The sequence below is a fragment of the Homo sapiens genome, chromosome 9 (genome assembly GCF_000001405.40).
Source record: "Homo sapiens chromosome 9, GRCh38.p14 Primary Assembly".
NCBI classification, from domain to species: Eukaryota; Metazoa; Chordata; class Mammalia; order Primates; family Hominidae; genus Homo; species Homo sapiens.
The window spans coordinates 89,565,545-89,848,542 of record NC_000009.12 but is presented as its reverse complement, the minus strand read 5'-3'; the positions used below and the strand labels follow the sequence as shown (position 1 = coordinate 89,848,542).

At 47.6% G+C, this 282,998-nt stretch overlaps 1 protein-coding gene and 5 long non-coding RNA genes across 10 annotated transcripts, besides 34 other annotated features; 3 read left to right on the top strand and 3 right to left on the bottom strand.

Moving 5' to 3' along the window:
- Positions 19,881-19,960: an enhancer, noted in NCBI's record as "active region_28561". NCBI's record gives its function as "activates an Ori minimal core promoter by ATAC-STARR-seq in GM12878 lymphoblastoid cells {active_cell/tissue: GM12878}" and the evidence as "EXISTENCE:reporter gene assay evidence [ECO:0000049][PMID:35858748]".
- Positions 20,131-20,200: an enhancer, noted in NCBI's record as "active region_28560". NCBI's record gives its function as "activates an Ori minimal core promoter by ATAC-STARR-seq in GM12878 lymphoblastoid cells {active_cell/tissue: GM12878}" and the evidence as "EXISTENCE:reporter gene assay evidence [ECO:0000049][PMID:35858748]".
- On the bottom strand, positions 27,045-30,700 carry LOC101927823 (uncharacterized). The gene is made up of 2 exons (NR_188443.1): positions 30,619-30,700; positions 27,045-27,292 (listed from the first exon to the last, which is right to left on the bottom strand). It is a non-coding gene; the product is annotated as an uncharacterized LOC101927823 (long non-coding RNA).
- Positions 32,332-32,431: an enhancer, noted in NCBI's record as "active region_28559". NCBI's record gives its function as "activates an Ori minimal core promoter by ATAC-STARR-seq in GM12878 lymphoblastoid cells {active_cell/tissue: GM12878}" and the evidence as "EXISTENCE:reporter gene assay evidence [ECO:0000049][PMID:35858748]".
- Positions 32,482-32,591: an enhancer, noted in NCBI's record as "active region_28558". NCBI's record gives its function as "activates an Ori minimal core promoter by ATAC-STARR-seq in GM12878 lymphoblastoid cells {active_cell/tissue: GM12878}" and the evidence as "EXISTENCE:reporter gene assay evidence [ECO:0000049][PMID:35858748]".
- Positions 45,330-46,816, top strand: LOC107987032 (uncharacterized). Its single transcript, XR_001746572.1, has 2 exons — positions 45,330-45,518; positions 45,977-46,816. It is a non-coding gene; the product is annotated as an uncharacterized LOC107987032 (long non-coding RNA).
- Positions 55,696-55,861: a silencer, noted in NCBI's record as "fragment chr9:92494129-92494294 (GRCh37/hg19 assembly coordinates)". NCBI's record gives its function as "represses an EF-1alpha promoter that drives an FKBP-Casp9 reporter gene in an ReSE screen in HepG2 liver carcinoma cells {active_cell/tissue: HepG2}" and the evidence as "EXISTENCE:reporter gene assay evidence [ECO:0000049][PMID:32094911]".
- Positions 56,149-56,649: an enhancer, noted in NCBI's record as "H3K4me1 hESC enhancer chr9:92493341-92493841 (GRCh37/hg19 assembly coordinates)". NCBI's record gives its function as "activates a minimal SCP1, AML or CMV promoter by ChIP-STARR-seq in primed H9 embryonic stem cells {active_cell/tissue: H9 hESC(primed)}" and the evidence as "EXISTENCE:reporter gene assay evidence [ECO:0000049][PMID:30033119]".
- Positions 90,178-90,677: an enhancer, noted in NCBI's record as "H3K4me1 hESC enhancer chr9:92459313-92459812 (GRCh37/hg19 assembly coordinates)". NCBI's record gives its function as "activates a minimal SCP1, AML or CMV promoter by ChIP-STARR-seq in naive H9 embryonic stem cells {active_cell/tissue: H9 hESC(naive)}" and the evidence as "EXISTENCE:reporter gene assay evidence [ECO:0000049][PMID:30033119]".
- Positions 90,678-91,179: an enhancer, noted in NCBI's record as "H3K4me1 hESC enhancer chr9:92458811-92459312 (GRCh37/hg19 assembly coordinates)". NCBI's record gives its function as "activates a minimal SCP1, AML or CMV promoter by ChIP-STARR-seq in naive H9 embryonic stem cells {active_cell/tissue: H9 hESC(naive)}" and the evidence as "EXISTENCE:reporter gene assay evidence [ECO:0000049][PMID:30033119]".
- Positions 99,293-99,804: an enhancer, noted in NCBI's record as "H3K4me1 hESC enhancer chr9:92450186-92450697 (GRCh37/hg19 assembly coordinates)". NCBI's record gives its function as "activates a minimal SCP1, AML or CMV promoter by ChIP-STARR-seq in primed H9 embryonic stem cells {active_cell/tissue: H9 hESC(primed)}" and the evidence as "EXISTENCE:reporter gene assay evidence [ECO:0000049][PMID:30033119]".
- Positions 104,691-104,750: an enhancer, noted in NCBI's record as "active region_28557". NCBI's record gives its function as "activates an Ori minimal core promoter by ATAC-STARR-seq in GM12878 lymphoblastoid cells {active_cell/tissue: GM12878}" and the evidence as "EXISTENCE:reporter gene assay evidence [ECO:0000049][PMID:35858748]".
- Positions 105,351-105,400: an enhancer, noted in NCBI's record as "active region_28556". NCBI's record gives its function as "activates an Ori minimal core promoter by ATAC-STARR-seq in GM12878 lymphoblastoid cells {active_cell/tissue: GM12878}" and the evidence as "EXISTENCE:reporter gene assay evidence [ECO:0000049][PMID:35858748]".
- Positions 107,495-107,544: a silencer, noted in NCBI's record as "silent region_20018". NCBI's record gives its function as "represses an Ori minimal core promoter by ATAC-STARR-seq in GM12878 lymphoblastoid cells {active_cell/tissue: GM12878}" and the evidence as "EXISTENCE:reporter gene assay evidence [ECO:0000049][PMID:35858748]".
- Positions 128,784-208,760, bottom strand: LINC03062 (long intergenic non-protein coding RNA 3062). Its single transcript, NR_024280.1, has 6 exons — positions 208,564-208,760; positions 183,161-183,615; positions 175,056-175,786; positions 150,344-150,510; positions 146,555-146,625; positions 128,784-129,356 (listed from the first exon to the last, which is right to left on the bottom strand). It is a non-coding gene; the product is annotated as a long intergenic non-protein coding RNA 3062 (long non-coding RNA).
- Positions 130,735-130,946: a silencer, noted in NCBI's record as "fragment chr9:92332512-92332723 (GRCh37/hg19 assembly coordinates)". NCBI's record gives its function as "represses an EF-1alpha promoter that drives an FKBP-Casp9 reporter gene in an ReSE screen in HepG2 liver carcinoma cells {active_cell/tissue: HepG2}" and the evidence as "EXISTENCE:reporter gene assay evidence [ECO:0000049][PMID:32094911]".
- Positions 135,768-136,268: an enhancer, noted in NCBI's record as "H3K4me1 hESC enhancer chr9:92327190-92327690 (GRCh37/hg19 assembly coordinates)". NCBI's record gives its function as "activates a minimal SCP1, AML or CMV promoter by ChIP-STARR-seq in naive H9 embryonic stem cells {active_cell/tissue: H9 hESC(naive)}" and the evidence as "EXISTENCE:reporter gene assay evidence [ECO:0000049][PMID:30033119]".
- LOC105376140 (uncharacterized) lies at positions 144,077-151,642 on the top strand. The gene is made up of 3 exons (XR_001746827.2): positions 144,077-146,601; positions 147,131-147,226; positions 151,559-151,642. It is a non-coding gene; the product is annotated as an uncharacterized LOC105376140 (long non-coding RNA).
- Positions 146,021-147,220: an enhancer, noted in NCBI's record as "CDK7 strongly-dependent group 2 enhancer chr9:92316238-92317437 (GRCh37/hg19 assembly coordinates)". NCBI's record gives its function as "activates an origin of replication core promoter dependent on BRD2, BRD4, P300/CBP, MED14 and CDK7 cofactors, with strong dependence on CDK7, by STARR-seq in HCT116 cells {active_cell/tissue: HCT116}" and the evidence as "EXISTENCE:reporter gene assay evidence [ECO:0000049][PMID:35650434]".
- Positions 146,885-147,204: an enhancer, noted in NCBI's record as "active region_28555". NCBI's record gives its function as "activates an Ori minimal core promoter by ATAC-STARR-seq in GM12878 lymphoblastoid cells {active_cell/tissue: GM12878}" and the evidence as "EXISTENCE:reporter gene assay evidence [ECO:0000049][PMID:35858748]".
- Positions 149,196-149,695: an enhancer, noted in NCBI's record as "H3K4me1 hESC enhancer chr9:92313763-92314262 (GRCh37/hg19 assembly coordinates)". NCBI's record gives its function as "activates a minimal SCP1, AML or CMV promoter by ChIP-STARR-seq in naive H9 embryonic stem cells {active_cell/tissue: H9 hESC(naive)}" and the evidence as "EXISTENCE:reporter gene assay evidence [ECO:0000049][PMID:30033119]".
- Positions 149,696-150,197: an enhancer, noted in NCBI's record as "H3K4me1 hESC enhancer chr9:92313261-92313762 (GRCh37/hg19 assembly coordinates)". NCBI's record gives its function as "activates a minimal SCP1, AML or CMV promoter by ChIP-STARR-seq in naive H9 embryonic stem cells {active_cell/tissue: H9 hESC(naive)}" and the evidence as "EXISTENCE:reporter gene assay evidence [ECO:0000049][PMID:30033119]".
- Positions 157,655-157,704: a silencer, noted in NCBI's record as "silent region_20017". NCBI's record gives its function as "represses an Ori minimal core promoter by ATAC-STARR-seq in GM12878 lymphoblastoid cells {active_cell/tissue: GM12878}" and the evidence as "EXISTENCE:reporter gene assay evidence [ECO:0000049][PMID:35858748]".
- Positions 162,228-162,799: an enhancer, noted in NCBI's record as "H3K4me1 hESC enhancer chr9:92300659-92301230 (GRCh37/hg19 assembly coordinates)". NCBI's record gives its function as "activates a minimal SCP1, AML or CMV promoter by ChIP-STARR-seq in naive and primed H9 embryonic stem cells {active_cell/tissue: H9 hESC(naive and primed)}" and the evidence as "EXISTENCE:reporter gene assay evidence [ECO:0000049][PMID:30033119]".
- Positions 169,569-170,974: an enhancer, noted in NCBI's record as "VISTA enhancer hs1339". NCBI's record gives its function as "enhancer in: neural tube[6/7] | hindbrain (rhombencephalon)[6/7] | midbrain (mesencephalon)[6/7] | dorsal root ganglion[6/7] | forebrain[6/7] | limb[6/7] | nose[6/7]" and the evidence as "EXISTENCE:transgenic organism evidence [ECO:0001131][PMID:17130149]".
- Positions 171,543-172,192: an enhancer, noted in NCBI's record as "H3K27ac-H3K4me1 hESC enhancer chr9:92291266-92291915 (GRCh37/hg19 assembly coordinates)". NCBI's record gives its function as "activates a minimal SCP1, AML or CMV promoter by ChIP-STARR-seq in naive H9 embryonic stem cells {active_cell/tissue: H9 hESC(naive)}" and the evidence as "EXISTENCE:reporter gene assay evidence [ECO:0000049][PMID:30033119]".
- Positions 172,193-172,843: an enhancer, noted in NCBI's record as "H3K27ac-H3K4me1 hESC enhancer chr9:92290615-92291265 (GRCh37/hg19 assembly coordinates)". NCBI's record gives its function as "activates a minimal SCP1, AML or CMV promoter by ChIP-STARR-seq in naive H9 embryonic stem cells {active_cell/tissue: H9 hESC(naive)}" and the evidence as "EXISTENCE:reporter gene assay evidence [ECO:0000049][PMID:30033119]".
- Positions 185,159-185,695: an enhancer, noted in NCBI's record as "H3K4me1 hESC enhancer chr9:92277763-92278299 (GRCh37/hg19 assembly coordinates)". NCBI's record gives its function as "activates a minimal SCP1, AML or CMV promoter by ChIP-STARR-seq in naive H9 embryonic stem cells {active_cell/tissue: H9 hESC(naive)}" and the evidence as "EXISTENCE:reporter gene assay evidence [ECO:0000049][PMID:30033119]".
- Positions 185,696-186,233: an enhancer, noted in NCBI's record as "H3K4me1 hESC enhancer chr9:92277225-92277762 (GRCh37/hg19 assembly coordinates)". NCBI's record gives its function as "activates a minimal SCP1, AML or CMV promoter by ChIP-STARR-seq in naive and primed H9 embryonic stem cells {active_cell/tissue: H9 hESC(naive and primed)}" and the evidence as "EXISTENCE:reporter gene assay evidence [ECO:0000049][PMID:30033119]".
- Positions 186,234-186,770: an enhancer, noted in NCBI's record as "H3K27ac-H3K4me1 hESC enhancer chr9:92276688-92277224 (GRCh37/hg19 assembly coordinates)". NCBI's record gives its function as "activates a minimal SCP1, AML or CMV promoter by ChIP-STARR-seq in naive and primed H9 embryonic stem cells {active_cell/tissue: H9 hESC(naive and primed)}" and the evidence as "EXISTENCE:reporter gene assay evidence [ECO:0000049][PMID:30033119]".
- Positions 186,255-186,549: an enhancer, noted in NCBI's record as "tiled region #1075; HepG2 Activating DNase unmatched - State 4:PromP, and K562 Activating non-DNase unmatched - State 22:ReprW". NCBI's record gives its function as "activates a minimal TATA promoter and a strong SV40 promoter by Sharpr-MPRA in HepG2 and K562 cells {active_cell/tissue: HepG2 | K562}" and the evidence as "EXISTENCE:reporter gene assay evidence [ECO:0000049][PMID:27701403]".
- Positions 193,024-193,555: an enhancer, noted in NCBI's record as "H3K4me1 hESC enhancer chr9:92269903-92270434 (GRCh37/hg19 assembly coordinates)". NCBI's record gives its function as "activates a minimal SCP1, AML or CMV promoter by ChIP-STARR-seq in naive H9 embryonic stem cells {active_cell/tissue: H9 hESC(naive)}" and the evidence as "EXISTENCE:reporter gene assay evidence [ECO:0000049][PMID:30033119]".
- Positions 199,649-200,158: an enhancer, noted in NCBI's record as "H3K4me1 hESC enhancer chr9:92263300-92263809 (GRCh37/hg19 assembly coordinates)". NCBI's record gives its function as "activates a minimal SCP1, AML or CMV promoter by ChIP-STARR-seq in naive H9 embryonic stem cells {active_cell/tissue: H9 hESC(naive)}" and the evidence as "EXISTENCE:reporter gene assay evidence [ECO:0000049][PMID:30033119]".
- Positions 208,448-209,017: an enhancer, noted in NCBI's record as "H3K4me1 hESC enhancer chr9:92254441-92255010 (GRCh37/hg19 assembly coordinates)". NCBI's record gives its function as "activates a minimal SCP1, AML or CMV promoter by ChIP-STARR-seq in naive H9 embryonic stem cells {active_cell/tissue: H9 hESC(naive)}" and the evidence as "EXISTENCE:reporter gene assay evidence [ECO:0000049][PMID:30033119]".
- Positions 233,577-234,118: an enhancer, noted in NCBI's record as "H3K27ac-H3K4me1 hESC enhancer chr9:92229340-92229881 (GRCh37/hg19 assembly coordinates)". NCBI's record gives its function as "activates a minimal SCP1, AML or CMV promoter by ChIP-STARR-seq in primed H9 embryonic stem cells {active_cell/tissue: H9 hESC(primed)}" and the evidence as "EXISTENCE:reporter gene assay evidence [ECO:0000049][PMID:30033119]".
- Positions 236,650-237,198: an enhancer, noted in NCBI's record as "NANOG hESC enhancer chr9:92226260-92226808 (GRCh37/hg19 assembly coordinates)". NCBI's record gives its function as "activates a minimal SCP1, AML or CMV promoter by ChIP-STARR-seq in naive H9 embryonic stem cells {active_cell/tissue: H9 hESC(naive)}" and the evidence as "EXISTENCE:reporter gene assay evidence [ECO:0000049][PMID:30033119]".
- GADD45G (growth arrest and DNA damage inducible gamma) lies at positions 241,988-243,531 on the bottom strand. Of its 2 annotated transcripts, NM_006705.4 has the most exons (4): positions 243,369-243,531; positions 243,010-243,111; positions 242,663-242,876; positions 241,988-242,574 (listed from the first exon to the last, which is right to left on the bottom strand). In NM_006705.4, exons 1-4 carry the CDS (start codon positions 243,419-243,421, stop codon positions 242,464-242,466), a joined length of 480 nt encoding a protein of 159 aa, NP_006696.1. In that variant the 5' UTR covers positions 243,422-243,531; the 3' UTR covers positions 241,988-242,463. The 2 variants fall into 2 exon arrangements, with proteins under 2 accessions (NP_006696.1, XP_011516465.1); XM_011518163.3 differs by lacking the exon at positions 243,010-243,111.
- Positions 243,527-249,747, top strand: LOC105376139 (uncharacterized). Of its 4 annotated transcripts, none has more exons than XR_001746826.2 (2): positions 243,527-243,995; positions 247,809-249,747. It is a non-coding gene; the product is annotated as an uncharacterized LOC105376139 (long non-coding RNA). The 4 variants fall into 4 exon arrangements; XR_001746825.2 differs by having other exon boundaries at positions 243,527-244,594; XR_930105.3 differs by having other exon boundaries at positions 243,527-245,803.
- Positions 243,822-244,720: an enhancer, noted in NCBI's record as "OCT4-NANOG-H3K27ac-H3K4me1 hESC enhancer chr9:92218738-92219636 (GRCh37/hg19 assembly coordinates)". NCBI's record gives its function as "activates a minimal SCP1, AML or CMV promoter by ChIP-STARR-seq in naive H9 embryonic stem cells {active_cell/tissue: H9 hESC(naive)}" and the evidence as "EXISTENCE:reporter gene assay evidence [ECO:0000049][PMID:30033119]".
- Positions 244,162-244,211: a silencer, noted in NCBI's record as "silent region_20016". NCBI's record gives its function as "represses an Ori minimal core promoter by ATAC-STARR-seq in GM12878 lymphoblastoid cells {active_cell/tissue: GM12878}" and the evidence as "EXISTENCE:reporter gene assay evidence [ECO:0000049][PMID:35858748]".
- Positions 249,748-282,998: the final 33,251 nt, after the last annotated feature.

The following is a 282,998-nucleotide window of genomic DNA, read 5'->3' as shown; positions in this document are numbered from 1 at the left end:
GGCCTCAAGGCCCTCTGCCACGTAACACTGTCCTGGGCTGCCAAGCGCTGCGCGTGTGACACTCGCTCTCTATTGGACTCTCATGGATCTGCAGCCGGGTCTATTTTGCTCATCCTTGACTTCCCAGAGCCTAAAGTACCATGCTGAGCACATAGTAGGCATTCAGTGAATATTTGTGGGAGGAATAAATGAATTTCATATAAAGTTATCAAATCAGTTAACAAAAGCAATAGCAGCCACCAATGTCTAATCGAAGCCCTGCAATGAATAATATAATTTACTGACTCATCAAAACAATACAACTCCATCAGCCATCTTCACACCTACTTACATAGCTGCAGTTCAGCAGTATCTCGGACAATATTAACAGAATATTCTACAAGGTGGTCAACAACTCTAAGAACAGACATGAATGTATATTCATTTTGTTTTTTAATACAGGGTCTCACTCTGTCACCCGTGCTGGAGTGCAGTGGTGTGATCTTGGCTCACTGCAGCCTCGACATCCTAGGCTCAAGCGATCCTCCCACCTCAGCCCCCCAAGTATTGGGACTACAGGCATGTGCCACCACATCCGGCTAAATTTTTGTATTTTGGAGAGACATGGTTTCACCTTGTTGCCCAGGCTATTATTCTCTAACTCCTGAGCTTAAGCGATCTGGCTACCTCAGCTTCCCAAAGTGCTGAGATTATAGGCGTGAGCCACTGTGCCCAGCCTTAATGTTTGATTTATGTTCCATTCCAAGGTAAAGTAATATTATCATTATTTCCAGACTTTCTGACCACCCTGTAAATAGCCATGTAAAAAGGCAACTTTAGATGCTAGTTCTGGGCCCATCCCAAACAAAAATCAGCTAAGATCCTCTTGTTTTGTTGAGGAAAAGGATTTCATTATGTAATAATAACTAAGTGTCACAATCAACCTGGGTGAATGAAGGACAGGGTATAAAATGGCTTAGAAACATGAATTTAATGGGAACACACAGTTCCATGTTCATCCTATGTGATTAGATCATTGCAGGTTTAATGTGCGGACATCTAAGCTCCTATAGTTGTGGTAACAAATTAGCACAGATGTATTGGCTTCAGACAACATGAACTTACTATCCTGTAGCTCTGGAGGTCAGAAGTCCTAGATTTCTCTCATCAGGCTAAAATCAAGGTGTTTGCTGGCCAGTGTTACTACTAGAAGCTCCAAGGGAAGATACACTCCCTGGCCTTTTCCCACATTCCTTGGCTCACGGCCGCTTCCTTCATCTTCAAGGGGCATCATTCCAGTCTCTCCTTCTGTCCTTTCATCTTTTCTCTCTTAACTCCATCTCTAACTTGTCTGCCTTTCTCTTATGAAGATCCTGGCTATATATTGGGCCCACCCAGATAATCCAGGAGAGTTTTTCCATCTCAGGATCCTTAAATTAGTTCCATCTGCAAAGGAACTTTTGCCAAATAAGGTCATACATTCACAGACTCCAGGTATTAGAATGTGGACATCTTTGGGGAGACTATTTAGCTGACCACTCTAGATAAATACCAAATAAAATGAAGGTGGTTGGGATAAATTTGTGCATTTATCAGAGAACTTCATTACCCCGAAAACCCTTGAGGGACTCCTGATGGAGTTAAAGGTGAATATTTTAATCTCCTGGCAATTTTACATTCCGCAGGGAGTAACAGCAAGAAGGACTGGAAAAAGGCTCAGAGTAGGTCTACAGAACATTCAACTACTGGATTAGAGCTGAGCTGGCTGGCCAGGCGCCATGGAAACACGTTCTCTTTCTCTCTCAGCTGCTTCTATCGCACCTGCCCGGTGGATTAAGGAGTGACTAGATTTTCCTGAAAGCTTCTCAAGTCTTGCTTAAAATAGATGTTTCCAGAAAAGTCAAGTGGAAAAAAAAAAGTGTGGATCTATTAATATTTTATAATGGACTTAAAAAATAAGCCACTGTTTGACTGAATCTGTGCAGAGGAACAAGAAGAGACAGCACAAAGATGAAACCAGTAACATGAGGTACTGTTTTGTTTCCTTCCATTGGACCTTCTTCCCACTACCTCACCACCAGCCTCTATGCCAGCAAATTTAAAACTCAAGTCTCTAATCCTCAAAGGCAGCCCCTGTAATCATGATTTACATGACTTCAAACCACCAGTTAATGTCTTAGAGGCACTTGTGGTCATTGTTCACAAAAATAACTACCTAAAGTCCAATGGTCCACATGGTTCCAACACAGAAATTTGGACTCCAATGCCAGATTCGTCCTCGGCTCTTACCTTTTCCTTTTCCATATGCAGAAGTGACAAGCAAAGCCTGCCAGCTCCTCCTCTCGAACCACATCTCTGCTGCAGGCTTTCCAGGACACTTGCTAATGCCTGGTCCCAGCTGCAGTGCCTCAACCTGGGCCTACTGTGGCATCCCGACGGCTTTCCCACTCTCAGCCTCTTCTCCATCGACCCCACCCTACAGGGCTTCCCGTTTCTCTCCCCTTACACGCCTCCTGCCCTCCGTGCCATAATCTTTGGCTTTCTTTTGTTTCCTAACACACAAGGTGCCTTCTTTCACATTTTGAGGACTGGGCCATGCTGTTCCCTCCACCCAAACACCTTCCCTCTTGCTGTTAGCCACAATGCTGCTCCCACGCATCAGCCTGAATGCCACCTCCTTGCGTCACATCAAGCATGGGTTCTCTAACTCTGGCCCTCCTGCACTGCACCGATGTTTCCTTTGGGCTGTTTTCATACTATGTAATTGTTTACCCTTTTACTGGGTTAAAATCTATTTCCTGAATTGGACTGTACAGGAAAGGAGATGCTGTTGCCCTCTTCCTGGAGTTTCCTTCCATGTCCATCAGGCTGACGCTTCTGGACACTCTCCATCTCTCCTTCCTCTCCCAGGGGAGAACAAGGGACTTTCCGAGGAGAGGAGCAGGAATACTTCTTGCCAGCAGTCCAATGGTCTACACAGGGCTGAGGTGTGATCTGCCCCCTGCAACAGTGTTGTAGGGACAGCCCTTGTGCAGGGAGGCCTGGGCTGCCTGGCCTTGCCTGGCCATAGGCCAGGTGAACCCATTCTCCCGGGTGTCCAGTGCTGGCATCTCTTGCCCCAAATATGACTTAGACTTATCACTTTCAACATTGACATCCTGACTGCCATGTGCTGGGTTTAGGGGTTCAACATATGAACTTGGGGAGACACAATTCAGTCCATAGCACCATGGGAGATCTCCTCACTACCTGCCTTCCACCCAAATCAGGTGGAGTGAGGCCCACTAACATCTACATTTCACCTCTGGAATGTGATAACAAAGGAGAGCCCTTTCTCCAGAACCCAACCATCACATGCTCTGGAGATGACATTTCAGGTACCTTGTGACTGTCCTGATACTTTTCCTGGAGGCCCACTTGAACGGAAATTGAAAAATGGGCACATCTGCTCCTCCCTTCATTTCTTTGTCTGGTCTAATTTCACTGTGGTGATCCGGGGAGCTTCCATCAAAAACTAGATGGATGATGATTTGTTCTGAAATACCACATCCTCAAAGAAAAATCCAATTTAAAATGGAGAGCAACAAACAGCTGTAGGATCAGGAATTGGGAATTGATTCTGGTGATTATAGCTTTTTCCAGTTATTGTTTGGCTCTGAAACCCGTGCCTCTGATGCACATGCCTGAACATATCCTACAAATACCCATCCCGGCCAAACAGAAGAGGAGGTGTTCCCAGAGCCAGGATGTCATGACCTGCATCCCTAGGCGGGTATAACAACACTTCAGTGTGGATGCCGACAGGTTAGGCGGCCTCCCCGTTAAGGGCTCCTATGAGTGTGCCAGGGATAAACACTTCTCACTCTCAACCAATTTCCCTAAGCAAACCAATTCCAGGAAGCAAGAGAAGAAAAAACATTTCAACAGAACAGTTCCACCTGTATGGAGCAGGAAGTAGCAGATCCTGGATGCATTAAGAAAAAGAAAAATGCATTTAAATTTCTAGAACTCTGTTTAAATATTTGAGGATATGAAATAACACTATGTGACTTCGAGCCACTTACATAGAGAAAAGCCTGTTCCTCAGTTGTTACCCAGGAATCAATTGATGTTTGCATTGGAAACATTTTAAAAATATGATTGAATATTTTCCCATCAGAATGGAACCACAGGCAGGCTTTTAAGCTTTAGAATCAGAGAGCGTGTCATGATACTCATGGCCTAGTACAAATCTCCCCTGCCAGGCTGTCCACAGTGCGAAGTCAACAGGCCAGACTGTTACCCAATATCTGCACAGGGGCCACCACACCCCTCCGAACCCTCAGCCTGGCCTCCCTCCACCCCACTTACCACACTCCAGAGCCCCCGAGCCTCTGTTTCTCCAACATTCTGAGTGAGTTTCCACCTCACGGCCTTTGTCTTGGCTGTTCTCCTGGCCTGGAAGACCCTTTCCCCAGGAGCCTACCTGGCTGTCTCATTCACTATGCTTATAGTCTCCGCTCAAATATCCCCCTATTTGAGAGGTTGGCTTATTTAAGGCCAGGCTTCCCTGGTCACACTTTAATGTCTTTCTCCTTTTTTCCTAGTACTTAGCACTGATTGTCCCCATCCCACCCAGAAAGGAAGAGCCTGCCAGGCATGGACTTCATTCAATAGCTTCTGCTCCCTGCTGTGTCCCAGGGGCCTAGAATAGAGCTGCATGCAGCAGGTGCTCAGTAAATGCCGGTTGGGTGAATGAGCAGACACAGCACACACCCCGTCATATCATGAACTCCCAGAGAGCAGGTTCTGTCTTGTTCATATTCACACTGGCAGCCTGTTGGTGGGCATTCAACAAAGGCAGGGATTTGACGGAATGCAGCTCTTCCATAGCTGTGCAAGCAGCTGCTGTGGGGTGCTTCTCTTTTCTCAGCTGGAGGCAGGGCTGGACTCCACCTTACCCCTCTGGGGAGGGACACTTGGAGACAAATATCAAATGTTGGTGAACCTCTAGTGCTTTAGAAGACACATCCAGAATGTTCGGAAACTCAGAATCTTTGTTTTCTATCTTTGTGTTTTTATCTTTCTCTCCCACACATGTGGGAGAGAAGAGTGTCGGGGTGGTGAGAGGGTTTCTATTTTCTATATTGGAATCATACTGGGAATTTGCCCTATTTTTCTGAAAAGCCCAGTTAAGTGTTCTATCAGGCCTGGCAGACAGTTATAGTGTCGTAACAACCCCAAATCACAGTGACTTAGCACAGCCGGAGTTTGTGTCTCACGTGTCCCAAGCTTGTCCTGGGCCCAGGCATTTCCTGACATGTGAGACTGGCATTCAATGCCACCCATGGTATTTCCATATCAATACACATTTCCCCAATCAGGGAGGCAGGGGAAGAAAGAGAGAGGCAAGTATTGGTAATAAAATACTTCCAGGCCACTGACCGAAGCAAGTCAGGTAGCCCCAGCCAATTCAAGGAGAGCAAAAAGTACTGTTCTCTCAGGGGAGAACAATAGGGGGCTGTGTTGGTGAACAGTAGTAATATGGGCCACAGGGTCAGTCCATTGCTTTCTAACTCTAGAGAGACCACCCCGCGGGGGTGGGGGGCAGCTCATTCTGAACTCCTCTGGAGAAAGAGCCCCACTCTTCTGAACCCCAGAGCAATTACCTAGAGATGTGTGAACCTTAGCAGAACCCTGTTGGACCTGCCCCAGGCCCGGACAGACATGTACCCCTCAAAGCCACAGCGCTGCATCAGGAGATCTAGGAAGAAGCTGTAGACAGAAAAGAAGAGGAAGAGCCCACACCTTGCAGAGCTGCAGCGTGCAGAACCTGGGATGGTGAGAAGTCCAGCAAAGGCACTGAGGACAGGCAGCTGGAGAGCTGGGGAACAAGGACAGCCCTGTCCAGGAAGTGCTCAGAAAGAAGAGTGGTGCAGTGTGCCAGGTGCTCCTCCATGTGACCTTGCCACTCACTCCCTCATCAAGAGGTGGGCTGCATTTCTCCCCCACCCGCCCCCACTCCTTGAAACTAGATGGGCCGAGGGACTGCTGTGACCAACGGAACGAAGAAGAATGAGCCTGCACTGGCTCCCGGCAGAGCCCCTGAGTGTCCCGGCAGCTTCTGCTTCTCATTTCCTGGAACACTTGCCCTTGGAATACTCCTTCACAGAACCTGACTGTCACACTCTGAGAGGCCAGCGTCATGAGAGGCCACATGTGGGTTCTCTGGTCAAAGGTCCCTGGTGCAGTTGCAGCCAATAGGCAGCACCAGTGGCTGGCCACCTGTGTGCCAGCAGAGCCTTCAGGTGACTCCAGCCCAGATGCCATCCAACTGCCACCACAGGAAAATCCAATCTAGAAGCACCCCACTGAGCCCAGTCAACAGAGGAAGTTCTCATTCATAAGAACAGATTGTTGGTTAAGTTTGGGGGTGCCTTGTTATATGGCAATAGGTACCTGGAGTCAGGGCTGAAGACTGACCACTGGATCTAGCCATGTCAAGACCATCATTGACTTTGGGAGGGGGAACGTCAACCTGACTGCAATCGATTCAAGGGAGAATTGAAGGAGAAATAAAGACTGGAAATCAGCCCGGGGTGGGGTTTGCTACAAAGAGGAGTAGAGAAATGAGGCAGCAGCTGGAATGGGTAAAAGAAGCGGTTTTCTTTTAAGATAGGGGAATTATTACAGTATGTTCCTGTGTTGATGGGAATGATTCAGTAGAGACACAAAAATTGATGGTGGAAGACAGCAGGGGAAATTGCAACAGCCAAATTCTGGAATGAGCAAAAAGCTCTAGAAAATGATAGTGGTGCTGGCCTTCTGCAGGAGCAGCAAATGCTCGTCCCCATTGGTGAAGCCTGTCCTGATCGGAGGAGGCTGAAAGCCACCCAGGGAGAGGGTGGAGGAGGCTGAGAGCCACCTGGGGAGAGGGCGGTGTCCACAGCTACCTGGAGGCTGACGGGCATGGCAGGGAGCTTGTGCTGGTTCCCACTGGCTTTCTCTGTGGAAAATATGTCACGCCTTTAGAAAAGAGTGAGGAGGAGGAAGGAAGGGTGGAAGGGAGGAGAGAGAAGGGCTGATATGGAAACCTCAGAGTGCAAGACAGGGACATGGAGGGGATTGAAGGCAGCCTTGTATGTCCACAAGGACTGTGTTCTCATGGGCTGGGGCCTGCTGGGGGAGAAGGCAGCGTGGAGCAGAGACCATCCCAGAAAACAGAGATCGATTACAATGCAGTGTGGCCACCACAGCGTGGTATAGGAGGTGAGGCAAGAACCTTCTGCCCGGAGGATACAAGAGGGCTTCATTGAGGAGGTGACATTTAAAGGGGATCATAAAAGATGAGGAGGAACTTCTTAAATGGAGGGTGAGTGTCAGATGTGAGCAAACAGCATGTGGAAAAGCAGGGAAAGAAGGAGAAATTAATGTGCCATAATGCAGGGACTCACAAGATCAGTGTGTGCAGGGCCTGGAGTGCACAGGCAGGAACCCATGAGAGCCAGTCTCTATGAAATAGATAGGATTCACACCAATCCAGAGGACAGACCTTGGTGTTAAGTGCATTGCACTGAATCTACTCTTTTGGATATACAACACATTTTAATAAACCAGGGTATTTATGCATTCATCCAACAAATAATTATTGTTTGTGGTAGTAGTTAAAATTAGTTTGGGATTTATATAGAAATGATATATAATATCAGCTTAAACAAAATAGAATTTTATTTCCTTTTCATTTAAAAGACATCACTACAACTAACAGACATACAGAGGTTAACTTCAACATGCATCAGGAAGAGAGGCTTCGTTCTAGATCCCACTCCATCATTTTTAGCTTTTTGCCCTCTCCCTTGAGCTTCAAAAATGGCTACCAGAGCTCCAACCATCACATCTATATTCCAGGGCACAACTCCTCTTTCAAGAAGACATACCCACCCCAGCTTTTGCTTTACCCCAGATTTGCTGGGGCTTAGCAGCATGCTCAAGAGCTGACTCAGCTGTCTCTGAGGTGAGGGCGGGCTTCATCCTAGCCTCTATTTCTCCCATCACAGCAGAAAGTAGCAATGCTGGTGTCCATACAGGCTCTGAAATTTCACTTCTGGTCTCAGAGGAAGCCCTATGCCACAGGGTGCCAAAACTAGCCTTCCTCAAGGCTACCCCACGGTCTGAGATACAAACAGGAAGCAGGGTACGGACTTAATATATCAGAGGTCAAACTTGGACCAATAAGAAGCTTGAGGCAGGACACTGGTAGATAAACTGCCCTCTCCTCTTCAAGTGGACTGTTCCTGTCTGAGAGCAGCCCCATGTGACTAGCAACCTGCCCTGCTTCCCCGCAATGCTGAGGCAGCTCTGTGGGGCACCACCTCGTGCTTGCCCTCCAACTCTCCTGCCTCCTAGTCCCTTTTCCTCACTTTTGCTGCCCCAGGATTACACTTCCCGAGAAAGTCTTAGTACTTAAGCCTTGCCTGGGGCCTCTTTTCTAGAGATCCTGGACCGAGCCAGGGAGTTCCCCCACGGTCCACACAATATCCTGCTTCATATCACGTAGAGGAAAACGTGCTCATGTGGCCAAACCTAGCTGCAAAGAAAGGTGGGAAAGGTGGTCTTTCCATTCTTGTAGTACTGAGCCCGGCCAAAACTTGGTGCTCTAATGAAGGGATTATTAGGAAGGAAGAGGGGAATGGATGTTGGGGTTGGCAGCCGGCAGGCTCCAGCACAGGGCCTACAATGGGCAAGGCGCATGTCTAATTAGTTAGAATGCATCATCCAGCAGTTTAAGAAACTAAGGAGTTTCTGATGCATATTCCCACATGAGACAATGAGCTCATGCCAATATGCATGTAACTGGGCTCTAAATTCAGACCATCCTTTACAAAGCAATGTTAAGCAAATCTTCCTGGTAGCCCTGGTGATTTCTGAGGAACCAGCGAAGGAGAAAGAGCTATAAACAGACGCAGCTCCACACCCATCCTGGGAGTGACACGTTTCCAAGGAAAGCATGAGGCATGGATTCCTCCTATCTGCAAGCAGTTAACCCACTCTGGTATCAATCCCCTTGGTGCAAAAAGTGCAGGTGGAGTGTTCTGCAGCTCACATGCCAGACAAATGTGCAGTTCTGGGAGGCAGCCTGGCCTTACAGGAACACTGGAGACAGCCGAGGCTCTTAGGGAGAAATAAATGTCCTGGGGAAAAGCCAACTGACATGCACATAGAAGAAGGAAAGAGGAATAGATTAAGACATTAACAGGCATTTTCATTCTTTCTCTGTTTACTTGATGGTGTGTACATTTGCATACAAACTGTCAGCCTTCTAGAATAACATGCTGCTGTGCTGTGTTTGTGATTTAACTGTTTCTGAATTTGAAGCTAAAACCCCTTGACAGTCTTCATTAAGTCTTTGGTTTGGGAACTGGAAATTTTCTGATGAAATGAAATCAATACATGGAAGTTTCCATTGGTGTAAAATGTGAAGCCTATGAATGGAAATGAAATAAAATTTCTTTAAGTATTCCAGGACCTAAACTGCAGAAGAAAAGATGGAAGATGGGCCAAGTTTTTTGTTCTATAGGAAATGATATTTCAGTGACCCTGGGCAACTGCAGTAAAATGAATCCACCTGGTGTCAATCAGAGAGCATGGAAGGGGGCGAGGAGGCACAGGTAAGCAGCGCTCATCAAGTGATCCAGCAGACGCTGGCTGGCTGTTTACAGGCATCACTTCAGTAAACCCAATAGGCAGCCTTGTCAGGGACGGATTTCCATCCCCAATCTACAGACGAGGAAGTCCAGGCTTGGGAAACATAAGGGGCTTTCCCAGGCCAATACTTAATACGAATTTACCATTTTGTCACTTTGTATGGGTCCAAATCAGCTGCTCTTTCCACCAGAATCTAAAAACCAGCTCACCTCAAAATAAATTCACTTGCATCCATCCCTTCTGGAAGGGAACCCTGCCAGAGAGGTTGGACCTTTTTTTTTTTTTTTCTGCTCACCTCTCATTTTCCACACCAGGAAAAGGGCCCATCAAATAATAAGTGGTCAGTAGGGTATTCGGTATTCCTTACTATCCAAACTTCAGCATCTGATTCAGGAACCAAGTGGCTTTGGCTCCTGGAGGAGACATTTATCTATGTTGAATAAAATGCATATGTTTGCACGCTAAGGAAGGAAGACAAAGAATTTCTATCCAGAGAGATGTCTAGTCACTCACCTTCACTGATTGATAGATGATCATTGTCAGCGCACCATGGGTGATACTAAACAGAAAGTGACAACTCTGGACTGGTCATTGTCTTATTTTGCATCAAGCTCTCTGTTCATCCATGCGCAAGTTTTCAGTGAGAACCTACCAGGAGCCACACAGGATGCCAGGCAGTGGGGACAAGGAGGTGAACCAGAAAGAGCCCCTGCACCTAGGAGCTTGCAGTCCAGGGGAGGGCACCACACAGGCACACATACATGGAACTTCAGTGACAGGGGAGCTGTCAGTGAGGGAGCACGTCTTCTCCAGGCCATGTGGGGACATCGCCCTGCTGGGCGCTCTGTACTGAAGGCCTGAAGCACTATGTGCTGCCCTATCACCCTGTCCCACATCTTGTGGCACCGTCTGATCTATAAAGTAGGCATATGGCTCTCCTGATGCAACCTGCTGAGCAGACAAGATTACCAGGTGTTAAAGCACCTAACCAGTGTTGCGTTCTTTCACCTCCATTTTCTGTCTCCAGGCCTAGCATTTGTTCCGCGTCACCAATGCCCTTTCCTGAATTATAGGTTTTGTGAGCAGTCACTAAGCAACAGACTAGGTCAGAAGATGGTTTGCTTTTTCTTGCAAATGTACCATTTACATATACTGTGACCAGCCCACTACCAGCTGGCTCCTTAGAAATCATACACATGTGTGGCCTCAGGCAACATCAGCGTCCTCTAGAGTTTACGTATATTTTGTTGTTACATTATACCTACTTAGGAGAAATTCCTTTTATTAGCAAAATTAAGAGAGAAATATAATACTCCAGAGTCCCACAGAAACAAGCCTTGCTCCCGAAAAGGAAGCAAGGACCTGATCCAAGATTTTGAGTGAGTCCTCTGTGATCTCTGACTTCTTAGGTTTTGGCGGGGTTGGGAGAAGAGGAGGGACAAAATAGAAAGCCTTGACATTTACATGCAGCAACTTTTAATAAGGAGCCATCGGGCAACAGCAGTCCCCAGTCAGCAACAAGATGTGTCAGAAGAAACAACACACATTAGAAGGAGAAGACACAGGCCTCTGTGTTCTTCTTCTTGGGAAGAGTTCCTGGGCAAGCCTCATTGCCTCACACACCCGGGCTTGCCCGTGAGCCAAAGGTTCTTATCCCAAATCACCCCAGGTGCCGCTTGGCACTGTTGTTTCCAAAGACCACATCTGTCTGTGTTTCCTTCTCAGGAAAATAATTTGTTGATTAAAAAAAAAGGATGAGGTATTTGACAGTAAGGTTCCTACAGTGTCTTTTTTTAAAGTAGTCTGGTAAACAATGGGAAGATGACAGGGGAGGCCCGATGAGTGACAAGGAGGTGGCACAGCCTAGCACAAGCCCATAGACACGAGGAGGGGACGCCAGCACCCACCCACCCCGCCAGAGGCAGGATCAGGCCCGCTCGCCTAATCTGGTAAAATGTCACAAACATCATCTCCTACATGCATGGAGAGAATCAGATGGTGAGGAAGCAGCTGAGGAGAAAGACATGATCCACACTCCCCACTATCATGGACAGATAGCATCCCATTAGAGGTGAAAAAAGCTTACAGAATATTTATAGATGATTGTCAATTTGATTAAAAGGTAGAAGAGCAAACAGCTTAAAAATACCGACTTTAAAAACCTCTAGTGGCTCAGCGCGGTGGCTCATGCCTGTAATCCCAGCACTTTGGGAGGCTGAGGTGGGTGGATCATTTGAGGTCAGGAGTTCAAGAACAGCCTGGCCAACGTGGTGAAACCCCATCTCTACTAAAGATACAAAAATTAGCCGGGCATGGTGTTGCATGCCTGTAATCCCAGCTACTCGGGAGGCTGAGGCAAGAGAATCGCTTGAACCCAAAGGGCAGAGGTTGCAGTGAGCCGAGATTGTGCCACTGCACTTCAGCCTGGGTTACAGAGCAAGACTCCGTCTCAAAAAAAACGAAAACAAAAAACAACAACAAAAAGCAAACAAACAAACAAAAAACCACCTATAGCCAAGCTCAGAAGAGAGAAAGGAAGGGCTTAGGTGCCAGAAATGAAGCAGAGACTCAAAGAAAGCAGAAGCGTACTCTTCTACGCCAGAACACCTAGACATGGGTGAACAGCGCTGGCCGCTTGGGGTCAGAATCGGGATTGTGGACCTACCCAGAGAAGCGAGACTCAGCATTGAGCTGGGAGAATGGAAGGACCATCCTGCCTTGCAAAAAGAAAAAAGAAAAAAGGAGAGTAGAGAAATTCCAGCTGCCAGGCCAAGAAGGTGTCAAGAAATAATGTCATCTGCCTGGGGCTCTTCATGGGAAGGAAACGGATTCCCATGAGAAATCAGAACCTCAAGCTGTACCACCTGCATGTAAGGACTCCAATTTGCACTTTTCATGTGGTTCAGGGAATCTTGAGCCAAGAAATGAATGCAAAAACTTGTCCTGAATGGGTGAAAGGGCCCCCAGCAAAGGGCAAACAAAGCCATTTTGTGGGAACATTTTCGCAACCCGGGGCCTCCAGGACAGCTCAGGCTTGGTCTCCCACATGCCACATCCATTTCCTGCTGAAACTCTGCTGCACATGCAGATCACAATCTCTACATTTCCCACTGAAGGGAATCAGAGCTCCTTAAGGAGGGGCTGACTCCAGGCCGAGGGCAGCGAGACTATCAGATGCACTTGGTATACTTTTTTTCTTTTCTGAAACAAGGAAGCTACTAAAACTATTAGGGTCGTGTCAAAGGAATTAGGGCCATAGATAGGACAATAAGAGCAACAACAAAGATAATAGGGAAAGGGATTAAAAACAAGCTCTTTCAATCTTGAGTATATAATGGTGCCTAATTTAAAAAAAAAAATTCATTACAGAAATTAACTCATTATTTTGAAAACTGGTAAAGAATCAAAAATTTATCCTGCTATTTTAATTTAAGATCTTTAAGATGGAGAGCACTACTGATATTTCAAAGATCAGTAGAGACACAAGATAGAAATAAAGACGTAAAAAGTTACAGACCCTGGGGAGTACATGGCACCCCTGGGCACCACACACACAGGGAGGTCAAGAATCACAGGGAGAGAGAGAGAGAGAGAGAGTGAGAAGGGGACCCGTAGCCAACACCTTTACTAGGCCCAGGGCATTATTCAAACAGTATTCCTACAGGGAGTTTTACTTGGTGGGTCTAAAGCAAGCAGACATTGAGTTTCAGGAGGTCACGCAGTGGCTGAGAGGTAGTCACTGCTGCCCATCTGCAGTCCATACAGGGTGTGAGGGTCACTCGCCAGTCAAGCAGGGGGAAGTGATCACTAGGAAACAGTTGTATACGAAGATATCTGGATGGATCTGCCATATTGAGGAACTAGGGGGAATGGGTATAGAACTGGAAGTTGTGTCAAGGGTGACTGGGCCCCAGTTTTGGTATGAGAAAGTCCAACTTATATTTAAAATGGATACTGAGGCAAAATAAAATTATAACCATTCATACACTGCCTTTCCTATGTAAACTCTTCCACTGTGTATCAAATAGCTAATGAGGGAAAGTTTCTTCTTTATAGAAATTCCATCCTATAAATGATGAAGGAATACTAGAAGTAGAACATCCTAATTTTGCCCCTTTAAATAAGTTAATGTGTGAGGGCACTGAGCATCAATGGTTTCTTACGCCACAAAGAGAGGGATTATGATCGGCGTCACATGCTACCTGATGGAAGTTCACAATATCATCTGTGCACTCAACAGATCAATCAATTAGCGAAATCTAAGTGTGAATAAACCTCTGAGTCCAATTACCAATTTATAGGAAATACAGAGAATAGAAAAGCAAGTTAAATAAAAATATGGGGAGGAAATTAGCAAAATCCAGACTATTGTGAATTCTGTAAGGCAGATGATTTGAGAGAACAAGAAAGAGAGGTAAGGAGGGAAGTTACAGATTAAAAGAAAGTTATAATATGTGGCAAAATCTCCCAATGTAAGGATCTTATATGAATAGTCGCTTAAAAATAGATTTAAACAGTATACACCACAACCAAGTGAGGTTTGCAACACAAGAAAGACCAGTTTGATATTTGAAAATCAATTAATGTAATCTGTGACATCAACAGCCTAAAGAAAAAAAGTACATGATCATATTAATTGATTCAGAAAAAGTGCTAACAAACACAACATTTACACACGATTTTTAAAAAATATTTCAATCATGTATAGTAGGAATGGAGGAGAACTTCCTGAACTTGATTAAAGAACAGTTTAAAAATCTGTACAGCTAACATCATAGTTAATGTTGGGAAACTGATACTTTCCCTCTAAGTTTACGGAGAAGACAAAGATATCTTGTCTCATCACATTTACTCAACATTGTATTGGAAACCCTAACTAGTACAATAGGACAAGAAGAGGAAATAAAAGATACGCAGATTGGGAAGGAAGAAATAAAACTATCTTTGTTCACAGATGACATGATTGTCTATATAGAGAAGCCTAAAGAATGAACAACAAACAAAACCTCTTAGAATTAATCAAGCATAGTAAATTTGCAGGATACACAGTTAGCATACAAAAGTCAATCACTTTCTTGTACATAGCAATGAACAATGAGAATTTGAAATTAAAAACACAATAGCATTTATAATGGTACCAAACTCTGAAATGTTTAGGTATAAATCTAATTTTTGAATGTACAGGATTTATATATAGAAAACTACAAACTATTAGGAAGGAAATCAAAGCTCATGGCTGAAAGAATCGATTATCGGCTCTTTCCATTTTGATCTGTAGATTCAATGAAGTCCCAATAAAATCTGAGCAAACTGTATTTTCTGCTTCTAACACATATGGAAAGGCAAAAGACCAAGAATAGCCAACACAATACTGAAGAAAAGAGAAAAAGAAGGAAAAGTAGCAGAAGTAGAAGTGGAGACAGAGGAAGAGGAAGAGGAGGAGGAAGTAGGAGGAGAACAGCAACAACAAAGTCACAGGACCCCACAGTACTGATTTTGAGACTTACTATTCTAAAGCTACAGCAATCAAGGCAGCGTGGTACTGACAAAAGAATAGACATGAGGTCAGCAGAACAGAAAAGACAGCCAGAAATAGACCAACACAAATATATGGAGTCAACTGGTCTTTGATAAAGAAGCAATGGTGATTCAATGGAGAAACAATAATCTGTTTAACAAATGATTCTGGAAGAATTGAATGTTCATAAATGAAAGATAACACAAAAAGATGAGCCTAACGTAGACCTCATACCTTTCACAAAAATAACACAAAATTGATTATAGACCTAAATGTAAGATCATAAAATTTCTGGAAGAAAACATAGGAGAAATTCTACATTTTGCGTTTGGCCATTAGATTTTTTTTTAATTTTTATTTTAAAAGCTTTCGGGGGTACAAGTGTGTTTTTTTCTTTACATGGGTGAATTATACAGTAGTGAATTCTGAGATTTTAGTGTACCCATCACCCAAGTAGTGTACATTGTACCTAATATGTAGATTTTTTTCATCCCTACCCCTTCTCCCACCCTTCCCCTTCTGAGTTTCTAAAGTCCATTATATTACTCTGTATGTCTTTGTGTATTCATAGCTTAGCTCCCACTTATAAGTGAGAACATATGGTTTTTGATTTTCCCCTCCTGTGTTACTTCACTTGGAACAATGGCCTCCAGCTCCATCCAAGTTGCCGCAAAAGAAGTTATTCTGTTCCTTTTTATGGCTGAGTAGTGTTCCATGGTGTATATAGGCCACATTTTTTTATCCACTCATTAGTCAATGGGCACTTAGGTTGGTTCCACATCTTTTGTGATTGTGAATTGTGCTGCAAATGTCTTTTTCGTATAATGACTTCTTTTCCTTTCAGTAGATACCCAGTAGTGGGATTGCTGGATTGAACGGTAGATCTACTTTTAGCTCTTTAAGGAATCTCCATACTGTTTCCCATAGAAGTTGTACTAATTTACATTCCCATCAGCAGTGTATAAGCTATCCCTTTTCCCCACATCCTCGCCAACATCTATTATTTTTTGACGTTTTAATAATGGCCATTCTTGCAGGAGTAAGGTGGTATTTATCTCATTGGGGTTTTCAATTACTAAACATTTTCTTTACCAGTTTGGTGGCCATTTGTATATCTTCTTTTGAGAAATGTTCATTCATGTCTTTTGCCCACTTTTTGATGGAATTGTTTATTTTTTTCTTGCTGATTTGCTTGAGTTCCTTGTAGATTCTGGATGCTAGTTCTTTGTCATATGTGTAGTTTCCAAATACTTCCTCCCATTCTGTGGGCTATCTGTTTACTCTGAGTATTATTTCTTTTGCTGTGCAGAAGCTTTTTGGTTTAATTAGGTCCCCCATGAGCTTTTAAAAGTACCAGAAGCATAATCAATGAAAGAAAAAAGATATATTAAATTATATTAAAATTTAAAACTTCTCTGTGAGACACTGCTAACAACAAAAAATAAGCCATGAATTAAAAGAAAACAGTAAAATATATCTTGTGAAAGCCTCATATCCAAAAATAGTTTAAAAGCTCTTAAAATTCAGCAATAAAAAAAAACAAACTACCCATTTAAAAATCAGTAAAAAATCTGAAGAGACAGCTCACCAAAGAAGATATACAAATGGCAAATAAGCCTATGGAAAAATTATAAACATAACTTGTCATCAGGGAATTAATTGCAAAATAAAACAATAATAAGATACTACCACATACCTATTAGAATAGCTAAAATCCAGAAAACTAACAATACCACACACTGGTGACAATGTGGAGCAACAGGAACTCTCATTCATTGCTGCTGGGGATACAAAATGGTATAGCGACTTTGGAAGACAGTTTGACAATCTCTAGAAAGCTAAACATAGTTTTATTAGTCTATTCAGGCTACCATAACAAAATACCACTGACTTAAATAACAGAAATTTATTTTTTCATGGTTCCAGAGATTGGAAGTCTCAAAGATGAATGTTCTGGTATGGCCCCTCTTTCTAGCTTACAGAAAAACATGCACTCACACGGCCTTTTCTCTGTGTGTGATTGAAGAGAGATCTCTGGTGCCTCTTCCTCTACTTATAAGGACACTAGTCTTAACAGATTAGGACACACATTTAACCCTAATTACCCTCCTACAGGCCCTTTCTCTAAATACAGTCACATTGGAGGTTAGGGCTTCAACACATACATTTGGGGGGAAAGTAATTCAGTCTATAACAATAGTCTGAAGATGTAATCCAATAATCACATATCTAAGTATTTACTTATATAAATACAAAAACCTGCACATGAATGTTTATAGCAGCTTTATTCATAATCACCAAAACTGAAAGCCACTAGGATGCCCTTCAATTGTTGAGTCGATAAATAAACTGTGGTACATCTGTACAATGAAATACTACTTAGTGATAAAAAGACATAACCCATCAAGCCAAGAGAAGACATGGATAAATCTTAAGTGCATATTGCTAAGTGAAAGAAGCCAATCTGAAAAAGTTACATAATGTATTACTGCAGTTACATGAAGTTTTGGAAAAGGTAAAAAATATAGCAACAATTACAAGATCAGTGGTTGCCAGGGGCTGAGGAGGAGGGGAGGAGGGTTGACTAGGTGAACACAAGGGATCTTTTAGCATGCTAAAACTATTTTGTATGGTACTGGAGTAATTGTAGAGACATGACACTAAGCATTTGTGGAAATCCATAGAACTTTGTGGCAAAAAAAAAAAATAGTGAATCTTAATGTAGGAAAATATTTTTTAAATCATATAGCAAGTTGGGGTTTCCAGGATGAAATGCAGAATGTGACAAAATAATCAAACTCTATCAAAAATGTGTAAAATAACCTCACTTAACTAGACAGAGGGGAAACGTGCTGACCTAAGTAACTTTGGAAATGAGTGGAGCATATACAACTAGAGGCAAAGAAGCTGTACATAAGCACTGTATGCTAGTTGATAGAGTTTTCACCATGGGAGGGAGTGAACAGTTCTAATCCTGCTATCCATTTGTACTGGAACTGAACCACTAAGTAAATGGATGGAGGATGGTAAAAGCCAAGTTTCTTAGTGTTGGAGTGGGCATTTACACAAAGCAAGGGGAGGAGGCTAGAATAGTCCATGTGGTGGCAGATCAGAGACAGAAGCATCAGTATGACAATTTCAGTAATAGGGTTCTAGTTGCAAGTGCCAGAAACCAACTATAGCTGATTTAAAGCAACAATCTTTACTTTCCACTCCATCACCCCCACAACAAAACCTAGCAACTTATAGACATTGGATAGTGATATAGTTTTGCTGTGTCCCCACCCAAATCTCATCTTGAATTGTAGCATCTCCCATAATCCCCACATGTTGTGGGAGGGACCCAATGGGAGGTAATTGAATCATGGGGGTGGTTTTTCCCATGCTGTTCTCGTGATAGTGAATAAGTCTCATGCAATCTGATGGTTTTATAAAGGGCAGTTCCCCTGCATATGCTCTCTTGCCTGCCTCCACGTAAGACATGCCTTTCTCCTCCTTTGCCTTCCACCATGATTGTGAGGCCTCCCCAGCCATATGAACTGTGAATCCATTAAACCTCTTTTTCTTTATACATCACCCAGGCTCAGGTATTTCTTCATAGCAGTATGAAGATGGACTAATAGAGATAGCTAATAGTATTTCTGAAAAATCTGGAGAACTTGGAACAACTGAATTAGCAGAAAGGAAGGAAGTCGGGGCAGAGCTCACCACCGCCAAAAGTAACTCCTGAGGAAGGTTGGCAAGAGAACATAGCTGCTGTCACTGCTAAAGTCTGGATGCTGCTCTTGTGATCCTGCCTCTGTCGGCTGAGCTCCTGCTGCCTCTGGACTCGGGCATGGCTCCTACTGCTGCTGGGGTGGATCCCCTGTTCTCTCTGCTTCTTAATATTGCCAGCTCCCCATTCAAACCCTAGGAATATCTTATCTTTGGCCAATACTTTAGCAGCAAGATAAGCTGGAAAACTGATTATACTTTTCAGTACCTACATGGGGTGGGAGAATCTGCCTCCCACTAAGGATTATACAGTGGAAAATGCCTCAAACATACAGAAGTGATGCAATGCGGGAGCCAAGAGCCTGATGAATGTCCACTACCTTAGCAAATACTCACCAAATCAAAGCGAGCAGAGTAATTTTACTCTCAGACACAATAGACATCGAAGCAAAGGAGTGGTAAGAAATCACTACTTAATGATTAAAAAAAAATTTCCAGGAGTGCTTAATACTCCTCCTTTTGTGAATAGCTAACAGCATACTGTCCCTCTCCAAATTAACATAATTTCAAAAAGAAGGTAAAAAATAGGCAATCATATTAAGAAGTTGTATTAGATGCAAGATAAAGTAGACCAAAAAAAATAGTTGAGATTCAGTTTTGAACACTGTAAAATATGTTGGTCTAGCAGACATATGCAGAACTCTGACCTAACAAGTTGGAAATGCATGTTCTTGTCAAATGTACATGGAATGTTTTCTAAAACAGACCATTCACTAGGCCACAAAAGAAGTCTCAACCCATACTCCATAGCCAATATCATGAAGATCATATTCTCTGCCTATAAGACAATGAAATTAGAAATCAATAACAATAACAATAAAATAACCAAAAATATGCAGGTCTGCTGATTTCCAACTTAAGCAGCTCCCTTCTCCATTCCCAAGTAGAAGCATGGAGAAACTTCCACAGCTCACACCTGAAGCTGGGACCTAGGGTACAGCGGAGTGGAGGATGCAGCCCATGCCATCTCTCTAGGTGTAAACAAGCCGCACTGTCATTTCCCACTTACTCAAGCTTCCCCAGCTGTATGCAAGTCCCTCCTTAGGCGGTCACCTCCCAGAGACCCAAAGGAAATTGTGGTCCACACTTCCGGAGCCTCCACTTTCATTTACCCTCACCTACAGTATTTTTTTTTTTTTTGAGACAGAGTCTCGCTCTGTCGCCCAGGCTGGAGTGCAGCAGCACAATCTTGGCTCACTGCATCCTTCGCCTCCTGTGTTCAAGTGATTCTTCTGCCTCAGCCTCCTGAGTAGCTGGGATTATAGGCACCCGCCACCACACCAGGCTAATTTTTGTATTTTTAGTAGAGACAGGGTTTCACCATGTTGGTTAGGCTGGTCTCGAACTCCTGACCTCGTGATCCACCTGCTTTGGCCTCCCAAAGTGCTGGGATTACAGGCGTGAGCCACCGCACCCGGCCACCTACAGTATTTTTATCCAGAGAGAACAGAGCCAGGAAACACACCTCTGACCACTGGCTCTTCTTCCTTCTCCTCAGGCTGTCCTTCTGGAATCAGGCCTGTCTGATTCTTCCTTTTACCAAGTGGAAGCTTCTTTATGTCATAGCCTTCCTCTCTCTTCAGTGACTTTGCATGAAACTATTCTCTGCTTCCCCAGTAAATAACTTACAACTAAAGTTTAATGTGTAAGGGTTGAAAGAATATATGATTAATGATAGGAATAAAAAATATTCATGTTGTCAAAATGTATCTACATTACACATATCTATACTAGACAGGGACAAAAGTCAACACATGAAAATGGAGGAGCAAAAGATGAGAGGAAGCAAAGGTAAACTAATTTGCTCATTCTTTTTAGTGGGAATTTAATGAATACTGTTATTGTGGATAACAATGATAATTCAAAATTTAAACACTTAGACATTATTTAAATATGTAAGGATAACAAAAGTGAAAAAGAAAGTCTCCTAAATCACCAAAAGGAAATGAAAGTGAATGTTAAAAAAAACACATAACAAAAGACAGAAAGCAAAGAAAGTGGCTAAAAAGACATTTTAAAATAAACAATGAGTATAAGATAAAATTAAGACCAAATTGTTGTCAATAAACGTGAAATAAATTCATTTGCTTAAAGTAAAAGATGCTCGGATTTGATTAATAAACAAAGCTCAGCTACATGTTACAAAATGAAACATACATAAAACAATGCTAAGAGAAAAAATGTATTAGTCATTCACATTTGTATTACCAAACAAAAATTAATAATTTTTATATGATTGATCAATAATTCTTCCCCAGAATAGAATACTACTTAGGTACACATGTATTTTAAGTATCTACCTCAAAAGAAATAGAAAACTTAATAAATCAATAACCATGGATGAAATTGAAGAGGCTATTAAAAAGCTACTCTGACTCAAAGACACCTTATTCAGATAGTCTTATGCATAAAATTTTGAAAACATTCAAGGAAGAAATAATTCCAACATATAAACTTTTCTAGAACACAAGGAAGAAAGAAAGTTTTAGATGATTTTTTGAAGGCCAGCACAACACAGAGACTAAAATTTAACTAATATGAAACAGAAATCAGATCAGCCTTATATAAGAAAGCAGTAATAAGGTTTTAATTATATTTGCTAATATAATTATATATAATATGATGTACAGCTAATATATTAGCAAATATAATTCAGCAGTGTGTAAGAAGGAGAATACACTATGACCAAGCTGAGTTCATTCCAGAAATGCAAAACTGGTTCCATGTTAAGAAATCGGTTTATGTAATGCATTGTATTGGCCAGGGTTCAGCTACAAAAAACAAAGCCTTCTCTAGCTAGCTTAGCGCATGATGGGATTAATGACAGGGTATTGAGGGGTTCACAGAAGCAGAGGCAGGACTGGAGAAACAGATGTTGGATGAGGTTTGGGGAACAGCTCCCAAAGCCATATCTCTGAATCGGGCCAGCAAGGGTGCTCCTGCCCCCTCTGCAGCCAGAAAGCCTCTGGCCCCAGTAGCACACTGCCACCACAGAGACGGAGACACTGCCATCACCAAGATGGAGACACTGCCACTTAGAAGCTGCCTCCAGTAGAAAGCCACAAGGATAAGAACATGGTCTGACAGGACAGACACTGTGCTCCACGGTGCAATCCCCTCACTGAGACCAAGTGAAGGAGTGCTGTGCGTGCTGCTTGTGAGTATTTGGGGCACCGTAGACTGGACGCTGCTCTGATCATCCCTTTACAGACAGGCAACACCTCCACCACCTTGCTTGTCGAAGCACCAGCAGATGCAGCGGGAGTGCAGCCTTCCAGCACTCTGCCTTCCAAATCTCAGGCTGCGGCATCTGATGGTCCAAACTTAAATCAAATCCAGAAGCCTCACTAGAAAGGACTCTCAGAGGCGTGTGTTTTGTCTTTCCCATCTCTGATATAGAGGTGGGTAGCGTGGATGCCGAGCACTGAGTTATTACATCCATTCCCAGCTACCCTGCAGCTTCTCCCAACGCTCATATCCCATTCCCCCAACAATCACACTTCCAAACAACAGCAACAGCAGTCTGCTCCTCCTACCTGAATGCGATTCTCTTCAAATGAAAGGAAACACACTCCGTGATGCAGTTTGTGTCTGTGTCCCCACCCAAATCTCATGTTGAATTGTAATCCCCAATGTTGAAGGTGGGGCCTGGTAAGAAGTGACTGGATCATGGGAGTGGTTTGTCATTGTTTCACACCATTCCCCTTAGTGTTGTCATGGCAATAGTGAGTGAGTGAGTTATCCCAATATCTCATTGTTTAAAAGGGCGTAGTACCTCCCCTGTCTCTCTCTTCCTTTGGCTCGGGCCACATAAGATGAACCTGCCTCCCCTTCACCTTCCACCATGGTTGTAAGTTTCCTGAGCCCCACCCCTGCCACCAGCCATACAGCCTGTAGAACTGTGAGCCAATTAAACATTTTTCTTTATAAATTATCCAGTCTCAGGTTATTTCTTTATAGCAGTATGAGAACAGACTAACACACCCACCCCCTCCCCAGAAGAGAAGACCCAAGTTCCATCATTGATGTGATGCTCCTATCTCACCTAGCTCCATACAAATTCAAGACTGAAGTCCTGTAATAATCTAAAGGCTAAATTATAATGACAGCCACCAATAGCATACCCTAAATGTTTAAAAAATATAGGAGGAAATTTGGTTAGCAGATATAAATATAAACCATATAACAAGGGAATGTGTATATGAAACAGTCCTAATTTCCACAATTTATCATGAGGCCAACGTCGTGATATATACACGTGTGTGAGCACGTGCGTGCACATGCGTGTAGAGAGAGAGAGAGAATAAGTTGATGTATTTATTAGTTTATATATATCATGTGAAGCCTCTAATATTGCTCCACAGAGAGCTCAGTCACACATGCACATGACACTCATGGCCATATGCAGTCAGTCTGCAGTGACAGTGTTTTCTTCTTCTTGGTGGTGGTGGTGGTGTTGTTTTTGATGGAGTCTCATTTTATTGCCCAGGCTGGCCTGCAGTGGTGCAATCTCGGCTCACTGTAACCTCTGCCTTCTGGGTTCAAGCGATTCTCCTGCCTCAGCCTCCCAAGTAGCTGGGATTACAAGCATGTGCCACCACGCCTGGCCAATTTTTTGTATTTTTAGTAGAGACGGGGTTTCACCATGTTGGCTAGTCTGGTCTCGAACTCCTGACCTTAAGTGATCTGCCCGCCTCGGCCTCCCAAATTGCTGGGGTTACAGGCATGAGCCACTGTGCCCAGCCAACAAGGGTTTTAAAAAACTTTCTTGGAATACCTTTTTCTCTGAGCTCTGTGTTAAGCTGTATGCCTTTGTTGACATCACATGCAGGTCTTCAGAGTCCATTAATTACCAGTTGACTGCTGTATTGTTTTTGACAACACTTTGGTGGCATGAATTGTCTCACAATCTGGTCTAATTAAATTTAGGGTCCTTTGTGGGCCAGTCTCTGGGGTACGTTCTGGCTGAAAGAGGGTTCCTCTTAGCTGTCTATTTTTCTTGTAAACTAGCTGGCCTATAATTCAGTTTCTTACTCCTCTGGCCCTTCTAGCCTCCTCTTAATTTCTTACCACCAAAATCTCCACTGTTTTCAAGAGCACTCTTAAGTTCGAAACTTTTCACACTGTTCTAAAGTCAGTTTCTTCTGGAAGAGTTTTAGAGCTCTCTCTTATTGATTGCCTCTCCCTCTGGGCAAAATCCCTGAGTAGCCACTGCCCCAGGTGAGAGGTGGGGACAGTGGCCCAGTTCTCTTGTTGCCACACCCTGCTGCACAAGCCAGGTGCTGGGTAGGAGTGATAGCTTCTGGTCTGCTGGGCTTGCTTCTCTTGGGGTGGAACTTCCACCCTGCCAGCGAGGCAGGGTGAGGGGGGTTGCCATCTGAGTATTCACAGCCTGCCATGCCTGAGGTGGAGACTTTTCCCTATAAGTAGGGGCTGGGTGTAAGAAGGGACCTCCCCGCCCCCACTTCTCAGCTGCACTCACTTGGAAGTTAGCCTCTACAACATGGATTTGAGGGAGAATGAGAAATGCTAGTAGCCTCTTTCTCCTGGGCATATATCTTAGTTCTTGACTTGGCACTAGGGAGAGAGGGAGCCCCATCTTCCATCTCACAGCTACCAGGAGTGAACCATCCATCACCCTGAGCAAAAGGCAGGAGGGGGAGAAGGAAGTCATGGTACTAGTGCCCCAGACTCTCAACATTCTGACCAAGACTAGATTTTTTGTATTCCACTGGACAATTTCCAGAGACTTAAATTGGGAGCTGCTTTTAAAAAAATCATTCTTAACAGTATTAGTTGTTTATCTGGAAAAAGGAGCATAGAGTTTCACATTGCCATTTGATAGTAGCAGGTTTCATGCAGTTCCCATTGTTGGTGTTTATATCTTCCTTTTTCCATTGCATAGTCTGTGGTCCCTTTACACCTACCCAGCTCCTCAGCTGGTCAGTATTCTTCTTCTGTGGTAGAAAACTTTTATTTCTAATGGCTTTGAGCCCTTGAAAGTCCTACCTATTTTGATTTTCTGCAGTCTCCCATTGACCTTGATCACTAGAGTTGGCAGTAAAAGGAGAGGCTCCCCTGATCACGTCTGCCTGCCACCATTGTGTAGTAGCAATCCAATTTACGTTTCATTCAGAGGATCCGTCACTCTAGCCAAAAGAGTAACCACCTGCATTTTACCTTTTGATTCAATTGAATGAGAAACCCAAAATGGCAGGCTCTAGGCATAATGGTGAATGATGCCACTCCCACTTCCTCCCCTTGGCTACAGGAAAAGTCATTCTGGTTACAAGAGAGCCAGGCCCATGTGCTTGTTGCTGGTACTAAGCACATTCCCTTCCTGCTGGACAGTATCTCAGTGTAGCGTGGTGTTGCCATCCACACGATGTTGTCATGAATCCTCAGTGGACCACTTGGCTACTCTATAGAGCCAGATGTTTCTGGTTTATGGGTACATTGTAAGACCAGAGAATCCAAATTGCCTCACCTCTTTCACTTTAAAATTTGTCTCTTAGCCATAAACAATATTGCATGGAACAACATGACCATGAAAAAAGTATTCTGTTAGTCCATGCATGGTTCTTGAGGCAGAAACAGAGCAGACATTGTAGGAAATTCCATAAAAGAAATAAATGTCTCTCCCACTAAAAAAGCATCACGAAGTTGCCCATGATGGACAGAGTCTAATATAATTGACCTACCATCATGTGGTCAGTAGGTCTTCTAGGGAACGAAGCCATACTGGGGGCTCACCATAGTTGCTGCTGGTAGAAGAGTCATTGCCCAAGAGTGGAAGAAATTAGAAAAGCCCTACTACTGGGAGGTTCACATTGCTGAGTTTATGCCACGGAAGTATTTGTGTTCATAAGCCTCCTATGACTGGGGAAAGGAACCAACTCCCATGTTCAGAATAGGGTAGGCTTTGCACTTATCCTTCAAGTCTTTCTAGGCTCTAATTGGCTGAATGTTAGCATCACATGGGAAGATTTTAGGAGTGGCCAATGCCCAGGACACAGCTCAGACTGGCTATATAAGAATTTCTGGTCCGGGTGCAGTGGCTCACATCTGTAATCCCAACACTTTGGGATGCCGAGGCAGGTGGATCACCTGAGGTCAGGAGTTTGAGACCAGCCTGGCCAACATGGTGAAACCCCGTCTCTACTAAAAACACAAAAATTAGCTGGGCTTCTTGGTGGGTGGCTGTAGTCCCAGCTACTTGGGAGTCTGGGGCAGGAGAATCACTTGAACCCAGGAGGCAGAAGTTGCAGTGAGACAAGATCACACCATTGCACTCCAGCCTGGGCTACAAGAGCAAAATTCAGTCTCAAAAAAAAAAAAGGATTTGGGGATGGGGCCCAGGCAGCAGTCATGTTTAAAACCTTTCAGGTGATCCCAATACACAGCCAGAGTTGCAGAAACACAGGGTTAGCTGTGGACATAGAGAGCATGAGAGGTTGTCAGGGTCAGGTAGAAACTACCCCAAGAAAGTGATTACAGGGTGCAAGAGGTGCAGATCGGTGAGAACTGAGGCCTCCAAAGTCAGCAGGGCTCCATCCATGCTTGGAGGTTCCAACAACGGTAGCACATCGAAGTCCACTCCATTCTCAGGGTGCTGCTTTTTCCAAAGGAGTAGAATAGACAGCACAGAAACAAAATAAAAAGTAGAGGAAGACGGTGTGCTTGGGGAGCCATGGCAAGACGGACTCCGAACCTTCTCACAACACCTGTTCAACCACATCGAAGAAAATAACTTGTCCCCTCATGCACTTTCATTTACCAAAATAAACTCCAATTAAAACAAAGATTTGTAAGTAAAAGCAATAAATGTAGTAGATTAAAATACCAGTGTTGTTTTATTTTTATTTTGTAATCATGGAGTGGAGAATATGTTTAGAATTATAAACTGAAACCCAAAATCCACAAAGGGAAATATTTGTGAATTTAATAACATGGATATTAAAGACCTTTGTATGCCCAAAATATCACCATAAACAAAGATTAAAAGTAAAACAGATTGTTTAAAAATATTTGTACTCATTTAACAAAGTATTAATTTCCTTGTCAAAGAAATTATCATGAATCAGGAGAATTAAAATACTGACCATTTTTAATAAGGAAATTAGCAAGGAATTTTGACAAACAAATCATGGGAAAAGGGTAGATGGTCAATACACAGATGAAGATGTATTCAGCATCAACTGTTGGCTAGGCGAGCACCGTCCGTCTCACATTCCATGCATAGCAGTGGTTGCAGCCACAGGTCTTGGGGAGAACGTGCCTGGGTGTGAACTGCGGCTCTGCCGTTGTGATGGCAAACATCCTGAGCTGCAAACAGTCCTGCCATGAAAAGAAGAAGCACTCTCAGTGGTGAGATGGAGACCACCTGCGCCAGAAGCATTGTGCTTCTGAGGGGCCTGGGCAGGAAGAACAAGTCCTCACATTTCCTGACAAGAAATGACCCATCTCTCAGGAAGACTTGAGTTTCTCCTCCCAGGACAGCCACTTCAGTTACAAGGATTGAACAGTATGTAAGATCGATAAGAAAATGAATGCAAGGCCATTCCACTTGTAGGAAAAAAGGGCTCCGAGGCCAGAAGATTGCCTAAGTGGGCCTGGAGGTCCTTTCCCAGGGGGACCTTTTTCTTTCTTAAAGGAAGCCCACCCCACCTAGGCAAGGTCTGCCCACAACCCAGGCTCCCAGACATGCTGTCCTCCTCCCCCAAACCGTGAGCTTGTGTGTGGAGATGCTCTCAGAGAAGGACCAGCAATTAATTAGAGTTGTTCAGCCTGGTGAGAATGCCAGCACAAACTCTTCCTGGAAATAGATTTTATTTAGGGAAAATCAACTCAGAAATGACATCAAGATGGTAAAACAAGCATATTGACCTCCTTTCCTTCCATATCCCTTAAAATGACAGAACACATCACACACCTGCACACACATGCTCACACCTACACATACATTAATGCATCACATATTCCTACACACACCCACATACACTCACACCTACACACATCACACACTGCTTTACATACACTCACACCTACACACATCACACACTGCTTCACATACACTCACACCTACACACATCACACACTGCTTTATATACACTCACACTTATACACACTGTCTCACATTCACACATACACACACACTCCTAATACATACTCATACACACCTATGCACATTCACACATGCCTGCCTGCATACATACACACTCACATGCACATACACTCACGTCCATACGGTCATAGCTAAATATCTTGGGTGGCTTCTCCCACAGAACCTGTTAAGCTTTTCCAGCAAGTTTTCTTTATGTAAACACTTCTTTAATATTTTTACTTTATTTTATGAAGTTTATACATATACATGGTATTTTTTTAAAAACAGGGAAAGCTCTAAAATATTGCTGAGAGGAATTAAAGACCAGAATAAATGGAGGAATATACCCAGATTCTTGGGACAGAAGATTTAATATTGCTAACATGACAATTCTCCCAAAATCAAACTGTGTGGATTCAACACAATCCCAATGAAAATCCCAACAGGCTATATTGTAGAAATTGGCAAGCTGATTCTAAAATTTATATGGAAATGCAAATTGTCTAAATTAGCCGATCAGGTATGAAGAAGAAGAACAAAGTTGGAGGACTAATATTATCTGGTTTTAAGACTTATTATAAAGCGACAGTAATCAAGACAGTGTGATATTGGCATCAAAGCAGATAGACCAATGGAACAGAACAGAGTTCAGAAGGAAATTCACACACACAGACAACTAAGCCTCAACAACGGCAACTGCAAAGTAGGTCATTGGAGAAAGGATAGTTTTCAACAAATGGTGCTGGAACAATTGAATATCCATATGTGTGCACACACACAAATGAGCTTCTATCTGCTCCATACCTGGAACTACATGAAAAAATCAGCTCAAAATGAGTGACAGACCTAAGTTTAAAACCTAAAACGATAACACTTCCAGGAGAAAACATTTGTGACCTTGGATATCAGGTTAACAAATTGGATTTCATCAGAATTAAAACTCTCTTTTTCAAAAGACACTGTTAAAAGAATGACAGTGAAATGAGGAACTCAGAACTCGATAACAAGAAAAACAAACAGCTCCACACAAAATATGGTCAAAATTCCATAAAGCACAGTATGGGAATGGAAGGGGTTCAATAGCTTTACAGTGGAATAAGCTGACAAACACTCTCTCACCAGGAGATGAAGGTCAACATCAGCAGAGATAAGTCGTGTTGATAGTATGTGACCTTGATGTTATGTGATGAGAATGGCACTTTATCTCTGTGGTCTCCTCCCCAAAACCCGTAACCTCTAGTCTATTTGATACAACCCTCCATCAGAGTTGGGCAGGCATCTGGAAGCTTCAGAGGGAGAAGGAAGTGACACCTACAGATGGCTGTAGGTCTTTTAAAACTCCACCAAAGACAAGAAGAAAATATACTTGAAAAATACATCGGTCGGGCATGGTGGCTCATGCCTGTAATCCCAGCACTTTAGGAGGCTGAGGTGGGTGGATCACCTGAGGTCAGGAGTTCAAGACCAGCTTGGCCAACCTGGTGAAACTCCGTCTCTACTAAAAGTACAAAAATTAGCCAGGCGTGGTAGTGGGTGCCTGTAATCTCATCTACTCGAGAGGCTGGCAGGCAGAGGTTGCAGTGAGCTGAGATCTCACCACTCCACTCCAGCTTGGGTGACAAAAGTGAGACCCAGGAAAGAAAAGAAAGAAGAAAGAAAGAAAGAGAGAGAGGGAGGGAAGGAAGGAAGGAAGGAAGGAAGGAAGGAAGGAAGGAAGGAAGGAAGGAAGGAAGGAAGGAAAGAAAGAAAGAAGGAAGGAAGAAAGAAAGATACATCAAGAAGGGGTTAGCTGAAACATAAAATATTTTTCACCATCACCGCAGCTTACAAGATTCTCATGGCCGGGTGCAGTGGCTCACGCCTGTAATCCAAGCACTTTGGGAGGCCGAGGAGGGCGGATCATGAGGTCAGGAGATTGAGACCATCCTGGCTAACTCAGTGAAACCCCATCTCTACTAAAAATAAAAAAAATTAAAAAATTAGCCGGGCGTGGTGGCAGGCGCCTACAGTCCCAGCTACTCGGGAGGCTGAGGCAGGAGAATCGCTTGAACCTGGGAGGCAGAGGTTGCAGTGAGGGGAGATCATGCCACTGCACTCCAGCCTGGGCAAGAGAGCGAGACTCCGTCTCAAAAACAAACAAACAAACAAAAAATAGATTCTCATCACATAACGTGAAGACTTATCTCTCTTGATGTTGACTGTCCGCCATGACTTATCTCTGTTGATGTTGACCTTCATCTTCTGGGTGAGGAAGTTGGTTAACCTATGAAATTTACTAAAGCATAGTCTCCCAATTTGATCAATCCTATCTAAGAGCAGAAGAGAAGAGCAGCAGTCTTCTTAGAGTCCCATCTATGTCTAAATCCCATGGCAGTCTAAACATATGAAAACCAGGAAAGGCCTTCTAGGAGGCGTGGCCAGGTGTTCCTGGAGGTTGAAAAGGGCTGTGGATTTGCAGGTCCATCTTCATCTGAAGGGTTGCTAGAGAATCTATATTTTGGAGAAATTGTAAAAACTAAGTTCTAGAGATATAGTGAAAAAAAATTAGAAATTCAACTACCAGCTCTATGCAAGACATTTCAGGCTTTTCCACTATTAGTCTTGATTTCTTCTTGTGATTCAAAACCACATTTCTGATGTCTGCAGGCAGCCGACACTGGGACGGCCCACCCTCGTCTCAGGCACGTGTTCCACCCTGGCCTCAAAGTTGGCTCCAGGCCCACCGGCCAGCCACCCCTCCCCTGTGTCATCCCTCTAGGTTCTTGCTCAGGAAAAGCCTGTTATCTCTAAAGCCAGTTCCTCCTCCTTCCTTCTGTTTCCACATTAAGCTCTGGCCTTGATTTCTTTGGAAGGTATTCCCAGATCACCCTCCCTCTGCATTCCCAAGCATCATCAAGGCCACCCCTGCCAGACTGCATGCTTTTAAAGCCTTGCTCTGATAAGCCCCCAATGCTCCTGGCAGACCCCACCTCCTGTGTGCCTGCCATGTCGCTTTCAGGGACCTCTGCTGTGTGCCACCATCAAGTCGAGCATTACGTACGCACAAACCCAGTGTCCACTCTGAATGGCGTCTCCCCAGACTCCCCTCCCGGGCACCCTGTCCAGAAAGCCTGGCATCCTGATTGCTGCCACCTCTGCCCACAGCACGTTTTGGCCCACGTGACTGCTTGCTGATGATGATCCTCCTGTCTGCTCTGTTTTTCCTCCTCCCTGCTCCCCTTATTTAAGCTTCCTAGCCTGCAGGGCCCAGCTTGGATTTCAGCCTAGGCATCTTCCCATTCCTGGAAGCCTAACACAGTTTCACCCAAGCTCAGAATTTGGTAGTAGGGGCCTTTAAATGCCATTCTTTTGACATAAGGTTGTGCTTACATTTCATGATGGACAAGGAAGGGAGATATTTTTATTACCCTGTTTTACAGGAGAGGAAACTGAGGGTCAGAGTGGTTCAGTGACTTGCTCAAGGGGCACCTCAGAAGCTGTGGATTAAGTATTCCAACCCCGATCTCTGAGCTTGTATGCTCATAACTTTTCATCAACCTAGTGTTTGTGCCTACAGTTCCCTGGGGGTCGTAGTAGAAGAAAGAAGCTGGAAGGGAGGCAGGCCACCCTTTGCGCCACGCTCCCAACCTTGCCTGTCTGTTTAATGTTGGCCTTTCATGATGTTGTTTGAACAGAGACAAGCTTAAAAGCTATGGCTGTGGGCCCTGCTACTGAATGATGTGGGGGTCGGGACCACATCTCTCTCCTAATCTCAAAGTGCAAAGCACTGCCCAGAGCACAAAGTGGGTACCACGTACCTGCTCATAGGGTTGTCATTTAAGCTGAAAATTGGGCAGAGAAAGGATGACATTCTCAGGAACTCACACCTAAAAACCTCGTCAGTGATATGTAGTGGTTTTCAACATGCCCCGAACTCCCTGGCTCTCACTCATGAGAGGTGCAGTCTATCTCCCTGCTGCTCCTTGCATCTGGGCTCCATGACTTGTCTACAAATAGAACATGGTGAGGGCGGGGCACCATGCCAATTTCTGAGCAGGTCCAGACTTTAGGAAAGAACAGCTTCCACATCCTGTCTCCTAGATGTGCTCTTGGAGCCCAGTTTCATGCTGAGGGGAAGCCACAGCTCCCACCAATCCCACCACAGAGAGCAGCAGCTTGCTCGCACCATCCTGGAAGTGGATCTGCCCATCCCGTCTAGTGGACACAGCAGGCAAGGGGCTAGCAGGGAGAGCTGTTCAGGCTGAGTCCTGCCCAAGCTGCAGATTCCTGGGCAAAATAACTGATTAATATTGTTTTAAGCCACTAAAGTTTGGGGTGGTTTGTCACATGGCCATAGATCATCAGAGCAGATGTCACTGGCAACAGAACAGAGAAGTGAGAGGAAAGAAAGGCCGGGGAATTTCCAGCTGTGTCGCTCAGCTCGGCTGCCAGACTCATCACCAGGGACTGGGTGGCTTCGACGGCAGGCAGTCACTTCTCACAGTGCAGGAGGCCGGGGGGCCAGGGTGGGTACCAGCAGATCTGGTGTGTGGTGGGGAGTGGCTTCCTAGCTTGGAGACGGCCATCTCCTCCCAATGCCCCTCTGTACCTGTCTATGACCAAATCTCCCCTTCTTACAGGCAGTCCAGCCAGATTGGCTTACAGCCCACTCTAACAGTCTTGTTTTAACTCAGTTACCTCTGCTAAGACCCTATGTCCAAATAGGGTCACATCCTGAGGTGCTGGAGGTTAGGACTTCAGCAGATCCTTTCTGAGAGGGCACTGTTCGGCCTGTACCACTGGGATGGATGAGGAGTGAGAGCAGCTTTTAGCACTCTCATATGAACGCATAAATAGAGCGCCTCCTAATGTGGCAGGTGCCCCTCTAGGGAGGAGATTTACGAGCTCAGCTTGGCTTGTTTTCTAGAGCCACCTCTCTGAGGGCAGAACCTGCAGCTCACACAGGCCTGGGATCTCCATGGACACGAAGGTGCCCAAGACTGTGACCTCCCTGAGAAGAAACAGGCCCTGCCACTTACCCTGTTGGCATTCTGACATCACAAGACAGCTGACCATTTTATTGAGCACTTAATACACAGTACCTGCTGCAGTGGCTTTACATAGATGCCTGTGTAATCCTTGCAGCAACACTGGACAGAGGGATGAGATTTGATGCCCGTTCTGCCAGCAGGGAGACAGGCACAGTAGGATCCTCTGGCTAATGAGGGACAGGGCCAGGCTGCAAGCCCAGAGGCAGTACAGCTTAGAGACCCTGCCCTTAGCAGCCACACGGTGCTGCCCATGGGGCCTGAGAATGTGCATTTCTAACAATGCTGATATTCCTGATCCAGGGACCCCAGTTAGAACCAGTTGTAACCCCCCATTAAAGTCTCCTTTCTCCATTCTCTCACGTTCAGGACGTTGTTCTTAAATGTCACAACAAGGAAAGCAGGGAAAGCGGACTTTAGGTAAGTCAGCCTCTCTCCAACGCAGTGCTCCCAGGCCATGTCTCCTGGTGGCCGGATGGATGGCTTCCGTGGACACAGGAGCACTCATAGTGAATAATGGCCCCGGCAGAGCAGCGGCTTCCTGAGACTGATGATCTCATCAGCCCAGACATGAAGGGCTGCCCCAGCTTTCCAGGAACTGCTCTTTTCTGCTCACATAAAAATAGCCATTTCTCATAAACTATTTAGTGGGGCTCGGATCACATCAGGAACCATTAGTGAAATGGGAGCTTTGTTGTTGGTTAGAGGAAGTAGATGGAAGGGAAGAATCAAAGCCAAAGTCACATTTCCCTCATTATATTTCAGGGAAAGGAGACATATTAGCTCTTGATCAGCCAGTGTGAACTAAGAGCCCAGCTGGGAGCAGAGAGGATGAGCTGAGTGCAGGGCTGTCTTCTGCCCCTAGCTGGCTGGCACCAGGCTGCAGGCGGGGACTGGAGTGCACAGTACTCCATTCCCCATCACCCCATCAGGCTGAGACCAGCCTGTTCTCTGCCTTCCCTCTGAAATTCTACATTGCAAGCAGGTGATTCTCTGCTCAGTTTAGTCTGGCTGTGGTATCGCCAGAACACCAGTGAGTTTCCCATTTCTACATCCTGTCCTACACGGTGTTCTAAAAGCACTCTGAAAAAAAAAAAAAAAAAAAAAAAAAAAAAGCCTGATCCTCAGCATCGGATTTGCAAGGGGAGCTCCCTAGAAGCTCTAGGACTTACAGCATTGTGTGCTTGCAAATTTGGAAGGTTTTTTAGAAATTAAATGTGGACACATAAATTGCATCAACAGGCTGTGTGTGTGTGCATGCACACACCTCTTACGTGGCTTCTTTTGAAAGGGTTTTCAAGCATTCTTTCCAAATGTTAATGCTGCTATGTCCACTACGCCCAGGCCCCAGCATTCAGGTTTAAAAAATGGATTTCCACTGTTTTATTTGCTTATTTAGACAGGCTTTTTTGTTTCACACTCACACTATGCATGAGCGCCTCTTAAATATAAAAATTTAGTCCACCTCAATCTTTCCCTTTTTTTTTTTCAGGCCCCCAGGAAACAATGTTGCTGAGATCATCCAGGACTCAAATCAGGTAAGGGGTAAAAGGACTCTCAACTCTCCATCTAAAATACATCTAAACTTCATTAGGTGATAATATTTGAGGCTTCTTCCAAGAACTTCAAGCTAATCTTAGGTGTCATCAGAGAATGTGGACATCTTTGCTGAGATGTGAAATGTATGCAAGCCCTTAAACCCACAGTGGTTCCTGCCACATGGTACCACGCTGTTCACTAAGTCTGCGGCAGCCTCCCCTGTAAAGCTGGTGCCTGCTATCAGGTGCTGTGGCAGTTCAAGGAGAGGACCAGCCCTTGTGCACCATCACATCCTGATGCATTAACGCAGGTGGTAGTTCTGCCTTTTGATCTCAAGTCCAAGCAGGAAGGAGGCGTGAGGGCCATGCCTCTCAATGGCGGAGAATACTGAGTGTATTCTTTAGGGTCCACCAGAGAAACAGAACCAGTGGGTGTGTAAACACAGGGAAAGAAGAGCTGGGTCACATGAGTAGGAAGGCTGACACTTCCCCAGATCTGCTGTTTTCAAGGTGGAAATCCCTTCAAACTTCCAGACTGAAGTCTGGCAAGCTTGAGACTCAAGAAATTGATGTTCAGTTTGAGTCCGAAGACAGGGGAAGATCCACGTCTCAGATCATGCAGTCAGGTGGATATTCCCTCTTACTCAGCCATTTTGCTCTCTTTAGGATCTCTGTGAGCTGGATGAGGTCTCGTCCTTGGGGAGGCCCCCTGCTTTACTAAGTCCACCAATTCAAATGCCAGTGTCATCCAGAAACACCCTACGCACATGCCCAGAATAATGTTTGGCTAAATATCTGGGTACCCTGTGGCCCAGCCAAGTTGAAACACGAAATTAACCATCATACAAGGTATGTGAGAGGTCACGGGATGCCCCCAGATGCAATGCCCTGGGCAGGGCTGGGGGGTTCACTGGGCGTCTGAGTGGCAGCAGGATCTACAGGTGGTATACACTCTGCTAAGGGAGCAGCTTCACCTGTCAAAGCTCCTGGCCCCAGGCAGTTCCCAGGAGCTGCAGCCATACCGCCATGGTCACCTTACCCCGGCACAGCCACGTGCATTCAAACTTTCCAGACCATTCCCTCAAGACTGCCCTGGAGCTTGTGTGACCAGGTACTGCTCTGAGCTGTGTTTCCACCTGATGTAGCTGTGGTTCAAGGCAGTGTTGGCTCGTGGGGCTCAGCCACACCTTGGAGGTCAGAGGTCAGCTCCACCAGCCACCTGGCCACCTGCCATCCACATGCCAGGGTAGTTGTACCCCCGTAACCCACACGCTCAGCAGCCACTTCTCCAAATGTGCCAGTCTTAATGGAACACAAAACACTGATGGCCTGGATTGGGCTTGGGAGACTTCTCTGTGACTCTGCATAAATGTATTCCAGCCTCTTACAAGATTTGGAAGGCTTGAGGTTCAAAACATTTTCTCCCTAGTTCTTTCTCAGCACTAACTTTTCAGGGCCCTTCCCTACATTTCACCTGGACCCTGAGGAAGTCAGCACCCCAGGCCAAGTGAGGCTTCAACCTCCTGTCCAGTTGTGGAGCAGAATGTACCCCACAAAAGGGACATCCGTATCTGGAAGGTTCCGTGGCTTCCCCGGGCTTGAGAAGCTTCATCTCCAGTGGAGATGGTTGAGAGAGGTAGTGAGGGGCTTCTTTCAGGCTTTGTGTGCAGAGAAAGCCTCTCATCCACCAAGATGAACGTTCAGACGGGTTACACCATCTGCAGCAAGCCTGTTGCAAGAAAGCATCCGTCTGGCTCCTGCAGCGCACATAGCAGTCTGCATAGTGAGCCTGGGTGCAGGTGGGCATGGGGGCTGCGGTGCTGAGCCCAGCCTCCATTCCCCCCTACAGCTGGGCTCCTGGAGGTGGGGGCACCGTCCTCCCGCACAGCAGAGTCACAGGATGTGTGTTTGATTTCTACCCCCTGTTATCTGAAGGGTTTTATGTCTACTTTCTCTGTGGGTGTTTCTTCTCAGCATTAGAGACAAAAAGCAAAAGTAGCCACACCTCATGGCTGGAAAGAGACAGAGATTGTCAAGCCTGGCCCAGGGCTCCCCACCTGGGACTCCACAGGTTCCCCATCCCCGGCCCTCCTCCCCACCCCACCATCTCTTCTTCATTCTACCTTCTCCACCCCCATCCCCTCCTCCTCCCCACCCCAGCTCACCTCCCCTACCTCCCCCTCTCTTTGCTCCCAGCCCTCCTCCCTGGCCCCAATTCCCCTATCCCACCCTGCACCTGGAGAGGAAGGTGGCTCTGTGCCCACACCTCATACCTGGGGAGGGGATCCCTGGCTGTTGCCAGGCCAGCCTTGCCCGCACTCTGGAAAGGGGCAATCCAGCATGTTCTCTGCAGCTGCCTGGACATATCTGCTATCTGTGGTCCATTACCCTGGTGACAGGGCCACCCAGCTTCTGCAGTGACGGCCCCTGACTACCCTCCCACATGAAGCCCTCTTCCCCTGCCAGGGCTGCAGCTCCCTCGAAGCCTAGAACTGTCCATCCCCATGTCTGTACTTCCAGCCCCCAGACCTGAAACCAACCTTGAAGTTCCTCCCCTGCTCAGCTCCTCCTCACTGCTGGCCACCATCCCAGGGGCACCAGCCACTTTCTTGAGGCCAAACCCCTGTGCTGCCACCCCTAACTTCACCTTTTGCTGCTGAGAGGTGCCTCCCCAAAAAAAGGAATGGTCAGGCTCCAGGACAAATTTCCTGGAAGATGGACAAACAAGGGCTCTTTGAAATGTTTTAGGTGGCAGTCCATCCAGATGAAAAACAAACTCAATCTCCAAACTTCACTGAGCCCCTCTGATGAGGCCCAGTGCCAGAAGGGAGCAAAAGTGTGTTCAAGACCACACCTATGAAGTGCGGGGCAGCACCAGGCTCCGGATTCCTGCATCCAGACATCTCTGTTACTTTCTAACAAAGCAACAGGTCTCCATAGGATTCAAACTCAGGTCTGCAGCTACAGCAAGCAGGGAACCCCTCATTTGGCAGGAGATGCTCAATGTGACTGAATGGATGAACTTCCTTCTCTGGATCACCCAGGGATGGCCCCATGCATTTGTGGATTTAGCTTCCAGACTCCTGCTGTCCTGCCCTCATGCATGGCTGATGATTTGAGCTACTGATTAACACTTTTTAAAGTCAAATTTCTCGGCACATGTCAGGGTGGGAAATTCTATCTGTCCTCCATATGCCGGGCATCATTCCACAGCAGCTGGTTGGGAAGGAAAGCTTAATCTCTCGGAACCTGCATAATATCTTTATAAAGGTACAGCTGGGCGAATGTCATAAAAATGTTCAGTTGTGGGTGCTGGGATATCAGATGCCTTGCGTGCCTCTTCACTGCCAGGACACACTCCAGGAAAACCCCTGGTGTGCTTGAGGCCACATGACACACAGAGAATGCAGGCAGCAACGCTTTGCCTTGGAAAGCTGAAGCATTTTCTATCTTAATCCCGGAAAAAAAAATTAAAAAACAACTGCCTTGAGAATGTGATGGATACTGCCCCTACACCTGGGTGTTTAGCCGAGATTTATTTAGAGTTTAGGAAAAGTCACTTGAATGATGAGGGCTTTTGTTCATCCCTTCATTTCTCTGAGTGACTATGGAACTCATATATCTGTGTTTTCCCACTAGGGTTGTCTATCCCTGCCATTTGTTTTTTCTTTGTTATTTCTACAGAGGCAGGGCTGACTCTTGCCTTAAACACTTTTGACGAATATCCCTGGAGCTAAAACCAGGGGCGCAAAAGCCACACCCAGGAACCAAGCTCCTGCTGCCTGCTTGGGTAACCATCAAGTTCATTTTGCTCCCTGAATTCCTGCCATGCACTGGGTTCATGCATTGTTCTTTGCAAACATATGAGATGGGGTTATGCTCAGGCACATGGGCAATCAGCACCCACTAGATATGACAGGTGAATCTATTATCTGCTCCGCATAACACATTCCCCAACACTCATAGCTTAAAACAATAGTCTTTTATCACCTCTCACAGTTCCTATGGGTCAGGAATTGGGACAGGGAGTGGCAGGATGGCCTGTCTTTGCTCCATGGTATCTGGTCCCTCCACTGGGGGACTCAAAGCAGAGACAGGAACCATCTGAAGGATGTTTCCTTGTAGATCTGGTGGCCCATGCTTGTTGTCAGTTTTTGGCTGGAATGCCCACATGTGGCCTCTCCTTGTGCCCTGGGCTTCCTCAGAAGATAGCAGCTGGGTTTTAAGAGCAAGTGTCTTAAGAGTGAGAGAGACAAGAGACCAAAGCAGAAACTAATGACTTTGATGATCTGGTTACAAAAGGCACACACCACCACCTCTGCCATATTGTATTGATTCAAACAATGACAAAGGCCTGCCTAGGTCCAAAAAAAGGGAACACAGCACCCCGCACCCAGTGGAGGATGGGCTTTAGATAGGTATGATCATCTTTGGAAAATACAGTCTACCACAATGGCAGACAAGCAGAGCCGGCTGTCCAATCGATCTCCTGCAATCAACACTATGCAGCTGCAGTGTCCGTCACCCTTGCTTAATGTCTCTCCAAAGCCCAATTCTATGTCAAGACAGTCTCTGTGATTCTATTCAGTAAAGACTGCTTCACCTGAGACCTCTCTTGAGATTGCTTTTTTGTGCTTCTCTAAGATTAATATCCGGAATTTAAAAAAAGGAAGAAAAATAGCCAGTGCCTTCAATATCCCCCTTCTCTGAATCATTACCGATTGGGCTAATGACTGCTGATAGTAAACTGGAATTCCTCTGAGCGCTGTACTGAGTAATCGCTGGCTTATTGTTTCACTGTGCTCAAGGTCTGCGTGGTGGAAATGGCTCATCACAAAGACGCATCACCCACGGAGAGAGGCCGCACTGCACAAGGGCCTGCCTGAGGCAGCTACCTCTGCAGCCAATGGGAGCTCGACCTGGAGCTGAGCTGCTCCCAATGACCATCCTCCGTGTTTCTCCAGACATTCTAATGGTCGCCGTCTCAGTGGGGCATGTACTGGGTATGGGGTATGGGGTAAGTGGGCTGCCGTGATCTAAGCCCCCAGTCATGCCTCTGCAATGTTCCCTGCGTGATGGGCATGGCCCAACCAATCCAAAAAAACCAGGCCCTGGGTGATGAGGCTTTTCTGTCTACCCACTAATTACAGTTTTTAGTGAGCTGTGTCTGGCCACAATTTCAAAATTCCATTCTGACAGCCTACACTATGGTCTCCAGCACGGGAGTCCTTTACCGCGCATCAGCGTGCGGGATCAGGTAACACAGACAGATAGATCAAGGCTGTTGACAGTCTTTAATGAAGTGGCAGGGGCTGGAGCCGGACGGCTCATCTCCAGGTCTTTGTCTTGTATGGTGCAGGCCGCACTGGAGACGCAGTTGGTGGATCACAGAGGCATAACCCTGGGCACACAAACACTCAAATGACCTGACTCTCCTGGTTCTACAGAAGCAAACCTGCGAGACTCAACGGCTGACAGCACAGTGCAAGGGAGGATTTATGCCTTCTTTCCGGCAGATTCTTATTTGCCTTGAAGAATCCAACAGAGGGCCACTGCCTGGAGGAACCCACATGCTGTCAGGCATTAATCAACTGCAGAAAACCCACCAAGGACACTCTGTTGCAAGTGGACAGCTTTGAACTCCAGCTGCCACAGCTGGGGGAACATTTGATAGTGAAAAACAATAAACAGCAGGGGAGGGAAGGTCATCTGGCTGAGAATATTTAAGAACGTTCCCCTAGAGGCAGTAGCAGAAAACACATTTACATCTGATTGTCTCTCTTCCTGAATGGTCAGTTTCTGCCTGATGCTGACTAGGTACAGAAATACAGGCAAGCAGAATCCAGAACCCCAGGGTTGGGCGAAAACACTCTGTTTTTTAAAGGACTTTGAACAACAATGAGAGACAAAGAATTCCCCATGGCTATTCTGCCAGGAAGTGACCCACCAGTGAAGGTTGCAGAAAAAAAAACACCCAGGGCTCAAGACCACGGAGGGAGATTTTCAGGGCCTGAGCCTCACTTGCTTCAGGTTTACTGATGCTCTTGGGGCTGGGGAAATGCTGAGGTCATCCAGGGGTAACTGGATTGAACCACCACTCTGTGCACACATTAAGGTAGTGAACTGCACAGTGCCATTTCTACCAGGTGGTACTGGCTTTTTTTTTTCTCTGGCCCTACTGCTTTCTTTGTGGAGTCTTCACCAAACCACCCCTTCCTAAATCCAATTCACTAAATGTTGCAAGGGGTATAAACATAAAGACCTGCCCTCCTCTGCCCACAAAAGCAGTCCATAAGAGAAGAAGGATGTGCATTTACTTGTGACTAGTGTTCTAACACAGATATAAACACAGTTCAGAAGAAACTTGCAGAGAAGAAAATAAATTCCCCGGGGACAGACAAGGCCACACTAAACTCTGTGCCAAATGCCACATGGTCCCTGATCCTAGAATGCTGGACTCATCAAGATCTTATAGATAGATGTCTATCAGTGACAGTGTTTTCTCTTAACGTTAGTATTTAGTGTCACTATCAAATATTTTAACCTTGGAAGACCTGTAAGTGACCTGACAAAGGGCATTTGAAGGTATACTTTATGACCAAGGATGCTTGACCCGGAGGAAGCCCCCGCACGAGGGTACATCTCCTCACTTGGGCTTCCCATGGGTTCTGATTCAATGAGGAGCACCAGGTCAGGACTGAGACATGGTCACATTGAGGCCAAAAGGATGCCATGCCACCCTGACACTGCCATGCAGACTTTAGGTCCAATTCTCGGCTTAAGGCTCACTTCTTCACAAGTGCGTCTCAATTCAGACACCAGCCATGAACTCAGGGTCCACAGACCGCCTACACTTCTGCCCAGCTAGTAACAAATTCCCATCAGGGTTAATCATATGCTGGGTTCCCATCAGGTTTAATCACATACTGGAATGACTCACAGAAGTCAGGAGAGCTCTATACTCACAATTCTAAGGGATACATCTCAGGACCATGCAAGCAATGTGAGACACAGAGGGTGAGATTTAGGAGGGTTCCAAATATGGATGAAGTTTTCATGTCCTCAGGATATGTCACTGTCCTGGCACATGGATGTATGACCAACCAGGGAAGCTCAGCTGAACTTCAGGTGTCCAGAGTGCCTATTGGGGTCTCAGTATGTAGGCTTCATTGATTCAATGGCTATGGGATTGAACTCAATCTCCAGCCACATCCCCTCCCCGAGGCCAGACTTATAGGGGCTCAGAGCCCCAACTCTCTAGTCACATGTTGATCTTTCTGGTGTGACCAGCCCCCATCCCGAGTCTTCCTGTTAGCATGAATTCTGGTGTGGTCACAGGGGCCTACCATGAGTAACAAAGACATCCTATCACTCAGGAAATACCAAGGATTTAGAGGGTCCTTCCCAGGAACCGGAGACAAAGGCCAGCCAAATGCTCTATTGTACAATAAAGTCCAAGTCTCAACCTCAGAGTCTCTCACATGAAAGTCTTCTGCCACTCCCTCTGGTTCTTCACTCTTCTGAGACCAAGAAGAAGGAAGAGCACAGTTTGGGTTCCCAGGCTCCCCTGGAACCCACCCATCTTCAGACTCCCTAGCAATCCAGACACCTTCGTCTGCAGTGTCACCCCAGTCTCTGGGTTCCTTATTCTTTGCACGGTCATGACCTGAGCTCCCACGTCATTCCTCAGAGCCAGACTTGCCGCTTCCTAAACAACTATGCCGGACTCATGCACCTCAGTTTCCACAACTGGGTTCTGTTTCCAAAGCCTTTTGACAGGCCGCTCCCCTTCCACTCCTTCTCTGGTGCTGACTCCCAGAGCCCCTGCCTTAGTCATCTTGCAGTCCCATGGTCAGCCATGACCCCACTCGCTCATGCATTTGTCACTTTGCCTCCCTCAGTCTTTCTTCCTGGAAAGGCTTTCTCTGGTCATCTGAGTCCCACCCAGTCTCCCAAGGCTTTCTCAGCTGCTGTTTACCTCTTGGTGAATTTCGCAGCCTCCCTCACCCTACCACTGAAGCAGGTGTCCTCGCTCACTTGGCAGTCTGCTTTCAAGATCTGGACTTGACATCATACTATTGAGCTGCACACATTAGCTTCTGCCAGCATGGGGCCAGTCTTGGAAGAGCTGGGTGGTATTTTCACGCGTGCTGGCAGTCTCAGCTCTTAGGGAAGCAGCTCCCACACTGATGGTGCCCAGGAGTGATTCTCAGTGGATTTGCAGCTGGTTTTACATGGTAGACAATCTCCTTTTTTATTCTGATAAAACTCTTGGCTTTTCTTGAACTGTTAATATTTCTGCCTAAAAATAGATGCAAAATAACTAAATTTGCAATCATCTCCAAAAAATGAACTACAATAAAAACCTGACTTTTCCTCTAAGATTTAACATAAGGTTTGAGTTATGTGTCTTCTTCAAGTGTCCATTGATGGAGGTATTGATTAATCTATTCTCAATTGCCTGTGGTTCTGACATATGCCACAGTTAAACATCTCCAAATGACAAGGAAACAGAACTTCAGCATGCGAATGAAATAACCAAAAGATCTGACTAAATAGAACTGAAGACATGATTGTAAGCTCAGTCAGCATTTTCTTCTAATGGCACCAAGTAGCCCACAGTATTACCTGTGCATGCCTCATTATCTAGGCCAGGATAAAAGGACATTCACAATCTCTGGAGTGTCGAATTTCTCTTAATATTCACTTTGGTGGATGTTTCAGCTCCTTTTATTTTTTGATACTTACTTGTCTTCTAGAAACATCTTTTTAACTTATTTCATCCCAAGAATCTTTGACACGAAATAGGAAAAAAAAAATGTTCCAACACCTCTAGTGAGTCACCATCAACCAGAAATGAGATATTGCTTTATAAATTCTGCACCAGATCTTTGCATCAGAGCCAGCTTCGGCTACCAGGGCACCCACCATACTGCATCCATCTGGTGAGCTGGGTATCCGTGACACAGAGCAAGCCTGGGGAATGTTCACCTGCCCTGGCAGGCCAAACACAGGGGTACTGTATTCTGGGCTCACAGGAAACCACAGCGTCATCACAGCCACACTACTTTTTGGAAAAGGTGATACTCAAAATTATCTGCACTTCCCTCCTACGCTTCCTTCCAGAAAGCCCATTCCCCGAGAACAGTTGCAAACCACTGATGACTCTGATCAATGCATTGTCTTTTTAATTGAAAATTATGCAGAAACCCCTTGCATTTTAATGCCTTTTGTTGAAAGTAACTCAAAAATATGCCATTGAAAGAATATCCTGAGTGTAAACACATCTGTGAACCAGCAAAGACTTCCCAGGAGCTCCTGGAATCCTCATTGAAATAACAAGTCTCTATTTTGTGATCCTAACACCACCGGATGGGGTCAGGGTAGGTGTGCAAGACCTTGGATGTCCCTGGAAGTTCTTCTTCATGCTTAGTAAATTCCTTGGACCACCTTTCTCGTTGCCATTCACTTATTTCCAAATATTAGGGGAACACCTACAGGTCATCTCTATTCACAGGGAGTTCTAGGTGGCTGGTCTGTGCTGTCTGTGCTGCTGGGATCAGAGGTGTGCCTTGAAGCGTCCCTGAACCGTCAAGGTACCACATGCGCAGGAAGGAGGCTTGAGCTTTGCTTTTGGTTACAGGGCATATGCATAAGGGCTACTCAGAATTTAGGAGTTATATCTCTTCTCTTACTCCCAGCCTGTGATGCGTGAAATGTGACCTAGATTGTAATCCAGATTCTTCCAGGAACTCGTGGTGAGAAAGACCTCCAATGAGCTGCATATCTCTCTGTGTCTCAGTTTGCTTATCCATTAAATGGGTTTAAGAAGAATACCTACTGCACAGGGCAGTTGTGTGATTAAGAGGGATAATTATAAAACCGCTTGCCCCAGTGTAAAGATAAAGAAACAATAACTGTTGATAAAGACGATGTCTATTCTTTAATGCTTGTCTCCTAGTGAAAACAACTGGCTTCTCTTCCAATCATTTTGGCAGCTGACCCCAAATTCACCAAGGCAGACACTGAAATGAATGGAATAGAGAAATGAAAGCAATGGGTTCAGGGGTCAAAAGTGCTGCTGTACAAGGGGTGAGGACAGACAGCTCTCCAGCCACAGGGAGCCTTTGGAGCTACCATGGTCCCCAGGGAGCCAGGAGTGCGACTGAGCTCTCTTTCCTCGGTGCTATATCACCTGGACAGCACCTGATGTAGACTGAGGCTAGGGCCCCGTGGCCCCTTCTGAAAAGAAGATATAGCCATATTAGTTAGACCTGTTTATAATTTAAGAAAGCCCCTATAGCCACATGGCATTGCTCAACTATGGCCACAGTATGGGCAGAGCCCGCATCTATCCACCGCATCTAGGAAGTGCTTCTGCGTGGCCTTTCCTGTCCCCAGGCTCCTGTGCTCTTACTCCTAATTGCTTCATCCACTCAGCAACCCACAGAGAACCTGATGCTGGTCAGTTGGGGCTCCCCTTCCTGAACCATCATGTCAAACACGCAGCAGTCTTGTGACTGCCTTAGAGGGTACAACCTCCTGGACAGGTTGGTGACATTCTACAAGTTCACTGACTATCTTCATTTGGGCACAACCTTTTCTCTGATGCAAACTGGGCACGAACTTAAAAGAATATTGACTCAAAAGCCACCGGTATGCACTTTTCCCCAGGGACCTAATCCCCTTGGAGTGTCCCATGCTTCCCTCGTGCCCCAAAACATGATGCAACCCATGGGAAATCAAGTCACTTGCCAGTCACATGAAGGTCCCTTGCTATTCAGCCAGCACAAAGGTCTTTGTGCTGGTCAATCCAGCTGCAGGATTCTAGCTTTCCAAGAAGAAGCAAGTTGATGGGAGCAAGCACTGAAAGTGGAAACAGGCAGAAGCTTGTAGTGAGTATTTTCACACAGGGAAGATGGGGCTGGAGTGTTTTGGATGCCAAGGTAAGCAGACACACAAGCAGCCTGCTCATGCACGCACTCCTCACTTCATCAGCGCCCCAGGGAGAGGGAAAGGGGAGCTGGGCCCTGGGCCAGGGAACCAGAGCCGAGTTTCCGTCACTCACATGGAGCCAGCTCAACTCAAAGCTCCAGCTGCAGACAGCTTCCCAGGACAGCCCAACCTCAGGACAGCGGAGATGCTGGGTGGTAAGAAGCAGGCAGAAGGGAAGAGCAGAGTAACATTCATCAGCTTAAGGAGGACCCCCATCTTCCTGGATCATCTTTTCCAAAACTTAGAAAATGCAACACAAACCCTGGGGTTGCTAATATTTCAGGAGTCTGTATTTGATTTCCTCCACTTTTGTAAAGCAACATCAAAGTACTAAAATTGACCTTCCTATTCCTCCCAGAACAGGGTGTACTCCCCACCATTCAGAGGCAGAGCCAAACCGAGAATGAAAAACAGCATCCCATCGTCTGGTCCTGCCCAGCAACTTCATCCCAAGCTCAGTGAGATGCTGTCCCCAGAGCTGCAGCCGGGGAGACTCCTCCAGTTTCACAAGCACACCCTCTTGTAATTTCCACCTCTTTGGAGTAGCAACTTGGATAAATTGAAAATGGCACATGAAACATCTCTGTGCCTTTCAAAGGGAGGGAGCATCTCTAATGAGCTTTTGAAAGAAAGCACAGCATCGCCCAGTGGAAAGAAATGTGTAGTGACCACCCAGGCCTGCAGACGAGGCTCTACGATCAAGCGTGGATGCTAATTCCTGATTCCACCCAGTCTCACATTAATTCTCAGGAGTCAGAAGACCTACAAATGTACTCAGGGCATCCAGAGAGAGGCAGAATGCTGCTGGATTGGACACAAAGGACCTGGTCTCTAATTCTAGTGCCACTTATTTCCTTCTTCCCCCAGGTCCGCGACTCTGGCTTTGAGACAGCTGCTTTCCCAACTCTCATTCATGGGAAACCCACCCTAGCTGAGCTTCCCACCTCAGAGCAAACTGGAGAGAACCCATGCCAAGTGCTTCAGCAGTCGCGGGGATGAGAGTCCTACGCAAATATGAAATGTGGCATGCAGTCTCACAGAAGAACATGTTCTCACCAAGGATTGTTACAGAGAGCTGCCTTGTTCAAAGGTCCAAAACGGCTTTGGCAAAGGGTATCTTTCTTTCCATATTTGGCCAGAAATATGAGCTGACAGCAAATGCTATGATTTTGAAATACATGGCATATTATTTTTGCGAGATAGTCTATCTTTGGTGGTATATTCCACAGCTGATATCCAATACTGTTAAATGTTGAAGTCAGAAGACTTTAAACCAAAATAGGAGATAGCAATTAAGTAATGCTGTGCCCAATCTGTTGCCATTGGAGGCTGGTGCATTATCACTGGTTAAAGAGCAAGTGGGGAATTTGTAACAAATATTAGTCACGAGGCTAACCCATCAGGCTCACGTGGGAGAAGGAAAAAGGAAGAGGCTATAGGATCAGGATGTCTCTCTCCCCTGTCTGCAGATGTTATAAATGGATCTGGCCCTAAGAAACAACTTCTTGTTTTAAGATGTTCTAGGGCGGCCTTGGCAGGTGAGTGGAGATTTAAAGTCAAGAAACATAGAATTTTGTGCATTATTTGACAGATTTTTTGACCATGTCTGAATTCAAAATGGCCCCAGTTAGACTGGTGCTTTGGAAGTCCATTTTGTTTAAGATGAGGATATTGAAAGAAATTCACAGGCACAATTTTCTCAAGTCAAAAATATAACCTGATGAGTAGCAACTATATGGGAGGAAAATGGGGTAAACACAGAGTGGTCTTCATAGTGCTGAGATCTGACCTCACCCCCACCCTACACTCTGTGGGGCAGCTCTGGACTGCAATTCTGCCTGCTTGCCACTGAGGCATGACCAGCATCTGTAGAAGGCAAAAAGTGTCTGCAAAATGAAAGAGCCACTGTGACAAGGTGGCTCTGTCATTTTGCAGACACTTTTTGACACAGAAAAAGCTCTGGCTGCAGACTTAACATGAACAACCAGAGGCCAGCAGGGCCAGCACCACCTCCACTCCAGTCTGGTCTGAGTGGTCATGGGGGCTGAGGCTGTGATAGCTGACTCTTCATGAAAGCATCTGTCAAGGGGACAGTGTGGATTTTGCTAGATTGAGATCTGGTCAAGGGTCTCCATGCTGAAGGATGAATTATACTTTCTTTTTGTGTGGGTTTTTCTTTTTTTCTGGACAAACAGATATCACACAGAGTTTTGGAACAATCCTAACACACCTTTGGACTTTTGGATGAATAAAGTTCTCTACCTACAAGTCAGCATAGCACAATGAAAGCAGTAAGGAAGCCTTGAGTTTCCATCGTTGGATTCGGACTTCATGGTGAAATGCAAGTAGGTCACTTGCCTAAGTACAAATATGTGATCTCAATGTTGGCCAAAAAATGGGCAAAACTTCCTTAGGAAGCAAGGGTGAGAGGAATGGGGTCTGAGAGCTAATCCAGAAGCCCAGAATTCAGCCCAGGATTGCAGGGGCCCGCAGGCCTTTGAAAACGACTGGACTTCTCAAGGCTCCCAGGTCCTGGCCAGGTTGAAATCCCTGAGGACCATGGCCGCAGAAGAGTACAATGATGGGATGGCGTAGGGTAGGTCCCTGGCAGAAACCAGTTGATATTTGTTTCTTTATAATGTAGAATATCAAGATTGGGAGCAGAGATTCTCAAGCTTTGCTCACACCAGAATTCCCTGGGCAGCTCTGAAAGATCCCCAAGCCCAGGTGTCCCATCAGACCCACGGAGCCGGAATATGGAGGGGCCCAGGCATTAGACCTACCTTTCTCACCCACCATGAGATTTCACAGGGATAAAAACAACCTGTGCATGTATAAGCAGGTTAACTCTCATCAGGTTAAATCAAACCTAGAGGAAGCAAATGACAGACATTTCCTGACCTCCAACCCCCAGGCACTTTTCTTCAGATGATAATGAGTCATTGCCGAGCGAGTGGTACTTCATTCCCCACTCACCTTCCCACAGGGACACCGATGCAGTCAACCCTGTCCTCCTGTGCCATGTGGGTGTGAGGTGGGGAGGCAGAGATCACTTCTCCCCTGGCCTGCTTCTCATCTGTCCTTATGTCCTCAGACACATATGAAAGACCCTCCTGAGAACAATGCCAGGCTGCACACAGCAAATTCAGCAGCTGAAACAAGGCTCGACCATCAAGCTTAGGAAGCACTTAATCAAACGTCTACACCTCTGCTCCATGCTTTTCAGGGAGCCCACACGTACACTGCACAATAATGGGAGGATGAGGGGTAGGTAGCCGTTTGATCACTTCTGTGCCAGAAAGGAGGCACCATGCTTTCACACAGAAGATCCAGAGGAGGGGGGACCCTTGTCCTCCACCACTGCCAATCAAAGAAATGCGGAGGAGTGGAGATTGGTGAGCGCTGGGAGTGGGATTTGAAGCTGGACCTGCTGACGCCACCCCAGCATTCCCTCCACCGATTCTCAGAGCCACCCTGCGGCTAGTGCCCTAGGCCCTGACCTCTGAGAAGGTACTTCCAAAGGCCTGCTGATCTCATCTGAGTGAAAACATTTTTCAGGAGTTCACAAACTCCTTATCTGGCTGGGCTGCCTTTCCATAGGGCCAAGCATGAGAAAGGTCAACGCTTGTGGTGGGTTTTGCCGTGGGATTAATCCAAATAACAAAATAATTGCCCTGCAGTCACAAGACCTGGCCTCTAGTCAGGAGGCTGAGATTCGAATCCTGATTCAGGACACGCCAGCCTTTTAAATCTCAGACGACTAGAGACAGGGCCTGCATGTCCCAAAGACCTTGGGGTTGCTCAGAGGAGTTAGCACCCTAGAGGAAGATCCTTGTGAGATCCTCTGGCAGGCCTGATACCTGGAGCCTGCCTCCCTCACACCACACACCTGCACTTTCCTTCCCAGCATCTCTCCTGTCCCTCACACCCACTTTCCAGCCAAGCCCCCAGCACCCTACTGTGGCCTGGCCAGGGCTCCACCGAAACCGCCAGCTCAGGCAGATCCTTCCATGTGGAAACTTCCCTTTCCAGCCCTCCTTAACTTCTGAGTAGCAGTCCCAAGTCCCAGCCCTAGAAAGTGATGTGATGGGCTGCTTTGCACTGAGGTGTTAATGACTGACACCAGAGATTACAGTTGCAGAGGACCACAGTTGTCAAACGGGCCATCTCCAATTACAGCTGAGGAAACCAAATGCCCACACACAAAGAGTTCTGTCCCTAGTCACACATCCAGCTGGAGCCAGAAGAACCTCTTCAAGGAGCTCTCAAATCTCAGGCCCCCATTCCTTCCATAGATAAGCCTGCCAGCTGGTGCAGCCTCTTTAACCAGCCTCCCACCCAAATGCAAAATGGTGAGCTGAGGATTCTGCAGCGCTTTTTCCACTAAGGCAGGGACAGACAACTTTCCCCTCTGCAGCCTCCGTATCAGGAGATGAAACCAGACTTGGACCTCAGCATCTGGGTTCCTGATACCAGCTGGGGAAACACCGTGCAGAATGTACATAAAAACTCCAGAGGCCCAGAGGAGCTGACCCTGGTTTCACGCTGAACCCCTTACCAGGCATGACGCGTGTATGGACCTTTGGGGGCCCATCTGCATGAGCAGCATTTGCTCTGCAAACAACAGAGAAGCCTTGCCCGTTTGCAAGCATGTGGTGCACACGTGTTTGCTGGCAGGGGTGTCTGCACATGGCCTGCTGAACAAACACATCTTAAGACTTAAAAAAAAAAACTGGAAACTGTCATTAATAATCTGATTTTTATCTTTATAGGGCTTTGGCCCCAAAGGTATCAGGCTTCCCTATTATCACATTTCAGTCAAGCTCACAGCCCGCACTTGACATGTTGTTTAATCTTGGCACATCAAAGGGAGGGCTCTGCTACATTTGTTGCTATTGTTACCAGTGCCTGAATCCATCTGCACTCCACCCAGAAACCTACTGCTCCAGACACAGGAATTCCACCCGCTTCCCACCTCAAGGCTCTCAGATACTTCAAAGCCATTTCCTTAAATAAATAAATAAATAAATAAATGAATAAGAGAAAAGGGAAGAGAACAAGGGTAAAGTTTTTATTGTTTGTTTTCCGAAATGTTTCACTTCATTAAAATTGTAGAAGTCAGATCCGATATGCCTTGGGGTGTCCACATATGAAAATGGCCATCCTATTTTACTCTTACAATAAAAACAGAACACTGTATGTTTATGTGAACTTTCAGAAGCTCAGAATATTCTGGAAACTTCTAAACGACAGAAAAGTGTGGTCATATGCCGTCACTCTATTAGAAACGTGTGGCTCAGAACTGGCGCAGAGTAAGACAAGACTGTCTCCTGACCCACTGCACTCAGTGTGAGGTCACTTTGTGTGAGACGCTGTCACCATCTGCAGTGACCCCAGCAGGAGCCAACAAGGCCACAGGGGCAGGCCCTGGGCCCGCGCACTCCTCGATGGTTCTCAGTTCTTGCATGGCGACCCAGCAATCCCTCCTCACGCACCATGGGAGGTCACACTATGTCCACCTCCAAGGCCTGCCAGGATTCCCTTGGCCCCAGCTGGGAGAGTCTCCCCCGTCATTGTCCGTACTGCTTCAGGCCACTGTCCACCCTGGATCATGTGCCTTTGCATACAGTCCTGTCTCCCTCTGAAAACAATAGGATGTCAAGACCTAAGTGTCCAATTCACGCCACTGTCCACCCTGGATCATGTGCCTTTGCATACAGTCCTGTCTCCCTCTGAAAACAATAGGATGTCAAGACCTAAGTGTCCAATTCACGCCTTAAAAGACAATAGCTGTGAAACACCTGGGTCAGAAGAGCACTCAAAAGAAACGGGGTGGAGCTGCTCACAGCCATCACTCTGAGCACCTAAGGATTTGGTCAGGATCGCTTCAGCCCAGCCCCCATGGCAGAAGGTGACACTGCCCAACCCCAGGCCGAGAGGGATGGGGGCCTCCATGAGACCACTCTGGGAACATGACACATGTCCCTTACAGCGTGAGGACCTGGTGGCCAGGGGTCTAAGGATGCCCCTCACCTCCCACCAGGGAAATGTGTAGGGCGAGAGCCAGAGGAGCTATCTTCCAGTTCCTATATGGAAGGGCCTGCAATCCCACAGGTCAACTGAACCTCGGGGGCCATAGAGGGGTCCCGAGGGACCAGAATCAAGACACATCACCTTGAAGAGCTCCAGAAAGGCTGGATGGGGACTGCAGACACCACCAAAGCCCTGTGAGCACTTGGCCTCCTCACAGCAGCACCAGTTCAAGGAAGACTTATGTTTCCCGTGCATTTGCTCCCTTCAACCACCCTGAACTCTCCAGAAAACTTGGGGGCTGGGGAGGATGAAGAGGAGCCCATGAGAAAAAAATAGAAAAAGTGGTCCCCGCCCAGATTCCCACTCCTGACTTCCACCCTGAAAATAAATATGAACTGTTCTTGCGGCTGAAAGTGACCGAGGACTGTTCATAACCTAAGAGGGAAAAGACGGCTCAAGGGGCCCGCCGCTCTTCATTCCTGCAGGAGAGCCACCTCCTCCCCTCCTGAAGAAAGTTTAAATGGCTGTGGACAAAATGCAAAATTGTATCTTCATTACAATTTACTCAACATACAAGTTACATTTATTTCGGGCACAATGACCAGGACAATTTGCTCATGGCTAAATTTCAGTAAATATTGTTGAAGGAACAGGTTTATTCTCCCAAAAATGAAACACCTAGGTTAGATCATGGGCAAAACACCACCTTCAGGGTACGTAGTTCTGAGGATATCATAGCCATAAAATGCTGCCCACTTGGTCCCCTCCTCTGGGACAAGCTCCTTGTCATCCTTCAGGGTCAGACTCCAGGCTCAACTGCCAATGCCCCCAAAGGCAGGCCAGGCTTCTCCTCCCTGAGGCATAATAACAACAATAATCACAGCAAGAGCTGTAGCCACGGCCTTCCTGTGCTCAGGGCTCTGAGTTCAGCCTCCAGGTGGAGACTTCCTGGATGCCTAGCCTGGGAGGGAGGATGCCATTAGCCCATTTCACAGGTGAGGATATGGGCACGCAAGAGAGCAGAACCTGTTTACAAACTCTGTCCGTTATGATAAAAATGTCCAAAGTCATTATGAAATGAAACAAATGCATTTCATGCATGGACTGAAACTGACACTTACCACACAAAAATATCCCCCCACTGAGAGTTTGCCTGCCGTCAGCCCAAGTGTCCATGGGACAGAACCGCAGAAACTCGAGCTGTTTCTCTGCCTCAATAACCACTGTTATCATTGTTTGTTCAAAACAAATGTTAAACACAGGGACACCAGGGACGTGTATGACCCCAGGGCGGTGTGGGGAGGGGAATCGCAGGCCATACCTGCAATGAACTGAGAGGGTCCTAGGCTGTTATTAACTCCCACTGGAAACAAACTCGTGTGTCTGACCAACTGTACAACTGGGAGTTCTTCAAATTTACTTCCCTGCAGAATACATTTATTAAAGTGTAGGTAGAATAAGGTGCCAGTTTGAGGCTTACCTATATATTATTACAATTCAACAGTAACCACTGGAGCCATTGTTTGGAACACAAATGTTTTTCCAGGGAGAAGTATTTTATCACTGGCATCACTCAGAATCCCTGGTGCATGGTGACGATAAACAGAAGACAGAAGACAAACTGGTTGGCCTTATTTTTGTTTTGGGATTCTCTAAAGACAATGAGCACCCTCACTGCCCACAGGGAGGAGGAGAGGAGGAGACCACGCCCCTACTCCACCCTGCCCTTAGCGTGCCACTGCCCAAGGTCACCGGGAGCAGGAGCAGAGCCAGGACGGAGCCCAGTGGTGTAACTGGGACTGTGGGTGCCACGCCCAGTCCACGTGGCCTTCCCTAGGAGCCTCCTTCCACCACGGCTCACAGTCCTTTTCGGGGTCACATCCCAAATAACCTCCCTGCACCCAAGTCACAGCCCTGGGTCTGCTTCTGTGGAAAACCCAAACTAGGACAAATGGGTTTCTCCTGTCGATGTCCATGAATGCTCTGATCTGGAGAGATCTTCACAAAAACCCACAGGCACCTGCTGTTCTTTGTGAAGACCTCTCCAGATCAGAGCATTCATTTTTATTTGCTTTCCTATGGTAATCTTTTTAAAAATTACTAAAAGCACACTCTGTAACCACATGATCCAGCAATTCAACTCCTCGGCGCATGCCCAGAAGAAGTGAAAGCAGGGACTCAGACACATATTTGTACACCCATGTGCGTAGAAGCATTAATCACAATAGCCAAGATGTGGAAACAAGGCCGGGCATGGTGGCTTACGCCTGTAATCCCAGCACTTTGGGAGGCCCAGGCAGGTGAATAACCTGAGGTCGGGAGTTTGAGACCCACCTGGCCAAGGTGGCGAAACCCCGTCTCTACTAAAAATACAAAAATTAGCCAGGTATGGTGGTGCATGCCTGTAGTCCCAGCTACTCAGGAGACTGAGGCAGGAGAATCACTTGAACCCAGGAGGTGGAGGTTGCACTGAGCCGATATCATGCCACTGCACTCCAGCCTGGGTGACAGTGTGAGATTCTGTCTAAAAAAAAATGGATATGGAAACAACTCAAGTGCCCATTGAGGGATGGGTGGAGAAACTAAATGTGGTACATCCATGCAATGAAATATTGTTCTGCCTTAAAAAGGAAAAAAAAAATCCTGTGATAGGCTATGGGACTGAAGCTTGAGGACTTATGCCAAGTGAAATAAGCCAGTCACCAAGAGGACAAATACTGTGTGATTCCACTCCTGTGAGGAACGTAAAGTAGTCACATTCATGAGCCAGAAAGTAAAATGGTGGTTGCCAGGAGCTCGAGGAGGGTAATGGGGCTCTGTTGCCTAATGAGTAAGGAGTTTTAGTTTTGGAAGATGAGAAAGTTCTGGACATGGTGGGTGGTGATGGTAGCACAACAGTGTGAATGAAATGAATGCCACTGAGCTAGCTGTGCACTTGAAAATACTTACAATGGCAAATTTTAGGTTATATGCATTTTACCACAATTTTTTTAACTAAAAAGAAAAAAATGTAAAAAGCCCATTTTGGATCATGTGATGTAAGTAAGCAGCCCTGGGCACTGTCCGTGACCTGAGAGCATGACTCGGGGTCACAGTCGATAGGATCACTCAGAGGCAAAGGTCAGTGCTCAAGCCAAAGGACACTGCTGATTAGTGGAGGGAATGCATCTTCCCCAGGGTTCAAAGCCGAGGTCCGGCCCTGCCAGCTCAAGACACCCAAGCACACAGTGGGACTGCGGCCTCTCTGCAGCTGACACCGAGTGCCTACATATGACTCATCTGTCACAATCAATTAATGCTGCTGATTTGACTTTCTTTGGTTTTAAGGTCTGTTTGCTATTAACTTGTAGAAGTGTTTGCTTTTGTAACTGTAAATGCTACAAGCCTATCATAGAATTATAGAAGTATGCAGAAACTTCTGCTTTACATATATATCTTAGTTTGGGCTCCCCCAAAACCTCTGAGACAGGATTCTAGATGCCGGGGAGAGAGGCAGTCCTGACAATGAGCTCCTGGGTGGAAGGGGTCCACGCTGCTTTAACGAGCCATTTCTGGGTGAATCCAGAGGCCTTCCCTGACCCTCACAGCGCTGCTCCTGGGGAAAGGAAGGGGGATCCTGCACTGTGCCTGGGTCCCTCCCCACAGGCCTGCAGGTTGACATCCACTGGGGCAAACATTGAGGTTCTGGTGAAGGCGGCAGTTCTCAAACAGGAGAGGGCATCTAAACCCCCAAGAAGGTCTATTCCCACATGAATTATGAGCCCTGCCCAGGAGTCTCCAGTTGAGTTGGGGGCAAGGGAGACTGAAGGTCTAAAATTTTGGCAAATTCTGGAGTGAAACTGCTGCTCTTCCCAGGACGTTCCCTTGAAAACCCCTGGACTGGGTCAGCTGAAGCCCTCTGCCTGGCAACCTCTGCACTGAACTCAGTCCCTTGGCCAATCCCGAGTCATTTGCTGCCATCCCAGACACGTGTCTTCACCTGCACTCTGCCGCGTGTCCTTGCAAATGGGAAGACCTTACAGGTGGCTTTAAGAACTGAATTAAATTCAAGAGTGTTTGGAAGGGACCTGCTCCCTGTAGCAGCTCAGTGCATAGCACGGTGACACCAGTTGGTGCTGATGCCACCCCCGGGACAGAAAGGGGGGCCCTCCACAGAGGCCAGGACAGTGACGTCAGCTTGGCCGAGAGGGTGCTGCCCTCCTGATGCCACATGGATAAGCGTGCCTCATGGCAAACTGACTTATTTTCATAAGAAAACAAACAGGCCTGCATTATGGACTAGAGTGCTGAAAATGTGCCCACATTTTGAAGATGAACAAAACTTCAAGAAAATAAAAGATTTCTGCTTGTGGCTGGCCTCTTGGGAGTATGCCCCATATCCCAGTCTCAGTTTTGTGACTGGTGAGGTCTGAGGACTGTGGCCAGGAGGCTGGAGGAGAAGGGAATTGTTTTCTGTAACTGGACTACCAGGCTGAGTCCCTCGGGCCCTGTCAGGAGATGCTGGTCCCGGTAGGGAGGGAGAGTCCAGGGGGGCTGGGAACCAGCAGGCTGGGGGCAGCTGAGCTCCCCATACCCACTCAGCTCATCAGTTGGCAGAGGGGTGCTCCATCCAAATCCTCCTACCCCTGATGTCAAACCTTGGTGGTGCTCAAACTGTAGCTCCCTCCAGGTCCTGGAGGGCTGTTAAAGGACACATCCCACCAGCTTCTGCTCAGCCCAGGTCAAGGTGAGACCCCTGACTCCAAATTTCCAACCATTTCCATGGAGGTCGATGCTCCTGGCCCAGGGCCCACAATTTGGGAACCACTGGTCTGACCTAAAGGCGTCACCAACCGCACTCCAGCTGCTTAAGAAGAGCTTCCAGTCCCCCGGGCAACTGTTCCAGGGTAGCAAAGAGTAGAGGGAGTTCTGGGCCTTCCTCCCTGGTCACACCTGCTCCCAGCCTGCTCTCAGCCTGTGCGGAAGCTCAAGGGACCAGATGGGAAGCTTGACACTGCCTGGGGCCTGGGCTGGGAGCAGCCATTGCAGCCCCTCCCAGTACCAGGTGTCCTATTGCCGAGGGCATCCCAGGCAGCCTGCTCCCTTCCCTGGGCCTGGCAGCCCTGCTCCCCGAGCCACATCAAACAGAAACGGGGTCCCCCAAAGCTGCACGCACTGCTTACCCTTTGGCCTCTCGCTCACCTGACTGACTCCCAGTCCACAGATTTTCCCTCTTAAACATTCTGTGTTTTTTTGAGGGGAGGAAGGTAAGTATGCTTGGGAGGGGATATGACCTGGGATTTGGTCTTGGCCTGGTGGGCAGAACCCCTCCAGACCCCCATACAAAATAAACCTGCACATGATCCTAAAAAAGTAAGTATTCTAATAGGGAAAAAAGTCCGACCTAGTTCCCTGAGAGGAGTATTAAGCCCCACAACCTGCATCTTCCCCAGCAGGCAAATGCCCCTTCAGATGAAGCAGTCCCAGGACAGCCAGGCCCTGAATTCAGATCCTACCAGATCCCTGGGGTGCAGTCAGTGAGGCCTCAGCTACTCACCAGATTCCAGGTTCTCCTCCCTGAAACCCGGGAGATCTGGACACTTCAAAGCACACACACTACTACATAAGCGGTTCTGGTCACAGGGGATGCAGGTGTGACCTGACACTAGCACAAAAGCTCTGCAGAGCAGTGGGCTCACCCACCCCGCCCTGCCCCACTCCACCTCACTCACCGGGGAAGTCACCTGGACCTCCAAAGAAGCTGGAGCAGGGTAACCTGACCTTTAAGCCCACTTTCCTATCAATTAGGCACCAGTTGGCACTTCCTCCTGCTCCTGCTCCTTGCTGGTTCTGCAGAAACAACGCACAGAGGTCTCAAGTCCAGCCCACTTTGTGAGGGCAAAGACAACTCTTACATACACACATTCACACACACATGCACACACACAGACACACATACACAGGCACACATGCACACACACAGAGGCACACACACACAGGCACACACATCCCATACAGACACATACACAGGAACACATGAGCACATGCACACACATGCATACAGAGACAGACACAGACACACATACACACACAGGCTCACATGCACACACACACACAGGGGAGAAGTTGCACAGCAATTGCGTAGGCAGGTAAACATGTTCAAACAGGCAAGGCACTAGAGCACAGGTCAGGAAGCACCACAGTGACTTAGACCAAGCTCTGGCTCTCCCAGGCTCTGTGACCTTAAGCAAGTCACTTGAAGTGTCTGCATCTCAGTTTCCTGGCAAACACTATTGAAACAGAATGTTCAGAAATCAGATTCCTCCTGCAAGAGCCATTCTCAGGTAACTATTATCAAAAAGTCAACTCAGACATCTGAGGCCTAAGGAATCAGAACTGAGCTGGAGGAGGTAGGGGGCTCACAGCCCTGCCCCGACTCCCCAGGGAGCTCTCCTGGCTGCCTTTGATTGGAGGCCTCTGAAAATCTGTAAGAAAACTTTAGTTTTTGGAGGAACCATCTGAAAAAGTTATTTTGACCAAACCCTGTGTGTGAAAGAGAGCCATGATCTGCTCCAGGCCCCGCCACAGGTTGTCGTCATGAAAGATGGAAGACCCCAGCTTTGCAGAGCTCAGCCATTCAAGCCTTACAAGGAGCAGTGCACGTGGGGCCATGAGGTTCCAGAAGCAGGACCTCCCAGGGCTGCAGCTGGATCAGAAGAGGCATCATCCATGAGATGGGATGACCCCGCACCCTGGGTGGGGGTCAACCAAGCAGATGGGGTCCCCCTGCAGTGTGGGTGTGGTGTCACAGGTGTGGTGTCAGAGGCAGGCAGCCTGGCTTGAGCCCTGCCCAGGCACAGGCCCATGGTCAATCTCTTCATCAGCAGAATCTCTTGCCCTTAGTCCCAGAGCTCCGATTTTGTTCTGAGCATCGCTGTGTCTCCAAGCCTCACTTGCCAACTCAGTGCGGCCAACTGACAACATCACAGCCAATGGGATCAAAACCAAAGTGTTGAGGGAACTTCTAGAAAGTCTCCTGAAAAAAGAAGGGATGCTCCTTGTTCCTCTCTTTCTCCTTCCTGCTGCCTGAAATGCAAACAAAAGGTCTGGGGCATCAGAAGTCATCTTGGCCCACGAGGTGACAAAGCAGGAGGGTGTCCTGGGTGAGGACAGACCCTGGCTGTGTCTCCCACTGAGGGGAGGCACAGGCAATGGGCTTGAGGTCGGTGGCAGGGACAAGAACTTGGATGCTCTCCTGACCCTCAGCTCTATGGGATTCTCTCTGCCCAAGCTCCCCACTGGGTCCCAAGCCCAGCCTGCAGAAGCACTCCCTGTGCCCCTGCCTAGACTGCTGGTTCTCTTGTGTGCACTGGCGAACTCCCACCCAGGCTCCTAGTCACTACTGTGCTGCCGTAACTGATACCCCACATCCTGTTCTTTTATATGCATTTGATGATTTTCTGTTAATATGTTTCATCAATTACCAAGAGAGAAGTGCTAAGTGTCCACCTCTAATTGTGAATTTGTTCATTTCTCCTTTCAGTGCCATCAATATTGCTTCATGTATTTTGAAGCTCTATTGTTACATGCCTACACACTTAGGAGTGTCACGGCTTCTTAAGGAATTGATCTTTTTTTTTTGCTTTTAAATTTAACAGAGTTTAAGTGAGCAAAGAATGATTCCAAAATTGGGCACCACCCTAACCAGAATGGGTTCAGAGAGACTCCAGGGCTGCCAGATGGTCAGATAATATTTATGCACAGAAAAAGAAAAGTTTTTTTATCATTATATAGTGTCTCTCTTTATCTCTGTTAATTACCATACTCTGACTTTTCATTTGTCTAACATTAATCTTGCCATTCCAGCTTTCTATTGATTAGTGTTTACCTGCTATATCTTTTTTCTTTCTTTTACTTTTAATTTACCTGTACCACTGTATGTTAAATGGATTTCTTGTAGCCCACATTTGGTTGAATCTTTCTTTAATCGATGTGTTTAAGCCATATGCATTTAATGTCATTATTGATATGTTTGGATTTAGGGCTACCACTTTCTTATTGTTTCCTGCTTGTTTCATTTTGGTTTTATTCTTCTGTTTCTCTTTTTCTATCTTCTTTTGAATTATTTGAATATTTTTATAATTCAATCATAATTAACTTATCTATTGGGTTTTGGACTGTATCTCCTCCTATAGTTGTTGGTGGTTGCTCTAGGGATTACAATATGCATGCCAATTGTTCATAGTCCACTTAGGATTAATATTTTACCACTTAGAGTGGAAATGCAGAAATCTCATCACCACATACTTCCTCATACCCTCCCCACTTTCCACTGTAGTTGTCACATGTATCTATAGCCACTGAAAACTCTCATCAGACAATGTTAAAGCTTTTACTTTCAGCCATTATACATATTCTAAAGAACTTAAAATATTCTACTAAAAATAGAACTTAAATAGACTTAAGAACTTAATAAGAATTTAAAATAGACTACTGTATTGACTTGGATGTTTATGATTTTATGACCCTTCTTTTTTATTTCTAAAGTTCCATGCTTCCCTCTGTCATCATTTCCCTTCCAACAGAACAAGTACCTTTATATTTCTTTCAAGGAAGTGATTCTCAATTGAGTGCCATTTTGCCTCCAAAGTGCAATGTCTGCAGACATTTTTTATTGTCACAACTTGGTGAGAAGGATGCTGCTAACCATCCTATACTGTATGGAGCAGCCCACCACAATAAGGCATTATCCAATCTCAAATGTCAACAGGTTGTTTCAGAGAAAGTCTGCTGTTAACAAACTCTCTTAGTTTTTCTTCACCTGACAATGTCTTTATTTTGCCTTTATTTCTGAAGAATAATTTTGTCGGATATAATACTCTGAGTTGACAGGCTTTTTTTTTCCTTTCAGTAACTTTAAAAATGTTATTCCATTACCTTCTGGTCTGATAAAAAGTTTGCAATCTTTCTGATAGTTTTTCCCTCATATATAATGTGTTGTTTTTCTTTGGCTTCTCTCAATTTTTTTTATCTTTAGATTTAAAGTTTGATTATGATGTATCTGGGAGTGGATTTCCTTATTTTGTCCTGTTTAAGGTTTGCTCCATTTCTTGAATTTGTATGTTTATGTCTTTCACCAAAATTGGATGTTTTTACCTATGATTTCATCAAATGAAAAAAGAAGTCTATGGGGCATTTTTCTTCTGTCCATTTGGGACTCTGGCATAAATAGTAAACCTTTTAACCTTGCTCCACAGTTCTCTGAGGCTCTTATTTTATTCTCTGTTGTTTATAAAGCATAATTTCTATTGTTCTATCTTCAAATCAACTCCTCTATCATCTCTTTTGCTATTGAGTCCATCAATGGATTTTTAAAATTTCTGTTATTGTATTTTTCAGTTCTAAAATTTCCAATTTGTTCTCTTTTTTATACCTTCTGTTTTTCTGTAAGACTCTTTATATTTTTGCTTCTTCCAAGAATGTTTGCTCTTCTTCTTGAAGCATGTTATAATGGCTACTTTAAATGTCTCTGATCATTCAAACATCTGGATATCTTGGGTTTGGTGTACGTTCATTGTTCCTCCCAATGAGAATTTGTCAGGCTTCCCTGGTTTTCCTTATGTTGAGTAATTTGGGGCTGTATGCTGAACATTTTGAATATTGTTATAAAGTTATGAGCCTTCATACAACGTATGAAGAATGTTGGGGTTTTGCTTTTTGCTTTTGTGGGCAGCTAATGAATGTGATTTCAAGATGTATGTTCTAATATGCTTTGTATAAGCTATGGTTCTAATGTCAGTTTAGTTTTCAAAGACTTTCCATTGTTCTTTAGATCAGTTTTATGTGTGCACCACTCATTACAAAGACTGAATCCCAGGAAGTGGTCTACTCCATAGTTCTCAAAACCTTTAGCATGCTGTTTGGGGTCAGATCCATGCATACTCAGCTTGGAGCAAGCCCAAGAGTTCATATACAATTGGTGGGTCACTTTCTTGAGCTTCCCCTTTCTGGAGTTCCTCCTCACTCTTTTGCGTCCAGGGATCTGCTTTCTTGGCCCTCTGCCTAGAAATCTGAGCAGTTTAGTTTCCTGGTTCTGCTATACACTTACTGCAAGTGTGTATATGTGCAGAGTCAAGCAGCAGGAGGCTACAGAGACAAAAAAAAATGCAACAGAGATTCCACCACACTCTTCAGACATATTCCTCTGATGAAAAAGATTCTCCTTCCTCAGAGTTTTGGGTGCCTACCCAAATCCACTGTCACCACTGTGACAGCTGCAGCTGCAGGCATGAGTTTCCTTGGGGGACAAAGGATGTCTTCCACTCTCTCTGCTCCTTTCTACTCCTCAGGCCAGAAAGTCAATCCTTTCTTTGAAGCTCTTCCTGTTCTTGCCCAGTGCATTATTCCAGGACCCATGCTGCCCTGGGGTGTATGCTGGTAGAAAAAAAACAAAACAAAACAAGAAACTCACCACTAGATTTATCATACTTCAAACCATCTGATTTTCTTTCCCAGTATGCCTGCTACCCTTTGCTTTTCAGACTCTTTAGAGAGCCGCACCATTTACCTTTCAGACTCCTCAAATAGTTGTCCCATGGATTCTCTCCAAGATTTTAGCTGTATTTTGTGGGCGAGAAAGAGTAGAGTGTGTTTTCTCCATCTTAACGAACCACAATTGCCCTATTGCTGTCTTTTGACTATGAAAGTTTTTAAAGTACTAATTCGAGAAATAATCTTAGAGAAAATATACTACACTCTTTATGCAAATTATCAAAAGGAGAAATAGTTTCTAATGTCATTTCAACATCAGAGATCCACATATAGAATGTTAGACCTGAGAGGCACCTTGCATTCATCCATTCTGTCCCTCATAGGTCCTTTTTCTCTTTGCCTTCTCAAATAGGAGATATTTGAGGTACGTGTGTGTGGTGGGGGTGTTGTGTATTTACTAGAAGAACAAAATTTGCAGACGTACAAACTATACTTGGTAACTTTTGTTTTGTTTTGTTTTGAGATGGAGTCTTACTCTCTTACCCAGGTGGGAGTACAGTGGCGTGATCTTGGCTCACTGCAACCTCCGACTCCCAAGTTCAAGTGATTTTCCCACCTCAGCCTCCCAAGTAGCTGGGACTACAGGCATGCATCACCATGCCCAGCTAATTTTTGTATTGTTAGTAAAGATGGGGCTTCACCATGTTGGCCAGGCTGGTCTCAAACTCCTGACCTCAACTGATCCATCCATCTCTGCCTCCCAAAGTGCTGGGATTACAGGCGTGAGCCACCACACCCAGCCAATACTTGGTAACTTTTATCTAATGTGTGCCACATTTTGCATTCTCAATCCTGGTTAATTGTATAATTACCCAGAAAGTTGCACAAATTCCAAAATCTCCACCACTATAAACTCTCACCTCAGCATCAGCTCATGCCCAGCCAGCCACAAGTATATTTTATCCAGTTGCAGAAATGCCAGCTCTCCTGCTCGCTCCACCACTGAACCAGCCTCATAGCCTCCCATATTCCAACTTCCCTCCCAATGAGTTTTCCACACTGTCATCAAAGTCCCATCGCTAACAAAAATATGGCCATGCATTAAAACACCTCTAATTAAAAGTCAGTGTTTCTCCCTTGCTTGCTTGCAAATCTCATAAATGTGCATACTCCTTTTAAGAGAAAAAATAATGTTCTTAAATCTTTAGTGTTGCCTCAAATTATATCACATGATTAGTGTTATTCTTATTTGTATTTACATTCAAATGAAAACTGTATATAAGCACATTATTCTTATACTCTTACTTAGCTATAAAAGCAAATATAATTTCATACAAATACAAACTATAAAACCAATAATATCATATTAAAGTCATTTATTTAATGTGAATAATGATGTTGTTTACTCTAACTAAATGACTGATAATAAGGATAAAAATGTGGCTTCAGGTCCAATTCTATATTTAATGTTTAGCTTTATTTGTTAATAATAATACCATTAAGAATGCTTGGTAAATGAAAGAATAATAAGCTCTTGAAGGCTTTGTTCATTAGTTTTCAACAATCACATCTCATAGTTAACCAAAAATGCCAGCCACCCATCCTCAAAAATCACTTTTATTGGAATGTTACTTGATAAATTAGTCAAGTTGACTTGTTCACTTGAAAATACAATAGCTGTTTTGCTGTTACTTAAATCTACATTAGATTTCTAAGATAATTAATTCTGCAAGTAAAATAAAAAATTATTCAATAGTTTCTCCAACACTTTCTGCTAATAAACCATTGAAGTAACAAGACGGGCTGTGCCAAGAGCATCCATTCACAACGAGACTGCGACATGACACAAATGAGACGAGTTCTATGGATGCCGACAGCTTGATTACCTTGTTCAAGGTGACGACTTTATTTTCACCCTCCTCTTCTCCTTTCAAACTACTGTGAAACCTCTTTATGACATCACTGTGCCTTCTTTGGTGTGGAAGCAATCCTCCATACAAAATGCCTATGGCACTGGAATCAAGCGAGTGTGGTCTCTGTCCCCTTGGTCTGAGCTGGCTCTCCAGATGATCCAGAATAGACTTGTAATATTTCATTTTAAAATATCACCAGTATTAAAAATGGGAAAGAGCACACAGATTTCTGAGAGTAGATCCATGGGTGGTCTCCAGTATTCCACACAGCTCAGTTTGAGAAACGCTGATTTACAGGACAAATTCTGAGCCCCTAAGTGCACTGGACGTGGCCCATCTCAAATCAGGATGAATTATCTATTCTTTTTCTCATCTCCAGCCTGGCCAACATAGTGAAACCTCGTCTCTACTGAAAATACAAAAATTAGCCAGGTATGGTGGCGGGTGCCTGTAATCCCAGCTACTCGAGAGGCTGAGGCAAGGAGAATCACTTGAACTCGAGAGGCGGAGGTTGCAGTAAGCCGAGATTGTGCCACCACACTCCAGCCTGGGTGACAGAGAGAGACTCCGTCTCAGAAATAAATAAATAAAATAAAATAAAGAAAGAAATAGAAGTATTTAACCACAATCTTTACGAGGTGCTATTGTTGATGAGTAATATAAACTCTCTCCTTGGCTTTCCCAAAAATTGTTAGGAGAAGTTTGTACCCCCTTCTTCTGAAACAGCATTTGGAAAGGCTGAAGGTAGGGCTCACTACCAGAAATTAGATTTCAAGCCCATCCCACCTGTGCACAGGATGAACAAGTGAGACCTACCTGGCTTTATTCTTTCCCATCAAATAATCAGGATAAAATTTTTCTCCAGTGGGCAGTTGGGTGTCCCTTCTGCCTCCAGCCTCCTCTCTTCTCTACTTCCAAGAGACCGTCTCAACATGCTCCTACCACCCCCATTCCCACCCTGAGTTTTTCAGCACTGAAGTCAACTTTAGGTGGATACTTTCCATTTGGGGCCATCTGCTAAACAAACAGGTCTTCAGCTAGGAAGGGTGGCTGCTTCCTATGGCCTAACTTTGATGTGTTAATATGTTACCTGTCTCAAGACCTTTCAAGAGGAGGAGAGAAAGGGCAGGAGGAGGAAGAAAAGTCCTTCCTACTAGCGATGTATCTCTCTCCTTCCTTTTTTTTTTTTTTTTTTTTTTTTTTTTGAGATGGAGTTTTGCTCTTGTTGCCCAGGCTATAGGGCAGTGGCACAATCTCGGCTCACCACAACCTCTGCCTCCCGGGTTCAAGCGATTTTCCTGCCTCCTCAATAGCTGGGATTACAGGCATGCGCCACCATGCCTGGCTAGTTTTATATTTTTAGTAGAGACAAGAGTTCTCCATGTTAGTCAGGCTGGTCTCGAACTCCTGACCTCAGGTGATCCACCCACCTTGGCCTCCCAAAGTGCTGGGATTACAGGACTGAGCCACCGCACCTAGCTTGTGATGCATCTCTTACTAGTGCTGTGCAGGCTTGTGGTCATCTAGGAAATTCCTTGGGCCTGGAGCTATAGCAAGGGCTGCATTGCAATGCCCTCACAGGCTAGAGGCCACTATTACTATTGTTTTATCAGTGCTATAACTCTGCTGATAATGGTACAATGAACCTACAGCTTGGAAGTGGCCCTTTTTCCTTAGAGTCCCAGACTTGAAGTTGTCCCGGGAAGGTATCAGGGACCCCAGCATCTGCCCATCAGCCTCCCAGCTGGCGGGCCTAAGAGCTGCTTTGAGGATCAAAGAAATTCTGGAATGATACAAGACTCACAGATCAAGGAGACTCACCTGTTCTTTCAAAGGGTCTGGAAGAATGCCCTGTTCAGGGAGGCATTGAGGCTATCAATGTAAGCCCAAGGGGGTGTTCCATTTCAAGATAAATGATGCAAACCGACACATCACACACATGGTCACGGATCCAGAGATGACCATGGTGCTTGGGAGGCAGCCCAGAGGGGCCCAGGGGCAAGGGCTCTGGGGCCAAGGCAGTTGTAAGGTGTTACTACAACACAGTGAGACTGTGGAAAGATGAAAAGGTGAGAAGCAGGAGAGAAGGAAGAGGGCAAAGGCAGAAAATACAGCAGTGTCCTTTGGGGATAGAAAACAATGCCCTATAAATCACATGTCTTAATGGATGCCATTCTGTCCTCTGCAGGAAAGGCAGGCTTAGCTCAGAGAAACCGCTGACTACATACAGGGAAATAACTACATCTCTTTGCACTGAATTCACACACCTTTTAACATGGAAATGCAAAATGGGGTTGGAGGATCTTGTGCCCTTTATTCCCATGGAGCACGGGGCTCATTGAGGCCAATAGCTTTCAAAACTCGAGAATTGTCTGTGCCACCCAACTCTCCCAGGCTGTGACTTCCTCTTTTCAGCAACCACTGTGCCCAGATGGAGGGAAGCAGTGAGTTCACACAGTCCATTGCCTCTCTCTGAGCCAGGCAAGGGGGTATTTCATTTTGACCCAGATCTATTTGCAGACACATCATACAGGGTGTGACTCAGCTGCTCCGCTCGCCTGGCCTAGGATCCTCCAAATATCAGCCAAGCTTGGTTTTTAGACAGTCTCAGGGTGAAGGTGCATTTCCCTCCCAAGGAGAGCTGCTGTAGCAATGCCATGAGGACCAAGGTCCCAGACTTTCACCCTGTACTCGCCTCTCCCAAAGCCCAGGCCTCTCTGCTTGCCTCATGTTCCCAGGGTGCTCCTGCAGTGCCTGACCGCTGAGCTCTTTTCCCATCGGAAGACAGAAGGAGGGAAAGAAGGAAAAGGTAATGTGCCCTCTCTTAAAGTCATCTTTCTCATCGGGCCTGGCTGGTGGCAAGGAGGCTCGGAAATGCCACCCCTTCATGGGCACATGGCCACATGGAATGACACCAGGCTCTGTTCCCAGAGAAGAAAAGAAGTGTGGATACGGGGCAGTGGCTCCTCTCCCTCTTCCTTTCCCTGCCCTTCCTCTGGGGAACTGAAGTCATTTATCAGTGAACAAGAAAGTTTGGCTACAGGATGCATTTATTGAATGCATGCATTAGCTGAAACATCCAAGTAAGCCATTGAGCCTACTGACATGAAAAGAAATACCATATCTTTTCTAAGGCAAATCAGATCGTCCCCAAGCCCCCATGTACTAAGTGAGAAGACCAGCATCAGTCACATCTCATGGTTCCTTCCCCATCCCTTGAGTTGTTTGATGCTTACACTGTCCAGGGAAATGAGCAAGAAGCCACACTCTGTTTCCCTTCAAAGCAGCAGCACCCCAGTTCTCCCGGTAAGCTAGCCAGCAAGTCAGAATTGGCTGGCCTCCTGGAGCTCTTCCAAATTCTGTGTAGGGTCTTTCCCTAGATTCCTGGCAACCTCTCTTTCTGTTCAGCCCTAAACACAACAAGCCGTTAGTTGCTTTTTGGGCAAAGGAGCCCAGAGCACGGACACAGACTCCCCTGCCCCTCCTTAGTGGGAAAGAGACGTTACCTTTCACTCTCTTAGAAGGGAGACCCTGCAGTAGCAGGAACATAAACCTCAATTCGTTTCTCAGAAAATTCATTCTACTATAGACATTTCTACTTAATTCTGTGGTACTTTTTTTTTTCTTTGAGATGGAGTCTCACTCTGTGGCCCAGGCTGGAGTGCAATGGTGTGATCTCGGCTCACTGCAACCTCTGCCTCCCGGGTTCAAACAATTCTCCTGCCTCAGCCTCCCGAGTAGCTGGGATTACAGGCAGGTGCCACCACACCCAACTAATTTTTGTATTTTTAGTAGAGACAGGGTTTCACCATGTTGGCCAGGCTGGTCTCGAACTCCTGACGTCAGGTGATCCACCCGCCTCAGCCTCCCAAAGTGCTGGGATTACAGGCATGAGCCACTGCACCCAGCCTGTGGTATTTCTAAATGTACATTTTGACAATCTACAAACAGCTTTTAGGGTAAATAAGATTGCTCTTGAATTTTCTAAAAGCAGTGATATTTAAGTCATTCACTCTCAAAATGATGAATTTCTTGTTTCCCTCTCCCGATTCAGGAAATGCGTAGTTGAACTTCTCAGGTTTGCTTGAACTTCTCAGGTTTGCTTTGCACAGTCCTAAATCAAAGATGTGGACCAGGAAAATCCCACAGGAGTGTGCAGGACTGGCTTCTAGGACTCTTTCATGATTAGGGAAGGTGGCTCTAGTGGACTGAAGTACGAATGTTTGAAAATAAAAAGGACACACAGACCTACTCCAGGACAAATGCCTTGCTCAGTCTTTCCAATTCCTTATGGCTGAGCTGTAGAAGGAAGGCCCAGAATATTCCAGAAAAGTTCTGCACAGAGAATAAAGAAAAGGATGGTCATTGCCATTTCTTGGTGCTGAGGCAAAGAGATTGGCTATTTCTGTCTGCAGATTTCCTCACCCCCAACCAGGGTTTGATTTGAAACAGACATATTGTCGAAATTTTATGTGGAAATAGAAGCATTCTTGTGCTGCTTAAACCCCACCAGAGTCTCCCTGTGGGATGTTTTTTCATGAAGCCTTAGATCAAGCATGACTAATCTCTAGCAATTTGGTTAGTTAAGTTACTCCTGGTTACCTCTCCTTTCAGACACCTGGGACTGAGAGAACCTTCCTGGCTGAACCAAGCCCTACACTTCCAATCCAATGGTGGGCAGGCGAGTGGCCTTGGTGGGGTAGTGGAGAGTGTGGCTGCCTTCTGCAAAGAGTGCCAGGCAGATACTGTCATGTGCTGGCTGTGATGTTTTTTGATATTCTCTGGCTGTCTTTGTATTAAGTATTTAGACATTTAATATATTACAAGAAGCAGTACTTTGAGTCATCCCCATCGGATGAGAATCCTTCATGTACACGATACTCGTTATTTGGCAACCGGATCTCATCCACATCTTTGTAATGACTAACACATATGTTTTCCAAATAAATCATTTAGCAGATGTAAGGCGGTTCTGGTAAGTTTCTGTTAAGATCCACATTGCAGAAATCAGCCCATTTGCACTGGAAGAAGCCTGGCTGACTAGTGAAGGCAGACACTCTTAAGTGAAGAAAATAGCCTCATTCAAAATTTAAGAACAATGAAGTTCATTTCTAAAATACTTGGAGTTTTAAGTTGAAAAGTGAGCGAGTGCATGAAGCAATTACACGGCTTAAAAACACACACACACAATTGAAGTTTAATTAACTGTTTTTAACTCAGTGTATCTTCCGACTAAACACAGTTTGAAGTATCTCTAAGTCATTTTCTCCCAACAGAGAACAAAATCACACACCCTTTTTAAATCCTGAATCTAGAGGAAGTAGGCTGGATCTCTTCAGCCAACTGGCAAATGGGGCCTTTCTTCCTGGTGGGCCTTTGTAGCCACGCTGTCCCTTCCCCTGGGAGACGCCCTGGCCATCACTGCTACTGGTTAAAGGCACTGGCTACTACAGACCTCTGCTCCCTCTTCATCAGAAGCAGCCCTTGATCTTGGACAACTTAAAGAGAGTCTTAGGTTTATGGCAGCGTGGAGAGAAATGCCTCCCGGGTCAGAGCTGCTCTTTCCTGCATTAACCCAGGGGCTGCACTGCTCTGCTCTGTGCACAAGGCAGGCAAGCGGGACTGGCTGAAGCTTTCATGGCAATAAGCGGGAGGCCGTTCAGAGCCCGCTTCTGCTGTGCTCAAATCAACAGTCCCCCTGTTGCCTTGGCTCTACCACCCACCCAACAAACAGCTAAGAAGGCAGCAGCATGTGCTCAAAAACATTCAGGATGTTAAAAAAAAAAAAAAAAAGTTTAAAACTCATTCACAGGGGAGGTTTTGCTACGTTACACGGGCCGATGTTTCATATTAACTTCATGCTTTCTAAGGTTGCGTTTGGGGTGACTAAGCCTCCTGATCTGGTTTCAATCCAAAGTCCGAGGTAAGTGTTTTCCCCTTATCTGCGATCATGAGTGAAGCCAGTGGAGGGTGATGGGCATACGCACACACATGCACGCTCCCATCAGAGAATGAAAGGAACGTGATTCTCCACCCTGATAACACCCAGGGGCTCTGCCAGCTTTGAGATGCTCTCATTTGGCACTTAGGAAGGTTTTCAGACCACCAAGGCATTCTTTTAAAGTAAACAGACAGTAAACAGACAGTAAAGGTGGCCCGGTGAGTGAGTTGGCCAGCAGCCCCCTCCCGCCCGCGTCGGTTCAGAGGCTCGTCATCCACTCACAGCCTCATTCAAAGACTCCAATCACAGAAAGCTTTCTGAGGTGCTGGAGACATAATGGTCAATAAAACAGAGTCCAGAACCGCAAAATCATCCAGGCTAATAGAGAGACCAGCAAACTAACTTTAATGCAGTATGACAATTGCTAAAAGAGGGATAAGATAAGCAAGCTGCCTGATGAATGACACAAGGAACCCTCTCCGAGTAGCTGGAGATGGAACCTCAGAGTCCTTAATGTCCCCAACACCCCCAGGGCCCAGAGCTGGCAATCCCAGCAACTCCCAGGAAAATAGACATCCACGGTATGACCATTCAGTGTGAAAACTCAGGCTCCTTCTGCTCTCTGGCAAAGCTGTTCTCTCTCTTGCGCTGCGATGCAGAAGGGCAGCCCGAGCTGGGTGGCCCTGCAGAGAGCATGCCCAGCTTGTCTAGCTGCACCTGGCCCAGAAACCCAGGGGTGGGGCCCATGCATCTGTTCTGAAGTCCCCCCACCATGCATGGCACTCTAGGATGTCACAGCACAACTAAGAGGTCTGCCTGCCCTGCCAGGATCAAAGACATCCCCACTTCAGAAGCAGTGATGCCTATGCTAAGACGGGCAAGCTAGAAGGAGCTCATTAGGTCAGGAGATATGCCAGCTGAAAACACCCCAGGCAGAAGGGGGCCAGGCTGGTGTGCGGGGCACAAGGCTCATTGAATACAGTGAACACATCCTAGGGGAGGTAAATGGAGAAAGACGCAGCTGCAGACACAAGCACAAGACACACACAAAGAAGTCATAGGGAAGAGCATGGAATACACCAACTAGGAACCAGGCACTGTCCAAGCTCTGGAAAAGGCTCTCAAAAAAGGAGCTGACGTCTCTGCATTCTGGAGGAGCCAGGCCTGTGGCAAACCGTCAACTAATAAACAGCTGACATGGAACTTAGGTAGGCTGCCATGGGGGATGAGGAGACATTGAAACAGAGTCCCTGATGGAGAGTGAGCTGACAGCTGAAGGTGGGAAGGAGACAACCAGGCTGGATGACGAGAGAAAATGAGCCTGTGGCTCTTATTCTTAAGTATTAGTGGCTTTGTTATTTTTGTTCTTTTTAAAGTAAACACTATATTTAAATTCCCTTATCTGGGTTTTTCTTCCAGCATCCCCTTACTCCCACTCCAGGAACTGAGGAGAGAGCCCCTGGCTCTCTGCTCCCTGCCCTGCTCCTGTCTCTCATCATGCAGTCAAGGTTGTGAGCGTTCTGTTCCTCTCCATCACCAGGGTAAGCCCTCCATGCGTTGTCCAGAGCTTGATTGCAACGTGGAAAACAGAACAGGGGCCCGCCGTGATGATGACCACCTATGTTGGGCACCGCAGGCCAAGGGGCTCACCAGGGTGGATTCTTTTTCTGCAAGTCCCATGTGTCAAACCCATCTCCTGGGCATCGGTTGCCCAAAATTGCACCCCGCACTTGGACCACTTGTAATTTTTCATAGTTTCCAGATGCTTGGTTCCTTTTCAAAGTACTTGGAGAGCAAGAACTCTGGGGCTCTGGGACTCAACTTTGGCTCATTCCATTGCACAGAAATCCCCTCTCCCTGCAAGTGCTGGTGCCACATAAGTTCTGGAAACTGCACGTGTGGGTGCGGGGTCCAGCTCCCCCATCTGCCCCCTTGCCCCACAGAATCACCAGCTGGTTGGCCACACATCCTCGCTTCTCCACTTGGTATTGGCTTATTCCCTGAGGAGTCAACCTCACACCTATGGTTTCCTAAGAGGAAAGCCAGGACTCAGCAACAGCCTGTGTCCTGGGGAAGCTGCAGCCTACCCTCAGCCCAGGTTGAGCTGCGGGGTCTCATCACCAGCCCTTTCCTGCACATTGTGCCGGCCGAGTGATGGCTGCTGTCTGTGGGCAGGGGTCAGCAGATTTCTAGTAGGGAGTGAGGCTGACCTTACAACTACCTACACACACACACACACACACACACACACACACACACACACACACACACACATACACATTAATGCAGAGACACAGTCCTGGGGACTGAGTCCTATGCACAGAGGGAGAATCGGGTCTCTGGACTCCAAGTAGAGGCAGACCACATGACCTTGAAGAGCTACAAGAGACCTGCAACTCCTCTGCTCCTTTCAAATGCAGCCTTATGATTGGATCGGTTTCAGAAACCCCCGTGTCTGAAGGACATTGTTTCTGAGTGAGTACCTGACTACCAGAGCCGCCATGCTGCCTGGCATGGTGGTGCAGGTCCCATGCAGGCTGTGGTTGTGGGCTGTTTCCAGCAACTTGGGGATAGCTCTGGGAGCTGGGATATCCTTGAGCATAGCTCCTGGGGAGCAGGGAGGCAGATCAGTCTCATGCATTGCAAAGGAGCAGCTCACGAGCAGCTTGACTCCCCTGAGATCACAAGTCCCAGACAATGATGGTGACAGGAAGGAGTCGCAGTCAGGTCTGTGCAAGGGACTGGCTTCTCAGTCGGATCCGGTACCGGGTGGGAGGGGAGGGAAGAAAGAACAGTTGGCAGTCTCAGCCTGAAAGATGCCTCCTTGTGAGCCAGACCGTAAGCATCATGATACCCTTCCAGGAGGGCACCCCTGGGAAACATGCTCTAGCTTTTAGCACCCTTGAGAAGGCACTGCTATTATTCTTGTACTCATGACCAGACAGAAGGTGAAAGAGGTTAAGAAAAGTCAGGGCCAGCTGTGATGGTTTACACCTATAATCTCAGCACAGGAGGATTGCTTGAGGCTAGGAGTTTGAGACCACCCTGGGCAACATAGTGAGACCCCATTTCTACCAAAAAAAGTTGCATTAAAAATTAGCTGGGCATGGCAGTACATGCCTGTAGTCCCATGTACTGAAATGGGAGGATGACTTGAGCCCAGGAGCTTGAGGCTACAGTGAGCTGTGAACCCAGGGCTCATGTTGCTCGCCTCTTCCCCAGACCATTTCATGACTGCATTCCTGCAACTGGCTTCATTGGCCCCAGTGAGCATCTCAGACTGGGTTGCTGGTGTTCACTGGAATTCAGATACTGGGCAGGGGGAGTCCCTCTGGGACCTGGCTGCACCCTCTGTGTGGAAGCTGGCAGTTTGGGGGACCTGCGGCAGCTTCCTTGTGGGAGCAGAGGGCCAGGTGGAAGACTGCCCCTTAAGGAAGGACGCGGTCCAGGCCCCGGGGGTGCTAGGAATGAGGAGTGACTGATCTGCAAGAGCTGGAGGGGCCTCCAGAGCAGGATTCCCTGGGCTGGATTCCAGGGTGACCAGAAGAGAATCGGGTGGGAGTCCTGACTCCACACTTTCCCAATAGATCCAAAGGGGTTCAGCCTTGATTCTTTGGTTCCAATGGAACAATCTTGCCAACACCGTGCTCCACATTGTAAGTGGGAGTTTTCTTCTGGTCACACACCTGGGACTCTGCCCAACCCTGGGAAGCCCTTTCCCAAAGGCACTTGTGTTTCTGGCAAATAGCAAGCCACCACAAGATTTCACCCCCACCCTGCTGTACCCCTGCTTTCATGCCTGGAATCTTGAAACTTGACTTCCCTTTGTCATAAAGCCACAGTCTAGAGGCTGCAACATTGCCCACTCCCCTCTGCGGCCTCTCATCTAGGCCTGCCATGGACTCACCCAAGGCTTCCTTGTAACCCCTACATCGGGCGAGACAGGGCCCTGCATGACTATGTTTTTTAAACCTAGTAAAAATTTGAGCACAAATTTCAATAAAGCTATACCTACGATTGCTCAACCCAGCCAGTTTGAATACCCATAACATCCAGAAAAGGAAAAGCAACTGAGACTAATGAACCATCTTATCTACCCACCCATGTCTTTTAAACATGGAAATTTATAGGCAAAATCAGAATGAAATCTCTCCAAATAACCAGAGCAGTCCATGTTAGGAAGGAGACAAGGGCTGGAAGCATGGCGCACAAGGGGATTCCAGTATGATGTTTGGGTAGTCCTCGCTGGGAGTGGAAGCGGCTAGAGAACCAGGATTTGAGGTATTTGGTGAGGACTTATATCTCCAGACCGAGCAACAGGGCTGGGCAGGCTGCAGAATGTGGCCACAGAAGGGCATGAGGCCCTCCCCTATCAGATGTCCTATGTGTGCGCCTCAAGCTGAATGTTCCTTTGAAAAGGATGTCTTTTCCCAATAAACCAAGCCATTCCTCCTTAAGGAATCTCACAGGGACTCCCAGAACTAAGATCCAAATATGTTTTCTATAATGCTTATCATGTTAGAATCACTCCCATAGGCTAGGGAGTGATACTATACATAATTAGTAGCCCATGGAATGAATCTCTGCCCTACAAGGCTGAGATTACAGCATCATTCATCCTGCCCCTTCAGCATGGAAACCCTTTAGCACATTAAGAGAAGGAACTTACTCATAATAAAGCAGAATTCCTCAGGCCACCAGGATTAAGCCAAGAAGAAATCTACTCTTTGATGCTTGAATAAGTTTAGAGAAAAATTTAATGTCATAGAATAAACAGTTATTTTAAATAAGACTATTTGTATTAACTGAGAGGGCCCTTAATGTATGAACGGTAATACGTAAGCTGGATGTCTAGAGCTAGAAATTTGAGTAGTTTCCTCTTCCAACTCTTCCCAGCCGTGTAAGCTTGAGCACAACTTAGTTGACCTAAGTCTCAGTTTTCTTATCTGTAAACTGGGGATAGCAGTAATTAAAGTGGGTTGTTGAGGGGCATTATATACTATGCCCTGAACAGTCCCCTGAATGTTTTTGCCTCTAACTTGGACTAAACAGAATATGCTGAGCAGTGACCTCATCATATTTTTGAGATGTTTCACTTTTCAGAACTTGTCTTTGATTGCTTTGAAGAGCAGAGGTTGACAGAGTACGAATTTTGTTTCACTGATGTCAGCACTAAGGGAAGTGATGATGCGCCCTTTTGTCAGGGCCCTGTGGCTGTGGCCAGCCTCTTGTACAATGGGCGGCTTGCACTGGTGGGTCGTAGCTCGTAGGAATCAAGTGACCGAATGGCTGGATGTGGATCCTCCGTGCTGTTGTTTCAGTTGCTTGCTCCTGCATAACAAGCCACCCCAAAATGGAGCACTTAAAGTAGCAGTGATCTCTTGGCTCTCCACGCTGTGTCTCAGAAAAGCACACGGGGCTTGGTTAGACAGGTGTTTCTGATTCATGCGGCACCGGCTAGGGCTGCTCAGCCCGACTGGAGGATTCAAGGTTGTCTGGACTTTGCCTCTGGTTCTTGGGTGGCATGTCTCTTTTCTCCTCCAAGTGGTTACTGCCTCCGGTAGGGCAGGACCCCAGAGGTATAGACTTGACCTGCCAAAACCTCCTAAGGCCTAGCCTAGAAAAGGCAGGCCTTCACCTCGGTCTGGGCCAGTCACATTTGGGATTCAAGGATGCAGAAATGGGCTCCACTCACCACCTGAAGGATTCAGCAGCACAGGACATGGACAAAGGCCACGGAGGGCACTGAGTCATCTTCAGGAGGAATATCCTAAACGAGGGGTTGGTGCCTCTGCACCTAGAACCCAGCTGCCTTCCTCCAGAGCTGGGCATGACCAGACCTCCCCTTGCTCACCCAAGGCGAGGAGAAAGCAGAAGTCCCCACACTTGTTTTGGGCACAGGTGCAGGAAAGGGATCAAGAAATCCCAGCAAAGGAAACAGAAGATGGCTCCAGGGAGCGCAGAGAACAGGAGAGTGGAGGGCCAGAAAGTAAGAGAGACTTTGAAGGAGGAGGGAATCACCACCAGGAGGACTGAACTGTGAATTATAAGAAACTGTGAAAAGTAGTTACCCTTGGCAAGGGTCTGCGCACTAGTGAGGGCTCCCACTTATCCTAATTGCCTGGATCCAGGCCTTCTACCCTTGCCCCTGGATCACAGTTTGTTCCCCCCAGAACTATCTGGGTGGTGGACTTATGATCATTCATTTTAAGTCTTTTTTGAAAGGTGTCTTTCCCACCCACCACCTTCCCCGCTCCCACCTGAAATTAGAGAATGAGAAACCCCATGACAGCACAGGCCACTTAATGACCCCAAGAGCTCTTTGGTACTCTTATTCTTGAATGTCACAGATGATCAAAAAACATGGGCAGGGATCTCTAATATCAAAGTTCAGTGATGGTTTTAGAATTTAAATAAGATTTTGGGGTCTCTGAAAACAAGGTGCTCATGGTGCAGTCACCTGTGGATGAATGTGGGGGAGGGATAATTGGACTGTTTGAAGGTACGGTACTCGAGGCTGTGATGCTCCTCCACATGTACCTGTTTGTTTACTAAAGAGGATGGTGCAGACCTTGGCACTGCCTCCCACTAAAGTGGAATATGGAGGTTCATGCCTTGAGACTGTCAAATCTAGGCTTTCTGGCCTTGGATCCAGAATCCCTGAGTGACAGTCCATGGATCCAGCGAGGTACAGCAGGCCTGACTCTGTTCCCCTCTGGCCCTGGCATCCTGCATTCTCCCAGCCCCCACTCAGCATTGGAAGGTCCCAGAGCAAGGCTAGGTCCCGAACACCTTCCCTCAGCAGTGTGTAGCCCCATCTTCCACCCTCAGCCTGACCTTCACATGCCCTACTCCCTGTCCTCCACCTGCCGTCACCCCAGGGACCCACCAGCAGGACTGCAGATGCTGTGTCCAGGGACCTGGTAGGCTTGCAGTCTCTGATACTCGGCCAGCCCTGATTGAGACACACACCTGTGTATGCACATACACAAGTATGCATGCAGGTAAATGAATGCATACCATATACACACATAGACACATTAACACACAAGTGCCACACATGCAAAAGCATGCACACATGCACACACATGTAGATACTCACTCACAGACATACACTGGAACCACCCTCAGGCCCAGCAGCCAGCACAGGAAGGCAAAGCCTGCTGTAAACAAGCCTGGCACACACCCTTTCCCATGGTACTGGTCCCATTTGGACATACCGAAGGTTTCCAAATTGCCCACCACAGATAAGAGAGGTCAAGTTGTCATCGCAAAGAACACCCGGACCCCTCCCACCCAGCCCACCACGTTCAGCTGTCTGGACACTTTCACACACAAGAGAATTATCATGCCTGCAATTATTTGGTGTCCTAGGCACCTTGCCAGGTATCTGACACACCTCACTCCCTTTATTCTCACAGCCACCCAGGAGAGGGGCTGCCAACAGCAGTATTGCTGCCCTGCTCATTAACACAGCACAAGTGGCCTCCCTGCCAGGTGCCCTGGACACAGATGGCCCCAAATGGAAGCCACACTCTGGACATGTCACAGAATGTCAGCCTCCGCGGGTGCAGTCAGGGATCATGGGCAGCCAGCCGCTGCAAAGCCCTGGGCTGGTCACCCTTACCTGCTGCAGCTACAGCCGATGTGCTCCTTGGACTCCTTCCCACCCACCATCAAAGCTTAAAAGGATGCTACCAGCTACTTTCACTTCCTTTACTGGAGCATTTCAAAAAATCATTCTGGTTAGCTAATGGGAACTGCTGGAGATTTAGTGACATCTTCCTCTTGTAACTCCCCCATCCCAGCCTCAGTTTTGGAGGACTTGTGCCTAAGCATCCTGCCAAGTTTTTACCGCTGGGAAGAATGTCTGACAATAATCCATGTCCTTTCGTAACAATCTCCATTAGAAAACAGTAAGTTACCTGATGTACTTCCCTGTGTGCTGGGCTTAAGGATCTAAAAGGTTTTCAGAGCCACTGAGGCCAGAGCCCAAGTGTGATTGCTCCCTGGCATACGCTGTGCGGGGCAGACATTTGGGGAACAATTCCTGAGAATCTGATGTTTCCTTAACCCCAAAAGAAGGAAATTTCTTAATGCATTACTGTTGTGAAATTAAAGAATATCAGGCTCCCCTAGTTATTTGTCACCCCAATCATTGCTGCCAAAATTTCTATTCAATACATAAAGGGTCGTCAAAATAACCCTTGTCCCCCTAAGGATTAAATTTGAATACTTGTAGTAATAAACACTCACTATAAGAAGGAAACAGTAAGAAGAAGAATACAATTGAAAATTGAAGGCTCACTTAAAATCTGTCCTAACCCAGTTCCTCGAATAATTAAAAATAGAATTACCATATGACCAGCAATCCCATTTCTTGGTATATACTCAAAAGAAGTGAAAGCAGGGACTCAAGCAGATGTTGTACACCAAGATTTATAGCAGTATTATTCACAATAACCAAAAGGTGGAAGCAGCCCACATGTCTGTTGAGGAATGAATGGTTAAACAAAATGTGATGTATACAAAGGGACTGCAAAATGTTCATGAAAAAATAGAATTAGAAGATACAAATTAAAAATATGAACTTCATTTCTCAATATAAGCTCCATCAATGTCAAGACACTTTTGTAAGTGATGATACACTTTTGTAAGTGATTTACTTCATTCCTAAGGAACTGAGAGTCCTAGAAATGTAACCATGTCAATGCAGTCTTTTTTATATTATTAACTGAAGAAAAATGAGTGCTCTTTACAGGTGTTTTAAGAATAGGAAACAGGCGGGGCGCGGTGGCTCACGCCTGTAATCCCAGCACTTTGGGAGGCCGAGGCGGGCGGATCACGAGGTCAGGAGATCGAGACCATCTTGGCTAACATGGTGAAACCCCGTCTCTACTAAAAATACAAAAAATTAGCCGGGAGCGGTGGCGGGCGCCTGTAATCCCAGCTACTCCGGAGGCTGAGGCAGGAGAATGGCATGAACCCGGGAGGCGGAGCTTGCAGTGAGCCGAGATAGCACCACTGCAGTCTGGCCTGGGCGAAAGAGCGAGACTCCGTCTCAAAAAAAAAAAAAAAAGAATAGGAGGCCGGGCGCGGTGGCTCATGCCTGTAATCCCAGCACTTTGGGAGGCCGAGGCGGGCGGATCACGAGGTCAGGAGATCGAGACCATCCTGGCTAACAGGGTGAAACCCCGTCTCTACTAAAAATACAAAAAATTAGCTGAGCGAGGTGGCGGGCGCCTGTAGTCCCAGCTGCGCGGGAGGCTGAGGCAGGAGAATGGCCTGAACCCCCGGGGGCGGAGCCTACAGTGAGCCGAGATCGAGCCACTGCACTCCAGCCTGGGCGACAGCGAGACTCTGTCTCAAAAAAAAAAAAAAAAAAAAAAAAAGAATAGGAAACAAAAAGAAGTCAAAAGTGGTCTTCATTAGTCTGCTCTCATGCTGCTAATAAAGACATACCCAAAACAGGGTAATTTATAAAGGAAAGAGACTTAATGGACTCACAGTTCCACATGGCTGGGGAGGCCTCACAATCATGGCCGAAGGCGAATGAGGAGAAAGTCCTGTCTTACATAGCGGCAGGCAAGAGAGCATGTGCCAGGGAACTCCCCTTCATAAAACCATCTGATCTCATGAAACTTATTCACTCTCATGAGAACAGCACGGGAAAACCCAGCCCCATGATTCAATTATCTCCCACCCAGTCACTCCCACAACACATGGGGATTATGGGAGCTACAATTCAAGATGAGATTTGGGTGGGGACGCAGCCAAAACATATTAGAGCCAAATCAGGACTGCGGGGTGGATGCCTGATGATTTCCCATGGAAACTCTGACAAAATCGCCCTTGTTTGATGAGAGGAGTGAGCAGGAGCATTGCCATGATGGAGAAGAACCCACAGCATAGCTTTTCCAGGTGTTTTTCTGCTAAAGCTTTGGCTAACTTTCCCAAAACACTCTCATAATAAGCAGAAGTTATTGTTCTTTGACCCACCAGAAAGTCAGTGAGCAAAATGCCTTGAGCATCCCCAAAAAACTACTGCCAAGAACTCTGTTCTAAACCAGCCTGCTTTTGCTCTGATTGGACCACCTCTCCACTTCTCAATAGCCATTGCTTTAACTGTACTTTGTCTTCAGGATCATACTGGGAAAGCCGTGTTTCATGTCCTGTTACAATTCTTCAAAGAAACGCTTCAGGATCTCGATCCCATTTGTTTAAAAAATCTATTGAGAGCTTGGCTCTTATCTGCTGCTGATCTGGGTGCAATCATTTTGGCATCCATCAAGTGGAAAGTTTGCTCAACATTAATTTTTCAGTCTAAATTGTGTAAGCTGAACCAATTGAGTTGTCTGTGGTGTTGGATATTGTTTTGGCTGCTAATCCTCAGTCCTCTTCAACTAAGGCACAGTCAAGATGATTTTTTTTTCTTGAAAATTGATGTGGATGGTCGGCCACTTTGGGCTTCATCTTCAACTTCATATCATCCCTTCTTCAAATTATCCTCTTGTAAACTGCTGATTTCTTTGGGGCATTGTCCCCATACACTTTTTATAAAACATCAGTGATTTCACCATTCTTCCACGTAAACTTCACTCTAAATTTAACGTTTGCTCTTGCTTCAATTTTAGCAGAATTCATGGGGCTCTGGTGGGTGCTCTTTCCAAACCAATGTCTCATCCTTCTTAGTGCCTCAAACTAGACCCTGCTCAGACATGTCCCAACAAGTCAGCACAAGTTGATTTTGTCAAAAAAACAATTTTGAAATCCATACATAGTATTTTCATAATATGCATATACAATAAACTTTTTAAAGATCCTTTGTACTTACAACAGAGTATTATTCAGCCTTAAAAAGGAAAGAAATTCTGACGCATGCTACAACATAGGTGAATCTGGAAGACATCATGCTCAGTGGAATAGCCATCACAAAAGATAAATACTATATGATTCTGCTTATATGAGGTATCTAGAGTAGTCAAATTCATAGAGATGGAAGGTTGAGTTGAGGGGCTTAGGGAGAAGAAAATAGGAGTTGTTTAATGGGAATAGGATTTCAGTTTTGCAAGATGAAAAAGTTCTGGAGATGCATTACACAACCATGGGAATGTAATTAATTTCATAAAACTGTACACTGAAAATGGTTACCATGGTAAATTTTATGCCAAGTTTATTTTACTACAATTTAAAGATACATATTTCTCCATTGAAAAAAATTCATTCTAACTCACCTATCAGCTATGATTTTCTGGCTATTGCACTGCATGTTGCTGTTCTCTTGGGGAGCTTTGACTGCACATACAAAACATCTTCAGGGAGAATGGCAATAACTAGCCCCAAGATCAAAAGAACAAATACAAGACTGAGTTCTGGTATTTCCAGTTTAGCCATCAGCACTTAGATAGTCTAACAGTCTGCAATGAGGAATGCAGCCACAGATAAGTAACTGAGCCACAAAGTAGAAACATACATATCAGATGAACAGTGCCACATGTTTTACAGTAGCCTGAAAGTGAAATCAACAAAACTGCTCATCAATAAACAACTGGATAAACAAAATTTAATATATTCATTCAGTGGAATGCTATTCAGTCATAAAAAGGGGTGAAGCGGTAACGCGTGCTACAACACAGATGAACCTTGAAAACATTATGCCCAATGAAAGAAGCCACTCACAAAAGGTCATATATGTTGTTCAATTCCAATTATATGAAATTTCCAGAAAAAAAAAAATCCATAGAGACAGAAAGTAAATAAGTAAATTAGTATAAATCTTTGAATTTATACTTATAATGGGTGCATGTTATGGTAGGTAAATTATACCTCAATATAGCTGTTAAAAATTTAAGTTAAATGTCGGGCGCGGTGGCTCACACCTGTAATCCCAGCACTTTGGGAGGCCGAGGTGGGCGGGTCATGAGGTCACGAGATCGAGACCATCCTGGCTAATGAGGTGAAACCCCATCTCCACTAAAAGTACAAAAAATTAGCCAGGTGTGGTGGCAGGCACCTGTAGTCCCAGCTACTTGGGAGGCTGAGGCAGGAGAATGGCGTGAACCCAGGAGGTGGAGCTTGCAGTGAGCCAAGATCGCGCCACTGCACTCCAGCCTGGGCAACAGACTGAAACTCCATCTCAAAAAAAAAATTTAAGTTAAATATATACAGACATATACAAACACACATATTATATATATATATAGACGACTGTACCTCTGTTGAGATGCACATCTATCAACAGAGGCATAGTCAATGAATATGCTGTTTCTCTGGGTGAGAATACAAGCCTGACTCTTAAGTTGGACAAAGGAACGTGCACCCTGCTGCCTCTCTAATGTCTAAAACAGGTGACTCCCTCCTAATCATCCCCTCAAATGCCAGCACTTCAGGCACTCAGTGTGTGTTTAACTGTGAGTACTGTGAACTACCACTGGTCAAAAGATCTCTGGAGACATCAGTCATCCAAGACAGTCAACAAGACATGTTAATCACCCATTACCCTATGTTCTCTAAACACTGTCACAATATTAGACTTGATTTTCAGAAAGCAACATCTCTGCCCCAATGAGTGATGGCTACTAACCATCACCAGGCCTTCGTGATATAAACCTTGTCACAGCAGGCCACAAGAAAGGTTAACTGGGGAGGCTTGGGATGAACAAGAGCAAAGACACATAGAGGGAATGTGCATTCTGAGAAGTTCCCACCTCCACATGCAGACTGAGAGGCAAAGCCCTTCGTAATTACAGAAGTGCAAAATACATTGGCAGAATGGAAGTTATTCTGCTGGGAGCTATTTCTCTTTAGAGTGCTAAGCCAGTGGGGCTTCTGGATAGCCCCCAGGGCATCTGCCAGCACCGTTGCCTCCAACTGCAGCCATTCAGCCAGAGCAGCCAGGCTGGCATTTGTTGTATTATTGGGCAGAAAATTTTGCCTGAAGAAAAGATTTTGTTAATAAGAATAGAAAAACCACCATTCAATTGCTTCATTGGGAAATTAGATCATTTTAAAATATTTATAATTGAGCTGTGGAGGTGGGAAAGATAGAATCCAGGTCTCTGTGATCCAGGCTGGCCCATGTCACTGTGCCCTTCCTTTCCTTACTCCCTCCTCCCCGACCAAGCACCAGCACTCCAGGCCAGCACAAGACTTGAGCCCTCTGCTGACCTGCTTTTTGGAGCAAGCTGACAGCCCAGGTATACCAGGTCAGCTGGTGACTGGGACAGTACCAAGGACTCAGGCCAGTCTGTGACAAAATAAATGACAGTAAAGGCATCATTTCTCAAATGTCAAGTGAGTGGCAAGAATAACCATCTGGGGCTAGGGGCAGAAGTGGGGATTGCCTGCAAATAGGCATAAGTGGTCTTTTTGGGGTGGGGTGACAGAAATGGACTGAAGCTAGATTACTGTGATGTGTGAACAACTCTGTAAATTTACTAATAATCTTTGAATTTGCACTTAAAACAGGTGCATGTTATGGTGGTAAATTATACTTCAATATAGATGTTAAAATTTTTTTGAGACAGAGTCTTGCTCTGTTGCCCAGACTGGAGTGCAGTGGCACAATCTCAGCTCACTGCAACCTCTGCTTCCCAGGTTCAAACGATTCTCCTCCCACAGCCTCCCAAGAAGCTGGGATTACAGGTGTGCACCACCAGGTCGGGCTAATTTTTTTTATTTTTTATTTTATTTTTTTTAGTAGAGATGGGGTTTCACCATGTTGGCAGGGCTGGTCTTTAACTCCTGACCTCAGGTGATCTGCCCATCTCAGCCTCCCAAAGTGCTGGGATTACAGGCGAGAGCCACTGCACCTAGCCAGCTGTTAAATTTAAATTTTTAAGTTAACTATATAGAGAGGCATATACAAAAACACACACATATTATATATAGGATATATAATATATAATATATGTAGTATATATAATATTTTGATTTTTATATATGACTGTGACATATATATTACATATATATGTCATATATATATGACTGTGCCTCTATTGAGATATACATCTATCAACACAGGCATAACAAGGAGAGTGAGACAGGGGAAATAGGAGCAACTGAGGAAGCTTCAGGACGTCCTGCAGTCACCAAGGGGGTTCCTGGGGCATGTCACATGGGCTGTCCTGCAGCCGAGCTTCTCAGAAGGCTCACCGGCCTGGCGCTGCCCTGTCTTCACCTGCGTCCTCTGGATTTGCATGTCCTCTGTCTTGCCAAGATGGCTCCTGCCCAAAACCTCCCATGCTGCCAGGTCCATGGGATCTTCTGTCTTCATCTTATTCAACCCTCCCCTGCACACCATATGATCAACCACACCCTCCTTGTTGAAGGCTTTCCTCTCTTGGCTTTTAACTACCTATGCTCCCTCAATTTTTCCTCCCTCCACAGTGGTCCTTCTCCCTCAACATCCACTGCAGGATGCCCAACTCTTCCTTGAACTCATTCAGCTCTCGAAGCCCCTAAGTGACCATGTTCCTTGCAGCTTCGTTCTGGGTTCCCCTTCGCATTTACCCACTCTCCTTAAAGATTGCATTTATTCCTATGGCTTAAAATACCGTATATGCACCAACAAGCTCTAAATGAACATCTACCGCCCAAGCTTCTCCACAGGCTCCTGCTCCTGGCTTAAGTGTCAACCTGACATCTGCACAGAAACTTCATCACCAGCCTACAAAGGTGGTCCCCAGTGACCCATGACAGCTGATGTCATGTCCTGTGCTGCTCCACCCTCATTGAATCTGGCTGGACCTGGGACTGGCTTTGACCAGCAATGTGGGAGTGAAGCTGGCGCTGCTGCCTTGGCCCTGTGGGAGGCCTGAGCTGACAGGTGAGAAGTCTAACTGCCCTCCTGGAGAGGCCATGTGGAGAGGCTCTGAGACTCCATGGACAGAGAAAGGCCTAATTCCCCCATCCCAGCCATGCTCAGCCTCCAGCTGTCCCCACAAATGTACCAGATATGGTCTAAAGCCATGCCAGGTGTCCCATCCACTGTTACCAGCAACTCCCCATCAGGACCTGTCACAGAGAGCCCATTAGGACCAGCTGAGGAACCGCCCAGCTCTGCCTAGCCAATCCAGAGTTTTTGCTGTTTTAAGCCACTACATTTTGGGTGTTTTTTTTCTTTAATGCATCAATAAATAACAGGATATCCATATCAGATCTCTTGATTTTCATAGCCAAATCTGTTTCAGGTAGGGATGACCTGATCTGATTTGTGTGTGTTTGTTTGTTTGTTTATTTTTACAGACAGGGTCTCACCATGTTGCCCAGGCTGGTCTCTAACTTCTGGCCTCAAGCAATCTTCCCACATTTAGCTTCCCTGGTAGCTGGGATTATAGTTGTGAGCCACCATATTGGGCTCTGATTTGCATTTTAAGACAATCACTAGCTGTCCGGTGGAGAATTGATTGAGGAACAGAGAGTAGAAAGGAGAGAGAACAATTAAGAAATTTCACTATTTCAAGGGAAATGGCTGCTGGAGAAGAGCAATGGTTATGCGGGTGTATTTCTCTGCGTGTGTGTGTGTGTGTGTGTGTGTGTGTGTGTGTTGGGCAGATAAGAAGACTGCAGAGAGAGGGAGGAGTCTAGGTTCCAGGCCTGAAGAACTGGGAGAACACTGGTTTCATTTCCCAGGATGAGGATCTGGTCATCCCTACCTGAAATCCAGCAATGGCTTTTTCTTTATCTTAACTAAAACCCAAGCTCCTTTTCATGGCCCGTAAGTCCCTGCATGTTGGAGCCACTCCCCTGCCCTTCACCCTCCACTGGTACCATTTCTGGCACTTCCCTCCTTCCACCCTGGACTTTTTGGTTCTCAATGGCACCCACTGCTTCACCACCACAGGATTCGTGTATTTGCTGTTCTTTCTGCTTAGAGGATTTCTCCCACAATTGACATCTCAACTTTGATGGCCCCTCCTCAGCGAGGCCTTCGCTGATTCAGTCAACAACAGCAGACTCCCACTCCATCACGTCCCTGTTAGGATGTGGCTCAGCTCATGGGTCATGTCCATCTTAATACATACTAAAATAGAACAGTTGTTGCTGATGCTATTGCTTCCTTTTTTTTTTTTTTTTTTTGAGACAGAGTCTTGCTCTGTCGCCTAGGCTGGAGTGCAGTGGTGTGATCTCGGCTCACTGAAACCTCCACCTCCCAGATTCAAGTGATTCCCCTGCCTCAGCCTCCTGATTAGCTGGGACTACAGGTGCCTGCCACCATGCCAGGCTAATTTTTTTTTTTATTTTAGTAGAGGCGGAGTTTCACCATGTTGGCCAGGATGGTCTGTATCTCCTGACCTTGTGATCCGCCCACCTCGGCCTCCCAAAGTGCTGGGATTACAAGGGTGAACCACCACACCCAGCCTGCTTCTTCTAATATATCCTTTCCACAGACTTTAAGACCCACAAGCACACTGATGTGTCTGCATAGGGACACAGCTGCAACCCCAGTGTCTGCAACATCCCTGGCATTCAATAGGCACTCAGTGTTTGTTGAGTGAATGAATGGGCCTAAGACCTTATTGGTGCATGTTGAGAGTGGATAAAAACAAAGACAAATCGGCCTCCCTGGTTAGAAATGGATTTTTAGCACCAAGTAAAGGCCTGGGCATTGGCCCTTGTCATACGGGCAAGCTGTCATAAGACTTTAAGAAATAGAGGATTGTCATCTGAGCTTCTGGGAGCAGTAGAAAGAAGAAATACAGCCTCATGTCCAAATATCTCAACAGCCTCTTGATCTACATCTAGAATGGAGAGGTAAGGGGCAGGGATGGGGTCAACCAGTATGGAAACTGCCTTCTGCCATTTCAAAAATTCAAACTTCATTCCTCTGATAAGCCTCAAAACACCCTTCCTAAATACAAACATGTACTGATTTTGGTCAAAGGCACTGACAAGTTGCCCAATCTGAAGGCTCAGTGCTCTGTCCTTTATGGGACAATGATGAAGGGCAAAAGGGACAGGAACAAAAATGCCTCCACAAAGCAGGCATACTCTTTACATAAGACTGCCTTGTCCTGGCCGGGCATGGTGGCTTACTCCTATAATCCCAGCACTTTGGGAGGCTGAGGCGGGTGGATCCCCTGAGGTCAGGAGTTTGAGACCAGCTTGACCAACATGGAGAAACCCCGTCTCTACTAAAAATACAAAATTAGCCGGGCGTGGTGGTGCATGCCTGTAATCCCAGCTACTCGGGAAGCTGAGGCAGGAGAATCGCTTGAACCCAGGAGGCAGAGATTGCGGTGAGCCAAGACCTGCGCCATTGCACTCCAGCCTGGGCGACAAGAGCCAAACTCCATCTCAAAAAAAAAAAAAAAAAAAAAAAAAGACTGCCTTGTCCATGAAATCGATATTTTCTTCATATAAGACTTATTTAAAGAACTGTTCGTGGTCAATTTATAAAAATTAGAAAGGAAAAAGTTCGTGAAATGTATGCAGACCACCCCTGCTCGATAAGACCATGGATGTGTGATCCTGAGCTTGTCTTCCCCGCACCTTCGAATTCTCAGCTATGTTAGAAAGTAGGAGGGTTTAGAACAAAAATAAAAACATTCGTATCGAGTTATCATGATGACAGACTGAGATAAATGTGCAATACGTGGTCATTTATGAAGAGTTATGCATATATTTGTAACAGGTCTCAGCTGAAACCAAACTGGGATTTCCACTCTGGCCGATGAAGGAAGGAGTGAGCGGGTGTCCCTGAGTAGGGTTTGGTTTTGTTTATTGCCTGGCGGAAAGGAGAAGGGATTTTGTAGCAAGTACCTGGAGGAGAGAGATGTCAAAAAGAGGCTACAGCTCCCGACTTCTGCAGGGAGGATGAGCAGGGCTCCAGAGCAACAGCAACAGCAACATTCTCCATGAAAATGTCTGGCAGCTCTGGGGACCAGGTAACAAAACAGACAAGTGTAGTGGAAAAGGCACTCCCCATACCCTCCATTTCAGCCAGAATTTCTACATTAGGTCAGAGGCAAGCAGGGGATCCTGGGACCTGAAAGGTCTGCTGCTTAGGGACACCAGGGCAGGAGCAGGAATGGGGCCTATGGACACCCGCGGGTGGGAATGCTGATGGAGGTGAGGCTGGCAGGAGACAGGCCAGGTGCACCCCTAAAGCGCAGTGAGACAGCATCCGACGAAGCTGCAGAACTGGGAGTTTCATGTTATTTTTGTTTTGTAAGCATAGAGAAAGCTGCTTTGGGGAAGAAACAAAACACTCCTTAACCTGAATCCTGGCTAATCCAAAATCAATACATGTTGCACTATTACCCAACTCCAGATGACCCAGCAGCCTCAGAGCCTTGTTGTTACTGCCTCAGTGATAAAAGTGACCAGTAAAGCATGGTCATCATTACCTTGTCAATAGTACCCCCTCCCAATCCACTGCCCCAAGTCATTCAGGCATGTGCTCCCCACTCTCGAACCCATGACAGACCCCCATGGTGAGCTTCCCCAACCTCAGACGCCACTGCTCCCAGAGACTTGCTCGGCCATCTCCAGCTGGAGAGCCATTTCTCCAGAAATATGTTGGCTCTTTGAATTCATCATGAAACAGCTGGATATCTATATAGCCTCGTGCATTCAGGCATAGATAAGACTTTATTTCCTGAGGGACTCTATGGCAATGGAACTACTTATGATTCTCTGTCAATGGTTGTCCACCACTGTTCTGCTATGTCCGTCCTGTCTGTCATTTCAGCGACCGGCTCCTGGAGCAATGGTAATCTGAGACACAGCTCCTGGTCCCTCTTCCAGCGTCATCATAGCCTGGGGGCGCAGGAAGGATAAATAATAATTACAGCGCCACTGTGTCAACAGGACGGTATTTTGTCTTGCTTGGTTTGTGTTTTGCTCATTCGCTGCTAAACCATCATTGGTTACTTGGGTACACGAGGGAATGGAGGAACTGTTGAACAGGAAAACAACAGGAACTGTCACTCAAGCAAAGCCCTCTGTGCTGCTACCCAAGGGAAGGCTTTGAGGGTAGAGAATCAAGAGTTGGATTTTTAACTAATGGCAGACATCAGCCCCAAACGAAAACTGACCAGGATCTTGCAAAGAGTGTGCATGATCTTAGGACAGATTTCAAGGCCAATGAGTTACAGAAAAGATCTTGAGGCCACAAAGCATCCCAAAGGGTCCTTTGTACTTCTGGGTAACAGGTATGAATATCTTCCAAATGAAATAAAATCCTGTAGATTTGCGATAGCTAATAAATGAATATTTCTAACATTTCTCAGTATTTTCCATTGATTATGAAGCAAAATAGCTTATTTGCAATTATTAACATTTTATTGATTCAAAAAAATGTTTTTGTGCTACTATTGCACTTTATTCTGCCCATATTTTTTATTATCTACCATGCTGGATAAATTACTGATTTTCAGTTAATAAAAACTTCCCTAGACCTTCTGTAAAGCATAAAAGAATCTCTGATTCCTAAATGCTGTCGGTATCAAAGCAGCCAGAACTCATCCTCCCTGGGAGACGTGGTGACGACAGAAGACGCTTCGGTTTCTGCCCTTGCCCTCATGGCCTGATGAGAATTTGCTTCCATTCTTAGTAACCTGTTGGGTCTGCACAACCCATGCCTGCTGCTCTTCCTCATCCCCGCAAGCCTTTCCTCAGATCTGACACAGACTTCCTGAGCTAAACCCTCTCCCAGGAAAGGGCCCTATCTCCTCTTCCCCTTCCCTGGTCATATGGAGACCTGAAGTCCTAGACTTCCAATGAGAGTAGTCCTGACTTGATGCAATATTATTTTTTCACTAAAAATGAGTTTTAGCCGGGCGTGGTGGTGGCTCATTCCTGTAATCCCAGCACTTTGGGAGGCTGAGGTGGGCAGATCACCTGAGTTCGGGAGTTTGAGACCAGCCTGACCAACATGGAGAAACCCCGTCTCTACTAAAAATATAAAATTAGCCGGGCGTGGTGGTGCATGCCTGTAATCTCAGCTACTCGGGAGGCTGAGACAGGAGAATCACTTGAACCTGGGAGGCAGAGATTGCAGTGAGCCAAGATGGCGCCATTGCACTCCAGCCTGGGCAACAAGAGTGAAACTCGGCCTCAGAAAAAAAAAAAAAATGAGTTTTCATCCTATTTTTTGAAAGCTGCACTAGGGACATTGCATATAAGAAAGAGCTCCATTGTGAAAATGTCCTATCACCTCGTAACCTTGGCAAGCCCACACTCCTACAGTCCTTCCTGTGGAAACGCAGGGGACACGGCACAGAGCCCTGGCTGGCTGCTCAGCTCAAGTGTCCCAGCCCAACCCCACCACACAGCAACTCTGCCAGCCACTCCCCAGGAAGCTCTCCAGGTATGACTGTTGCTGTGCAGCACCACTTGGGAGAAAATACCTTACATGTATAACCAAGTGAGAATTAATTTTAGAATTATTTAAGAATGTTTACATTGGAAACAGTTGTCTCTTGACCTAGGAACTGGAAAATGAGGCTGTTGTTGTCAGGGCCCATACCCCTCCATAGGCAGTGTCACCAGCAAGGGTGTGGACGCATCCTGCTCACTAGATCATCAGCCACCTATGGCCGAGAGGCGGGTCTAACCTTCCCCACGTGTGGCCAGGATGATGTCACGTGTCCCTCCAGCCCTGGAGACCACATTTCCCAGCCTCGTGGGTGGCTGGGGTGGGGAGGGGGTCCTGAGAAAGCTCTGGGAAATTGATTGTGAGCAGAAGTGACGCGCATCTTACTCAGGCTTGGCCCTGAAGCCTCCCATGGGATCCTCCATGCTGTTTTTCTCCTCATTCACCTCCTGGATTCACAGAATCCAACTGAGAAACCCAGGGCCCAGGAGGATGGCAGGGCCACGTGATGGAAGGGCCGTGGATCTCTGAGTGATGGTGTAGGGTGCAGCACCCCACCTTGACCTACAGCCAGCCCTCATGGATGGGGATGCCAGAAAGAAAGAGCTTTGGGGCTGCGGGTGGAAGCCGATTCCCTGGACCAATACATCACAGCATCTGCCAAGCCCCTGCCAGGGACTCCAAAAACCTGTGTTGAATGGACAAAATCACCAAGTGAGTAGAACACGAAAAGATTTCCTGACAAAAGAGTTGAGAACGAAATGGCCCTGTGCCCAGATGTGGGTCCATAGGGCAAATGACCCCACTTAAGGTGTCAGGTATCCAGCTCAGTTCCTGAAGCTGGATTGGTGACCAGGGCACCCAGCTGCAGTCCCAGCAGGACCTGCTTCCACTAATCCCAGGCACAAGAGACCTGGGGGACATTCTCAACCTTAAGGAAGCAGTGAAGCGGCCTGGAACCATGTGCCTAGTTCTGTGCTCACTCTACCCCACCCGACCAGGGTGAGACGCACACAGGAAGGCACAGACTGACCTGTGGTCTTGTAAGAGCCAACCATAGGCTCTTTCCTCAGGGAACAGGGCCCAGCGAGGGGGTGGCACTAAGCTTGCTCTAGTTGGCAAAACTCCACCAACCTCCAACACACGCTGTCCTCGCCTCACCTCCAGCCCAGTCAGCATAACCTTTAGACCACAAACTTTGTCAAAGGTTACACACACAGCACACAGGCCTGGCTTGCCAGGGAGGGACAGGCAGCAAGCCAGTGGCTTTTGCCAGCAGTCCCAGCCAAACCTTTGTGACAGGACACTGTAGAAGGTGACTCCTGGGACAGAATAGATAGTGTGGTAAGGGTACAAGTGAATTGATGCATTCAAGGGCTGTTTCGAGTCCTGGGGGTGCAGAGATGGAGAGACTCCCTGAGGAGTTTGCAGCTGAGAGGGAAAACCTCACCAACAGACCACTGCAACTGGCACAAGCGAGCACCGCCAGGCATGCATGTGCCCTGTGACATCAGAGCACAGAGGAAAGAATACGCAAAAGGTGGTCAGGGGAGGCTTCTGGAGAAGGTGTGGTTTGCATTGTGGGTGCCCTGCTAGCCTGACCTTGGGTCTCTGTTTTCCCACAGAGCTGCAGGCCCTACTGCAATGCCGGGCTCTGCCTGAGGATGCTCCCTGCACACTCCACTCAGCCTCTCCGGGTGGGTTCGGGAACTGATTGAGAGCCTGCCTGGGCAACAAAGCTGGTGATGGGAGGCACTGCAGAAGTCAGAGGGTAATCTCCCCAGCTTCTTAGCCTCCAGAGAAGACAACACCAAAGCCAGTTCTGCGCTTGCCCTTGAGGTCTCCAGGGACTGTGCCCCAGTGTCCAGTGGTGACAGCTCATCACATATAGCATGCACGTCCTACACTTGCCAGCACTTCCTGGAATAACTTCAAGAAGAAACCTTTGGAATCAGAGGAAACCCTTGGAGTCAAAGGAAAACCTTGGAATCGAACTTGTTGCAGGAACACAGATGACGGAGGAGGGAACACCCAGAAGAGAGTGAGAGTGTCAGAGGTTGGGGACCCGGCGCACACAGTCCTCGCATATGAAACAGCATCTGGTATATGAGAAACAGCTCAGGGCTTCTCCGCAGCCAGGGCTGTGTGGCTGAGAAGTAGGCAAGGGGCATGTCACAAAGAGGCTGGTGTGCACACTGCCATTTCACCCATGTGTATTACGAAAGCATCCATCCAAAGATGTGTGCAAGGAGGCACATAGCAGCTTTGTTACTCACTATTGCCAGCTGGAAAGCATCCAGGCATCCATCAACAGCGCAGCACTACCTCTGTATGCTGGAACACTCCTCAGCAATTAAAAGGAGCCAACTGCAGATGCATGTAATCGGCCACACAGATGAATCAATAAACCGGAAGCGTGTATACTCTACGATTCCGTTTATACGAATTTCCAGAAAAGGCAAAGCTAAGCTATGTTGACAAAATGCTGCCAGTGTTATCTTTGGGGAGTTGAAGGTGGGGATTGGCTGGGAAGGGGCAGAAGGGAACTTTCTAGGGCAATGGTGATGCCCTATATCTCTATAGAATTTGGATTATGGAAGCGGATGCATTTGCCTAAATACATCAGATTGTTCTGTTAATATATGTTCATGTCTTTGAATGAAAATCTGACCCCTTCCCCCCAAAAAACAACTGCTAACAAATACTGAAATCTAGTCAATAACATTCATGCTAAAGTGTTAGGGTGGCATGTACTGATGTCTGAAACTTCCATGCAATGCATTAAAAAAATGAGATGGACATGGTGATAGGGCAGAGAGATGGAGACATGTGGTAGAGCAAAGATAGTAAAAGGTTAATCATGGGATCCAGTTGTCAGGAGGATGTCCACCTACACTGTGAACACAATTCTTCACTGTACAATTATGTCAGCTTTTCTGCATGTTGTAAAGTGTTTATAATAAAATGTTAACAGAATAAAGGAACTAAGGTGCCATGCCAACATCAAGACTGACACACATTGCAGCAGAGGTATGGGGGCTCCTAAGGGTGGGTGACACCATCACACTGATGTTGAGAAGGGCTAGGGAGGAACCAGGTTGGTGTCATGCAAAATGGTTGTGAACACAACAGTTAGCAAGCTGTCTTGTGCTTCACTGAGGAGGAGCATCAGTGAGATAGGTGTGGCATCTGGAGACTCCCAAAATGCAGGGGTGCCAGGACCCAGGGGCAAGAAGTCAGGGTGACACCTGGTTCCTGGCTTGAGTTGCTCGTGGATGTGGCCTAGATCCTGAGCTTTAGAAGAGACAGCTCTGGGCATCTACAGGACAGGGTGGCCTGCCCCTGGGCCTTCAGCCTCTGTTAGTGACTGTCCACTGGAAGCACTTAAATACTCCGAACTTCAGAACTTAAATACCCAACACTCAGAGCCAAGCATGTGTCTTTTCCCTGACAGTCCCAGGAACGGCCTGGTGAGAAGGAGGTGGGGAGAGGGAGAACTGGTTGCCTGCCTGTTGTACTGAGCTTGCCTTGCCCAGAGCTCCTCTGCAATGCCCTTGCCCTCCCACCAGCAGCACCCACTTTTCCTACACATCAGCTTCAACTGAGGACGCTTGCAAGTCTTATGTCCACCCTCTGTGCTCTTCTTTCCTGTGGGTGGGGATTCCCTGAGGATGGGATGCTGCTCATCCTCAGTTGGGCCTGCATTACTTCAGGGGAGTCAGGCAGGCCACCAGCCATGGCTCATTCCAATGGGAGAACCTGGCCACCTACCCAAAGGTGCACACACTAGCAGGCGGGCAGGCTGGAATCCAAGGCCAGTGTAGGTGGACTCTAGAACTTGGACTTTTTCTGCTACTTCCATGTGATGGCAAGCAGTGGGAGGAAGAGGAAATATACAGCAATTTATTATTTGCAAATGAGAACTTCCCCAGGATACTGAAGCCCAGGACAAGGGTGTGGTTTCAGATGCTCTGGGCATTTTGTCATCTGTGTGATTTTTCCCTTTCACTGGCAAAGGTGAGAATGTGTAAATCAATTATATAATGCAAAAAAGAGTTACCAAGCAAGTATTCACTGGGAGAACAAGACCCATTTAAAAAACAATGGGTTCGCATACTGGCATGATTTTCCAAAGTGGTATATTCAATTCTTTTAAAATAAATGTTTTTCCAGTTCTCCGTATGGAGGGCACCAGCTGCCCACGACCACAGTGACTTCCCAAGTATACTCTGGTGAAATGTCTGCTGGACTCTGCTGTCCCAGTTGACCCACACTGGAGCCTCAGCCCTGGCCAGCTGAACGAATGTGCTGGAAGGAGCCATCAGACTCACCCACAGAACAGCTTGAACCTAGAGACTACATGTAGCAGGGGTTATGGAAATCCCCAGCTTAAACAAAAGAAACTGAACACAGTGACCTACTCCAGGGCCCTGCAGAGGGACCACAGGCTGTGTCTGAAGAAGGATATGCCTGAAAGGACCCTGGATGCCCCCATTCTGCTCAAGAAGACAACATGGCCCAGAGCATGGATGCCTGGCTTCTGAAGCCAGACACTCTGGGTCCAGGTTTCAGTTCCCTGCCCTTACCAGCTCTGTGAGCATACCTCAGTTAACTCATCTGTGTCGTGGGGATAGTAACTGCATTCCCCTGTGTGGTAGTAGAGACCCAGTGGACCCTACACATAAGGTGTCCTGCACGCAGCCTACCCTAGACAGCCCCCAACGCATGCTGGTACCACTGTCGATGTTCCCACAGATGAGAAGCCATAGAGTCACAAAGCCAACAGGAATCCTACCCAAGTCTCTGGGGATATCCAAGCCTACAATTGTTCCAGCTTCATAATTGCCCGGACTGTTCCCATCCACTTTCTCTACTGCCTGTGAAGGAAGTCCCAGGGCAGCTATAAATTTTGGCAGAAAAAAAAAAAACACATCACTAATTATAATCCTAATGGCTTCTCTAAATAAATGAGGGGCTCAACAATCCAGGGGTTGCAACGCAGGTGTCCAAAAGAATGCAACCTTTGATTATCGCAGACGTGATGCTGTGCTGTAGGAGCCAGACTCAAACAAACGCACCCTGCATGTTGCAATGATATACCTTCTAAGATAGATGAAAGTCAGCTATGGTTTCAGAGATAAGGATGGTGACCAGGCTTGGAGGGTGGTTGGCACTCAGAGGGAGCCTCTGGGGGCTGATATTGTCCTTTCTCAGGCTGACAACACATTTGGGTTCACCTTGGGAAAATTCATCATGTTGTTCAATCCTGGTGTGTGCCCTTTTCTATATGGAAGAGATATTTCAATAAAAAGAGTTCCCCTAAAATGCAATGATTCCCGCGTTGTCACCTGGAGAAATATCCAGGAATGATCAGAGAGTAGAAACAGTATTACAAACAACAAGAAAAACATAATTATGCAAAAATTCTGTGGGCCAGTGCTGGAACAGCTATGAGTATCATTTCAAATATCATTTCAAACATCAAGACTGGTCGCAGTGGCTCACGCCTGTAATCCCAGCACTTTGGGAGGCCGCGGCGGGCAGATCATCAGAGGTCAGGAGTTCGAGACCAGCCTGGCCAACATGGTGAAACCCCGTCTCTACTAAAAAATACAAAAATTAGCCAGGCATGGTGGCAGGCACCTTAATCCCAGCTACCTGGGAGGCCAAAAAAAAGTTTTCTTTTATAATAAAAAAAAATTAATTAAAAAAATTTAAAAAAACAAAAACATCAAAGAGCAGTGGGAAATGGTTCTCTGTCACTTTTATTAGGCAGCTTACACACTTCCAAGCTGGCTCCCAATGCCCCTGCCCTGGTCCCAGGCCCCTTCTCTGGGTCACCAGCCCACATATTCCTTCCCCACCCTCACCCCTCTACCCAAAAAGGGGGACACGTGGCCCAGCCCCCTCAGCGCCTAGACTGCCTCCATGCCCATGTGACTGGTGCCCCGCCTTGATGGTGGCAATATTTTTAAAAGAATTTAAAAGATTAAAATCTAGGTTTTGAAAACAAACAAACAATTCACATGAAGCTATTAACTGCGGTTGCCACCAGGGTCAGCCTGGTGGAGATAAGAAGGAATGTTGACTTCTTCAATTAAAAAAAAAAGGAGCGGAGGCGGGTGGATCACCTGACGTTGGGAGTTCACAACTAGCCTGACCAACATAGAGAAACCCTATCTCTACTAAAAATACAAAATTAGCCAGGCATGGTGGTCTACGCCTGTAATCCCAGCTACTCAGGAGGCTGAGGCAGGAGAATCGCTTGAACCCGGGAGGTGGAGGTTGTGGTGAGCCGAGATCATGCCATTGCACTCCAGCCTGGGCAACAGGAGTAAAAACCCCTATCCAAAAAAAAAAAAGAAAGAAAGAGTTGTTTTTTTTAACTTTTATGTTATTTAACTTTTATGTTATTTTTTTTAATTACAGAAGAAATAACTCATTACTTTAAATCGTATATACAGTGTGGATACATTTAAAAACTCAGTGGTAACAGACTAATCAGAGCAACTCTGGAGAAATAGCTGGTTGTCCCGGCTTTTCAGTCAAGGACAAATCTTCTCCCATGGATCCTGGTGGGGCCACTCAGGGCAGAGCTCCAGGCACTGTACAATTTCATAATTGAGTTCATCTTACATTAGTGCAATTCTCTTTGTCTCAAAATGTTATGCGGGTGTTTCGGCATATTTGTTTATGTTTACATGGTCTTTCTCCAACTTGTTTGTAAGTTCCTGAGGCCAGATCCCAGGAGATGCTCTTTCCTAAGGGGTCTCTGCTCTCTTGGATTCTCCCAGCTTGTGACTGCATTTCAGAAGGATCTTTAGTAAGAGTATTGTAAGATTGAAACCCTAGACAAAGCTCTGTCTCTCTATAAAAACTCACAGGAACACTGGGCAGGCTGCTGTTTTTCAGAGACGGCCACAGCTGTGTGTGTATGTCTGGGTATATGTGCATATCTTATACCACATGCTCCCCTCACAATGTGATCAACACTCCTCCCCCTAGGGGGTTTTTGTCCTCACCCTTAAATCTGGGTAGTATATATGCATGAAGAGAGCCTGGCAGCGAGGATGCTGTGGGGTGGCCAAGGTGAGGTCATAAATAGCATGTAGCTTCCTTTGGGCTCTTTGAGGACTCATCCTGGGAACCCAGCCACCATGCTGTGAGAAAGTCCAACTAGCCATCCGGAGAGGAACTGAGGACCCAGTTGACAACCCACAAACCTGTCAAGATGTAAGAATGAATTATCACCAGTCAGATGTCCCAGCTTGGGCCTCAGACATGGTAGAGCAGAGAGGAGCCGTCCCCACCATGCAGTCTCCAAATTCCTGACCCACAGGACCCACTAGTAGTTTCTCACACTAAGTTTCCAGGTAGCTCACCACCAACACAGTTACCGACAGCTCTTGTCACAGAAGGGAGGCAGCAGAGAGACGGCATCCTTGGAAAGATCTGTTTTTGACATTGACAGGCCTGGAACTTCCTCCCCGCACCCCAGCAATTCCTACTGGTGAGCAACATTGTGAAATTCAGGCAAATTTCAGCCAGTAGCTTTGATAATCTCTGGTTTACCCCACTAGTTCCTAAGAGCTGTGCTGAAGTGTGATGGAAATTTGTTGCATCCTCAGTCCTCACAACCACCCCAAGAGCTGAGTACAACTCTCTCTGAAGAGGAGAACAGAGTCCTAGAGAGTCCAGGTGGCTGGTCCGCAATTACCAGCTCCCCTGGCAGAGGCCAGCTTCTGGGACTGCGGCATCAGCATAATCCCTCCTCCCAGAGCCTAGCTGGCTTCTTTAATGACTCTCTGCTGCCAGCTCCCACACACAATCCTATTGTGGCCCAGGGGCCAGGCAGCCCGGCCAGCTGAGAGCGGCAGCTGTTTCCCAGCTGCGGGCAGTAATGAAGTGTTGTACAACCTACATCTCCCCACTCCATAAAGCACATCTGGGGCCCACGCTTCTTTCAGGGACCCCCCCCCCCTCGCTTGACACAGCTGCCTGGGAATTGAGGTCCAGCCACCCTGCCTAAGCAGATGGCCACAAGACGGGTGACGGGAAGGCTCTTTCCCAGAGCTGGTCTGGGTAGGCTCAGTCTTGTGGCTCAGTATCCCATGGGACTCTGGTGCTCAGATGGGGCCATGAGCTGTGCAGGTCACTCTGTACCACACAGCTTTGTCCAGGCCAGGCTCATCTAAGCCCATGTCCTCCTTGTCCTCAGCACACTGGGTTTAGCAGTCCCCTGGGCCAGGGGCAGGATCATGGGGAGGATGCAGGCTTTGAAGCCTGATCACCTGGTTTGGAGTCCTGGATGCCATCCTCACTGTGTGACCTCAGGTTGTGCAACCTCACCGAGCTTCATTTTCCTCTAAAGTGTAGCCAATCTGTTCACCTGTAAGATGGAGCTTCTGGAGCCTGCCCATGGGGCCACCAGAAGATTCAAGGGGACATTTATGTGGATTGCCCAGCACCCTTTCCAGTCTCAGGATGAGCACATGTGTGCCTGTCTGTGGTTGTGTGTGTGTGTGTGTGTGCGTGCATGCCTGTGGTTTTGTGTGTGTGCATGCCTGTGGTTTTGTGTGTGTGCATGCCTGTGGTTTTGTGTGTGTGTGTGCATGCCTGTGGTTTTGTGTGTGTGTGTGCATGCATGTGGTTTTGTGTGTGTGTGTGCATGCCTATGGTTTTGTGTGTGTGTTTGTGTATTTGTGTATGTGTGTCTGTGTTTATGTGTGTGCGTGTGCATGACTGTGGTTTGTGTGTGTGACATGTGTGTGTCAAATGGACCTGGTTTGTGTGTGTGTGCATGCCTGTGGTTTTGTGTGTATGTGTTTGTGTGTTTGTGTGTGTGCGTGACTGTGGTTTTGTGTGTGTGTGTGCATGCCTGTGGTTGTGTGCATGTGTTTGTGTGTGTGTGCACGTGCACACACTGGGAGAGATGTGCTGCTATGGCTCGGTGCCAGTCATGAGTGTGGGCCTCTGCAAGGCAGGGGTCCCCAGGTCCTGCTGCCCCATGCTGGGCCCCAGGTCACCCATTGCTCCTTCCTACCCAGCCTCAGGAAAACCATCAGCCACATAGTTGGGCAGGGACTTTTAATGACTCCCTGTTTGAAGGAGCTTTCCAGAGTCCCTCCTGACCTCCCCAGTGGCTAGGGGCCAAGTGACCAGAGCTCCCAGTGACAAGGCGTAGGCCTAGCCCATGTGGCCATAAGCCTCTGACTCTCTAGGGACCAAGGGGCTCTCCAGGGGATAGTGTCAACGCCAGACTTGACTGTGAAGGTTTTCTTGGAGGCTGGGGCAGAGGAACAACCCTGGCATCTGAAGTTTGAGACGTGCCTCTCTGAGTTTCCTGCAGCTGAAATTGCCATCTGTTCTCTGCTCAAGCCAATGGGGGAGGCCTGGGGAGATGGCACCATACATCCCAGAACTGTAGGTCATTTCCTTTCTAGAGGGCACCTCTCAGCCGTAGCACAGGTTTGCAGAGTGAGCAGTAAGGAATGGCTCTCTGTCACTTTAATTAGGCAGTCTTTGAGACTTTTTATTTCCTTCCTGTAGTTTCCTTTTCCTTCTTGCAGCTTTTTAAATGCCCACTTTTCTTTTAAAACAGGATCTCTGAGCCCTGGAAACTGTAGAGATGGTTCTGAGTGTCAACAACACCTGGGAGGTGGCACAACATCATTTGCACATGTGTAAATGTGCATGTGTGCAGTTTGTGTGTGCATGTGCATGTGTCCACGTGTGTACATGTGTGTGCATATGTGTGCGTGTGTGCACACATGTGCATAAACACATGTGTGTGCCTGTGTGTGGTTTTCTTGTATGTGTACACACAAGCATATGTATATGTCCTGTGTTAATGGCATGCATTTGTACATTTGTGCATGTGTGCACATGTGCCCAGTGGTTGCACATGTATGAACATGTGTAATTGTTCATTCATGCATGTATGCGTGTGTATGTGTTTACAGTTGGGCATGTGTTTATGTTTGCACACCCACGTGCATCTCCTGGGAACAGAGCCCACAGCTTTCGTCACTTTCTCAAAGGAGTCATGACCTTAGAGAAGGTTCTGCCCACTCTTCAAGAGTTGTTTACCTCAGTTGATTATCTGTCTGTTCATCTTTTTACTTTTCCATGGGAAACAGGCAGCCCTGTGCCTTCAACAAAAATGACGCCATTCAACTCCCTTCTTCCCCTCCAGACCCTTCCAAGACCCTTCTGGCCTTTGTCCTGGTTTAGCAGAGTCCCGGATTCCAAGGTGGCCAGCAGAAGCAGGTCAGCTGCTTCCGCCACCAACGCCTATCCGGAAAGCAACAAGCAGTGCCCTGAAGGCTGCCCCAGAAACCAGCTGGGGGCCCCCGCATCCCTGCTGTCTTCAGGACGATTCCACACAATGCTTCGGAGGCAGCCATCCTTCTGTCCCATGTTGCCATGGCTGCTGAGGAGGCCATGCCGGCACGTCTCCAGCCCTGGCCCCTGGGGTCTCAGCTCTGCACAGAACACTCTCCACAGACGTGTGGAGAAAGGCTCCACAGAAGCCAGCAGCAAATGGCCGGGACAGCAAAGACACACCCAGTGTTTCTGGCCATGGTAGCAAACTGCGTTCTCAAACTATCTGTAGCGAAGGACTGGGAACTTTTTGTCGGTCTAGCCAATTCATTGCCAATGGACACTTTTGCGAGATATATTTGCTGAAATGAATTGCTAGAAAAATGACCATGAGCTTGGATGTTGCTTCTATAACCTAGTGCTGTAAAAGTGTCTGCTCACTCTCAATTTCTGTGCTTACCTCTCCATGGCCCAGTAACAGTGGGCAGCCCTGCACCCACCCACACGCCAGGCTTTGTGGAGTCCTGGTGTGAAACTCATGTGCCTCCCCAATCCTGGGACTGGTGGAGTTGGGGTATTCATACTCCACTCTGAGAAGGATCAGTTGAAGAATTCCTGAGTTAACTCCTGGCACTTCTGCCTGTTGTGGGCTCAAACTAAGCAAGTGTGATGGTGAATTTTGTCAACTCGCCTGGCTAAGGAATGTCCATATAGCTGGTAAAACAGTATTTCTAGGTGTGTCTGTTTGAAAATTTCCAGAAGAGATTAGCATGTGAATCAGTAGACTGACTAAAGAAGTGGACCAATGCAGGTGGGCACCATCTAGTCCATGGAGGGCCAAGACAGAACAAAAAGCAGAGTACACTTAATGTGCTCTCTCTGCTTAAGCTGGGATATGCATCTTCTCCTGCCCTTGGACGCCGGCACTGCCGGTTCTCAGGCTTGCAAACTTAGACTGGAATTACATCATCAGCTGGCCTGGGTCTCTGGCTTGCAGATGGCAGATTGTGAGACTTCTCAGCCTCTATAATCACATAAGCCAATTCCCATGAGAAATCTCTGTATGTACGCACACACGGACATCAGATGGCCAAGGCCCACAGCGGGGGAGCAGGGCCCTGCCCAGTATCTGAGCCAGCAATGAGCCCTCCTAGGACAGGCTTCGGGGAGGGATTGCTCTGGTGTTTTGGTGGAGAAACGGTTTGTTGGTGGGAATTCCAGGAGTCAGCACATGCAGAGACCTGGAGGTACAAAAGGTCAAATCGTGTTAGGAAAGGCCAGGGCCCCAACACTGGTGCATCTCATGTGCGGTGCAGAGAAGGATTCTGGAGGTCCAGCGGGCAGCACAGCAGCCACTTGGGCTTGGAGTGAGTGGACAGTCTGTTCTCCGCTCCCTCCAGCAGCAGGAGAGGCGCGTGCGGTCAGCCCCTGCCTGTCAGCTCTCTGCTGAAAACTGGGAAAGCAGGTGATACCAAATCCACAATCCTGCCCTCTGAAGGGTCCCAGCCTCCCTCAGTTCTTGGATGAGGGGCCTGAGGCTGGCTGGCAAAACCCTGCCTTGCCTTCTCCCAGAGCTGCCTTTCCCAGTGCCTGTGGCATCCACAACCCCTTCCCAAGCAAACCACCAAGAAAACAATAAAATCACATTGGCATTGGAAGTGGGCCAGACATCTGATTGCACGGGTGGCACCCCCTCCCACTTGTAGCTCCAGATTCTCTATCTGTCAGGCCAGACCTGGGGAGGGCTGGCAGCTGGGCTGACCATGGTGGACAGCTAGCCCTCCTCATGCAGCACCGAGACCAGGCCCTGCATCCCTTTAGCACTGAGTCTCTCTGATCAGGCCCTGGGACTTCTTTGAGGCGATTGCCAAGCCTGCAGACAGGCATTGGTTCTCCATCCTTGGGAGCCAGGATGCTCCTCTGGCTGTGGCCTCCAGGCAGCGTGTCCCTTGCTCCATGATGGAGCCATCTCTTTGGGTGCATGCCGCCCTCCCATTCTCTCCTCTCTATCATCCAGAGAAGTCTCACTGCCACCCTCCCCTGCTCTCATGGTGAAGCACCACGAGGACCAGACAAATCCTAGAGCTATGTCCTTGGCCCAGGGCCACACAGCCCATTGGCTTGGCAGGGCCAAGGCTGGGGCCTCATCCGTGTTGAGAACAGCTGTTTCTCCATCCCAGCTGAAAGAGCCCAGGCTGACATTCACGTCACAGTTGAATGAAGCCTAGAGTGACTCTCCCCAGCAGCAACTTTCCATCAGTGCAGCCGGCTCCACCCAGGCCCCCCACAATCCTCACACCTAGATCAGGAGCAATTTCTGCAGGAGTTGTGGGCATGAGGCAGAGGGTGCCCAGAGCCCCCGTGTCCCCCAGGGGAGTGGACTGGTGTGAGACAGTCCTCACCTCCTCCCTAAGCACTTTCTCTGCAGGCAGCACATTAAACTACCATGATGGCACCCTCACTACTAAGATAAGGAAACTGAGGCTGAGCGTGTCTGTGGCCTACCACACTTCATTAACTTCCCGGGGTTCTGACACCAGGACTCAGGTTTCCTGATTTGCATTTAAGTTGTCTATCCACAACTCAAGGGTCTATTTTGAGGAATAAAAATAAAACAAATATAAATGTTTTCCTCATGGGATAAGCACACATGTCAATGTGGTGTCTGGCCCTCCCCCACTGAGAGTGGGGTCTATGGGCTTTCCCTGGAATCTGGGATGGCCTGCTGCTTCCACCAAGGGCATATGATAAAAGCAATCCTTGGGGATTGGCCAAGGTAGAAAGGTAGAAGCTGGGCTTTTATGCGGCATCCTAGGGGCCACACAGCTTCTAACTTTTCCACCAACACCCATTCTGAAGTGCTGGGCCTCCATAGAGGAAGTCTGCCCTGAGGCCACCATGCTGTAAGGAAGCTCAAGCCACACAGAAGTGCTCCAGGCAGCTGCCCAGCTAAGCCTAGCCTTGCAGAGCTTCCAGCCCAGCCCTGAGCCCGCAGATAGAACACACCCAGGTGTTTGCATGCCCCAGCTATGGAGTCACCCCTCTGGGTGAGCTTTCCAGCAGCCCTGCCTGAACACCTGACTCACAGAACACATGAGCCCAGGGAAATAGGCATTGCTTTATGCCGTGAAGCATGGGCTAGGTAGTGACACTGGAACAGTGGATCCATCTGCAACAGGAAGATCCAGGCCTGCATTTCTCCAGCAGGCATGATCCACCATCACACACACTCTCAGCAGCCAGGCCTAAGCTGAGGTATGTAAGGGACTGCCCTGGGTGATGACTGAGGAGTGAGGGGATGATTCCAAACCCACCCCCTTCCTGCAAGGAGGCTAGAGTCGAGAAGATGGAAATAAATTGATAAATCACCTGTCACCCCACCAGAGCCCCCAACCATGAAACTCTGGAATGAGACACATAGGTGGTGATCCTCACATGCCCAGGACCGGGCTGGCCACGGTCAGTGAACTTAGCCCCCGGCCAGCCCATACCCTGGCCCCACCCCATGGTGGATGCCCAGAGCCTAGAGCTGGAGTCAAAGACACCATAAAAGCAGAGCCGGCGGCATTCCCGGGACAGTAGGGCTGTCTGTGGTGAGTCCCACAAATCGTGGTCCCCCTGAGGCTCTTAGACCACAGCAGACATAGAAGCCCTGCCAGGCAACTCTCTCCAAGGACACCAAAATTATTCTGTCACTCCTGGAGCTGCTGTAAACATTGTGAACCAGGCGAGAACCTCTTTGAAGTTCAAACCTTGCCTACCCACAGAAAGGGACTCTCCAGCCAGGCAGCTCTTCACAGGGCAATTAAGATGTTGTCTCCAGGTATCTGGGCAATTTGCAGGGTTCGCTGTGGCTTTTCCTGGCAGTCAGCTCTCTGGCTCCTGCCAGAAGGCTAGGTACAGACGGGCAGTAGCCAGGAGGCCCAGGGCAGGGGCTGCAGCCAGGGAAGTCTGGGACCCCTGGGGGCAGCAGGGCCAGTTTGGAGGCTGCAGACGCTCCCTCCCGCCACAGGGCTGTCTCAGGCCAGCCAGAGCACACCTGAGCTCTGTGCTTTGATGTCCTGTCTTTGCAGACAGCTTTCTTAGCTCTCACTGAAACTGTTAGAAGTGATTCTTAGCATGCCTTTTATCAGAGACCAGAAGAAGGAGTTGAAAGTGGGACTCTGGGGTTTTCAAAAGAATCTGCAAGACTGGGGAGGGGAAGAAAAACCGCCTCAAGCCCTGAAAGGAAGCAAACAAAGGTCTATAGTCTCCCCGAGCCTGGAGGCCACGGTCCCAGGCCTGTGATGTGTGTAAGGGGAGGGGTGTGCTCAGAAAAGCTGCTGGGTTCACAGCTTAGGGTTTGGGTTGTGGTTTCACTTGGATCCTGTTAGAAATCTAATTATAAAAACCAAAGGGGCAGGTTCTCAAATCCCAGGCAATGGGGCACCCACCACCCTAAGCCAGCTCTTCTGCCTGGGACCTCCCAGAGTGTGCCACCTCCTGGGCTCTGCAGGTGAGGTGGGGAGGGCTCCAGATGAACAAAAATGCAAAATGAGAGCAGACAGCTGCAGTGATAGCAACCCACAGCTGGGACTGAGTCCCACCAAGCAAGCAGAGGCCTGGACTCCCTGAGGCCACAACGACCCGGCCGCGGTTTCTCAGGCAGAAGCTGCTGCCACAACCCTTGTAGGCCCAGCTGTTTTCACGGTGCTATTTGCCATAAAGGATGTCTTTCTTCTGGTTTGGTAAGAGAGAGACCTTCTCAGCAGCCATCAGGATCACAGCAAAGCCCCTGGTCACCAGGCAAGCCAGGCTCCCAAGGCCAAAGACATGTGAGGATGATGTGATACCTGGCCAGGAATGAGGTATCCCAGGCCAGGTGCCTGCAGGTGTTGGGTAGATGAGGGAGACTGCACCCCACCCTCAGGAGCCACCACCCACGGCGCTGATGGACATGCTGGCCAGCAGCCTAGCTGGTTTTTATTGTAGTAAAATATGCACAACATAAAATTTACTGTCTTAATTCGTTGTTCAGCGTACAGTTCAGTGGCATTAAGAACATTCACACTGTTGTGCAACCATCACCACCCTCCATCTTCAAAACGTTTGCATCTTGCAAAACTGAAACTATCCCCATTAGACAACTCCCCAGCCCCCAACCCCAGCCCCTGGCAACCACCATCCTACTTTCTGCTTCTACGAATTTGATTGTAGCTGGGACACTAGCTACCTCAAATAAGTGGAATCATACAGTTTTTATCCTTTAGGTATCTGACTAAAGGTAAAGGTATTTTTAAAGACATTTCAAGGCTGGGTGCAATGGCTCATGCCTGTAATCCCAGCATTTTGGGAGGCCGAGGCGGGCAGATCACCTGAGTTCAGGAGTTTGAGACCAGCCTGGCCAACATGGTGATACCTCATCTCTACTAAAAATAGAAAAATTAGCTGGGTGTGGTGGCACGCACTTGTAGTCCCAGCTACTCGGGAGGCTGAGGCTGGAGAATCGCTTGAATCTGGGAGGCAGAAGTTGCAGTGAGCCGAGATCTCACCACTGCACTCCAGCCTTGTAGAGCAATTCTCCATCTCAAATAAATAAATAAATAAATATAAAAATAAAAATAATGACATCTCAATTGAATTGATAGAGTCATTTTACCTCTTTTGTCCTTTTTCAATTAATAAATAATAAAAATAACTATTTCAGTGTACTGTTCTATGAGCTTTAAGACATGTATAGATTGTGTAACCACCACTGCAACTGGGATACAGAGATGTTCTATCCCCCAAGAAAACTCCCTGTACCTCCCCTTTATATTCACAACCTCCCCCACCCCAACCGCTTACAACTACCAATCTACTCTTTCTCCCTAGGTCACCTTTTCAGGAATGTCATATACATGGATGTGTAGCCTTTTGAGATTGCCTTCTTTCACCCTAATGCCTTGGAGGCTCATTCAAGTTGTCGCAGGGATCAATAGTTTGTTCTTTCTTACCCCTCAGTTGTGTTTCACGGTATGTCGGAGCATTTGGGGGCCTGGCTTGCTTCACTTAACATAACATCCTTAAGATTCATCCGTGGCCAGGCGCGGTGGCTCAAGCCTGTAATCCCAGCACTTTGGGAGGCCGAGGCGGGCGGATCACGAGGTCAGGAGATCGAGACCATCTTGGCTAACACGGTGAAACCCCGTCTCTACTAAAAATACAAAAAATTAGCCGGGCGCGGTGGCGGGCGCCTGTAATCCCAGCTACTCGGGAGGCTGAGGCAGGAGAATGGCATGAACCCGGGAGGCGGAGCTTACAGTGAGCCGAGACAGCACCACTGCAGTCCAGCCTGGGAGAAAGAGCGAAACTCCGTCTCTAAAAAAAAAAGAGAAAAAAAAAAAAAAGATTCATCCGTGTTGTGGCCAGGCACCTTGGCTCACGCCTGTAATCTCAGCACTTTGGGAGGCTGAGGCGGGTGTACCACAACATCAGGAGATCGAGACCATCTTGGCTAACATGTTGAAACCCCGTCTCTACTAAAAATACAAAAAATTAGCCGGGCGCAGTGGCATGCACCTGTAATCCCAGCTGCTCAGGAAGCTGAGGCAGGAGAATCGCTTGAACCCAGGAGGCGGAGGTTGCAGTGAGCCGAGATAGCACCACTGCACTCTAGCCTGGCAAAAGAGCAAGACTCCATCACACACACACACACACACAAAAAAAAAATTTCATCCATGTTGTAGCATGGGGCAGAACTTCATTACTTCTTACGGCTGAATTACACTCCATGTATGTTGTTTTAAAATGTGCTGGGGATTTGTTTCAATCAGGTGTAGTAAGAAATTCAGACACAGAAAAGACTGTTAGGAAGGAGAAAGTTAATATTCACAGACTCTGGACACAGGAGGCAGGGCACGCCACACCCCGGGCCACACAAGGAAGCACCAGGGTGGGTCAGGGGGCAGGGGTGGGGACGGGGGCAGGGGGTGCAGACGTGGGCAGGAGCCTTTATTGGGGTTTCCGCAGGAAGGAACAAGCGAGGCAGGGTAAGCAGGCTTAGGGTTGGCTAGTTTGCATGATTTCAGCAGGCTCTAGGGTGCAGGGGCTGTCCCTAGGTGTCTCGTACGTGCCCTGGGCTGATGAGTGCAGGGAGATAGTGCCCTGGACTGTGAGAGCCCCATAGAGGAGGTAGTTGGGGTGGCTTGGGACTGGCTGGTTTGCTTATGAAAGGGATGTTTGCAGGGGAACTTCACTGGAAATCAGCTGGTCCCTGGAACGAGCAGCCCCTCCAGGGTCAGCAAGGTCCCAGATGTCACAGCATCAGGAAATAGTAAAAATTAAAAACCTAATTAATACATATGTATAGACCACATGTTGTTTATCTACTCATCCATCGATTGCCTCCTGGGCTGTTTCTAACTTTTGGCTATTGCAAATAACGCTGCTAGCAACATCGACATAGCAGTGTCTGTCCAAGCCCCAAGCAGCCTAGATATATTTAAAGTGCAGTTAGGAACTTTTTTTTCCCCAGAAAATGAGGAAGGAGGTAGCAACAAAATCAAGGGTTGAAATACAAAATAGTCTTAACTCACAGAAGATGTTTGGGGCTAAGTTCTCACCCCCAGCTCCATTTTTTCCATCATTCTTGGCCGAAAGAATCAGAAACCCTGTTTCTAGACTGATAGCCACCACCCAGCCATGGCTCCTTTCCTGAAGCAGAAAATGACCCGGGTCTAGCAGCGTGGCTCTGATTACAGACAGGGAGTGAGCCATATCAGGTGCACTGAGAGCCCTTTGCCAACACAAAAAGCTACTCGCAAGCCCAAAATACTGAGGCACAGTGACCTCTGAGGCCGGGTCCCCTTTGCCACTCCACCACTGAGCCCCTGCCTGTCTGACCACCAGGGCCAGCACGTGGATCCCTGTCTCCAAGGTGAGGACAGCACCCCCGTGGCCCTTCTGGCCTTGTTGGAGATATTAATGATGCAGTATCATCAGAAGTCCGAGAAATAAGGACATAGATAACGACTAGGTCTTTCAAGGAAAGAAAATACTGGTCATTACTAGAACCCTTGATGACCAGTTTTTCAGATTTTTTCATTGTACTCTTTCTTGGGTTATTTTCAAAAACAGTCAACCCATGCACAACAATGCATGTGATAACCATCTTCTAGCATTAAGGAGGAAAGGCACCTCTGACTCAAAATCAGCCCAAAGATCACTAAACCCTGCAGTTGCTGAGGTCAGCTGGAAGCTCTTCCTCCTCTAAGCCCCAGCTTCTCCTCGCTCAGACGCTAACCATGACTCTTGTGAATTTCTCAAGCGGCTTGGAGAAAATGAGAGAAAGAAAGGATGTGGGTGCCACTTTGGAGATGATCAAGGAAAACTGAAAGACGAGTTAAATGCTTGGACAGTGCCCTCCAGCCTAAGGGAAGCTCTCCTGCAAGTGGCCACTGTGGCTGGAAGTCCATGGAGCCATTTGGCTTCCACTTCCTCTCTGGTTTTTCTGCATCCCTCATTAAACTTGGACTGTTTTGTTTTGTGTTGTTTTGTTTTTGTTTTTGTTTTTGTTTTGCCCCTTCCCAGGGCTTGCCAGCAAGAACAGCAAAAAGAGAAAGGACAGTCTCAAATTCAGAGAAATTAAGCTAATTTGAGGAACATGGGTCTTGATAGTGTTCTCATTTATATTTCCAACTCATTGGTTTCAATCACTGTAATACTTGACATCATGGAGCCAAACAGAAACATTCCTCGTTCATTCACTGGGCAAGTATGTATTGAGCATCTACAAGGAGCCACACTACTCTAGGTGGTAAGGATTCATCAGTGAGCAAGACAGAAAGGCTCCTGCTCTTCCTGAGCTTATCTACGGGGAAACAGGAGTGCACTGAATGATGGAGTTTCAGGGAGGACTGTGAACTTCAAAGAATGATAAAGCAGGAGCCAGGTATGTGAAGTGGAGGCAGGACCTCCGTGAGACCCTGCAGCTCAGGCATAGGATGCTCCCCACTGAGGGAACCTCAAAAGGAGGCCCAAGTAGGGGAGCTGTCTGACAGAGTTCATCTAGGGCAGCCTCTGAGGCACAGAGCAAGGTGAGAGCAGGGAAGAGTGTCCTGGAAGGACATCGGCAAGATCCCCAGCAGGGCATGTGACAAGGTCTCCAAGAGAGGGAGCCATAATCAGAGCTAGGCCAGGCTGAGGCTGCAGAGACAGTGCCGGGAAAGCTGCTCCCCAGAAGCTGGCGTGTCCCTTTCAAGGGCTTCGTCTGACACCAGTCCCATCCTTGCTGCTCTCGGTGACGCATGCACACACACATTCTGCTGCCTGCTGGACACGACTGGAAGGGTCCAAGCTGGGAAAGCCACAAATGAGAGATCAAGTTAGAAGACAAAATGGATGGATTAAAGTGTGAACAAGGCCAAACCCTCCCTCCCAGCCATGCAAACTCCACTTGGTTTTACCTCAAGGAGAAGCGTTTTGAAATGACATGCAGATAGAGAGGGGTGTGTGTTCATAAGGAGATCTGTAACTTTAAATGCAAAGCAACATTTAAAAACATGTAGTAGGTTATCTTTTTCTCATGCAAAGTTCAAGTTGACAAAGACCTTTGGGGATGGAACAGTTGCATAAGCACGGGATTAGCTGTACTTGATGATAAATAAATGAATGACAACGAGTGAGGCAAGCCTAGTATATACCGAGCAGCTACCAGCACCCCTATGTTTAAGACTTAGCTGAAACCCAGCTTTTGGGTTTTATTTGAGCCTTCCTTGATTTTCTGTCACTCCCACTACACACCTGGGTCTTCTGCCACCCATGGTCCATGAGTCTTCTGGCCTACCCTCGGGGGCACCTTGGCATTCCAATCTTCTGTTTCCATGCCTGGCTTCCCCATACAGCTCAGCTCCCCTGGGTCTTCGTCATAGCCTGGACCTAGCTTGGAACAAGCAGCACATAATAGCTCAATAAATATTTGCTGAATAAGTGAATAGGTGGCAGCCTTCACCAGTGCTCTCTGGGTTAATGCTCACAGCCACCCTGACTGTGGGCATCGTTATTGTTTCCACATTTACAGATGAGTAAATGGTGACCCAGGGAGGTCGGATCACTTCCCCTGGGCCAAACATCTGGCTAGTGACAAAAATAAGATTTAAACCTCAGTGAGACCAAATCCAGAGTCTACGCCTTTGGCTCAGTCTATGCCTTTGCCTCCTGTTCCTCTGAGAAAAACCTTGACTGAGTCTTAGAAGATTCAGAAAGATCCAGAGAGAGCCCGGGAAGCCAGTTGCTCTCATTGTTCGGTGCTAATGAAGGCTCTTTCCTTTTAGAAGTGGCCAAGAGTAACAATGTTAGGGCCAAAGTTTTTATTCAATGGATAATCAGTGAGACCTGAGTTTTATTCCATCCCTATCACTCACATCTTTGTGTCTCTGAGCAAGTAAATCACTTCATTTTTCGGGTACTCCTTTTCCTTCATTCAGTCATTCAACAAACACTTACCAAGTGCCCATGATGCACCAAGTAATGCATTGGGTGCCAGAGATGCAAAGATAAACATCCCTGGCTGCCTGTCTTCAGAAAGCTCACTAGCTAGCTAGGAGACAGGCCTGCAAATCAGCAATTCTAATGGAGGTTTATACAAATTCTACACAAGGTGCAAAGGAGCACAGGAAAGAGGACATAAGGCTGCAGAGGGTCAAGGGGTAGGGAAGAAAGGCTTTATGGAGGAGAGAGCCCCTGAGCTCTCTAGCAAAGTCCAAGGCCTGGAAGCTCCCTTCCAGCTGATGGCACAGGAATTCTGGATGCTGAAGTGCCATAAATGGAGGACTTGGGGGAAGGGGGACTTCTCCTTGAGCCTTTTGTGCTTTAGGGGGTGCCACAGCTAGTGGTCATCAAGGGGGCTTTGAAGCCAGCCTGGGTGGCCACTTCTCCCCAGTGTGACCCTCCCTACACTTCATCTTTGCATAGGAAATGCAGTTTCCCTAGCAAGTGCTTCACTGCAAACAGCAAAACCCTAAAGAAGGTGGAGAACCATGTCCTGAAACAGGCAGGGACCAGCAGTGACTTCCTGCCATGGGCTGATGGGATGAGGACACAGCCCCCAGGTCTGAGCATCCTGGACGCTGGCCCCCTGCATCCAGCATGACTCACTCAGACACAGACCTACTAAGAGTGGTGGAGACTAGTGGGGACAAGAGACCACGGTGCTCAGAGCTCTCACAATGACGGGAGCCAATGGAAGAGTTTCTGCAAGGCTGCTGCCCTTGCCTCTAGTGTAGGGCCTAGTGTTGCTATAGGTCAATAGCTCAGTGGGAGCTGAGAGGAGACTGGCACACAGTGCACACCCAGCACCCTTCACCAGCCTCAAGTGCAAAGGCTCAGGCTTCACTGTTCTGCCACCCAAATCCTGTGTGTGGCACGCAGGCCTGGGACCCCTCGATAATTCGTGCCTCCTTGGGCCCATGTCTTTGTCGGCCCCTTTCCCTGAGGGCAGGCAGAACCTGAGATCTGCATCTAACCAATAGTATATGGCAACCATTAAGGCAGTCCTCGGTTGTCATGAAAGTCCCAAATCAGCCGGTTTTGAGTTATCAAAAAGGAGATTATTCTGGGAGGGCCTGACTTAATAGATGAAAGTGCTCAAGAGAAGGATCAGGGCCCTTTCTGACATGAGAGACTTTCTCCCCATCACTGGCTTTGCAGAAAGAGCTGCCATGATGTGAGAGGGCCATGGGACAAGGACCTGCGGAGACCTAAGGAACCGAGAGCAGCCCCTGCTGACAGCCAGCAAGAGTGTGGGGACCTCAGTCTGGCAGCAAGAGGAGGTGAACTCTGTCAGCAACCTGAGTGAGCTTGGAAGCAGATTCTTTCCCAGTTGAACCTCCAGCCTCCAGATGAGACCTCAGCCCTGTGACACCTGTTTTGCAGCCTTGGGAGACCCTAAGCAGAAGACCGAGTCAAGCCGTGCCTGGGATCTAGATGTGTAGAAACTGTGGGTGCTGTTTTACCCTATTTAGTTTGTCTTGCAGCAGTAGAAAACTAATATTCCAGGGCCTTCTGGAAAAATGTCATTGCAGCCTAGCTAGATTGGTATCATTCTGCACCACACCCAGGCTCTTTCTAGTTCATGTAACCCCTAAAACCTCCAGGTCCCAGTAAAGACTGGGAGTTTTCAGGGATCTCTCCGGAATGAGCAGGGCCTCTGAAGATACCTAGATACCAACCTGGCCAACCCACACCTTGCCAGCCACTGCCATTGTACTGCCCAGTGTCACAGCAGATATGGCCCAAGTTGCATTCAGGCTTTTCCTAGTGGTTTGCAGGCTTGCTAGACTGTGCTGGACCAGAACGGATATTCCTACAACGCAAGCCTAGCTGGGTGTTCCTACCACATCCTTCTCCATCCCTGCGTGTCCCACTTAAAAGGGTTGCCAGGACCCCAGAGCCAGACCCAAGCCCTGCCCTCACCTTTCTTCCCTGTTTTTGGTCTGTAAGGAGCTGCCTCGTCCCACAGGATCTTTAGGTCCATTTCACTATAGTCAGAAATGTCTCTGAAGCACGAAGAAAGGCTGAATATCCACTAAACTGAATACGAGTTTTGTCTTTTGAGCATAAGCAACGTGGATCTCGGCGTGTTAAAAACGGACACATATGAATGCTTCTGGGCCCCTGCTGGGCTCACAGGTGGATGGAGTCTTGACCACAAAATCTGGGCCAGATAACTATCCAGAATGTCTAAACAGATCACCAAAGACAAGACCATCTCCAAAACGAAAAGTAAGAAAGCTGACTCTGAGCAGCAGTGCTAAAGCCCAGGCCAGAGCAACAGACATTGTGACAGAGGGCTTCAGTGCCCACGCTGGCCTGTTATTGGGCATATGCAGTTTAAGAAACCCTTACTTGTTTGCTATGCCTCCGAAGAAGCTATCAGGCTTAGAAAATCACAAAAGGGAACCAAAGGAAAAATAGGAAACTAACAAAATTGACAGCGTTTGCCAATGGCTTCCCAACACCGGCTTTGCATCAGCCAGGGAGGTTGTTAATAGGTGGAGCTGCTTCTGCTCTTGCTGTTTCCATGAAAGCGTCCGGTGTTTCTGTATTGCACATTCTGATTATGAAATTTTAAAACCGTAATAATGTCTAAAGTGACTATGACTAGAAGTATTCTTCTTTACGGAAACTAAAATCACAACTGTCAAGGGAACGGGTATGCCTGGGAATGCTGACTTCCCCAGGGCCCTTGCCAGGGCGCTTGCAGCCCTCTCCACTGCTCCTGGCAGCCACGCAGCAGTGACCTCATGTGTGTTTGCCCTCCAGGTCCACCAGCTGCAGTGACCTCGTCACAGGAATGCTGCACCACTCTGATCATTCAGCAGCCATCAATATCCAGGCAAGACCCTCCGCCAGCAAAGAGATTACAACTCGCAAAAGGCTCAGATAATCATTAGCATTTTTTAACAATAAAGTATTTTTTATTCAGCTATGTACTTTTTTAGACTTAATAGCATTCCACATTTAGTAGACTACAGTATAGTGTAAACAAACCTTTTTTCTTTTCTTTTTTTTTTTTTTTTTTGAGACGGAGTCTCACTGCAATGCCCAGGCTGGAGTGCAATGGTGTGATCTCGGCTCACTGCAACTTCCACCTCCCAGGTTCAAGCGATTCTCCTGCCTCAGCCTCCCGAGCAGCTGGGATTGCAGGCGCCTGCCACCATGCTTGGCTAATTTTTGTATTTTTAGTAGAGATGGGGTTTCACCATGTTGGCCATGCTGGTCTTGGACTCCTGACCTCAAGTGATCCGCCCGCCTCAGCCTCTGGGAGTGCTGGGATTACAGACGTGAGCCACTGCACTCGGCAAACGTAACTTTTATACGCACTAGAAAACCAAAAAATCCATGTGACCCACTCTATTGCAATATTCATTTTATCACGGTGGTCTGGAACCAAACTCACAATGTGTCCAAGGTATGCCTGTACAGTAAACTTGCACTATAAAAAATGTTTCTTAAAACTTTGGTGTGTTCTTCTTCATTAAGACACTAAATAGCAGTAATCTATACACTGCCCTATTGAAGTAGTGCTGAGCATACATGAACTATCAAGACGTTTGCAACAACCACCCTGAAAGAACATTAGCTGTGCTTCTACCAGAGGTCAGAGGTGCCATCAATACAGGGGATGGAAATGCTGAAGTGCAGTTAGATGTTAGTGAAAACCAAGATAGAATCTTTCCTCATATATGTTCACAAATCCCCTGGATTTTATCCGTGGTCTTGCCAGACCGTGTGGTGTCTTTTTCCATGTCCCCAAGCAGGATGACATAGTCTGCAGCATTTGCTTCTGGACCTGGTTCCGTGGAGACACCCAAGACTGGGCATCCCATTGTGTGCATGCACCTTTGTCTGGATATGAGAAAGAAGAGGAAGAGGAGGAGAAGGAAGGAAATGAAGAGGGAAGAAGGAAAGAAGGGAAGAAAAAGGGAGAGTGATAGAAGAGACTGTGGGGTCCTCCCCTCTTCACTTCATCAGCAAGGGGCCAGGAGGCAAGGACGGTAGGTTCAACTTGTCCATGACCTTCAGACCCAGACAGACCGCAGGTCCAGGGGCATCCCCGCACAGGCCATTAGGACCCGACCTCCACCAAAGTGTCGGAAGGAAACTTCACAAAGCTCCTCTGCAGCCAGACATTCTTTTCCAAGCCCACCTGACAGTCTCTGCCCCAGGGTCAGCTCCTGACATGGAGTGTCCTTGGTATGAGGCCCGCAGCCCCATCTGAGCCCACCTCCAAGCCTCCTCTGCTCTGTGTAGAGCCAGTGAAAGGGAACCTGAACAGAATGTGGACCACAGCCAGGGGAGGAGAGAAAAGCCCTTGGAAAGCACTAAATACTCTCCTTGTTCCAAAAGCCCCAAGGACAGCAGAATTATCTGGAAAATGAATTCCCAAAAATTGATTCATGGAGGGGAAAAAGAATTTTTCCTATGATTCTTCCTTCAATTTAAAATTTCTAGGCAAGTACACATTGCAGCCACATAATACACCCTTTCCCCATTAATAATCGTGATTTTCAGAAGAGAGGGTCATTTTTCCTGTTATTGTTGGTCACACCTGCCAGTAAACAAGCTGTGTGTGCTGTGTGGGGGTCAGGGCAGAGCATTCAGACTCTAAAAGCTAGACCCCGCGTGTCCATGACCTTGGGCTTGCCCAGCTGGACGGGTTTCCATGCACTCCACATCTGGATTCCAAGAACAGACTGACATACAATGTTCCAGAGCAGACTGATGTGGATGAGGATGCCCCATCAGAGAAAACATGGCCCATTCTCTCCCAAAGGCTAAATTTTTTAAAAAGAGGATAAATAATTACAAGCTACTTTTGCAATGTTTCTATAACAAAAGTGGGATTTGTAAATCTCTGAATTGTTCAAGGAGGCTTGTCCGCAACCCCCCTGAGTCATGACAGGAAAGGAATTATTTATAGCCCAGGACAGTTTGTTTACATACTTGCCTAGTTCCTGGGCAGAGTCCTTCCTCCACCTGCACAGTAAAAGTTGCTCATCAAAAATAGAAAATTATTGCTTCCTTTTCAACTTTCCCTGAAAGCACTGAGAAGAGGAAGGGGGAACACAAAATATATTTTTACTAAAGGGTTCTTTCCTCTCCAACTAAAATCTTATCCAAATGTTGCTTCCTTAATCCCCAGAAGGAAACAAAAATCCTGAGCTCTTTTGTAGAATGATTAGAGACAAAGTCCTGAGACTCCACACCTGATTGTCCCCAAGTCCCAGGGGGGTTTCTGAAACTGCCTAGGAGATGCTACGGGGGGCTGTGAGAATGTAAAGGAGCCCACCACCCAAGCTGGGGACCTTGAGACCGGCCTCTCTTTCATCCAGACCAGCCCTGCCTTTATCTGTTGTGCACAATGGCATTTAGACTGCTTCCACTGGTAAACTGGAGTTTGAAAGTGACAGGAATGGTTGATCAAGCAGGCCCTTGGGGCTCTCAGATGAATGCACCATTCTGTCACTTTGTCCTGTATGGTTGCCATCCATACAGAGAACACTGGGCTGAGCAGCCTCCTGCCCAGCCTGCTGGAGATGCCGTATCCACATTAGGGTGAGACCTAGAGGCACTAGGGGCAGCAGGAGGGAAGGGGGAAACCTGTTCCTTCCTGAGAGTTGTAATCTCCTTATAGAGAGAGATGATCCAGAGAGGGAGCTGGCGGGGTGGCATGCAGCTATGAAGGTGCTGAGCTGGCAAGAAAGCAGCCACGCAAAAGGTGGCACGGAGGGCAGGAAGCCTCAGCAACACAGAATAGGCAAAAGCCAGGACAGCTCCTCTGGGACCAGGGCAACTGGACATGCTCCAGGTAATGCAGGTAATGCAGGTAACGCAGCTGAGTGGGCACCAAAAGGCAAGAGCCATGTTAGGGAAGAGATCAGGTTGGTCAAATACACCACAGGCTGCTAAAAAGGGAGCTCTATTACTAAGCGTTAATCATAAGATTGGAGAGATTGTTGAGAAGTACTTCACACTTGAAGAAGACATCTTCAGGAGAAAATGAAAGGAAAATGTGGGTGGGGAGAAAGATCAGGTTATTCTATTTATTTCCAACTGGGTAATATGGTATATATGACACATACACAGATAGATAGTTGGATGGATATATATATATATCATAACGAAAAAGATCATCTCTCATATGAAGGTCTTGAGCCAGGACCCACATGCACCACACTCAAATATTATACCATGAATTTCCACAGACCAAAATCTTTAAAGCACCTACAACTGGAATTTTCTTAGACTAAAATAATTTGGCTAGGTAACAGAATTCAGCTACTTGCAAGAGTCAAAGGGGGACACGTTGTTTTATAAATTAACTAGAAACATTTCTTGAGCCAAACTAGAGATGGAGTTATTGACACAACCGGAGGGCAGAGCTCACCAAGGGCACCGAGACTGGCCGCTACTTAGCTCACCTAGGACCTCCCACGCCGCCCACAGGCCGCACCACAGAGCAGCAGGAGACACGTGTTCCAATGTTGACCGAAAGGCAGGTGGAGGCCAGAAAGCATGCTGCCCACTGACACTGGGCCCCAGCCACAGAGGCGGGACAGAGCCACCAGCTCCGCCGCTCCACCACCCCCAGCTCGCTGGGTAAACACACTCAAGCTGGAAGCCTGGTGTCCCGGCCTTCTCACGAGACTGCAGGAAGCAGGACGGACGAAGTTTACTAAAATCTAACATCCTATGGTACGTGGGATTTATTTTTTTTAGACACTATCCAGGCTGGTTTTGTTCTCCCCACTGTTTAACTGTATTTAGTATACAACCTGCAAATAAAAATATACCTGGGCTAGCCCTGATCCAGGGTTTGGAGGCAGTATGATCTCTGCAACATCTGCAGCAGAACCACTGGGGAATCATGAAGATTCCTGGCTCCTCCCTGCCCTGCATACACACTCACACACACACACACACCCCATTCATGCACCATACACACATCATACACATACCATACACACACAAACCACGCACACTGTAAACCCACATGCAGCACACACAGCACACACCCCATTCACATACCAGACACACACCATACACACATCATACACATACCATACACATACAGACCACGCACACTGTAAACCCACACACACCACACACAGCACACACCCCACCTACACACAACACACACACGACTCACTGTACATCTCACACACACTGTATGCCACCTACACATGCCCCCCCACACCATATACCACACACACACCATACACACCACACAAACCCACACAAGTACACTCCACACACGCATACACACACCATACATATACACATACATCCCACACACACATACATACAGCACAAATTACACACACACCACACATACATACACACACTATACACCACACACAATATACACCCTACACACACATACACACAGCACAAACTACGAACACACACTCACAACTACACACATTACACACACCACAAAAACTATACACCCCACACAGTATACACACCCACACACACATACACACAACACAAACTACACACACACCACAGAAACACAGAAACGCACATTATATGCACCATACAAGCTATATACCCCACACACAGCACACATTATACACCCTCTCCACCACACACACACACACACACACACACACACACACACGAGTCCTGTATTAGAATTGTTAGGAAGTGGCGCATAGTAACCTCCATTTTAACACCCAATCCTGAAGTTTGAGTCACAGCTTTTACATGAGCCAGGCTTCAAACCTTTAAACCCCTTTGATTAGTGGGCAGGCAGAGGGGAGCTTTAGTGGATAACAGCAAAGTGTGTCATGCACAGCACCCCATGTGGGTCAGCATCCCATGCCATTTTCATGACAGCCCTAGAAGCTGGGGATTGTCACTGTGAGTCTCAAACCCTACAGGTTTGCAAATGTACAGAATCCTCCTATCTCAGGAATGCCTATGGTTCCTGAAGAAAATAATATATACATGTAGCTAATCTTGGCAATTCCAGAGGCCAAAAAAAAAACAATGTCCCGCAGTCATGAGGTCATGGCCCTTCTTGTGGTGAGCTCATCAGTCCCAAGCGCCAGGAGGGCTCTCCAGGCACTATCTGAGCCTCACAACACCCTTGGGCAGCCCCACCTGGCCCTGCACTGCCTCCTTCCCTTCTTGCAACAAAAAATTCCATGTCAAGGCAAAGACTGATAACGAGGGTGATGTAATTAAAACTCCCCAGGACCAGACTCTCCACCCTGACTTTTCAAAAGGTCTATTCATCCCATCAATATCTTAGAAGGATGGGCCACATTCCTCCCTCCCAGTCTGCGGAAGCTATGGGGACAGGCCCAGGGGTGAGCTGCGAGCTCCCTCACCCCATGGAAAGGGCCCCTGCTCTGTCCCCCTCCTTTGAAGGTTTCTTCAGAGACAGAAGCTGTTCTTCCTTTGAAGGGAGGAGGCTTAGTGAGAGTGGGATGAGGAGGGGACTTCCAGGGACAAAGCTTTGCTGTGGTCCAGGAATTGTGGGGAACCAACATGTCCTGTTTCCCTAAATTACTGCAGGGAGGGGCTGCAGGGCCCCAGGAGACACCAGCACCCTCCTACAGCCTTCCCGGCAGCTCCAAGGCAATTTCCTCTCCCTTCTTCCCCTCCTTGGCCTTCCAGAGGGGTTTGAAGAGTCCTTCACCATGTCCTCTGGGGAGCACATGAAGATGATGACTTTTTTAGGCAGTGTCTCTTCTATTCACCTTGACTTTGGCAGCACTAATTTTTCAAAACCCATCTCAGTGTATATATACCTTCCTGTTTAATTTTATAAAAATTAGCTCACCAAACTCCACCCTGGAGTAATTCACCAAAGTCACAAATTCACTCGAAAGAATTTATCCAAGGAGTCTGTGGATGGAAGTCAAAGAGTCTGAGAACTTGAATGGGGAAAGAATTCCATCTTTATTTCCAACCACCCTCTAATTGGAATTGAGCCTTGTCTTCACTGTGATTTTAAGTACCTTCACAGTAGGATTTGGGATAGCTGTGATTTTGTCACCACAGAAGCCACAATTATTTGAGCAGCTCATTAAAATTGTTGCAGATGTCATAAAACTTTGTTTATGTATTTATGTATTTATTTAGAGACAGGGTCTTGCTTTATCACCTAGGCTGAGTGCAGTGGTGCAGTCTCAGTTTACTGCAGCCTCCGCCTCCTAGGTTCAAGCATTCTACTGCCTCAGTCACCTGAGTAGCTGGGACCACAGGCATGAGCTACTATGCCTGGCTAATTTTTGTTTTTTATATTTTGTAGAGACGGGGTTTTTCCATGTTGCCCAGGCTGGTCTAGAACTCCTGGGCTCAAGAGATCCACCTGCCTCCTAAAGACTGGGATTATAGGTGTGAGCCGCCACATCCAGACAAAATTTTGTATACTCTACCAATCCTTATAGATGTGAATCTTTAGCTAAAATTAAAATAAAATAAAATATTAAAAAGACAATAATTCTGGTTTTTCCTCTTGGAAAAAATCAGTAGAAAAATCTATGTGTGTGTATGGTGGAAGCATCAGGAAGACGGGGCTTTGCTGACACTGCTTCATTTATACTGCGTTCCCAGCATCTAGACTAGTACTGTGCATGGTAGGTGTTTAACAAACACAGTACTTACTGAATTTAAAACACTAGGTAAACTCGTAAGTGCTTACAAATCTATGGATTTTATTGACTTTTTAAACTGCAAAAGTAATGCATGCTTGTAAAACATCAAATGTTAAATTTACACAGCAAAAAAGACGTCTCCCTTATAATCACCCCATCTCCCCTCCACACCCCCCTGCCAGCCTGTGGTCACTCCTGGTAGCACTCTGGTGTGAATCCTCTCAGATCTTTTCCCACTTATTTAAAATGTGTGGGTTGAGGAGGGTGGCTTTTTTGTTTTTTGTTAATAAATATATAACAAGGTGACTGACTGAATATGTAATTTGTATTTTGCCTTTCTTTTTTCCTGCTTTTAGCAAGAGAAACTCTGGAGTTTTCAAGCAAAAGTTTTCCATGACTCAGGGGGAGGCATGAGAATAAAATATATAGCCACTCACTTGTTCCAGCTTTTTGTGCCTAAGACCTCCAAAAGAAAGAAATTGCCAGGAGAAGGGGCTGGCCTGAAAGCAGTGTATAATATAAACGGGTTTTCATGTTCTGAAGATTCAGCCCATGATGGGAATGAAGTTACATGTCTCAGACAGGGAGAGAAACTAGAGTCTGGGTCCCATGGCTGAGAGGTGGAGAACAGAGACAGCCCTAGGCTGTGTGCCCTGGTTTGGGTCACCAGGGAGAAGAGGTGGGGATATGAGAGGAAAGAACCCCCTCCCCTACAACCTTCAAGTGGCAGGAACCTGGAAGCCCCAAGAACCAAGTAGCCTAACCTAGTCCCAAGCCTGCAGATGAGCCTATTGATATGGTTTGGCTGTGTCCCCACCCAAATCTCACCTTCAGTGGTAATAATCCCCACATGTCAAGGGTGGGGCCAGGTGGAGGTAATTGAATCATGGGGGTGGTTTCCCCCATACTGTTCTCGGTAGTGAAAAAGCCTCACCAGATCTGATGGTTTTATAAATGGGAGTTCCCCTGCACAAGCTCTCTTGCCTGCCGCCATCTAAGATGTGACTTTGCTCCTCATTCGCCTTCCACCATGATTGCAAGGCCTCCCCAGCAATGTGGAACTGTGAGTCAATTAAACCTCTTTCCTTTATAAATTACCTATTCTTGCCAGGCGTGGTGGCTCACGCCTGTAATCCCAGCACTTTGGGAGGCCAAGGCGGGCGGATCACGAGGTCAGGAGATCGAGACCATCCTGGCTAACACGGTGAAACCCCGTCTCTACTAAAAATACAAAAAATTAGCCGTGCATGGTGGTGGGTGCCTGTAGTCCCAGCTACTCGGGAGGCTGAGGCGGGAGAATGGTGTGAACCAGGGAGGTGGAGCTTGCAGTGAGCCAAGATCGCACCACTGGACTCCAGCCTGGGTGACAGAGCGAGACTCTGTCTCAATAAATAAATAAATAAATAAATAATCTGTTCTTGGGTATGTCTTTATTAGCAGTGTAAGAACAGACTAATACACCTATTAAGGAGAAGTGGAGTCACAAGAACTTCCCAGAACGTCTGGGGCAGGAAGCCAGGCAAGGCAAACATAGTCCCTGACACCAAGCTTGCCAGGCTGCAGGAGACGGTTGCAAGGGAACAGACACTGGGATCCACCCCTGCCTGGCAGTGGAAAGGCAGAGAATCTCTTGTTTGGATTGCATAACCCCTGGGGGTGTTTGGGTGATTGGGGAGTAAGGAAACATCTTGAGAAGGATACAGGACCTCCCATTAGTCTGTATCTGGGAACTCAAGCTGATGCTCTGAAAAAATCATGGCAGCATTTGTATTCCAACATACCTAATTTTGTCACTTAAAAATTTAGCCTAGGCTAGGCGCGGTAGGGATTAGCCCTGTAATCCCAGCACTTTGGGAAGCCGAGGCTGGCAGACTACTTGATGTAAGGAGTTCGAGACCAGCCTGGCCAACATGGTGAAACCCCATCTCTACTAAAAATACAAAAATTAGCTGGGCATGGTGGCAAGTGCCTGTAATCCCAGCTACTCGGGAGACTGAGGCAGGAGAATCACTTGAACCCAGGAGGCAGAGGTTGCAGTGAGCCGAGATCATACCACTGCACTTTAGCCTGGGCAACAGAGCAAGACTCTATCTCAAAAAAAAAAAAAAGTTTATCCTAGCTATCTTCCCACACCATCACATATACAGACACTTCAATACTCTAACCAATGAATAGAATTCTAGACTTTGTATATACCATAATTTATTTACCAATCCTTCATTGACACTCAGTTATGGGTTTTCCCCAATGATTTCCCATTATAGACCAAGTTCACTTCTTGAACTTGGGTTTTTACAATCAGATGCAATTCTTTCTAAAAGCTGGAATCCTGAGTGGAATGACAGGCAAACAAGGTGGGCAAAGTTCCAAATGTGTTGACTCTTGACAAATTGCCCTCTGCAAACAGTATGTGAAAGTGACCACTTCAGCAAGCATTGTGTTATTGCAGTGATGTTGTAGACTAACTTGGGGGAGTGTGGTATATGAACAGTTTTAGCCTTTTACCGAAGAGTCTCCTGCATTTCCCTTTGTTCAAGTCTTCTTTTAGATCTTTCAGTAAAGGTTTTTAGTGTCCTATATATGGGTGTATTCGTTTCACTAGGGGTACCATAGCAAAGTCCCACAGACTGGGTGGCTTAAACAGAAGAAATGTATGGTCTCACAGTTCTGGAAGCCAGAAGTCTGAGATCCAGGTATCAGGAGGGCTGGCTCCTCCCCAGGCTATGAGGGAGAAGCGGTCTCAGGCCTCTCTCTCACCTTCTGGAGGTTTCCAGGAGTCTCTGTCATTCCTTGGTTTGTAGAAGAATCACCCAAGGTCTACCTTTACCTCTATGTGGGGTTCTCCCTCTGTGCTGGTGTGTGTCCAAGTTTTCCCTTTTTATAAGGTTACCACTGGCCATGTTGGGCTAGGGGGCCCTCCCTACTCCAGTATGACCTCATCCTAACTTAGCTAATTAAATACAACTGACAGGACTCCACTTCCACAGTCTGAGGTACTGGGGACTAGGATTTCAACATCTGTATGTGGTAGAGGCACAATTCAATCCATAACAATACGTATCACATGTGTCTTTTTTTGTTTGAGACAGAGTCTCTGTTGCCCAAGCTGGAGTGCAGTGGCGCGATCTCAGCTCACTGCAACCTCTGCCTCCCGGGTTCAAGTGATTCTCCTGCCTCAGCCTCCAGAATGGCTGGGATTACAGGCACCTGCCACCACGCCTGGCTAATTTTTGTATTTTTAGTAGAGACGAGGTTTCACCATGTTAGTCAGGCTGGTCTCGAACTCCTGACCTCGTGATCTGCACGCCTCGTCCTCCCAAAGTGCTGGGATTACAGGCCTGAGCTACCATGCCCACCTCACGTGTCTTTTTATGTGTATTACAAAATATTGTGAGTTTTCAATAATAGTATGAATAGGATTGTTCTTAAAATTACATCTTCCTGTTGCTGGCATTTAGAAAAATGCTTACATTTTGTAAATTTACTTTGGATCTGACTACCAAATTATGTCATATTAATCCAAATAAATTTGATTATCTTGTATTTTTACATGCAAATAAATAATTAAAATTGTGTCTCTTACTTTTAAATATTTATGTCCTTTTCCCTGTTCTTGCAGTGATCTTAAGACAATGTAAAACGTCTAAATTTGTTGTCAGTATCCGTATTTTTTCTGACAATAAGAGAAATGCTTCCAAAATGTCATTATTAAATATGATACTTACTGTATGTCTATTTTATGCACTTTTTAAAATATTTACATTTCAAAGTTTATACACATAGGGATTAGAAACTCTGTGTGTGTGTGTGTGTGTGTGTGTGGTTTTTAGCTTCCAAACAGATGGAATTCTAAGTAATCTATCAAGGACCTGGCCATTCCATTGGAAGCCTGCCATGTCAGAGTCTCTGGGGTGTGCTTCCTCTTGGATGAGATTCTTCAGATAAGAATTCTCCAGTCTCTTTCAACGGGGCAGGTACATGCCTAGCCCCGTGTATGGGAGCCAAGCAGAATGGAGAAGATCTCTCCCTGTACTGGGCAGACTCTCCTCTCACTTTCCCCAGCTGGGTCTGGGGTTTCCTAGTGCAGAGTCTTGTCATTCCATTTCTGCTGAGAATACATCTCCGACTCCTGCTGGTGTGGCTGGGATGGTTGCATGGCCATATTCATGAGTAAGATTAGGAAATACTTTTCTTTTTTGTTCTATTCAATCTTACTCTTAAGTGTGTTTCTCCCTTTGTGGAATTACATGCAAAGGTTTTTGGGGTTTTGGTTTGTTTTTTCCTTTTAATCCCCTGAAAAATATTTTAAATATTGTGGGAATTGGCCACCGCTTCATTAGTCTATAAAACTGTGTGTGATGCCTTTTATGGAAGTAGAACTTTGACATTTTTATTTCTTCTGTAATGTTTGGTACACTCAGAACTCTTCTCATTCTTGAGGCAGTGTGATTGTGTTTTCTGAGAAAATCATCAATTCTATGTGGATCTCCAAATTTATTGATTTAAAAAGGACATCTTAACCTCTTAGAATTGGACTCTTTTTTTTTTTTTTTTTTTTTTTTGAGACAGAGTCTGGCTCTTGTCACCTAGGCTGGAGTGCAGTGGCGCTATCTCAGCTCACTGCAACCTCCGCCTCCCAGGTTCAAGCAATTTTTCTGCCTCAGCCTCCTGAGTAGCTGAGCTTACAGGCACCCACCACCACACCCGGCTAATTTTTGTACTTTCAATAGAGACAGGATTTCGCCATGTTGGCCAGGCTGGTCTTGAACTCCTGACCTCAGGTGATCCGCTAGCCTCGGCCTCCCAAAGTGCTGGGATTATAGGCATGAACCACCGCACCTGGCCTATAATTGGACTCTTTCCACCTCCAAGGCTGTATTCTCCCTTATCCTACTTGATCGGGCTTATGAGACAGGTTGTGTGTGCTTGTGTGATTACTGGGGAAGGGAGGGGTTACCAGACTGAGGATTCATGGACCTTATCTACTGCATTTCTTTTACACTTAACATGACATTTCAAATACTACTGCATTTGTTTTTCTTGCTTCTTTCCTTTTCTTTAGGCTTACTTTGCTTTTTATCTAGCTTCATGGGTTAAGTACTTCGTTCAAATCTTTTGAATCATATATGTTTTCTATGAAATGATTTTAGGTTATATATTTTCTCCCAGAGTCACCTGGCTGTATACAATCAGCTCTGATTGTTCTGCCCTTCCTGTTCACATCAAAACACCATGCCTTTAGCTTTGATTTCCTCTCCTATACAAAAGTAACCTCGAATCTTGTGCAAATCCAACTAGAGGAAAACTAAGCCAGGATTGCGGCGCCTCTGGGCTGTCTTCTCTTGCTTAAACCAGTTTAAATCCAGAGCAATACTCATAGAAGAGGACATCAGGAACACAAAGACAGCCTCAGGTGGCCCTGGTGCCTGTGCCTGGTTTAGGGTGCTTAACTCAAAGGCACCAGGCAGAGGACCAAACCAGGCCAAATCAAGGCAAAGCGGGACAGCCCTTGACAGCGGCTCTTGGCCACTCAGTAGGGAAAAGCCCTCCCTGGGCAGCAGAATCAGCACCTTTCTGGCAGGCTGGGGGCAGAGCACGCTGAGTGAAAGTGGAGTGAGGGCCACCCGGCGGAGCAGGGAAGTAGTGGGAGCCGGCAGCCAGGGCAGCTGCCCACTGCTTGCAGGGCCCTGCAGCACAAGGGCCCCTGGAGTGGACTGACTGAGAACCACAACCATCTTCCTTGACCTCATGAGAGGCCCTCTAGTCCAGATAACTCTGACAACATCTCTGAATTGTTTAATGTTGTTTTGGGGCTACAAATGGTTTCCAGGGCACTTCGAAACACATAATTTGAGATTGATTTAGGAGCTAAAAAATATGGTATGGAAAATGCAATCACACTCTTCTCCTTTCCCCACTGGTCTTTGCATCCTAACACCCAAACCCCCAAATTTATGACACCCCCCTCCATCATCTCACTGGCTTATCATGACAGTCATTCTGCAATCAGGCCTTTCTTTATTTCTCCTCTGGAAGGAACTCCTGGGGGCTATCATGCGTTTAATGCCCAGACAGCTCTGCAGGTCTGAAAGTCACCCAGATCATAACCTTTGGGCCCTGTTCCACCACCTTCCCCAGCCCACCCCACCTCACCCCATCTGTCTTGCAAGCCCCATCAGCCTATCAAATTTTACGACCCATTCTTCACTCTGCTTAGTATCTGTTGACCCAGGTTGCTAAACAGTTTTACACAGCTGTGCAGCCAGACCAGAAGTCGGCAGTTTCATATCTGTCTGCAGTAAAGTTGGCTTGATGAAGTGGTTTCTTGGATTGCTCCATTTAGGATTTCTTAAATCAGCTGGGTCTGACACTGCAGATTTAGTAGACGTCCAAGGGGAGGCCAGAGCAGTGAGCCCTGTATTGCCCTTACACACACTGGACCTGGACACCCTCAGACTCCACCTGGCCAGGGAATCCCAAAACTCCCTTTTTGCAACAGGTGGGACCACAGCCATGGCTGTCAGGAAACTAGTTAGGAGTAATTCATGGACTGTATCTAGTGGCCCTTAGGCCTCTAAATGTGAGGAAATCTGATAGCTGCTGGAGCCAGCGTCTGCCCAGGTTGCTCCAGCATGCCCTACCAGGGAGGCCAGAGGCCTCGTGCATGTCTGTCCTGCCAGGAAACTCCCGAGGAGGGCCGAGGGCTAGGGGCCCACAGTGCCCTTAGTCTGCCCAGGGGGAAGGGGCCATCCCCAGAGACCTACAGACCACAAAAAATGCATTGCATGTGTGCACCCATGCTCACAGCAGTGTAACTCACAGTGGATGACAGGTGGAAGCAATACAAGTGTCCATCAGCTGATGAATGGATGAAAAAAATGTGGTCTAGCCACACCATGGAGTATTACTCCATCCCAAAAGGAAAGAAATTCTGACACATGCTACCACAGGGATGAACCATGACGACATGATGCTCAGTGAAACAAGCAGATCACAAAAAGTCAAATACTCTATGACTCCACTTACTGGAGGCACCTAGGGGAGTCAGATTCACAGAGATGGGAAATGGAAAGTGGAATGGTGGTTTCCAAAAATGGAACAGGGGGTAGCTGTTTAGTGGGTATAGAGTTTCAGACTTGTAAGACAAAAAAGTTCTGGAGATCGGCCTCATAACAATGTGAATGTCCTTCACAGTACTGAACTGTACACTTAAAAATGGTTACGATAGTAAATTTTATGTTGTGTGCTTTTCACTACAATTTAAAAAAGAAAAAATACATCGCAAATGTATGATATGATCCATCATATACTTGCCATCAACAGTGCTTGAAGTCCTTCAGCTCTTGGACTGCACACACCAAGAATCCCACCTTGATAAGTCCGGGTACTGCTGGTGTGGAATTCAGCAACACAGAACGCCTTTCAGCTAATATTTGCAGGTGTCTGTCCCTGAATTTTCAGGTGACAGTGATTAAAGACCTGAGATCTGTCTCCCACAGGGGGCTGAGATGCTTCAGCCCAAAGCCCCATAGCCAGGAAGGGAAGAGCTGCAACAATGAATCCCCACGCGACAACTGAGCCCCGTCCCTGCTTTCCTCCTGCTCCCTTGTGAAGATGAAAATACTTGTAAGATGCTGGGGGTCAGGGCAGGAAGATAATACTGCCTTCCAAGCCCAGGCATTGGCTTTAGTGGCCCCGTGGTGTGGTGAGATGCCCTTAGCCACCTCCTTTCCTCTAATGATGTGGGTTCAGTGCACTGAGCTAAGCAGTTCCAGTGACTGCCAGGGAGCAGCGGTGAACCAAGCACCAGAAATACCAGCACTTAGCACCAGGCAGCCCTCAGAGCCTGCTTCAGGCTCCAGCTTTATGAGGGTGGGTGGGATGAACATTAGGCAGCAGACCTGGATAGAGTAAGGGGCACATGGCTCGCCTCCTCATTGTACTTTTCTTCTTGACAAGGACCCTAAAAGCACAAGACTGGGGACCTATTGCTAGAGAAAAACCACCCCCAAACACCTAGAGACCCAAAATGTAGTGTCTTAAAATAACCACCATTTTTATTTTGTTCATACATCTGCAGTTTAAGCAGCGCCCAGCAAGGACAGCTTGCCTCCGCTCTCAGAGCATCAGCTGCGGTGGCTAGGAGATGGGAGGCTCTGCAGGATCACTCATTGACGTGTTGGGCAGTTGATGCTGGCTTGGCTGGGACCTCGGCTGTCGTGGCCTCTCTGTGTGGCTGCTGGGCTTCCTCCCAGCATGGCAGCTAATGTCCAAGAACAAGGGCCTTGAGAGTCAGGCAGAGGCTGTGTCATCTTTTCTAATCAAACCTCAAACTCACACATTGTCATTTCCACCACTGAAGCCAGCCCGTATTCAAGGGAGGAGGGTTAGACTCTATTTCTGGATGACAAGAGTGTCCAAGAATTTGCAGACATGCTTTTAAACCACAGCTCTTGGCAAGTTACTTGTCACTGACTACGAGCTGGTCTCTGTGTGCCTTAGTATACCTGTGTGCAGGTCATCCTGAGGTTTACACAGCTGATGGAGGCAAGTCTCTCAGCACAATGCTTATCCATCAGGGGATATTTGCTATGGATCATCCAGCCCTGCAGATAGAGAGGCTGGTTAGCATGATTGTCATTTTATAAAAGAGGAAGATAGAGCACAGTGAGATGTTGAGAGTTGTTTGAACACACCAAGCTTGTTAGGGAAAAGATCAAAACCAGAAAATATTCTCCCCAGCCAGTTGAAGGAGTTTCCCAAAGTTCCTGAAAGCAGATAAAGGCTTTTGCTCAGTTTGTGGAGAAAACCATTGCTAAGACGGTACCGGAGAAGAGTCACAGCAAGAGGCCTGTGCTGGAGCAGAGGGTCTGAGAGCCAGGAAGCCAGTGGGCAGGGCAGTCAGCTGGGAGATATTGGGAAACATGAAATACGAAGGAGCCAATATGAAATGCTGAGGAGGCCATTTTTGCAACCTACTACATTTTGTTAATGGTTTACACACCAGGCAATGACCCTAATGCCCCTGAGGATTTGGAGAGGGCCAGATAGTGATAGCCAGCCCTGAAGTTGCAGACTTGGAATGTGGGAGGAAAGCAGCCCTTCTGCTGATCTCAACTCAGGCCCCACACCCCAGCTCGAGCTGGTCTCACGATGTCCACCGTTGCCTCCCAGGCCTTCAGGGACCACCCAGCACAGCTTTCTCCCTGCTGGAATCTGCAAACCACCTTCAAGGAACGTGGCCCCTGTCATGCTCAGAAACAACCTAGAGACACGACTCTCTTCCCTCTAGCTAATGGAATGTCCACAAAGCCCAGTCCAGTGGCCTCAGCCAAGTGCCCCAGGGCCTTGTCTTCAGCGAGGGTGCAACCTTGGCACCTCTGGGAGTGGAGGAGACCAGGATCACTCTGATGGCTCTGCCCAGTGACTCACCCCAATGTCCTGGTGTCCCCTGAGGATACCTCTCCACTTGTCAATCACTGCCCTGAACACCCTGGCTGAAGGCAAGTCTCAGAGGTGAGTCAGTTACCTTCACTGAAGTGGGGTGAGTGTGGTCATGTGCTGACCAAACTCTTTCTGATTTTTCTGTGTCCCTAAAAGAATTGCCCACAACACTTCCCTGGGGCCAGACCCCTGCCCTTAGAGGCCTTCCTGAGTCCAAGTCCCCAACCTACCTAGTAGGTTGTACATGTGCTCTTTGGGAGCGAAAGTAATGAGTTACCGGCTCACTCTTTTGGGGGGATTACATCATTCCATTAGCTAGTAGGGAACAGTGTATTCCCCACCGGATCTTGGCAGCCTACCCTACCTCAGATGTTCTTCTGACTGTGAACTTGCCACTCACCCTTCAAGAGGAGGAACCCAGGTCCTGCTGCCAACCTGAGGGAACCTCTGTGCCTGCCTCCCTCAACAGGGTTCAGCAGACATGGCCTGCCATGTCTGCCAAGGCATTAGCCTGGCTCACTCCCTCAAAACGCTTGCTCTGAGAGAACAGCTGCCATGTTGTGAGGAAGCCCAGGGCTCACAGAGGCACAAGGAGGGGCTTTCTGTGGCACAACCCTGGCTGAGCTCCCAGCCACGGCCAGCACCAACTTACAGCCAGGAGAGGGTGCCCTCTTGGACATGAAGCCTTGTGAAGCCTCCACAGCTACTGCCACAGGTATGGGGAAGGCTCCATTCCCCCAAAGAAATGAAACAAAGTAGTATATGCTTCCTGCCCCAAAAACTGCAGAGGAGGCATCTCCATGGGGACCTCTTATGTCTTAGGCCCTGTGGCAGTTTCTGAAATGGCTCACAATGATTCTTAGCTCCAAAAATTCATACCTTCCCCATATATGCATGCATCTAGGCATATTTTGTGTGACCACGTGTGTGGGGGAGGTATATATGTGTGTATGTATGTGAGTGTGTGTGTATATATATAATATGTGTGTGTGTCTATGTGTATGTGACTAGGTATGTAAGTGTATAATTATGCATGTGTGGGTGTGTGGGTGTCTATGTGTGTATGAATGTGTGTGGTGCGTGTAAATGTGTATGGATGTACATGGGAATGTGCATATATGTATGTGTATGAGTGTATGTGTGAGACTATATTTCTGTGTGTGTGAGTATATGTATGTGGGTATATGTGCATGTATGTGTGTAGATGAGTATATGTGTGTATATGAATGAGTGTGTATGCAAATATGTGTATGGGTGTATGAGTGTATGTGTTCGTGAGAGTGTGTGTATGAATGCATATGAGTGTATGTGTGTGCAGGTATGTATATGTGTGTATGTGTGAGTGTATGAGTGTATGTATGTGTGTTTGTGTGTGGGCATGTATGTGTGTGCACATAAGCTGGACCTAGTGAATGACAAATAAATGAAATGAATAAACATTAATAAAATATGACGAAGCTGGCAGGATGTCATTTCCAAGGTCACCTTGTAAAAGACTGAGTTTAATCTTGCTTTCACTGTCTTTTGCCTTCTCAGCTTGCTCATTTTGATGAAGCAAGCTGTCATGCTGGAGGGTCCCATGTGGCAAGGAACTGAAACCCTCTGTTCAACAGCCTATGAGCGAGAAGCCACATGAGTTTGGAAGTAGATCCCTCCCTAGTCGAGCCTTGAGATGACAGAGCTGTGACTGACACCTTGGCTGTAGCCTGTTCCAGACCCTGAAGCAGAGGATCCAGTTAAGTTTTGCTCAGATTCCTGAGCTACAGACATTGAGATAATAGATATGATTGTTTTAAGATACAGTGTTTTGGGTTAATACATTATATAGCAATAGATAATAAAGACAGATTTTAGTATCAATGTAATGTTGCGGTAAAAAATGCCTGAGGCCGGGCATGGTGGCTCACACCTTTAATCCCAGCACTTCGGGAGGCCAAGTCATGCAGATCACAAGGTCAGGAGTTCAAGACCAGCATGACCAACATGGTGAAACCCAATCCCTACTAAAAATACAAAAATTAGCTGGGTGTGGTGGTGCATGCCTGTAATCCCAGCTACTCAGGAGGCTGAGACAGGAAAATCGCTTGAACTGGGGAGGCGGAGGTTGCAGTGAGCCAAGTTTGTGCCATTGCACTCCAGCCTAGGCAACAGAGAGAGACTCTGTCTCAAAAAAAAAAAAAAAAAGGCCTGAAAATGCAGAAGTGGCTGCAAAACTGGACAGTGGATGAAAGTGAATGGATTTTCAGGTGTGTGATACAGAAAGCCTAAACTGCTTTGGACATATTGTTAGCAGAAATCTCAGCTTTGGGAACACTGCCAGTGAAGGTTCAAGAGGAAGTGAGGGACATGTTATAGAAAATTGGAGGAAGGGGATTCTCATCACATAGTGGCAAAAGGTTTAGCTACACTGCTGCTTGCAGTTATGCGGAGTGCAGAACTTGGACCTAGCAAACTGTGTAGTCTAGATAAGAACTTCAAGGAAAATGTTGAAGGCATTACCTGGTTCTTCTTGCTGCTTATAATAAAATGTGAGAGGGGAAAGTGAAACTGAAGAAAGAACTGTTAGAAAGACTTGATGACACAGAAAATTCTCATCCTTTGCAAATAGCAAAAGATGCTAAAATTAAGAATATCTAAGCAACATTCAAAATTTTCTAGAAATAAAGGCAATATGTGATTGTGCAATCTTTTGTTAAAATCTCAGAACAGTCATAATATCAGAGTACAATTGAGACACCTGAAGGGCCCTTTTAAAAAATTGTGTACCCACAATTCCTCTCTATTGAGTCATGGGGTCTGTAAAAAGCATAAGGGTGTCGTCCCTAACCTTTCTCAGCGGAAGTCCAAATTAGAGAGGAACACATCTCAAAGAGATAGGTAACTGTGGCTTTGAAGCCACAGTTTAATTTATCTAATGAAGTGGGTTCCAGTGAGATTCATAGAAAACCCACAAATTGTCTGAAAAAAACTACATCAGCAAAAGCACTTCCAGCTTGAACTAAAAGGGACAGAGCCAGGGCAAAATGAAAAGAGGCAATTGGACCTCAACGTTTGACCGGCAGGAAGGAGGCTGAGAGAACTGCTCAGAGGCAAACACATTTTGTCTTTCATAAAAAAGTAAGTATACTAAAAGGACAAAAGTAGGAGCCCAGAGGGTAGAGCCAAGAGCCACAGAGAATGATTCCCAGGCCTTGAGACCTAACCAAAAAAATTCCAATGTTTTCCCAGCTGTACTTCAGAATTGCTATGGATCAGTGCCTACTGTGTGCCTCCCATTTCCCCTTTTATGAACAGAAAAGATTATACTGTTTATCCCATGCCTGTCCCTCCATTGCATGTAGAGTGAGTGAGGGGAAGATAACTTTTGTCTTGAGTTCATGAGTATAAGACTGAAAAGTGCTGTACTTGAGGATCTGTACTTAGGCAACCTCATCTAAGGAGCCTCACTCATCCCCTGGACTTGATTTAAATGATGAGATTTTTGACTTTGAGCTGGTGCTGTAATGTAATGAGATTTGGGGGGACCTTGTAGGACATAAATTATTAAGAGCCAGGAACAGCCTAAGTTAGGCAGCTCCCGAAATGGTTCCCAGGGGTCTCCACCTCTTAGAGTTTACACTCTAATGACCCTTTCTCTTTGCGGAGGTAGGAAGCTGAACCTGGTGGGTAGCTTCTAATGAACAAAACACAGCAAAGGTGATGGGAGGCCACTTTCAAGACAGCGCTATGAAACACTGTGACTTTCCTCATGCTTGAGCTTGCTCTCCTTCACATGCTCACTTTGTTGAAGCAAACTGTCATGCTGAAGAAATCCAAAGGGCAAGAAGCCAAGGACAGCCTCCAACCAACAGCCAATGAGGAGCCAAGGCCCTCGGTCCAACAGGCTGGGAGGAACTGAACCTGCTTGTAAGGATGCAGTATGCAATGGACTGAATGCTTGCATTCCCCAAAATTCACACACTGAAATCTTAATGCCAACGTGATCGTTTTAGGAGGTAGAGCCTTTGGGAAGTGATTAGGTCATAAGGGGGGAGTCTTTATGAATGGGATTAAGTGTCTTTATGAAAGAGGCCTCAGAAAGCTTTCTCATTTCTTCTGTCATGAGAGGACACAGAGACAACATGGCCATCTATGAACCAGGAAGCGGGGCCTCAACACGCACTGAATCTGCCAGCACCACAATCTTAGACTTCCAGCCTCCAGAACTGTAAGAAATAAATGTCTATTTTTTAAGCCACCAAGTCTGTGCTATGTTTTGTTATGGCAGCCTGAACTGACGGAGATACAGAGCTTCCTCCATTCAAGCTTTAAAATGACTACAACAGGCCAGGCACGGTGGCTCGCACCTGTAATCCCAGCACTTTGGGAGGCCAAGGCGAGCGGATCACCTGAGGTCGGGAGTTTGAGACCAGCCTGACCAACATGGAGAAACCCCATCTCTACTGAAAATGCAAAATTAACTGGGCATGGTGGCACATGCCTGTAATCCCAGCTACTCAGTAGGCTGAGGCAGGATAATCACCTGAACCCAGGAGGCAGAGGTTGCAATGAGCCGAGATCGCGCCATTGCACTCCAGCCTGGGCAACAAGAGCAAAACTCCATCTCAAAAAAAAAAAAAAAGACTACAACAGTCCCAGTCAACACCACAAGGGACCCTGAAGCAGGGGACCCAGGTAAGCCTGTGCACCATTGTATATGCCCAGATCCCTGACTTGCAGAAACTGGGTGGTAATAAGTGCTACTGTTTCAAACCATTGTGTTTTGGGGTATAATTAGTTAAGCAGAAATAGATGACTAAAACGTCCCACTTTCCAGGGGAATAGGGGATTACCTGGGTACAAGTAATGACCTTGGACCAGTCTCACCTGTGACCCCCAGGAATCCACATCACTGAAAATGCTTATTTGAAATGAGGTTCAAGGGGTGGTCCTGACCTTCCCAGACTAGGACCAAGATGGTTCTTATGGACACTGCTGCTTGTGAATGGAGGTGAGGGCAATGGCTTCTGATTCCCCATAGCTCCCCATAGCTCCCGTGAGGGCTTCTGTTACCATGACACCTTGGATCTATACCTATGCCATGCCTCCCTGGTCCCTGAGAGCAATGTCACTGTCACTAGGGATCTCAGAGCCCATTCATGTGTCCACTAGCAGAGAGGGGCCACCGCACCTGCACACTGACCCCTCAGCCAGATTGAACCCAGCAGGCTCTGGCTTCCCCAGGGTGAGTGTAGGAGAATTAATGCTATGGGGGTCTTGATGAGGTGAGAGATGCCTGGTAGGGAATTCCCTCCCTCCCCTGCCCCACTGCTGGGCTGTTCTGAAGCCCAGTTGTTCTCTCGGCCTATCTGAAATGCCCCACAAGAGGCACAGGTGCCTGTGGCCATGTGGCTGCTTGTCCTCCTAGGACACCCCACCCTGCCCCTGCCCCTCACCCTGCTTTCCTGGGCTTCCACTCCCTGCAGTCATCACAGGAGCCTTTGCCTCAGGCTCTGTTTTCAAGCTGAAGATGGCACTTCAAAAAAGCCAGATGAGGCTCTAGACCAGGCCAGGTTGGAGGACTACAGCACCAACTGTGATCCGGCAGTGGGAGCAGCCACCAGAGTTTCTGCCCCTGCATGAGGCTCCTGAAATGCCCCAGCAGGAGTAAAGTCCCTGCATTCCCTAGACAGGGGTGGAGCAAAGGGGCTTTTCTCAGTGCTCAATGTGAGTCCCCAGCAACCAGCAAAGAGGGGATGGCCATGTGGCAAGGACTGACAGAGGGGACCTAATGCCCAGGGCCACCCAGAGAACCCTCAAGTTCTCCAAAGAGCTGCCTGCTCACCTTCTGTGAGGCATGGGCATGGAGCTGTGCTTCTGCCCCACGTGTGCTCCAACAGTAGCTCTGGCCGCGGAGGGAGGAGGGAGCCCAGGGACTTTGTGACACTGTTTTTCACCGTAAGCTTCCTTAAACAAACAACATTGCCACGAGCCAGAATTAATTGAACCCACATGCCAGTGTTCTGAGTGGCTGCCTCTATGTGTATGTGTGTATAGAGATATGTAGGTGTGCATGTGTGTGCATATATATGTGTACTGTGTACTTGCATATCATGTGTACATGTGCATTCTGTGGTGTGCTTGTATGTGCATATGTGTGTGAGTGTATATGCATTGTGTGCATATATGTGTGTGTGTATGTGTAGTGTATGTGCATGCATGTATATATGTGGGTATGTACATAGGTATGTGTGGATGTGGCTGAATGTGTGTATGTATGAGGGTGTGTGAATGGGTGTGTAGGTGCATGCATGTACATGGGGGTTGGGCACGTGTGTGGGTGTGTAGTGTGTGTGGATGTGCATACATATGCGTATGTGGGTGTATTGTGGATGTACCTGTGTGTGTGTATGCATGTGTGCATGGGGGGTATGTACATGGGTGTGTAGTGAGTGGCGTGTGTGCGCATATGTGTGCGTGTGTACAGAGGTATTGGTCTAGTCCTCCCCAGCGTGCTGAGCCATCGCTCAGGGCTAGCAGTCACTGCTGGGCTATGTGTTCTGCACTAAATCGTCACAAACAAACAATGTTCCCAATTTACAGATGAGAAATCCAAGGCACAAGGAGGTGAAGTCCCTCACCTAGGCCATGGGGACAGCTATACAGCTTGGGTGGTGACACAGACCTGTGTTGAGATCCCTGGCCTGCCACAGCCTGGCCAAATGGCTCGCCTTTCCTTTACCCCTCCTTGGTAATGTGAGGACAAACTGCTCACCTGCAGGACCTGTGGGGAATCTGAGAGCTCTCGTGTGGGGAGAAGCTTGCCTGGTGTCTGAGAGAGCAAGTGCCCCTCCTCGTTCACTCACAGGAACTTCCTGCACACCTACTCTGTGCCCGGCATCACGCTGGTGCCATAAATCCAGCTCCTGGAAGCAGAGCTCAAGCATGGATTCATGTGATTTCTAAAGGGTTTGCTCCTGGATAGCAAAAATGGAGGGAGAGGTGTGGGGCAGGGAAGGGGAAGAGGCCAGGGTACAAGTTCAGTAAGAGCCCCAGCCCCTACCTGATCTCACCTGCAGCATCGATCGACAATGAATGTTTAAGCTGTGACGTGGTTGTTTAAGCTGCCTTGAATGGTCCGTGGTGCTCGTTGCAGAGACCCTAGCAGATGAAGACAACCCCAGGCCCCCAGAGCAAAGGGAAAGCAAGGCCTCTCATCCTCGCTGCCTGGACTCCCCCGACCGGGCACTCCATCTCCCCAGGAAGGAGTGTGGGGAAACAGCCCCGTCTACACTGGGGACAACCCACTTCCAGAAGCCCCTGTCCAATACTTTTACCCTTGATTTTTCAGCCTGGAGCATTTTATAGGAAATATAATCCACATGGCATTGAGTCACTGGGCCTGAGCTCAGCAAAAGTTGTTTTGTAAGAAATGTTTTCTATCCACCAGAGGCCTCTTTTCTTAGAAACAGGAAGTCATTTTTAGCCAAGAATAAACAAGCTTGACACTAAGCAGGTTAGTTTTTCACACAAAGCCCCTGACGGACTTTGTGGACTTCTTAGTCATAGGTTGGATTTCCTTTTCGGACTCTTTTCTTTTGACTCTTGACTGTTGAAATAAGATGAGTTCGCACTGGACCTACTGCCCACGGGACCCCCACCAAGCCACCACGCGAACATGGCGTGCATGGCCCAGGGTAGCAGCAGAGGCCACGTGACTTCAGCAGGCCCGATAACACTAACAGCTACCATTGACGGGGGTACCAGTACTTGGTGGCAGCATGCTGTAATCGTAAAGAAAATGAGCTGTAGATTTCTGAGCTCATCACTCAACCTCTCTAAAGGCCACAATCCATGTCTATAAAGAAATGTGGACAACCAACTGACAAGCTCGTTGTCAGAATTCAAAAAACCAGTGTCAATGTGCACGCCCATCTCAGTGCAATGCCTGGCATGGAGCACATGCTTGATAAAGGGTAAGTAATGTCACTACTGGAGGTCACATGAGATTCACCAACAGAGAGAACAGGGGCGGGAAAGGGGCTCTTTCACATTTGTTTTAATCCCTAGAACCCAGTGCTGTTACTGGCATGTGGTAGGAATGTCATTTACTATGCGTTGAATGAAAAGAATAAATGAGGATACAGACGCAGTCTGCTCCTAAATATTTAACAGCAATCCTGGCTACTTAGGCTTCTCCCTCCAAACGTATTGCTTCTTCAGCTAAGACAGCAGAAGAGGTGATTTAGTCTACGGTTGTTATACTCGGCCACAAGTGAACACAGAAATAGTCCAGAGTGTCACAGGTCCAGGGCAAAGGACTAACATGGACAGTTATGGACATGAGCAAGGTGGGTCTCAGAGGTGGTCTTGGCGATCAGATGGCGATGAAGTTCTAGATGCATTGAAACAAGCTCTAGACAGTAGCATGCAGTCCAACAACTTGTACCAGCATCTCCAGCCTCTGGCATTCATGTTTCTGCTCCTGGCACCTCCATGGGTGCAAAAACCTAGCGGTTTACTTGGACCTCTGCCTCATCTTTCTTCCTTTGAGCTTCAGTCTGTGCTTTTGCTTCTTTCTCCACTTGGCTCTCGCGGTGCAGAGGTTTCCAAGAAGATGGCACTAAGGCCAAGAGACGTATTGCTTTGATATTAATCAGATAGAGTTTATATCCCTGTCAAACTCAACAGGAAAGTTTCATGGTTTTTTTTTTTCCACTTTAGCATGGATGTTCCAGGTGATGGAACCCAACTGTGGGTTATTTAGACAAGGCTCTTGCTTCCAATCCACTGGAGTGGGCGAAAGAAAGAAAGAAAGAGAGAAAGAGAGAAAGAAAAGACAAGAAAGAAGGAAAGAAAGAAAGAAAGAAAGAAAGAAAGAAGAAAGAAAGAAAGAAAGAAAGAAAAGAAAGAAAGAAAGAAAGAGAAAGAAGGAAAAAAAGAAAAAGAAGTGGAAGAAGTGGAAGCAATGACCTCAGGTGAGTCTGAAGCGGCAGGTTGCATTTTCCAAAGATGGCTGAATAACATCTAGCATCCCACTGTCTCTTCCGCGGTGTGGCCTTGCCAGTCCCTTTCAAGGGCCTCATCTCTCCCACTTGACTCTGGGCCAACCTCTGTGACTTTGTCAACCAATACAAGTTCTGATTCTTCCAAGCCCAGGCTATCCAGAGGCCTTGCAGCTCCTTGTCAACTCTTGGGACCTGGCCCTTGGGATGCTCCCTCTTGGGACCTGGCCACCATGCTAGGAGAGGCTGAGTGGAGAGGGCTCATACGGGCACTCCTGAGATCCCAGGCCGAGAGGACAGCTGAAAGCCAACATCTTTGGCCAGGCACATAGATGAAGGCACCATCTTGGACATCCGCTCAGCAGAGGTTTCAGAGACTCCAGGTCTGGGCACTGTCTGATTGGATCTGAAGCCTCACCATTGTGAGGATGGTGTGGCCAAGCCCAATCTACCCACAGCACCATGGGAGAGAATAACAAATTGTTGTTCTAAGCCACTGAGCTTTGAGGTGCTTTTAAATGCAGCCATAGTCAGCCAGAACAGTGAAGAGGGCATCAACAGGACAACAAGTCAATGAGAGGACAGGACTTCAGGAGTGATGGGAGGAGGGAAGCTCTCTAAAGAGGCACTGTGTAGCTGAAATGCAGGTGACCAGGAGCCGGGCATGCAAAGGTGAGGAGAAGCATGCAGAAGCAGTGTGGCAGAGATGCTCAGGCGGCATGAGCTGGCCTGGGGTCGGGTGGGCAGCTGGGGAGACAGTGAGCAGGTCAGAAGGGGCCAGGGGAGCTGGCCATGTGGACAGCAGCAAGGAGTTCACCGGGAGGCATTAGGAGCAGTGGCGAGCCTGCGAATGGCTTTAAGCAGGAGGCTTTGTGGTCTGACACACCCAGTGGGGAATGGATTAGGTCTGGAGGGTAAAGAAGGAGGTGGGAGCTGGGAGGCCACCCAGGTGAGGAGTGGGGAAGTGGCAGTGGCACCTCATCTCCTCAATGACCAATGTCCCCTGAACTGGCTGCTCAGAGGCTGATCTCTCTTGATGACAGGCCTCTGGGTGGGGGCACTGGGTGGGTACCCATACTGTTCACCATGCAGGGCTGACCCCACCAGTCTGTGCCAGCCTATGGCGACTGCTTCCCTGGGAGGAAGGACAGAGTTGTGTTCCTTGATCAGCACCAAGCAATGATGTTCTGTCTCATTTTAAGAGAACCCAAATGGCTCACTGGTGAGGCTCTTCCATGGAGGGGAGCAAAGCACAGAGGTTTCCGGAATGATGAAGCTGAGTTCTCACTGGTGGCCTGACTACCAAACACTGCTAGCACTGACTTCAAACTTGCAATTGCTTCAATAAAATGCCAGAGAGAACTCTTTCTAGAACAGTGGCTTTTGAACTTCTCTCTGGCCCCATAAAGAATTGCATCTTACTTCGGGAGGCCGAGGCGGGCAGATCACGAGGTCAGGAGTTCAAGACCAGCCTGGCCAACATGGTGAAACTCCGTCTCTACTAAAAATACAAAAATTAGCTGGATATGGTGGCGCGAGTCTGTAATCCCAGCTATTTGGGAGGCTGAGATGAGAGAATTGCTTGAACCCGGACCCGGGATGCAGAGGTTGCAGTGAGCCGAGATCGCGCCACTGCAGTCCAGCCTGGCGACAGAGGGTGAGTCTCAGGTGAGTCTGAAGTTTGACTCTGTCAAAAAAAAAAAAAGGAAGGAAGGAAGGAAGGAAGGAAGGAAGGAAGGAAGGAAGGAAGGAAGGAAGGAAGGGAAGGAAAGGAAGGAAGGAAGGAAGGAAGGAAGGAAGGAAAGAAAGAAAGAAAGAAAGAAAGAAAGAAAGAAAGAAAGAAAGAAAGAAAGAAAGAAAGAAAGAAAGAAAGAAGGGAAGGGAAAGAAAGAAAGAAATGCATGTTGCCTGTCAGCCGGCACCTCCAGACATGGCTGTCCGCCAAGGACAGAAGGCTCAAAACACGGACTTCCCACAGGCAGAATGCACTGGTGTTTACTCTGCTCTGCTCTCCCACACATTAAAAAAACAAAAACAAAAACACTGGTCACTTCCCACTAATGGCTCTGAACCAAAAGTTTAAAACCCTGTTCCTGAAGCCCACAGTGATGAGAAGGATGGAAGACCCGGCCTTCAGGGAGGCACCTGGCCCACGCTCCAGCCCTCACCTCCCTCTGTGCTTGTGCCTCACCATTGGGCCAGATAAGTACCCCCTGGTTTGGGCCCCGGGAAGAATAAGGAGATGGAGATGTTCTTCCTCCAGTGATCAAGCTAGTGTTGTCTAACCGAAAGAGGAGAAGCAGGAGGGTGGGACTTCCCGAGACCAGCCCCAGCTCCCAGCCCTCTGTCACAGAACTGGCACCAGGTAGAACCCCCAGAGCAATCTACACCCCTCCCAGCTCTGCCTTTCATGATTCAACCTTTCCATGGGGAGGTTTAACATATGAAAATGGACATTTCACCGCACACAATCCAGATGCAAATACAAGGGGGCACTGAAGACAAATTTTCAATGTAGCAATTAGGGATAAATTTGTCAACAGAAACTAACTGCAGCCTAGATTTATAGTCAGTGCTTTCCCCGAGATCTTCCCTGGGGACAATTCAGCAAATGCATGTCCACCAAATGCTTTTCAAATCTTCTGCAAGATGTAATGTTCTGTTGCTCCTCAGATGACTTTTTAAAAAATTTTAAAACAATGCAATTTCTTGTGACCAAACCTTATATAAGAATGATTTTTTTAACTTCAAAAATAATCAATTTATATCTCTGAAAATTCTATGTCATTTTACAAGGAAGGGAAAATCTTTTTAGCAACATAACACACGCATATATGTTAAATTTTTCAAACACTCCTTTCCAAGTTGCTTGGCTTACATATTTTCATTTACACAACTAATCTATTTTCAAAATTATTAACACTCATGATAGCCTTTAGTGACTGGAAAGAACCCAGAGAATCAAGACGTTTATGATTACAGGAAATCTATCCCAAAAACCATACTATACACACTGAGCTCAGCTCCTCTTCCCACGTAGGGGCAAAATGAAGAACTATTCAATGAATCTTCCTAAGTTAACAGGAGACATTTGAAGTTGTTTTCAAAGTTTTGCTTTACACACAAAGTGACATCACTGAAGACTAAATGCTGACTGTTTGTCTTCTTTTGCCCAAATTCCTACTTAAGGGGCCTGGAGAGTCACACTCTACAAACCATAAAGTCTCATCAGAGGGATTTTATTTAACCCTATATAACGTGGTGGCTTACTTTCCAACCTGACTCTGGCATAACATCACGTAACAAGGAAGGAAACCAAAATATTTTAACCCCAAATATATTTTCTTGCCATATCTTGAAATTGCCCTGCAAAGTCATCTCTTGTGGGGAAAAATCTACATTCTATAAAGAATGCCCTTTCCCTTTTCCAGACCTTTTCCCTGATCCAAGAGGGAGTCAACTACGAGTCTGGCACCTTTTTAAGTCTGATAAGAAACATTCACAATCTATTCTCTCTGAAGCCTCCTACTCTGGAGGTTTCATCTGCATAATAAGAACCTTGGTCTCCACAATCCCTTATCTCAACCCAGACAATTGCTTTCTATTGATTCCAGGTCTTTAGATAAACTCTTTCAACCAATTGATAATTAGAAAACTTTTAAATCTACCTGTAACTGGAAGGGCTCCCCACTTCCCCCAACCCCTTCAAGTTGTCTCGCCTTTCTAGACCAAACCAATGTACACCTCAAATGCACTTGATTGATGTCTCATGTCTCTCAAAAATGTGTAAAACCGGCCGGCGCAGTGGCTCACACCTGTCATCCCAGCACTTTGGGAGACTGAGATGGGCAGATCACCTGAGGTCGGGAGTTGGAGACCAGCCTGACCAACATGGAGAAATCCTGTCTCTACTAAAAATGCAAAATTAGCCAGGTGTGGTAGCACATGCCTGTAATCCCAGCTACTACAGAGGCTGAGGCAGGAGAATCGCTTGAACCTGGGAGGCGGAGGTTGCAGTGAGCCAAGATCGCGCCATTGCACTCCAGCCTGGGCAATAAGAGCGAAGCTCAGTCTCAAAAAAAAAAAAGAAAAAAAAGTAAAACCAAGCTGTGCCCCGACTACCTTGGGCACAAGTTCTCAGGATCTCCTGAGGGCCGTGTCACAGGCCACAGTCACTCATATTTGGCTCAGAATAAATCTCTTCAAATATTTTACAGAGTTGGACTCTTCCTCAACATCATTTTGCGCAAGTCTCTCTAGAGGTAACTAGGGGTCGAACTGCATTTGTTACGTTGATGGAGAATGCCAAATGACCTTTCTCAGTTGGTGCATCATTTTTAACTCCCATTTTAAATATTAGTGGGTAGTGACCAGTGTTTTTGTTTAAACTATTTATACTAAGCAATATATGGGAATGCCTATTTCCCTACACAAGTGTTACCACATTTTTAAAACATTTCTGAAACTTCTGCAAAGTTTGATTTTTTTCATTACTCTTTTTTTTTAAACTTTTTATTGAAGTATATCCTACATACTGAGGCATGCACAAAGTGAACCCATTCACGTAACATTCTTGATTCCTTCCAGACACTGTTTCTCCTAGTCACAGGGCAGGTGTGTGCTCAGCTTTAGTGGAAACTGCCAAACAGCCTCGAGGTTGGCTGCACCAGTGCGTACCCTCCACCAGCAGTGGATGGAGGTTGGCTGCTCCACACCCTCACCAACACTGGCTCTTGTAAGTTTTGGGATTTTTTTCACTTTGGCCAATTTTGTGGCTGTACATGAGGATATCACCTTGTGGTTTTCCCCGGTGACTAATGAAGCTGAACACCTCTTTTTGCTCGTGGACATTTGGATTTCCTTTTCTGGGCAGTGCCAATGCTTCACATTGATTTTTTTTTTGTCTTGTCCTATTGATTTGTAAGAGCTCTTTGTATATTTTGATTAAGAGTTCTTTGTCAGATTTATGTATTGCAAATATCTCCTTCCATTCTGAGGTTACCTTTTAAATCTTGTAATGTTATCCTCGGAGGAACAGAAATGCTTAATCTTAATAGAGTCCTACTTATCAACATTTCTCCTTTTTGAACCTTTTGTGTCCTGATTAAGAAATGTTTGCCTGCTCCAAGGTCATAAAAATATTCTATTTTTCAAAGTCTTGTTGTTTGTGCCTTTTGCATTTAGAACTGCAATTCATTCTGAGTTTGAAAGGAGGTGGGAGTCAGATGAACTATTTTCTATATGGATAGAAAATTTATTCCTCATTTATTGAGGGAAGAAAATGTTCCCTCTGTACTATAGTATCTTTTTTGCATAAATCAAGTATCCATACAAATAACCATACATAACTGTTCCTAGACCCTATATTTGGGAACTAAAAATAAAATTCTAAACCCCTTAATGACTGAACAAACCCCCTCTTGGCCAAGGAGACCCCAGAAACACCTTAAAAACTAAGTTCCATGATGGGACAGGTGGTCAGACATGTCTCATTAAACTCTCTTCCTTTTGGGGTTCTCTTTCTCTAGCAGCTAAACAAGCTCCAGCCTTGAGATAAGCAATATTAAAGCAATTACAACCCATCCAGCTCACCGAGGCTGAGTAACTGAACGCCTGTTCCACCAGCCACAACTACAGCACTGGCTCTGGCTGGTTTACAGAGGCTGTGCACTTGAATCCCTTCATGTCCTGAAAATACCTCTTGACGTATAGGGCCTGACTGTAATACATTTAAATGTTCAGTCTCCACCCCAAGGTAGACATAAGTTGTATGTTACATACATGTGGGTTCAGCACACATGCATCAGGACCACCTCATGAATACTCCTAGCTCCTCCTATAACCTGTTGAAGATGCATGTTTATCCAACCCATTTAGCACAAAGCTGCTGCCCTAATCTCTCCTTCAGAGTGCCTGTCTCTGGCTTTGGCCAAAGGCAAGCTTCCTGGTCTAAGGGATGGCCACGTTGATGGCTGTAACCATCAAGTCTCCTTTTCCAAACTTATAGATTGTGTGATTTTTAAGTTAGCAATGTCTTTTTTTACACTGATCTGTCCATTCGTGTGCAAACATCACACCGTCTTAATTCCTCTAGCTTTCTAACAGATCTTTCCTTCGGACAGAGTGAGTAGTCCAGTTTTATTCTTCTTCCACAAAGAATTTGGGCCTTCGGATTTCCTACATTAACAAAAAACCCTGCTCTTAGCTGGGAGTGGTGGCAGGTGCCTGTGATCCCAGCTACTCAGGAGGCTGAGGCAGGATAATTGCTTGAATCCGGGAGGTGGAGGTTGCAGTGAGCTGAGAGATCGCGACACTGTACTCCAGCCTGGGCCACAGAATGAAACTCTGTCTCAAAAAATAAAAATAAAATTTTAAAAAACCCTGCTCTTTAAAAATTTCAATATAGCTCTTACATATTTCATGTGCTTAAAACTGTTTGTATTCCCTTGTCTGAAAACTTTTATTAATATATTTTAATCCTTTTGAACTATTGGTCTTTTTGTTATTGATTTATAGGAGTTCTTCATAAATTAGGAAAATTAGCTCCTTGTCTACGATATGAGTTGTAAATATTTTCCCACATTTCCATTTGTCTTTAGACTTGGAAATGCGTTGCCCACATTATTTTATTTTTATGTGTGTCAATCTTTTCCAGGTTTTTGTGTCTTTCTTAGAAAGGCCTTCCTCACTCCAAGGTTGTCATTACAACTGTTTAGAAACATGCATTTGTACTGAGAAGAGAGCAGCTGTTTTGCCAGGATGATGGAATGTGGGAAGATCCCTTCTGTTACGTATTTCCTCTAGTATTGCTATCACATATGGGGATACTATTTTAAAATAAATGCCATGGCCAAAGCATGGTGTTGGTGCTTCTGAAATGTTCTAGAACCATGTTACTAGCTATGACACGGACCCCTCCATGCCTTGATGATGACTAGGCCTAAAGACCCTTCACCTACACAGGCCACTCATGGTATTGAGAGGTGCCTTAGCAACAGATAATCATTATTATACCTTTTCTTAAATTTGACAAAGTAAGGGATTTGAACTGCAGTGGGTTCAGTCTGCCAGCAGTTCACATTCTAACCCCTCCTAGAGGTGGGGGTGGGGGGGAATGTAAATTGTGTTGTAATTCTGTGTTCTTTCTCATAGCAGGCACTCCAGCATCAGTCCCATAAAACCTGGACTTACTACAGTATCTACCTAGGAAGCACCAAATAGCATCTTGCACTGATACCACGCTCTTAGAAGAGTCCAGCTGCTGGACGCAACCTGCAGAGGGACCGTAGAGAAGATAAGGCTGGAGTGGGAAAGGAAGAAGAGGGAGTGAGGGTTTGGAACGGGATGGTGCTGGAGGCAATTAGGTAATAACTTACCTGAGGACAACTTGAACCCAGAGCACTGTCTTTCAGAAGTCTACCAGGTCAGCCCAAATCCAAAATGACTCCTGTAGCAGGCAGCACAATCAGAGAATGGAAATTAGCAGAAAATGGGGCCAATTCTGTCTCAACACCTGGATCAATTTGATCTGAGTGGTCAATCTGGGGAGAAGCCCTTACTGGCCTCCACTGCCTGGGGGGCAAGCTGGACTTCCAAACTGGCTCATGCAGATGGAGGTGTCCTCAGCCACAGGGCATCAGCAGCCAGGCCTGGATGCCCCCATACGGAGCAGCCCTGAGCTCACCCACGCCAGGCACTGGGGACTCAGACTGCCCTGGGGACTGCAGAGTCAAGCTCCCCTATCCACCCCCAGCCCCACATGGTCCCTCACAGGCCGTCAGGGACTCTCCCAACCTTTGTGTAGCAACGTTATCAGGGGTTTTCCAAGAAAGGCTCCTTCAGCCTTGCCTGGGGAAATTACAGAGCGGTGGGTGGGAGGTGGAGGGGGGGCCACCGCCAAACAGTTTTGCGTGTTCTGCTACAAGCGTCTCACCGCTTCCTGCTTTTCTCAGCATTACAGAAAACGCCTCTCTAATTTTGGCCGTGGCTCCAACAGTAACTCAGAAAGAAGGCAAGACACTGGACAAGTAGCTGCAGCGCTCTTAGAGGTGTGCACGCCATTTACAAATTTCTATTTAAAAAGAATTTGCATGTGAATGAGGTTCAGGACAGACACAAATCGACCTTAAAATATTTGAGGGCCACTAGCTCAGGGCTCCAAGCCACCAGGCTGATAGAAATACTCAGCCCCCTCCATCCCTGGAGGTTCCTAATGAAACTCAAGAATTCTAGGTCTTTCTTGCTCCTTTTCAAGTGATGTGAAAAGCCTCACAACATTGGAGAGAGTCCCTAAGGCTAGCAAATGTGAATGTCAGTGTAAACTGCAGGTGTTAAGTTTATCTTAGTTTATCTTGTATCATCTGCAAGCCTGGTTTCTAAAGGTCACTTCTCTGACAAAGGAGGTGAGTCTTTGTTTTCTAACCAGAGACATTCAATGAATTCTTTTTTAAGTTTTCTTGCCCATTTAACATGCAAATGCTACAGAATAATTGTGCCACATTGTAAATTGTGATGTAGGGGCAAGAAGCAGGGATTATTTCTGGATCAAGGGATTGTTGCAGTCTCACTAAGAGGTGCCACATGGATCAACACACACCCCCATCCCTGTATTTTGTTTATTTTATTTTATTTTATTTTATTATTTTTAAATTTAATTTTATATTTTTGAGACAGGGTCTTGTTCTGTCACCCAGGCTGAAGTGCAGTGCTATGATTTCGGCTCACTGCGACCTCCACCTCCCAGGTGCAAGTGATTCTCGTGTCCCAGCCTCCCAAGTAGCTGGGATTACAGGCACGTGCTACCACACCTGGTTAGTTTTTGTGTTTTTAGTAGAGATGAGGTTTCACCATGTTGCCCAGGCTGGTCTCGAATGCCTGAGCTCAAGCTATCCTCCGGCCTCGGCCTCCCAAAGTGCTGGGATTACAGGCATGAGCCATTGTGCCCGGCCCCTGTATTTTGTTTCTTTAAGAGACAAGAAAGAGCTAGAGGTGGACACTCAGACCTTACATGGCAATTCTCCTGGCCTCACGTGTGCAAATCACCAGACAGAACTCTCTGGAGAGGGATGTGGGCGCACCAGGGCCCTTCCAGCTAATAAAGAAAGCCAAAAATAAGACACGTGAACAAACACACTAGAGAAAACAGTGCAATGTGAAGACACCTCAGCTGCAACTGAAGAAGGTAATGTATGTCCATGGGAGGACAGAGAAGGGCAGCAGCTGAACGTCCCCTGGAAAGGTCTGTGGAGTAGGTGAGGCTGGAGTGGGATTGGGAGAAAGGGAGTGAGGGTTGAAGGTTTGGAAATGGTCAGCCCTGGAGGGAATTGGGTAGCAAGACGAACTGAACCCAAAGCATTGAATGTGCCAGAGAAAGAGGAAGACTGAGTGAATTCAAATCAGGCAAAGTGAGCACATCAAAGCGAAAAGAGGTGACTCTGAACACAGCTCGAGTCCCAGGGTCACCGTCCTACTGGGACTGGATTGTCACTGAGAGAGGAGAGAAAGTGTGGACTTGGGACTATGACCCTTGGCTTCCATCAGGAGTGAGCATTTGAAGCAATCGATGCCTCTAATGGAGATGGTAGCCACGAAGTTGGTGACATGTTCTGCGTCAGACTAGGAGAGCCTGGCGGGCAGGCCTGAGAAATTCAAGCTGGTAAGTCACCAGGCAGACGTTCTAAGAATCCAGGGCCTGTCGCTGGAACGAATTGGAAATCTCTCACGAGACCCACATGCAAAGGTTGACCTCCTCTTTTACCAAACTGGAAAATGTGCCTTGCTCCTATAAATGCTTTAGCGGGAGACATCACTGACCTTTTTCATTCAGCCAATCAAGAGTTCATGTACACAGGGACATTTTTGCCAAGCACTGCTGAAGCCACACATACATATGGCCCCTAACAGTACAGAGTTTGTCATTAAGAGATGAAAATCAGTGCCAACGGAAGTTAGAAAACAAGGAGAGACTTTCCCTACTCAAATTTACATCCAGGATTACAAAGTTGGCTTTTGTCTCTATCAAGAGGAGCATCCATGGAGACTAGAACCCTGCTATTCAAAGTGTGGCTTGTAAACCAACAACCTCTCCCAGGAGCTGGGTAGCAAGCCAAACCCTCAGACCCCACCCCAGACCTGCTGTGTCAGAGTCCTCATTCTTGCCAGCTCCCCAAAAGACTATAGCATCCCCATTTAATCCTAAACATAATCGACCCTGAGCGATATCCAAGCTCCCCCTGCCTGGGAAGAGAGCAGGAATCAAATAGGGGGTTTTAATCCCGGTCTATACCCCTCCTGAGTCCCTGATAGCGTGGCACGAGCAGCCCAGCCTTGCCCGTCCCCAGGAGCCTCCACAGAGCCTCTGAGCTGGGCAGCCACTGACCAAGGCTGTGTCCATCAACTGTCCCAGGGTTCTTCCCAACAATGGGCTCAGTTAAAAACCCTGAAGTCAAGGGAGCTGCCCTGGGCTGAGGTCCTTGGACTGCCATGGGCTCTCTGCCCATACCCGCTCACTGTCCCTCTCCTCACTGTGGAGGCCAGCAGCTGCCCAGGCCCACCCGCGTCTGAGTCGGCCATGGGCTTGGATGGGACTGGGGTCACTTGCTGCAGCTCAGCACTCTAGTTCTGCCTTTGGCGTGGGGAAGTAAAGCAGTTACTAATGTAAAATGATGGCTCATCTGGGCTGTGAAGGGCAGGTGGTCGCAGGCAGCTGTGTGAGTTACCCTTGTGTATGCAGTGCCATTGCTGCCTATGTTCCGGACACAGAGGAGAGAAGGAGCTCATCAGTCATTCCATGGTGACCCAGTCCCCTGTGATAGGAATCCCACAGCAGCAGGCACAGCTAACGCCCCACCCTCAGGGTGCAGAACACTGCTCCTGATGCCCTGTGGAATTTGACAAAGGCACCTTAAAATAAAATGTGTCATCTCAAAAGAATTTTCTCCCAAATTTGGGACCATAGGCCCTGGCTCTCAATCTCCAAAGAGTCTGAAGATTCAGACTAGCCTCTTTGATTTTCTTCCCTTTTTGAAACAATAGAATCCAGATTGGCATAACCCCTTAAACCAGCCACGATTTTTGATCAGAGTTTTAAAATACACTCAATTATTCTAAAAAGTACCAAACATAAAAATTTTTCAGTCTTCAAAGTCCAGTTAAACTTCACTCACCTGACTCTTTAGAATGTGAGCCATCAGTGTGCATGGCAGGGTGAGAATCTTTTACAGCTTCTCCTGCCTACATTCTGGAAATGCAGCTATGCTAAGCAAACACTGCAATGGGCCTCTGCATGGGCATGGACTCAGGTCCTGAATGCTGCAATCCGTGAAGATCTGTGCTGTAAGCAGGGAGAGACCATGACAAGCTTGATTAGGGTGGGTCTGTGGGTACCAAGTTCTTCCTTTATAGTCTCCCCGAAGTCACCACTCCTGCAAATGAGTTCAGGGATACCTGGGAGCTGCGTCCACACCAAATAATCCCAACAAGACTGCTAGTCCTCCCACAACAGAAACATTTCTCAGAACATATGGGTCAGTATGCACAGTAGCCACTGTTTATCAGATGCTTAGAGCAGGTCAGTCATTGTTCCGGACTGTCATTGACAGAAGTCGTTTTCAAAGCACCACCCAGGAACATGTAAAAATGCAAATTCCAGGCCCCATCCCAGACCTGCTGAATCAGGATCTCCTGGGTTGAGACCCAGCAATCTGAGTTTTAAGAAACCTCTGAATGGTTGTGGTTCTTGCTAAAGTTTAAAGACCACCAGCCTTCATCATCCCATTTCTGTGATTCAAGGGTGATTTATTGCAGAGCACAGAAAAGCGGGAGATCCGAAAAGTCAAAAAGCTCAGTGCAACGGTATGAGTCAGGGCTCTCCAGAGGAAAATAGCCAGCAAAGTGTGTATAGAGAGAGAAAGTCTAGGGGACTTTGCTCACATGAATACAGAGACTGGCAAGTTCCAAACTCTGGATGGTGGGCCACAGGCTGGAGCCCCAGGAGAGCTGACACTGCAGGCATCTGAAGGCTGTCTGCTGATGGTGCAGAGAAGTCCAAAGGCAACTCTCTCCTCCCAGGCAAGATCAGCCTTTTGCTCTATTCAGGTCTTCAATGAACTGATGAGGCCCACCCATATTAGGGAGGACAATCTGCTTTCCTCACAGTTCATTGATTTAAAGTTAGCTTCACAGAAACACCCAGGAGAATGTTTGACCAAATATCTTGGCACCCCATGACCCAGCCAAGTTGGCACATACAATCCACCATCACACAGGTCCACATACCCGGCCAGTGGGGAAGCCAGGATGGCAAGCCAGCCCAGCCTGGTAGCCTAGCAGCTGCTGCCAGTGACACTACCAGTTCATCCAAGAGGGCCTTTCATGTCCAGGTCACTGTGGAGGTGAGGAAGGCACAGCAGAGTGGAAAGGGCCCAAGCTTTGCCAACAGTAGAACCTGGACTTCAGCCTTCTCTGCCACATGCCACCGGTATGATCAAGCATACTGGCTATTCTCTGAGCATCAGTCTTCCCCATTGTGAAATGGGCCTGCACCCTCTGCACCTAGAGGAAGGGGAGATGTCAGCATCTTTCATCAGCACCCAGGAAGTGGAGGTGAGTTCCTTTCCCTCCTAGTTTTCTGCACTGAATGCTCCCTTTTCACAGGAGCAGCTGGTAGGTTAGAGAAATGACTGCCTTGCTGGCACCACTAGGGAGGGCGCAGGCATTGCCAACCTAAGTGACATGCAGATTTCACCAGGGACTTCGTGGGGTGGCCAGGCTTTCCAGAATTTAAAATATAGCCACTTTATCAGGTCTTCTTTTAGTAGAACCTAGAACTGGAGACCATCTAAAGGTATGGCACTTGCCTCAGGGCTACAGCCTGTCAAGGTCCCAGGTGTCATTTTTAAAAGTGACAGAGACGGCCGAGTGCAGTGGCTCATGCCCGTAATCCCAGCACTTTGGGAGTCCAAGGCAGGCGGATCACGAGGTGAAGAGATCGAGACCATCCTGGCCCACATGGTGAAACCCCATCTCTACTAAAAATACAAAAAATTAGCTGGGCATGGTGGCGCGCACCTGTAGTCCCAGCTACTCAGGGGACTGAGGCAGGAGGATCACTTGAACCTGGGAGGTGGAGGTTGCAGTGAGCTGAGATTGCACCACTGCACTCCAGCCTGGCAACAGAGCCAGACTCCGTCTCAAAAAACAACAAAAAACCAAAAGTGACAGAGACTATAGGTCACACCGGATCAAAATAGGACTGAACGTCCAAATGGAACTAAAACCTGGTGAATTCTTTTTTAAGTCAATTTAGTTGCAATTAATTTAATTTTTCAGTGCCCTGTTACAGTTAGTTATAAATTCAAATTAGCTTCAACCAGGTCAAAATACTTGCAGACAATTTAACAACTAGCAGAGGTTTGAGAAACTATAGCATTTACCCTCAGGGGCAAGATGTTCATAAGACAGTCCTGCTCTCCTCAGCCCAGGAACCCAATCCCACTACAGCCAAGAACAAAAGGGATCTGGACTCTGAGCTACTCTGAATTGCTTCTCATTTGCATAAATTTGCATATCACCTCCCAGCAGCTCCCACCCCAGCTGAATCAAAGGAATCATGGAGTGAAGCAGTCTTAAAATTAAGCTGCAGGCTGTGTCTCTGGCATGATATGTCTGCAGATTTTCAGGTTGATTACGCTGATCACATCACAGTTTAGCAAAGTGGACACGGAGGGAGACAATACCTTTGACGGGAGCTGCAGACCTTCCAGGGCTGTCCTGCAGCAGGAAGCAGCTGCAGGCCGGGTGGGCTTCAGCCCCTTCAGGGCAGAGCTGGCTCCACAGCCGGCCCCTGATCCTACCCTTTGGGGCCTCTACCTCCTCCCATATCCCCCTTGTAATTGGAATGGGTCATCTCATTGGCTGCAGAGCCTGGGGATTTACATAAGAACACCTTATTCCAAAGCCGTCATTTGCCCTACCATCTGAATCCTAACATCTCAGAGACACTTAGCAAAATCAAGCTTTCCTAAAAATAGATGCTGCATATTAGATGGCATATATTAGCCCTCATTAAGCCTCTTACTGAGAAAGCCCTTAAACCTTTTTATACAAGTTCCGCCTATCCAACTTCTCTTTCACTGTTTAAGCCTGAGCCAATAGACCCGAAATCGCTTTTCCTATTCCCCATCTCTGCAGCTCCCAGATGCCCCGGTGTGAGGCGGGACACACAAGCAGGGCCGCGGGGGCAGGGAGAACATACTAGAGCTTCTCTTAATATTTTTTTCATCTCTTACGTGGAGAGGTGTGTTCAAAACAAGGTTTACAGAGGGGGTACATCATCCAGTGGAGACAAACTGGGGAGCCTGTGCAAGGTGTGGCCCCTCAGTGCCTCAGCCTCCACACCTGCTGCCTCGGCAGAACCTTCCAGCCATGGCTCCTTAGCATCACTGACTTCCCACAATACATTTCATTGCTCATCTTCATCAAGGTTCATCTGCCTCAAAGTGTGATGGTGCTTTCCATTCACTCCAGCCGCTCTCCTTGTTTGCATTAAACTGGGAGAGGGGGTGGTTTTTTCCGGGGTAGGCCCTGCAGCACCGAGGGCTAGAGCCCTGTATCTGGCTACATGCCCGGTGGTGAGACCCTGAGCAGGAGCTCAAACTCTAGTGCATCACTGCCCAAGCCAGACCATGGGGCAACTTACGGTTTCTACCTAAAGGGGTATTGTGCCAATTAAATGTGAAGTACTCAACATAATGTCCAAGTAGGCACTCAGTGACCACTGGATGTTATCAAGATCACCTTACAGAAAAATGTGTTTTCAAAATGTGTGCCCCACTAGGTTCCAGGTATGAATGTGCCTATCTGTGCATCCATTGATGAATACGTCAGTTGATCTGTGTATTTGTCTAAATATATAGCCATGTGAGAGCCCTTTCTTATTTGTTCCGTAGGGATGTCTAACTACAACTTGGGAGGAAGGTCAGGGTACTGTTGCCTGCTGGATGCCATGTGTGGGTAGGGCACCCCTCACTGCCCCGTGATCCACAATAAAGGGCTTTCTGACTTCTCCCCTGTTCATCCAGTTTCTGCATTGGTAGGTAGGTTTCCTCTGTGTGAGCTCACAACGGACACCAAAAAAAGACTTGAGCAGTTCTTCATCCAAGGTTGTCATTTGGCAAATTCCTCCCACATAGCAGCGTATCCCGTCAGCAGCCCTGTGCCCTTGTAAGGACCGGCCATCCTCTGAGCATGACCCTGTGGTGAGCCTTTCATACCTCAGGCTGGCATACAGCCCGATGGAGGCGTCCGCTTCTTCCCCACCCCAGAATCCTCTCCTTCCGGCCTCCCTTTAGGAGTCCCCTTGTCTCTCATGCTCCTTCCCTGGACATAGACTTCCTGCCTAAGAAAACAGCATTGCCCATGCCCTGTCATGCAATGGTAGAGAAAGGATGGAAAGGGCATTCTCCACTCTCAGAAACAGTTCGCCCTTCTACCTCCAAGCACACGAAGGAAAAGGCGACCAATGTACCTACTACGGCTATGTCAGATGGTTAGTTTTCTACCCCAAATTCACACCAGAGAGCACCCAGCTATCTTATGCCCCTACTAGCACAGCTTTAGTCTCCCAACTGGGGGTACACCATATGAGTGCCGTGCTTAGCACACATCTCTGTCCTCTGCATTTTCATGCTGGCCCCTTGGAGGCTGGGGAGGAGGAGAGAGAGCCAGAGAGATGGAGGTACAGCAGTAGCCACGAGCTTGCTTCAGTGCACATGTGCCACTGCAGCTGCCAGTCCCTCTCTTTTTCTTACTCCATCTTTCTCTCTCTACACAGTCTTTATTGTCCCTAAGTTCTCCATTCATCTCCAAAGCACATTCTGGGCCTTGCACTCCCCTCGTCTGCTCCAGCTTCATGTCCCCACCCAGATTTCTTCTATCTTATCATCTCCATCTTACTCAACCTCACACTGTGTTTTGTTTCTACATTTTCTCTCATTTTAAAAAATCCAATCACCTTTAATATTTACTCGCCCCCCAGAGATTTTCAGTGTCGCCCCCTCTCCATTAATTGTAGGCCATCATCTTGTACCACCATCCATTTCATTCCTCTATTTTTTTCCCGCTGTGTTGACTACCACTTGCCAAAGAACACCACCTCCATCTGAAGATGGCCCAGCAGACATCCTGGATGATTTTCAAGCATTTTTTTTTTTTAGTGTACAGAGCTGACCCAGTAACTTCACCAAACTTTACCTCTGACATTCTAGCCTTCCATGTTTTGTTTTGTTTTGTTTTGTTTTGTTTTGTTTTGTTTTTTGAGATGGAGTCTCACTCTTGTTGCCCAGGCTGGAGTGCAGTGACGTGATCTCAGCTCACTGCAACCTCTGCCTCCCGGGTTCAAGCAATTCTCCTGCCTCAGCCTCCCGAGTAGCTGAGATTACAGGCACAAGCCACCATGCCTAGCTAATTTTGTATTTTCAGTAGAGACAGGGTTTCGCCATGTTGGTCAGGCTGGTCTCGAACTCCTGACCTCAGGTGATTCACCCTCCTCGGCCTCCCAAAGTGCTGGGATTACAGGTGTGAGCCACTGCTCCCGGCCAAGTCTTCCATGTTTTAATGATTAAAATGGCATCATGGATAAATAGGTTGAATTAATGTGAATTATTTTTCAGTCAGTATTCTCTGATAGGTATTATATCTCAGTCTTTCCTCCTGGCAATCGAGACAAGAAGGAACTGTAGGTGTAGTGTGAGACACAAATTTCACTTTATTTTTCAACTCAAAAAGCCCCCATGATGTCCCTTAGACCCCAGAGTAAAAAAAGTTACAAACTCCCTGGGGCTCAGTTCTTGGCACTTCATCCTAATTATGGCCCACGATCCTCAAAGTGGAGGTTGAATAAGTGATGATCTACTGTTATTATTAATTTGCATTTTTATGAAGCTCTTTTATAAGGACACCCTGTGGCTTCAGTGAGCTTGAAGATCCCAGCCTCCAGGCCCATAGCCTCATTCATGGTGTATGTTTCGAGGTGCCCTGTGGAATTAGGTACTGAGTTTATAAATATTTGATGAGCCTGGCCAACTTCAGAGGACAGTCCAAGAAGATTCATAATGCAACTGTAAAGCCAGGCCTTGGCAGCATCCTCTCTTGATATGTTATTTTGTTGAGAGAATCACAAAACCAAAAAGTAATTAGCAACTCAGAGGAACTGATAATGGTGCAGATGCTCCCTTCTCGAGACAGGAAGAAAGCCTCTGTCTCAGCAAAGCTGTCACCTACACAAGAGAGAGATCAGAACCAGAGCACTCACAAAAAGTTTGAAAAGACACTACAGTTTAAGATGGATTCCCTCTCAGTTATTTGCACTTTTTCAAATTCTAACCTGCACAGTTACTGGAAGCTTCTAGAGGCCTTCAAATTCTCTATAAAAGCACCTCTCTGCCCCACCCGGAACAAAATGGATTTGGTCTATATGGTCCTCTTAAACTTCTGGTATCTGAATTTTATCTTTTGTCATTTTCTGCTTTCTTCACTCTAGATAAAAATATCTAATGTTCTCAGAAGTTGGGGAGTATTTCTGAGCCTCCCCACAAACATCGTCTGTGTCCTTGTGTCCTTGGATTACTTGAGGTATATTTTGTGTGGCTGCTTTTGAAGTCAAAATGCCCCATAGAGCTTCAGTTTCATAGGAGTCAATCGTGGTAAAGTTCTGATCTTTTGAAGCACTGAAAGGGATTGCTGCAGTAGTAGTTCTTGTTGTTGTTGTTGTTTGTTGTTTGTTTTTTTGTTTCTCTGTTTTTTGAGGTAGGGTCTCACTCTGTCACCCAGGCTGGAGTACAGTGAAACAATCTTAACTCACTGCAACCTCCACCTCCCAGGCTCAAGCTATCCTCCCACCTCAGCCTCCTAAGTAGCTGAGACCACAAGCGCCTACCACCATGCTTGGCTAATTTTTGTATTTTTTTGTAGAGACAAGGGTTTCTCCAAGTTGCCCAGGCGGGTCTTGAACTCCTGGACTCAAGAGATCCTCCTGCCTTGGCCTCCCAAAGTGCTAGGATTGTGGGCGTGAGCTACCACACCTGGCCTGCAGTAGTACTTTGAAGAAGCTTTTTAAAATCTTGATGAGACTTTGGGAAGCCAAGGCGGGTGGATCACAAGGTCAGGTGTTCAATACCAGTGTGGCCAAGATAGTGAAACCCCGTCTGTACTAAAAATACAAAAATTAGCCAGGGGCGGTGGCAGGCACCTGTAATCCCAGCTACTCAGAAGGTTGAGGAAGGAGAATCGCTTGAACCCAGGGGGCGGAGGTTGCAATGAGCCGAGACTGTGCCACTGCACTCCAGCCTGGGCAACAGAGTGAGACAGCATCTCAAAAAAAAAAACAAAAACTTGGTGGGATAGACAGATGGATGAAAGGATGGAGGGATAGTGGGAAAAGAAAAGAGGAGAGGAGAGGAGAGGGAAGGGGAGGGAACGAGAGGGACAGAGGGGAGGGGAGGGGACAGAGGGGAAGGGAGGGGAGGGGAGGAAGATATAAGCTGGTAAAGTTTGAGGTTGATCTTCAAACCTCATTAGTCTTCGCACAGTCAGCAATACTTCCCTCCTGCTCTCAGCACGATAGTCAGCCCTATACTCAGTTCTTAAGAGTTGCTATTTTCAGGACTCATTAGTGGTTTGAATTCACAAATCCTGTGGTTTTACACCTAGCTACAGAGGTCAATATTTACAGTGTGCTACCAACACCACATAATAATGGAATTTCTCCCAGATAAATAGCAAATCTCTGATAATTACATGTTAACTTTCAGTATAACCTATAGGTCCAAAGGATACAAACCATGACAATGGGTAGACTAGTAGACCTTCAAAGAAAAGGAAATTAAGTGGAGTCTTACTGAAAGCATTCTTGCAACATAGAGCTTTAAACATCTTTATACATATTGACCCTGTAATCCCCTAAGAATATATCCTAAGGAAACCTTTAAGAATACTAAGATTTATGTTTAAAAAAAGCTTACCTTGGAATTTGTCATAATAACATATACTGCAAACAACCCAAATATCCCATATTAGGGGAATTATTATATGTTGTGGTGCATAAGGTGATGGAGGATAATATGTAAATATTAATACATAATATTTAAAACTTCATTTTCAAAGAAATCTAAACTTATCACACGCTCCTGTTGCCCGGGTGCAGTGGCTTACACCTGTAATCCCAGCACTTTCAGAGGCCTAGGCAAGCAGATCGCCTGAGTTCAGGAGTTCGAGACCAGCCTGACCAACATGGAGAAACCCCGTCTCTACTAAAAATACAAAATTAGCCAGGCGTGGTGGTGCATGCCTGTAGTCCCAGCTACTTGGGAGGCTGAGGCAGGAGAATCTCTTGAACCCGGGAGGCGGAGGTTGTGGTGAGCAGAGATGGTGCCATTGCACTCCAGCCTGGGCAACAAGAGCGAAACTCCATCTCAAAAAAAAAAAGAAAAGAAAATGTCAAAAATGTATACACAATAATTATTTAAGAAAAATGACCATAATGGAATATGAAATCTACCAACAATAAGAATCCTAACTGGTTATCCCTGATTGCCAGTAATTTTACTTTTCTCTATTTGCTTTTCTATATTTTCCAAGTTTTCTGCAAAGACATATTGCCTTTTAAAAATGTTTATTTGTACCATGTAATACATCACCTGATAGCCAAAGGGGGGAAAAAACCAACAACAAAAGAGGCTATGATGCAAGGCAAAGGTCTTACACTCTCCCCTCTCCACCTCTCCGGGGAAAATCTGATAGCTGTTCCTGGATTCAGTCATCTGTGATTGCCTGTGATAGATGCCTCTGTTCTGACAAGTTATCAGCTGTGGGAAACACCAATTGACTTTCCAGTTGAAAAGTGAATATCTTGTGGCCAGGCACGGTGGCTCACACCTGTAATCTCAGCACTTTGGGAGGCCGAGGTGGGCAGATCACGAGGTCAGGAGTTCAAGACAAGCCTGGCCAACATGGTGAAACTCCGTCTCTACTAAAAATACAAAAATAACTGGTGGAGCATGCCTATGCTACTCAGGAGGCTGAGGCAGGAGAATTGCTTGAACCAGGATCTGGGAGGCGGAGGTTGCAGTGAGCTGAGATCGTGCCATTGCACTTCAGCCTGGGCTACAGAGCGAGACTCCGTCTCAGAAAAAAAAAAAAAAAAGGAAAGTGGATATTTTGCTAACTTATGCTACCCTCTTTTCCCAATGTCTGGCATTTATATTTATGACTTTAGCTAGTTTATTTGTTATCTTTGGAACTCTAAGAATATATTTCAGTATCTGTTTTATCAGCTTTCAGGAGTAATTCCTGACACCTTATTTTCCAAGATGAAAGAATAGCAATGAGAATAGCAATTCTCCCACCTTTGCTTGACTTTCCTACCTTTTTCTAAATGTCCCTTTTTCCCCTGCCTTTTACTTTTGACCATCTTCACTTTAGTGACAAACACACAGCATGTGCTCTGTTTATAAATGATTTCTAACAATTAAAGACAAATGAACATGATTCACATTTTTTGTTCCAGAGACGGAGTCTTGCTCTGTCGCCCAGGCTGGAGTGCAGTGACACGATCTCGGCTCACTGCAACCTCTGCCTCCCAGGTTCAAGCAATTCTCCTGCCTCAGCCTCCCAAGTAGCTGGAACTACAGGCATGCACCACCCCACCCAGGTAATTTTTTTGTATTTTTGATAGAGACAGGGTTTCACCATGTTGGCCAGGCTGGTCTTGAACTCCTGACCTCAGGTGATCCACCTGCCTTGGCCTTCCAAAGTGCCGGGATTACATTCACGTTATTATAACTATAAACTATTGTTCAATTCTGACCCAAGTAGAGCCACCCTAGGAATGAGCTTCCTTCTCTGCAGAGCCATTCTCCCATCCTGCAGGCCAGGAACAATATTCCCGGCATGAAGATGAACTAATTCCTCCTGTCTTATAGCTCCTCATGGCTTCATTTCATAACATCTTTTTATTGGTTTCATATTTGCACTACAACTCTCTTAGGGTGCTTATCATTTTACCCTGTTTTTAGTTACCTTGTTTTTGTGGGTTTTTTCCTTCTGCATTTGGCTTGATGACAGTCTCAAAATTGTTCCAGGCCCTGAATCACAATTTCTTTCCTATTGGGTTCTTTTCCCCTGGATATCTCTTTTCCAGGCCTTATCAATAAGGATCCGTCAGAATATAGGGCAGCCGAGCTTTAGTTGGGCGGTGCTGTGCCCTCAGCCTTGAGCTCTAAGAAAGGCAGCTGCTTTTAGGGAAACTTGAGGGGGCAGTACTACAGCTCCTGAGGCTCTCCCGCCCAGTTTATGTGTGAGGACCGGGAATGTGTATATCCTTGTATGGTTTGAATGTTCCCTCCAAAGCTCGTGTTGAAACTAAATCCCCAATGTGGCAATATTGAGACTCAGGTGGGGCCTATCAGAAGTGATTGGATCATGAGGGTTCTGCCTTTAGGAACAGATTAATCTCTTCATTGATTAACAGATTAAAGGGTTATCTCAGTGGCTTTATGAGCAAAGGAAAGCACGCTCAGCCCCCTTACCACGTGATGCCTTGCTGAGCATGTTCGTCAGTCCCCACCAGCAAGGAGGTCCTCCCCAGAGGCACGCCCTTGACCCTGGACTTCCCAGCCTCCAGAACTGTAAGAAATTCCCTTTCTTTATACATTACCCAGTTTCAGGTATTCTGTTACAAGCAATGGGAAATGGACTAAGACAGCCCTCTAGGTCATGTGGCTCTGATAAAAGTCAGTGGGGAGACTTTAAGCCCATCTGATTCCCAGTCCTGTGCTCCCAGGACACAAGTGGCTCTGAGCCCCTCCTGCCCCTCCTGACAGGTTTCAGGAGGTGGATGCTGTGACCGGCCTGGCCACTCAGTAGGCACGTGTTTACATTGCGCATGTGGGTAAGTAATAAACCAGGAGCAAAAATTACAGACATACAGGATGGGCAGGTGGAGCCCTGCAGCCTCCCTTGAGAGCATGAAAGAAATATTGAATGGGGCTAATGTCATTCTGTCCTCTGACACTGAAGCCAAGAAATAAAATGCCCTACAGAGTGGAGGGGCCTGGAACTCTACACCAGTGTTCTCATTGTATAAACCACAAGGAAATACAGTTTTCCACAGGCCTCCCTGGCTTCTGTCGGAAGCACTGGCTCTCTGGCCTCCTGTCTGCTGTCCCAATGAATATGCAGAGAGAGGCTGGGGCTGAGCTGCAGGTCAGCCATGCTGCGCCTCACCTATTGAAAGAGGGAGCTGGAAGTAAACTCTCCGGCCCCCCAGCTTTGACATCTGTGCCCATCCTAGCCAACTCTCACAGAGCTGGCATGCAGGGTTGGATGAAGGAGCACCCTGGGATCCATAGCACAGGGCAGGGTACAGGACAGCAAGATACAGGCTCCCTGCCAGCCTGGGCTGGCCCCGAGGGGGCTGTAGGTCAGGGATACCACTGAAGATTTGCCCGTTAGGCAGCTGCCGGCCCTGTGCGACTGCCTCCTGGACTGCACCCCAGTGCTGGAGGTGGCCACCTGGGATGGGTGCAGTGGCTGAGGAAGCTGAGGTGACCCTGAGCCTGGAGGAAGGCCAGCTGGGGGCTGTCTGCTGACCACATCCCTGCAGCTGGGCAGCAAGGTCTTCCTGGAAGGGAGTCTAGAGTGCATAGCAGGGTCCACCAATGCTTCTAGAAAGCTGTACATCATCAGTATCATAGTCATCAGTGTCCTTTGTAGAGGGGCTTCTAGGCATCCTACATCTGATATCTCACTTACCAAGGGGGCAACTCAGCCATAAGGAAACTGAGTGAGCTGCCTACAAAGGAGAAGGAAATAGTTTTATAAAAAGAGAAGGCATATAGTCACCAACAGGAGAATGGGAATGGTAGAATCTGGCAGAGCTGCTCTTGGGAGCTGCCTGGGCATGTTGTTCAGAACCACGTGAGAGCATTGCTGACTCTGACCTTGATGCTCCCCGAGGATGAGGGCTGAGCCTGGAGCAACACAGGTGGCAGGGCAGGAAGAGCAGGCCGGCTCCCTGGGGATGGGAACCAGCAGGGAGGCTGCAGCTCCAGGCAGGAGTGACCAGGTAATGTTGGAACATCTGTCTGGACGTTCTGCAAGAGGCTGAGTCAGCAGCCAGCTAGGTGTGATTTAACTGGAGTGCACAGAGCTAGATGGTAAGAGAAAGCACGCATTTTTATTGTCCTGTCAGAAAATAATAATGCTCTTATGGCCAGCGTGGATCTCAGGTGAGCAGAAAATTGCACATTCGTCATTTCCCTACATATCAAGAGCCGGATCCCCCACACCACATGGGTGGGAATTTCCACCAGGGTAGTTCCTGGGCCTCTCCCCACCCTGCCCCAGAGTTTGTCCAAGTTGTCCAGGTTTACGCAGGGCCAAGCCACTGGCGAGCCTCCCAGTGCTCACGGACCCTGCCCCGGGTCCAATCTTCTGCCCAAATGGGCGCAGCCTCTGTTAGGATGCTGGAAGCCGGAGGTGGAGCATTTATACCCACCAGATCCCCAGCTCCCCCAAAGAACAGGACACAGCCCTCCTGCTGGAGGGACACACAGAGAGCCCTTGCAGATGTCCCACATCCAGGGAAATGTGTGTCCCCTGTGCCATTCCTCTCTGTGGGTACACGCTGGAGTGGAGGAGTAAGACAAAGCAGACAGAGAGCAGTTCCATTCCATGATGGCAACCCCAGGATGACAAGGGAGGCAGTGCCAGACGACTGACGCTGTGCCCACTCCCATGCTCTGGAGTCAGGCCTGACAAGGAAGATTTATTTTTGGTACAGGCGATAAGGCATAAAAACCCACGCACCGCACGTGCCTGTGTTTTGTGTGGCATGAATACATGTTAGCCGTGACCAACAAGAACGCAAAGCCATTACTTGGTGCCTGCAGAGGGAGGCCTGGCCAGTTCCTATAGCAGGACAGCAGCCCGAGCTGTCTCCAGGGAGAACCTCCAGCCTGCAGCTTGAGTCACACAGCACAGATCCAAGGCACCACCTGTGCCTATTCAGATTGTCTCATGCTCCAGAGAAGTCCATGGAGTGCCGTCCAGATATTCCAGCCCAACAAACCTTCTAAGGGAGAAGCAGGCGCTGACTGGCCCTCACGGTCCCCTGGCTCTCCACTGGAGCCAGAGTTCCCGACAGGACTTGTGGAACAGAATGTCAGCATTTGCTTTGTCTGGAAAGCTCAAGAGCATGTGGATCCGGCCTCATTCAACGGCCCAGAATATCTGCCCCTGGCATTGGTGAGACATCACCCTGTTCCTGCTAAAAGCACAGCAAGGGCTGCCGATGTCCACAAGGGACCTGCCCGCCAAGGCAGATTCTGTCTCCCGGGTCTTCTGAGCTCTGTCCAGCTGCCAAAAGATAGGCTGTGCCCAGAGGAGGACAAAACATTTTGCCCAAGGACTTTATTATGCAACGACACGAAAAATTACCACGTGAGAGTTTTATTCCTCTGAAAACACATTTTGTTGGAAACATTAAATGTTATGTTATTTCCTATGCTGTATATTTAAATACTTTATTTTTCTGGGCAAAAATGCCAGGAAAATAACTTGCCTCTCTGGAGGAACTACTCTACCTTTTTTTTTTTTTAAAGAACTGGCACTTCAAAAAAAAAAAACCCTTAGCTGTCAAGAAATGAGAGTTAAGTATTAACTCCATGCCAGCATCCACTTTATCTTAGATTCCTGATATATTCATTTCTCTTCCCCACTTTTCTACTAAAGTCTGCCAATGTCCTTGATTTCATTTTAACTCCTTGTGGGAGCATGCCAAGGCACCTGCAAGCCCTTTGAAAGAAAGGGAGGAATTAAAAGTAAATTAGCAGAGGCACTTGTAAGTAAGCAAGCATAAGGCTTGGGATTTGTGCCTCGTCATCTGAAGCAGCCTTGTTGAGGGCCGAGAGCTGGAAATGGCAGGAGAAGAACCCTTGGGCCCTCTCTCTAAGAATCCATGGGCTGTCCAGGAAGCATGGGGTTTCCCAGTCTGGAGCGAGAAGGGTAATAGCAGGGAGCATCAGGTATCCTCATTGTCTACTGCTGTGTAACAAATCGTCCCAAACTGAGTGTCTTAAAACAACCACAGTTATTTTATGCTCACTCCTGGTGTCAGGAAGGCTCAGCTGGGTGGCTCTGGCTTAGGGCTTTCTGCGGTGTAGTCAGACAGTGACAGGAGCTGTCAGGGGCTGGCCAGGCATCTCATCATACAGCCTCAACCCTTCCCATGTGCTCTCTCCCCATGGGATATTTTGTGCTTCCTGGCATTATGGCGGCCACAGGTGGCAGGACTTGTTGGGTGTTATTAACACTCAGGGCTCCAGCAAGAACCTCCCAGCAGCGCTCAGTGTAGAAGCTGCAGTGCCTTTGAGGGCTCATCCTCAGGAGTCAGACACCATCCCAGCAGACACACTGTCTGCTGGACACTGTGGATCCGCCAGTCCTGAAGATGAGCCTGGGTCCCAGGGGAGGAGGCAGACCTCACCCCTCAGGGGTAGGGGTGCTGAAGAACGTGTGGGTGCATCTCAAAACTGCCACCCACAGTATGCAGCAGTCGCTGGCCCCAACCCCAACTGGAAGGTAAAGAGGGATAGGACGGGTGGACTTCTCACTTAGTCCAGAGAGGTGATAACAAAGAATGCTGGAGCTTCTGCTGCTGGCCAGGCGTGTCTCTACAGAGAGGCAGTGCTGGAGAAGAAAAACACACTTCACTCTGAGAACAATCCACCACTCAGCATGTGCCACACAGACCCTCTCCCACAACCCTGCCAGCCCCTCACCGTGGGCCAAGTATATATGTCTGGATCTGGCTAGGATCACTGCACTACCAAGAAAGGGGCAGCCTGTAGGCCCTGCTACGGCCTGTGCCTGCCAGGAGCACGCTTAGCTTTTGCTTTAGGGTACAATGAGGACACTAGAGTCTAATTGCCCTCTGGCTCTGGGGCTAAGAGACACCACAATATGTGCTTTCACATTTTAAAAAATTTAATTTAAAAAAAATCATAGCTAAATTCCTACTCTGAAACCTTTCTCTTTTGCTAAATTATCTGGAAGTCGTAACTTCAGATGCCCCATGTTTTTGGTTTTTTTTTTTTTTTTTAGACAGAGTCTTGCTCTGTCACCCAGGCTAGAGAACAATGGCACAGTCTAGGCTCATTGCAACCTCTACCTCCCAGGTTGAAGGGATTCTCCTGCCTCAGCCTCCCGAGTAGCTGAGATTACAGGCCCGCGCCACCACACCCGACTAATTTTTGTATTTTTGATAGAGACGGGGTTTCACCATGTTGGCCAGGCTGGTCTCGACCCCTTGACCTCATGATCTGCCCACCTCGGCCTCCCAAAATGCTGGAATTACAGGAGTGAGCCACTGCACCCGGCCTGCCCTGTGGTTTTTGAGAACTTTTAACATGCTATGGCAGATGAAAGTGGATTTGCAAGTCACTTGGGCCTTGGAAAAGACACCAGTTCGAAAGAGGCAAGCCGAGGCACCTCCTCCAGAGCCTGGTGAGGCCAGCTGCCGAGGGCTCTGTGCTCTCTCTGGGGGTGTCTGTGGCCTCTCCCTCTACCTCCAAGGGCTGTGTCCCAAGATGTCATGAGGCCTTGCCTGTCCCCACGCAGGACTTCCACGGCACTTGAAACCTGTGGCAAGGAGTCTGACTTTTGTAGCTCTGAATCTCTGCAGAAGAAGAGGTAAAACCCAGGAGCAAGCAAGCTACGGCTGACCTTTCTGCAGCGCCTTCCCCAAAACGTCACTGCCCACAGGACCCTCTGTGTGGCAATGACACTTTGCTAAATCGACTCTCTACCAGTGTGTCTGGAATTGGTGGGTTCTTGGTCTCACTGACTTCAAGAAAGAAGCGGCGGACCCTCGCCGTGAGTGTTACAGTTCTTAAAGGCGGCGTGTCCGGAGTTTGTTCCTTCTGATGTCCAGATGCGTTCGGAGTTTCTTCCTTCTGGTGGGTTCGTGGTCTCGCTGGCTCCAGAGTAAAGCTGCAGACCTTCGCCCTGAGTGTTACAGCTCTTAAGGCGGCGCGTCTGGAGTTGTTTGTTCCTCTCGGTGGGTTCCTGGTCTCCCTGGCTTCAGGAGTGAAGCTGCAGACCTCTGCGGTGAGTATTACAGCTCATAAAGGCAGCGTGGACCCAAAGAGTGAGTAGTAGAAATATCTACCGCAAAAAGCGAAAAAACAAAGCTTCCACAGTATGGAAGTCGACCGGAGCGGGTTGCCACTTTTATTCTCTTTTCTGGCGCCAGCAGCCTGCTTTTCTTCTCTTATCTGGCCCCACCCACATCCTGCTGATTAGTCCATTTTACAGAGAGCCAATTGGTCTGTTTTACAGAGAGCTGATTGTTCCTTTTTGACAGGGTGCTGATTGGTGCGTTTACAATCCCTGAGCTAGACATAAAGGTTCTCCAAGTCCCCACCAGATTAACTAGATACAGAGTGTGGATTGGTGTATTTGCAAACCCTCAGCTAGACACAGAGTGCTGATTGGTGCATTTACAAAACTTGAGCTAGATACAGAGTGCTGATTGGTGTATTTACAATCCCTTAGCTAGACATAAAGATTCTCCAAGTCCCTACCAGACTCAGGAGCCCAGCTGGCTTCACCCAGTGGGTCTGGCAGGGGGGCCGCATGTGGAGCTGCCTGCCAGTCCCTTACGGTGCACCCGCACTCCTCAGCCCTTGGGTGGTTGATGGGACTGGGCGCTGTGGAGCAGGGGGTGGTGCTCGTTGGGGAGGCTCAGGCAGCCCAGGAGCCCGTGGTGGGGGAGGGGGGCGGTGGCGGGGGGTGGCGGTGGCGGGGCGGGGGCAGCGGTGCGGCGGGGGGCGGCGGCGGTGGGGTGGCGAGGGGGGGCGGCGGCTGCTGGGGCCCGGGGGGGGCGGGGGGGGCGGGGGGTGCCGGGGGGCCGGGGGGCGGGGGCGGCCGCCGGGGGGAAGACTCAGGCATAGGGGGCTGCAGGTCCCGAGCCCTGCCCTGCGGGAGGCAGCTAAGGCCTGGCGAGAAATTGAGCGCAGCACAGGTGGGCCAGCACTGCTGGGGGACCCGGGGCACCCTCCACAGCTGCTGGCCAGGGTGCTAAGCCCCTCACTGCCCGGAGCCGACAGGGCCAGCCACTCTGAGTGCGGGGCTGCCAAGCCCATGCCCACCCGGAATCTAGCGGGCCCACGAGTGCTGCGCAAAGCCCCGGTTCCGGCCCGTGCCTCTCCCTCCACACCTCACCGCAAGCGGAGGGAGCCGGCTCCGGCCTCGGCCAGCCCAGAGAAGGGCTCCCACAGTGCAGTGGCAGGCTGAAGGGCTCCTCAAGTGCGGCCAGAGTGGGCGCGGAGGCCGAGGAGGCGCCAACAGTGAGCGAGGGCTGCGAGGGCTGCTAGCACTGCTAGCACTGTGTCACCTCTCACTAGCACCTTCCAACCTCGGGAAGGTTGGAAGTAGGAGGAAAACAGGTGATTTGGGCCACAAGCAAGCCACACAGGAGTCAGCTGAGTTCGGGTGTGTGTGATAGTGTGCCCTGAGAACATGCTATTTTTTTTTTTTAGCTTACTTTCAGTTTCTTTCCCCAGTTTCCTGAGCACAGATCATGTGCATGGACACATGTATGGACATGAGCATATCCCCAGCATGTTGCCATGTGCTGAGTGAAGATTGTTCTGAACAGCAATGATTTCTTTCAGATCTTTTTCTTATACTCAGCAGACACGCATGTGCAGCCATGAGGAGCCATGCATGGTTCCAGGCACCCTGCAGGTGCTCACACATGGTGGGATTACAGGTGTGAGCCACAGTGCCCAGCCCACACTCTTCTTGAGAACACAGCTAGGTCCTTGAGTCCAACCTACCAGGCAGCCCTTCGCAATGCTGAAAACACACTCAAAATCCCTATCATGACTTTTTACAGCACAATAAAACCCAGCTTCCACCTTTTTCCCATCCCCAGGGATTCTGATACAGCTCTTTGGGGATGGATGAGGCCTGGGCAACTCTTAATAACCTCTCCAGGTGATACAGATGTGTAGGCAAGAGGGAGGGGCAAAAGAAAAAACTATCAGCTAATACCTAGCAGGAGAAGCAGTCAATTTAATGCAATGATCCAGTTATCACTCAGTGTATGAAAAGAGCAGCTCATCGTAAAAAAAAAAAAAACCAGCATGTTAGAGGTGGCCACCACCACAGTGCCCGGGGACATCTCTGGGAGTGGGCCTCCTTTCTCCTGTTTGCTGGCTGAGCCCCTTGTTCTTCTGCCACTACAACCAGGTCAGCTGTAGACTTGTCCTCTTGGCCCCCGGGGAAACCTTCCCACCTGGTGACTCGACAGCCTCCCACAGCCAGAGCAGAGACTCAGACCTCTCCAACTGAGTCAACTTTGGGAGGACACTCTATCCTTCAGGCTGGCCCAGGAGAGTGTTCGTGCCCAAAACAGCAGCCCTGTCTCCTCCTCCACACACTCAACACTGGACAACATAATCCCAGGTGGCAGGCATTGTCCATCACAGATGTACTAGGAGCTGATAAGAATACCAGGCCTGGGCCAGGGCTGCTCTGGACCCAGGGGATTGCTGAGCGAGGTGCCAAAATGCCCCAGAACTAACGACTTCCAGATGTGTCTCTACCTGGGAGGGGAACCAGGATGACCACACAGATGGTCTACACCTCCACTGCCCCATTTGGCCCTTTTAACATTTGTATTTTGACATAATTTCAGACTTAGAAAAAAGGTTGCAAGAACAGTACAAAGAATGGCCATAATCTTCACCCGGATTTCCCAAATGTTGACGTTGTACCATTTTTGCCTTCTCTCTTCCTCCGCCACCCCTTAATGTAGATATATGTAGAGAGAGAGAGGAGAGAGAGTTGTAATTTTTTTCTGAACCATATGGGAGTCAGTTGTAGGCATGATGCTTCTTTACTTCTGAATATTTACTGTTTATTTTCTAAAAAAAAATCAGAGACATTCTATTATGTAACCACGGTACAGTCCTAAAACCCTGGAAATGAACATGGATGCAATTGTATTGTCTAATCTGCAGAACTGATTCCGATTTTGCCGGTTGTTTCGACAATGCCTTTTACCACAGAAGAGCATCCCAAGTGTGTGCTGCTCGCAGCTGGCCTGCCTCTCTGTCTCCAAAATTTCTGTCTTCCAGGACCCTGGCATCCAACTCAGAGCAGAGGTCATGTAGGTTTGTCAGATGTTTTCTCAAGATTATCTCAGGTCGTGCATTTTTGTCAGGAATATTTCTAGAATCGAGGCCTCGCTGCCCTCTGGGCACCCTTGCAAACCCACGAAGCTGCTGTGGGACCCCACCAGGCACATGGGAAGCTCCTGAGGTGTGGCAGGTGCTTTTCCTACTAAGATGGCTATTGCTATCCTCCTTCTGTGCTGCCTGATTTGGGGGACTGGCTTCCAACCCTGTGTTTGCTCATGGTTAAAACCCTTTTCGTCACACACGGTGAAGTGCAGGCCAGGGGTTCTCCTCCAATGTTCTCAGCAGGGGCCAAGAAGAAACAGCAAGTCTGGGAAGTCAGGCATCCTGCCAAGGGACAACAACCACACCGGCGTGCTGTCTGCCAGCCTGCCTCCTGCTGCAATCACCTTGCCGCTTCATGGTTATAAGTGTATTTAATTTATCCAGCACATAAATTAATATCCACACACGCTGTAGCAAAGACGTCCTGTGGAGTCCCAGCTGGAACTGCACTGATCGAATTCCGGGGTGCCAGTGTCCTTGCTGGACATTTAGGGGGCCTGGGCTTCTGCACCCCGGCAGTGGGCATGATTGTTATGTAAACACAGAGTGCAGCTCCAGGGTGGCTGGCCCATCTGCTCCTCTGCACACTTCTTGCCTACACTAATCATTTTCCATCCTCTTAGGTGAAAACTTGGAAAATGTAAGGGCTCCCAATCTCCTTTTCATTTGCAAACGAGCCATTTCAGCTAAGCGTGGCCCCCTATTCTTCTCAGGCATTTGTGTTTGTGAAAAGACCCGTCTCAAATTTCTGGGGCAGGAGCAGCTGCTGCGAGGCCTCTTTTCACTTGGCCTGGCTCCCCTAGCCCTCTGCCTCCCACCCCCTCCCTCCTTTTGTCTCTGTCAAAGCCAGCTCCCCTCTTTGACCCCTGGCCAACTCGGAGCCTCCTCCTTTGTCAGTCTCCCCAGACAAGTTTCACCCTAAATCAAGCATTGTTTGGGCTCCTGAGGCCAGCACGTGCCCATATCCCCTAATCTTTTAATTTCACCCCAGGAAAAAGCAGCTGTTAGTGATACACGCAATGCACAGCTGTTGGCCGGGCCTGCTGCCTGCTCCAGAGAACAATGAAGAAGAAAGGGCACTTGCAGGGCTGCAGGAATATGTACATTTCCCTCTCTCTTTCTTCTTCTTAGGATTTTTTTTTTCTTTTTGCAACAGTTGGCAGCACGTGCTGTGAAATGCTGCCCTGCTAGAAAAGCCACCTCCTCCACCACGATTTTTGTCCCCACCCGTTCAGCACTCCACACACCATTTGGTTTGCAGTTGGGCTCATTTAAGAACCAAACTTTCAGTTTCAAAGATCCCTGGCGTGTGGCATGATCCTTTTGTTACAAACATGCATCTGATGAATTACAGGGGACCCAGACAGGCAGACAGAGGCTTCACACTCACCGGCACATGCCCACGTGGGCCTGCCGGAGCCCCCCACGCTGACATTCATGAAGGCAGGGCTCAGGGGGCTGTTTAGGAACATCCATGCTTTTTGGGACTCCGGCATGCATGACCAGGGGACAAGAGGATGTCATGGAAATACACATTACCGAAGTCAACCAAAGTTGGCCTGGCACCCGGGAGGGGGCTCCATGAAGGTGTTTGGGGGACACCTCATTTTTGCATGCTGAGTCTTTGCTGAAAAGCACGTGGTAGCTTGATTTTCTGGAGCCTTTCTCTGGGCACACCTGTGCCCCCAGCAGCCTAAGGCATTAGGGCATGAGAATAGAATAGCACAGTACTGCCCTGCACTGCCAATGTGCCCCGGAGCAAGGCAGGTCACCTTCTCAGGGAGGGAGGACAAGGGGCTGAAAGGACCCTCCACAGCACACTGCTCCATGGAACTTTCTGCAATAATGAGAAGGTTCTCTGAACAGGGTCTGCACTGTTCAGCACAACCACTGAGCACTTGAAATGTAGCTTGCACATGTAACAGACTAACTTTTAAAAATGCTAATACATTTAAATTAAGATAGCCACATCTGGCTGGTGGCTATTGCATTAGACAGCACAGCTCTAAATGATGGGTTTTCAAACTTTGAATCACATGAGAAACAAAAAATTCAGATGCCTGGGTTCTACTTCCAGAGTGTCTGATTTAACTGCTCTGATAGCAGCCTGAGCATGGGGATTTTTAAGGCTCCCCAGGTGGCCATGACGGGGAGAAAAGTTGGGGCCCTATCTTAGGCTTCCAGCTCCAAATCTGGGCTCTGCAGAGACAGACAGTGCATTTGGAAGGTATATATCTAATTTAGCCATAAACCTTCCCTGTTTCTAAAATGCAGGGGATTTTTAAAGCAATTATCCACCCTGACATTTGTCCCTCCTCTGCCTGCCCTGCCCAGGTTTCAGGGCTGTCCCTACCCAGAAGTGGCCTGTGCAGCCACAGGTTGGCACGGGCCCCTTTCCACTCACTTTATCTCACCTGGTAGGTCATTGAAAGATGCTGGCAGAAACCCGACGCTCAGCAGAGCATATGGCGAGCTGCACACCTGCCTCGCGGGCACCTGCTGGGCCTCCCAGGGGTGTGGGGCGGCTGTCTAGGGCGCTCCAGGCCAGTGCAAAGCGTCCGACTCATTTGCATGCTGGACGCCTGCCACGTGCCTGGACTATGGCAGATCTGACACGGCATGTCATTGCTTTGAAGACCAGCCAATCTGGAGAAGCCTGCGCCTCCAACAACAAAGCCGGCAGCCCGTCTGAGACGCGTGCCGGGGCCCTGTACAGGAGCAGGCACACATGTGCACACACGGGCGACAGACACTGCCACCCGCAGACTGTCTTCTGTGACTCAGGGCCTTGAGAAGGTTGTAGCTTGGCAGTGGCCAGGGGGTCAGCCCCCTGAGCTGTGTCCAGTAGTCCCCTAAAGATGCTGCCCAGGAGACCTGGACACTTTATAAAAGCCCACACTTTTATAAATCAGACCCTGATAGCATCTGTTCTTTGACATTTCCTTTTCAAACAAGGAATCACTGTATGTTTTCATCATCTCTAAAGCTAAGCAAAAAGGAAATGAGTGGCCATGTTTTAATAACGCTGTCATATGCTGCTTCATCTTAATGCTGATGGTTGCATTAGGTGAAAGCCCACTACGGTTGAGCTTTCAAATGCCTCCAAAAGAAGCGAATTATCTTTTTGCCAGATGCAGTGTAAATAACTGGAGACATTTGGCTCCCCCATTTTGCTGCACGCGTGGATAATAATGAGGCCGAGTGTGAAGGGCTCGTCCAATTTGGATGAATTCTTTCCCCCAAGGATCCAGCCCTTCACTCTGGAAAGGGTTAAAAGTCAATGCAGCCACTGCTGCCCTGTCCCCTCTGCCCTTGCAGGGTGACGACTGGATAATCACAGTGAATGAGCTCCTGCCAGGGCCAGAGGCCAGCAGTCTCCAGCCCACCTCAGCCATCTGTCCAGACACGGGGACAGCCACGCTCTCAGTGGAGGCAGGGCTTGGAAAGCACAGAAGCTGGGCCATGTGGCAACCCGGCCAGTTCACCAAGGGCGGGGAGAGGCGTCCCATAAAATATTGTGACACTTGAGGCCTGGCTAATGGCTGCAGCTGAAGGCTGGGTGGCCGGCTTACATCCCTGTGCCCAGGCTGGCATTCCTACCACCCGCCCAGGCCAGGATGGAGTGGAGGAGGCCTTTCAAGTTGGAGGAGATGAGGCTTTCCTCCAGCAGCCAGCAGGGCTAGGGAAGGTAACAGGCAGGCATGTTTTAAGGCCATTAGCAAAGAACAATGGGAAGCTGAAAGGTAATCCCAGTGAATAGAAGACACAAAGTGGGCTTGTGCCAGCAGCCTCAGGGTCAGCTCATTATCCCAGACGGCAGATGGAGGGGGCCTGGTTGCTGGGCAGAACTCCGAGCTGCCTGCTGGGCGGGGAAGGCAGGCGCTGCAAGCCCAGGACTCCTCCCATCAGCAGCATGAACAACACCGCCCTGTCCCCGAAGCCCTGTGCAATGAACTCACCAGATCAGCTGACCCAGAGTGAGGGGAGCGCTGCCTTCTCAGTCCCCACAGGAGCCCTCACTGATGGAGCATCTTCACTCAGCTAAGACCCCCTCAGCCCTGTCCAGCAGCCTTCCCCATTCTAAGCACTCTGACCCCAGGGACTAGAAGGTGCTTGAGAGCGGGGGCCATGTGCTCCGCATCGTGTCCTTATCATCATCTCAGCACAGGCAGCTTCTGACTCTGCTGCATTGTCCTCATGTGCCTACATAGGCTGAGCCTGCAGAGATGCCTTGGACAAGGCTGGCCAGGGGCTGTTGACACTGGAGCATGTGCACACTGGGGGAAGGATTGCACACTGGGGGAAGGATTGCTCACTGGGGGCTGTGCGCACCATGTGTACTGGATGTACACACTGGGGTGTAAATGCTAAGAAAGGGCACACTAGGAGGATATGCACACTAGGCGTGTGTACACTAGGCATGCACTCTAGGCGTGTGTACATTGAGGAGATGTGCATACTAGGGGATGTGCACTAGGAGATGTGCAGACTGGGGGCATGAACACTGGGCTAATGTGTACACTGGAGGCATGTGTACACTTGGGGGCATGCATACTAGAAGGACATGCACACTGGAAGAATGTGTATACTAAGAGAATGTGTACACTGCAGGGTGTGCACACTGAGGGAACGTGTATCCTGGGGGCATCTGTACACTTGGGGTGTGCATACTGGGGGTCATGCACACTGGAGGGATGTGCACACTAGGAAGGTGTGCACACAGAGGGGATGTGCACACTGGGTAGATGTATACACTGGGGGGATGTGTGCACTGGGGGGATGTGCACACTAGGAAGGTGTGCACACAGAGGGGATGTGCACACTGGGTAGATGTATACACTGGGGGGATGTGTGCACTGGGGGGATGTACACACTGGGGGGATGTGTACACTGGGGGGATGTACACACTGGGGGGATGTGTGCACTGGGAGGATGTATACACTGGGGGGATGTGCACACTGGGGGAATGTGCACACTGGGGGAGGTACACACTGGGGGGATGTGCACACTGGGGGGATGTGTGCACTGGGGGGATGTGCACTGAGGGGATGTGTACACTGGGGGGATGTGTACACTGGGGGGATGTGTACACTGGGGGGATGTGTGCACTGGGGGGATTTGTGCACTGGGGGGATGTGTATACTGGGGGGATGTGTGCACTGGGGGGATGTGTACACACTGGGGAAATGTGTACACTGCGGGGATGTACACACTGGGGGGATGTGCACACCGGGGGGATGTGTACACTGGGGGAATGTGTACACTGGGGGGATGTTCACACTGGGGGGATGTATACACCAGGAGGAATGTGCTCACTATGGGGATGTGCACACTGGAGGGATGTTTACACTGGAGGCATGTGCACACTAAGGGAATGTGCACACTGTGGGGCTGTTCACACTGGAGGAACCAGGAGTATGTACATACTGGGGACAGGAACATTCAGTTAATCACACTTGGGATGTGCACACTGGCCAAGGCACTTGCACTCACTATGACACCCACAGAGCAATGGCATTAGCAGACCTCGATCACCCTCCATGGAAGGGCACCCTTCAAATCTGCATACCTGGAAAGCCACCGTCGGTTGTGGAGTGGTGAGATTGCTGAACCACAGAGGCTGGAATGCCCTGTCCTCCTCCTCAGCCTGCTTTGAAATCTCTATTACGTCTTTCCTGCTGCCCCTGCTGCCAGATGATCCCAGCAGAATCTTGTGCTTTTTAAAATTTGAGTGTTTTGTTTTGCACAGTTGAGTTTTCATTCTGCTGCAGCCCCTTCAGGCAAAAGTGAACCCAGCCTGGGGCATGCTCTCAGCAAGGCCTCAATGACCAAAATCCATACTGGAGTGCATTTTGCCCCTCTGCTTCTGGGCAGTCAGCACTCCAGCTGCGGCTGCCTCACCATCTTCTATGTTCTCCTTGCTAGAAAAGCAGTATTTCAAGAAAACTCCTCGGTGAGCTTTCCCATTTTAATTCAGCCTGTTGCTTAACAAGCAGTCATATAGAATAAATACCAGTGCTGAACACATGCTGAGGCTCCCATAAAGGATGCAGAGAGAATTGACATTGTTCTTCTAAAGTTAAAAACCACAATTTTATTCAGGGGAGATCTTTATAAGCCATTCATCCAGTAGAGCTTGCTATTAGGTGCATACAGCGATACATCCATAAATTTTGCGGGGCAGCTTCTTGACAGAAATGCAATGCTGGCAGCAGCCTTTCTTGCGTTTCTTGCAGCAGCCTTTCTTTCTTGCAACAGCCTCTCTTGCTGGCAGCAGCAGTTCCTTCAATGTCTTAATTCCTACAGTAAAGCAACAGGAAGTAGTGGCCTTTGTGCAGCATCTGTATTATGGCGTCTTCAAGAGCCACTGCGTGCCGCAGACAGAATTATATGGACTCTGCCCACACTGGCCATCATCAAATTCTACCTAAAGTGTTTTCTTCTGGATTTCCCTTTTATAACACTGAGTGTCAAAGTAGTATAAATCTTTTAAGAAAAATGTAATAGCACATAAAATATATATTTTTTTGAGACAGAGTCTTGCTCTGTCACCAGGCTGGAGTGCAGTGGTGCCATCTCGGCTCACTGCAAGCTCCACCTCGCGAGTTCAGGCAATTCCCCTGCCTCAGCTTCCCAAGTAGCTGGGACTACAGGTGCGCACCACCACACCCGGCTAATTTTTTTGTATTTTAGTAGAGATGGGGTTTCACCATGTTGGCCAGGATGGTCTTGATCTCCTGACCTTGTGATCTGCCCGCCTTGGCCTCCTTAAGTTCTGGGATTACAGGTGTGAGCCACCGCACCCAGGCCCACATAAAATGATATTTTTAAAAATCAATCTCTTGACAATGGTAGGAACATTTCCATTTGAGAGGAATTCTCTTTCTGTGCTTTTTGTGTCCATTTGCTAGGGCTGCCATAACAAACTTTCACAGACTGAGTGGCTTATACAGGGGAAGTTTATTCCGGAAGCCAGAAGTCTGAGATCAAGGCATCGGCAGGGCTGGTTTCTGAGGCTGAGACCCAGGCCTCTTTCTAAGCGTCTGGTGGTTTGCTGGCCATCATTAGTGTTCCTTAGCTTATAGATCTCTGCCTGCATGTTCGAATGAAATTCTTCCTGTGTGCCTGTGTCTCAAAATTGTCTTTTTTATAAGGACACCTGAACCAGTCATTTAGGATTAGGGTGCACCCTCATGATCTCATTTTAACTTGACTGTGTCTGCAAAGACTCTGTTTCCAAATAAGTACCCAAGGAGTTGTCATCAACATCACCACCACCACCACCATCACCACCACCATCTCCATCACCACCACCATCACCACCATAACCACCATCACCACCACCATCACCATCATCACCACCATCTCCATCACCACCACCACCACCATCACCACCATCACCATCATCACCACCATCTCCATCACCACCACCACCATCATCACCACCATCACCATCATCACCACCATCTCCATCACCGCCACCACCACCACCACCATCACCACCACCATCACCACCGTCTCCACCATCATCACCACCACCACCATCACCACTATCATGACTACCACCATTACTATCATTATATCTAACCTTTAAACTGATCCTGTGTGAGGTACCATGTTAAATGCTTTACCTGAATTCACTCTCTTAGTCCTCCTTAGAGCCTGCTGGTGCATGTAGTATTATTATCTTCATTTTAAAAAGGATGACCCTGGACCCCAGAAGGCCACACAGGCAGGTGCTGGGAGGCAGAATTTGAATCACAGCCATCACGCTTAGGGACCTGTGCCCTTAAGGGAATAGTCAGATGGGCATTGTTTGCAGTAGCAAAAGCCCGAAACCAGGCGAATAATTCCTGCAAGGGAGCACTGTGAAATGATTGACCAACAGGTATATGCCTCATCATGCATGCATCTCATGAGCAGAAAAAAAGCAAGTCACCAAATTTATACTGTATAACTTTATTTACAAATGTTCAAAAACAGATAAAATTTAGCTATCTATTGCTTGACAACTCACACATTTACAGTAAAACTTTAAACAAGACAAGGTAATGATTAACACATAATCCGGGCCAGTGGTTATTGCAATGAAAGTGGGAAAAAGAAGAAGAATGTTATGGGACCATTTAGAGGTCTGGGTAACGTTCAAACTGCTAATCTGGGTGTGTCTTCGTTTATTATTGCTATTTTCTATGTATATGTAAGTTACAGATACTCTTTTGTGTGTATAGTTCATTTCAGAATTATTTTTCAAGTTTGTTTTTTTTTTAATCTCCAACTAGGAAAAAACAAATCCCAGAAGGGATGATGAGGAGCATCTCTAGAGGCTACTCTGGCCAGGGGCTCCTGCCTGTGACCATCTACCCTCCACATGTCTGAGCCTAGGTGCCTCTGTCTCTCCAGAAGGGCTAAGGTGGTGGACATAAGGAGTATAAATCTTAGGCCAAACACATCACATTTTGTTATTCCTGTTTAATTTGATTTAAAGCTAAATCTAGCGCTCTTTCTTCCGGGTAGATAGGAAACCCAATCTGAGATTTAGGAGGGCCTTGAACAGCCCTAAACCTGGAGGCTCCCCTCAGGACTGTAGGTGGGACGATGGATCCCCACAGCCCCACACACTCAGGATGCAGGACAGCTGGCGCCAGTGTTCCTAGTGACAGGACTCACAGAACCCTCACATCTGTGGCCTCCTTACCTGCCAGGGCGCTATGCAGGGAAGCTCCCCTTCTTGTCTTCCCCCTTTGCCCCTGACCCTGAGCATGGGCTGCTTGGCCCAGGTCCAGCCTCTGCTGGGTCCACTGGGGCAAAGGGCAGCGTGACAAGGGACAAAGGAGCCACCCCTTTCTTATCCCAGAGCACTTACTGGGCCAACCAGATGAACTCTTACGTACTTGGTGCCCACACCAGAGCCACCTTTTTTTTTTGTTTTTGAGACAGAGTCTTGCTCTGTCGCCCAGGCTGGAGTGCAATGGCATGATCTTCGCTCACTGCAACCTCCTCCTCCCAGGTTCAAGCAATTCTCCTGCCTCAGCCTTCTGAGTACCTGGGATTACAGGCGCATGCCACCATGCCTGGCTAATTTTTGTATTTTTTTAGTAGAGACGGGGGTTTCACCATGTTGGCCAGGCTGGTCTCAAACTCCTGACCTTGTGATCCGCCCACCTCGGCCTCCCAAAGTGCTGGGATTACATGCGTGAGCCACTGCGCCCGGCCCAGAGCCACTTGTCTCTGATCAATCCCTTGGCCATCCTGGCTGTTGCCCCCACCCAACCTTCCTGGGGGCTGCAGACTATCCAAGGAATGATTCACCTCAGCAGAGGCTGGACCTGGGCCAAGCAGCTCATCCTCAGATCCCTCCCACCCCAGGTCTCTTTCCAGTAGCATCCACCTCTGGTGCTGGCCTTTAGGTCCCCTACCCAGCCCCTGCTTGATGGCACAGGGCCTATCTGCAAGCAGAGCCAAGCCCTGTGACCAAGAAGGGGCCTGACTTTTGGGTCAACTGGGTTTGTTCAGTCAACTTGGTTTGTTCAGTCAACTGAGTTTGTTGACTTTTGCAGGTCAGCAATTGCTAAGCAGTCACTCAAAACCCAATAAACTTTGAGAACTGACCATTGTTCCATAACTCATTTGGAGGCCAAGCTTGACCTGAATGCCTGTGAGTCTTTATTTACCTGATTTGGTTTCGCTACGAAACACTAACCCATTTGCTTACAGGGTGCTCCCCACACCTCAAGGGGTGGTGTAGGGTATGTGGTATCCACACTATAATCCAAAAAATTCCCAGGCCCAAATGCCGTTTGGCTCCAAAGGGGTGCAGGTGAAGGTCCATGGGCACAGAAAGTGGGCACAACACCATCCTCAAGGAAGGGTGGGGTCTCCCTGAGGCCCCACTGCTCAGCCACCATTGCAGGGGTCTGCTTGTCACTGGATGATGCAAGGAGTTGCAAACACACACAGGAACACATCAAGTCTCATCTGCTCCCATCTCTCTCAAACTGGAATAGATGTGTCCACAGCTTACCGAAGCTCCTAGAAGACCCAGAGGGAGGCCTCCAAATGCCTCTCAGAGGCAGGCTAGGTCCTGTGAATCCTGCCTGCTCACTGCCTGCTGCAAAGGGCTTCCAGGGGCCTGTCTGTCCTCTTCCTACCCCTCTGATGACCCTCCCCAGGCACATGCACAGGCATGCGCACCCATGCAACACAAACACACAGTTGTACACACATGCTCACAACACACATACACATGTGGGCACACATACACACTGCATTTAGGCACACGTGCACACATGCACCCTCCCTATCCGAGTTTTTCTCAGTACAACAGTCCACGGGACTCCATAGCAACCAGCTGCAGCATGCACTCATGGTTTCCAACTCAGAATAATACAGAATGTGCACATGGTGTGACCCTAAGCCTGGTGTCTCCCCACAAAACCACCAGAACTTGCACAACCAAAATCATGTTGTCTGGGGAGAGCTGTCCACTTCTTTCCAGGATTTTATTCCAGATAGCTTTGGATCACCTCTTCTAGAATTCTTCTCAAAGCTAAATTCAGAATCAACAAAGAAACATGACCCACTGCACACCTGCCATGAGGAAACTGAAGCAGTTGCCAAAGTCAAACGACTACTTCAGATCAGTCCGCTCCCTGGTGCACATCAAAAGCTTTGCCTCTCAAACGGGGATCCCCACACCCAACTCAGCTGCCACATGGAAAGGTGACAGCCATGCAGCCTCTGTGAGAAGGTGGGAGGGCATCCTAGTAGATGGAGGCAGAAGGGCTTCAGGAAAATGCATTTAAGCGTTCTATACCTGGAAAAGGGAAATTGGGAATTTACCCTTGTCATATTCAAAGAGTTCACAGATGAGTGTTGGTGCCTATTTCATATGGACAGTTTCCAGGGCCCTCAACAAGTGGCTCTGGGCTCCTTTATGTTTTCCTCCCACAATATTGAGATGAACCCGAGGAATCGATCCCAATCTTGGGATCCACAGGCCTCCTGGCTGCCTGCTGGGCAGTGGCAGCCCTCCTTCCTCTCTTCCCATCTGACCTTCTTATCTCCTGTGTCAACACACATTTCCCAGTACTACTGAATGTCCTGAAAGCAAACACTCAGCCACCTCCGGGAACTGGCTGGGTGTGATGCTCTGAAGGGAGCAGGTGCCTCAGCCACGACAGACTCAGCAACAAACCGCCAGGCAAGTTTGACAGGGGGAGAGACACAGCCAGGGCTCGCTGCTCTGGGGGATCCGGCCCAGCCCCTGCAGAGCAAAGCAGCAAGGGCATGGCGAGCCTCAGTCAGACCATCTTTCCAAAGGCAGGGGCTCTGTGGAGGGAGGCTGGGCTCTAGGGCCATTCCATCAGCAACTTGTATATGAATGCTAGAATCAAACAGCCCCTTTGATCATGAATAATTTTAACATTCGCTGTACTGTCCTGAAATGAAACTTCTGGTTAATATAATGTGTCTATAAGTGATAGATAGATGATGTTACAGATGGATAGATAGATGATAGAGAAATAAAGATGATATAGATAGATTAGATAGATGATAGATGGTATAACAGATAGATGATAGATAAATAGATAGATCATATATGTAATGCTTTAATGGTAATACAAAGAAAACTGACATAGATATAATACACAATAACATCTATTCTGATAGTAAATGTTTAGGCACAACTACCCTAGATGACAAATCAAGTCCTCAGATGCGTGCATTCAGGTAAAATTAAGGTAAAATTTCTGAGGATTCCGCCAGACAGTGGACCTTGCTTTGGTAATTCCAGCATTCGCTAGGGCTGTTTTCTGAAATTAGGAACAAAGCTTGGCAAAGCTTGGAGCAAAGCAAAGTCTGGATCCTCCCTTAGTCTATGCCATAGCTGCAGTGTTGGGAAATCCAGTGTCTATCACAGCCATGAGAGAAGTGGGTGGTATTGACAGAACACAGGCATGGGACCAGACCAGATCCCCAGACACAGATCTGCCACCCAAATGAGAAGCCAAGGGAGTGACACTAGCCACAGTGCCGTCTGTCTGTGTGGGGCTTTCTCTGCTTCGCAGAACCTTGAGCGTCCTCAGCCCTGGACCACAAAGCCAGTAGTCCCTATGGTAACTGTTTCCACCAAAAAATGCCCCCACAAATTTCCAGCATGCCCCTTTGAGACCCACTCCCACGGTGAGCGCTGACGCAGGCAACAGAACCCAGCCCTGCAGTGAGGGTAAGTGGGGGCCAGCCCTTTGCCACCGCCCATGCCCAGCCATGATTCCTAAACTCCATCCTCAGCACAGGCATAGAGTCTTTGGTGGCCCCTCCGGGTCCCCTTTGTCAGCCCCTGGACTGTGTGGCCAAACCTGTGCAGAAGCACAAAACCCAGGCCATGCACAAAAAAAGGTCAGCCCTGTTCTGAGTGCCTGGGGATCCAAGCAGGCAACTGGTTAGCTCTGCCTCTGACACGCCAGCCTCCCACAGCCAGCAGCGTGGGCCCCAGGCCAGCTCAAAAGCACTGGAGAGTCCCTCACATGTTGGCCGAAACCTGTAAATTACCCATCAACCCTGCATCCACGTGTTTTGGATTCTAAAGAGTTGCACTTGGATGACCGGGTTCTGAAGCAGGAGGCCTCCTCTCCCGCCAGTGGCCCCAGCCCTGCTCCCTGCACATTGCACCTTTTTTCCTCATTTCTCGCCCACTTTGCTTAGTACTGAACATCTTTGTTCTAGAGGCCCCTTGACTTCCAGAATATGAGTATGCAAATGGGATACTGTGCCCCTGCCCTGTCGGTAATCAACCAACCCACTCTTGCTCCTCTCTTCAGATGTTCCTCTAAGTCCCACAGAGAAGACCACAGTTGTGTAAGACGGTTAGGTAAAGCTATGGGGCCAATGATCTTGTGGACAACCAAAGTCAGCACCTTTGCAAACCAGGATTCATAACTAAATATGCTGGCATTTCTGGCTTTATTCAAACCACTTCCAAACTAAGATCAGCACATAGACAGAATATCACATTCTGGACATAAACGTGGGTCTCCTTCCAAACATGAAACAAGCTAATGAACCAGCGAAAGCCCCAATCTTTGACTGGCTCACGAACTCAGTATTTAAAACAGTAACACTAGGCTTTTGTGGGAACTATTGATGCACATTTAAGTCTTTTAATAAGGGTAAGTAAGAAGAACTCATTCTACAAATGACTCTGGGGATGTTTTTTGGGCTAGTACTCAAGCACACGGCCAGAGCTTGCTAACTCGATGCCCAAATCTGGTGTCTGCTGACAGCTATCCTCAATAGTGAGCAAATTTCTTGGGATCTGGTTTTCTCAGTCTTTAAATGAGGCCAGGTGCAGTGGTGCACGCCTGTAATCCCAGCACTTTGGGAGGCTAAGGGAGGCAGATCACTTGAGCTCAGGTGTTCGAGACCAGCCATGGGCAACATGGAGAAACCCCATCTCTACCAAAAATGCAATTAGCTGCTCATGGTGGTGTGCACCTGTGGTCCCAGCTACTCAGGAGGCTAAGGTGGAAGGATCACTTGAGCCCCTGGAGGCGGAGGTTGCAGTAAGCCGAGATGGTGCCACTGCACTCCAGCCTGGGTGACAGAGCAAGACCCTGTCTCAAAAATAAATAAATAAATAAATGAGGCTAGGAATGGTGCGGACATACCCACCCAAGAGAGATGAGGATGGTGATGGTGAGGGGCCAGGTGACGTGACAGCAGGAGTCTCCAGAGCTGCCGGGAGCCCCTCGGGCTGGGAGGCACCATGGGTACAGCAGCCCAGATGCTGCCGCAGGGCCACTCCAGTGTGCTGTGCTGGGCAGGGCCCTCCCAGGTCTCTGCAGCAGGGAGGAAGCGAGGTGTTACTGGGCCAGCTCTGTTCTCCTGAGCCGGACTGGCTCCCGTCATCTGGACCTAAAGTGGCCAAACAGGTTTTCCAGGTGGCAGCTGAGCTTCTGCAGCATCCGGAACACTTTGTTCCTAGTAGTGTCCCAGAGGGCTGTGTTCACAAGCCAGGTTCAACGTGCGATGGGAGCCTGAAAGGGAGGGCGTATCCTTCATGTGTCCCCAAGCGTGACCCAGAGCACTCCAGAGAAGAAAGTCATCCTCTGTCCGGTTAAACGGGGCTGTGTTTTTAGAGCAAAGGACAGAGGGAAAGGTCAGAGTCTCTCTCATTCGTGCCCTTCTCAGGAGGATCTGAGCTCCCACCAGAGAAGAGGCCTAGAAAGGTGACACATCTCTAGCAGGGCCCCAGAAAATTACATTTTGGAGAAAAGAATGCCTTACCTCATTCTTTGCTTAATTGTCTATGGTAGTGGTTCCAAATCTGGGGAGGTATTTTTATACAGATTCCCAGGCTCCAACCCAACTAGAATCTCTGCAAGGGGAACCCAGGAATCCATAATTCTGATGTTACAGGTGTAAAGGACTAACATTCAGGTGCTGTGACCCACACTCCCAAGATTTCTGGGATACTCACTCCCCAGAGTTGAGATGATAAAGCCTGAGGCATTTCTAAAAATATCAGTCAACTGGTTGAATTTCATTTCTGGTCATGACCACTAAAATTCAACTGAGTCCCAGAGAAAAATTCAGAGATAGTGCATTTTTCATTGTTTTCTTGCCAGAAACCTTGGCTCCGTATTCCTATGCCATCCATTACCATTAGCTGTGTGCTCGCCTGCCAGGGCTGGCCCTGCATTCAGGGAGCTCACACACCCTCCAGCTCTGGACTTCCATACCTGGCTGGGGCACCTATAGCCAATAAGCCACTCACATTGGTAAACCTGGTTTAACTCAACTCTCCTGGTTTCTGTGTTTCAAAATCAGAAATCAGCCAAATGTCACTCCCCACCTGGACCGCCAGCTCTGGAGGAAGGGCTGTCAGGTCTGGGTGTCTGCAGCTCAGCTCGGCACCCGAGGGTGCAAGGAAGAAGCCAGTGGGTACATGAAGGACAGCTTGTTTCTCTTTCTTACTGCTGGCTCTCAGCCAATGTCAGAGGATTATCATAGCCCCTACTGCCTCTCCTCTTCTAGACCCCCACTCCCTCTCCTCTTCTCCAAGCTGCCATTCCTGAAATCTGCTTTCATCTGCCTTCCTTCTTGAATAAGGGAGAAAGGAACTAATAGCAGTTGAATTTTACTGTGCCCGGTGCTTTCATTCTATGTTATCTCTGAAAGCATCCCATTTCTCAAGCAGCCTTTTGTAATATTATCCCGATGAGAAAGTAAGGCCCAGAGAAGTTAAGGACTTTTCACAAGGTCACACAGCTGGTAGCAGAGCGAGCATTCAGGCTCCAGCCTGCATAAGGCAAAGTTGGCCCTTGAGCAAAGTTCCTTGGAATTCAGAGGAAATGCTCCTGTTTCAGAAATTGTCATCTCTACAGGGCCAGGTGCCACAAGGTAGAAGAACAGCCCAGTGCCCATCAAGGCCCACACACAGAGCCCAGGGCAGGAAACCCACACAGGAGAGCCACAGTACCCACAGAAACCACTCCCATCAGCCCTGCAGGACCCTGAAGACACCTGGCCACTGCTCTTCCCTCCAGGCCCGCCTGGGAAGGCAGTGGGATAGAACATACAGGGAGAAAGGAGTGCTGTTGGGGATCCCTGGGACTTCCCCAAGGTGCCCAGATGGCCCACAGAAGCACCAGGAGAGTGAGTCACAGCAATTGCTGGTGACCAGCAAGGAGACAGTGAGGATTTCGGAGCCCAGTTCTGGGGATTCTTGGGCCCATTTTCTTTGTGCACAGTCTGGGGGAGGTGGAGAGGTCAGTTCCTCTTAGATCCTTTCGAAAGTCTCCTCAAGAACCCCATCCCAGTATTGTTCCTCTTCCCATCCCCCACTCCTAACACCCCAGGTGACACCTCAGGGGGACGTTTGTGCTTGGACTTGTAGTCCTAGTCCAAGCAATGACCTCCCACTGAGCGTCTCAAGCATCAACCGCAGCACTGAAAGTGTGTGCTTTGCCGCACAGGGACAGAACCCTGGAGTCCTGCTGTCACTACTTGGTCAGCTGAAGAACGGTGTGGGAGCACGGAGCAGGAAGCAACTCCGGCAGCCTCCATGCAGAAACTGCGCTGTGAGCTCTGCCAGCAGAAGCAAGACAAAGAGGAGGGCCTGGCTGACCCGGTCACAATGCAGCCCACCGGACACCTTGCTTAACTGCGTCGCACAGAACAGGCTGCCCTTCATCACAGCCTCGGCCACAGGCCAGGGCAGCCATGGGCAGGGCGAGAATCGGCAGCCACCCAGCTGCTCTACCATCTGTAAAATGAGAGAACGTGCGGCTGAAACTATAGGACACAGCACAGACGCCTGCCCGGTAGAGTACCCCAGGTGGCTGCTAATCACTGCATGCTGACCACCACCCCCCGCCCCACCACCACAACCATGCGCCCTTCACAGATGGAGAAACTGAGGCTGGCAGCAGCAGTGACATTGTTGGTGTCCGGATAGCACCCCCAAGGCTGGCGTACACGCCCCCGAGCGCTCGGCCCCTGAGGGTGGCTTCCAGATGGCCTGAGAGTCAGCTGCCTCTGTTTTCTTAGGAATCTTCAGCAAAGGGGACAGATGACCTGCTTGTGTTGTGCAATTTGTGTAGTGCTCTGGACCTCCCTCTCTGGGGTCACTGTCTGCTGCCGTGGCCAAAACAACATGTGCTGATTTGTAAATAAACACAGTGAGGAGCCCCCTGAGCCCGCAGGAGATGATGATGGCGCTGGGGGCTGAATTTCACAACTGCGTCCCTTTTTGTTTTCAATTAGCTGAGGAGGTGGCTGCCTGCAGGAGGGCAGGAGGCGAGGGGGAGAGGCTGTTTTCCCTCTTGTTCTCGGGGTTGCCCCAGGAAGAAGCCATTCCACAGACAGGCAGGGCGTCCATCCACTAAGATCCCGCTCCTCCTGGGCTGCCCTCCGGATTGGTGGATCAGTGGATTGGTCGCTCCAGGCCCAGCCCAGCCGCACTTGGCAGGAGCCCAGCAAGAAGTGTTGTCCTAGAGCCAGGCAGAAGCAGGTTCCTGTGTTGAATGCAAAGGGCAGCTCTGCATTAGCAGGCTATTCAGACGTGCAGATGCAATTTTAAGAGCGCTTTAGTAATGACAAACATCGTGTTGAGCACAACGAAGGATAAACAGGGATCATGACAGGGAGAGGCCCTTAGATCTCAGTGTTCCACCCTCGAGAGCAGGAGTGGCCCAGCCCAGACTGAAGGCGGCAGCCACTGAGTCCTATTGCAGGGCTCGTGTGTAGAGAAAAAGAGAATGGCCGGAAAGGAAGATGACTTCTTTCCGCGCTATGGGCCGTCTCCCCAAGAGGTGGCCTGTCTTTGCACACTCGCCCTGAACAGCACGCTGCACAAGTCTTCTGCCTGTCACATGTCCACCTGGGGTGTGTTCCCTAGTCCATGCTATCTGTGGAATGCTGTGCGCAAAGCTCCCTGGCATGCACCAGGGAGAAGAGCATTTGGTGGCCATACCAGAGTGGCAGATGCTCACAGAAGACAAAAGGCATGCAGGATCTGTTCTCCACAGCCATGAAGCCCTGGACAAAGCTGTCCAGAGGGCTCAGCTGGTGAGAAATCAGCCAGTCTCCTGCAGGCTCCTCAGCTTCCTTCTTTCTGCCCCTCCCCCGGTGCATGGGCAGAGCATGGCCTCTCTTGCTAAAGGAGAAAAGTATTACCTCTTAGAAGTTTTTCTTATTGCAAATTCAAATTAACTATGTACTTTGATTCCCAAATATCATCACTAAACACTACAGAAAGCTTTAAGAAAACAATGCAGAAAGAGCTCTAATGCACCCAAAATTGTCCTTCTAGAGAGCACAAGGCTTTGCTGAGACATGATGCTTCCTAAGTGATATCCCATCATTTTTGGATGATTCCATTCAAGAATAAGCAACAGGGTTTTTCTAAACCCCTGGTGGACATATGACAGAGTTGTCTATCAAATACATGAATGAGTCTGGGGGCCACATGTGTCTTGGTACAAGAGGATCAAGTATACAAAGCATTCTAGTAATTGCACCTTCAGCTTCTTGTCCTTGAGGCTTGGCTTCTCCCATCCCGACATGGCACTCACGGGCTCCCTTCTCCCTCTGGAGGTCACCCAGTTTTCTCCTCCCTGTGCCCAGCACCTCAAGAGCATGGAGGGCCTAAAGGACAAAGGAAGGAAAGAGACCGCACCCCACAATCCCCACCCCCACCCTGCTGAGGAGCGCAGAGGATTTGAAAGAGGCAGAGATGGTTAACTGATGGCACCAATGCCAACAGGACTCTGCATTTGGCCAGAAGGACCTCAAGGAGGCCTAGGGGCATAACGGAGACCCAGTCTTTTAGCACAGGGAGAGACAGCAGCCCTGAATATGGCCGTGAGGAGCTCCTGTTCTCAGGAAGTGGCCAGTCCTATGTGGGTGGCAAGCCAGAGTTGCCCGGTCGGGGCAGACAGACCCGTTGCTCACCAGCCTCATGTGGCCTCAGATGTCTTTTCCAGTGTTAGGGGAATGACATAGCATGAGGCCAAAGCCTCTCTGCTGCATTTTCACAGTGGAGTTCTACATGGAGCTGCCTGGGGATGTGATGTCAAGGGGACAGCGGCCTCCAGGGTGAGCGGCCTCCAGGGTGAGCAATGGCCCTTTATTTGTCAGATATTTGGAGAAGTAGAAACTGCTAAGAAGAGGAACCAAAGCCTTTCAATGTCATGGCCTGAAGAGAAGAGACACTTACAGGGATGACACAGATGGAGGCAGCAAGACCAGCCAGGTCCACTGGCTCCTGGGCCATGCAGCCTTGGGTCAGGGCACTGTCAGAGAAGGTGCCCTCAGGTAGAAACAGTCAATACAAGCAATTTATTCACTTCCAAGAAGGAAGCCTGAGCTTCCCCTAGAAGGGAGTTGTTCTGCATCTGTTCTCACTACAAAGCCACTTCTCCTGCTTCTTAGCTTCCCCTTCCTTCACCATGATGCCTCTGAATTAGACCCACTGGCCCCAGGGCTTGCCTCCCCTGCCCCCTGCACCTCACTTCAGGATTGCAGACTAAGGAGGTCCAAGTCAGCCCTTCACCTTGCATGGCCGGCTGCAGTGAGGGGAGGGGGGCAGGGATGGGTTCATGTGAATGTCCTGGTGTAAAGGTCAGAGCAGAAGCAGAAACCTGGAGGGGCATCTGCAGACATGAGGAGCAGGAGGAGCTGCAAGAAAGAATGCTCATTCCTTCCTTCTTGGTTCATCTTCCAACCCCTGGGTTTCCCCACATTCCAGGACACTCCCCAGCCTGCCTCCCCCATCCCACATCTCCGCGTCCATCAGGGTCTCAGTGAGGAGCTCAGTGGGCACAACCTGGCCCGGGACTCACTGGAGATCCAGACCAGACTCATCTCCCCTGGGCCAGCCAAGGGCTCTGGGCACAAGAGGTAACACCCCTGTCTCCATTTCCTCACTGTACACTTCAGGTGCTCAAAGCCACATGACCCTGCTGGCAGGCTGCGATGAGAATCAAATCAGAATCATCAGTGCCGCCCTCTGAATACAGGCATGATGGAACCTGGGCACCTCGAACCCTCCCGAAACACGGCGTGCACTCAGCCTTACCACCCTCACCACCCACACCCAACATAGGACTCAGAATTGTCTGTTTTTCTTCAAGAAAATATGAGGGCAAGCCCCGTGAGCCTGGACCCTCTCACCCATCCTCCTGAAGCAACAGGACCACAGAGGGGAGCTGGCATTTATTAACCATCAACAGTATGCTGGAGTCTACTCTTCTGGGGGCTGCCCAGTGGAATCTCTTTCTGCAGATAGCAGGCATCTTAAGTGAGGTGGGTAGCACGTCTCACATGTGGAGTGTCTGGTGCAGAAGCTACTGCCTGCCAGCCACACCCCATGGCATGCCTCCCAAGGTGGATGGAAAGTGCCCAACACACCCATCGGCCACACTCTGCCACACCTCCCAAGGTGTGCCCAATGCACCGAGGAGACAAGCCGAGCAGAGTGCCTCACGCTACCTGGGCAGCAGGGCAGATGTGTGGTCTCCCGCTGGAGATCAGGAGTAATCTTGTGCCTGGTGTCTATAAGATGGAGCAAACACTTCTGCATAATTGTCAATTCCAAAAGGGCCTTGATAACCCCTTAGACATTCTGAAGAAGGAAAATCTTCCAAGTTACTTTTTAGCATGTGTCATTTTATTACTAATTGATCATATAATTTTTGTCATTTTTATTGTAAAGATATGATTTTTTTTTGAATGTGCCATCAGGGTCAGGCCCATGTTGAAAACAGATGGCACAGGCACAGGGTTAACAGAAGAGGGACTCATGAAGGGATGTGTCCACAAGGGCAGTGCAGCAGGCATGGCATGAGGGGCAGGGGTGAGAAGCAAGGGAGAGGCAGATGCTGTTGCTAAGGGCCAGCCTTAAGGGGCATGGAGTTGGCAGAGAGGCCACGGAGCAATGAGGAGAGGACTGGCAGAGAAGCAAGCACGCAGGCTCAGCAGAGCCTCCTCAGCGGGGAGGGCTGGTTCTCCCTTCTCCACGGCACACTGCATTCATCACAGGGCCCGTCAGTCTGTACAGATGAAGGGTAGCTGCAAAGCCTCTGCTCCTGCTCCCACAGGGAAGTGGAGTCAGTTCCCAGTCCCATGAATCTGGGCTAGCTCCATTCACTTTTCCAGGGGACATACCAGGAGAGACACACATCGGAGGCTCACTCAGAAACCTGGCAGCTTCCACCTCCTCTCTTGCAACCTTCTCCCTCTGGGAGAAAGTCCACAGACCCCAAGACAGTCAAGATGGAGACACGTGTGAGTGCTCTGGTCAATGGCCCCTGCCAAGTTCAGCCTCTTGGCTACCCCCATAAAGGCCCCAGCATGGGGATGAATCTGTCTTGGACTTCCCCAAACAACCCACATGCCAGATGTGGTATCACAAGTAACCTCCATCAGCTCCGCAGGGAAGAGAACAACTGTTCAAATTCCTGACCCACACAATTAGGTGATACAATAAAACGATGGTTGTTCTCAATGTCTACATGGGGGTGGTGTGTATGCAGCAACATCACCAGGACCTGAGTCTCTGTTTCACTTTCAGTCCCCTCTATGAGCTCATTCCACATCTCCAGCAGCACTAAGCTGTCACAGCGGTGACACAGCATGGGCATGGGCTCTCTGTGCTGCATCCTGGTGCATGCAACCTTGTCAAAACAATGCTACCTGGTTTTGACAGTAGTAACATATTGGTGTGCAAATGTACTTTCACACACACCTCAATACATGCAGGACTCATGCTCGGGCTAATGTGCTTGGGCAAAGAGGCATTATTAGCAAAGACCGGCATTTAACTGAGTTTTTAAAATTTCAATGAATACCTACTGAGGCTTTAATAGATCCCAGGTACTGTTTCTGGGATGCTGGTGATGGAAAACTGCTTTCCACTCAAAGAGATCCTCTGTCTTCATTATAGGAACTGCATGTGGATGCCTGGAAACCTGATCTCGCTCAGCTTGGTCCCAAGAATGTGAGATTCTGACAGCAGAAATGCTTTGTCAGCCCCACGGGCAATGGAGTCAGTGACTGATACTCTACCACTCTGGTTCTGATGGAAATAAAGAGAACAGCTGGCCCTGCTCCTGCTTGCATCGCCAACTGTGGACACCTGAGCCAGCCTCAGTGTTTTCAGGTGGAAGCAGGCACAGCATCACCAGTGTGGGCTTCTCCCCGGAGACTGGAGGACCACATGGGGAATGCACATGATCACATGCATAGTGCGCTATGTGCTGTGAGCAAAACCAGCTCCTCACAGCCATGCTTGTTAGAACCTGTAACATCAACCACATACACAATCCCTAAGAGGGAGCCTCAGAATGCGGTGTCCTCAAGCAGCGCATGTGCTCCCCACCACTCCACAGGGCCCAGTGGCCCACAAGGCGTGCCTTGGAATGCTATGCTGGACACAGATGGGGCATCACTCACCTTCTCTGTGCTTCTGTGTTCTCGTCCTCTGTATTAGTTCATTCTCACACGGCTATAAAGAAACACCCAAGACTAGGTAATTGATAAAGAGAGGAGGTTGAATTGGTTCATGGTTCCACGGGCTGCACAGGAAGCATGGGGAGGCCTCAGGAAGCTTTCGGTCATCGCGGAAGGCAAGGGGCGAGCGAGCAGGAGGAAGAAAGGGTGGGGGCAGGGCTTACACGGTTTTAAACAACCAGATCTCGTGAGCGCTCACTGTCACAAGAGCAGCACCAAGAAGCACTACCACAAGAAGCACTCGCGTGATCCAATCGCCTCCTACCAGGTCCCACCTTCAATACTGGGGATTACAGTGCGACATGGGATTTGGGTGGTGAGACGGATCCAAACCATGTCATCCTCCAAAGAAGAGAGTTAAACTAGAAGCCCCACGGTGCCCCTGACCCCATTGCCAACCATCCGTGATGATCACTGTGGACATGGTCAGGGTTTCCCCTCGAGCTACAACAGGCACCTTCAGAGGTGTCTCATCACTGCCCCAGCAGTGCACACGGTCTGCAGTGCTCATTTCACACGGTGGTTCTCCTCCAGTGTTGAGAAGGATTCTGAGGCTGTGTTCAGACACAGCCTGTCAGGTGAGTTCGTGGTGGCTGCCCAAGAGGAAGGAAGTGGTGGCGACTTACATGTTGATGCTTTGCCAACCCAGGTTTATAGGAAGTCCGGTGGGGAGAGGACTGCATGTCACGTACATGGACTGACAGAGAAGGGACAGCTAAAGTCTCCATATCAGGGACAGGGCTTGCACCCCACTGCTAGCCAGCCTCTGAGGCTGAAAAACAGCTGGTCCTCCTCAGTCACTCCATGCTGAGAGGACAAAAGGCCAAGGTGACCCAGCCTGTGACCGGACCTGAGCTCCAGCCAGGTCAGAGAATGTGCTTCGACCCAGCAGCCAGCCCTCTGGATGACTCCACACTCAGGGCCTGGAAAGTGAAACCGCTTGCGGAAGGCAGTGGAGGTGCAGCATCGCTTTCACTCCGGGGGCTTAGGGAAAAGCATCCAGCGGTGTGTGTGCCCGCACAGGCAGAGTCCGCCTGACCCCGCAGGAGATCACAGTCCCAAGATGTCTTTGCAGTCATCACTCCCTCTGAGGGGTGTCGGGGGCCTTGTGCACAGCATGGTAGTTCTAGGAGTCGTCGTTTTTGCAGGGTTGGGTGAGGCTTTGGAATTTGAAGAACAAAATGCGTGCTTTTAAAAAGAAGTTTCGAGCAAGCTGGGCAGGCTTCCAGCCGTGGACCCTCCTTGTTGTGATGCTGCAGCTGAATGGACAGACAGGGCAGTGCAGGCCTGAGCTCCCACAGCAATGCCTGGGGTGGCTGGCTACTTACTTATGCTGCCAAGGCCCACCTGACCTATACAGGGACAGCCCCTGCCCTCCTCGCCTTCCAAGACCATCTGTTTCACAGGTTTATTCTCATCAAGGCCCCACCACTGTGAGGCACCAGGCACTGGCAGCCAAGGGCAGGAGGACTGGGGCTCTGGCCTCCAGGAGCTCAAGGCCTCATTGACAATTGACAGTGAGCTGGCACACCAGAGTCCCAGGCCAATCTCAGCATGTGCAGGCTCTGCCGGATTGTGAGGCAGCAGGGAGGAAGGCCCAGTCACTTGGCAGGTCAGGGGATATTGCAGAGGGTGTAGATTAAACTGGGCTGTCAAGGAAACAGGAATTTGCCAGACAGGGAGCTGGAGGAAGAGTTCTACACAGAAGACATGGCCCCTGCAAAGCCATGGAGCTATGAGGTGTCGGGCTGCGGGAAGCGTGGGCAGCTCTGTGGTCTGGAGCAGGAGTCCTTGAGTAGGAGGAAGCTGGAAGGTCACTGCAAACAAGATCTAGGCTGGGAGGAGGGATCGGCTGGGTCAGCCATACGGCCAGAGTGGGGGGGACCTGTTGTGATGGGAGGGGAAGCCAGAAGTGCCTAGGGTCTGTCGGTGAGGGGACGAGAAAGAGGCAGGTGTCCAGAAAGGGAAGGTTTGCGGGCACCCGCAGGGGGCTAGCCAGTGGCATACAGACCACAGTGGCTGGCAGGAGATAGAGGCATGAAGCCAGCTCCAGGGCTCTCGGGGAGCGCTCCCCAGCTAGGCTGGAAGAAGGGTAATGTGGCAGGAGGGGGCCAAGGAGGATCTTGGAAAGAGCAGTTGCAGCAGAAGGATGGAAATCAGGGTCGAGGGCCTCTGTTGAAGCCCAGGAAGGAGCTGCAAGAAAGGAGTGGGCATCACAGCCAGCAGCCATGCAGGGCAAGGCAAGGGGAGCAGGAAACACGACCCTGGGATCCGGTTCCTCAGAGGCCAGCAGTGACCCAGTGACAGGGGATTCAGCAGGGTGAAAAGAGCTGCCCTGAAAACCCCACACTCTCACAATGTACACGAAAACAGATGACAGTTGGGTTAAATATATCAATACGCTTTAAAAACTATCAACTTAATAGAAACATGTGGAAGGAGATGTCATAACCTTGGCACAGGACAACCCCCCTAAGCAGAACGTGAAAATCCAGAAGCTCTCAGAATATTGCTACCTGGAAACACATAAAGCCAAAACATGTGTGTAGGGTCAAAGAGAACACAGAGTTTTAAAACAAACAACAAAGTGGGAGGAAACATTTAAGCCCTCCATGACAAAACTAAGGGTTATGGTCCATAATACGTCAAAAGCCTTTACAAATTAGTAAAAAAAAAAAAAAAAAAAAAAAAAAAAACAGAGACAAACCAGTAAAAACATTGGCAAAGCAAAACTTTGTCAAACATTGCCAAACTTTGCAAAACTAGAAAACAAAGACAAACTTTGGTGACAGCAAGAGTTTCCCAACCTCCCTGGCAGGGGACAGGCCCACCATTCTGGGCAAGGAGACAGGACATCAGGTGACGAGAACCCCTGCAGAGCTGAGGCAGCCGGAGCACATTGTCTCCTGTGCCCCTCCCTTCCCTGCTGCAGCCACCCGGAGTCCAAAGGCAAGGCTTTAGGAAGGAGAACACAGAGTAAGGAGGAAAATACAACCTGATCGTGTTAGCTCATTCGATCATGGAGTCTGTCTATTGTAAGAGTTAGCATTAATTTGGGTTGAATTAAGTTGGGTTAAATGTATGAGGATTAATTTTTTTTTTTTTTTGAGACGGAGTCTCACTGTGTTGCCCAGGCTGGAGTGCAGTGGCACGATCTCAGCTCACTGCAAGCTCCACCTCCCAGGTTCACGCCATTCTCCTGCCTCAGCCTCCCAAGTAGCTGGGACTACAGGTGCCCACCACCATGCCCGGCTAATTTTTTTTTTTGTACTTTTGGTAGAGACGGGGTTTCACCATGTTAGCCAGGATGGTCTTGATCTCCTGACCTTATGATCTGCCCGCCTCGGCCTCCCAAAATGCTGGGATTACAGGCATGAGCCACCGCGCCCAGCCATGAGGATTAAATTTAAAGCAACTTTGAACTACTGTACTATTTTTGACCCATCCTCAATACTTTCAAAATATTGCTAACATCCAGTATTGGAGAAGGCATGAGGAAAGAGGCATTCCAGTACTCTGTTGGTGGAAGTATACATTCATACAATGTTGTTGGAGAATAGCTTGGCAACAACCATAGAACATTTAAAATACATACTTAGCAATTCTGCTTCTAAGAATCTATTCTACAAACATATTGCTAGTGATGTAAATATATATGTATATATTTCTACTGATTTCTCTATATATTTATATATATTTCATTGCAGCACTGTTTGTATAAGCAAAAAAAAAGTTCAAACAACGTAAATAGCCACCAAAAAGGCATGAAGTTAATAAAAGAGGACCCATTCTAAGGAATATAATGGAACTGAAAAAATCAGTGGAAAAAAAAATCTCTATGTGTTAACATGGAGGAAGTCCATAATTTATCACATGAGAAGCCAAATACTGATTGAGCATCCTAAATCTAAAAATCCAAAGTGCTCCAAAATCCAAAACTTTTTGAGTGCTGACATACTGCTCAAAGGAAATGCTCATTGGAGCATTCTGGATTTTGGATTTTCAGATTAGGAATGCTCAACCACTGAGTATAATGTCAATATTCCAACATCCAAAAGAATTCAAAATCTGAAATACTTCTGGTCCCAAGCATTTCATATAAGGGATACTCAACCTATAGCAGGATATCTATACAGGATTATTAAAAATATGGGTTTTATTTAAAACACACTATATCACTATACGATTGCTTATATGCAGTTATTTTATATGTATACATGAATCCCCCCCACACACAGAGAGATACACACACATAATTTTAAAATACCTGGAGGATAAATCAGAACACCTGAGGGAGAATAATCCAGTAAGATAGGGATAAATTGGGACTTTCTCTTTGATTTTATTTTTCTGCATTATATTACTTTTGTAATACAAAAGAAAAAATAAGAAGAAGGTAGTTAGTAAAATTGAATAAGACAGTGCATGTAAAAATTGGGTGTGAGAAGAGAAAGAGCAGGTGGCCTGTGTACCTGTGGACCTTCCAGGTTAACTGGAAAATCTCACATATGTACGTATACATGCATTTTTCTTTTCTAAAAGATGTTCTGTCGCTTTTATCAATTCTTAAGAGCAATCCACCAGGCACAGTGGCTCATGCCTGTAATCCCAGCACTTTGGGAGGCTGAGGCGGGCGGAACACAAGGTCAGGAGTTCGACACCAGCCTGGTGAAACCCTATCTCTACTAAAATTACAAAAATTAGCTGGGCGTAGTAGCACACGCCAGTAGTCCTAGCTACTCGGGAGGCTGAGGCAGAAGAATCACTTGAACCTAGGAGGCAGAAGTTGCAGTGAGCCAAGATCCCACCATTGCACTCCAGCCTGGGCGACAGTGCTAGACTCCGTCCAAAAAAAAAAAGAGGTCCAAAAAAGTTAGAAGCACTGATGTATACTATGTTTTCAAGAAGTTTGACCATAAAGGAAAACAGACATGGAAGCCACTTGAAGGGAAAAGGATGTCAGGAAGGTACCTGTAAACTTGGGATAAACATCATGCCAGATGAGGCTGCAGATCTTTCAGAATCTTCTGAAAGATTCTGTATTAATCTAAACCAAGGAAAATGTGGCCACTTTCATAGGCAATCAGTCAAGTTTTCTAGCAGCAAATTTACCCATTGAGCTTTGCACCTTACTGAAAGTTTGTCTGAGTATGAGATTCTAGTATGCAAATCATTTCGCCTCAGGATGTGGAAGGCATCTTTCCACTGGTGTTTGATTCCCGTAGCTGCTGAGCAGGAGTTTGAGGTCAAGTTCATCTTAAATCCTTTGCATATAACCTATTCTCTCTCCCTGTCTCTCTCTCTCCCTCCCTGCCTCTTCCCACTCCCCACCCCAACATGCCTTTAATATCGTCTCATTATCCCTGGTATCCTGAGTTTCATGATGATATGCATTGATGTGGGGCTGGGGGGATTTGTCCACCATTGCGCTAAGCACTTCATGTTTCTTCCAGCCTAAAAAATCCCCCTCCTTCCATTTTGGTAAATGTCTGTGATGATTTCCTCTCTCTCTCTTTTCTATTTCTGGAACTCCTCTTTTATCAGATGTATCTCCTTGAATAGTCTTTGAATTTTCTTCTTGTATATCCCTTTGTTTTTCTGTTCCACTTTCTGGAAGAGTTCCTCAACACCGTTTCTCAAACTCCTATTGAGTTTTTTACTTAGGCCACATATTTTTCTTTTCTAAGAGCTCTTTCACATACCTTAAAAGTTATCTTTTTAACATCTCACCATTGGCTATTTCTTTGTTTTTTTGCATTTTCTTTGAGTTGTCTTTGTTTTTCTAATGCATTGTACTTCTTTCCCTGAGTTCCTTTTTTCTGTTTGTTGCTGTTTTGTTTGTTTGCGTGCTTGTGTCTTCCCAACAGAGGCTTTCCCCAGCTGCTCAGGTGTCTAGGGCCATCTCTTTCACTAATTAAGGCCCCAGTCGGCTGGCTGGAAGCTCAGTGTGGATGACCAGAGGTTGTCATAGGATCACTTCACTGTAGGTTTATCAGATGGGTACCTGGTGGTCTTATGCCAATTAATAGGTCATTTTTCTTTGGTTTCTCAGTTTCACCAAAGAAGAATCCTTTGACATTCTGGGTAACGGGCATAATCCTGGTGGCAACATTCCCAAAACTGAGTGGAGGGCTGAGTGGGAGGGATCTGACTATTCAGAAAGCAGGTTTTCACTTAATTCACCTGCTCTCCATCTAGGTTCTGTGTCCTCAACTCCGACTGGAATCTCCAAGTTCAGAGCCTCCTGGGTCAGTGTCTCCAAGGAGTAACTCTCCTGCCTTCTGCAGGGTGGCTGTGCCACACCCTGGCCTTTGGTGCTTCTGATTGCAAGTCTCCTGGGGTTCCGTGTGACCATTGTTGCAGCTGTAAAACATGGTTCCACAGTTCTCGATGCTCTTCTATTGAGAGGTAAGGGTCTATGGACCCTTCAATCTGGCAGGCTTGTGACTGCTTCAAACAACAGATTATGGTTAAAAGAAGGGCAATGTGACATCTGCATCTAGGTCAGAAAAGGCCAAGCAGCTGTCACCTAGAGACTTGGAATGTTCCCTCTGCGCACTTAGCCACCATGCTGTGAGGAAGCCCCACCACATGAAGAGGCCACGAGGAGATACTCTGTTGACAGCTCTAGCTGAGTCTAGCTTTTGAGTATTCCCAGCAGGGGCTCCTGACACAGTGGATCAGACATAAGGTAGCCCTGCTCTGCTCTGTCTGAATTCCTGACCCACAGAATCTGTGGGGATGATAAAATGATCTTTGTGTATTCTCATTTGGGCTAGTTTGTTGTGCATCAACAGTAACTGGAACAACCATAGGTTTTCTTCTTTGTTATACCAATACCACCACCCCCCTCTCTCTCACACACACACACACACACACAAACTTGCTGGTACATAGGTTTTAGTTAATACCTGTGTATTAACTAAATACACAGGTATTAACTAAGCTAAGCCATGTACTTTCCATTTTCCAAAATTGTGTTGACACGTCTGATCTGCTGGTATCCACATCCCTTTGGATTGATATCTTTTCCTATTCATTTACTATAATTTTGTGATGATTCAGAGGGAATGTAGAAAAACACACATAATCGATGTGCCAATTTTAACCAGAAATTGCAGCAAACCTTTCCTTAGTGCATCTAAATGAGTAAACCCAGAGCCAAATTAAAATCACTTCAGGTAAACTGAGGCAGTAACTTGGGAAACAGTTGTGCCCCAGGGTCTCCCTCAGCCACAGCAAAATCACTGCCATATCTGTACAGTCATTCTGAGCCCAGGCAGGCTTCACCTTCCATTGCTTCGTGTACATGTAAAATATCAAGAACAAAGGGGGAAGCTTCCTGCATTGATCTCCAAGATGCTTAGAGCTCACCACTAATTTAAAATAAAAGTTTGATCCAAAATGAGGCAAGAAATTTCCCCAAAGAAAAAATATCTCTCAATGGAAAGTAGCTGAATGTCCTGTGAGTTGGGCTGGGTCTTGCTGTAGAGGAGGAATGGCTGGGGCCCCACAGAAACGCAGGCTTGACATTGGAAACAGTGAGCTCAGGCCCTCTCGGCCACTGGAGCAGTCACAGTGCAACCCCCACTCCCCCAAGGAGTGTGTGGCTTTGACAGTGACTTAACCACAAATGGTAAATCTGGTCAACTGACTTTAATTGTGAGCTCCGACTAGGAACAGGTGGAGTCTGAGGTTTAATACTACTTAGATCAGTAATTTTAGATTTAAAAACATCGTTCCAAGGTCACAGGCTGCATCCATAAACCTGGCAGCCCTATCAGATACTTCTCTGTTGTGTGTGAATCAGCAGGACCTGTCACAGTTCCTGGAAAAACAACTCCAAACACACACCGCCCCGCCTCCCCCATAGTTCCGTAAACTTGAAGAGAGAAAGCACGACCATGGTGATTTTCAGTACATTCAGTGGTACCCAGAGCAGAGAATTGCTACAATGCCCTAAATGACTGACTCAAGCACCATTTGGTTTTATAAGAAGAAAGAGAATGAACAAAAAGTCCAGCCAGGGGCTCAGGCTCCCAGACTCTACGTTGCGGCAGCCACTCCCATGCTGTGTACCCTCCCCAGGGCAGGCTGCCCTTTCTGGGCCTTCCAGGCCTAGACTAGCACTTGTCGACCTGGGGTGGCACTGCCTCATCTGCCCTGTCTGGCCCTGTCTCAGTGACTGAGGGCTTCTCCCAGGAGTCAGTGCCTGGGGGCCAGAGCTGCTGACTGCCCTGCAGGAGGCAGCCCGTCCTCCACCACAGGGTGTCCTTCCCAAGAATACACACCATGCACCTTCCAAAGGGCAGGTGTCCCATCTCCAGTACTGTGCTCTGACAGTGTGCTCAGTGCAGAATGGAGACATGAGTGGGTGACCCTAAGGGGCCTCACAGCTCTGAGATCACCCAGTGTTTCACTATGAACATTTCTAATATCTAGAAAAGTGGAAAGAATTGCATCCTGAACTCCACAGCGTGCATGCACCATGAACATTTTGCCATACCTGCTTTATCTCAAATCTGTCCACCCACTCATCAGTCCATCGTGCTGTGTACCTACTTCAAAGACAAGGACAGGCATCCGGACCTTTGCCCTAAGCACACGGGCCTAAGTGTCATGAACTCAGTTCCACGTTTGTTTGATTTTTTTTTTTTTTTTTTTGGTAACATGTGGGTATTGCAGCAGAGACATGTGCTCCTCCGTTCCTAGACAGAGAAGGGAAACATCCGGCCAGACTCATTTTGGAAGGAGTGATTAGCTCACCATACAAAGAATTTTATTAAAAGTTTGCTTCAAGGAGATGCTCCAGGCACTGGGTCCCACACAGCAAGGAAAGTAGCCCCCAGCGCTGACTCTCCCAAAACTGTCCCTCCAGCTCTCCGCAGCCACACTCCACCACCCAGACAGTTTCATACCAGCAACTACACTCACAGAGGTGCAGCATGAGGGACCCACAGCACAGACAAGGGGGAGGGTCCAACGATGTAAAGAGGGGCCTCCCGGGTGCTTCTATCAGGAAGTCTCACCCAGCAAGAGCTCTGTTCCCATCCCTGTGTTTGCACAGGACAGTCCATCCTGCTCTGGTCTCACACCCAAGCTCTGCCTTGGTGTGTCCCTGACTGGACGCCTTCTCAGACTCAGGGCTATGACAGGTCACTTCCCTGTGACTGGAATTGAGTCTCCTGGTTTCTCTCACGTGTGGGGACAGTTTGCTCGCTTCTTCCAAACAGACAGTCTTGCTCTCCATGTTACCATATCCCATGAAAGCAGACACTGAGCTGGAGGCCACCCAGAGCCCTGAACTCGGCGCCTTTCTTTTTCTTAGAGGAAGCTCCAAAGCCCCTACCCCTGCAGCCACTCCGTGTTTCACAGCCTGCAACAGCAGCAGTGGCCCCAGGCTTGCATCGCAAACACAGACTCACACGTTCCCAAGCAAAAGGCATTTGTCAGACCTCCTCCTTACACAAGAGATGGATGAGCTTCCAGGAGCTGAGCCACCCAGGAAAAGAAAACGCTGTGGGGCGTGCAGCTCCGTCTGTCTGTGTTGTCCACAAGCACAGGCAGAAGGAGTCCTAGGTGGGGACGCTTGGCTGGGTCTGGGGTGGGCAGCTCTCTCCTCAGTGCCCTCTCCTCCTGACTTTCTATGTCTCTTCCCTCCCTCATCCGAGAACTGTCCACCTGACCTTTATACCCCTAATGACAGATAGAAGCCTCGGCCTCCCAGTAGGACAAGGCTTTAACCAAGGAGATGATCCCAGGTCAGAGCCACGAGAGCCATGGACCAAGCCAGGCCTCAGCCCGCCCTCCCTGTGCTCGGCTGCTGTGGAGTCAGGGGGTTACCAACTGCGAAGGGCTTGGAGGAGGGGACCCCATCTCTCAACTGGAGGAGTATCACAGAATTCAGACTACGTTTTAAAGCCACAACCCACCACACGTGTCCCTGAAATCAGTCCATGTGGGTGCCCACCCCAATGACGTCTCAGGACCTCTGCTCTGAGGCATCTTGCCTAGGCGGTGAGGTTTTGCATTTTTACTCAGTTTAACTCAGGTTTTATGACTCCCACATCTTGGGAGGAGACAGGGAGGAAGAAAAGTTGGGGCAACACAACCTCTCCAGCATCATCACCACTACCCCCGCCTCCCAAAGCCTCAGAAAAACAAGTCTATCCACCAGAAAGGGCAAAGCATTCTCCCACAGGCAAATCTGCCGCACGAATGCAGAAGGCGCTAATAAACATGATCATAAACTTGGAATCCACAATCCACAACATGTCAAAGGATTTGGAAGAAAACTTTAACTCCTGTGAACTACATTAAATTCTAATCTCCTAGACATTCAGAATGAAAATGCAGCTTGCTACAGCTGGGCTCCCGCTCTGTCCTTTGCAGACTCAAACATCCACAGCATGGTGTTTGTGCAATAAAAACTTTAAGTCAAAGCCTGTACACTGCAGAGATAGAAGGACATACCCAAGATTGTCCTGGTAGCTCAAAATAAATACACAAGCATGCTTTTGGATTCCATCTGTAGGGGATTTTAGCCCTATTTTTCAAAGAGCCTCCTAATCTACTCATGAAAATTGGGTGTTTGTAGCCACTAAATCTAGCAAAATCCATCTAAGGGTAGGCAGGTACAAATGTGCTGACCACAGCACATAGCCAGGTCTACAATGAAGGAAAATCTAATACCATATGGAAATAATTGAGCCTATCAATATCTCCATTTAAAACTCCCTCTTTGACAGGAAGATCCATAATAAAGTTATTTAAGGAGTCGAAAATCTACTTGTTATGTTCTAATAAGAAACGCACGAGTTTCTAAAAACATATTCCAGTCCTTGTGTACCATGCGGCATTTTGCATGTTTCTCTTCCTATATTTTTTCAATAAAGCATGGTGGTTGTTGGCTGTCAATGAAAGCCACCTGTGATGTGTGGAGTTGAACATGGAGGATGTTCGTGGGTTGTCTGATTCTAAGCAGGCTCATGCAGCCTGGAGGTGAAAGTACCTGGAGTTACATTTTTATGCATGGGGGAGGGACAATTTAGTACCTTTTTGGAAATACACACACAAAATATTCAATGATAAGTGATATGGTTTGACAGTGTCCCCACCCAAATCTCATCATGAATTGTAGCTCCCATAATTCCCAAGTGTCGTGAGAGGGACATTGAATCATGGGAGGTAATTAAATCATGAGGGCAGGTCTTTCCCGTGCTATTCTTGTGATAGTGAATAAGTCTCATGAGATCTGATGGTTTTATTAAGGGGAGTTTCCCTGCGCATGCTTTCTTGCCTGCTGCTATGTAAGATGTGACTGCTCCTCATTCACCTTCTGCCATGATTGTGAGGCCTCTCCAGCCATGTGGAACTGTGAGTCAATTAAACCTCTTTCCTTTATAAATTACCCAATCTTGGGTATGTCTTTATTAGTAGTGTGAGAACAGACTAATACAATATGCTTGTGTTCACTTCAAGTTTTCAAATTTAACACTAATGTGGAATTTCATTTTGACCTAGGCTCTTTCCCGGTGAGATAGGATTTTTGTCTGCAATTCTGAACAACCAGAGTTTCCAAGAACACAGTCAACTAAAGGACATTATTATATAAAACTTTCTGACTCAGCTATTCTTTTCCTACTAAATATGATTATTTATGAAAACAATTAGGCATAACTGTTAAGATGATACCACTCTGACCATCAGATGCAGCTACAGGATAGGTTTGAGGAAAGGCAAACACAAGGAAAACAAGTTCCTGTTCCCTTGGTCCCTCCAGGGCAATGCTGGCATCAATGACTCTTGATGACTTTATTCTTCTGTAAATGAGTAAGAAGATGCTAAGAGCTAGGAAGTCTCCATTTTTCTATTTAGAGTGCTATGTTAGTCCATTTCGGCTGCTATTACAAAATACCATAGACTAGGTGGTTCTTAAAAAACAGAAATGTATTTCTCACAGTTCTGGAGGCTGGGAAGTCCCACAGCAAGGCAATGGTAGATTCAGTGACTGGTGAGGGCCCCTTCTTCATAGACCATGACTTCTCACTGTGTCTTCACATGGTAGAGGGGGGAAGGCAGCACTGTGGCCTCTTCCACAATGGTAGTAATCCCATAAATAAGGGCTTCATCGCCCATGACTTCATCACCTCTGAAATGCCCTAACACCATCCTAACACCATCACTTTGGTGGTTAGAATTTCATCATATGAATTTTAATACGAATTTTAGGGGGGACACCATCAGACCATAGCAGTGTTTGACCCCAGCACTTTCTTTTTCCATCATCTTGTGAAAACAAAAGGAAAGAAAAGCAGAGCACCATGCTGCCCCAAGTAAAGACACATTTATCTCTCATTTATTCATTCTATAAACAGCTTTGTGCCCATTACCAGCTAGACTCTGCAAAGACAAGGAACACTAACAAGTGCCCCTGTCCCCAAGGTGTTTGTAGGTATATTAGCCAAGATGAGTTAACACCTATGAAAACAACTCTTAACTCTCAATGATCTAATAAGCTATAAGTTTGTTTATCCCTTTGTCCCAGTGTACCATAGGTTGGGGGAAAGAGTGATCCACACAAACCTCCAGGGACTCAGACTTGCCCTCCTCAGTGGCCCTGTCACCACCATATCCTCGGAGGTCTCCAGGCCCTCTTTGTCTGTCCAGCAAATGAGAGGAGAGAACCTGAAGGAAGACACAGAGAATTTAAAAAGCTGCCACATCCGCCCACATCCTCTGTGCAGAACTCCATCCCAGGGCCACGGTGGCCTGCAGCAGAGGCTGGAAACCCATGAAGAAGAGGGTAAAGAGTGAATACATGCACTGGTAATATGGATGAACACACACTCACAATGGTCTAGTCACCCCAATCAGGAAATAGAAGTCCCTTTTCCACCTGCACTTAGCACCAAACTCCTTTCTGCCCAGAGATGTGCACGCAACTAGAAGTTTGCATCCAGCACTTATGTTCTTTCATTGGAACTCCAAATCCAAGGACATCCTTCCATTTCAACCCCTTCATTTTCTTCTGACAATTTCCTTTAATAAGCACAAGTGTTCCTTTCTAACACATTCAACCAGAACAGAGCAAAGTTTAAAGTAGAAATATAAAATACTTTCTCAGCAGAGAATAATTGTTTTTACTCTAGTGAACCTGATCATTTAATAATTGAAGCTTTCCATAGCAAATGTGTAATCTCCTATAGATCAAGTGTAAATATTTAAAATTATTTTCCAAATGTCCAGGCAACCCTGTGGGTCCTCAGTCCCTTTCTTCTTGTTTACAGAGCTTCCTGTTTGGAAGCAGAGAGAAGTAAATAAGAAGTCCAGGTGCCCAGGTATGCTGAAGAGTAGGTGAGGAGCCATGTTTTTTGTCTCAGTTTTACTTCCAGTGATAGCAGAGCCAGGAGAGCCACATTCAAAAACCTTAGGAGTTCAGCCTGGCCAACATGGTGAAACCCCATCTCTACTAAAAATACAAAAATTAACCAGACGTGGTAGTGCCGCCTGTAATCCCAGCTACTCAGGAGGCTGAGGCAGGAGAACTGCTTGAACCCGGGAGGCTGAGGTTGCAGTGAGCTATGATCAAGACACTGCACTCCATCCTGGGTGACAGAGCAAGACTCGGTCTCAGAAGAAAACAAAACAAGAAAAAACCCTTAGAAGTTGATACCTAAATGGTCAATGGGCACAACAGAAATTTTATTCGTAAATTAAAGCATGAGGCTCAGCAATTGAGTTAGGAAGTTTCTGTCTGCCTATAATCTAAAATTCAGTAAGGCAATAATGATTTCTTCTTATTGCCATGGACCTGTTCAGGGCATCATGCTAAGTAAAAAAATAAAAATAAATAAAAAATAAAATTAAAAAAAATTCAGTGGCTGAAGACAACAGCAATGACTTAACATTTCTATGGTTTCTGTGGGTCTTGGCTCACTCAGGCATTTCTGGCTGGAATCCCCTGAGGGCTGGGCTGCAGTCCCTCATACTGGCTGTCGGCCACTCCTTATGGCTGCTTGAGTGTCCTCGCAATATGTCAGCTGGCTTCCCACAGAGTGAGAAAACCAAGAGACTGCGGGCCAGGCGCCGTCTGTGATCTGTATCACTTTTTATGACACAGCTTCGAGTCACATAAGGTGACCTCCATCACAGTCTACTGAGGGAAGCAGGTCTCAGGGAAGAGAACAGAGAGCTCACCTCTCAGTGGAGGGGTGTCAAGCCATACTACAAGAAAAGCTGATGAGAGAGTTTGTAGGTTGATGTGACTGCCTTTTGAAAATGCAATCTTTTTTAGGGCCTAACATGCAAATCTTGGCTTCTAAAACTAACCCTGAGATAATTTTATATAGCTAAACTCACACAGCCAGGAAGTGAGGGAAGGGAGAGGAGAATAGAGCCTATGGACTCCGGAGCCCCTTCCCCAGCACTCTGAGAGGTCTCCACCAAGCAGGAGATTTTGTTTTTTGTCTGGAGACAGAGTCTTACTCTATCGCCTAGGCTGGAGTATGGTAGCACAATCATGGGTCATGGCAGTCTCGGCTTCTTGTGGCTCAAATGATTCTCCCATCGCAGCATTTTGAGTAGGTGAACTACAGGCATGTGCCATGTGCCACCATGCCTGGCTAATTTTTTTTTTTTTTTTTGGTAGAGGCAGGGTCCCACTATGTTGCCCAGGCTGGTCTTAAACTGAGGTCATGTAAGCCTCCCACCTCAGCTTCCCAAAATGCTGGAATTACAAGCATGAGCCATAGTGCCTGGCCAAGATAAGATTTAATACAGCACTCTCGCTGGGTACTCAATGTTAGCCCTCATTGAGCAGGTGGTGGACAATCCCAGCCCTATCAGAGTAACAAGAAAGGAGATAAACTCTGTGAAAGCCTTCAGGGCAAGGCTGTTATCTGTAGCATCAATAACAATGGTAAATCCTGACCTGGCCTGAGCTCCTCCCAGGACCCACCAAACGCTCTCCATCCCATATCCAGCCGGGTCAAACACCCGAGGCATAATGCTGGGTGCCCTTTTGGGTGTCATTAAAGGAAGAGAAAAAATTAACTGTGAGGGTTTTAGAGACTTAAAACTCTAAAACTAAACTCTAAAACTCTAAATTTGCAGGGCAGAAGCTGCAAAATGACAGCAGGCCCAGCGCCGACGGGAAGCAAGTATGACTTTCCATGGGCCCACAAGCAGCTCTGAGGTCCTGAGCCTGGCTGGTCTGTGACTGTGGAACAGTAAGATTCAGGGTTCCAGGAGTGTGATGGCCAAGAATCCACACCACCCCTGCCCCAGGCAAAGGACTCAGCTTTCAGCTGCAAGAACTCCACAGAAGCCTATATAGGGTCTTGGAAGACAGCAGGGCGTCTGCCAACAGAGTCCCGTCTCTCTCTTCTCCTCCCCCTCACTCCTCTCTCCACTGCTTCACTGGACTTTGAAAAATATCATGGAAGGGGTCATTGGGTCTAGGGCCAAGAAAGGGGCTAAAAACCTCCATCCTGGGTAACTGTCATTAACACTAAGATCATGAAAGTCAAGATAAGCCCTCTTCTCCTTGATCCCCACCCCACCATGAGATTTGCAGGGCAAGTCTGGGAGGGAAAAGAAACGAGTCCTGATAAATGTAAATTGACAGGCACCCCTGTTCACAATCTGTTCTAGGTACAATTCCACATGGCTCCCCCAAGACAAAGATGTTCCCCTTTGATGGTGCTGTTGTCTTGGGGAGAGGCGCAGGCACATTCTGACTGGCCAGTTCTTGCTCCCTAAAATAGCCTGTGGACTATGCCCTCCTCGGGGTCGGGAGGCGGGACAAACAGCTCCTCTCCAGCCCACCCTCATGCTCCCACTCTGTTCTCCTCACTGACCTGGCCACAGGCTCTTCCACCCCAAAGGAACCCATAGTATCTCAGGAGCTCTGCCCTGAGCAGTCTCCTGCTAGGGAGGGCTGGGAAACAGGCCCTCACCGCCAGAGCATGCGACACAGCCTGTGAGATGGTGACAGTGGGTCCGGCTTTTTCGCTCAAGTTGACCAGGGCTTATGCTCCTGCAATGCCAGGTCAAAAGCACAGCCACCAAGTTCTCCTCCAAAGGCCCGACTCCTTTGGAACTCACTTCCTGGGGGGGTCAGAACAGAGTGTACCCCTACCCCGAGTCCTGGCACAGGGACACGGCCATATAACCTGGAGACTCTTCCTGCTACAGCCAGGAAGGCACCTCCTGCCACCAGGAGCCGGGGCTGGAGAGGGCTGGGCTGCCTGCCTGGCTCACACCAGGGGTGGTGTGGCTAGGAAGGAAGAGGGGAATCTCAGGCCTGTCTGGAGCACCTTGGGGATGGAGTCATAGGGGAGGGTCTAGACAGTGGCTATTCATTGCTTCTCCTTCCGGCGCTGCAGAAACTTCCTCCTCAGTCTGAGTTGGGCAGGGCCCACTCGCGTCCGCCTTCGAATCCCTTTCCTGCTGGTCAAAGGCAACCCCTCTGACTCTACCAGAGAGGGCCGGAAATCCAGCTGCCCACAACATATCCTGCCATGGCCTCCACAGAGCGCATGGAGCCCGGGGAGGCTGAACAGGAAAGGCAGAAGTGAGATCCCATCCCACCAGGACAGCAGATTCGGTGCCTTGCATGATGGCAGCTGACTGTGGTGGGTGCGTCATTTCAGGGGCCCACAATGGGCCTTTGGTGCCTCCCAGGAGCCCAAGGTGGCAGTGACTGCACACAGCCAGCTAAGAACGTGTCTGTCTGTGATGTGGTACCCACCAGGCAGGGATGTGGGGCTGAGGCACAGTCTCTGCTCCTTTGTGCAGGGGTGGGACTGCCTGATAGATGTGTTTTTCCCACTGCCCCCACTCTAGCCAACAGCCCGGAGAAGGGGAAGTTTGACGTCACTCATCCCCCACGGATGGCAGTAGCCAGAAGGCAGGGGCCCTGGGGCCACCAAAGGCAAAAGCCCACCAACAGACCCTTGGTTATGATGAGGGTCAAGTGGAGCACATCTTACCAGTGTGTCCCAGAGACCCACGCTCCTCCCAAGATAACACCCAGACTGAGAGCCCACTTCACCTACCCCAGCTTCTCTCAGGGACTCCAATCTGGGACTCTTGGGGTTGGGAGGCTGCATCCTCTGCTGTGGTGGGCCCAGGCTCGGGTCTCACAGGTGCTCCAGACCCATCCTCCTTCCCCCCAGAGCCAGGATGGGGATCCAAAAAGCCAGGAAAGCCAGGGACAGGAACAGGGAAGCCACCGGGAGGAGAAAGGAAAGACAGAGGGGCGGAGACCAGCAGCTGCTCTTTGAATGAAGAGAAAGCATTTCAGGCAGCCAAACAGAATGTCAGCAAACCTCAGAAGTAATTCACTCCCCCAAGCCCAGACTTATGGGGTTCCCACTGGTGCACCAGGCGCGGGCCAGGCCGACCCGGAACATTCAGTACAAATGCTGGGCTGCCAGCTCGTCCCTAAAATAAGACTCCAGCTGTTGGCCATGGAACTGCTTGGAAAGTAGAGCTCCCTGGGACAGGAAAGGAGCCCTGCAGGGCAGAGAAGCAAAGCTGGGGGAAGTGAGGCCTGCTCCCCTGTGGCAGAGGTTGGATGCGAGAGCCGTGTGACTGCTGCCAAGAGCTGCTGGCGTGCGGCCCCGGGGTAGCTGCAGGAAGGCACGCTGACGCTGGAGCCATCCTGCCATTCCCACAACAGTTTCTTCTGAAATCGACATCCTTCTTTTCCTGCACTTTGACCCCCACCTGATCTTGGCAAGGGTCTTTGGGCCACACAAGGCAGGCTAGTGTAGGGGTCCCTTTCCCCCTTCTTCAACATCCTGGCCCTTGAAGGAGTGAAGCTGGGGCCCCAGGAGCCACACTGCGGGGACCAGTCCCTGAGCAGGCAAGCAGGCTAATTCACATGGGCTGCAGAGGAAGGTGAGGGAGGCAAGGAGCAGGCCCAGATTCCTCAGCAGGGCTGAAAATATCCATTAGTGATGAACCAAGCTCACACTTCCGGGCGAGTATGAGTGCAGGGGTATTAAATGTCATGAGATGCTTTGAAACGAAAAAGAAGTTAACTTGAGACTTCTGCCTCTGTGTTGCCATCCATGTACAGAGGAAGTAAGACGCTAGCAGGTCCTCCAAGAGGGTATCCACCTGTACCTCATTCCTCCACCCCACACTATTGGGTGAATATGTAACAAGCGCACTTCTTGCTCTCATCAACGAAACAATGAATATTTGTGAGTCTTTCCTACAAGGCCAGCACTGTCCTAAGCACTTTCTCTGCATTTCCTTCTTTGAGCCTCATGGTAATCCTAAGAGGTAAGCACTGTTATTATCCTCGCTGTGCAGATGAAGAAACTGAGGCAGGGAGACGTGACATAGCTAGTCCCAGGCCAGGCAGCTGGTAATAGGGGTCTGGCTGGAGACTCTGTGTCGTCTGCCTTGCCCATGCTACCCCAGGTGGTGGCAGCTGCTCAGAGCCATCCACACAGTGCACACTTGCCAGTTCATTCTATGGAGCCCACACTTCTCCACGAGGAATGAAGAGGGATGCTGCAAGGAGGGGCAGGGGGAGGTCATAACTGGGATGATTGAGGCTTCAGAAAGTCCCTGGGCACATCCCAGCCTACCTGCTCCTCCTCTTCCAGGGTCAATGTGTGGTCTCGAACAGGTTGGCAAGAGCTCAGGACTTGGGGCTGGGGCTCCTCGCCTTTAAGATGGAGCAAGCTGGCTGTGACTTGTGTTGAATTCACTCCTACAGTGCAAGAATTCTTCCAGGACAAAACAAGAGCCTGCCCCTGGAGTCTGCATTTTAGCAGAGCAGGGAGTGCTGGATCACCAGGACACCATACAGAAGTAAGTCCTGCAGAGATGCAGTCTGGAACAAGGCTGTGAAGAGTCAGCAAGCCCAGTGGTGTCCAGAGTGGATGCCGGGTCTCAGGGGGACCCTGCCCAGAGGTCCTGGGGAGCTGAGTGGCAGACAGGGAGGTGGGAAGCGGAGCAGAGGAGCAGGTCTTGATCACAGAGCTCCAGGCCCTCTGAGGGGGTGGGTGAGTCACCTGAGGCTGGATTTCCACACACAGAGCTCGGCCAGTGAGGCACAGCCCACAGGAAGAGACACAAAGGGAAGCCCCACCTGGTGCACACGCTTGTATGGACAAGGCTGCTTATCCCACACCCCAGAGCCCCCCTGGTACCTGCCCGTCCATGGGCCATGGTTCTGGACTGACTTGGATTCATGATGCCCACCTAGTTCAGATTTAGAGGATGGCACGTCCTAACACCTTCACTGGCTGGGCCCAAAGGCATGAAGCCTATGTGGACAATAGGGAGGGGTGGGGTGCTTGGAAAACTGGAAGCTGTGGGCCCAGCAGAAGACAGGTTTGAAACACAGGTATCTGTTGTTAAACTTGTCTGGGATCTGAGTCCTGACCCCCAGCCCCTGGTGAAGCTTCCAGCTTTGTGGAAGATCAATTTGAACCCAGTTCAAACCACCTCTACTGAGATAACTGAAAAAGACTTGAGGCAGTGACAGGCCAGGGACAGGATGCATGCGGAGATGGACTTCTGGTGCAGATGATGGGCCTGGCCACAGAGAAGAGTCCTGCGAGGCTTCTGCTAACCTGGGAGGGGATGAGGCAAACACCTGCTCCAAATGAAAAGACATCCAGACACACAGTCCCAGACACACAGCTCTATAGACACATAGCCCCCAGACACACAGCCCCTAGAACACGTGGTGCTCAGCAGTGAGAGACAGGGAAGGAAGCCCGCAGCCGGCTCTTGGAAAATCACTCATTTGGGATAGTCATTAAAATCTTCTGAAACCTCCCCTCTTCTTAGGGCTGCTGCAAGGTACAACAGAGCCCACATGTGATAGAGAACAAGCACCTGCAAGTGCAGAACTGACTTCCTTTAATTTCCTTAAACTCAGGTCAATTATTTTTAGTGTATTTTGTTTTTGATGGAGTCTTGCACTGTTACCTAGGCTGGAGTGCAATGGTGCAATCTTGCCTCACTGCAGTCTCTACCTCCTGGGTTCAAGTGATGCTTCTGCCTCAGCCTCCCAGGTAGCTGGGATTACAGGTGCCCACCACCATGCCCTGTTAATTTTGTTTTGTTTTGTATTTTTAGTAGAGACAGGGTTTCACGACGTTGGCCAGGCTGGTCTCGAACTCCTGTTCTCAAGAGATTCGCCCACCTCGGCCTCCCAAAGTGCTGGGATTACAGGCATGAGCCACGGCGCCCAGCCTATTTTTTTAGTGTATTTTTAAATTTGTGGAAAAGGCCTATGTTTTCTTTAATGATGAGTATTTGTCACAAATTGGGGATTAAAAAAATAAATCTATCTCAGGGACTTATTTCTATTAGGAAGCTAATCAGCATAAAAGTAGCAGCTAGATACCTGACCATAAGGCAAAGGCATCCTATAACTCAGTGAAGAGATCCCTGATTCCAGGAACCTACGCTTGGGGTGGGCCTACTGCATCTCTCCTGAGGGAGCGGGGGCTTCCTGGAGCCCTGGAGAGGTGGGCTCCCAGGGGGCAGGCAAGACAGACCCTCAGCCCTTTGCTCAGGAGGGTTTTGGCAAATGTCTGTGGAATGGGAGATTCTTACATGTGGCAAAGATGGTAGCAGATGTGGCACCATTTCTGGAAGATCCAGTCCCTGCTAGGTGGGTTTTCGAGCTCCGGTAAGGTGTTAGGGCTCCGTCAAGCAAGGCGTGACTGCCAAGACCGGATGGCCAGGTGCAAAGGAATCTATCAGCATCTTATATTTTGTATTTCTTTCATTCTTGGTCCCAAATGTGTACTACTTGTTATCTACAGTCATCAGAGATTAGTTTGTGGTTGATTCTCAAGGGAGGCTATACAAGAATGGAGAAGCATGTTGAATTCCTCTACCTTGGTGAGTCAAATGAAAAAAATCTGAGTGGACCCTGGGCCATGCATCCAGGAACCATGGCTCACCCTTGAGCAGCCTGAGTGAATTTCAAGCATATCTCTGCAGCTGCTAGGGGGAGAGCAATCTGTGTGAAGCACTGGCCGTGCATATCTACCGTCTCTACATGAATGGCAGCTGGCATGGTTGGAGGACTGCCCTGGTTCTTACATGGGGCAGCTGGAGCTGTCTACAGAGCCACCCAAGGTGAACAGTGGTTGGCCAACGTTAGCAACCCAGCCACGATGGGCTTCTGGAGCTTCTCTGGGCACACGTGGCTAGCACCTGTAATGGCTTAGCAGAATGAGGGTGCTGCGGGGGGCCTTGAGCCATGGCCTGGACCCTGAAATGCATGGCACTGACCAAAATCCCAGAACCTTCCTGACTGTGTTTTTCTTAAAAGATGCCACCCACAAACACTAGGTCCTTCCACCCTCGGGTGATCTGCTGGGCTGGCTGCTGTTCAAGTGGCACCCTGGGCTGGCTGCCAGGGGAAAGCAATGCTGAGCACCCCTGGCCACCTGGAGACACTCTCAGTCTGGCTTAAGCCACCTGCCTTTATCTTACCTAAATGGCAGGTAGACTAGATGGCTGGGTACAACCCAGGCTATGGGTTGGTGTGTCTGAGCTGGCTTGTTCAAAGCCATTTGGACTGTCACTTCCTAGCTAAACCAGGCCAGCAACGATCCTCCAGCTCCTGCAAAGGGCTCTGGGTGGCTCCGGTCCTGCTTCTCCACACAAAGTTGCCCTTGCAGGGTTGCCTTCTGAAGAACGTTCTGTTTTCAACTAGGTACTATCTAAAGACTGACCACAGCAACTCCTCCCACACACCTCCTTTCCACAACAAACAGTAACAAAGGAAAAAATTCTCTTCTGAGCTGACTATGGAAAAGAAAGATTTTGCCTCCTGCGCTCGTTTAAATTGACTCACTCTGTTCTATTCAGAACATGCCAAATGACTAATGGACACGGCAGAGGCACAGCTTTAATGGGAAAAACAGTGGGGCAGGAGAGTTTCTCAACCATAATTGTGGGACTTAGGTATTACACTGCTTTTAAAGAAACTGGGGTTACTGGAAAGTGTGTTGCTATTTTGGTAGGTGGCTTCATGGCCTGGCCTTCACTATGGAATACTGCTCACACCCACTGTGCATATCATTCCCAAGTTTGCCCAGGAACACCCTGGGCTTTGTCCTCCCACTTTTTAGCATTAGATCAAAGTAATCCTTGACTTTGAGTTTACAAACCCATTGTTAATATTAGAGCTCAGCTTTAGGTTCTGTCTTTGGAAACTTTCCCCAGAGATACGGATATAAACAAATTTATTGTTTTGTTTTGTTGCTGGTACATTTTAATTTATGTATGATTCAATCCATTTTTTTCCTACTGGAAATGTTGTAAAAGATGAATTCGGAAGTGTGTGCAGTGTCTACTTATCTTGATGAGCAGAGCGTAGGAGCCAAGAGATTGGATACCAGAGCATTTAATTTTGTCTTAAATTTTTTTTAATCTTGTGTATTCACAGAGAAAGCAAAAGGAGGGCATAAACGTTAACTGGGTAAATCACACTGCATACAAGACTGCGCAGTCCTGGGCAGTTCTAAGGATCTGTCACTAAGCTGCCCCTGAGCCTCCATTTCTTCTTCTGCAAGGTGGGGATGATGATACTCCCCAGCCTGTCATTGTAAAGATGAGCTAAGTGATGCAGGTAGCTGGGCCGCGTGGAGAGAAAGCACTCGGCATCTGGGTTTAACTTCATCCAGTGACCCACCGAGCACAGGAAGAGAAGCGCTGATAGGGTGGCCGTGACAGCGGGTATAACCGTGGCCCAGGAGAGCACAAGGACGTGTCATACCATGGGGTGTGTGTGGTATGCTAGGGCTGCCATAACAAAGTATCACACACGGGGCAGCTCAAACAACAGAAACAGATTGTCTCATGGTCCTGGAGGCCTGGAGTCAGAAACCCAGGGGTCTGCGGGGCCACACTCCCTCTGAGACTCTGCGTGGGACCCTTCTGTGCCTCCTCCTAGCTCCTGCCCATGTCAGCGGTCCCTGGCATTCCCTGGCTTGTCCATGTACCCTCCCATCTCTGGCCCGTCTGCACTTGGCTGTTTTCCCTGTACATCTGTCTATTTGTTTTCTTATAAGGATACCAATCATTAGATCAGAGCCCACCTTAATGACCTCTAATTACATCTGCTAAGACCCTATTTCCAAATTAGGTCACCTTCATGAGGACTGGATCTCAACATGTCTTTGTGCGGAGGGGATGCAGAATTCATAGCAACAGAGAGCACCTGGCACTGACTGGCCAAGGAGTCGTTTGGCTTCCAAGACCCCTCAGCTGGCCTGGATCCACACCAGCCTCTGAAACTGAGGATGTGATGGAAAGCAGGCATCAAAGTGTCCCACCAAAGGTGTCTCAGCCCTGTCCCGTGGATGCAGCTCCATGCAGAAGGGAAGCCGGTCAAAAGCACCCTCACCTGTCATCCCATGGAGGGCCCCCAGGGCTGAGCCTGCTCCAAGGCCTCCCAGGGAATCAGGTGTGACCCTGGAGAGGTGGGGTGGCCCCATCCTCATGGTTATCCTGGGCACCTTCACCCCCAGATCAGAGGAAGGGAGAAAGCTGATTAGGAACATGCTATCGAGTGCCTGGAACTGTAGGCAACTGGAGCTCCAGCCTTGAGGAGCTCGGGGGTGGGGATGTAGACCGTGTCATGTCATGGAGGGGTGAGACGAGGGGATTTATGCAACAACCCTCAGCTCTCCTGGACTGAAACTGTTCTGAAGAGCATGACTCCCATGGCCAGGCATGGCCAAGTTGGGCCAGGACGTTTCTGCCAGAGACAGAGAGCTGCAGAGGTGGCAGGTGGACCCCCAGGAGGCATGGGTAAGGAGGTCTTGCCTGGTCCCTTACCGCACCCCAAAGCAACATTGCATTACTGGGATGCGAATGTTCCAGGCAAGCCCAGGTTACAGGTTGATTTGAGGTGCAGCCAAGGCTTAGCCAAGCACCTCCAAGAGCCCCCTTAAGGAATAGAGGACTTACACCCCAGTGGCTGGAACCACTTCCTGGCCCTCCAGGGACAGCCTCGCTGAAGCGCGCTGCCCTACTCCTCCCAGGCAGCCTGCTCCTGGGACCGGCCCACCTTGGGGTATAAAGGCCTGTCCTCTTGGCCTGATTCAGGACACCTGTGCAGGACCACCCGACCGAAGGTTCCAGTGCCCTTGCAGGTTCACCTGAAGCTCCCCATCTCCTTTCTTCTACAGGCATTAATCCCAAGAGTGCCCCAGAAGTCTCCTCCTCAGTAAGTGTCCCTGGGAAGGCCATCCACAAGACGCTGCTGCATTTGTCCTCCAAGCCAGAGTACTCTTCAAAAGTTTTACTTCTTAGGATCTCTGATAAGAGCTGGAGCCGGATCTGGAGCCTCTCACCTCCACCCAGCCCTTTCTGTGATGGCAGTTTACACAAATCTTTAAACAAACTTTGGTGGGATCAACATGGTCGGAATGCTTTCAACATCTGCTGGCGTTCCGCATGCCAGTCCTGAAAGATTTCTAGCAGCAAACATCCCATTTCCTTGTAAAACAGAAAGATTTCCCTCTCTACGAGCTGCTAATAAGCAGATGCAGACCTGCATGTCAGCCCAGTAAGCTCAGGAGAACAGAGGCTCCTAGCTGGGCCTTGGACACTGGCATGCTCTGCATGGCTCCCAAGCTTGGACTTGTAAAGACCTTAAAAGCAAATGCCAACACTATCGCTTAAAACCAGCGGTCACATCCTGACAGAACAAGGAGTCCAGACTGCCCAAAGGTTGCATGTCCAATCAGGCCCCATGCCAGATGCACTGGGCAGCAGATCTGTGAGGGGTCACCCACTGCAAGTCAGGCTCTGCCCTATTCTAACTTGACTCCTCTGTGCCAATCCAGGAGACACTTATAGAGGCAAGCCTCCAGGAAGTTCCAGCCACGGGCCACATGACCCAGCAGCCTTACCTGGGCACTTGGAGATTCTGGCATATTAACTATGCCCCAACCCCCTCCAGAGGGTGGTGATCCAGGGACCCCAGAGACAGGAGGTCAGGCCATCAGCTGTACCCATTAAAGTGGATCACATCGGAGTGTGGCCTGCAGCAGCTCAGAGAAAGCAATCATCATTCCCTTAGTTCAAGCTCGCTTATATTGGGTCCACAACAAACCTTGGCTACAAGGTTCCAGGTTTGATGCCCTGTTTATTTTTAAAGGTGAAGACAAGGAGCATGCAGAAGGAGCCCAGCCATTCAGGGAATAACCCTACCCCTCAGTGCAATTTGTATTTATCCATTTTGGGGTGAATGTTCCCCAAATTTATAAAGATGTTAAAATTAACAGATACAGTACTTAGGGGGAAAGGCAATACCAAGGGGCCATTCACGTGGCCTATCACGCTTTTAGCAGGCTGCTGAAATACCCACGCCTCACTTGGCATCACCCTGACAGCCCAGCAACATTGTAAACACCAAAAGGAGAGCTGAAGGCAGCTCCTCCTGCCACGACTCAGAGCTGTGGCTTATTTCCCAGAGCCAATAGACACATGGAGCTATTGAGATGAACACTCACTCAGAGGCCGAAGAACACGGTGGAGGGCATGTGCTCCTGGCCAGGCACCTCCTCCCTGTCCTGCAGGAAGCTGGGCAATTGGCCCTTACCTCAGAAGAGCCAAAGGGTCCTAGTGGACCAGAGCAATGTTGTTTCCAAGATCTAGCACATAGGGTGAGGATCTTCATAGAACACTATCAGCAGCCACATTTTATATCCAGTTTGGAGTTTGGAGTTTGCCAGGCCAACACTTCAGAGACATCTCTCTTTCCAGTAAGACACTGTCTGTAACTTGGGACAGTACCACCAAACCAATGGCCATTTCTGCAGACCAGGCACAGGATGCAGCAAGTTAGAGCTTTTGCAAAGGGCCCCACACAACCTGGCTGCCCAAGGATGCTCTAAATAAGCAAAGTGCTGAGTATAAATAGCAATTCCTCAACACTGCCATTTGCTGGAAGGAAAGTCACCATGGGTCTATTTCACACCTTGCTCATTGTCTTGGTCCATTAATACAGATACAACAAAATCGCATAGCCTAGGTGGCTTATATACAACAGAAATGTATTTCTCACAGTTCTAAAGGCTGGAAAATTGAAGATCAAGGCTCTGGTGGGTTCTGTGTCTGGTGAGGGCTGCACTCTGCTTCCGAGATGGCTCTCTGTTGCTGCATCCTCTAGAGGAGACAGAGAGGCTATGTGAATCATCTTTTATAAAGGCCTAATCCCATTCATGAAGGAGGCACCCTCATGATTTCCTCGCCTCCGAAAGGCCCCACCTGTTAATACTATTGCATTGAGATTTAGAATTCAACGTGAATGTGGGAGGGGAAACAACATTCAGACCACAGCATTCCACTAGGGAATGCCTAGCAGAGCCGTGGAGTCAGGGCTACAGCAGAGTCCTCATTAGGGCAATGTTTGGTGCAGCTCTGAGGGCAGGGCCACCTTCAAAACCCCAAAACTATGAGAAAATAAATGTGTGTTCTAAATTACCTAGTCTCCAGTACTTTCTCACAGCAGCATAATCAGACTAAGACATTCACCAAACATCCATTGTTTTCAGTCATTGTCTGGTCTCACCCTGTGTTTGTCCTGGCCTCAGGAAAGCTTTTACCCCAAGATTTTTCAGCCTGGTAAACTTTACCTGCTTGTAGCTACTGACTGGGAAAGTGGGAAATTCTGCCTTGGGCCCTCCTGCTCTGAGCGCAAGGAACCGCTGGGTCCCTACTCTCTGCCCACGAATACCAGAAACAGGAGCTTGTCTGCAAGAATGTGACTGCTTCTGGAAAAGGAGGAGGGATGGGTTCCATGTACAGAATAGTGACTATTGGTTCTCCTTTGCCAAAGAGGAATGTTAGAGCTTTCTTCCTTTCTTCTACAATCTGGCTTAGAAGAATATTGTTATAAAAAACAAACAAACAAACGCACACACATGCGCGCACACACACACACACACACAAAGGACTCAAAAGATGAAATTGCATGCTAGCCAACATCAGCAGGCACACTGCTCTTTCCAAATGCACAGGGCCATTGTTTTTGAGAAACTGAGACTTCAAAACATGATTTTGTAGAAGGAAACTTTCTAAACTACTAGATGGTTGGTGGTTTTTCTAGAACTGGGAGCTTGGAGGGAACAAAATAGAAATGGAGCCAAATGCAAGAGCAACTGCAGCACGAGGCATCTCAGAGGCTCACCGAAGTCACATTGCCTGCAACCGGCTGGGTTTTATTGTTGACTCTTTTAATACTACAAAAATAGTTCATGTTGCTGGAACAAGTGGCATAGTATGCTTGCATGAGGGAGCACTTCTGAGTCCTCTGCTCACCCGCTACCCCACCTCCAAGACCCAAAGCCATGGCCCTGACCTGTCCGGCAGCACCCTGCCTTCCTGCACCATGTGCACACACACAACCCTGAGCCCTACTCGGGGCAGGCCACCCTGGGCACTGAGTGGACACTTGCTGCTTTTCTGTAATTTAATATTTCCTGGGCATTCCTCCAGAATAATACTCACAGATCTACCTTGTTCCTCTTGAAAGCTATCTAATATTCCACTGAATGGAAGTCCCATCCTTTATCCGTCTATTCCGTCCCCAGGAACATTCAAGCTGTCCTGTTTTGTGCTATCTTTGTATAAAGCTGTGGTACACACCCTGTGCATATATTCTTACACATCAGTTCACTTACTTCTGAAGGATAACTTCCTAAAAAGGAGACTGCTGAGTCAAAGTGTCCAGGCACTTTACAGTGTAACGAAAACCGCCATTCTCTTGCCTTTGCTGTGGTTCACCATCCCAGCAATAATGTAAGGAAGTGTGCCCATTTCCTTGCAACCGGCCACCATTGAGGTTGTCCATTTTTAAACATTGTGTCAACCTTAGAGGTGGAAAATATACATCATTGTGACTTTTATCTTCATTTTGCTGATTACTAGTGAAATCGAGCATCTTTTTATGTAATCTTGGCAACCAAGGTGGCCTCTTCTTCCATTTTTATAATCTTTGCCCATTTTTTGTTTGTGTTTATTTTGTAAAGCTCTTTGCATATTGTGGCCACTAACCTTTTATGTTTCACAGAAATTGCCAAACATTTTCCCGGGTTTTTCTTAGTAATTTTACTTCTTGCCAAACAGAAATGTTTAACTTTTATGCAGCAAGTTTGTCCTTTGCAAGATCAAATCTGTCAGCCTTCAGGATGTCCTTTCTATTTTCTGGTCCTGCATATTTTAAAGGGCAACTCCCAACTCCAAATCAGACATATGTATGCCTAAAATTGCATCTGTCACTGTCAGAGCTGCATGTTTTCACAAGTGGTTCCCCAGGCTTTCTAAGACTTTCTGCCCCGCTGGAAGCAGTTGACACATGACTGTCCATAGGAAAGCTTTCAGACCACCAGGGAGCCCAGGCCAGGGACTCAGCATTTTCCTTTTTCCTGGCGTTAATTACCATGCAGAGAGAACACTCTATCTGAGCCCAAGGATTGCTAAGGATACCTCTTTTATTTATGGAAAATTTCGGAGTTTTCCAGAAAGAAACTGTTTGAAAGCATGAAGCTAAGCCTGGGGACACTCAGTCACCAAGGAAAGCTGCCAGGGACATTGGGGAAGTCAGGGTGCTGGTGAGTGCCTGCATGGGTGATTTGGTACATGCCCCACCCAGCTTGACCCCACCCGGTGCTCCCGAAGACCCCACAGGACACCCCACAGGAGAGCAGCTCTGCAGGGTGTGGAACAGGACCAAGGGGCAGAATGAAGTTCGCATAGACTGTGCTCCATCTGTGCCACAGCATGGGCCACAGTAAGATGTTCCACTGGTGGCTCATGCCTGTAATCCCAGCACTTTGGGAGGCCAAGGCAGGTGGATCATGAGGTCAGGAGTTCGAGACCAGCTTGGCCAACATGGTGAAACCCCATCTCTACTAAAAATACAAAAATTAGCTGGGCGTGGTGATTGGCACCTATAATCCCAGCTACTCGGGAGGCTGAGGCAGGAGAATTGTTTGAACCTGGGAGGCAGAAGTTGCAGTGAGCCAAGATTGTGCCACTGCACTATAGCCTGGGTGACAAGAGCAAAACTCCATCTCAAAAAAAAACAAACAAACAAAAAAAGATGTTCCACTGGGTTGTTCTCAGAATAGCCCAATATTCAAGTGACTTTGCCCCAATGTCACAACTGAGAACCAGGGTTCATAAGCTCACCTAGCTGGTTAGCAGGGTGATAGAGACCCCAGGTTTACCCTGACCCCAAGGTCCTGGTACTTGGCCCCTCACACCCCAGCCCCCTGCCCTGGTCTTTATCTCACCCTAGTGTACTGGGTGTCATTTAGACCCATGGAAGGACTCGCCCAGGCCAGTGAGCTCAGAGAAGCATAGGGAACCCTTGTCCGATGCCTGCCCCCAGGGAAGGCAGAGCAGGGCCAGTGGGGCAGGTGCCACACAGTGAGCTGTGCCTATGGCCAGCCGGCCCAGCGCTCCTTCCCGGGTTTCTTACTGTGCCGAGGTGTGGGGTGCAAAAGCTGATCCTCTCCCAGCTCTGAGTCTCCTTCAGGACAGCTCACTCCAGGGAGCTCAGCACATGTCACCGAAACCTTCCATCTGATGGCATCTCAGTGCCTCACGGCAGTGGAGCCCTCAGCCTGCCTCAGAGCAACTGAATCTAGGTTCCTAAGTGCATCCCCTCCCAGACTGAGCTCAATGCCCCCTCCTTAGGGAAGCTGTTCGTGCCTCTGAGGGTGTGTTCTTGCACCACTGTTGGGCTTTCTTTCCCACACTCCTCGCACTTTGTCATTGTGTGCTTACTTCTGTGATTACTGGCTGGGTCGCTGTTCTCCACCCACAGGTCCATCTGCCCCCTACAGTGGGCACATGAAACATGGTGAGTGAATAGCAAAACACCAGGAACCCCTTCACTGAAACTCCAGCCTGCACCATCTCCCAGCCCCACGCTATTCACACCAAGGTCAGCAGGGCCTTAAACGGCCAACGCCCCAGCCTGACATAGCACTGGGCACTCATTGGATCCCCTGTCCATGCTGAGAAACGATGGGAAGGAGGACAGTTTCCCTTTCAGGGTTCCAAGCCCTGCAGTTGATCTGGAAAAATAACGCCGGGAGCTGTGTTCACTCCCTGAGGCGTGTCAAAGCTCTCTTTATCTCCCCCTGGAAGTTCTGACATCAGGCAGTTCTCCTCGGGTCCCAGCCAGAGCGGGGACACAAGCTCTGCTTCTCCTGCTCCTCAGAGAGGTTTTGTTGGGCTGTAGGTCACACCCTGTGGCCACAGGCAACTCCACACCCACCTGAGTGGAATGTTCCCTGATTTTCACAAGAAATGTGAGCAAGCTGAGAACTGAGCTTGGCGGTGCAACTCCAATTTGCATTCACCCCCAGATCACACAGGTATCTGGGGCCTCTCTGCCTGCAGTGAGTGCCAGCCCACTGAGTTAGGCTGTGGGAAGAGCCTTTGCAAGACAGGAGCCCCTCATGTGAGCAGAAATGCCCCAGTAGGGCAGGGACCAGGTCAGTGGGGGAGTGAGTGGCTGCAGCCTGCCTGCCGCTGACCTCTCTGTAGCCATCGGCCTCGCAGGGTTCCTGTCTCCTTGAGCCAGGGGACTCTCTGACTTAGATTGTACCCATCTCTTGGGTGCTTGGCAGTTCCACAGCATGACATCAGTGGGGTCGCACACTTCCCAGATCCAGCCGGGCTCTGCTCGAAGCCAGGAGGGGCTGCAGCCAAACATTTAAGAAACGTGTGCTAGCAAAAAGCTGCCTGTTTTTTTAAGAATGAAGAAAAACTTAGTTTCCCAGTGGAAAGGATTAGGCAGAAAAGCTAACATTTTGCTTTAAGCTAAAACAACACCTATTATTGACAACCTTACAAAGGTCAATGTATTATCCTACTGCTCTGGGCCCCTGTTTCAACAACAGTGGAAAATGCCTGGAGAAGGGAGAAAACCCATAGAATCCACATTGCTCAGTGCTCTGTGGCGTCACTGCAGACTCACTGGGCACCAAGGGTGGTGGTCTCATCCCTGCCTCCACAGTGTAGGGGAACCCACGGCCATTTTAAACACAGATTGCCTCTGCCTGCAGGCCTGGTTGTAGTGGCCACGTGACTGCCTCAGCTCAAATGACCATGAAGTGAGGACTGCAGCAGGCCCCCTTCCATGCACCCACACTAGTAGAGTGGCCTGCTGCAGACGGCCGGTGGTTGCTGTTCTGGAGCAGAGTCTGCAGCCAACCACAGGCAAGTCATGACCCTGTATGCTGCCTGTGGGTGTACCTGGTGCCCTCCCCTCCATCCTGGACCACCGGCTTCTCACCTGGACTCTTGGTTCCCTGAGGGTGGAAGTCCTGGCCAGCCCATCTGAGACCGTACACCTGCCCCACCGTCTCTTATGCATAATGAGAGCTCCCTAACCATCTGCGTGGTGACTGCATCAGCCCCTCTGCGGCCATCAGAGGGACCCCCAGAAATCAAGTCTGAGTCAGCCTCAAGAATAATCAGAAGCCAAGAGCCAGACGGTGAGGCCTCTTCTGTGCACTCCAGAGTGTTGCATGGATGCTGTCCCTGTTCCCAGCCACTATAAAGGGAAGGCCTGGCTGAGCACAGTGGCTCACACCTGTAATCCCAGCACTTTGGGAGGCTGAAGTGGGAGGATGGTTTGAGGCCAGGAGTTCAAGACCAGGCTGGGCAACATAGTGAGAAAAAAATAAACAAAATTATTAGGGCATGGTGGCATGCACCCACAGTTCCAGCTACTCAGGAGGCTGAGGTGGGAGGATCGCTTGAGCCTGAGAGGTCGAGGCTGCAGTGAACCAAGATCGTGCTACTGCACCCCAGCCTGGGTGACAGAGCGAGACTGTCAAAAAAAAAAAAAGCCTTCTGAATGACTGTAAATGAGCACAGATGCACACGAGTCCAACAGCACCTCCTAGAAACAGGCTTGCTGCACCCAAATGTGTGGTCCACAAGGGGCAGGGCAGAGTGCTCCGGCCCCATGTCCCAGCCACTGCCCCCTGCCTCTGCTCTCCTTGGGCATAACTCCTCCAGCAGAGGCACTAGGGGAGGTGACACTCAGATGCATCCTTTTCAGTCTGGGAACCATTCACCACATCCAAGAGACAAAAAGTTAGAATGAGATTTCTGCATTGCCCCTTTGGGGTTTTTTATTTGCCTCCATAAATATGTTGGGGACTGAGTTCTGAACTCACCTCCACAGAGTATGTCACAAGGAATGGGGCATAGCCATGGCCCACGGGGGTTCACAATCCCAGATGAAGAAATGCCAGGGGCCGTCAGGACCCAGGTTATGAAAGACACCAGGTGGGTTGTCTCAAAGTGCCCATTCGGAAGTCACAGGAAATGAGAGCTGAACGCTGGAGATCCTGAGGCTATGGTTGCTGCGCTGGGTAGAGATGGGGGGCCAGGTGAGCTCTGAGAGCCCCTCTGAACCCCAAATCCACAGTCCTCAGGAGCCGTGCCCATGAGGTGCTCTGTGCCCCCACAACTGACAGCAATTCTGAGCCTTGAGCAAGGCACCCGGGGCCTCGGGACAAACCCAGAGTGAGTCTCACCATGCTCAGCACCTTTCCACCAAACTGCTGGTCCCAGCCGCTTCCTCCCTGGCATAGTCAGCTCCCAAACCCAGGTCTCCCAAGAAAGTAAAATGCCCTCCAATAATCAACGTCACTAGCAGGGCAGCAGCCTGGAGGAAGCTCCCGCCGGCCGTGGACTGAGCGCCGCCTTGCTGGGAGAGGCGCCCTCTCACTTTATTTTTCTGAAGGGTGGGCAGGGCACCCAGAGAAGGGGAAGCTGGTAGACAGAGCTGCCCTTAAAACTGCCACAGGCTGCCAGCAGCACACTGTGTTCAGGAGTAATAACAGCTATTAGGCTGCATAATTAACCCGCAGAGGGAAGTCATCACCACCAAGAAACTAAGGGCACTCAGTGCTCCTGGCCGCAGACCAGCTGGCTGGGGGCGCCAGGGCCTCCTCACCTCAAACAGCAGTAGCCCTCAGTGGGGGTTTCTGGCCTGCTCCCCTCCTGGGTTCCTGTGTGTTGGGCTGTGCACACTCTCCCTTGCTGAGCAGAGCCAAGCCACTCTGGAGACGCAGGCTGAGGAGCTAAGAGCCCAAGAGCCTCACTTGGTTTTCTTGCACTTTCTCAATGCAGCCCATGGCTGCAAAGAGCCTGCTGGTGTTCCTGAGCCTGCCAGAAAGATCTGAAATGCAGGCAGGTGTATGTCTTAAATGCCAAGAAAGGAGGCAGCAAGGGAAGCCCACAAGCTGTGTTTATGGGAAACCAGAACAAAAAGGTAAACTCCAGCCCTGCACAGAGATAAAAATAACAGCGGTACAGGAGGTCCTGCCAGAAGCAGGCTGTGCTCACAGCTCCTCATTGCCGCTGGGCCTGGGGCCGGGACCCAAACAGCGAGGACAGCGGGCAGTTCACCCCCAAGAGCCATGGGGGCTGGCCTCCTCCTCGTTCTAGCTTGTACAATTTATCTCCCTCTCACTGGCTCCCTGCTTCTGCAGACATCTGAGAAGTTCAGTCGGGATACCCGACTCCTAGCAGAGCTTTCAACCAGGCCCTGTAAACAGTTCCCAGACAGGCTTCAGGACGGCTGCAAAGCACTCCTCTGGGCATGTTCCCAATGCCTGGAGTCATCTACTCGCTGGTGACCTTGAGCTGGTCACTTCACTGCAGGCGCCTCAGGGGTCTTCCCTTCCCAGGATGGAAAATGATACCCAGCCTTTGAGGTCATGGCAAGCGAGGACCATCAACCTCAGGGCTTTAAATGCTGAGCTCTGCTTACTGAGAAGCCCTTTGTTTACAGAGGCGCTCAGGGTGTGGGGCTCGGCCTAATCCCCATCTGCACGGTTCAGAACATCCCACCCCAGCCAGGGAGTGTGTCCTGGTGCGGACCTCCCCGGCTAATGCCAGTGCCATTGCAAAGGCTAGGTCAGCTGCCCTTGGGCGATGCTGAGCCTGGGCCATGATTTCTCGATCTAGTTGCCAGCGTTGGTTTTATCTGAGGACTTAGCAGAAGTATGATATGCAAACACCTACACATGCACACACATATACATATATACATATAGTTGCTTTCTGGTTTATGATACACAGGCTTTGCAGACATATTTGTAACTAACTGAAGAGAAATTTCATCCACATGTCTGCACGGCCTTCACTCTGCCAGAATAATAGCCAGGGAGGCCCCATGGCTACTTGGGGGATCTTCTCTCCTTCTGTTTTTCAGTTGGAAGAAAAGAAATGGTACCTTGCCATGCACCAGAAAAGCTTTAATCCCACAAAAAATGGAGCTTCACTTATCCCTGGCTGAAGCTGGCCACGGCTCTGCTTCCGTGCTCACCGCACCATGCCGATCCTGGGGTTGCTTTGGGGCACCCTGAGTTCATTCACTGTGCTTCCTGGAAACCCCAACAGACCTTCCTCTCCTGAAACTTCCAGGGTGACTGTATTTAGAAAGGCAAGTTCCTCTGAAGGCAAATAAAGAAATAGGGGACAAGAACAGTTTCCCAGATCTCCACTTCCTTGCATCGCAGGCCCTGGGGTGGTCAGTATGCATGAATAGGAAAGAAAACCCAAGGTCAGACTGCCTCAAGGGGGCCGTCAACCTCTGTGGCTTGTAGAGAGCACAGACAGGAACCCCACAGGGGATGAAAAGGGGAAACCTTTGGATGAAGCTGCAGCTGCAGGCACAGTTGCATGGTGGGAAAAACAAAGTGGTTCGCATTCCAAGTGTGGGGAGGAAACTCACTTTCACCATGTATCCACTCCAGGCAAGGCCCTCTCCTGGGCACACAACTTTCATGCGTCTTGTCTCAGTCTTTGCAACAATGATAGGAAATGGTCTGGGTGGAGTTATTGGACAGAAGAGGAGACTGGGAGAGGCTGAGACCACATTAGTGGGCAGGATAGGGTGTGGAGGTGCCAGGGATCTGCCTTCCAGCAGGTGTGAACTGGAGGGCCAGTCCCTTCTCCACCAGGCCAGACCCCAGCCAGAGAGGTCTCCTCCTGCCCAACTGCTGGCAGATATGCTCATGGCAGCGTTGATGCTGAGGCCCAGAGCTTTGTCAGCCAGGGAACAGAACCTCTCAGAATCTGCTCTCTGCTGCCAAAGCCGGGCCCTGGGACAAACAAGACAGGCTCCAGGAGAACCCTGCAAGCTGAAGTTGTTCTTCACTAATTGCTAAACTGTGCAAGACCAAGTGAGAGAATCAAAGCAACCAACTTCCAGCTCAGAACAGAACATACTGTGCACCGGCTGCTTGTCCATCACCTCACCCGGGGATTCCACAAGGTGCAATGTTCCCATAACATGATTGTTTAATAGAAACCAAGGGTTCTGGCCATTGTTTTTTCTGTGCTACCTTGTTTATTTGAAGTAATTTGCAGCCCTGAAAAAATAAATAAATAGGGCAAATGCTAAGGAGAGAGGACGCTTGTAGAAAAAATGATTTTGTTCAATTTTACCCTGTAGAAAAAGGCAAAAAGTATCATTCAGCTTTGAAATAGGGCCTTCTCCTTTCATGTTTATGAGACAGATGTCAGCCTCCATGGAAAGGAGCAGAAGCAAGCAAAAGAGGCCACAGCCTCATCCAGCACATGGCTGGATGGTGACAATGTCAAAACCAGAGCAAAAAGGCAGAGCCCACCTGCACTGGTAACACCCAGACATCCCCACAGACCCTCGGGTGGCCTCAAGAACCCGGGAGAATGAAAAACATCAAGAGAATCACTGTCTTTATTTTCTAGTACTCACTCTTTAAGAACGAGCTGCCAGGCCCATTTGGGAGGCTCACAGGGCTGTCTGCTGTTGCAGGCCATTGAGCACGGCATGCTGGCCCTCCTCACCAGCACCTTCGCCACTCTCTGCAGGGGCAAAGTAGCTCTTTACTTTTCACTCATCCTTGACTATCTGAGGTTGGTAAAGCCAACGCTGCTGACCTAATGTAATAGCTGGGGAGTCCAACAAGATTGAACGATTGCGCTTCACAATAGACAGGTATGCACTATGGGCACATGTGCCTGTGTGTGTGCGTGTGTGTGTGTGCATGTGTGGGAGGAAGCAGCTAACAGAACAGGTGATTATGGAACCTGGGGAAATTGGTGTCCTACAACTGGGAGAGACTTTAAGAGCCCATTGGCTTTAATCCGCAGTTCACAAGCAGAGAGGCGTCTGGCCATCTCTGAAGATATTGAGCACTGAGAGAGGGAAGGCCAGCAACCTGCCCCAAGGTCAGATCCCGAGTCAATTAGTGCATTAAGCACCTCTGAGCACACAGGTACTATGTGAGGTCAGACGTCTTAAAAATGTGGACATTAAAGCTCAGAGAGGTACCAAAAAGTCTGAAGTCACAGCTGGAAAGCTGGGAAGATCAGGAATTCAAAATGCAGTCCCCAGCCCCACGTTGGCTCCTAGCCCAGAGCTCTGGCCCCGTGACCAATAAGGGCCAAGGTAGGACAGCGTCCTGTCTCATCGTGTGGTGGCACAGCACTCCTCCCGTTTCTCTGATGCTGCATGTGATCAATCAGCAGAGGACAGCCCCCTATCCCAGGATCAGCCTGGAACTGGAGCTCGAGCTCCCGTTCAAGTTCAATGTCGGTTCAGGCTTGGCCCCCATTGAGCCAGAAATTTCTCCACAGAGCTCTACCTGGGTGGAAATGCAAATCCACCCCATGGAGTGGAGGGCTCCTCTGTCCTCTCGATGCCCATAGTGTTCTCAGTGAACCAGCAGAACTGTCCCCAGAAGCGTTTTTGGAAAAATTGCCCTCCTGAGTGTGCAGGAGATCCCAGGGGACTGACAGGCAAGTTAGAGACCAAGACAGGCTGCTCTTCCCAAACCCAAGGAGACCCTGAAGTCAAGGAGCAGCCAGCCAGAGCCTGGAGGAAGCCAGCCAGCGCATCCCCTAGGGAAGCTGGCCTACCTCAGAGTGCCCTGGCTTTCTCTCTGGCAAGTTCTTCCCCAGTCCTTGAAGGAATCCCTGGCAGACTGGCCTGGCCTCATCCCTGGCCACAGTTGGCCCTGGTCTCACCCAGTGAAGCTGCCATGCTGCAGTGAAAGGCACCTTCCAGCACCCCTGCAGGGAAGGAAAGCTCTCTCTGGTCTGGAGAGCAGCTTGGCTGGCTGCAGGGAACCACTCCTTGCAGGTGGCCTGAGCCTTGGGGCTCATGTGGCTTTTATAGCTTGTTATTTAGTGCCCAACACCTCAACTCTTGATAGAGGGGGTACTTAGCAGGGGCTCCCTAACACTTCAGTTGTACTCCTTTGGAGAAAGGGAGAATTCCCTTCCCTTAAAAACCCCGTACAGAAGCTAGGCAACACTGGCCAGCATTCACTGCACCTTCCCTTGTGCAGTCATTGTTCTGAGCACTTTTTTTTTTTTTTTTTGAGACAGAGTCTTGCTGTGTCACCCAGGCTGGAGTGCAATGGCATGGTCTCAGCTCACTGCAACCTCCACCTCCCAGATTCAAGCGATTCTCCTGCCTCAGCTTCCTGAGTATCTGGGACTACAGGCATATGCCATCACACCTGGCTAATTTTTGGATTTTTAGTAGAGTTGGGGTTTCACTATGTTGGTCAGGCTCATCTCAAACTCCTGACCTCATGATCCGCCTGCCTTGGCATATTTTATATCTTTGTCTCACAAGCATCTGATGAGACAAGGCCTGCCTTCCAGAGGGAAGCAGCTTGAACTAAGTTATGCAGCTAGTGGGGGATGGGATTCAACCCAGCCCCAGCTTCAAGGAAAGCTCCCAGCAAACAGATGCTGCCCTCCTCCCTGCTGGTGCAGTCCCTGCTTCCTCCAGCAGTGGTGATGGGTTTAGTCATTGTTATTTACCATGGTCTTCTATGGCTGTGTCACACTCTCCCACAGAACAAATGATATACACCACAAGATGCACCATAAGTCTTATTTTCATTTGGGGATATTGGATTTTGCCTTAGCTCATTTGGGCTGGTACCACAGAATACCACATACAGAGTGGCTTATAAATAACAAACATTTATGTCTTGTTGACATACACGGTACCTCCTCACTGTGTCCCCACGTGGTGGAAGGGGCAGTGGGTCTCTCTGGGGTGTCTTTTATAGGGGCACTAATCCCAGTCATGAGAGCCCCACCCCTATGACCTAATCACCTCCCAAAGACCCCACCTCCTAACACCATCACCTTGGGGGTTAGGATTTCAACAGATGTATTAGGGGCAGGCCACAGTCAAACCACAGCAGATTTACTTTCTAGAAGGCAGGATTTTAAGTCAGACAGGCTTCCCTTTTGGTCTTGGCTTCTCTCGTTGCTGGCTTCATGACTCTGAAACAGTTCCTGCCTCAGGCTGGGTTCCCCAGAGGCTGGGATGCGGACTTCTGTTCTGATGATGGATGGGGGTGCTCTCAGGAGAAGCGGTGTGAGGAGGGAAAGCTCGGCCAGGAGGTGGCCTGGGCCCCCAGGGGCTCTGGAGTGTGAAGTGTACCTAGAGCTGGTCCCACTTGGAGGCAGCAGGCTGGCCTTTCCCATCTCCTTTGCCCGCTGGTCTTTGGCTGGGGTCTGGAGAGGGAAAGCCCCCACGGCTCCCTGTGTGCAACTCTGCAGAGAAGGAGGGGCAGGAATTGGTTAGCAGCCACGTTCTCAGGGGCTGAGGGATGGGCACACCTGTTGCCAAAAGGAGTCTGAGCAGGCACCCATGTCACTGGCAGCCAGGCCTCAGTGTGGGTCCTGGCACCACTCATAAACTTCCTGCTTCCCTCCTTCCAGGCACCTGGGGGTTGTGCTGCTTTGCTTTCTGATTAGGCACAACCCCAAGCCTAGCTTTGTCCAGTGATGTGGGAGAGGCAGGGACAGGTATGTGGGACTGAAGCCAAGTGCTCTGCCAAGAGCAAGCCAGCCCCATGCCTGACCTGTTCAGGGTCATGGTTCCACTCAAGTCCTCCTGCGTGCACACCAGCCAGGGCCAAGCAGAAGGAGGTGTCGCCCCAAGTTCCCACAGAGAAAGGAAGGTTCACATTCTCAGATGTGTGGTGGCTCAGAGAGCCAAGAGGATGGAGCTGATGTATTCCTGGGGACCGGGGGACTGTCACCAGCCTTGGGCTGAGGGCTGAGGGCAGAAGATACGCACAGCAGAGCCGTGGGGCAGGGGTTCCTGGCAGGAGGTAAAGTGCAGAGGGGCAAGGCACCCCTGGGGACTCAGCCGAAAGCAGGAGTGAGAGGGAAGACACACCCCTACCTCCCTCCCCACAGCCCTCTCATCTCCCACCAACACCTCTCATTGGCCAAATCCAATGAGAAGCCAGCAGGCAGGGGCCCATGGCATGTCTTCCTGGGACACGCAGTCCTGGGCGCAGACAGGACACATAGAAGGCATGGGGGAAGAGGGACACATGTTGGAGAATGATGAGTGGAAATTGGACCTCTATGCTAGATTCCAGAGTTTAGAGCTCAGTGTATTAATTGATATTTTCATTATTGAAACTTAAATCATAGCATGAAATGATATTGTTATTTTTCCCACAGATAAGGGAAGAGTGGTGAGTTAACAGGGGAAGCCTGGACTTGATTTGAAAGCCCTTCCTCACAGGCACCAGGCCCACCCCCCACTCCACCCCACCCAGCTGATTTACTCCCTGGAGGTGAGTGAGGGTCCCCTGGCCCTGCTGAGAAGCTCCTCTTTGCAAAAAGAACTTCCACAACACGTCTACCCACCCTATGGTATAACAGATGTTCCCACCTTCCAGATGTTTCAGATGAAGTGGAGAATATCTGATGGGGTGGGGGCACAGGGAAATCGAGTCCCTGGGGGCTTACTTCCCAGGAAGCAGGCAGCTGAGACTGGGTGGAGGATGTGCCGAGACACAGCCTTGTCCCCATCAGCTCTGAGAAGAAGGTGGGGAGTGCAGGCCCAGTTACAAGAGGAGGCAGACACCACAGTGTGCAGGCAGCAGTGTTCTTGTGCGGAGCCTGGTACCGTCAGGTGCCAGTGGAGGGTCCAGGGGCTGATAATGTGCCCTCACTAAGTTGCTGAATTAACCCTTATTCATGAGTATCTCTGCCTTGGAATTCATCTCGGCAATTCCTATTGCCTCTAAAAACCCTCTAAAGGCTTTTCCTAGCAAAGAGCAGTAACTCTTCCCCAAAACTGCAATGGCATAGACGATAACATTTTGTACTTTGAAGTAATTTCTCCTTGAAATGAGTTATGTAAGCTAAATGAGCCTCACACCTGATTCAGGAAAATGAGTCACAGCAAATCTCCAAAGATGGCCCCGTGGCCACCCTCCCAGGATCCCTGCTCTCAGGTGGTCTTCTCCCCTGGGTAACCCAGACCAGTGGCTCCCACTCACCCACAAAACGCAGTGGGAGTGGAACATCCCTGTGCAGGACGCTCTGGAGAGAGACCCCGTGACAAGACCGTGTGGACAGGCCCCACGGGGAGGGAGCAGCAGGGATGTCTAGCTTCCTGGCGAAGACCAGCCTCACAACCCCACCCTGTGCCTTCCATGGCACTTCCTGAGCCTCTCAGCCAGTCCGGCTCCCACATGACCACCAGGCAGCCTTGGGCAGCCTCAGGTAGAGCAAGGGAATTGCCGAGCCCAGGCCAGCTGGTCACCGGAGCTGAGAAACATCCCAATATGTGTGTGGGGGTGATTTGTTATGCAGAGGGACACAGAGAGAAGTGCCGAATTCCCTCAAGAAGCTGAGCAATTCCTGTCCCGACCTTCAGGTCAACAGATACTGCCAGGTCACCCCAGGGCCCTACGCGTCTCAGACACATTGGGACTGTTAGAAGCCCACCCTCCCCCCACGGGCAGCCCACATCTAACACAGACCCCACTCCCTGGGCTACCATGCTCTCCACCGTGGGCCATCCTACTCCTGCTTAGGCTCTGAGAACCTCTTTCTCTCTCTCTCTCTCTCCTTCCACACACACACACACCTTCCCTCTCTCCCTCTCCATTCACCCACAGAAAAAGTGTACCCTTGGGTCCTTGAATCTCTCCTACTGCAAGAGTGTGAGCCCAGGCCCCTGAGCTGGGAAAAGCAAAGGCAACACAAGCAAGCCCAGCATCTGCTCTCCAAGCGTGGGCTCCCTGCAGACCCAGCCTTAGGACAGGACTGAGGGGGTGACCGGGAGCAAACCTAGAAGATGTCCCCAGGGCAGTGACTGTCCTCAATTCTGTGCAAGAGCTCCACCTGCCTGAGTTCTGCTTCACTTTTAAAGCTCTGCCCCAGTCCATCACCCCCACCTGGCCTGTCCCCCAGGACACTCAAGCCCCTAAACACTAAGCACAGTGTGTACATCTGTTTGTTCTGATATAACCAAATACCTGAGACTGGGTAATTTATTTAAAAAAATAGAAATTTTTTTGGAAGTTCTGGAGGCTGGAAATCCAAGATCAGGGCACCAGCAGGTTCAATGTCTGGTGAGGGCTGCTCTCTGCTTCCAAAATGGCACCTCTTTGCTGCATTTTCTGGGGCCAGGAACACTGCATCCTCACATGGCAAGAGGAATAGAGGGATGAAAAAGAACCAAACTCCCTCCATCAAGCTCTTTTATAGGGCACTAATCCTTTCACCAGGGCAGAGCCCTCATGCCCTAAACTCTTCCCATTAGGCCCACCTCCCAACACCATTACACTGGGGATTATATTTCCAACACATATATTTTAGAGGACATATTCAGACTATGGCACATGGCCTCATCTAGTGGGCTTCAGCAGCTGTCCTCTGAGCCTGCAGTGACCACTGAGAAGTGCCTATGATGATAGTCCCTTGGAGGACGCAGCTGGGGGTGTACCCCTGGGCTCCTAGTTTAATCCCTGTAACCCCTACCTGATATCATTTGGGCCTCATGCCACACTGTTGACCTCATATGGGCACTGCAGGAGTCTGGTGACCAGAGGAAGCCAGCAAGTTCTGCTCAGGCCTCACTTTAGCTGCCGGGGCCCCCTTGGGGAGCTCTGAAAGTGGAATGGCCCATTTGCCTTGGAATGGGCTTCCCAGTTGTGGGGTGGTCTGCTTCTCTATCAACATAATCAAGATCAAGGCCAGGGAACCCAGCATGGACAGGCAGCTCCAGATGGCTAAGCTCCTTCCCCAGCAGAGAATGCTGCCGCCGAGGGACCCCCAGCTCCTGCAGCCCCTCTGGGTGGGCAGTTGTTTCTCCTGAGTCTTCTCCAAGCTCTTGGAGAGACTGAGCATACCCAGGGGCCTAGGGGCCACATAGAAGGAGAACAGCTGCTTGCCCCTGCTCATGACGGTGAAAGCAGAAACTCACTCACCCTCCCCTGCATGGGGACTGTGGGCATCCACACAGCCTGGCAGGACCTCAAACCCTCAGTCAGCCCAAGTGGATCATTTGGTGACATGTGGGCCACCTACCAACTCCCTGGACTTTATCTTGGTCATTGTTTCGGCCTTGCAGGGCTTGAGTGATTTGCAGACATGTCAAGACACCATGGTTTTAACTGGTCTTATGATAGCTGAGCCTAACCTGCAGTTGCAGCCTCCTTCCTGGAATGTTAGCATCAAATTCTTGCTCAACGCGGGAGTTCCATGAATTGCTTTGCTGCCGTGAATCACTCTAGGGAAATTTAATCTTGCTGCAAAAGAGGATACTTTCTCCAGAGTGTAGCTGTTCCTTTCCTTTCAATTTTGCTTTTTACTGTTGTTTCACTGTTGTTCCTTAGAATTCTATTTGTCTGAACTTTGTCATAGTGAAAACGCAACACATTTTAATTATTCTCTTGAATTTTCCCACTTGCAGAAGATAGGCTGTAAATGAGTGACCCCAATCCACCATTGCAGGGTAGGGATAACGCAAGTGTCAAAAATCGGAATCAATTCTAATGACCATGTTTCATCACTGACAGGCATGTAAACCTCAAACCAAAGCAAACTCTGAAAGCTGAAAAATGAATCATGAAACTCAGTAGCAAATCCCACCTCCCCTGGAGGTGAAGTAAAACCACATCAATGGCTCGGTATGAGATCAAGATGGTCAGTGGTTATAGGACAAGAGACCCACTTTGAGGGGGGAAAATAAAAGCTTTGACATCCTTTTAACAAGTGTTCCCATAACTGAGTGACTTTGTTCGGTCAGCCTCAGCTTTCACACAGCAAGACACAAACTTTTCCTGGATCTCATTGATCTGCCTGTCCCACATCCAGAGGCTAGACAGACAGACAAACGCGTCAACTCCTCATAATGGGAAGCCACAAGCAACAATAACAAAATGAGAGATGCTTTAACCAAAAGACTGTAGTACAAGAAAATTAGGCGAGGCAGGTCTCACTTTCCCATCTGCTTCCTTCTCTGGAGAACCGTGAATTCCATAGCTATCCTGCTTGTGTTTGGCCCATCATCTAGGCATCGGATAGCAGCCCAGAGGGGATGCTAAAAGGCCTTTGTTTCAACTTTGGACCAAAAGGCCCTGGGTCAACAAAGCCCAGACCTGATGAGGAGACCTGGACCTCACTGCAACTATGGACTCACCTCTCTGAGCCCATTTCTTTGCCTGTGAAATGAAGAATAACTAAGCTTCCCTCCAACACTAAGAATCTGTGATTTGACAGCACTTGGGAAATTTCATATAAGGGAAAAGATTTGGGGATGAAAATCAGTGATTCAGTGGCCCAGTCAGTGGCCCTTGGGTCTTTTAATCCCCAGCTGCAGGTGAGCGATAGAGGGTTGCCAATGTTCTGTAGGAATGAGCGTGCTCCAATCAGAGCCAGAGACTGGACCACAGGCACAGGCCTGCCCACCAATCCCATGGTGACCTTGGAAGGAGCCCCCTGTCCCGACACTGCCACCTGCTCTGTATAGGCCACCTCCTTAAATGCTAAGGTGGAACCCAGCTCTGGTAGGGCCCAGGGCCCGCAGGCTGACTCCTCGGCTACCTCCATGCCCAGCCCCCACATCTCCTCTCTAGGCAGACGCCCGTGCACTCCATGCATTCCACCTGCAAGCAGAGTCGCCGTTCAAGAAAACATGCAGTTCACGCAGCTGGACCAGCACGTCCAAGGCCCCGGGGTATGAAAGGGCATGATATGTCTGGAGAGAGGGAGAAGCCCTGTGGGACACAGGGAGAGGCGAGAGTTGGGGAGGTGGTGCAGGACAGGAGTACAAAAGCTGTAAGATGAGGTCCAGGTAGACCCAATCGAAGCATGAGAGGTAGGGGGAGGGAAGGAGGAGACCCTGATGTTCCTGGGATGTATTCGTTCCCTATTGCTGAGTAACAAATTAGCGCAAACTCAGCAGTTTAAAACATTCGCTATTTATGGGCTCACAGTTCCATGGATCTGAAGTCAGGCAGGCTCAACTCACTTTTCTGCTCAGGGTCTCACAAGGCTTGAACCAAGCTGTCAGCCAGACTGCGGTCATCTCTAAGGCTCTGGGGAAGAGTTTGCTTCCAGCTCATCCATGTCGTTGACAGAATTCAGTTCCATGCATCTGTAGGAATCAGGTCCCCATTCTCTTGCTAGCTGTCAGCCAAGCACCACTCTCAGTTTCTAGAGGCCACCCTCAAATCTTGCTCTATGAGCCCCTCCCTCTTCAAAGCCAGCAATGGTGTGTCCAATTCTTCCAAAATCTGCAAAGTCTCTGGCTCTGCTTCCCCAACCAGCCAGTCTCTGCTTTTAACATATTCATGTATTAGGTTTGGCCCATACAGAACATCTCTCTGTTTTCAGGTCATCTGATTAGTAACCTTAATTACATCTGCAACATTCCTTAATCCCACAACTGTGGGAATAACACCAGGAGGCAGTGGTTGGAGGTTTGTGGTAGAATTCTGCCTTCTGATGAGATATCAGCTGACATATCACTAAGATAAGTAAGACAGTTTCATCTGTCAGTCACTGCGCATCCAGGTGAGAAGCAGGTGGACAGCAGCAGGGGCAAGTCTGAGCAGCTCCCCATGGGCTGTACTCAGAGGGAGTTGCTTGTGCTGGATCTGGATGGGAAAGGGACTCGGGGACTTTGCAGGGGTCCTTCTGAGACATTTACTGAACTTCTATAAAAAGAAAATTGCTCATCTCTGGCAGGTTTTGTGGAATCCCGTGCTCCCCAATAGCAAACAACACTTCATGTGACCTTCACTGATTTGCAGCCTGACACCATCAGCTCAGTCTCAAAGGGTCACCCATCCCTTCTTTCTGCTCTGAAGGCAGCTCTGCTGGATGAGCCTGTACTCCACGAGAGGCATAGAAAACACGCAGGCTGTCTCCTTTCCACAGCACCTTCTTCCACCCATTTTGGTCGGGTTGTATTTCCTAGGAAGATGCCACTTCTAAGATGTCAATTCTAATGCATTTTCCTCCATGCGACAAAGAGCTAAGGAGGACTCAGCCCACTCTGTTCTCCCAGAAACACTGTTCTATTCTGAAGCTCAGAGGGGAGTCTTGCGGGACAATTGTCTTATTGATTGTTATCAGGCTGTGCTTTCAGGCTTGCACAGTCATCCACAAGCCTTCTGCCTGCACCACTTGCCTGATCATGGTCTCAGGGATGGTGGCAGGTGGCCCTCATCCTCACCCACCCTTGCATCTCCACCCTCCCCAGCAAGCTACCCAGCCCCCAGACTCTCTTCCCTTCCACCCAAGATGAACAAGCTTCTGGACTCTGTCAGATGTACTGAGTGATTTAGGGAGAGTCAGGAAAATGGAAAAGGAAGCCCAGGTGAGCTCCCTCCAGCCACGGCCCAGGACACAGATGCAGATTGGGCCAGACCCAAAGGAGTCACATGATCTCCACTATAGCAGGGGCTCCTCTGACCAGGAGCCTTCCTGCTACCCCCAAGCCTATACTGGCATCCCTAAAAGTAGGGGACTCAGGTAGGTGACAGTAAAGAGCTGGACCCTGAGGACAGGGATGGAAGGGGCAGAAGCAGAGCATGGACAGAGCATGGAGAAACCTAGGAGACAGAGCGCTGCACCCTGGGCACACTGGGATATGTGGAGCCCACCCATGTTTGCACAGGGTGTGATACTCTCTTCACCGGGAAACTTCACCTCCTCATCACTGTCATCATAGCCCACCTCATAGCCCAGTCATCCATCCACAAGCCCACCTCAAAGATCAGGACCTTGGCCCCCAGGGAAGGGCATGGAATAAGCATGCGGGTGTGCATGGCTCTTTGCACCAGGCCGGGCCCTGGGCAGAGACTGACTTTGGGCTCAATCAGACAAGGTGTCCGCTGGACCTCCACACAGGGTCAGGGCCTAGCAAGTTTGAGGGGATGGATCTGGGACACTGAGTGGATGGAAGGGAACTGGAGAGAGCCCCAGGCCAGGCCAGAGAGCTGGCGCCAGGCCCAGCTCCTGGGAGCAGAGGCTGCTCGTTTCTCGTCTGAGTCCCCAGGGCCTGGTTCACAGCAGGAGCTCCAAAATGGAAGTGAAGGTGGAGGGGGAAGGGGGAAAGAAAGGAGGAGGAAGGGAAGGATGTGGGAGAAAATGGACGAGAGGGAAGAGCAGAGGTGGAGGTGGAGGTGGAGGCAAAAAAAGGAAGAAGAAGAGAAGGTTGCAGGGAGGGAAGTAGAATTGGAAAGCAGTCTTTGGAAGCCACTAGCAGTGCTCAGGAGGGAAGCACAAGTCACAGCTTGGGAAGTCTTGGACTGGAGAAAAATCGAAGAAATAGAAAGAAAAGGGAGATGGTGAGAAGGAAAGAAGCCGAGGGTGTTTTTGATGCAAAAAGGTAATGGAATGCCAACTGTGACATATTTTTTAGTTGGCCAATGAGAGTCTCATAAAATTAGCAATTGGTATGGGAAATGGTGTCCCCACACTCACCTTTCTCATTCCTGTCCTCACCGTGTTTTCTAGGCAGGATGAATAAGAGACGGATGGGCTTGGGAATGCGAAGCCATGGGCTCAACTCAATGCTGTCAGGACCTTCCAGGCAGGCAAGGATCAGTGGGGAGGCCATGCCTAGCACTGTGCCTGGCACAGCACATGTGCTCAGGAAATGCCAGCTGAATTAATGAGGGGATGAATGAATGAACGCTTGAACCACATGGTGGACAGCCTATGTCCTACCCTTGAAGCCCAGCAGCCCAAGGCAGTGCCTGTCTTACCCAGCATGAGGAGCTCACAGAGGTTTTAAAGGCCTCTGCTGCATCAGTGGGCAAGAAGCCATGCATCTTGTTGGTGCAGCCACCAGCTCCCAGTATCTAGACTCTGCCACCCTGTGTGGATGAACTTTACTCACACACTATTAGTTGATGAAGGGAGTGAAATTATTTGGCAATTTTATTCTAGTTGATAAAGGGAAGTTTGAGCTAGACCTAAAAACCAAATATAAGTTTGCGCTAGGACAGAATTCAAAGCCGTGTAGTCATTCCAGGCACCCCGAGGCTTCCAGCTGGCCCTGCACACGAACTTAGCCACTCCTCTGGCGGCCGCTTGCAGCAGCTCAGGTGCACCACGCAGGATCATGTCTCATTGCCCCCAGTTAAGTCATAAAGTCTCTCCTTTGTGACCGTGGAAAGACAATACACTTTTGACATTTTGGAGGGCATACTCAAATGAGGAGTACAGGGGTTGGCATCTTAGAAAAGCAACTGAAAAACACAAGAATCTCAAAAAAGCAAAATTGGGTATCTGTTTACTGAGCTGACCCTACACGCCTTGGTTTGTTTGCCAACATCCTTGCTTTTCCTCTGAAAAATTCATTTTTTATTTTTTCTGAAGTGGCTTCAAAACCAATACGCATTGTACTTCTGAGGCTAATGGTTTAATAAAATATATAACACAGAGAATTAGAGCCCTTAAAAATAAAATAAATCTCAGAGATCATTTTGTCCTATCATCTTGCCAGGAGAGGAACAAGGAGACCTCAGCTCCCTATGTGGGCAATGCTGGGTGTGGGCAAGGAATGCCTGACTCTCCAAGCTGCTCCTGTTGTCATTCTGTATCCATTTCATCTTCACAACAGGTGCTTTGCCAGTGCCAATTTTTACAGTGACCATATGCAAAACTTAAAAAAATTAAAAATAAGAATGCTTTACTTTCATTGCTCTGGGGGTGGCAAAGGTTTGTTTTAGACATGTGATACCTAAAATCCTGCAAACGGCAGTCATGTTTCCAGTTCAGTGAGGGCTGCAAGGTAAAGAAGATGCCCCAGCTGGATCCCAGGCTGGAATGTGTATTTTCACCCAGGCACTGGAGCCTGCTAAAGCAGAGACAAGCCCTGTCCCAAGGTCATGTGGATATATGGGAGCTGTAATAGCATGTTAAGGAAAAGGAGACGGTAACTAAATCCAATGCAGACTAAGCCAAATGCAGCTTAAAAACTGTTGGGTGTGCTTGTGTGTGTTACAGAATATGTAAGAGGAAAAATAGAAGTTCAGAAGGAAATATTAATACATCAAAACTTGCTGATGGTCAGTTACAGGCACTTTTACTTATTTCTTTAATGTTGATGTATTTTACAATTTTTCTGCAATGAATACATATAACTTATAAAGGTAGAAAGTTATCTAATGAAAATAGCCTTCTTTCCAAAATAAGCCTGCCGCAAGTGCTCCAGCACCCGGAAGTTCATGGCAGCAACGTGTTGGTCCTGAAACCAGACGGCTAGTCCAAAACCCACTAGTTCACTTGGAGTTCTGTGGTCTGGGACAAATGTCTTCGTTAGCTTTTAAGTATTATTGTCATTAACATTCATTCAGTGCTTTCTAGATGCCAGGCATTGTGCTCGTCTTTATGGGTCACCCCCAACACATATGTAGTGATAATTACCACGCACTGAGGGCTTATATATGCATTATCATATAGGGTTGTTGGAAGTACTAAATGCAATTATGTGTTTATAAACACTGGACATTTTATTATCTGCCCTCTGAGTTAGTTCATGTTAATAGCATTAAACACCTGTTCATCAAAAAAAAAAAAAAAGAAAAAGTTTAGCACAACTTTTGGGCATGGCACTGTGTCCCATCATGCATTTATTCACCTGAAAATTCTCCTAGCCCTTTGGGGTTCCAACAGGTGGCCTCATAGCAAGCTCTAATCAAAAAACCAAGGGCTTACAACCTCATGTTCTACAAGTGTCGCTTGGCCAACAGGAGGGTCTGCCTACCTGCTCTGTGCAATGTTCTGCTGAATTTACTCATTTAAGGGTTCATTTTAAAGTAATCAAGTCCACTTTGTGTTTACAATAGCATGTTCTGGTCATTTTGCTGGAACGCAGACTGGTAGACAGGCCCACCCCAAGACTACCTCAATAAGAAAACCTTAAGATTTCAAGCAGCAAATAGGTAAAATAGTAATGAAAATTGGGCACAAATACAACTGAATTTTTTATCTAGGCTTCTGTCCCATTGAGGAGTAGATGTTTTTAGGAGCTGATAAATGGAAAACAAGGACGCTTTCATTACAAGAAGAGTAATTCAGTACAGTTTTCCTGTTGCCTCAAGAATCCTCCCGTAATTTGGACGGAATTTTAGGACGTGGCACTCAATGAGGTAAATCAGCCACCCCAAGCACTGAAGACAGCACATCATGCCTCCTTTGCCCAGAAGGCTCAGCCTGCTTGGCAGTCTAGCTGACAGCACAAGGGTCCCACATGTATTTCCCCTGCTGAAAGCAGCTAGTTAGACACAGAACGAACTCAAGGCATATTGGTCTCATAAAAAAGATTGATTCGATCAGGACATTTCCCCCTAGTTCCTTTTTAAAGAAAGTCTTGGCTTAAAATATTTAATTTTTTTTTCCTATGAGTCTTTAAACGGAATTGTGAATAGCAGCAATCCTCGTAACTCTGATGTGGGCAGAGAACACTGAAAATAGTAGATAGCAGATGCCAGGCCCCCTCAGAATTGCTCATGCCTATTTATATAGATGCTGCCTTCCAATTTTTTCTCAGATCTTCCAAGTTCTATCACAGCCATGACAAAGTAATGACTCATACTTAAATGCAGTCATCAATGTCATATTTGGTATTAGTACCTTTGTAGCATTGCTTTGTGTCAGAGCATTTAAGAGGAAAAAGTCCCCAAGAGCAGGAGCAGTCTGCCACCATCCTCAGGGACCACAAAGGGCAGGGCCTGCAGAAGGCAATGCTCATTGTGCAGGAAAGCCTGAGGCCTCCTGCAAGCTGTTCAGATAAGCAGCTGTAGGAGGGAGGGGGAGGAGGGCCGAGGAGGGGGAGGGGAGGCACAGGTCACTGTTATCGCCTTGGAAGGCAAGACTTCAGCTGCTGCACTGTCTTATCTCAAGTATGCTCCTGTTTTGCAAGTTTAAAATCTTCCTAAAAGGAGAAAAGTAGGAGCCAGGCTCAAGTTCTACCCTAGCACTGGGCAGCATGCCCTCCCTCTGCCAGAGGGGAGGAGCCTGTCATTCTTGCCCGACAGGAAGACGGAACAGGTGCCATCAGTTCCACGGAGTTCCAGCAATCCTCTGAAACCCTGCACGCCACCTCCCCCGACACAAAGATCCCCTACCCTCAATAAAGAGCATAAGTTTGTTTCAAAAAGTTTATTGTAAAATTCAAAGCTTCAACAGCAGCATCCTTTAGAAAACGAAGCATTGCCCGGATCCGTTTTGAAAAAGCAGCGCAGTCGGCTAAGTCCTTCACGCTCCTGCAACTGTACCAAGTCCAGGGCGCCGCTCCTTCCTGCCGAGCGCAGGCTGCTGAGTCACGCCTGCCCGGCCAGTCTGTCCTTCCTGGCCCTGAGGCCAACGTCCTAGCCTAGGCCTTCCTGGGCGAGCAGCCGCTCCAGACACTTGCAGAGTCCTCAGCTCGGACCAGCCTGGCCCTGCCGCCACCGGGCCCCTCCTCGGGAGGCCGCGCCTCCTCGCTCTCCAGGCGCCCCCCCCGCCTGCCAGTCTCCACGCCGCACTCGGGCACCCTCGGAGGGCCCCTCCACAGAGCCAGCCGCGCTCTAGGCGCCCCGGGGCGTCACCACGTCGATCAGACCAAGGTCCCCGCCGGGCTGTCACTCGGGGAGGGTGATGCTGGGCACCCAGTCGTTAACGCTGCGGCTCTCCTCGCAAAACAGGCTGAGCTTCTCCAAGGCGGGATCCTTCCAGGCGTCCTCGTTGGGGTTCTGCGGAGAGAGAGCAGGGTCAGCCTGGCTGGCCGCGGGCCGAGGCGGGAACGACACTGGGGCGGGGACAGGACGGGACTGTACTCACCGAAATGAGGATGCAGTGCAGGTCGCCCGGCGCACCCGCCTCCTCGCCGGCGCCCACGATAGCCGCCAGCCGCTGCACATCGCCCACGCGCACTATGTCGATGTCGTTCTCGCAGCAGAAAGCCTGGATCAGCGTAAAATGGATCTGCAGCGCGATGTCGCCCTCGTCCTCCTCACCCGCAGCCAGCACACAGAAGGTCACATTGTCGGGGTCCCTGCGAGGGCAAGGCGGGGACCTAGGTCAGAACCGGCTAGCCGAGTTCTCCCGCCGCCACCCCTCCCATCCGCCAGTCTCCTCGCCATTCACCCCCGCCCCTGTCTCCCAGCCTGGGCCGCGTCTACACTTACACGTTCAAGACTTTGGCTGACTCGTAGACGCCGGCAGTGAGGCAGCCCTGACGCTGCGCCGACAGCAGCAACTCATGCAGCGCTTTCCCGGCACCCTGCATCCTGCGGAGGAGCCAGCGCAGTGAGCGGGAGCCGGCCGGAGGGCGCGGCGGAGACCCCAGCCCCGGCCACCGGCACACACCCTTGGCTCCCCAACTCCAACCACACTCCAATCCCGGCTCAGCGCCTGCACCCCGGCTCTCCAACCGGGATCTGGCGCCCGGACCCCCGCGCTCCCCTCCTACCCCGCGGATTCCCACCCTGGAAAACCCTGACGGTCGCCGACCGACCAGCGGCTTTCTCAGCGCCCTGAAACCCACCTGGCTGTGCTTTCCGGAACTGTGTCCTGGCCGCGGACTTCTTCCAGAGTCATAGTGCGATCAACCAGCAGCTAGTTATCCACAAGCGGAGAGCGCGGAGGGGACGCGGGCGAACACACTGACAGCCAGAGCTCAGCACGGCGCGCCCACCACCAGCGAGTGCGCCCCTACTACGCTGCGCGCCCTTATATAGGCTGGTGGGTGCGGCGCCGCCAGCTGGCGCGAGGCTGCGCGCCTATTGGCCGGCACCCGCTTTCTGATGTAAATGAGGCGGCGAGCCAGCGGCTCGTGCCAGAAGGCCACGTGGGGAGGGGTGCGGGGGATGACAATGCCTCAAATCTGCCGCTTTTGTTGGGGTGTTACCAGGCAGACTGGAGCCTGCAGATTTCATCTCGCCTGGCTTTTTTTTTTTTTTGAAGTCCTTAAAAGGAAAAAGTAAAAAAAAAAAAAAAAGAAAAAACCCAACCCACAAAAACCTTGTTTGCTTATATGATGCTGCAATTTGCGAAAAGCACCTTTATAGAAGCAAAGGGATTTTTTTTTGCATTTTGTATTGCTACCTTTCTATTTGTTTCTTTTCTTTAATTTGAAGTCTATGAGACTGTTGCATTGGAGCCAGAAATTAAGGTAAAAACAGGTAGCGCCAGTTAGAGGCTTGCAAAAGGCAGTGGGCACAGCCCCCTGCAGCTGACCACTAGCGTCCCGAGCGCGCTGGTGATGCCTGCCAGGCATACTCAATGTGTACATTGAGCCGTCTCTGGAAGATCCCACCCCACCTCCCCGCCCTTGGCCGAGCGCGGCGGGGCGCGGGAGACGGGGGCGGGCGGGGACGAGCAGATTGCGGCCGGCGCACGCCGCTCGTTTGCATTTCTATGGAGGGCGCACAATAGCAGAGGTCTGGCGTGTGGCGGTTTGCTGTAGGGACAATCGAGGCTTTCTCTTCATAGCAACACTGTCCACCTGCCGCCGGGTGGGGTGGGCAGGACCCCGCCGCGCGTGGGGGTCGCCGGGCTGCCTGGCGCGTGGGGTCGAGGCTGAGTGCCACTCCGTGGTCCCTGAGTGCACGCCCCCAGTACTGGCCCTGCTACAAGTAATTCCCTTCCATCCGTTCCTCGCACGGGTGCCGAACAGCCGCGCGAGTTGGGAAGGACGGAGAGCTGCTGTGCAGTCTTCGCGGCTGGACGCCCTGTGGCCGGGACCCCGCGGCTGCAGCCCCTGGAGCTTAGGTAATGCAGCTCGGAATCTTTCCCGGGGCGCCATCTGCAGGCAGGTTAAAAAGATCCTGAACCCCTTTTGTCCTCCCCTCCCCCCAACACACACACCCTTGCATTGGCCTGGCGCGGGGGAAGGGCGGTGGAGAGGGACGGCCACGGAGCTGCCCGGCCGGGCCCAGTGAGCCCTGTCCAAGCTGCGCATAAATAGAACCCGAGTAAGGGCTGCAAAACGCATTCAGGTGGGACTGCAGTTACCCTGGGGAGTAGAGGGCAAAAGGAAATTCCCATCCAGTACTGATGGAGTAAGAGCCCCTACGTCTTATACCATGTTGAAATATCTTAATTACTTAAATGCGCATATGTAAAAAGCCTTTTTTCCGGCAATGGAATAAGTCTGGAAGAGATCTTGGGAGAGTTTAATAGGCTAGAGGTTGCTGCCGTTTGACCATACACGCTGGCACTTTCAGAGGATTCACCCACTGAGCACCTTCTGTGCTACGTGAAAAGGCGCGCTGGGGGACACCTCATTGCTTCCTTTTTTTGGGTGAAGCCTTGGAGACTGGCCAGGACAGTGGCGGGCCGGGTGGATTGGATGGAAACCCGGGCCCTGCCGCAAGACTGGGGCGATAATGGGAAAGTAAACAACGCCGTGGCTTTGTTCCTTTCATTCAGGCTTTCTTCAGGTGGGTGGTGAATGTACAAGGTACTTCTGAATTTGTTATGGGGAAGTTTCCATTCTGCGCTTGCAGGCAGGCACTTCTGCCAAGGTGAGAAGCTGGCGTCTTGCGCCCCCCAGCGGCTTCCTGGCAGAGGAGAGCTGCAAAAGCCCGGCCCTTCCTGGATTCTAAGAATGAAGAGCTTGCTCTCCTAGCATTTCTGAACTCCAGAGGTGTCTCCTAAGGACGGGGGGAGAGGGGAGGGGGAAGCGGAGCCAGGCGGCATTATGCCCCGTTTGTTCGCTAGTTTCTTTTCTTTCTTGATGTATAAAATGATGATATGCCTTGATTGGATAAAATATGTTAATTTTAAGTGATTGGAATATAGGTATTACTCTTTTAAAACTATTAAACTTTTCTTTTCTTTTCTTTTCTTTTTTGAGACGGAGTCTCGCTCGGTTGCCCAGGCTGGAGTGCGGTGGCACAATCTCGGCTCACTGCAACCTCCGCCTCCCGGGTTCAAGCGATCCTTCTGCTTCAGCCTCCCGAGTAGCTGGGACTACAGGTGCGCCACCACGCCGGGCTAATTTTTGTATTTTTAGTAGAAACAGAGTTTCACCATGTTGGCCAGGCTGGTCTCAAACTCCTGACCTCGTGATCCACCCACCTCGGCCTCCCAAAGTGCTGGGATTACAGGCATGAGCAACCGCACCCGGCCTACTATTAAACATTTCTTAAAATGTATTAGTCCCAGGTCCCCAGGACATGCTGGAAATAAGATTTACTTAACATGCTAGCACCCACCTCTCCAATTTATGACGCTAAAAATCTGCCTACATGCCAGGCCAGAGAAAACAAAGGCTAGGCCTGAAGCCTCAGCCCCTCCTCCGAGAGGAAGGCCACTAATGAACACTCCCGGCTTCGAGTTGGGGGTGGGTGCATTTCCAGTCCCTCCTGAGCTAGCCTGGACCAGAAGAGATGATTGACGACCCCTGGGGCTGTTCTACTCTGCTCACATTTTTAAAGTATTCAATTTCAGGAAACTGCCTTTTTGACATATGATACAGCCTCACTTTGCTTTGTTATGTCAGTCCCAATGGCCCCAAAGCCCCCATCTCAATTGGGAAGAACAATTTTGTCTGCAGGCAAAGGTGGCCTTCCAGCAGACCCACCACCACCCTTCAGTTCAGACACATGCTGAAGCTTCTGGGCCTGGGATGCCCCTGTGTTGAGGAGTGGGCAATGCCCACTAGAAGTTTGAGGATCCAGAATATCCCACTACACGGCTTTGTGGCCACAGCTCTCCCAAATTGCATGCAGCAAGGGACTTGGCCTGCTCTGTGCTTCAGGTCACAGGTGGCTGAGATGTTGTCCTGAGCTTCCTGTGACTGCACCCCTAAACCTTCCCCTAAATCTCAATAATGCAGGTGATGGTGACTTACTTAAAGGGATATCCTCAGAGATGCTCTATTCTAAAACCTTTTTGGAAATGTTTATAGTTGAACTGTTTTTATTAACACATTCTCTAAAATGTGCTTCTCATTCTTCCATGGCTTGACTAGGTCATTGATGGGCAGATGTCTTTCATTTGGGTACAGAAGGAAATGAGCTTTAAGTAAGCAGTAAGCTTTATGAGATATTCTTTGTTGTATTTTCACAAGTTACTTATGTGTGGAGAGTGCACAACATTGTTATTAAATAGCAGGTGTATGCCCTTATCCTACCCAAACAATGTGCCAGAATCCACGACCAGTCAGCCAGAGGCTGTGGGATGCAAAGCTGGCTACGCACCAGCCCCTTGCAGACTGCACGTGGGATTTCTTTGGCCTATGAGGCGTCTTAGGCAAAGTCAAATTCACTGCCACTTTTCAAAGTTAGCTGCATTCATATAAACATCTGGATTTCTAGCTTCTCTTGGAAAATGGGTAGATTTGGCCATGATGTGCCTAGAGTCCCCTCCCCACCTTGGTAACCTTCAGCAGGGGTCGGGGGCACTGGGATCCCGCATTGGGCACTGCTCTCCCATTCACCTCAATCCCCACCAGACCCCAGCTGAGGACACCTGGCTGCTTTGTTCATTTACATCACCCTCCTGTCACCTGCAGACATTTGCGCTTACAATCAAGAAACTGAAGTTTGAAGCACAAAATAAAGGGGCCAAGTTCCTAAAGATGAAGCCAAAAAGGTTGAGCATCATTTGTGTCTCAGCTTGTGCAGGACAGTGTCCTATGTCAGCACAGGGCTCTTGGAGCACTCTGGGCTGGCCCGTTTCCAAAAGGTTTCATGTTGCCCTCACTATTCTCCCTCGTCCAGCCCCTTCTCGGGCCAGAACAAGTCTCCTCGGGGGTCCTCTGTTGGGTTTTCTTCGGTCCAAAAAAGCTCTTGAATGATAGGGGGCAGCAGCAACTCAGTGACAATAGTACATTAACTCAAAAGGAAGCCAGGTTTTCATGCAGGACACATAAAAGCTATTACTTAAAACCCAACAGGTGCATCTCAGATGCCTTCCAGCATGTGAAGGACACCATTGCATTGGCTCTCACCACCACCATGCCCTCCTCCTTACCCAGGGTGAAGCATGAATCTGCACATGGGGAGGCTTCAGAGGACAACTGAGACAAGAAGCAGGAAGCTGAGAAAGGAGGACACCTCCCACACACACATCTAGCAAAAGCTGGACATTTCTGGTCAGTCATCCTTATGCAAAGACTTTCTGGAAGGAGCAGTTATTCTTGGGTGAGCACTTATGTAGCATGAAAGAGGTTAACATTAGCCCAGGGAAATCCTTCAAAGTAATTGAGGGGGAAGGATACATTATTTATGCATTTGTTCCCTTCTCTATCGACAGTAAGAAATGATTCATGGCACCTGTCACAGTCCTAGGTAGTGACAGACACCAGCCTGCACTGTAGCTGAAAACCCCTGAGAAGCCACAGATGTGCAGTCTTCCCAGCTTGACTACATGCCCAAGTCTTCTGAACCTTAGTTTCCCAACCTAGGAAATAAAAATTGTGCCCTTTACCCCTCATGAACCTTATTGGGGTCTTATAAGATTGCTCCTGGTTGCCATTTGGCCCACAGATGGGTTTAGTTTGGTGGACAGTGTCCCGAAAGACTTACAAATTCAGATCTGACTTGTTCATTTGTGTAGGGGAGAGTTGGTGGCACACATCCTCTCTGTCACTGTAAGTATGTTCCAAATGTCACATTAGGTCCACTGGCACGTGTAAGCCCTGTCTGGCATTTGCCTGGTCCCTGCAGGCATTTGGGTTGGCAGTAAACTTTCTTTTCTAACAGATTTCTGGAAATGTTTACATGTAGCATATAATAGAATAATAGAACCACAGAACTTCCACAGTAAAGCCTTCCTTCTTTTATGTTCCAAAAGCTAAAATGTACTAACAACCTCCAAAAGGCACTATGACATTGGAGTTTAAACTTTGTGGAGCAGGACTCAAAGCTGGACTTAGCTGCTTGCTAACTTTGACCTTGAGTGAAGAGTTAGCAGATGATTTAAAGTGTAAAGTAGAAAGAATTCATGCTGGTTAGCCCATTAAATACCCGTTAATTAAGCTCTCCAAAAACGCCATTCAAAAATGTATATGATAATCAAATATTTATTGCAATGTTTCTTAAAATAGTGAAAAATTAGAAAACATTATAGGGGGCTAGTGTTAAATCATGGTGTAACCAGAAATGAAACATTATGCAACCATAAAAAGGAGTTCTGAAGAGTAGTTCCCGGCATGATATAATGTGAAAAAAAGCAAAATACGAAATTGTGCAATTCTAATTTTGCAAAAACTTTCAGCGTACACGACTATCACTGTATAAAGTCACAAAGTAGGAATGGTGATTGTATCTTGGAGTGATGAGATTATAAGTGATTTTTAATTTTCTTCACTATGCTTTACTGCAATTAAACATTTACAATTCAATTTTATTTAACAAAAATATATAAAACTTCTCAAATGGAGTAACTTCAGTACCAGACATCCTCAACCTGACTGCTCTGGAGGTTATTGTGCAGAGCAATCTTTGACCATATGGTCACAGATCCAGAAGCCAGACGTCTGTGGGGCTTTGCTCCTGAGACTGTGACCTTTGATTCCTGCACTCCTCCTCTTGCCATCTGACGCCGGTCTGCGCCTGTGACTGAGTGAAAATCGTCATAACTGTACTCGGAGGTTAACTCTGGCATGACTGGGATGGAATCCCAGGCAACATGCTGGAGGCAGGAAAGAAGGCCAGCCGGCAAGTCAGAACCAAACACCCTGGACGGCACCTTTCCTTACAAATGCGGTTCACAGGACCCTTGGGGATCCTCTGCGCACACTGAGGCAAGCAGCAATGGAAGAAATTATCTTCCACTCCCTTCTTGTTGAAAATGTCTGTTTTCCAGAAATGAATTACAGTAATAGATTATGAAAATTGTTTCCATTGCCTACATAACACAGCAGGGAATTCTAAAATTTCAAAACATGTAATATACTCAACCTGTGCTTGAGACTGTAGGGTATTATTTAATTTTTCAGTGTTTGAATTTTGTCTGTTTGAGAAGGGTGTGGCACTCCTTGAGTACACTATTAGTAGTATTGTTGTTATTTTATTTACTAGACTTTTCCAGGACTTGCTGTGCACCAAGCACTGTTCCAAGCACTTTGAAAACATTGTTTAATTCTCATAACAAACTCGTTATGTAGGTGCTATTATCACCATTTTAGGCATGAGGAATCTTGGGCACAGAGAGGTTGAACAACTTGCTCAAGGTCACACAGCCAGGAGGTGGCAAAGCTGGGTGTTCTGAGCTCCTCTCTGAAGCAAGAGGGAACAGATGAATTTCACTGTGAAACCATTTCTCGAGCCTTTAGAACAAACCATTTGACCACCAAGGACAAGGAGAGCATCCAGGTGAAAATGAGGTTTCAAAACCATTTTTGGTTCTCCTCAGGAACCCTGAATCCAACAGTGCCTGTCCCAATGTCATGGTTGCAGGGTGACATCTTGCGGTCAAAGAGAATATCGCTTCCAGCCCTAAAAAGTAGCTTCTAACACCTCAGCTGGCCTAAACCCTTCCAGGCCTGCAAGTGCTGCCCTGTAAGCGTGTTTCTGGTGAGCCCATGGGCTCTCATCACACATTAAGGTTAATATCCAGATGCAGCAGACCCTGGTAACAGTGGGCTCAGACCCCACTGTGCCACAGCTGGGCAGCCCCCGAGAAGTCAGGCCGGCTCAGAGGATGGTGCAGTAGGGTTTGGTAGTCACAGAGCAGTGTGAACCACCATCAACAAGGAAAAGAGACCCCACCATCAGGGAGCGTTCCTGTGTCAGCTGTAATACCCATGCCCACTTCACAGATAGGAGTACTCAGTTTCAGGGAGTTTAACGACATGCCCAAGGTCACACAGCCAATGGTGGAGCTGGGATTCTAGCCAGCATGTGCCAGGCCTCCAGCCTCAGGTTCATTGGGCCACACCACAGGCAGAACATTGGCTTACAGCTAAACAGCTACCCTGGGGCACAGCCTACTGTGCAACTCAGCTGTACTTGGGAGGATCAGTCAGGGTGTATACCCTGCTTTTCTTACAAAATCAGGAATTCTCTGAATCACCCATGGTCTTCAGTTCTGAATTCCCCTCATCAGCCACACAATGTGAAGTATATAGGTTATTTTTTCTTACTCACAAACCCACAGGCAAATTTAAACTTGGGAGGGACCTGCAAGGTAACTTCCTCCAAAACTCTGCCTAATTTACCAATCTCTTCAGCAACACCCGACATGAACAGCCTGCCACGGGTGAAATCCCATATGCGGCATGACATCCACCCCAGGGAAGGTGAGTCCCACTTGCTGGTGCATTTCCCATGCACCCAACACCTCCCAGCGTTGCCCTCTCAAAAGGAACAGGAGTCACAGCTCCTTCATCTCCAAAGCACGCAGGTGCACCCTGAAGATGCCCATAGACCTCTGCTGCCCAGTGCATCCAGGGCCAGCAGCCTCAGCTTCCCCTGGGAGCTAATTAGCCTCACAGAATCAGAATCTGCCTTTTAACAAGAGCCCAGGGTAATGCATGCATGCATGCACATAAGTGTGTGGTCATTCATTCGCCAAAAGGTGCAAGGTATAGGGTGGATGGGAGGCGCTGTTTCAGAATCTAAGGGGCAGGATGGTGTGAGGCCCCCACAGGAAGCCGCTGTCAGGCAAGGGCAGATGTGAGAAATATAGACTAGTTGCAGAACCTTGAGGCTTATCACGGTCATGGCCACTCTTCAGATTACCTCTGAATCTGAGAACCGGTGAGGGGGCAGACTGCTCACGAGCCCTCGGGTCTGCTCTCTGATGATCCACAGTAATGGCGTTTTGACTTTGCACAGGGACTCCCAGCCAGAGACTGCATTCCCAGTCTCCCTTGCTGCATGGGGTGGTCTTGGGCCCCAGTTCCTCTACATTCCTTGCTCAAACAGAAGTTTGTAGCTGGCCAACTAGCTTCCTTCTCCTCCTTGCTGTTGTGACTCAATTATGCAGTCACAAGGGAAGGGGTCTGGGGTCCTGCATGGCTGTGTGGAGCCGAGCCTCCTTGCTAGCCTGTACACTCCACACTGTTGTGTTCAGTAGACAAGACACAATCTTCTGTCTTAAGCCTCTGTATTTTGGAGGTATTTTTAAATTTTTTAATTTTGATAAAGTTTCAAACATAGGAAAATTATAGAAATAGTAAAACAAAGTATTCCCATGTACCTTTCACCCAGATTCCCCCATTTTACTATATTTGTTTCAGCTTTGTCTCTCTCCTTCAAGTATATATATTATTTTCCGAACCAGTTGAGGGTAAGATACAGACATGTTGCCTCTTTTCCATTAAATGCTTCAATGTGTATTGCCTAAAAACAAGAATATTATCCTAAATCTATCAACTGTAGTAAAATGATGAAATTCAGGAAATTAATATTGATATAATTACCTAATCTACAAACCATACTGAGATTTTTGTCAGTTGTTTCAGTGATGTCCTCTGTAGCAAAAGAAAGTCCAGGATCACAGGTCCATTCAGTAGTCACATCTCTGTCATCTCCCTGAATCCAAAACCATTCCTGAGTTTTGCTTTGTGACAGTAACATTTCATGGCATTGATATCTTTTTAATATTTCAGGCCTGTTATGTTACAGACTCCTCTCCACCTCCACCCCGCACACTGCTGGGGTTTGGCTAGCTTATCTGCTGTTTCCTCCTGATTCAATTCAGGTGATAAACCATTAACTGGACCATCACAGTGGTGATGCTGTGTCCTTCTTGGTGTGTCATATCAGGATCATGTGCTTTGATTTGTCTTCTGGTTCTTGATTGTCATGGGGTGTCCTCTGGTTATTGATTGCCATGGGATGATGATCATTTGACCAAGATGGTGTCTGCCAGGTTTCTCCAGCCTAAAGTCGCTATTCTGCCCTTTGGAATCAGTGAGTGTGTTTTGCAGGAGGATGTCGGAGGTCATCAGAGCAGGGTGTCTGTGGTCACTAGTGTATGTGCTCAGTTAGCACTGGAGAAAACTCAGCAGCAAACCCAGGCTCTTTCGCTTATCAGGAGCTGTTGAGCATATATATTCACATCCTTCCCTGATATTTTGAATAGATGGGAAATGTTTACTAGTTCCCCTGAATCCACATTAAACCGTAATATTAATTTTTTAAAAAACAGCCCAGAAGAGAACCTGGATGGTGCATTTCCATTTTACTGAAGAGTCTACTGTAAGAAATAGTTCATGGCCGAGAGGACAGTGGGCTGCTCTATTCACTCTCGGTTTCCATGACAGATGACCCAGCTCAGGGTGGTTGAACCAGACGGCTCCACCCAGCCTTCCCCTTGTCTTCTCAGGCTGGATCCCACCGCTCTTGCACTTCCCCAGGATAATTGATTTAAGTAACCTGGAGAGACTCACCCTCCTCATGGAGGTATGTGCGTCCCGGCCCCTGCCTTGCTCTAGGATGCAACAGGCACTAAGTTCAATGAGGAAGAGGATGGCAACCCTGTCAGAGCAGGTGTCATGGACCCATGCAGCTCCCCCATCCTCTCCTTTGCCCAGCTCCATCCATCTCTGCTATTTTCCAGCTCGCCTCTGCTCCTGCTGGCCCCTGGCTTTGAGCAACTCCCTGCCCCACCCTTCAGCGCCTACCAGGAGGCCACCACCAGGCCACCTAGGGCCAATATGCCCTAAGGGGAGAGTCTTGGATCACCCAGGTGCTTCCTGCCTCTTTCCTCTCCTGTACAGTGGTGGTAACAACCTTCATCACAAGGATGTCCTGCCAGGTCTTTGAGTTGCTTACAGAGCCTTGGATCAGCCTCTTACACTGTGCCCATGAGAAGGGGGCTGGATGAGCAAGGACAGTGTCTGCCTCATTCCAGCTGGGAATGAATCCCCTCTGTACAAAGAGACAAAGATCCCTGCTTCAAGGGTCTGGGGACCACTGGCAAATGACAGGCCAGACCCAGGAAAGGGAAGGAGGAAAGATGGAAAGAGGTGGATGCGGCAAGGAGAGGGACCTGCTGGGCCATGGCGGGGGTGGACCTGGCCACACCAGCACTGTGTCAGGCTCTCAGCTGGTGCCAGGCAGTCTCTAAATAAGAGAGTGGGTAAACGGAATGAATTCTAGCAGGGAAGGAGGTAGAATATTTTCTCCAACATATGTCGTGAATATGCAATGTGACAAGAATTCCTCACTCCGTTTATGTCAGAAAATGTATATGGACATCTCCCTTTATAACTAATATGGAGCAATGCAGAGAGACCTACTGCTCTCCCTGATGGGTACTGCTCATTCCAGCAACTGGTGACAGAAAGGGTACCAGAGCTGGTAAAAGTGGTCCCAGCATTGTTAGGACACCGCTTAGCAGGCCACTCTTACACAGACATGGCCAAAGGTGCCAATTCCCTAACTATTAGTCTACGTAGACTATCCCAAATGAAGCCTCTTCTCAAAATTCTGCAGAAAGAGGTCACATCACCTAGGGATTTCTTGAAATGTAAACTGAATTTTTCACCCAGCACTTTGCACTGAGCACTTTACCAACAACACGCCTGGACCTCATCATTTCACCCACAAACTCTGGCAGGGAAGAAGTGGTCAGTCACTCTGGACACAGGCTCTGGACAGCAGGCAAGACCCAAGGCCTCAAGCAGAAGCCTCTCCTCCCTCCAAAGCCACCCTAGAGGGAAACATTGATGCTCCACCTGCCAACCTCCATCCCCTCCAGGGCAAAAGACCAGTCCGGTGAGCTACTCCCCCTGCTGGTGATGTTTGTGTGCCGCTGTAGCAATGCAGAGCATGTCAGCCTGGAGGGAGACCTCGGCCACGCCAGCCCTCACAGCACAATATGTCCAGGTTCAGGAGCTGGCTATTACTCTGCTCCACGCCCCGCTGGCTCGGCAGTACAGAGACACATTTGCCCTCCAGAGCGCAGTCTCATCTGAGACCCGCCCCTCATAACCCAGAAGCCCAGGGAGTCTGCAGAGATCCATGAGTCCAGGAGCCTGCTGAGAGCCAGCCTCCGAAAAAGTTCAATGTTCACTGAATTGCGGCCCCTGCGTGGCCTCGGCCCCTCCCAAGCTCACAGCTTCCAAGATTACAGCTCTCCCCTGCTTCCAAGATGTAAGAGTACTGGGCTCCTGGAAGACTCAATTTCTGAGCGCGTCTGCCCCAGCTAAACTCTGCACACATCCCAGGAGCATTGTGTGCCCCTGAGCAGTCCTCGCTGGTTTTCACTAAGGGCCAGCTCTCATGTATTTGTGGGAAAGAAGGACAGGCCGAGTCAATGCAGTTCAACCTCTGCCACAAGCATTAGTTGAGCGCCTACTGTGTGCAAGACAGTGAGCTGGGGCTGAGGATCGAGCAGTGGACTGGGTTCTGACCTCAGGAAGCCCATAGTCTGCTGGGGCATCTCCCAACCTTGCCGGACATTAGACATTCTCCCTCTTCATGTGTACCCCTGACAGGAGTGCTGCAGAGCCCCAGAGACAAAGCCACAGAAGGGAGTAGGGAAGAGTCTGGAAGATGCCTAAGGCATTGGGTGAGGGACAGCCCACAGCTCATGTAAACACAAGCTCACAAAGCCTGGAATGTGACCTCGTCGGGTCTCATAGGGAATGCAAGAGTGAGGAAGGCTGGTCTTGCCTGCAGACTCCAAAAACCACAAGGGGGCGGGGGACAGATGCAGTCCTGGAGCAGCTTCTCAGACTGATGCCTGGTAGAGCCCCACTCCAGGGCAGAAGGGATGAAGCCAAAGAGTGTTTCATTTTTAAATAGATCTGGAAAATGCTGGATTGAAAGATGTCTAATTCATTACCGAAGGACTTACCAAGGCTTCCATTATATCCAAGTATGCCTTGAATCTCCAAGAGCGAGGTTTGGGCATGCCACAGATATCAAACATTTGACCACAAAACTCTTTGTTGGGGACCATAAAAGGAGGATGCTATGGAACACAGTTGGGGACACAGCTCTCAAGTAGCTCCCAGCCCTAGCACTGCATCGGGGTTCGGTTCACATAGAGCAGTTGTTCTCAAAATATGGTCCCCTCACCTGGGAGCTCCCTAGAAATGCACATTCTTAGCCCCACTCGACCACCTGAACCCTGGGACCCAGCGATCTGTATTACAGCAAACTCTGCAGGCTCTAGTCGGAGGCCCACTGCAGTGGGGTAACAGGACACTAGCTATGACACCTGAACCCTGCCCCACTTCACCCTGGGTGCAATTCTATTCTTTCATGACCCAACGCCACTGCTGCCTGAGCAGTGAAGCTTCTCTGCCTGACGCCCCCTCCTTCCACACTCCAGCAGGAAGACTGCCTCTCCCAGTTTCCAAGACTCTCACATATACCTATTATCATCCTGTTGCCACACTTTTATGATTTGGTGATTGTCTGCCTTCTGTCATAGAGCAGGGTGGGGTCCTCAATCCTTGACTCTGAACACTGTCACGCACATGGAGCATCGGGGCCGCCATGCCGGGCTTGGAAGCAGTCTCCATGTCTCTTGGCAAGCGTGGGACAGTGGAAGGATGACATTAGCATAGGCATCCCCCAGAATGAGAACAGAGAGCAGAGCTCAACCGGGGGGTGTGGGACCCAGAGAAGGAAGAGGTGAATTCCAAGTGGGCAGCCTGGAGGAGGATGTAGGGAGAAGGTGTACAGGCAGGGTCTCGAAGGAGGAAGAAGAGCTTAAGGAACAAATGTGAACCAGCAAGCATGCACCCACGCTGCCATGTGCTGGGCCTGCTGCACAACTGACCAGGGCCCTATAGGGGACAGACACACAGGGCCAGACGGGAGACCTATAGGGTGCCATGGAGGCAAAGAAACAAGGCCACCCAGGATGGCTCCCAGAGAAAGGACCTCATAACTGTGATTGGAGAAGGAGAGAGTTCTCCAAAAACAACAAAAAAAGAGAAAACGGAACATTAGAGGAGCTTTCCTAGAGCCACTAGTTGCAACCCTAGCCTTGCTGGAGTGGGCGACAAGGGGTTGTGCAGCCAGGTGTCTGGATACCAGGTCCCCAGTGCCACTTCCTTCCCTCACCCTGTTCATCCCCACCAGTAGGGCCCTTCACTCTCTGGGGGAGGGCTGCCTAGGGACAGAGGCTTCCCTCTGGTGTCAGGATAACTGAGGTCAGCTGAGCAGATGGGCTCAGCTAGCCCACACTGCAGCCGGACCAAAGGACAGGATGGGTCTGTGGCAGAGGCTTGTGCTGTAGTCAGAGCCCAGAGTAGAGCCGGCTTTGTCCCAGCCCACAGGGGACACAGATGTCACCCCCTGCATGTCCGGGCACATGCTCTGATGGAACTTTTATTGCTGGAAATTGGGCCAAACTAAGCATAAATAATGCGATGACCCTGGCAAGCCGCTTTTGTGGCAGCTGCTCGGGTCATGCCGAGGCAACGATCTGAGGCTGAAGCCGAGGCCAGCTGCTGCCCAATGCAGCCCCTGCCCCCTGGCTTGTAATCACCCCTGGGCTCAGCTAACAGGGGCAGTGAGAGGGGAGAGGGGGTTACATTTTGCAGGCTTCATGGATGTTAAAGACAGAGTCCTGTTTGGCACCTTCTTGATGGTTTCTTTTTTTTTTTTTTTTTTTTGAGACGGAGTCTCGCTCTGTCACCCAGGCTGGTGTACTGCAACTTCCACCTCCCGGGTTCAAGTGATTCTCCTGCCTCAGCCTCCCAAGTAGCAGGGGCTACAGGCACCCACCACCACTCCAGGCTAATTTTTGTATTTTTAGTAGAGACAAGGTTTCACCATGTTGGCCAGGCTGTCTCGAACTCCTCACGTTGTGATCTGCCCCCGTCGGCCTCCCAAAGTGCTGGGGATTACGGGCCTGAGCCACCACACCCGGCCCTGATGGTTTCTTAAATACTAGAAGGTTTCAACTGGGGACAAGGGGTCTTCCCACCCTGGAATTGCGTGGCCCATTTATGAAGTCTCCCTGTAACTCAAGGGGTACAATATTTTTAAAAAGTCTCCCATGATTTTGAATATTCACATATACAATTTCAAACAGTAGCATTAACTCAAAATTCCAGAAGCAGATTGGAAGCACCAATTCTACCCCGATGCCCACAGACTTACTTGGACTGGCCATGCCCATCTGTTTGCATCAAGGCAGAGAAAAGAAATAAAGAAGGAGTGGGAGGTCTCACCCCAACCTGTGTAGAGGCCTCTGTGGCCAGCACCTTCCACTCAGCTACCAGCTCAGCTTGGGTGGATCTTAGGATCTAGTCCAAGTTAGCAGACAAAGCCTCTCTGGCAATGGTACAACTACCCACCCAAGCGGGATTTAGGATGCATATAGACATAACAGCCTATATTTCTGGGAACTACAGAAAAGATAAGAGATCAATTTTAAAGTGCACATTCTAGGTCATCTATAAAAACATGAAAACACTCCAGAAGCAGCAAAACAGTTTTCACCATGCATGAAACACACACACCTGACTCTAGTATCTACCTGTCCTTAATTCAATTTCCCCCAACCCCACCACTAAGGTCTTCCTACCCCTTAGGGGCCAGAAATAGCTGCTAGCCAGGGACCCCACCTCCTGATCAGTCTATGGTTTGTGGCCGGACCAGGTGGGTTTGGCCTCATCTCTTTGGTGGGGGGCATCTGGACCTCTCATTCTGTCAACTGTCCCATGAACAGCACCTAGCTGTGGCTGCATACAAAAACTGTACATCTCATCACAGGATCCATACTACTGGACTAACTATTGAAAAGTGACGTCATGTCATATCCTTCTTCCTCGAACCACTAAAAGGTTTGTGATTGTTCACCTGAATCCGTTCTGGAACAAAGGTCCCCCTGAGTTGAAAAGGCCTTTTTGTGATGCTGTTTCCTTTTTGAGTGCTACTGAAAACACTGAAACATTCAATAATAAAAATAACATCAACTGAGCACTTCTGTATCAGGTGCTGTGCAGACACTTCTCATTTAATTTTCACAACAGCCCTATGGGGCAGCACTCCTATTATTACCACTCCAGCTAATGTGGACACAGGTTCCCAGAGGTTAGGTTAGGTAATTTGCCCAAGGTCCCAGCAAATATGAGTCAGGAAAGAACACTGGTGCTTTGACTCCTGAGTCCACACGCTTAATCACGTTGGAGTATTGCCAAATACTCCAAAATCTTAAATTCTTTTTTTTTCTTTTTTTTTTTTTTTGACACAGAGTGTTGCTCTGTCACCAGGCTGGAGTGCAGTGGCGCGATCTCGGCTCACTGCTACCGCCGCCTCCCGCGTTCAAGCGATTCCCCTGCCTCAGCCTCCCAAGTACCTGGGACTACAGGCACATGCCACCACACCCTGCTAATTTTTTTGTATTTTAGTAGAGACGGGTTTTCACCATGTTGGCCAGGATGGTCTCGATCTCCTGACTTCCCAAAGTGTTGGGATTACAGGCGTGAGCCACTGCACCCAGTCAATCTTAAATTCTTAAAGGTAGAAGGACCCTTCTGAATATGTAGCAAAGAAATGACAAAAACTGGTGCATCAGTGCCTCCATCAGTGAGAGGAAAGGACTTTCTGCTGGAACAAGCTGAGCTAACATCACAGTGACCTGAAGACAACAGGGTTTGTTTCTCTCACCACAGTTCTGAGGCCAGCAGTCCAGGTGGGCCTGTGCAGGTGCCCAGATACAGGGCCCCTCCTGGGTCATTGCCCTTCATTCCCAGTTTGAGATACTTTGTTACAGCAACCTTGGGAGACCCTAAAGGACTTAATGGTCACTTTAAAACACATCCAGAATTTCTTGACATGGTTTCCAATGAAAGAGGGAGCCAAGTTCCTCTCCCCTTAAACGCATGACTTGCATCTGAGAATGCAGTGAGAGTGATGCCACCTGCTCTCTGAGGCCAGGTCGTAAAGGAGACATCCTGGCTCTCTCAGGATCTTGCCTAAGATCCAGTCGCCATGTTCTGAGGAAGCCCAGGCTACATGTTCTGGCCAATGGCTCAGCTCAAGTCCCAGGTGAAAGCCAGCTTCGACCACCAGACATGAACGTAGAGAAGCCTGGAAATGACTTGGCCATGGTAATGGCTGCGCAGGAGGGATTCTAAGAGGGAGCTGCCCAGCCAAGCCCAGAGTTGGCAGAGGTCCTGAGCAAATCACAGTTGTAGGCGTGGGGATGTCTGTCATGCAGCAGTGGAGAGCTGAAGCCCCCCTGGGGTTCTGGAAGGGAAGAGACTGTGGAAGGAAGACAGAAGTACCTGGTAGTCACAATGGGCGATGCAACTTCAAAATTAAAAATGACAATGAAAATAATAATTAATAATTAAATAAACCAAATAAGAATTGTGATTTAAAATAAATATTGTTTAATTAAAAATATTTTAAGTATTTGGTGGAATTTCCAGTGAGGCCACCTGGGCCTGGAGTTTTCTTTCTGGAAAGGTTTTTAACTCCAAATTCCACACTTTTCATCAATATGGAGTGATTCAGTTATCTATTTCCCCTTCAGTAAGATTTAGTCATTGTGTCCTTTAGGAAATTGTCCATTGTTTTAAGTTTGAAGTTTATGGACTAAATTTGTTCATCATATTTTGTTGGTGCCCTTTTAACATCTGTACAATCAGTAGTGATGTCATCTCTGTCCTTCTGGATGTGATCATTGGTAGGTTTTTTTCATGGTCAATCTGGCTAAAGGTTTATCAATTTTACTTCTCTCTTCAAAGAATCAGCTTCTAGCTGGGCATGATGGTTTGTACCTGTAGTCCCAGATATAGAGGAGGCTGAGGCAGGATGATGGCTTGAGCCCAGGAGTTCAAATTCAGCCTGGGAAACAGAGCAAGACCCCATCTCAAATAAATCGATTGATTGTCCCTATGATCATCTCCCTATTTCATTTATTTATCCTATGATCTTTACTCTTTCCTTTCTTCTGCATATTTGGGGTCTTTTTGTTCTCTCTCTCTCTTTTTTTTTTTTTTTTTTTTTTTTTTGAGACAGTCTTGCTCTGTCGCCAGGCTGGAGTGCAGTGGCATGATCTCGGCTCACTGCAATCTCTGCCTCCCGGGTTCAAGCGATTCTCCCTCCCAAGTAGCTAGGACTACAGGTGCCCACCACCATGCCTGGCTAATTTTTGTATTTTTAGTAGAGATGGGGTTTCACTATGTTGGCCAGGATGGTCTCGATCTCTTGACCTTGTGATCCACCCGCCTTGGCCTCCCAAAGTGCTGGGATTACAGGCATGAGCCACTGCGCCCGGCCTATTTTTTCTTTTTTTAATGTGAAAGCTGAGATCATCAATTTAGAGCCTTTGTTTTCTGATATATGTGTTCAGTGATACAATTTCTCTGTAAGCACTGTTTTAGCAGCATGCTCCAAATTTTGATATTTCTTTTCATTCAGTCCAAAACGATTCCTAATTTCCCTTTTGATTCCTTCTTCAGCCCATGAGGCATATAGAAGTGTTCATTTCCAAAATTTAGAAATTTTGTCTATAGCCATATCACCCTGAATGTGCTGCATCTCACCCAAAATATTTAGAGACTTCCCAGAGATCTCTTGTTATTGTTTTCTAATTTAATCCCATTGTGGCTAAAGAACATTTTATGGTTTGAATCCCTTTAAATGTATTGACGCTTGTTGTATCGTCAGAACTATGGTCTGTCTTGGTAAATTTTCCATATGAACTTGAAAAGAATGTGTTTGCCGGGCATGATGGCTCACGCCTATAATCCCAGCACTTTGAAAGGCCGAGGCAGTTGGATCACAAGGTCAGGAGTTCGAGACCAGCCTGGCCAACATAGTGAAACCCTGTCTCTACTAAAAATACAAAAAATTAGCCGTGCATGGTGGTAGGCACCTGTAATCCCAGCTACTCGGGAAGCTGAGGCAGGAGAATCTCTTGAACCCAGGAGGCGGAGGTTGCGGTGAGCATAGATCTCGCCATTGCACTCCAACCCGGGCGGCGACAGTGCGAAACTCTGACTCAAAAGAAAAGAAAAAAAGAAAAAGAAAAAAAAAGTGTTCTGCTGTCGTTGGGTGGATGTTCTGTCAATTAAAGGAAATTGGTTGATAGTATTGTTCAAATCTCCTGTATCTTCACTGAACTTCTGCCTAATTATCCTATCAATCATTTGAAAGAGGTTATTGAACTCTTCAAATCCAATTGTGGATTTGCTTATGTCTCCATGAAGTTCTTCGGGTTTTTGCTTCTTATATTTTGAAGCTCTATTATTATACACAAAAATGTTTAGGATTGTTGTGTCTCCTTGGTGATTGACCCCTTCTTCACTGTGAAATTTTTCCTGGCCACATGCCTTGCTCTAAAAGCCATGTTTTTGTTAACAGAGCCACTCCAGCATTGTTTTGATTAGTGTAAACACAGTATATCTTTCCTTGTCTTTTACATTTAAAACATTTATGTTTATATATTTAAAGTATGTTTCTTTTAGGCAGAAAATAGACATGTGTCTTGTTTTTTTTAATCCAATCTGACAATCTGCCTTTTCTTTTCTTTTTTTTCTTTTATTTTAGATTCAAGGGTACATGTACAAGTTTGTTACCTGGGTATATTTCATGATGCTGAGGTTTGGGGTATGAATGACACCATCACCAAGACACTGAACATAGTACCCAATAGTTAGTTTTTCAACCCTTGCCCCTGTCCCACCCTCTAATAGTCCCCATTGCCTATTTTTCCCATCTTTATGTCCACAGGTACCCAATATTTAGCTTCCACTTCTAAGTGAGAACATGCAATCTTTGGTTTTCTGTTTCTGTATTAATTTGCTTAGGATAACGGCCTCCAGCTGCATCCATGTTTCTGCAAAGGACATTATTTTGTTCTGTTTCACGGCTGCATAGTATTCCATGGTATATACGTACCACATTTTATTTATCCAGTCCACCATTGACGAGCACCTGTGTTGATTCCATGTCTTTGCTATTGTGAATAGTGCCGAGATGAACATGCAAACACATGTGTCTTTTTAGTAGAATGATTTATTTTCTTTGGGATATATATCCAGTAATGGGATTGCTGGGCCAAACGGTAGCTCTGTTTTCTTTGAGGAGAAATCTCCAAACTTCTTTTCACAGTGACTGAACTACTTTACATTCCTACCAACGTGTATGAGAATGCCCTTTACTCTGCAGCCTCCACAGCATCTGTGATTTTTTGACTTTTTAACAATAGCCATTCTGACTAGTACGAGATGTTATCTGATTGTGGTTTTGATTTGCATTTCTCTAATGATTAGTGATGTGGCTGGGCCACTTATCTGTCTTCTTTTGAGAAGTGTCTGTTAATGTCTTTGCCCATTTTCAAATAAGGTTATTTGGGTTTTGCTTGTTGAACTAAGTTCCTTATAGATATTAGACCTTGGTTGGATGCATAGTTTGGCAATTTTTTCTCCCATTCCATAGTTGTCTGTTTATTCTGTTGATAATTTCTTTTTCTTTTTCTTTTTCTTTTTTTTTGTTTGTTTGTTTGAGATGGAGTCTTGCACTGTTGCCCAGCTGGAGTGCAGTGGTGCAATCTTGGCTCACTGCAGCCTCCGCCTCCCAGGTTCAAGCAATTCTTCTGCTTCAGCCTCTCGAGTAGCTGGGATTACAGGCACCTGCCACCACGCCTAGTTAATTTTTTTTTTTTTTTGGATTTTTAGTAGAGACGGGGTTTCACTATGTTGGCCAGGCTGGTCTTGAACTCCTGACCTCACTGTCCACCCGCCTCAGCCTCCCACAGTGCTGGGATTACAGGCATAAGCCACCACAACTGGCAGATAATTTCTTTTGCTGTGCAGAAGCTCTTTAGTTTGATTAGGTCCCTCTTGTCAGTTTTTGGTTTTGTTGCAATTGCTTTTGGGGACTTAGCCATAAATTCTTTGTCAGACAGTATTTCCTAGGTTGAGAAGGGTATTGTCCAGGTTTTCTTCTAGGATTTTTATAGTTTGAGGTCTTACATCTAAATCTTTAATCCCTCTTTAATCCCTCTTTAATCTTAATCTAAATCCCTCTTTAATCTTAATTTTTGTATATGGTGAAAGTTAGCTTTGTATACTTTATATAGGGGTCCAGTCTTATTCTTCTGCATATTTTATATAGGAGTCCAGTTTCTTTCTTTATATGTGGGTCCAGTTTCATTCTCTGCATTCTTCCAGTACCATGCTGTGTTGGTTACTGTAGCCTTGTAGTATAGTTTGAAGTTGGGTAATATGATGCCTCTGGCTTTGTTCTTTTTGCTTTGGATTGCTGTAGGTATTCGGGCTCTTTTTTGATTCCTTGTGAATTTTAGAAGAGTTTTTTCTAGTTCTATGAAAAATGATGTTGGTTTGATAGGAATAGCATTGAATCTGTAGATTGCTTTGGGCAGTGTAGCCATTTAAATGATATTGATTCTTCCAATCCACGAGCATGAGCATGGAATGTTTTTCCATTTGTTTTTGTCATCTGTTGTTTCTTTCTGCAATGTTTTGTAGTTCTCCTTGTAGAGATCTTTCACCTCCTTGGTTAGATATATTCTTGAGTATTTTTTGTTTGTGTGCCTATTGTAGATAGAATTGCATTCTTGATTTTGCTCTCAGCTTGAATGTTACTGGTTTATAGTAATGCTATTGATTTTTGTACATTAATTTTGTGTCCTGAAACTTTGCGTAAGTCATTTATCAGCTTTAGCAGCCTTTTGGTGGAGTCTAGGGTTTTCTAGGTGTAGAATTATATAACCCATGAAGAGAGATAGTTTGGCTTCTTCTTTTCCTATTTGGATGCCTTTTATTTCTTTCTCTTGCCTGATTGCTCTTGCTAGTGTTTCTAGTACTATGATAAATAGAATCTGCCTTTTCATTGGCTTGTTTAGACCACATACATTTAATGGGGTTATTGCTATGATTAGGTTTAAATTTATTGTGTACTATTTGTTTTCTATTTGCCCCAAGTTCTTTATTTCCATTTTCACTTTTTGCTGCCTTCTTCTGGATTAATTAGTTGGATTCCCTTCTTTTTCAGCTTTGTTGTTGTTGTGTTGTCGTGTTGTTGTTGTTGTTATTGTTTTAGTGATTGCCATAGGGTTTATAGTATCTGTCTTCAAACTGTTAGTCTTTCTTCAAGTGATATTATACCACTGCATGTATTCTGTAAGAGCCATAAGATAGTATACTTCCATTTCTCTCATCCAGGGCTTTATGCTATATTTGTCACACATTTTACTCATACATACATTATAAATCCTACACTGCCCTATCATTTTTGTTTATACAATTACTTTTAAGGAAATTTAAATCATAGGAAAAAGGTCTTAGAGTTGCTATAAAGTTACCTTAGCTCTTCAGTTCTTAGATCCAGTTTCCCATCTGGGGTCATTTTCCTTCTGCCTCAAAGACTTCTTTTAACATTTTTGGCAGTGTCATTCTGCTGGTCAGAACTGTCTTGCTTTTGTATGTCTGATAACGTGTGTATTTCACCTTCAGTTTTGAAGGATGTTTTCTCTGGGCATGGAATTCTAGGTTGAAGGTTTGGGTTTTGCTCTGCGCTTTAAAGGGGCAGCTCCACCATGTTCTCTCGTGTCCTTCCCAGTGAGAAATCTGCTCTTGTTCTGCATCTGTTCCTTTGTGCTGCTTCTCTGGTTGCTTTTAAGATTAGATTATGATGTGCCTTGATTCATTTTCCTCATTTTTCTTGTGTTTGGGTTTTATTGAACTTTATGGAGTGGTAGATTTATACTCTTCATCAAATTTGGATATTTTTCAGTCATAATCTCTTTAGATAGTCTGTCTGTCTACATGGATGTCTTTAGATAGTCTGTCCATCTACTATAGTCATGTCCATATACATGGCAATCATGTATAGTTGTCCCATAGTCCAGTGATGCTTTTTAGTTTCTTACCCAAATTTTAGTCTTTTTTCTTTCTTCCTCTAGCTTTTTGAACATAAGAAATACAATTATAATAACCATCCTAATGCTCTTATCTGCTGATTCCAACATCAGCATCAATTTTGGGTCAGATTCAGTTGATTGATTATTCTCTTCATTTGGGGTTAAGTTTCACAGGCCTGGTGATTTTCTATTCAATGTCAATAATTTCCGGCTGGGCGCAATGGCTCACGCCTCTAATTCGAGCACTTTGGGAGGCTGAGGCAGGTGGATCACAAGGTCAGGAGTTCAAGACCAGCCTGGCCAAAATGGTGAAACCCCATCTCTACTAAAAATACAAAAATTAGCCTGGTGTGGTGGCTGGCACCTGTAATCCCAGCTACTCAGGAGGCTGAGGCAGAGAATTGCTTGAACCCGGGAGGCAGAGGTTGCAGTGAGCCAAGATCACACCACTGCACTCCAGCCTGGGTGACAAAGCAAGACTCCATCTTGAAAAAAAAGAAATCCATTTTACCTCATTGGATACTAGATTATTTCTGTATTCCTACAAATACTTTTTTAACTTTGCTCTAGGAGGCAATTAAGATTCTTAGAAACAGTTCAATGCTTTCAGGTCTTGTTTTAAGATTTGTTATTTGAATCCAGAGCAGATTGAAGTCTAGGGCTAACAATCCCCCACCACTGGGGCAAGGTCCTTCTGCGTACTATCCCCGGTGCCCCATAGATTCTGTCTTTTTTCAGCCTGCCTGGTGGGAGCAGGCACTATTCCCAGCCCTGTGTGAGTTCCCAGTACTGCTCCCTCTAATCCTTTGTGTGGGTTTCTCCCCAGCCCTGGGTAGCTTCCACGTACACATTCATTGATCCACACTCTACTAAATACTAAAGGGGGTCCTCCGAAGATCTCTGGGCTTCTATCTCTGCACAGCTCTCTCTGCAGTGGTGCCCTGCCCTGGGAAGACCAGCTGCCTTGGACTTCCCCGATGCCCAGCTCCCCTTTCTCAGCCCCAGCAGTGTGCCAGGTTCCAACACGAGCCTCCCTTTATGCCGGAGCCTGGAAACTCTATTCAGGCAGCCCGTTGGGAAACTGCGGGACTATTCTCATTTGTTTCTTGGCTCTCTCAGGGATCACTGTCCTTCCCTGTCTCCTGTCCAACATCATGAAAACTATTATTTCATATATAGTTGTCTGGTTTTTTAGTTATTTCAAGTGGAAGGGTAAATGTCATCTGTTGCCCCCTCTTGGCAAAAAGCAAGAGTTTTGGACAAGTGCTTACTTTTAATCATCCTTTTCTAGCACATATATTTCAAAAGCACAAATGAAGTGCCTCCTTCATCTTTGTACCTCCAGAGAGTCTAATTCAATGCCTTGTACATAGGATGTGATCAGCAAGTGCTGCTGATTGATTAATTGAGAAGAAATGGTGTTTCTTTGTTGCAGGCAGGGGAAATGATGAAGATGAACCATTTTCCAGCTTTTCCAGAAGTAGATCATTAAAATATGGTTTCTGACTCCAAAACAGCACACAATTTTGTTTTACAACTTTTTTATTTAGCTATGAATGCATATAAACATTTTTTAAAAGGCAAAATCCAAAAGTCTGGCCACTTTTTGGATTATGCTATAGGACTAGATGGATCAAATTACTAAAATTGCTATAATCTACTTCAACCTAGGAATTTGTTTCTAAGGAAATGGGATGTTGTATTTATAAGTACATTTGTATGTTTATTTGGCAAACATTGGGCATCCTCTGGGGCCTTGGGGCCTGGTGCAGCAGCTCAGCAGGGAGCTCCAGCACTGCAGCCTGGACAGCCCTTCATTGGTGGGTGGGCTGACTGTGTAGGGCCCGTCAGACACCTAGCCCCGAGTGAGACGCGCCATGGAGAAAAGGAGCCGTAGAACAACAGTCATGACAAGTGCAAAGAAGGAAAAATACAAATGACTAGGGGGAGCTTAGGCAGAGTCAGGGAAGGCTTCCAGCCAACACCCAATGCACCAATATCCAATGCACGTAAACACAGAATCAAAGAGCGACCTTCATTCTCAGAAATCCTGCCACCTAAATTCAAAGGAAGAAAGTGTTTTCCTGGTGGCTGCAGTAACATAGAAGCCTCCTCTCTCACAAGGGAGTCAGAAAGTCACCTTCCCACCAAAAAAAGGAATGAAGCTCCATCCCAGGCGTCTCTTCCTCGATGATTAAAAAGACCAGGCTGGACCAGGAGACAGTCAGGTGCTTGGCCAAGGCTCCACTTCCCGTGGGTCCTGCCTTGTGGAGGGCAGCCTTCTTCTTCTTCAGTTGATTTTGGAAGTGGAGAGCGCAAGTGACGACTGCTCATTCCAGAGGTTTGGTTGTGAAAGAGAAGGCTGCAGCAGCAAACTCAGGGGAGGCAGGACTCTGGTGTGAGGTCGAGGACAGTAATGAGCATGAACTTGTCTCCAAGATGGGCGGAAGCAGCCAGCAGATGGCTACTCAAACACCATCAAGAGAGGAGGTAGCAGGATGGCTTGGGAAGGCCCAAGAGGTAGGCCTTGTTGGCAGCCAGGGCACAGGGGAAGGCGTTGCCTCCAAGTGGGGCAGAAGCATGTCTTCTGCTGCACCAGGAGGATCGGATGGTATGGATACGCAGAGTCGCCCAGTGCACCATAGACGAGGGCTTTGATGCTTGCTCTCTGAAAAGGAAATGTCACCTCTGTGACCCGAAGCAGACGTGGCCAGCACTGCTGGGCTCTACTGCTAGAGGCTGGGGGTCCGGAAGTTCCCGTTGCATCAGTCATTGTGGTTGTGGGTTCTTCTTTAGCCCAACAGCAGTCTCTGCCCGTGTTCACATACAGGAGGCAGATAGTCACGTGGATAGATTTTGGGTGGGGTTTCCCATAAGAGGGGCAACTAGTGAAGGAGTAGAGGATCTGTACATGGCAGTTGATCAGGTGGAAGCTGGATAAGGGTGAACCGGAACACAAGAGGGAAGTTGCTAGCAGGTCAGGGGCCAAGAGATTGGAAACGCCTACAAAGACAAACTCACACACATAGACACAGTCACCTCTATGCCCAGGTCCTCCCATACACATACACACACTGTCACACACACACACCTGCCAATGCACATTTATACATACACACATCCATGCATACATATGTCCATGCACACATGTCCACATGTGCCCATGCACACACACATATCCACACACATCTGCTCACATACATGCACACACACAGCTGCCATCAACAGCCCTGGCAGAATGAGGTGGAAGAGTGAAACGTTTAAATTTAAAAATTTGTTTTGAAGGCAGTGCCTGGGTTCATCCTAACCCAGGAATATCCTTCTTTCCAAAATATTGCTCATTGTGAATGCAGAACAGCAGTTTAGAACATCTCCCCTCCCAGGCACTTGCATTCTGAGCCAAGGCGTCCATGGCACAGCAGACAACAGGGTGATCTTGGCTCACTGCAACCTCCGCCTCCCAGGTTCAAGCGATTCTCCTGCCTCAGCTTCCCGAGTAGCTAGGATTATAGGCATGCACCAACATGCCGGGCTAATTTTGTATTTGATTGCTATGACATGTTGAATGTGCTGTTCCTCAATAGTAATTCATAGTTCCCCATGGTTTGTGTGTGTTTGCTTCCCCTTCCGCCATGATTATAAGTTTCCTGAGGCTTCCCCAGCCATGCTGAACTGTGAGTCAATTCAATCTCTTTCCTTTATAAATTACCCAGTCTTGGGTATGTCCTTATTAGCAGAATGAGAATGGACTAACCCTCCACCTTCAAAGCCAGCAACAGCAGATCGAGTCCTTCTCACATCCATCAGGCTGATGTCCTCTCTGCCAACCCCTCCCACTTACAAGGATCTTCATGGTTACATTGGGTCCCACATGGATATTCCAGAATAATCTCTTAAAATCAGTTAATTAACAACTACAAGTCTATCTGAAACCTTAATTCCCCTTTGCCCTGTCATGTAACATGTTCTCAGGATCTGGGGATTCAGATGTAGACATCACTGGGGCATTATTCTGCCAACCACAGAGGTCCTTGTGAGAAAAATAAAATCATATGATTGGAAAGGAAGAAATAAAACTGGATTTATTCACAGATATAATAATCTACATGGAAAAATCTAAGGAATGTACAAAAAGCCACTAGAACTAACAAGTGAATTTGGCAAGATTGTAGGATACAAGTTCAATTTTTAAAAATTTGTTGGATTTCTATATACTAGAAGTACACTGAAAGGTGGAAATGTTCAAAACACAATAAAATATTGGAAATTAGCAACATTTACATGACATTGTAACATTTACAGTGACATCAAAGAATATGAAATACTTAGGAATAAATTAAACAAAAGATGCACAAACTACAAAACAATCCTGAGGAAAATTAAAGAAGGTCTAAATAAATGGAGAGGTATACCATGTTCATGAGTCAATATTGCTATGATGTCAATTCTCCCCAAACTGATTTAGAGATTTGGTGAAATCTCAAGTAAAATCTCAGGAGGTTTCTTCTTTTTTGCAGAAATTGAGAAGCTAATTATAATATTTACATGGAATGCAAAGGATCTAAAACAATTTTGTTTGCTTGTGGCCAACACAATTTTGAAAAAGGAGAATGAGGTTTTTTAGACTAACTGCTCATTTCAAGATTTATTATAAATCAACAGTTATCAAGACATTGTGGCATTAGTCTAACTGAAAAAAAACATGTAGGTCAATGGAATGGAATAGTGAGTTCAGAAATAGATCCACTCATGTAGAATCAATTAAATTTTGACAAAGTTGCCAAGGCAATTCAATGAAGAAATGATAATTTTTTCAACAACTGGTACTGAAACAACTGGATGCAAATTTGTCCCATGCAAAAACAAAACAATGAAATGCAACCCCTACATCACACTGTAGAAGAAGACTAATTTGAAATGGGTCATAGATCTTAATGTGAAAGCTAAACTATGAAACTTCTAGAAGAAAACATAAGAGAAAATCTTGGTCACCTGGGGTTAGGCAAAGATTTCTTAAACTGGACCCAAAAAACTAGAACTATATATTAAAAATTTAATAAATTGAACTTTATCAAAATTAAGAATATATGCTCTTCAAAAGACACTGTTAAATGAAAAGGCAAGCTATAGACTGTGAGAAAATATTTGCAAATAATAGAAAAGACTTTTATCTAGAATATATAAGAGCTGTTACAATGCAAAATGAGAAGATAAACAAGGTAATTTAAAAAAATAATCAAAAGATCTGAGCAGACAGTTCACCAAGAAGATATCGGATGGCAGATAAGCACATGAACAGATGTTTATTATCATCATTAGACATTAGGGAAATGCAGTCAAAACACAATAAAGTGTAACTACACACTCACCAAAATTAAAAAGACTGGTAATGACAAGTGCTGGTGAAGACGTGCAGAGACTGGAACTCTCACACATGGCAGGGGAGAGCATAAAATGCTGTGGCCACCTCAGAAAACCTTTTGGAAAACAGTTTCTTAGAAAGTTAAAACATATATTCATCACATGACACAGCAATGCCACTGCTTGGTATTTACCAAGAGATGAAAATACACGTCAACAGAAAGACTTCTGTGTAAATGTTTGTAACAGTTTTGTTCATAATATCCCAAAGCTAGAAGCACCCCAAATGTTCACTGTGGTTGGATGAGTAAACAAACTGTTGTAAAGCCATTCAATGGAACACTAGTCCACAATAAAAAGGAAGAAATTACTGAATCACTTAACAACATGGATGAATCCTAAAAGCAAGGGGCTGTGGAAAAGAAGCCACCTACACGAGGCTATATACTGTATGAGTCCACTAATACGAAATTCTAGAAAAGGTCAAGTGGCAAAAACCCATCAGTGGTTTCCAGGGGCTGGCAGGCAGGGAAGGTACGAGGGAAGTGACTGGAGTGATGCCAATGTTCTCTATTACAAGTGTGGTGGTGGAAACAAGACTGAATGTGTTTGTTACAACTCTCTGTATTGTATCCTTAAAATTGTTGAATGTTATTGTGGTATAAATTATACCCCAATAAAACTGACTCAATACAGGAGAGACAAGAAGTATTTTTAAGCATATTCCTAATTTAAGATCACTAAATTGAAAGTCGAAAGGAAGATGATAGTTTGTGGATTATGTTAATTTAAAACAAGCTTGTCCAACCCTCAGCTGGCAGACCGCCTGAGGCCCAAGGCGGTTTTGAATGTAAACCAACACAAATTTGTAAACTTTCTTAAAACATCATGAGGTGTTTTTTTTTTTTCCTTGCTCTTCAACTATCATTAGTGTTAATGGATTTTATGTGTGGCCCAAGGCAATTCTTCTACCAATGTGGCCCAGGGAAGCCAAAAGATTGGACACCCCTATTTAAAAGGTTTAAATTTTAACAATAAACAATTTAAGGGTCCCAAAGCAAAAAAATAGGTGCACACCGCCATCTAGTGGTCTAATTCCACAATTACAATATCATTCTGGCTTACCAGTTTAAGATAAAAAAAGTCCAGTAAAAAATTATTTCCCAAAAGTAATTTTATAACATTTAATATCTATTAGCAATAGGAAAAGTTGAAAGCCCTAAGAAGGGGAGATTATTACCTACATTTGGGCAACAACAAAAATCTACTTTAAAGACATTCCCATTTCTATTAGGGAAAAAAAATTACCTGTTGTGAAAATTATTATTTACCATTTGTCCAGAATGTTCAGTCAATGCAAAATATTTAAAAATAAATAAAACAGAAATAAGATGTGTAATTATGTAAAAGAAGGAAATAAAACTATCACAACTGGAGGATAGTGGAATAACACTCAAAACACAGCTAATCATCTTAAAATTCATATATGCATCAAGTGATTATGTATAAGATTAAACGTTACAAAATTAATAGCTTTTCTTTTCTTTTTTTTTTTCCTGAGACAGAGACTTGCTCTGTCCCCCAGGCTGGAGTGCAATGGTGAGATCTCAACTCACTACAACCTCTGCCTCCCAGATTCAAGCGATTCTCCTGCCTCAGCCTCCGGAGTAGCTGGGATTACAGGCACAAGCCACCATGCCCGGCTAATTTTTGTATTTTTAGTAGAGATGGGGTTTCACCATGTTGATCAGGCTGTTATCGAACTCCTGAACTCATGATCCACCAGCCTCAGCCTCCCAAAGTGCTGGGATTACAGGCATGAGCCACCCCTCCTGGCCCATTAATAACTTTTCTATAACACAGCAATCACAGAATATAAGCTATAATGGGGGAGATATTCCATTAATAATAGCAGAAATAAAAATACATTAAATGCCTATGATCTTTAAAGCAATATAGACAAACTAAGGAAGAAAACCATCAAAATTTACTGATTGAGGTACAAAAAAGTTTTCTTTGGTAAGATATATATTATTTCTTAATAGAAAAACTGCATTTATCTTAGATGTTTTATGAAACTCCAGTCAAAAATTAGTACAGTATCTTTTTAGAACTTGTTCATACAATTGAAGTTAATCTAAATACTACAAATGTATGCACACATTACTAATAGAATACATTGCGGTGCATGCCTTTTTTTTTACTTTGTATACTTGGCATCATATGGAATGCATCTTTTTTTGTATTTGAGACAGAGTCTGGCTCTGTCACACAGGCTGGAGTGCAGTGGCGCAATCTCAGCTCACTGCAACCTCTGCCTCCTGGGTTCAAGTGACGCTCACGCCTTGGGCTCCAGACTAGCTGGGACTACAGGCATGCGTGACCACATCCAGCTAATTTTTGTCTTTTTAGTAGAGGTGGGGTTTCACCATGTTGGCCAGGCTGGTCTTGAACTCCCGATCTCAGGTGATCTGCCCTCCTCGGCCTCTCATAGTGCTAGGATTACAGGCGTGAGCCACTGCACCCAGCCAGAAGACATTATTTTGCAACTTGCCTTCTTACAAAGAACACTACCATTTTTAGATGCATTTGTGTAACCGCCTAAAGGGTTCTGTTGTAGACACATACCCTAAATTGTTCATTCTTCTGTGAATGGATATTTACATCATCCACTTTTTTACAATACAAACAGTGCAAATGTAACCATTCTTTTTGTCTCTCCTGGTGCACAGGTGCACATATCTGAGCACAGACTTGCTAGGTCACAGGGCATGTATACATTGAGCTTTCCAAAGAGGCAGTGCCCAACCCCCGGCCATAGAATTATCTCCTCTTGAAAGACTAGATAGTAATATATGCTACCGACTAAATTATGCCTTCCTCTTCATTCTAATGTCGAAGCTTCACCCCTAGTGGGATGGTATTTGGAAAGTGGAGCCTTTGGGAGAGATGAAGGTTGGATGAGGTCACAATGGTAGGGTCCTCATGACAGTATCACTGCCCTCATAAGAAGATGAAGAGACTTCCCCCCACCCCTGGGCACATTGAGAAGGCAGCCGCTGCAACCCAGGAAGTGGGCTCTCGCCAGGAACCAACCTTGCCAGCACCTTGATCTTGGACTTACAGTTTCCAGAAGTGAGAAAATACATTTCTGTTGTCTAAGGCACTCCATCTACAGTATTTTGTTATGGTGTGTGGTATTTTGTTATAAGTGTGAGCAGGCTAATACAATATACCTCTGCTATGAAACTGTATTTCGTTGGTGATAACTAAAATTGTACTGTCTTAATTCAGAAATTTTCCCCAAAACGTGTTGCAGTTTCCAATGCTATTTTCCATTTTTTAAATTTGTATTACCAATAATTTTCTGTAAGTTTTCCCCCAAGAGTATATGTCAAATGCTTTATTATATCTGGCTCATAATGTTGTTTTATGTTTTCTCATTGATGATTACACTTTTTTTTATTTGAACTGTGAACATTATCAGGATAAAATATGTATTCAATGCTTTCAACTTTTAATGACTGACATGGTTTGAATATTTGTCTTCTCCAAAACTCATGTTGAAATTGAATCCTGGCTGGGTGAGGTGGCTCACACCTATAATCCCAACACTTTGGGAGGCCAAGGCAGGTGGATCACCTGAGGTCAGGAGTTTGAGACCATGCTGGCCAACATGGCGAAACCCTGTCTCTACTAAAAATACAAAAATTAGCCGAGTGTGGTGGTGCGTGCCTGTAGTCCCAGCTACCCGGAAGGCTGAGGCACAAGCATTGCTTGAACTCGGGAGATGGAGGTTGTAATGAGCCAAGATCGCACCACTGCACTCCAGCCTGGGCAACAGAGGGACACTCCATCTCCAAAAAAAGAGTAAGAAAGAAATTTAATCCCTAATGTGGCATTACAGAGAGCTGGGGGCTTTAAAAGGTGATTGGGTCATGAAGGCAGGATTCATCTATTCATGGATTAATGGATTAATAGGTTAATGGATTAATGGGTTATGATGGGAGTGGGTCTGGTAGTTTTATAAGAAGAAGACAGACCTGAGCTGGCACGCTCAGCCCTCTCACCATGTGATGTCCTGTGCCACCTCAGGACTCTGCAGAGTCCCCACCAGCAAGAGGCTCTCACCATACATGGCTCCTTGAGCTTCATCCTTCTCAGCCTCCATAAATATAAGCAATCAGTTCTTTTTCTTTCTATATTGCCCAGTTTCGGGTATTCTGTTATAAGCAACAGAAAATGGACTAAGACAATGACTTTCAAGTAACGTTTGCATCCAACATTCATGTCATTAACAACAAAAATCAGCCACTCATTTTTCTTGAAATTAGCAATTTATTTCATTGCAGAAATAGATATCTGTTCTATTGTAAGGTACCACAGGTTATCCATTTTTCTTTACCTGTTGAGAATTCATTCCAAAAATTCTTCATCAGAAATGTAAATCTCTTCTCAATACATTCAAAAAACATCACGTATTCCATCAGTGGCATCTGTTCCTAGGAAATAGACCTTCCTAGGAATCTTGTTCTTCAGGTTGCTGCCCCCTGTAACCTCAAGGTGCCAGGTGGTCAGGAGCGTGCCTTTGACCCTGATCTTGGGTCCTTTGCTTCCTTAATTTATTTTTTTATTTTGCTGGAGGGCGTCCAATAGCAGCTTCCTCAGAAAAGGTATCTACAAAGTGCGCTCCTCGGGAACTCACATGACTGAAAATGTCATTTTTCCATCCCCCTGGAGCACTCGCCTTTCAGGGTCTAGGGTCTAAGTGGAATGCTGTTTCCCCGGAATTGGGAAGTCATATTCTCACTGCATTCTAGCTTCCCGTGTTGCTGTTGGGAAGACAATTAGTCCTTAGCTTGGGTCCCATTTTTCTCACTGTGAGGCTTGATCTGAGTGTTTTGACGTTTCAGGATTTGTGTTTTACTGAAGGTCTTTTTCCTTTCATTTTGCAGGGGATTCAGTGAGTTTTTTCAAACTGGAAACTCAAGTCCTTCTGTTTTGGGAGTTTTTCTGTTTTTTGTTTTTTGAGACAGTCTCGCTCTGTCGCCAGGCTGGAGTGCAGTGGCACAATCTAGACTCACTGCAAGCTCCACCTCCCGTGTTCCAGTGATTCTCCTGCCTCAGCCTCCCGAGTAGCTGGGACTAAAGGTGCACGCCACCACGCCCAGCCAGTTTTTGTATTTTTAGTAGAGACGATGTTTCACCATGTTGGCCAGTCTGATCTCCTTCTCTTGACCTCATGATCTGCCCACCTCGGCCTCCCAAAGTGCTGGTATTACAGGCGTGAGCTACTCTGCAAGGCCTGTTCTAGGAATTTTTAAATGTATTTCTTTGATAATTTCCTCTTCTCTGTTTCCTTTCATCTCCATTAGAATTTGTTCACATCATGAAACTCCTGGGTTAATCCTCTAATGATCTTCACTTTCTTTCCTGTTTCCTTTCCATTTCCTTTCTCTTCTTCTTTTTTCTTTAAGACAAAGTCATACTCCGTCACCCAGGCTGGAGTACAGTGGCATGATCTCAGCTCACTGCAGCCTCCATCTCCACCATGCCTGGCTAATTTTTTTCATTCTTTTTTTTTTTTCCAAATGTAGAGACAAGGTCTCACTATGTTGCCAAGGCTGGTCTCGAACTCCTGGGCTCAAGCAATCCTCCCACCTTGATCTCCCAAAGTGTTGAGATTACAGGCGTGAGCCACGGTGCCCAGGTCTCATTTTCTTTGTAAGTCTATCTTCTGAGAAGTATTTCCTATTCTTCCATCATTTCCAATACAATTTTCATTTCCATGTTCTTTTTCTTTTTTTAGTTTCCAAGACCTATTTTCATATTAAGAATGTTACCTTTTGTTTTTCCCCATTTTTATTTATTAGGGACAATATCTACATTTGGGAATACATGTTATAATTTTCAGAAAAATTTATTTTTATTTTTACATTCTTTTTCTTTTCTCCCTTTCTCTTGAGTTTTCTCACTGTTCCTTCCGTTAACATTCTTTCTTCAAATGTCCAACTCTTGGCTGTCTGGTTTTAGAATTTGGTACTGAAGAGCTGGAGGGTCATCTCCCAAAGTACTGGGATTACAGGCTGAGCCACCATGCCCAACCCAGCCCTTCATTTTCATACTTTGAATAATTTGCAATACTTCGCAATGAAATAATTTATTTTTCCTAAAATGAAAAGATACAACCTCTAATTTCAAGAAAAGCAAACGGCTTACATTTGTTGTTGGTAACCTAATGTTGGCTGTAGATTTTACTCACAAGTGTTATCACCAAAGATTGAAAGTGGTAAATACTTTTTTTATCAGAATGGACAGTTGTAAAGTTTATGGTTCGAATAAAGTTTCATCAGCATTAAACTGTGCAACAACATTATGAATCAGCTACATACAATAAAGCATTTGGAAAAGTGCTTATCAAATAGTAAGTCAAACTAACATTTAGAAGATACCATCACAACTTAAGAATTTTACTGTATAGTTAAAAATAATTTGGTATTTTCTGCCATAATACATTTAATAGAATGTTAATAATAATATTGATGTCAGCATATCACTACATTCGAAGTTTATGGAATCAATTTCTTACAAAATATATATTTCACTGAAATAAGAAAACAATTTTGGTGAAAATATATAAATCAAGACAGTAAGAATTGAATAATAACCAATGAAGCTTCAACTCTTTGGCATAAAAATTTTAATCATTTACTTAAAATGTAAAATCCAAGATTTTTTTTTTTTTTTTTTTTGAGACAGAATCTTGCTCTGTCGCCCAGGCTGGAGTGCAGTGGTGCAATCTCGGCTCACCACAAGCTCTGCCTCCCGGGTTCACGCCATTCTCCTGCCTCAGTCTCCCGAGTAGCTGGGACTACAGGCGCCTGCCACCACACCCGGCTATTTTTTTGTATTTTTAGTAGAGACGGGGTTTCACCATGTTAGCCAGGATGGTCTCAATCTCCTGACCTCGTGATCCGCCTGCCTCGGCCTCCCAAAGTGCTGGGATTACAGGAGTGAGCCACCGCGACCGGCCAAAATCTAAGATTTTTAAGATAACTTAATGGTTTCATGATGCTATATCTGAAAGGCATCATATTTTACTATCAGTGCACATAAAACATGGTTTCAATGAGAAATATTTACATACAGAAGTTATTTAGTCTTGTCTAGGTGGTGCAGTGTAATATTAACAGAGAAAACGTGGTTTTCCAGCCAGAAGGTAAAAAAAACTAGGTTGGCTTAATTTGTTACCAGCCACAACACTGGATTTTTTTTTTATCTCTGAAAACTGCAATAAAAATGATAAATCATCTCACTTACATTATGTCTTGTCTCGATAAACTTTATGTTTTCAACTAAATATCAAATCATCCTCAGAGAGAATTAAGTAATATGGGTAGAAGGGAAATTAAAACAATGAAAAATGGAAAACATTTAGGCTCCAGGGTATGGCTGCAGACAGCTTGGGAACTTCCCTGGGCTTTTCAGTTTCACCTCAGTAGAAACTGTGAAGTGGAAGTCATTAAACATTGGAAAATGAAAACTTTTCTAGAGATTTGGCTTTATTTGAAGAAAGTTTCCATTGTTAAAGCTAATAATAGATTAAAATGAGGAATAGTAAAAAGTGACTGAACATATAAAACAAAATGAAAATATTCATGAAAACAGAGCAGACTGTCACAGTACTGAAGGACTCTGATATTCCAGTTGAAACAAAACAAATGGAAATATCAATTCCGAGAGAAAATCTATTAGGTCGTCTGAATACATTTTACAAAAATTCATGTGTTGTATGATGATAAGAGTGGAGAATACTTTGAATTTTTTTTTTTAGGAGATAGGATTGCCGAGGCTGGACTTGAACTCCTGAGCTCAGGCTATCCTCCTGCCTCAACCTCCAGAGTTGTTGGGATTACAGGTTCACACCATCATGCCCAGCAAGAATACATTGAACCAAAAGTTCTCTCAAGTTACTGAAACATAAAATTTGGCTGAATGACAGATTGTGGGTTAAATGTGAGTTAATAAAATAATGCCAACTGAATAAATCTTTCATACCAATAAGCAATTTTCACGTACTTAATATGGTCTTCTCTGAATAGTGTTAGAGGAGCTAAGCTCTGTTGAATTCACTGCAGCTAGTTCAGCAGAATCTGAGCAAGGTTCCCTCTCATGAGCAATGCTGTGGAGATCAGAAGACCATCCAGGAGCAAGCCCTCATCTACATAACGTGATGGTCATGAGAAGGCTCAGTGCAGCTTCGTACATTCAATCAAGGTTCAGACATGGGCCCCATTTAGTGACATCTGGAAGCAAACCAAGGATTGTGCCAATCATTTCAAAACTACATCAGATAATTAAAACATTCTTAGAATGTTTTGCTAAATGATTTGCACTACTGATTTCATCACTTGACACAGTTTTTATATAGAGTTCAGTTTATTTAGAAAATAAAAGAATGTATTTTTACTTTTGAGTTTATATATCAATCTACGCATCCTTTTGCATTGTCAAATGTGATGAAATCCATACTTTTTCAGTCCCATGTCCTGCCGGCCCCTCTCGAAGTCAGGCCTGACCAAAACCCATCTCGAGAGTCATTTCTTCCTTCATACATCATCTGGGAGAAAACGCCATCAAGCAGGAAATGCGTGTCAGTATGGCTTTTTTTAGTTACAAGCTAGGCAAACTGAATCTGGTGAACTTAAGACAAAAATTATTGGAAGGCTATTCAGTAGATTGTCGTAATGGAAAAGCTTGGCAGCCAGGCTATATTAGTCTGTCCTCACACTGCTAGTAAAGACACATCTGAGACTGGATAATTTGTAAAGGAAAGAGGTTTAATTACTCACAGTTCAGCATGGCTGGAGAGGCCTCAGGGAACTTACAATCATGGTGGAAGGGGAAGCAAACATGTCCTTCTTCACATGGCAGCAGCAAGGAGAACTGCTGAGCAAAACGGGGCAAAGGCCTTTATAAAACCATCAGCTCTCATCACTTGCTATCATGAGAACAGCATGAGGGTAACCATCCCTATGATTAAATTACCTCCCAGCAGATCCCTCTCATGACACATGGGGATTATGGGAGCTGCAATTCAAGATGAGATTTGGGTGTGGACAGAACCAAACCATATCACAAGTCTTGAGAAGTTTGGGGTCCTTGGCAGAAGGGTCCCATCAGTCATCTCTTGGGAACTTTCCACAGGAGGGCTCACTTCCCACCTCTCTCCATTTTTGTGTGTCTCAGTTCAAGATGCAAATTTCTAAGAAAGAACCAGACTGGCCAGCTGTGGTTCCATGCTCACTCGTTTAGTTAGGTTGGTCTGTGTGCTCTGACCCTGAACTGGGAACAGGGCACTTCTCTTGCCCAAGGAAAGGTAAAGGGATGCTGAGCTCACTGTTCCAGGGAGGGCAGGGTTTTAGTGGCCCTGTGGGGACAGAGCAAGGGCTTGGTCCATAGATGTTGGAAAATTGTGACTGGAGTCATCATAGAAAGCCCAGGACCCTTGAAGGGCTACACAGTCAGTGGCAGAAGATACTAGAAAAAAAAAATCCACCCACTGGTAAAGGGAGACAGCAAGAAAACATTTCTTTCTTGGTCTCAGCTCTCAGATGGAAATATTCCCTCTGGAAAGTTTATCGTCTCAGATTTTAATATGGGTTTGGCCTTTGAATGTGTACTACCCACATCTTCTAGGAAACCTCAAGCCAAGAAATGAATGTCCCTGGTTTGGTGGCTGCCAAGAAACATGACAGAAGCAAACTCATAACATCTCTGAAAGGAAGCACCTCAATCCAGGCCCCAGAGAGTTCCTAGAATAAAGTCCCACCAAATATGAGTCCACAATCCAAAATTACAAAATAGGTGATCCATGAGCTCCACAGGCAAGAGACCGCAGAAATGACAAACAGCAGAGGCCATCTCTCCCAAACTGCAGATCTTGGAACTACTGGATCCAGAATATAAGGTAAGTTTGGGGAAAGAGATCAAAGAAGGAATTGAAACATGAAAAAGGAACAAAATGCTATGAAGAAAGTAATGACTATTCAGGTCAGGTATCAAATTCTTGTTCTGCTCAGCTGCTTTTAAGTTCTTTGTTCCAAAAAACTTGAAGCCAGACCTATAGAGTTATAATTGGTAATGCATTAAAATTATTTTTGACGATAGATCACTATGTGTTTATTTGACATGTCATGGAAGTAGTACAAAAATGTAATGAATTATGTATATTTTACAAATCTATGCTTATCCATATATACTTACATATATGAACAAAGTGTCTTAGTGGGTATAGAGAAAGAGACAGAGACAGAGATAGAGACAGCTAGAGATGGAGATAGAGATCCAAAATAAGGTTACAAACAATGGTAAAATCTATCATACTTCAGCAATAAGTGCTCTTCTATTACAGATATCTGAACTAATTGAACTAAAAAAAAAGCCCTGGCCGGGCATGGTGGCTTACACCTGTAACCCCAGCACTTTGGGAGTCCAAGGCGGGCAGATCACAAGGTCAAGAAATCAAGACCATCTGGCCAACATGGTGAAACCCCATCTGTACTAAAAATACCAAAATTAGCTGGGCGTGGTGGCATGCGCCTGTAGTCCCAGCTACTCAGGAGGCTGAGGCAGGAGAATTGCTTGAACCCAGGAGGCAGAGACTGCAGTGAGCTGAGATCGCGCCACTGTACTCCAGCCTGGTGACAGAGTGAGATTCCATCTCAATAAATAAATAAATAAATAAATAAATAAATAAATAATGCCCCATCCATGTCAAAAGAAATTAATTTTTAAAAATCTTTACTACTTGTGTTTAGAATTATTTCTCAAAATGTGTAATACATTTTTATTGTTTTGCTCTAATAATTGTACTACCAACTGAATCCAGGAAAAAATATCTATATTTTTAATTTTGGAACATACAATCATAAGGAATTTTATTTCAATTTCTATTGAACTATTGCATATGTTCCTGTATTAGTTTCTTAAGGCTGCCATACCAAATGACCACAAAATTTTTGGCTTAAAACAACAGAAATTTATCTACTCGAAGTTCTGGAGGCCAGAAGTCTGAAATCAAGATGGCAGCAGGGCCACTTGATTTCACTCCTCTGAAAGCTCCAGGGGAGAACCTTCCCTTGGCTCTTCCAGCCTCCAGTGGCTGAGGCATCCCTTGGCTTGTGGCCACATCACTCCAATCTCTGCCTCTGTCTTGATGTGTCTGTCCTCCCTTAGTGTATGCCTCTGTTTCTCAACTCTCCCTCTCCTTCCTCTTATAAGGACACTAGTTATTAAATTAAGCGCTCCCCCTAATCCAGTATGATCTCATCTTGAGATCCTTAACTTAATTACATCTGCAAAGACTCTATTTATAAATAAGGTCACATTCACTGGTAACAGGGGTTAGGACTTGAACACGTCTTTTGGTGGGACACAGTTCAACCCACTATAGTTTCCAAGCATAAAAAATATGTCATTTAGGACACAATTTTGTGAGAAAATCAGGATAGAAATATGAGTTCAAGAAGGAAATTAATGGTGTAAATATGTAAAATTTGTACACATGTAAAAATTTTAAATATGTAAAATGACTTAATGAGGTAAAATTTCTGACGATTAATTTTATGGATTTTTTTTTGGTCAGGTCCAGTGGCTCATACCTGTAATCCCAACACTCTGAGAGGCCAAAGCAGGAGGATTGCTTGAGACCAGGAGTTGGACATCAGCCTGGGCAACATAGTGAGACCCCATCGCTACAAAAAAAGTTTTAACTAGCCAGGCCCTGGTGATGTACACCTGTAGTCCCAGCTACTTGGGAGGCCAAAGCAGGAGGCTAACTTGAACCCAGGAGGTTGAAGTTACAGTGCACTGTGATTGCGCCACTACATTCCAACCTGAGCAACAGAGTGAAAGCTGGTCTCTTAAAAAATAAATAAATAAATAAATAAATAAATAAAATTAATGTATGGCTTTTTAAAGGGAAGATGATGAGGGTCAACTTTACTCCATACTGGAAATTACATTCTTCATAACTATATAAGCT

Bases quoted from the DNA above. Each gene is read 5' to 3' on its own strand.
- GADD45G (NM_006705.4), bottom strand. From the start codon at position 243,421: ATGACTCTGGAAGAAGTCCGCGGCCAGGACACAGTTCCGGAAAGCACA. The intron at 242,877-243,009 runs GTAAGTGTAGAC...TTGCCCTCGCAG, and splicing joins TCAGCCAAAGTCTTGAACGT to GGACCCCGACAATGTGACCT. The intron at 242,575-242,662 runs GTGAGTACAGTC...CTCTCTCCGCAG, and splicing joins TGCACTGCATCCTCATTTCG to AACCCCAACGAGGACGCCTG.